The sequence below is a fragment of the Sphaerodactylus townsendi genome, linkage group LG01, assembly GCF_021028975.2.
Source record: "Sphaerodactylus townsendi isolate TG3544 linkage group LG01, MPM_Stown_v2.3, whole genome shotgun sequence".
Lineage (NCBI taxonomy): Eukaryota > Metazoa > Chordata > Lepidosauria > Squamata > Sphaerodactylidae > Sphaerodactylus > Sphaerodactylus townsendi.
The window spans coordinates 16,407,512-16,694,201 of record NC_059425.1 but is presented as its reverse complement, the minus strand read 5'-3'; the positions used below and the strand labels follow the sequence as shown (position 1 = coordinate 16,694,201).

Below are 286,690 nucleotides of genomic sequence, written 5' to 3'. Positions count from 1 at the left end.
AGACAGCTCTCAAAGTACTTCATCTACTTAGATCTTTAATAGTCTCTCCCCTCCTGAGTGAAAAATCCCCAGTTACTTCAGCGGTTATGTTGTTTTTAACTCGTTTATACTGTTTCAGTGCTGTACGATTGCAAGGCCCTTAGAGTGAACAGCAACTAAAACATCTAATACCTAAATAAATACCTCATAGGGAACATGCCAGTGTGGTGAAGTGGTTAAGCACAGGTGGCTGATAATCTGAAGAACTACATTTAATTCTCCTACTCCTCCACAGGAGCAGTGGGCCCTAATCTGCTGAACTAGGTTGGTTTCCTAACTCTTTCATATGAAGCCTGCTGGGTGACCTTGGGCCAGTCACAGTTCTCACAAGACTCTCTCAGCCCTGTCTACCTCACAAGTTGTCTGTTATGGGGAGAGGAAAGGAAAAGAACCACAGGTGGGATCCAGCAGGTTCTCACAGGTTCCCGAGAGTAGGTTACTAATTATTTGTGTGTGCCGAGAGGGGGTTACTAAGTGGTGATTTTGCCACGTGATTTTTGCCTTAGTTACGCCCCTCCTCTCAGCAGTAGCGCGCAGAACTTGAAGCAGTCTAGCAGGAGGTGCACCGGCGTGCGTGGCAGCCTGCGCCTGCATGCATTCGTTTCCCGCCCAAGGACCGGCGCAGTGGCTGCGTCCTTGCCACAGCCCCGTCCAGGAATGCCCCACCCCCGGAATGCCTGGCCATGCCCCTGTCGTGCCCCGCCCACCCCCATTGGCGCTACGCCACAGTTTGAATCCCTGTTACTAACATTTTTGGATCCCACCACTGAAAAGAACGTATAAGCCCCTTTGAGTTTCCTTACAGGAGAGAAGGTGGGGATGGGGGTATATATCCAAACTCCAGCTCCTCCTTCTCCTTCCAACCAACATGTCATTTCATTCCTGCCTCTTTCAGTGCCTTTTCCCGCACTCAAGTCTCCTTTTCAGGGAGCAGACGGCTCAAAATGGCCAGAGGATTCTTAATGACAACCACCACAGACAGTGAAAGGATTCATTCCTGGGATCAAAGGGGCTGCATGGAGGGTTGCCAACTCTGGGCTGGATAATTCCTGCTGACCTGGGGGTTGGAGTCTGGAGGGAACAGGGTTTGGGGAATGAAGAGGTCTCAGAGAGGAAAATTCAGAGGGCAGCCATGTTAATTTGCAGTAGAGCAGCTAGATCTAGAGACCAACAAGATTTCCATGGTATTCACTTTCAAGTGTTAAAGCTCCTAGTTGCTGTGGGCTTTCAGGGCTGTGAGGCCGTAGTGTGGTAGTTTTTGCTCCTAGTGTTTTGCCTGCATCTATGGCTGGTATCTTCAGAAATATGTAACAGTGAGATGTGTTTCTCTCTGTGGCATAGTGTGGAGTGATTGCACAGTGGGAAATGTATTTTGTCCACCTCGCAGCGGGATGAGGCATGTTTGCATGTTTCTGAGTGGTTTTCATTTACAGTTGCATTTGCAATCCAATTCACAACTGCATTTGCATTTGCATTCGTAATCGCATTTCCAATCACGTTTGCAACTGCACTAACAATTGCATTTGCAGCTGCATCAACACGGGCCTGGGTGGAGTTTGTTTGCAGTTGCCTTTGAATGTCTCTGGTTTTTGGTTTCAGTGTTTTTTTAGTGCTGGCAGCCAGGTTTTGACACTTTTCAGAATCTCTTTGCTGAAACTGTCCTGTTTTTTGTGAATTTCAATTGCTTCCCTGTGTAACACTGTAGGAGTTTTCAAGAATTTCTGAGTCTTCCAATAAGATCTTATGTCCAGCTGTTTTAGATCATGTCATTGCAGATTTCTCAGGTTAGATTAGTCAGAGTGCCTTTCATGTTCTTTCATTCTTGTTAGAATGAAACTTGTCGACCACACAATCATGTATCTCCCACCATACAATCACTCCACACTGCGCCATGGAGAGTAACATTCCGGAACACTGAGAACAGCCAGTTGATTCCAGCTGTGAAAGCCTTTGACAATACAACATGGATATCTTGGTACGTCCCTATTTAAAGGTAAAGGAGCAGCCATGTAGTAGGGAATCTTTGAGGAGGGTCTTCGCTCACTTTTCCTCACCAGGGCTGCCAACAGGGGGAACTGGGGGCACAAGATTCTCGGGGTTCAGCTGAAGCTAGAATCATCATGTTAGGGTTTTGTTTTTCTTTAAAGCGTTTAGTGCAGTTCTGCACAGCAGCCACTAGGGGTGCAGGCATGGCAGAGCATCGGTGTTCCATCGGTGCAAACTTCTTTAACTATAAAACTGAGGAAAACATTTTTCTATTATGAGTTGTTCCTAAGTTCATCAACCAATCTGGTATTCCTTCATGTCTCTTTCCCCTCCACCATCTAATTCTTTGCTGCTGGCTTCATTCCTTCTCATCTCTATGCTGACTGGGGAGTTAAAACATACTTAATAGGAGAACAGAAAACCCTTGTGTCAAGCTATTATTTCCCAAGAATCTATCAAAGCAGTAAAAAAAAGAGAGCCATCTTAACATTTTTACACTTTACCTGCATCGTGATCTGCATTTATCTGTATTAGAAGTTATAAATGTGAAATAGCGTATGCCTTTGGTGAATGCCTTTGTTTCAGTTTTATATCACATGCTGCATAATTAATCCACTAAATAAATTACTCCGGGGTGACATCCACTGGTTTAGAAGACTTTAAAGGGGGATTAGACAGACTCATGGAGCACAGGTCCATGAGCGGCCATTAGCTATGATGGGCCACATAGAACCTCCATGTTCAGGGGCAGTGTACTCTTGAATGCCAGTTGCAGGGAAAATTCAGTGGAGTTCATTGAAGAAGGAGGAGGAGGAGGAGGAGGAGGAGGTGATGATGATGATGATGATGATGATGATGATGATGATGATACAAAATACACGGTAGCCAGGTATCACTGTCAGTGTTGGTCTACGTCACCATCGAGCCCCAGCCAGGGGCCTAGGATGTTGTTGTTGTTGTTGTTGTTGTTGTAGATTTCACAGCTGCCAGATCTTTAGCTGGTTGTTGGCCTTCATTACAATTCGAGCCTCACCCAGAAGAATAAGAAGCGGAGGAGGAGGAGTTTGCATTTATATCCTCCCTTTCTCTCCTGCAAAGAGACTCAAGGCGGCTTACAAGCTCCTTTATATATCCAGCAGGGGGAACTTTCCCTTCCCCCCACAACAAACACCCTGTAAGGTGGATGGGGCTGAGAGAGCTCCGAAGAACTGTGACTAGCCCAAGCTCACCTAGCTGGCATGTGTTGGAGTGCACAAGCTAATCTGGTTCCCTAGATAAGCCTCCACAGCTCAGGTGGCAGAGCGGGGAATCAACCCCGGTTCTCCAGATTAGAGTGCACCTGCTCTTAGCCACCACACCACGCTGGCACTCCCAGGTATCAATTATTATTCCAATCACAGTAACAGGAAACCAAGGGATGAGTTTTGTCGTAATATTTGCTTTGAAGTAGGGTTCTGGGAAGGGGGGCAGGTGGAATTTTTGTCTGGGACCCCTGATAGCTCTCAGCAGCCCTGTTCCTTCCTTGGAGTCTCTTCCTTTTAGAGTCCCCCAAAAGAAGAAGGAGGAGAAGGAGAAGAAGGAGAAGGAGAAGGAGAAGGAGAAGGAGAAGGAGAAGGAGAAGGAGAAGGAGAAGGAGAAGAAGAAGGAGAAGAAGAAGAAGAAGAAGAAGAAGAAGAGTTTGGATTTATATCCCCCCTTTCTCTCCTTGAGGAGACTCAAAGGGGCTTACAATCTCCTTGCCCTTCCCCCCTCACAACAAACACCCTGTGAGGTGGGTGGGGCTGAGAGAGCTCCGAGAAGCTGTGACTAGCCCAAGGTCACCCAGCTGGCTTGTGTGGGAGTGTACAGGCTAATCTGAATTCCCCAGATAAGCCTGCACAGCTCAGGCGGCAGAGCTGGGAATCAAACCCGGTTCCTCCAGATTAGATACATGAGCTCTTAACCTCCTACGCCACTGTAAATCAAAAAGCCAACTCAAACGGTGTTCCCATTTCTTTCCTGCAGGAGTTGGATCGTTTTCCGCACCGTCTCCACAGAAAGTTCCATTTCGCATCCCTGAGTGCTTCTCTTTAGAACCATCCATCCCTGCCCAAGGAGGAAAGATATCACTCTTCTGCTTCCACTTCTCTCCCCCTCCCCCCCCCCATCTTCTGGATGAAAGGAAAAGGGACGCGACTGCCTTTGAAGCGTTTTCTCTGGAGGCTTTCCCTGGGAGCAACGTATCAAAGAACCCCGGGCTGGCTTCGTGCCACGCTTGTCTGGAACCGCGCTCCGGATGAACTGCGGTACGGGAGCGGAGTCAAACGGCAGGTCCCCGCAGGAAAACTTGTTCTGCCAATCTCCTTCCAGCCCCCCTGGCACCGAGGATGATTTGACATCAGGCGGAGCCACATTGCATGAATTGTGGCATAAAAAGGATCTTTTTTAGCATAGAGAGAGGGAAGGGGTGGGAGGTGGGGAGGAAGCCGCAGAAAGGAGAATCTAGACCAGCATCCTCCTTCTGCGATGCAGAATGCTGGGTGCGATATGGGGTTTTTCCAGTTCTCCCACTTCCCAAGAAAAGTGGGCCAGGATACTTGGCTGTCACCCTTTTAATCCTTACCACAACCCTGTAAAGGAGATTATGTTGGGGCGGGGCAGGGGGGAAATGGCTGTCCTGAGGGTATCACAGCCGTATGGGGATTAGAATCCAGATCCCTCTCCCCGTAGGCGTCCTCGTCTGGCATGCCCACCCCTAAACCATGCTGCCTCCTGCTACTAAGCATTTATGTATTGGTTTAGAAAGGCCGAAGCACTTTGCGTGTGTTATCTCAATTCTTGCAGCATTTCCGCGAGTGATGCCGGTAGTATTATCCTCCTACTGCAATGGGGAAATTAAAGACTGGCAGCCCGCCTGTGCCCTCCCCCCTCCCCCCAGCAGGTTTATGGCCAAGTGAGGACTGGGACATTTTGTTTTATGGTTCATTTTCAGAGATCAAATTTGAACTGGGAGAGGGTCCCAGGCCCACGCAGGGCTTTCTCGGGCATTTCTTCTTGACTGTGGGATTCTTTCTCCCAAGAGTGTTTGTATCCCTTCCTCGCAGACCTTCAAGAAATATGCAAAGATCGATTTAAACAGCCAGGGTGGTGCAGTGGTTAAGAGCAGTGGAGTCTAATCTGGTGAACCCGATTTGCTTCCCCGTTCCTAGGCAAGGATCCTGGTGGGTGACCTTGGGTTTGTCACGCTTCTCTCCAAACCCTCTCAGCCCCATCTACCTCACTTGGTGTCTGTTGTGGGGAGAGGAAGGGGTTTGTAAGACCCTTTGAGTCTCCTTACTGTTGAGAATAGCAGAGTGTAAATCAAAACTCTTCTTATCCCAAAAGCCCTTTGGTAGCTGCTGATGCTGCAACTCTTTTCTGTTTAAAATATTTTAATCTGTTGTTTTTGTCAGAATGTTCACTGTGAGCCATTTTGTGCATTTGATAGGGAAAAGCAGAATATTGGTTTTCTTTTTAAAAAATTCTCCCTGTCCTTCCTCCCCCCCTTTGCTTTTCCCTTGCTGGGCTGTTTGTCTAGCCCAGGGGTAGCCAACCTATGGCGCTCCAGATGTTATAAGAACATAAGAAAGAGCCTGCTGGATCAGACCAGAGTCCATCTAGTCCAGCACTCTGCTACTCGCAGTGGCCCACCAGGTGCCTTTGACAGCTCACATGCAGGATGTGAAAGCAAGGGCCTTCTGCTGCTGGGCATGCTGGCAATTGGTCATGCTGGCAGGGGCTGATGGAAATTGTAGTCCATGAACATCTGGAGCGCCATAGGTTGGCCACCCCTGGTAGCCACAGGCAACGGGTGGAAATTTATGTTTTTTGCCATATGCCAGTGGTGGCGAACCTTTGGCACTCCAGATGTTATGGACTACAATTCCCATCAGCCCCTGCCAGCACGACCATTTGGCCATGCTGGCAGGGGCTGATGGGAATTGTAGTCCATAACATCTGGAGTGCCAAAGGTTTGCCACCATGGCCATATGTTTTTGTCTGATTCACACACACAACTCTGGCAGATGTGATTTTAATGCAGGGTTGCCAACATCCAGGTTCTTTCTGCTCAAATCCCCTAAAGCATTTTCAATCCCTCCCACTTTTACGATGTTGCATGTCTGCACTCAGCCCTTCAAATGATTCCTGGCCATCATTGCACAATTTTCCCCCTTTTTTGAGTTCCGTGTTGAACTGATGCTTCAGTGTTTCGTGCTGTGATTCTCTGCTCCTTCTATACTTGATGCTTTGAAAGTTGCCCCCTGCCAAAATAAAAGAGCAAACAGAAATGCTGCAAATAAACAGGCGAGGGGGAACTGAGCGAACTCAGAAAATGGTGCCGAGGAGATGTTTAGGGAAGCAGAGAAGCGTGGGCACCATTGTCAATAAATCGCACAGCAATTGCAGAAGTTTTCAAAACGTTGCAGTCAGAGAATGGTTTTAAAAGGGGATTCATTTAAAACAGACCAGAGTCCATCTAGTCCAGCACTCTGCTACTCGCAGAGGCTGGGGAGTGGGGAAATGTTTAGGGGTAAAAACAATATGGAGTTCCATGGAGGAAATGTTTTATTTCCTGCCTCAAAATGTTTTAACAGGTTTGTGCAGAAGGCAGTGGCAGAGCTATCAGGGGACAGGGGGTGCGCCACACACCGGGTGCACGGCTTTGGGTCACATGGGGGTCAGAAAATTCCCAACGACCCCTCCCTCTCCCCCCCCCACGGTGCCTCTCCACACTTACTTTAGCAAACCGAGCAGGCTGGAGAACAGGCCTGCCTGTTCCCTTCCAGGCTGCAAAGGACCTGGTGGGAACTACATTTCCCAGGGTCTCCTGGGAAATGTAGTTCCCACCAAGTCCTTTGCAGCCTGGAAGGGAACAGAGGCAGGCCTGTTCTCCAGCCTGCTCGGTTTGCTAAAGTAAGTGCATGGGGGGGATGCCGGGGGGGGGGGGAAGCCAGAGTGCGCACTGGGCGCACTCTGGCCCAGCTACGACTCTGGCAGAAGGGGCCTTAAAGGTCTCCCAGAATAACTCCTGAACACTGGATTGAAATGAACAGTTCCCCTGCAAGAAATGTCTGGTGCAGAAGAAGAGCTCCGTAGCTTCCCATCTCTGCTGAGCTCTCCCCCCCCCAAAAAAACCTCTGCCCTCCCTAGGCTCCGCCCCCAAATCTCCAGGAATTTCCTGGCCTAGAGTTGGCAACCCTGCAGCATTGTCTCTTTATTGGCTCTTTCTTCCCACTAGAGGCCTTTCAATTGGTGCTGATTTTAAGGGCTGATTGCTGCAGATTGTTTTATTGTCTTAGAGCTGGCTCATTTATCTGTGTTGATCCTGTATTTTGCTTATGGGATTGTTGTTTTTAATCATGACTGGGAAACTGGGTTTTTTGTGCATGAAAACACAAAGCAGTGTTAAATGGGTGGGGTTTTTTTTGTTTTGTTTTGTTTTTGCAAAGAGGGTCTCCCTTGGCTGGGATGGATGGCTGGGGCGGGAGTTTGGAAACAGATTGCTTTCGGTCGGAATCCTTCCTGTTTGCTCGCGGCCTTATCGAGGGTTGTGCCCGCTGCTCCTTTGCACTGATCGGAGCCCATCTGACAGGGAGAGTGGTTTACAACTTGGGGGGAAAAATATGATGCAAAGTGCAGATTGCGCAAGGAAGCTGTCGAAACTGTAGATCATGTCCTCAGCCGCTGCAAAAAGATCGCCCGGGCTGAGTACAGTTTGTTTGCTCTGGTAGAAGAAGAGCCATACAAGTGAAATCTGAAACTCAGTTTGGAAATTATGTAGGTGAATTTTCACAATGAAAAGTGTTGTCTTATTATTCATATGAAAATTTAGGTTTAATATTGAATAATATGAATGTTTTATTTTGGGGGGTGCGGTGTGGTTTCCGGGCTGTATGGCCGTGTTCTAGCAGCATTCTCTCCTGACGTTTTGCCTGCATCTGTGGCTGGCATCTTCAGAGGATCTGATGGTAGGAATGGAAAGCAAGTGGAGTATATATACTGTGAGGTCAAAAGGTGAGGCCATCTGAATAGAGTAGCCAGGCATGTGAGTCACAGAGAAGTCTGTAGCAAGGGAGTAACAATGAAGCTAGCAAGGTCAATAGGTGAATGGATCTGAATAGAAGTATCCTGGTCTTTGTTCCCTTTGAGTGCTATAGTCTATAGTTGTCCTGTGTTTGTGTGGAGCTGATCAGTCACTGTCTTGATTCTAGAGTTTTTCAACACTGGCAGCCAAATTCTGTTCATTTTCATGGTATTTTTTTTATGTAGCTTAAGAAAAAACAGTTGTGCTCCTAGAGGAGTAAGGAAAGAAAATACTTTGTACAACAATTGTAAGTGCATATGGGAGGGTTGTTTGGGTTTTTGGTTAATTATTCGAAAATGAAAGGATTAGACAGACTTTTATATATTGATACCTGTATTTGTACATTTCAGATTGGCTTGACAAAGGACAGCCGAAATAAAAACCTAATCGAGAGGTGTTATAACCATACTGGACGGTGAACTTACTTGTGGAATTGTTTTTGTGCATTTTTGATAGAAAGATAACATTGAAAGGATACTCACTCAGTGAGTTGGAGTACGCATTGGTGTAATATTTGTGACAGTGAGTACAAACAGAGGCACAAGATGTCTCACTGGAACTTATGCAGGAATTACAACATTTGGTCAGCTGAAAACTGGTGGGAACATCGTCCAGAGAAAGTCACGGAGAATGAGGCGGTCAAGATTTTGTGGGACTTTTGAATCCAAATGAACAAAGTGTTAGCCCAATAATACACTAGACATCACAGTGATCGAGGACAAGAAAGTGACCATTGTCGACATTGTAATACCTGGTGACAGCAGAGCAGAGGCATAGCTGGGCCAGAGTGCACCCGGTGCACACTCCATGTTTTCCGCCCCACCTCCTCCACGGCGCCCTGCCCCCAACCCCCCCACACTTACCTTACTTCAGACTGGAAAAACAGCCTGTTCCCCTCAGGCTGAAAACGGCCTGGTGGGAACTACACTTCCCATGAGACCTTGGGGGTTTCAAGATCTCCTGGGAAATGTAGTTCCCATCAGGCCATTTTCAGCCTGAAAGGAACAGGTCGCTTCTCAAGCCTTTTCTCCCCCCCCCCAACATGCACCCCCTGGCCCCCTGGTAGCTCCGCCTCTTCAGCAGAGTCACTGAAAAAGAACATGAGAAGGTCATTAAATACCATGATTTGAAAATCAAGATTCAGCGCCTATGGCACAAACCAGTTGAGATTGTCCCAGCGATACTTGGCACGCTGGGCGCCATTCAAGAAATGAATAAGAACAAGAACGACAACCTGCCGATTTTGTAGACTTTTTTTTCTGTTGTATGTGTGAGTTGTATAGCTTTTATATGCAAAGCGGGAGGACCTGTGAAAGTCTGGGGAGGGGTAATCCCACACCCCTTGCCAGCCACTTATTGAGCAATTCACACTTTCCTTTCCCACCCCCCATCATTTCCGCCCCCCTTCAGTCATTGGCTGCCTGGCTGAAGCATCCTCGCTGCTTTCCTGGCTTGGCAGTGCCCCCTCTTTTTTGGCCTTAAGCATTTGGGAGGTGGCAGGGACAGCTTTTCCCTGGCCTCCCAGCTCACATGTTGGGGTGGGTGGGGAGAGGCAGTGGCAATGAGGCTGGCAGCTTCTCCTCTTGCCCTCCTGGCTCACTTATTGGGGGTAGTGGGGGCAGCTTCTGCCCCCACCCTGACTACTCTATACTTCAATCCACCTACATACCTGAACCTGACCCTTCCTGAGCCAGCATGGTACAGTGGTTATGAGCAAGTGGATTCTAATCTGGAGAACCGGGTTTGATTCCCCACTCCTCCACCTGAGTTGCAGAGGCTTATCTGGTGAACCAGATGTGTTTCTGCACTCCTACATCCCTGCTGGGTGACCTTGGGCTAGTCTCATAAGAACACAAGAACATAAGAACAAGCCAGCTGGATCAGACCAGAGTCCATCTAGTCCAGCTCTCTGCTACTCGCAGTGGCCCACCAGGTGCCTTTGGGAGTTCACATGCAGGATGTGAAAGCAATGGCCTTCTGCGGCTGTTGCTCCCGAGCACCTGGACTGTTAAGGCATTTGCAATCTCAGTTCATTTGGAGCTCTCTCAGCCCCATCTACCTCACAAAGTGTCTGTTCTGGGGAGAAGAAGGTATAGAAGCTTGTAAACCATGAGAGGAGAGAAAGATGGGATATAAATGCAAATTCCTCCTCCTCCTCCTCCTCCTCCTCCTCCTCCTCCTTCCTTATTCCTACCTGTACCACTTCCATCTTTGCCCTGAGGCAGTGGCTCTGAGGGAGGTGTGTTATCTGCTTGTGTGCAGACACTTCTCTATTTGGGAGTGTTTCCCAATTTCCCCCTCCCATTTTACCCTGGATTTTAAATGTTTATGCAAATTTGGCTTCTTTGCCAAGTTTTGAGAAAAATGTCCCTAGCCTGTACATGGCCCTGATCTGCAGATTTAAGTATCTGCAGGTGGGCTGTGTTTCCTGCCAGATATGTTGACGTATACAGTGTTTAGACACATTGCATATATTTTAGAGAGAAAATGTGGTGCGCTGAAACAGGGAACACATAAAAATAAATCATGGGTTCAGATCAGGCACCCTGGGGAAAGAAAATTAAAATGGTGGGGGGGAGGGGGAGACATCTGAAATTATCCCTACTGGGTGGCACTAGCAAGACACTTATTTGTTGCATGGTCAAAAATTGGTAACCATGTTGAAGAGCTGAGAGGACACTGGAATTCCTCTCATTCCCATCTCCACTACGTTGGTGCTGTGGCTCAGTAGTGGAGCATCTGCTTTGCATGCAGGAGGTCCCAGGTTTGATTCCCATCTCCTGCTAAAAAAGACTGGGTAGCACGTGATATGAAAGGCCCTGACCTGTAACCCTGGGTAGAAGAAGAAGGAGGAGGAGGAGGAGGAGTTGTTGTTGTTGTTGTTGTTGTTGTTGTTTTGGATTTATATCCCCCTTTCTCTCCTGCAGGAGACTCAAAGGGGTTTACAATCTCCTTGCCCTTCCCCCCTCACAACAAACACCCTGTGAGGTGGGTGGGGCTGAGAGAGCTCCGAGGAACTGTGACTAGCCCAAGGTCACCCAGCTGGCATGTGTGGGAGTGTACAGGCTAATTCCCCAGATAAGCCTCCACAGCTCAGGCGGCAGAGCTGGGAATCAAACCCGGTTCCTCCAGATTAGATACACGAGCTCTTAATCTCCTACGCCACTGCTGCTCCATCAGAGCTGCTGTCCATCAGAGTAAGCAGGACTGAGCTTGATAGAACAATGGATTTGGGAGAAGAACAAGAGTTTCGATTTATATCCTGTCTTCCTCCAGTGTGAGGCGTCTCAGTGGGGCTTGCAAACTCCATTCCCTTCCCTTCCCCACAGCTGATGCCTTGTGAGGTAGGTGGGGCTGAGAGAGTCCTGAAAGAACTGTAGCTGTCCTGAGGTCACCCAGCAGACATCATATGTAGGAGTGGGGAAACAAATCCAGTTCACCAGCGAAGAGTCCACCGCTCTTAATCATGACACCATGCTGACTTCAGCAGTGGTGTAGGAGGTTAAGAGCTCGTGTATCTAATCTGGAGGAACGGGATTTGATTCCCAGCTCTGCCACTTGAGTTGTGGAGGCTTATCTGGGGAATTCAGATTAGCCTGTACACTCCCACACATGCCAGCTGGGTGACCTTGGGCTAGTCACAGCTTCTCGGAGCTCTCTCAGCCCCACCTACCTCACAGGGTGTTTGTTGTGAGGGGGGAAGGGCAAGGAGATTGTAAGCCCCTTTGAGTCTTCTACAGGAGAGAAAGGGGGGATATAAATCCAAATAACTCCTCCTCCTCCTCTTCCTCTTCTTCTTCTTCTTCTTCTTCTTCTTCTTCTTCTTCTTCTTCTTCTTCTTCTTCTTCTTCTTCTTCTTCTTCTTCTTCTTCTTCTTCTTCTTCTTCTTCTTCTTCGTCTTCGTCTTCGTCTTCGTCGTCTTCTTCTTCTTCTTTGTCTTCTTCTTCATGCGTTTTTCCTGGGCTACCCTAAACCTCAGCTGAGTTCTGGAATCTAGCACGGAGAACAATTTGTCCCCCTGGCAGCGATGCCAGGAGAGTCTTCTCCCTTTGCCTCGGAGGACACTTCTCGGGTTCTCTGCCAGGACAAGCCCTCAGAGAAAGATCCAAGTTCCCGTCCTTTCCAGCTGTGCTTCTTCTTTCTAGATAGGAGCAGCCAGTTTGAAAGATGATGTCCCTCCCTGGCTGGCAGCTCAATGCCCATAATTCTCCGCATCCCAATTAAGTGGCCAGACCATGCTGTAAAAGCAAGAGATGGAAAATTATTGATCGGACATGGCTGAAGCTATGCCAGGTCCTCCCACTGCGGATCCGTCTCCTCCTTTGCAGCCTCTTGTCCCACGAACCCAAGGATGGGCCTATTCTGCTCAGCCAGAGCTTTTGTAGCTTTGAAAACATATCCTCTTGGCGTCAGCTTCGGCCCCCTCCTTGCCAGGGAGCCCGTTTTGGATGGCCACCTGGCAGGGGCAGCTCTTGTGCTGTAGAAGGCGGGATGGATTTTCCACCCCCAGCTCTGCCAGAAAATGCTCTGGAGGAGGGCAGTCTGTAAGGAACTCGAGCAGAGATTTCTCTTGATTTGGGAGTTGGCGGTGAGGGTTCTTGTACACCAATGGAATCTGTGTGTGTAGCATCTCTTCTGCCTGTTCCTTTTAATATTATACAGAGCCCTTGTGTAACAGAGGCGTAGCTCCAAGGGGACGTGGGGGGCATGATGCACTGGGCGCGCACCCTGTGGGGGCGTGGCAAGGGCATTCCGGGGGCGTGGTGGTGGCGTTCCAGGGCGGTACGGGGGTGGAGGATGCATCGGTGCACCAGACGGTTTTCCCCCTTGCTACGCCTCTGTTGTGGCTGCTATAGAGACTGCAAATCTTTTGCAAAAAGAAGAGCCTTCACAACAAGAACAATAAGGAATAAGATGAAGAAGAGTTGGTGTTTATACCCTGCTTTTCTCTGCTGTAAGCTTCAAAGCACTTACAATCGCCTTCCTCCCCCCCCCCAACATCAGACACCTTATGAAGTAGGTGGGGCTGAGAGAGTTCTGAGATAACTGACTAGCCCAAGGTCACCCAGCAGGCTTCATGTGGAGGAGTGGGGAAGCCAATCCAATTCATCACGTAAGAGTGATTATTAACTGTTGCTAGATGTATGCGGCCATAAATGAAAAATGCCAGATTTGTTTGGAGAGCCAGCATGGTGCGATCATTAAATGCTGTGGACTCCAATCTGGAGAACTGACTTTGATTCCCCACTCCTTCACATGAAGCCTGCTGAGTGACCTCTGCTCCTCTCCCAATACATTTTGCTGCCCGACGGCATCCTTTTGTCAGCCTATGTAAACCATTCCTCCTTAATAACTTTCCTGGGCTGTAGCTTAATCGGTCTTGAAATATTGCTGCTGAATGGGTGTTAGGAGCCGAGTGAGTTGGTTAACTTTGGGGGGAAGATTGATTTTCTGTACGCATTCCAGGCGGCAAGTTGAAAAAGGGCGATTTGCAGGCATTCTTGCCCAAGGGGGTTGCGAGGTTTGGTGCTCCGTGCACATTTTAAGAACAGAAACGATGACGGGAGATGCTGGAACGCTGGCTGGCTGGCTGGCTTGGCTCGAGTTCTGCTCACCAACTGGGATCAGGGAGCTGATTTTTCAGGAACGGTTTGGCTGCATGTGAGTCACTCAAACCTGTTTGATATGTTAATTTCCACATGTTCAAAGACAGCCAGGGTGGTGTAGAGGCTGAGCGGTGGACTCTGATCTGGATAATTGGTTTTTATACCCCGCTTTTGTCTACCATAAGGAGTTTTAACGCAGCTTGCAAACTACTTCCCTTCCCCTCCCCATAACAGACACCGCAGGAGGTAAGGGGGGCCGAGAGAGTTCTGAGAAAACTGAGACTGGCCCTGTCCAGAAGATTTATCTTCTTGATGCCTAAAACTTGTAAAATTTGTAAAAATATACATATCTGTGTAAGACAAGGGTGAGGAGCCAGCTGGAAATAATCGAGTTCAAGAAAGGTAATTTGCTCAGTAAAACACCACGTAGAGAGAATGAGATTGTCTAAAGTCTGGATAAAAGCAGCAGCTGTTGTGGGGCGGAGGGTGGGGATGCTGCAGACGGAAGAGTCCGTGCAGTGAAACTGAGAAACCCGGACCAGAAGATTGGTGCTGTGGAATTGCCCTTTGGGTCTGCATTGTTTTGTGGCTGGAGAAGGTATTTAGCAAGTGCCCTAAACAGGACTAGGTAGGTTTTGTTTCCTTGTTGACTGGATTAGTGTTTGTTTCATGTGAAGAGGAAGAGGAGGAGGAGGAGTTTGGATTTATATCCCCCCTTTTTCCTCTCTCTCCTGTAAGAAGACTCAAAGGAGCTTACAATCTCCTTTGCCTCCCCCCGCCCCACAACAAACACCCTGTGGGGTGGGTGCGGCTGAGAGCTCTGCAGATCTGTGAACTAGCCCAAGCTCACCCAGCTAGCATGTGTTGGAGTGAACAAGCTAATCCGGTTCACCAGATAAGGCTCAAATGGCAGAGCGGGGAATCAAACCCAGTTCTCCAGATTAGTGTGCACCTGCTTAACCACTACATCATGCTGGCTCTCCTGAAATAAATCCTTAAACTTACGCTCTTGCCTGAAATAAATGCTTGAACTTAAGCTCTCTAGTGCTCTTACCAACTTGACAAATCCATTTGTCATGCTGCTTGCCTACCCTACAGGGAGGTTGTGTTTGGGCTAAACCCCTTTTCTTTGGGACAACCCAGGAGGTTGGGAAGTGGGAAGTCTGGCTTCAGGGCAAACTTCCCGATAGGCCCGAGGTCACCCAGGAGGCTTCATGTGGAGGAGCGGGGAATAAAACCCGATTCTCCAGATTAGAGTCTGCCGATTTTCACTGCTACGTCACGCTGGGCTCCCGACAAACAAACAAGCTGTATCTCTGAATGTTTGCTGGGAGCGCTCGTAATGTCTAAAGGGAGCTGGTGGGAGTTCGGCCGTCACTATTGAAGAGTTCTGTCCAGAGCCTTCGCAACGTGAAACTCCACATCCTTTATTCCTGGCGCTGTTGATGGCCACTTGGGGAATTTTTATCACTGAAAGCCATCCGGGCCGGGATGGAGGGAAAATTAAAAACAGTTTCAATCAAAGCCACCTGCAGAGATCACCCCCCCCCCCACTGGGCTTCTCGTGCTGGGCTCTTTGCCAGCTTTTTCTCCCCCCCCCCCGCAAATTCCCCGGCACCAGTTTCCAAGCAACAATATTTGAGACACAGCTATGAACACATGATGATTATTTTATTATATGTTTCTCCTGTTGCGTAACTGAGAGTTCCCCTACGTGAAATCTGCCAACTTAAAAGCCCTGGGAGTGTATGATTGCTTAGGCTGAGCAGCCAAACCGGGCTGGGGGAAGAGGATTTTAGAGCTGGGGACCCTCAGGAAGGGGGAGTCCCCCTCCCCTCTAGCAAAGAGCAGGGAGAACTGAATGGCCCCTTCGCATTTCCACGTCCCAACCCTGCATGTCTAACAAATCTACAAACGTGCCCCAGCAGTTTGGGGGCCCCCAGTTTGCCTTGGAGACTGGACGGCTCTAGGATCTAGTTGGAGCTCCTACGATGTAGGTCACCCAGATGGAGAGAGGTTGCCATCTTCTGCTGCCCCTGAGATGGAGTGTTGACACTCAGCAAAGAAGGACCCAGAATCCACAGCTGCATCACCACATTGAGACGTGCAGGACCCTTTGGGAGCATCTGATGGAGAAGATGGATGGAATCCTGGGAGACTACGTGTCTCTTTGACCAGGTTACAGGACAGCAGAAGGAGAAGGAAGAGGAGAAAGAAGAAGAAGAGTTTGGATTTATGTCCCCCCTTTCTCTCCTGTAGGAGACTCAAAGGTTCTTACAATCTCCTTTCCCTCCCCCCACCCCACAACAAACACCCTGTGAGGTGGGTGGGGCTGAGAGAACGCCGAAGAACTGTGACTAGCCCAAGCTCACCCAGCTGGCAAGTGTTGGAGTGCACAAGCTAATCCGGCTCACCAGATAAGGGGAAGAATTAGGACTAATAAAAGGAAACACTTCTTCATGCAACGTGTGATTGGTGTTTGGAATATGTTGCCACAGGAGGTGGTGATGGCCACTAACCTGGATAGCTTAAAAAAGGGCTTGGACAGATTTATGGAGGAGAAGTCAATGTATGGCTATCTTGATCCTCCTTGATCTCAGATTGCAAATGCCTTAGCAGACCAGGTGCTCAGGAGCAGCAGCAGCAGCAGAAGGCCATTGCTTTCACCTCCTGCACGTGATCTCCCAAAGGCACCTGGTGGGCCACTGCGAGTAGCAGAGTGCTGGACTAGATGGACTCTGGTATGATCCAGCAGGCTAGTTCTTATGTTCTTATGTTCTTAAGCCTCTACAGCTCAAGTGGCAGAGCGGGCAATCAAACCGGTTCTCCAGATTAGAATGCACCTGCTCTTAACCAGAGGAGAAGAAGAGTTCGTTTTTATCCCCTGCTTTTCTCTACCTTTGTTTCTCAAAGCAGCTTACAAACTCCTCCCCCCCCCCTCCCCACAACAGGTAGGTGAGGCTGAGACTGTTCAAAGAGAACCATATCTGGTCCGGAGTCGCTCTGCAGGCTTCCTGTGGAGAAGTGGAGAAATCAAACTCTGCTCTCCAGATTAGAGTCCGCCGTTCTGGCCGAATGCCCAGAACCCATTCGGAACAACCACCGGTTTCCCCGAGAGCTGTCCAAGGTGCTGAAGAGTCCAAATCCGCCTTTGATACTTAGAAGCTGGGCTCACTCCCTGCTGTTTGCCGCTGGATCATTCCTTTGCTCGGGTCAATCTCCTCCAAGCTCGTTTTCACTGCCCTACAAGAGAACAGCCTGGCTGGAACAGAACAGGCATCGATCGGCTGAGATTTGTGGGCACGGGGGTGGTGTTAGGGGAACTGCTGCTCGGCTGCCCCCATCTTCTAAGTGCGATGTGGCCAGCTGGGAACTCGAGGAGAGCTGCTCTTCCATTGTAATGCTTCCCGAAGTGTGGGGTTTTTTTTGAAGGGAAGCCTCTTTTAATACCAGCGTAACACGAGTGCCCTAAAAAACAGATCTTGAAAGCAGCAGCGAGCGGCCGACATGAAACGATTTCCACAGGCTTGCCGGAGGAACAGAAGGCAGGGGTAGGTTTAGCTGCTGCTGAAAAGAGGGAGAAGTTTAGAAGGTATAAAGGGCCAGTCGGTGTAAGGGACGAATAGGCTCGCTGTAGCGTCCCGGAGTTTTGTCCTGCAATGCATTTCATTCCTCACGTGAGCAGCCTTTGACTGAATCCAACCCTCAGCCTCCAAAGGGTCAGCGTGGTCTACTCTGGCCAGCAGCAATCCTGCTGGTGATCTCAGCTGGAGATCTTGCGCATCACCCATGACTTGATCTTGGTTGAACCTGGGACTTTCTGCATGGAAAAAGGATGCTCTCTCGCTGAGCCCCAGTTCTAATTGAACCACAGATCTAAAATTCATTCTGGGATTGGAACGTGTGTCGTTCGCCACGGCTTTCCACACCTTCCATTCATGTGTAACTTCTCCCCCTTCTGCCTTACCGACACGCACATGCACATCACTGAAACACTGACGGGGGAGACAGGCAATATGAGTTTGTGTATGCTTATGTTTAGGAGCCGGTGGGGTATACTGGTTAAGAGCAGCGGCCTGTAATCTGGAGAACCAGGTTTGATTCCCCGGTCCTCCACATGAAGAAGAAGAAGAAGAAGAAGAAGAAGAAGAAGAAGAAGAAGAAGAAGAAGAAGAAGAAGAAGAAGAAGAAGAAGAAGAAGAAGAAGACGAAGAAGAAGAAGACGAAGACGAAGAAGACGAAGAAGACGAAGACGAAGACGAAGACGAAGACGAAGAAGAGGAGGAGGAGGAGGAGGAGGAGGAGGAGGAGGAGGAGGAGGAGGAGGAGTTTGGATTTATATCCCCTTTCTCTCCTGTAGGAGACTCAAAGGGCTTACAATCTCCTTGCCCTTCCCCCCTCACAATGAACACCCTGTGAGGTAGGTGGGGCTGAGAGAGCTCCGAGAAGCTGTGACTAGCCCCAGGTCACCCAGCTGGCGTGTGTGGGAGTGCACAGGCTAATCTGAATCCCCCAGATAAGCCTCCGCAGCTCAGGCGGCAGAGCGGAGAATCAAACCTGGTTCCTCCAGATTAGATACATGAGCTCTTAACCTCCTACGCCACTGCTGCTCCTGAATGACCATGGGGCAGTCACAGTTCTCTCAGGACTCTCTCAGCCCACCTGGAGGCAGCCGATGGTGCCTCTGAATTCCTGTTGCCTTGAAAACCCTGAGGTCACCATAAATTATCTATGACTTGACAGCAGTTTCCCGCACCAAACAGGCTTACGTATGGACATTCGTGCTGTCAAGTCGGAACTGACTTATGGTGATCCCAGCAAGGAAAAGTGAGAAACAGAGGTGGTTTGCCACAGCCTTCTCTGCAGAGCCTTTCTTGGTGGCCTCCCTTCCAAGTACCAATGCTGCTTAGCTTCCAACATATTACACCTGAAGCAAGGGGCTTTCAAGGCAAATGAGAAGCAGAGGTGGTTTGCCATGGCCTTCAACTGAGACTCTGGGGTTCAGTTGTCTGTTTGAGCAGACAGTATTGACCTTGGTACACCAAGGTCGTGATCCAGTATAAGGCAGCATCATGTGTTCATCTGTACATATATCTAGCAGGAGAGCCATGACTGCTGTACCCAACTGCTCTCTCAATACTGCCGGTCCGCAACGATCCCAGTTGAACTTGTCCCTAGAGAAACCCAGTTCCTCTTTCATCCCTGTGCTTGTTCCTTTGCATTACAGAGGGGTCAGCAGAGGTGAGATCCAGCAGGTTCTCACAGGTTCCTGAGAGTAGGTTACTAATTATTTGTGTGTGCCGAGAGGGGGTTACTAATTGGTGATTTTGCCACGTGATTTTTGCCTTGGTTACGCCCCTCCTCTCAGCAGTAGCGCGCAGAACTTGAAGCAGTCTAGCAGGAGGTGCACCGGCGTGCGTGGCAGCCTGCGCCTGCGTGCATTCGTTTCCCGCCCAAGGACTGGCGCAGCGGCTGCATCCTTGCCGCAGCCCCGCCCAGGAATGCCCCACCCCCGGAATGCCCAGCCACACCCCCGTCGTGTCCCGGCCAGCCCCATTGGCGCTACGCCACAGTTTGAATCCCACCACCATGGGAACCTGTTACTAAAATTTTTGGATCCCACCACTGGGGGTCAGGGTTAGGTAGAGTATGTTTTCAAGGCCCCTCTCCAAGATCTCCAGGAGTTAAGTCCAGGGTGGGTGCATCATGTCTCCGGTGTGCACGCTTGCCAATACAAAGGCATGACTGGTGGAGTTAGATACAGCCCGCCATTTTAAAAAAGACTCCCTGCAGCATAGTGGGAAAACAGCAGCAGACTCCAAGCTGGAGAACTGGGTTTGATTCCCCACTCCTCCACGTGAAGCCTACTGGGTGACCTTGGGCTGGTCACAGTTCTCTCAGAACTCTCTCAGCCCCACCCCACCAGGCTTCATGTGGAGGAGTGGGGGAACAAATCCACTTCATGAGATTAGAGTCTGCTGCTCTTCAAATTAGAGTTCCCCCCAGAGGTGGGAACCAGCAGGTTCTCAGCAGTTCCCGAGAGTGGGTTACTAATTATTTGTGTGTGCCGAGAGGGGGTTACTAATTGGGTCTGCTTTTCCGTTAGAAATTCCATTAGGTCCAAAAATCATAAAGTCCTGTTGTTTCCTATGTGGCTGGTTAGCGAAGGTAGAAAACGGGATAATTCTCCCTGTTGGGCTGTTTTAAAAACATGTTTTAGAAATATGGTGAAGTTCCTTGTTTAAGGAAAGTGTCCTTCTTTTGATTTCTAGAAACAAAATTAAGTATTTGAAAGTATTAAGTATTTGACCGGCAGTCAATTAGAGGAGAAGTCGTCGTTTCTGTTGGCAGTAGACGATAGGACTTGCTATAATGAGTTTAAATTATGGGCAGAAAGATACCAGCTGGAAATTAGGAACTTTTTTTTTACAGTAAGAGTTTTTTACAGTAACAGAGAAATTATTAATGCCCCGCCCCCGGAATGCCCAGCCACGCCCCCGTTGTGCCCCACCCAGCCCCATTGGCACTGCGCCACTGTTTGAATCCCACCACTATGGGAACCTGTTACTAAAATTGTTGGATCCCACCACTGGTTCCCCCTGCTCTTAACAGCTCCACCATGCTGGCAATAGGCATTCAGAGGTGGTTTGCCAATCCCTGCCTCTGCATAGCAACCCTCGTGCTTCTTAGCGGCCTCCAATCCAGGTGCTAACCAGGGCTGTCCCTACTTAGCTTCTGAGCTCTGATGAGGTTAGACTAGCTGGAGCTGTCCGGGTCAGAGCCATTTTATACACACGGTGACTACGACAGCTCTGTCAATCATCCAGCTTTTAACCACCGCTTGACAGTATGGAAGTGTGATTAAATGGTCAGTCATCCGCATCGAGTGTGAGTCCCCAAGTCTATGTGTATCCTCCCCCCCTCCTGCCCCCACCGATTCCATTCCCGGAGTCTCACTCAAATTCGACTGCAGCCACAGGTAATATGCGCAGTTCAAGAGCAAAGAACAGCCCTTTGGGGAAAAGTAGACTGTGAAATCGGGCTTAGAAGGAATAAGCTAGTGAGAAGCTCTCCGCTACAGGGAGAGAAGAAAAAAAACTGTAGCAGGGTTTAGAAGGCCCATAATCCACAATATTTGACACAGACAAAAGACAGGATAACACCCGACTTGCTCCCATCCAAGCTAGGCCTGTCGAAGACACATCCCGTGACTCTCGAGATTAGGAGACAGACTTAAGGCTCTGCTTCAGGAAGCGAATTTAGGGCAGAATTTGGGGGAGGCAATTTGGGCCTCAAACAGGCTTCTTCTTGGTTTCCAGACAGCTCCCCTGGCTTGTTATGGCAGAGAGAGCAAGAGAGAGCAAGAGAGAGAAACAGCATCATATTCTGCTTTGCCAGAATAGACTGTGGAATCCAAAATGGAGTCCAAAGTTCATTCTGGGCCTGTGCGAACATTGTGAGGGGTGATCCTTGGGAAATCTGGATTTATCAATGAGGGTGACTCTCTGCCTTGGCAAATTGGGGAAGATTGGGGAAGAAGAAGAGTTGGATTTATATCCACCCCCCTTTCTCTCCTATAGGAGACTCAAAGGGGCTTAGAAACTCCTTTGAGCAACAGTGGCGTAGGAGGTTAAGAGCTCGTGTATCTAATCTGGAGGAACTGGGTTTGATTCTCCGCTCTGCCACCTGAGCTGTGGAGGCTTATCTGGGGAATTCAGATTAGCCTGTACACTCCCACACATGCCAGCTGGGTGACCTTGAAGCTGAGTCACAGCAGCTTCTCGTGAGACTCTCTCAGCCCTGTTCTACCTCTTTGCCAGGGTGTTTGTTGTGAGGGGGGGAAGGGCAAGGAGATTGCTTAAGCTCCCTTTGGAGTCTTCTTGGCAGGAGAGAAAGGGGGATATAAATTCAAACTCCTCTTCCCCTCCTCCTCCTTCTCCTCCTCCTCCCCCCTCTCCTCCTTCCTCCTCCTCTCCTCCTCCTCTCCCTCCTCCCCCCTCCTCCTCCCCCCCCCTCCTCCTCCTCCTCTTCTTCTTCTTCTTCTTCTTCTTCTTCTTCTTCTTCTTCTTCTTCTTCTTCTTCTTCTTCTTCTTCTTCTTCTTCTTCTTTCCCTTCCCCTCTCACAACAAACACCCTGTGAGGTAGGTGGGGCTGAGAGAGCTCAGAAGAACTGTGACTAGACCAAGGTCACCCAGCTGGTGTGTGTGGGAGTGTACAGGCTTATCTGAGGTAGAGGGCTGTTACTTGAATGAGGGAAGAGGCTGGGGCACAGGGGCGGAGGGCTTATGGTTTGCACACCGGTTCCTGTGTTCACTTCTAGAGAAAATGAAGAGGCACCCAACTCAAGCGGTTGAGTATTTGAAACACCTTTCCCGCTAGGAGAGTCTGAAAAAGTTTCTAAATCATGCCTGAGGTGGCCCAAGTGGATAGAACTCCTCTGGAGCACTTGAGAAACTTGACGGGAGATAAATTCAGGAGAGACAACAGTAAGGACTTTATCCAGTGAGCAACTGAACTGTGGAATTCACTACCAGAAGATGTAGGGATGGCCACGGTGTTGATGACTTTAAAAGGGGGTTAGGCAGATTTGGGGAGGAAAGATGTGTCAGTGACAACGAGGCACGGTGACTAAAGGGAGCCTCCACGTTCAGAGGCAGTCAACCCCTGAATCCCAATATCAGGAGAAGGCCTTGACCTCTATGCCCTGTTCTCAGCCCTCCAGAGTAACTGGTCGAGGCCACCACAGGAAACAGTGTGCTGGACTAGATGGACCACTTGTCTGATCCGCCAGGGCACTCTGTATGTTCTCATCAGCTCCAGTTACAAATCACAAGAGTCCACTTCTTAGAGTTCAGATAGAATCATAGAGTTGGAAGAGACCCCAAGGGCCATCAAGTCCAACCCCCTGCAATGCAGGAACACATAATCAAAGCACTCCTGACAGATGACCGTCTAGCCTTTCTTTAAAAACCTGCAAAGAAGGAGACTCCACCACTCTCCAAGGTAGTGTATTCCGCTGTCAAACAGCCCTTACTGTCAGGAAGTTCTTCCTGATGTTTAGGTGGAATCTCTTTTCCTTCACCTTGTACCCATGACTCCTGGTCTTTGGAGAAGCAGAAAACAAGCTTGCTCCCTCACCAACATGACATCCCTTCAAATACGTAAACATGGCAATCATATCACCTTTTAACCTTCTCTTCACCTGACTAAACATCCCCAGCTCCCTAAGTCTCTCCTCGTAGGACATGGATTCCAGACCTTCTACCAATTTGATTGCCCTCCTCTGGATCCGTTCCAGCTTGTCAGAGGCCCAGAACTTTCCACAGTATTCCAGGTGAGGTCTAACCAGTGCAGAATAGAGAGGTACATCCCTCGATCTAGACACTATACTCCTACTGATACAGCCCAGAATTGCATTGGCTTTCATGGCTGCCGCGTCACACTGCTTCACAGATTATAAATAGACCACTTGTTTTGTGTTCATAGATTCCGTTCGAACGCTTTGCACATGATAATGCAAGTCCTCCAGAACGGTCCCAGTCATTCCTCCGCCAAACGCATAATGATTTGCAAAAGCTGAGGCCTGATTCTGCTCGACTGGGGTAAAGGCGCGAGGCTTATCTCTGTGCTAAAACCTTGCTCAGTCATTTTCTTTGGGAATGTTCAGTCCGGGCTGCAAACATTTCGTGCAGGCACGTTCCTGCGCTGCTTTGCCGTGGCTGGTTCCTTCTCACGTCCTTCCTATCTCTGACAGCGGGAAAAAAAATTACTTTAAGACAATATGCTTCTCTTGGTTGTTGCAAGACTGGCAGGGAGGGTTGGAAACCAGGAACACCCTGGAATTACAGCTCATTTCTGGACTATGAAGGAGGAGGAGGAGGAGGAGTTCGGATTTATACCCCACATTTCTCTCTTGTAAGGAGACTCCAGGTGGCTTACAAGCTGCTTTCCCTTCCTCTCCCCACAACAGATACCTTGTGAGGCAGGTGGGGCTGAAAGAGTCCTGAGAGAACTGGGACTAGCCCAAGGTCACCCAGCAGGAATGTAGGAGTGCAGAAACACATCTGGTTCACCAGATAAACTTCTGCCCCTCAGATGGAAGAGTGGGGAATCATAGGCGTAGCTGTCACAGGGACATCCTGGGTGCCCCCATGGGAGTCACGTGGGGTGTGTGGAAAAATCGCCCCCACACTACTGGGAATGCGGAAGGGCACGTGCACATTGCGCCAAGGCCCCGCCCCGTCCCTCTTCCTTCCCAGAACTGGCTGAGCCTCGCTCCCCCACAGCACCCCCCGTGGCACCCTCATCCCCCCCGTCCCCCACTTACCTGCGTTTAGCCAGTTGCAAAAAGCAGCCAGCCGAAAAAGTAGCCTGGTAGGAACTACACTTCCCAGGAGACTTTGGGGCTCACTGTGGGGAGGGGGAGGGGGGGCCAGCCGCCATTTTGCCCTGGCCACCATCCCCCCCCCCACATGTCAGTGTGGGGGATCAAACCTGGTTCTCCAGATTAGAATCTACCTGCTTTTAACCACTACACCACGCTGGAAGGAAGGGAAAGTGAGAAGGGGATAGGGGAAAGGAGGCCAGCTCTGTTGGAATTACAATTGCTGCCCTCAGCTGAAGGCCTGGCGAAATAGCTCTGTCATACAGGCCCTGTGGAACTGTGATAACTCCTGCTGGGCTCTGACTTCATTCAACAGAGCTTTCCACCAGACCGGGCCAGGAGCCAAGAATGCCCCTGACCCAACAGCATATAAAACAACTTCGAGTCCACAAAAATAGCTGTTAAACATGTGCCCAGCTGCATGACACGGTGCTTGATCCAAACTTCCAGCAAAAGATCGAAGCCCTTGACCCATTTTAGCTAACAGTTTGGTCATGATAGCCAATTGGACCTTTTTATCACCAAGTTCTCAGCATCCCTAAAAATGATGAGCCGTTAGGACCATAAAGTAATAAGCAGGGACAGATCCTACGTTTGAAATGCAGGAAACAAAATCTCGATGTGAATTAATCTCGATGTGTTCCAGCTCCACTAACCAGTTTAATTACGGTGAGAGATGGTAGGGGGAAAAAGACTGGAGCGGTGAACCAATTACAGCATTTTAGGTTGATTAATCATCTGCCTTGAAATGAATCTGTGGATGAAATTAATTGATTAGATTTAAATAAATGCGCACATGGCCCAAACTTCACCAGGCCCCTGTTCTCTTACACAGGAATTGTAAGGAAATATCTAATGTAATATTACCTCGCAATCCACTTTCGGCCCTGCTTGTAATATACCTGCCTTAGATCCTTCACTGTTTGCCGTGGTCTCTAATTCTTGACTGGTGGGTTTCTGCGGGTCAGTTGCAATTTTATCTCCTGTAATCTGCCTTGGGTGTCGGTGAGAAAGGGGGACTGCAAATAAAATAGATAAAAGCAAAATAAAATGTTATCAGAGACGGGCCACCAAAATGATCCAAGGGATTGGAGCAATGTCTGTGTAGAGGCTGTGCCGTGTAGTGGTTAAGAGCAGGTGGACTCTTTTCTGGTGAACCAGGTTTGTTTCCCCGCACCTATATTCCTGCTGGGTGACCTTGGGCTAGCCACAGTTCTCTTCAAACTCTCTCAGCCTCACCTGCCTCACAAGGTGTCTGTTGTGGGGAGAGGAAGGAAAGGAGTTTGTAAGCTGTCTTGAGTCTCCTTACATGAGAGAAAGGGGGGGGGGTTATAAATCCAAACTCTTCTTCTTCTCTTCTTCAGTTAAAGATTTTTTTGTTTCTTTGTTTGTTTGAAGAACAATTGGGTGAGGAGCCATCCAACCAAACTAGACAACTGTTGGCTCAGAAATGATAAGATCGAAATCCTGCAGCATGCAACTTTCCAATGTGGCGTAGGGGTTAGAACGCAGTGGTGGTGGTGAACCTTTGGCACGCCAGATGTTATGGACTACAATTCCCATCAGCCCCTGCCAGCATGGCCAATTGGCAGGGGCTGATGGGAATTGTAGTCCATAACATCAATTAAGGACCCTACTCCTACTAATAGGCCAGTGTCCGACAAGGACCTGGGATACCTGGTTCAAATCTCTCTTCCATGGGTCCTCGGTGGCTGACCTTGAGACAGCCATACTTTCTCAACTTAACCCACCTCACAGCATGGTTGTGAGGAGACAGTGGAGGAGAGGAGAATGACCCAAGCCGCTTTGAGTCCCCTTTGGGGAGAAAAGGGTGAAATATAAATGAAGTAAATTAATAAAAAAAAGTTATGGAACTGAAGAAAAGAAGCGTTTGGAGTTATACCCTGCTTTTCTCAACCACAAGGAGTCTAAAAGCAGCTTGCAAACTCCTTCCCTTCCTCTCCCCACAACAGACGCCTTGTTTTCTGCTTTTCCAGAGGCTGGGACAAGGATTGAGGGATTCAAACCACAGGAAAAGAGATTCCACGTAAACGGTAGGAAGAGCGTTTTGATGGTGAGGGCTGTTCACCCGTGTAATTCGCTGCCTCGGAGGATGGTGAAATCACCTCCTTTGGAGGTTTTTAAACAGAGGCTGGATGGCCATCTGTCAAGAGTGCTTTGCTTGTGTATTTCTGCATGGCAGGGGGTTGGACTTGATGGCCCCTGTGGTCTCTTCCAACTCTATGATCCTATGAGGTAGGAGGGGCTGAGAGAGTTCGGAGAGAACTGTGACTAGCACCCAGCAGGCTTCATGCGGAGAAGTGGGGAATCAAACCCAATTCTCCAGATTAAAGTCCACTGCTCTTAACTACTTCAACATACTGGCATTTGTAAAATTGTGATAGTGGCCAATAGCACAGATAACAACGGAAATGATTATATCGAATATTTCTTTCTTTTACTGTTTATTCAACCGTCATGAGCAGCCATTAGACAAAATATTTTGAATACAAATACAGTTTTTAAAAAAGCAGTAAAAATTTTATTTATTTTTATGTATTTATTGGATTTGGTATACCATCCAATCCCTGAAGGGCTCTGGGCAGTGTCATTAGCCACGATGTTTGCAGACACTTCATTTGCATGTATGTATTGATATGTCACTTTTCTCCCTGATTGGGTCTCAAAATGGATTAGGTATCATTCTCCCCTCCATTTTTTTCACAACAACTTTGCGAGGTAGGCCAGACCTCCATGGCAAATGGGGATATGAATTCTAATCTCCCATGCTCCTAATCCAGGGGTCTGCAACCTGCAGCTCTCCAGATGTTCATGGACTACAAATCCCATCAGCCCCTGCCAGCATGGAGAGCCGCAGGTTGCAGACCCCTGTCCTAACCCAATTCTGTATCCACTATAAATCCACAGGATTTTTATTTTATAGATGTAAACAAACAGAACAAGAAAAGGAAAAGGAAATTAGAACCGTACTTACAACTGGTTCCAAAGACGGAGAGAAAAGAATGGTATGTATGATATTATCTAAAATCAATTATTAATAATGATTAATAATGGCTATTAACCATAGAAAATGGTAGCAAAATAACCATGAGCTGATGATTACCATAATAATCTAATAAAAAGAATAAAATCCATATGCAATATCTGACAAACCTGGCCATGATGTTGAACAATGCTATAATACAAATTCAAATAATCTATAGTAGGTTAAAAACACTAATGGGTGGTAACTATTATACATTTCTAGAAATTTTCTCATATAATAATAATTGAGTTGACATTTTATTATCTTCTTTCATAGTGTGATTAAATATTTGCCTACTTCCCTTTAAACCCGCTTTCAGTATAATTCAGGCTTGATTACCGTAACTCACTGTTCACAGGGCTACCCTTGGGCTTGCTCTGGAAGCTCCAGCTGGTACAGAATTCAGTTGTGAGGGGTCTTCCCAGGAACCTGTGATGAGCACATATTATACCGGCGCTTTGCCAGCTGCACTGGCTCCAGGATCAAGGTTTTAGTACGTACCTTTAAGGCCCTAAACCAGTGATGGTGAACCTTTTCGAGACTGAGTGCCCAAACTGCAATCCAAAACCCAATTATTTATCGCAAAGTGCCAACACAGCAATTTAACCTGAATACTGAGGTTTTAGTTGTCTCCGAGGCACGTGTTACTCGGGAGTAAGCTTGGTGGTAGTCAGTGGCTTTGCTTTGAAGCAACTGTGCAATGCTTTGAATGGGTGAATCACGCCCTTAGGAAGGTTTACTCAGAATCAAGCCCCATTGCCAGCAACCGAGCTTACTCCCAGGTAAAGGATTGCGCTTTAGTTCTTCCCATGAAAATCAGTGGGGCTTAACAGTACTTAACAGGGTTACCTACGCATTATGGCCAGTGGCCCAGGTCAGCCTAGATGTGTGTGTGTGTGGGTGATTTTCCACCCCACCCCCGTTGATGAACTCTGTGTGTGCCCACAGAGAGGGTTCCGAGTGCCACCTCTGGCACCCGTGCCATAGGTTCGCCACCACTGCCCTAAACAGTCTGGGACCAGAATAACTACAGGACGGTCTCTCCCACCGTGTCCCCCCCAAGAGTGCTTTGCTCAGCAAACAAAAATCTACCAGTGGCCCATTCGATGAGAAACTGAGTCTTTATTTTTAATATGAATCTGAATCGATTACGTAAAAGCAAGATAACTCGAGGACTGAAAATTAATAACGACTAGGATACAGTAACTGGATTAGTAAAAATGCTTTGGAGCAAACAAATGACAAAAGATTCTAAGACCTCTTGAGGTCTCTCTAGCAATCAGAAAATGTTATATTGGGATCCGTGATGGTGGGCTTTCTGTCACCTTGGGAGTCCCTGTGCAGCTGGAGGTGCGAACAGAGTTCTTTCTGGTGGGGAAGCGAGATCTATCCAACAGCTCTGGTTGTGGTCAGCACAGGGGCGTAATGTCCATTGGCCAAGGGGGGCAGCTGCCCAGGGCACCACTTTGTGGGGGGCATCAAAATGCACGGTTTGTTTTGGGGTATTTTTAGTGGATTTCCATTTTGGCCTGCAGGGGGCGCAGTTTTTAGGTTAGTGGCACCAAAATTTCAGTGTATCATCAGGAGACTGTCCTTATGCTACCCCCCAGGTTTGGTGAGGTTTGGTTCAGGGAGTCCAAAGTTATGGACTCCCAAAGGGGGTGCCCCCATTGTTTCCAATGGGAGCTAATAGGAGATGGGGGCTACAGTTTTGAGGGTCCATAACTTTGGTCCCCCTGAACCAAACTGCACCAGTTATGAACCCTCAAAACTGTAGCCCCCATCTCCTATTAGCTCCCATTGGAAACAATGGGGGATGGGTCACTCCCTTTGGGAGTCCATAACTTTGGACTCCTTGAACCAAACCTCACCAAACCTGGGGGGTAGCATAAGGACAGTCTCCTGATGATAGGCTGAAATTTTGGTGCCACTGGCCTAAAAACTGCGCCCCCTGCAGGCACCAATGCCCTGGTGCAAAAAAATGTGGTCGTGGTGGAGTGGCCGCCCATGGCTGGCGGGGCAGGGGCATCCAAATCAGGTTTTGCCCAGGGCTACAGTTTGCCTCGTTACGCCCCTGGGTCAGCATCTTGAGTGAGCGTGTCCATCCCTTAACTTTCCTGGAAAGGGAGACTTTCTCCTGGTCTTGTTCACTTCCAAGCAAACTCCCACGCAGTTCTGTGTGCATTGTCAAAGACTTACACAGCCAGAATGAGCCGGAATGGACCCATAAACTGCTGGAATTTGCCGCATATGATCAGCTGTCTAATTCGATCAATAACAAATGTATTGAAGCGTATGTGAAGACTGGCGACCATTGATAACTTATATGGAAGATAGATGAGAATGTACAAAATACTGTAACTGTTAAAAATTGCTATCTCCTCTTTATTCAATTTTGGAATGTTTATGATTTGGGAATATTTGACTTTGTAAAAGCTTAGTTGGAAGTTCAAAAAAAATTAAGGATTATATAATAATGCAATAAAAGTGTAAGAATATTATGTTGTATTAGGTCTGCCTATGTTGTAGGCAGATTTAAATACGTTATAGAAATGTTGTTATTGTTTCCGGGGGGGGGGGGGTTGTATGGATTGTTTGTTTTAATTGTCACTGTCTTAATAAAGATCTGGGAGCAGCAGCGGCGTAGGAGGTTAAGAGCTCGTGTATCTAATCTGGAGGAATCGGGTTTGATTCAGAGCTCTGCCGCCTGAGCTGTGGAGGCTTATCTGGAATTCAGATTAGCCTGTACATTCCCACACATGCCAGCTGGGTGACCTTGGGCTAGTCACAGCTCTTCGGAGCTGTCTCAGCCCCACCCACCTCACAGGGTGCTTGTTGTGAGGGGGGAAGGGCAAGGAGATTGTAAGCCCCTTTGAGTCTCCTGCAAGAGAGAAAGGGGGGGATATAAATCCAAACTCTTCTTCTTCTTCTTTTAAAAATAAAATTTTAAAACAACCAAGAATGAACTGGCTATTGTGGGTTTTCCAGGCTGTGTGATTGCAATCTGGTAGTTTTTGCTCCTAATGTTTCACCAGCATCTAGGGAAAGATTTCAGAGGCATGTTATGGTAAGAGACATTCAAATGCAACTGCAGATTAACTTCACTGGGACACATGCTAGTGTGCCTCAATCCTTTCTCCCAACCGTGAGGTGGACAAAACAGACACTCCACCACATAATCGCTCCACGCTGTGCCACAGAGGCCCCTTCCACACTTGCAGAATAATGCACTTTCAATCCACTTTCAATGCACTTTGCAGCTGGACTTTACTGGGCAGAATAGCAAAATCCACTTGCAAACAATTGTGAAAGTGGATTGAAAGTGCATTATTCTGCAAGTGCGGAAAGGGCCAGAGAGAAACTACAGACATGCCTCTGAAGATGTCACTGACAGATGAGGGTGAAAACATTAGGAGCAAAAGCTACCAGACCACGGCCACCCAGTCCAGAAAACCCATAGCAGCCAGTTCTGTGTGCCTTGTGGTATTTGTGGAGCTGAGTTCTCTGTTGACTGGAGTTGTCTAAAGAAGTTCCTCTCAATGTCTTTTAGTTTGAAGAAGAGGAGCTTGGATTTATACTCCACCTTTCTCTCAGGAGACTCAAGGCGGCTTACAAATTGCTTTCTCTTCATCTCCCCACAACAGACATCTTGCGAGCAGTGGTGGGATCCAAAAATTTTAATAACAGGTTCCGATGGGGGTGGGCTTCAAACAGTGGCAGCGGCGCCCACACGCACCTCCAGTCCCTATTGGGCAGGGAGGTTGCTTTAGTAACCCCTTCTCGGCACTCAGAAAAAAATTAGAAACCACTTCTAGAGAAGTGGTGAGAACTGGTTGGATCCCACCTCTGCTTGTGAGGTACAATGGGGCTGAGAGATTTCTGAGAGCACTGTGACTGGCCAAAGGTCACTCAGCAGGCTTCATGTGAAGGAGCGGGGAAACAAATCCAGTCCACCAGATTAGAGTCCGCCGCTCATGTGGAAGAGTGGGGAATCGAACCCAGTTCCCCAGATTAGAACCCACTGATCTTCACCACTACACCACGCAGGCTCCAGCATCTACCTGGGGACAGAAAGATGCTTGTGTGTCTGTTGGCAGATTTCCTGCTCTTCATTGTTGTTGCAACATTCCCAGCCTTCCCCGCAGCCGCGCTTCCAGACTCCGTAGGGCTGAATCACAGAGGTTTGTTCCAGCCAAATCAGCTTTCACAACTGCCGGCTGTAACGCTTTCCCCCACCTCCCCCGCTGCTTTTAGAGTCGGGGTGTGAATTTTGGAGGCGTTTGTGTGTGCGGCCAGGAAAGGGGGAGAGAAAGAGTGGAAGCTTTTTGAAAAGGGTATGCGAGAAAAGCGAAACGCAGGTTCTGAAACGGAGGCCAACCAAACCGGTTCTCAAAAACTCTCCTCTCCCTTTCTTGCAACAAGGAAGGTCAGAAGCTGGGGAGGCACGAAGATCTCCCCTGCTGGGAAAATGATCCTAATCTTTTTTGACTTCCCGAGACATTTCTGTCCAGGGAACGAACCGGAGGGCAAAACTGTACGCTGGGCCTGAGGTTTGCAATCATCCCCCACCAATGGAGCTTAACCTTTAAAAGCAGGCTGTTCTGAATGTGTGTGGGTTGTAAGAGGGGTGTTGGATCAGCATTGCTAATCAGGTTGCCAGACTCCAGATGGTGCCTGGAGACCCCCTGATATCACACCTCCTCGTCAGGTGAGTGTGATTGGTTCACCTGAAGAGTGTCTTGTCGAAGGGGCTCTCGGCCGGAATCAACGGGCTGTTGTGGGTTTTCCGGGCTGTGCGGCTGCGGTTTTGGCTGCTAATGTTTTCACCGGTCACAGATGTGGGCGAAATATTATGAGCTGAAATCACCCGATCACCCAGCCTGGAAAACCCACAACAGTCACCTGAAGAAAATGGCCGCTCTAGAAGGTCGCTCAATAAGTCATTACACCCGATTGAGCTCTTTCCCCTCCCAAGCCCCACCCCCTCAGGCTCCGCCCCCAAATTTCCAGCTGGTTACTAACATACAGCTGGCCACTCCAACAACTGAGCTGCAAACTGGAGAAAATGGCCAATTTGGATGGTGGAGGCTATGGCGTTACGCCTCACTCAAATCCCTCCCTTTCCCCAAATGCCAAATTGCCCAGGCCGCACCCCCAAATTTGCAGGAATTCCCCCAAACTTGAGCTGACAACCCTAACTGCTCAGAAGGGGTAGAACTAATACCGATCTCACACCATTTCTCTGATTCAAACGTGTAGTCATCCCCGCAGGGTCGTCGCTAAGGAAGAGGCGAGACGCGGAGGTTTCATCTGGTGGAGAGCGCCAGCAGCGGGAGCGCGGGTGTCTGTGTTCCTAGCGACTCTCCCGCGTGCTGGCTCCTGGCACCTTTTATTATGATTCTAGCGGGGGCGTGTAGAAGGGCGGAACGGGGGGAATTCCGGGAGAGCGGGAGAGCGGGAGACTGAGAGATCATCATGTGATGCATGATCTCACCTGGCTGCTACGTGCGGAGAGGAGCATCAGCGTCTGGGCCTAATCCTCACCTGGGGCAAGACCATTGTCCCTTTGTCCGGGACACCCGGTGGTTGTGAGCCAGGTAGTTCATGACCCGTGACTCATCGGGGATGAGGGGTGGGGGAGCGGTGTGACCAGAAGGCCGTAGGAGCGCCGGTGTGCCAGCGCTCTACTTACGGTGCTGCTGGGTCAGCAGTGCATCCCTACATCTCCTCCTTTTATACATTTAGAAGGGAGGCCGAAATGTTAGGGGCGATTTAAGGGGACGCTCATCTCCTCCGCCGTTTGGCCAAGCTGGCCGAGCTGCTTGTGCAACATTAGAACTCGGTTGCGATGTAAGGGAAAGTCAAAGGGTTTCTTGCACATGTTACAGGCAAAAGTAGATATGCATCGAGCAAGGCAAACTCCAATAATAAAGCATGCTACAATCAAAACCAATGCAGAATTGAACAGTAGTACAGTATCTGGCAACTCATGCACTTTCATATGAATCAACAATGACAAACAATCAATGGCGCACGATTAGAATTGGTGGACTTCAGCATGGGCACAGGCCAGAACGCCGATAGTCTTGGTGTTACAGGAAATAAGTCCGGGGACTCCCACAAGGGAAGTTAAGGCGAAGGAAACATACTCCGCCTTGGCTAGAGCCGCCGCGTCGCTCCGGCAAAAGGGGGGCCGAAGGAAAGGGGGAGCGGCGGCGGCGCTGTGCGGCTTCCGGTGGAGCCTGAGGCAGGACGATGGTGAGGCGGCAGCAGAAAGTTCCGGCAGACAGATGCAACAACAACAAATAACATAACTTCTAAAATTAAAGCATGCAATAACTTCCATGATCAGCTGGGTTACAGTACTCAATAATTCCTTTGGAGGTCGGCTCCAAAGGGCATCATGTAGATGGAAACAATAAACATAGCTAAACAATACAAAGGCTAGGTGATGAAGGGAAGGGGGCAGCCCATGGCTGCATAATTGTCCAATGCACGGCTCTTGCTGTTTGGCCACCAAAGCCTTTAGAGCGATGGTGGTAGAGTCCATGGATTTCTCAAGAACGTGAGAGAGAGCTACTGATAGTCTTTAGCATTGCAAGTTCAGTGACTCTCACAAGCAAGGCTGCGAGAGAAGGCATGTTCCGATAACAATCAGGTGGCTGGAAACAGCGGAGAGTTCCAAAGGTTAACCTATCAGGAATGTCCCTGGCTGCAACTTCAAACTCCAGCCAGCTGCAGAGAGGGAGAGAGAATGGCGGCTGTAGATGAGGAGCAGCGACACACAGCGTCAACCTCTGAGCCATAGCTGGCCCAGGCAGAAGGACGGAACGTTGACGGCGGCAGCGAATTGCTCCCAGATGTTGGTCTGGTCAAAGCTCATCAGGGGGTGGCCGACTGCCACCGGCAGGAGGCAGCAGAGCAGGCAGAGGATGGTGGCCGCCCGAGTTGGCAGTGATGATTGCAAAGAGGGCGGCACAGAGATCCTCGGCTGTCTCAGGGGTAGTTTTGCTGGCGCAGCAGCTCTTGAGCTTGGCTGGCGGTCGCCTTGACATCCCCAGGTCATCCGGGTCTTTGGACCGATCTGGCGTCCGGTGGCGGCGCTTCCGTTGAGGCCGCTGGGCGGGATCCTCCAGAGAGATTCGTTCCATCTCTGGGATGGGGTTGGTTTCCTCCTGGTGCCCATTCCATGGGTTGGCCTGTCATGGCGAAAGTCGGGATCCACAGGAGATCTGTAGGAAGAAGGTCTGAAACACACACCCTTCCCCAGGTTATAGGAGGGGGCCGGGTCCTGCCAGGTTTGGAGAGCCGATGGCGGGAGGTCAAGATCAAGTTTTGTTGGATTTTAGTGTTTGATATAAGAAGACTATATAAGAAGGCTTATCTTGCAGCCTGCGTAGGGGTTGCTTTTAATGCACTCTGTTGGGGGCCGCCTACTCCTCTTTCTTTAAGTTGTTTGACAGGGGGGCAGAGGGTAGGCGATCCCGATGGAAGCTGGCTTCAGAGCGTCATCAGGGTGCGTTGCGAGGGTCCGAGCCTCGTGGGAGGAGGGGCTAGCGGACCCTGAGGGAATTGTGGGTGTGCATGCTTAATTTGGTAACAACACAAAAAGAGGGCTTGGATGCGCTTTTGGGTGATGGATGCATCCGGGAGACAAAGCAATCAGGCGATTAGGGGTAAATTTCACACACAAAGGGGGAGGGGGTCTTTCTTTGCAGGGAAAATGTACTTACCGTGACCTTGGTGGTTAACGCCGAGAGGCTGAACTTTGCTGGTTGAAAAATAGAAGGAAGGAAGGAAGGAGGGAGGGGGAACAGCTCCTGGGCGGAATTTAGGGAGTGAATTCAGGAGACAATGCAAAGGGTACGCAGAAGAAAGAAAAGGGGGGGGGAAGGTTTTGGAACTTTACCTTCCCCTCCTGTAAGGAGACCTTGGGCGGTTTGAACTCGCTTCCTACCTTCACAGCGGAGGCTGTGTAAGGTAGGTGTGGCTGAGAGAGCCCCCAGACATCGTGACTAGCCAGGTGTTCCCAGCGGAAAATGTGGGAGCACAGAAATGATTCTGGCTCCATATATAAACTTGTGCTACGCCAATGTGGTAATGTAGGCTCAGACAGCCAAAGAAAAGGGTTCTCAAGGAAAAGCTTTAAAGAAGAATTTGAGGGTTTAACTAAGATGGAGGCGGCTCGAAGCAGGCTCCACAGGCATCCTAGGGAACATGCACGAGCTGTGTCCTGCTCAAGGCTGATGCTATAATGGGTGAAACCTTTCAGGGCACTGGCACACATAATCAAGAGGAGAAAAACTTTAATTGAGGCACAAGAGCATAGCTTAGAAGCAATGGAAAAATCCCTCTTATGAGGGGAAAACTTTAGGGGTCTCTGAGAAGGGGCAAGACATACAGAACATATATAGGCATACAGAGCACATAAAAGTAATGAGGAGGATTGCATCTGCGATTTTGGGTCTTGCTCTCTGGATCTTGCAGGGCGATTCCTTTGCAGGCTGTGATCCTGCTTTCCCTGAGGTACTGACGACTTTGCTGCCACTGGGAGCTTTGAGCTTAGGGCTTTGCACAGGCTCAGAGGCTATGAGATCTGGTTTGAACCTTACAGCTGGAGAGGGCCAAGGGGGCTTCTTCTTCATGAAGGACTCTGGGCTTAAGGCCATTGTGCGAGCATCTTCCCCTTTCCATGCCTCATTGTCCTGTAGATTGGCTATGGGGCATTCTGAGGAGGGTTCAAAATGGCAGTCCTCTTGGTTAATGAGACGGACTGGGCATAGTGCCAGAATGTTGGCGTTCTCTTCCGTCAGCATTTCTTTCTGTTGCAATTCAGTGACTGTGGACTCTGCAGAGATTTTGAAATGTGCGCCACTCGCGGGCACTGGCGGAGCATGGTGACTTTGGAAGTAGAAGGGCTAGCAGAGCAGGAAGTATAGACGTAGGGGAGCAAGCAACGAGATTTAGATTAGCTGAACTTAGATCAGACTCGAGTGAAAGCATAGAGGCAGGATGATCGGATGAACTTGGCAGTTCCTGCGGGATGTTTTTCCACACCTGGATGTGGACGGCTCCCTGGTGCGTGGAGTCGACGACCCCTGGGATGATGAAAATCCCTGTTCAGCGGCAGAAGCTTTTGGCAAGACCAGCCCAATGGTCTCCGTGGGGATGGGATCACTACACTGAGCTGGAGCAGCGAAGATCTCATGGGGAGCTCCGGGGGAAGGGTTTGAGGTGCGGATCTTGGTTCCGGGCTGGGGAGATGCCCGGGCGCGGGCCTCCCCAGTGGGCATTGGGAGCACCTGGTCTTAGACTTCCCTGGGGGTCTTCGCCTCTGGGGAGACCCCCCCTCCCGTGGGCTGTAGGCCCCCCACCGGGCAGCCTACAATCCCTACGGAAGTGTCCTGGCTTGTTGCAATTGAAACACTCATCTCGGGGCTGTCTCATGGCAGCGGAGAGGGCTGCCGCTAGAAGGCTGGCTTGATGGGCTTAAAGACCCAATATCCTGGCAAGCCTTAAGCATGTCGGCCAGTTCGGGGTTCCTACCTAGACCTGTGACTGCTTTGCGGCACTCAGCGGAGGCGTTCTCTTTGGCAAGGCGCTTAAGGAGTTTGCCCTGGGCCTCCTCGTTGTCAACCTGCCTTTTGAGGGCCTCTTGGAGCCTGTTCACGAATTCGGCATAGGGCTCCTGAGGCTTCTGCCGGACGCGAGAAAAGCTGTGGGCTGGTCGCCCTGTGCTGGGGACTTGCAAAAGCGCCTTGTAGGCGCATTCAAAGGCTTAATCGTAAGGGTGGCCTCCGGCAGAACAATTTGTGCGTTAGGGTTAGTGAAAGCTTACAGCCATAAAGCTGCGTGGCGGTGTAGGCGCCGCCAGAGGCTGCTCCTCTGCTTGTGCACTGCTGGCGGTACTTGCTTTCCCAGATCACATACTGTGCGGGGTTTAAAAGCATGCGAAAGGTGGTTTTCCAGTCCTCCGGAACCATTAGGTGGTTCCTGGCGACTGCTTCCAACATGCCTCTCACATAGGGGCTGGTGATTCCTACGTCCCGCATTGCCTTGCGAAGCTCAGTGAGAATGTTGTAACCTAGGGGGTGGTACTCGACAACTCGCTGAACAATGCCATCCTCCCCCTCGGTATCCGTGAAGTGAACGGGGCATAGAGCAAGGATATCGGTATCGTCTTCCGTCAGGGTTTCCTTCTTTCGCAGGTCGTGGCTAATACGTTCTGCGAGGGTTTTGAAACCCGCGCCATTACGTGGCGCTGAAGGCGGTGCTATGGCTCCAGAAAAGTAAGACGGAGCAAGGGGAGGGAGCGGCCGAGGCGTGGGAGAATTAGAAGGAGGCAGGGGAGCAAAGTGAGGAAGGAGGACAGGCGTCCAATTTAGAGGATAGAGAAAATTCGGGGGGTGAAACTGAAGCTGAAAGATCGAAAGGAGGGCGGCCTACAGCAAGGGAGCCATAGGTCTGCAGGCTGATGGCGACATAGCATTGTCTCCACGTCAGTAGCAGTGACACCGGCGCTACGAGGCTCTGCAGCGTAAGAGTGCCCGATGTTTTCCCAATCCTTAAGATTCAATGTCCCCCCTCCGGGTACCATGGACATTGAGCTTCAATCTCCTCAACCAATTTGCGCAGCTCCCCTCTCTTTACGGGGACCCTGCCGCGTTTCGCTAACGCTTTTAGTTCGTTAACGTGCTTGTCATAAGCCCTGCTTTTGCAAGCTCCCATACTTACCGGTGTTCCGTCGGACGAGAGAGTGTCCTAGGACTCGGGTCCCTGGATCGCCGATCCAGCGGGATCGGCGAGACATACGAAGGTGGTGGGTCCCTGGATGCGCCGATCCAGCGGACTTCGGTACCGCTGCCCTTTCCAGGCGACGGTAAGCAGGGTGGAGGTTCGAGGATTCCTCCGGGTTTCGCACCAGCTTGTAGTCATCCCCGCAGGGTCGCCGCTAAGGAAGAGGCGAGGACGCTGGAGGTTTCATCTGGTGGAGAGCACCAGCAGCGGGAGCTGGTGTCCGTGTTCCTTACCGACTCTCCCGCGTGCTGGTTCCTGGCACCTTTTATTATGATTCTAGCGGGGGCGTGTAGAAGGGCGGAACGGGGGGAATTCCGGGAGAGCGGGAGAGCGGGAGACTGAGAGATCATCATGTGATGCATGATCTCACCTGGCTGCTACGTGCGGAGAGGAGCATCAGCGTCTGGGCCTAATCCTCACCTGGGGGCAAGACCATTGTCCCTTTGTCCGGGACACCCGGTGGTTGTGAGCCAGGTAGTTCATGACCTGTGACTCATCGGGGGATGAGGGGTGGGGGAGCGGTGCGACCAGAAGGCCGTAGGAGCGCCGGTGTGCCAGCGCTCTACTTACGGTGCTGCTGGGTCAGCAGTGCATCCCTACAAAACGACCCCACCAAAGCCACTGTAATGGAAAGACTGGGACCTTTTCTTTTGTTTACACCACACTGGGAGTCTGGTTTTGACCTGAGGGAAAGGGGCAAGGGGCGGAGGTTAACCCTTCCTTCACCTTCCCTGATCTGAATGTCTCTTTTCCTCTGGCTCCTTTGCTCTTCCCGATGATTTATGGTTTGGCTCTTTTTAATTGGCTGACAAGAGGGCTAGAGGGAAAGTGAAAAGGCCAGAGGTTCATCAGGTGAAGTGTACCATGGAGAAAGTGGACAGAAGAGGAGACATTTTCTAGAGCTGAACTTGAGCTCCTTTGCAAATGCAGAACCACAGAACTCCCCCACCCCCAAGGCTGAATAAGGGACACTGAATCCTTGGGGGTGGTGGTGGTTATATCCCGAGGTGGGATCCAGCAGGTTCTCACAGGTTCCCGAGAGTAGGTTACTAATTATTTGTGTGTGCCGAGAGGGGGTTACCAATGGGTGATTTCGCCACATGACTTTTGCCTTAGTTACGCCCCTCCTCTCAGCAGTAGCGCGCAGAATTTGAAGCAGTCTAGCAGGAGGTGCACCGGCGTGCGTGGCAGCCTGCACCTGCGTGCATTCGTTTCCCGCCCAAGGACCGGCGCAGCGGCTGCATCCTTGCCACAGCCCCCCCCCGGAATGCCCCACCCCCGGAATGCCCGCCCCTGCCCCCGTTGTGCCCCGCCCAGCCCCATTGGTGCTACGCCACAGTTTGAATCCCACCACCATGGGAACCTGTTACTAAAATTTTTGGATCCCACCACTGGTTATATCGCCCCTTTCTCTCCTGAAAGGAGACTCAGAGTAGCTTACAAACCCCTTTTCCTTCCTTTCCCCACAACAGACACCTAGTGAGGTAGGTGAGCCTGAGAGAGTTCTGTGAGAACTCAACTGTGACTGGTCCAAGGTCACCCAGCAGACCTCATGCGGAGAAGTGGGGGAAAAAATCCAGTTCACCAGATTAGACTCCACCGCTCTTAAGCAATACACCCCTGTGGCTTCTAAGACTGCTGACCTGCAACTTCGGCGAACTTAAACAGAGCGCTCATCCCACAGCCGCATCCTTTCAACTGCGTAACCTTGCCCCAGTTTCTAATTCTCAAGATAGTAAAAGCTGTACGGAAGCATAGTTTTTAACAGTGTGTTTCTAAACACAGCTACACCCTTCTGAGCCCATTGACTCCCACAGACTTTGCAGGGCGTAATGCCGCATAGGATAGTACAGAAAAACTGCAGTGGGGAGGGGGGGGGAGCTTTGAAGTGTCAAGGCCCCCTCGAAGCATCCCTCATGAAGAGCCAAAGTTTCTTCACAAGAATCCTTTTTTTACAGGCCCTCCAAAACTACCATGCAGATGTAGATGTAACTGGAAGGATATTCTATGTCACGAGAATAAACATAGAAAGGAGCACACAAGAGGCAAGAAGAAGAAGAAGAAGAAGAAGAAGAAGAAGAAGAAGAGGAGGAGGAGGAGGAGGAGGAGCAGGAGCAGGAGCAGGAGCAGGAGCAGGAGTTTGGATTTATCCCCTGCTCCTTTAAACTGTAAGGAGTCTCAAAGGGGCTTACAAATTCCTTTCCCTTCCTCTGCCCACAACAGACAGCTTGTGAGGCAGGTGGAGGTGAAAGAGTTCTGAGAGAACTGTGATTGGTCCAAGGCAGTGGTGGGATCCAAAAATTTTAGTAACAGGTTCCCATGGTGGTGGGATTCAAACAGTGGCGTAGCGCCAATGGGGCTGGGCGGGGCACGACGGGGGTGTGGCCGGGTATTCCGGGGGCGGGACATTAATAATTTCTCTGTTACTGTAAAAAACTCTTACTGTAAAAAAAAAGTTCCTAATTTCCAGCTGGTATCTTTCTGTCCATAATTTAAACTCATTATAGCAAGTCCTATTGTCTACTGCCAACAGAAACAACTACTTCTCCTCTAATTGACTGCCTGTCAAATTTTTAATACTTTCAAATACTTAATTTTGTTTCTAGAAATCAAAAGAAGGATATTTTCCTTAAACAAGGAACTTTACCATATTTCTAAAATATGTTTTTAAAACAGCCCAACAGGGAGAATTATCCCGTTTTCTACTTCGCTAACCAGCCACATAGGAAACAACAGGACTTTATGATTTTTGAACCTAATGGAATTTCTAACGGAAAAGCAGACCCAATTAGTAACCCCCTCTCGGCACACACAAATAATTAGTACCCCACTCTCGGGAACTGGTGAGAACCTGCTGGATCCCACCTCTGGTCCAAGGTCACCCAGCAGTCTTCATGTGGAGGAGTGGAGAAACAAACCCAGTTCGCCAGATTGGAGCCTGCCACTCTCAACAGCTACACCAAGGGATGGACTGACCAAAGGATATTGCTATGCTGATCACATGCGGCTAGGACTGGTAGACTGCTTCATAGTCTCATGCCAGGAGAGATGTTATTTCAGGTATGGCGGCGGGGGGCATGTTGTGAAAGGCTTTAATGGTAAGCAGGAGCACTTTGCACTGGAACTGGAAGCCAATAGGTAACTAATACAGCAATTCATTTATTTATTTACATACATTTGCTTCAGTTCCCTCCCCCTTGTAAAATAAGCATAACAGGATTCCTGCAACCTGCCCCTGAAAACAGATGGGCTGCTCCATTTTTGGACCAAGTATAGTCTCCAAATAGTCTTCCAGGGCAGCACCATATAGTAGGGATTGCAGTAGTCAAGCAGAGGTCACTGCTGCATGGATCTGTATGGCCCAGATCAGAAATCTTCAAATGTGAGGGCGGGGGGAGTTTATAGACCAAATGTAGTTGGTAAATTCCACTCTTGGCCACTACTGACACTTCTGTTTGGTTAACAGAGATCAGCTTCCTAGCTCTTCCTGGTGTCTGTCAAAGAATGAAAGTGCCATCCAAAACAGATTGGGTAATGGCTAGAGTGACTAAGTTGGATTTGAGAGGACCAGGTTGAAGTCCTTGGTTAAATAGGTAAGACTTTTTTGAAGGAAACACTATTGAAGACTACTAAATATGAACAGCCATGTAGTTGCTGCAGTCACCTGCAATAGCTGTGGAATGTTTGGTTTTTTGCTGGGCCATGTGGGTATTTACACCTGCAGCAAGTGTCAGCTGGACGAGCTAGAGGCGCAAGTATCTGCACTTCAGAACATTAAGAAAAATGAAGATTTCCTGGACAGAATGAAGCAGACAGTAATAGGTGTGGAACCCAGCGGGGATGTCTCTGAGGCAGGAGCAGAACAAGGGGAAACTGCGCCCAGGGCACGTGTGCCCTGCACCTCAAAACTCACCCCAAAATGCCCCAGAATGCCCCCTCCACAGCCCGAGGATACACCCCCTGTCCCATTGTTGCTACACCACTGCTCTGAGGAGGTTAGCAGCTCTCACACACCGAAGGTGGGCAATTGGAGGAATGTGGCTCAAAGACGTAGAGGGACCAGGGAGCATTCTGTGAGTTTGAATCTACAAAATAGATTTGAAGTTCTCTTCCTTGTCAGTGAGGATAAGGAACAGATACAGGAACAACAGAGTCAGCCCTCAGAAAATGTTCAGGTGTCAGAAGGCTCAGCCCATGAAGTGGCACCTGAAAACCCCCAGAAAAGACGTGTGGTGGCGGTAGGAGACTCCTTGTCAAGGGGAAGAGAAGCAGCCATTTGCAGGCCTGACAAGGTGCCTCAAGAGGTGTGCTGTCACCCTGGGGCAAAAATCCGAGATGTCACAGAGAGGCTGACAAGACTTGTCAAGCCCACTGATGGCTGCCCCTTCCTTTTGGTCCACGTGGGAACAAATGACACTGCAAGACGTTACTTTAGGGACATCAGAAGGGATTTTGAGGCTCTGGGAAGGAAGTTGAAGGATCTGGATGCACAGGTGGTCATTTCATCTCTACTCCCATAGAATTTAGTAAAGCCTTGAAGAAGAAGAAGAAGAAGAAGAAGAAGAAGAAGAAGAAGAAGAAGAAGAAGAAGAAGAAGAAGAAGAAGAAGAAGAAGAAGAAGAAGAAGAAGAAGAAGAAGAAGAAGAAGAAGAAGAGTAGTTTGGATTCATATCCCCCCTTTTTCTCCTGCAGGAGACTCAAAGGGGCTTACAATCTCCTTGCCCTTCCCCCCTCACAACAAACACCCTGTGAGGTGGGTGGGGCTGAGAGAGCTCCGAAAAGCTGTGACTAGCCCAAGGTCACCCAGCTGGCGTGTGTGGGAGTGTACAGGCTAATCTGAATTCCCCAGATAAGCCTCCACAGTTCAGGCGGCAGAGCAGGGACTCAAACCCGGTTCCTCCAGATTAGATACACAAGCTCTTAACCTCCTACGCCACTGCTGTTCCTAAGGTGCCCCATGACATTCTTTCAAGTAAGCTAGTAAAATGTGGACTGGACAATGCTACTGTTAGATGCACTTGCAATTGGTTGACTGACAGAACCCAAAGGGTGTTCATCAATGGCTCATCTTCATCCTGGGGAGAAGTGACTAGTGGGGTGCCACAGGGTTCTGTCCTGGGCTCAGGGCTATTCAATATTTTGATCAATGACTTGGATGATGAAATAGAGGGCATGCTAATCAAATTTGCAGATGACACCAAATTAGGAGCAGCTAATACCCCAGAGGACAGAGTCAGGATTCAAAACGACCTGGACTGGTGAGAGAGCTGGGCCAAAGCTAACAAAATGAACCAACCAAGATAAATACAAGATACTCCACTTAGGCAGGAAAAAAATGAAATACACAGATATAGGATGGGTGACATCTGGCTTGACAACACTACATGTGAAAGGGATCTGGGAGTTTTAGTAGACCATAATCTGAATATGAGTCAGCAGCGTGATGCAGCAGCCAAGAAAGCCAATGCAATTCTGGGATGCATCAACAGGAGTATAGTATCTCGAGGGATGTAATTGTACTTCTCTATTCTGCATTGGTCAGACCTGGAATATTGTGTACAGTTCTGGGCACCACAATTCAAGAAGGATATTGACAAGCTGGAACGGGTCCAGAGGAGGACAACCAAAATGGTCAAAGGTCTGGAATCCGTGCCCTGTGTGGAGAGACTAAGGGACTAAGGGTATGTTTAGTCTGGCAAAGAGACGGTTAAGAGGTGACATCATAGCCATGTTTAAATATTTGAAGGGTTGTCATGTTGAAGAGGGAGCCGCTGCTCCAGAGACTAATGGGTTCAAGGTGCTGGAAAAAAAGATTCCACCTAATATTAGGAAAAACATCCTGACCGTCAGGGCTGTTCGACAGTGGAATTCGCTGCCTCAGAGAGTGGTGGACTCTCCTTCTTTGGAGGTCTTTAAACAGAGGCTGAATGGCCATCTGTCAGGGGTGTTTTGATTGTCTGTCCCTGCATGGCAGGGGGTCAGTCTGGATGGCCCTTATGGTCTCCTCCAACTCTATGATTCTGTTATTCTAAATCCTCACTGAACCATAGAAGCTTGCCAAGTGAACTTGGGCCAGATGCTCTCTGCACAGACTTACCTACCTCTCAGGGTTGTTGTAGCGAGAATAAAACAAGAGGAGGGGAGAATGAAGGGGATTTGGTAGTTTCACAGGGCCTGTAAGACAGAGCTGTTCCACCAAGCTTATAGTTGAGACAGCAAAAGTATCTATCTAGTGGGCTTTCCTCTCCCCCTTTTCCCCTTCCCCTTTTTGTATTACCCTCTTTACCCCATACAGGTCATACAGTAAGAATTATGGCTTTTTGGGGTGTAAACTAATATTAGGATCCACTAGAGACTATCTGCCTGGTCCTGGAATAAGAATGTTTTACTGATTTTTACTGTGGTTTTTATTGTTGGTCTATAAGCTGAATAAAATAAATAAATGTCATTTTAAGCTACTTGGGGTCCCCACTGGGGAGAAAAGTGGGAGATAAACAAACAAATGTCAGAAGGCTTAGAAGAGTCTTACTCTTGTTAGAAGTGTGCTGTGAATCCCAAAGTTGCTGCTTTGACTATTTCCTCTGCTACAGTTTGGCTGGGTGGCCTTGAGAAAATCATTGTCCCTTAATCTCCGATCCAGCCTGCTATCCCAAGCTATAGACCCTATGATTGATTATACTGAATCAGATAAAGTAGTGACGCTTTTAAATTGTCAGGATTTTCATTGTTGCCTTATAGTGGCAAAGTTTTTGTCAGAAGTTTGTAAACTGAATGTATGACAAACGCGAAGTTTTTTACTATTCACTTTTAACTGGAACTGTATTTTTTAACTGGAACTATATTTTAACTGGAACTATATTTTAACTGGAACTATTGTGCCAATAAAGGCTTATTGAATTGACTGTCCCTTAATCTCTCTCTCTCTCTCTCTCTCCCCCCCCCCCCAATTCATATGGCATCTGGGGATAACAATACTATCCTGCCACTTGTGGTTTGTGTCTGTCTTTCCCAGCCACAATCAACCGGCTGTTGTGGGTTTTCCAGGCCGGGTGGCAAAAGCTACCAGACCACAGAGCCCGGAAAAACACGGCCAGACTTGAGTCTTCCTTTCCCATCAGAAAGGCAGGATAGACCTTTCCAACTAAAAAGCACGTAACTGCCTAAAGCGCTACACAAATGTGAAGAAGCGCTATACAAATGTGAAGCCTCGACATTAGGGTGGACCCTTGGCAGGAGAAACCGGTCTCGGGGCTGACCCCACCAAAGGCTGTGGGTTAGCCCACTCCCACCCCAAAACCTCGCTCGACTCTTTGGCACCCCCTGCAGGCAGTCTTAACATCTGGGACAAATAATCCCATTTGCTCCTCTCTGGAACGTCGTGATCGAAGGGGTGGGCAGGTAGGGGCAGCCCCCCATCCCCAGTCTGCGCTCTACCCTCGGGGCCCAGAAACCACTGGAGGGGAGTATAGAAGCACGTCTGGAAATGCTTTTGGCTTCCAGCCGCCCGGTGGCTGTCCCTTCCTCCCCCCAAACCCCACCCCCTTTCACCCAGGCGATCCGGACCAGATCTCCTCTCTGCCTGCCTGCCTGCTCTCTCTCTCTCCAGTGTCCAACGCAGAGATCGCAGCCGCGGGGACACCAGCCACCGCCTTCTGGCTCCCTTGGGGAGCAGGGCCATCTGGACGACACCAACACCTCCTACCAGAACCGGGGGGGGGGGGCGCTAAGAGAGTGGGTACCAATCCGGTTCAGGGAAAAGCCAGAGCCGAGGAGCGTCGGCGCGACGTGCCGTTGAAAGACACAGCCGCCGAGAACAGGGAATTGCATTCAAACCAGAGAATCGCCCAGCAAACGCTTCCAAGGTTGGCATCCAGGAAGGGGGGTGGGGGGGAGAGAGAGAGGCGCCAGACTCCAGCCTTCTGCCTCTTCCCTCCTCTCTTTGGTGGTGCCTGGCCTCCCCGTTCCCCCCTTCCAGTCGGAAGCGGAATGGTCTCTCCCGGGTGCTCTATTTAATCCCCGCTACTGCCGCATCTCTCTCTGCCTTTAGTCAACACAGCGGCATCGCTGGCTGGGCTCCTCGCCGCCTGTGCCGTGTGCCACTGCGGTCTGGGTTCTGGGAGAGACAGAGAAGGCAAGAAGAGGGGGGGAAGGATTGCTTTACCCCCCCCCCTTTTTCCCCCAGCGGGGAGGGGGACGGACTAAGTTTGCAAGGAACCGCGAAGGGAGATTCCCCCCTCCCCCTGTCTTTCATCTTTCTTCTCTGCCCTCCCCCCGCTACAAACGACCGAGGAACCACCACCACCACCCCTCCCTCCCCAAAGATGCTATCTTCAGCTTGCACCGTCTTGGTCCTCCTGGGCTCCTTCTGGATCGCCACCAGCCGAGGAAACCTTTCGCATGACCGTGAGTTGGAGAGAAGGCATCTTTTCTTGGGGTTGAGGATGCGCCGGTGGCTGGGGAGTGGGGGGTACGGTTGGGGGGGAGGGAAAAGGGAGGGTCCAGATGGAAACTGTGAAACAGAGAGGAGGAGGATCCGAGATCCGAGACCGCTTTCGGTTGCTCAGGATTGGGGGGGGATTTGTTGCGGAAGGAACGCCGTCTGTCGTGGTCCGGGGCGTTGCAATGTTTCCTCGTAAAGGGCTGCCTTATTAAAATGATAGCGATAAGGGACCGCATTTCGAAATAAAGGTGCCTGGCAAGAGTGTGACAGGTGGTCATCTCTACATATAGAACTGGAAGGATATATATATATATTGGTCTCCAGAATAGCCTTGTCCATGGAGAGAGAGATTCCGTTTGCATGACGGTGGGGGTAGTCCTCTAAATTAAGAGCAGCGGCTCTCAAAACAATGGGCATCCTCGCAAGGTAAAAGTCCATCCCGTGGAATCGGTCCTTTCCATAGAATCAGAGATGCACCTGTTTAAAGGGTGTCCCCCTGGAAATGAACCGGGCATCCCTGCACAGGAGGGGCCGCCCGTTCAGCGTTGCCTTTGGCAGAAGTGGGAGGGGAGGCGAAGGATGCGGCCCCCAGCTGGTGTTTATGTGTCTGGGGTGGGATGGCTGAGGGCTGGCAAGCTGCAAGAACGCTGCCAGGTCTAATGTATGCAAACACACCCACCTTGGGAGTGAGCGGCGCTGAGGAAGGAGGAGCCAGGAGGGGCCGGGTGGGTGGGTGGGAGGCGAAAGAAAGAAAGGGAATGGTGGGTGGGTGGGTACCTCTCCTTGCCAGCAGCATCAACAAGCGGAATGTGGCTGGCTGGCTGGCAGGGCAGAGATGCCGCCGCTGCTGCAGCAACAGACACCAACCTCACTTGGCAGCCTGGCAAAGCAGGGGGCAGAGGGGGCAGAGGGGGAAGTGCTGACTCCAGCCCCCCCTTGCCAAGGGAAGATGAGGATGGGGGGTGGGGGAGAGATTGATGGCTGGCAGGGCTGCCTCTTTGTCGGCTCCGGGAGCTGCTGGCTTTGCTCAAGTGGGCGGGTGGGCTTGGCTTTTCCCGGTGTGGGGGGGGCAAGGCAGGGGTCGCCTGGGCCTCCTCCTCCAGTTGTGTCTGTGGTGGCATCCCAAGAGGTTGGATTCTCTCATGTGGCAGATATCGGAGGAGGGGAGATGCCCCAGAGAGGGGATCCTATTTCACAGAGCACATGTCCTTCAAGGCAGGCTGTTTTTGCACACTTTGGGAGCTTGGGATGGGGTGAATTGTTACCTGGAGGGGGGGCTCCCAGCCACGGTCAGCCGGCCGCTCTCTGAGGGACCTGCAGCAGTTTCCATTGTCTGTTGATTCTCCGGGTTGGCACAGCTGTGGTGTCGCAACACCGGAGAGGTAATTAACGAGCAACGGAGGCAGGGATGTCTCCCTAGGCTGGCACCGTCTTGGTGGCCTGGCTCTGCCTTGTAAAATAGCCCAGATTATTTTGTTTAAAATATAGAGACAGATGAAGGCTGTGGGGGGGGGATAAGCCTGGTGTGCAGGTACAGCGCCGTGGTATTCAAAACGTGGACAGTGGGGATGGCGGGGCGGACCGTGTGTTCTGTTGCTTCACTCCCAAAGTGCTTCTTTGCCGAATTCAAAAGCCTGGTGGTTTGTGTCTCTGTGTGTCCCTGGGCAGGTGTTTCTAAACCTGCAGCTCCTTCCAGAGGATGAATGTTGGGAGATGTGGGGGGGGGGTGCCACTCTCCCCAGGAAGGGGCTGTCAGCTGGATGCTCCACCCTGGGACCCAGGAGGGAGGCCAAAGGAGCACCATTTGTCATGCTGCTGTGTTGCCTTGCATGCTGGGGAGGGTGTGCAGTTATGTAGGTCAGAGGAGGAGGGGCTCTTCCTGAGTACCTTCTTAATAGCTCCCCGCTGGATTGGGCTGGAGCAGGGGGTAGGTTGCTGAAGGCAGGAACATCTGGCTCGGCTGCGTGCGGAATGCAGAAGAGGGCAGCTGTCTGTGCCGTCGGCTGATTTAGGGGATGCGGCGGGTGAGCCTTGTCAGATGCCAAACCTGTCCTTCTCTTCTCAGTTGTTTCTTTTTTTCCAGGAGGGGGTCCTTTTTCACGGCCTCAACCAGCACTCCGTATGCTGATGCCCTCCATGCAAAGAAGGACGTCGGCGTGGCTGGTTGCAACCCCCGGTCCTCTATGAGTGGGGTGATTTTTGCAGCCCCTAGCAGACAAAAGTTTTCCCTCTGCCTGCACCCTGTTTCCAGAGTAGCTGTCCGGCTGCAAACTCTGCCCGTATGGGCTGTTTTTCTTCTCTGAAGTGGTGTGTCGAAGTGCTAGACTCTTTTATTCAGCACAGAGAATTGTGTGTCCCCCCCCCCCACACACACACACTCAAAATCTGGCTTGTGTGTCATGGGACCCATCTGTCTAAACGCTGGCTGACGTCTCTGAAGGGTGGTCTGTCGGAGGCATGGAAAAATTTCTTAGGTTTGTTCTATGTCCAGGGTTGCAAACATTCTCTATGTATGGCGGACATCTGGCAGGAGTCAGTATGTTTCAGGTAGCTTGCAGATTTCCCAGCTGTGCAGGCCTCCTCATAAGCATGGAGAACACTGGTAGAAATATGGAATCTGCCCTTCCTAAAGCGGAAGCGTCATGTTGCTTTGTAACAGGGCTGGTCCTGGATGCACAAAACATACATAAAACGAGAGGGACTGGCATACATGTTTATAGGAATGCCTAGTTCTGACCAAATTTGCCAGTGAGGCAACATTTTGGGGCCTTCCTGTCCCACCCCCTCCCCGCCTCTGTTTTTATTCATTGTCTTCCAAACGACTTTGTTTATTATTATTTATTTTCTATTTATATCCTGATTTTCTCTGTGATTGGGACCCAAAGGGACTTGATTTTCTCTGTGATTGGGACCCAATTTTCCCTTTGCTTAACAACAACCATGCAAGGTGGGCTAGGCTTGGAGTTTGTGACAGGCCCAAAGGTTTTGTAGGGCCTGTTCAGTAGCCAGAAATGTTGGGGCGCATGTGCCACGCTGAGGGTGGAGGTCATCACAAGTCACTGTGCAAAAATGAGATAGATAGGCAAGATGTCCAGCAGGCACCAAGTTCCTCTAAATCACAGGTGTCAAACTCGTGGCCCTCCAGATGTGCTGGCAGGGGATGATGGGAACTGTAGTCCATAACATAACATAACATGCTCTAAATGGATCCATTTGATTTATTCATTTGTATCCTTCCTTTCTCATTGACGGGGACTTAAAGCAGCTTACGTTGCTCTTTCCTCCCTCTTTTTTATTTTCACAATAACCCTGTGAGGTTTGACAGGCCCAGAATGCACGGCTGGCTTGAGAAAGCGCAATCTAACATTAAATCTTGAAGTATCAAATGGGGAGACAATCATCTAACTCAGGGGTGTCCAACTCTGGCGCTTCAGTTGTTCATGGACTACAATTGGCCATGCCAATTGGCCATGCCAGCAGGGACTGATGGAAATTGTAGTCCATGAACATTTGAAGTGCCAGAGTTGGCCACTCCTGATCTAACTGCTGTCGTACTTCTTGACCAGAATACTGGGAGGTAGCTTAAGATTTACACCTAAAAAGTTGTCTGGTTTCAGACTAGCCATACTTAGGAAATATGCTTGTGGCAAGCCATTCTTAAAAATGAATCACCTATGGCAGTGGTGGCGAGCCTTTGGCACTCCAGCTGTTATGGACTACAATTCCCATCAGGCCCTGCCAGCATGGCCAATTGCTGCAAGACGCAGAGCTAAATACCATGGACCATTTTGATCTATGCAATGTTTATTTAGAAGAAGAAGAGTTTGGATCTATATCCAAAGGGGCTTACAGTCTCCTTTCTCTCCCTCCCCCCCCCACAACAAACACCCTGTGAGGTGGGTGGGGCTGAGAGAGTTCCGAAGAACTGTGACTCGCCCAAGGTCACCCAGCTGGCATGTGCTGGAGTGCACAGACTAATCTGGTTCACCAGATAAGCCTCCACAGCTCAAGCAGCAGAGCGGGGAATCAAACCGCTCTTAATCACTACACCATGCTGGCTTCACTTGTTTAATTCAGATATACCTTTCCTTTTTCCTCCCAACATCTCTGTGATGTAGGTCAGGCTGAGCGGGTGTGGCTGGACCAAAGTCAACCAGAGAGCTTCCATGGTACAAGGGGGTGGGATTCAAAACAGGGTCTTCCAGATTCTAGTCCAACAGTCTCAACCCGACACCGCACTGGATAAGCAAAAACCCAAGAAAATCTTTTTGAGGGGCCATTGGGTTGAGTCAATTTGACATCTTGCATTTCTGCTTGTGCAAGACTCGTGCATTGGTACATTTCAGCAGCCACACCCCAGGCTGCAGGACAATCACCCTCGATCAAATCATATCACGCTTCCAAATTGGACTTTAATGACTATATCAATATCCCTCTTTTCTGCACACAGCAACCCTGGTTGGAAATTAAAAAGCAGCACTTCAGCTTGTAGGAGCTTTTGAACAAAGGCTTCCGCAAACATAACTGTGTTAAAGAAAGCCTCTCTCCTGCGTGGTGTAGTGGTTAAGAGCAGGTGCACTCTAGTGAACCAGGTTTGATTTCCCGCTCTGCCACTTGTGCTGTGGAGGCTTATCTGGGGAACTAGATTAGCTTGTGCACTCCAACACATGCCAGCTGGGTGACTTTGGGCTAGTCACAGTTCTTCTAAGCCAGGGGTAGGGAACCTGCGGCTCTCCAGATGTTCAGGAACTACAATTCCCATCAGCCCCTACCAGCATGGCCAATTGGCCATGCTGACGTGATGGGGTGCTCAGGCACATGGGATTCTATTAGAACCTGCGGGTTTTCTCCAGATAAATTAGCTTAATTCTATCAGTTTTCACCAGCATGCACACTCCTGGCCATGCTGACAGAGGCTGATGGGAATTGTAGTTCCTGAACATCTGGAGAGCCGCAGGTTCCCTACCCCTGTAAGCCCTCTCTAGCCCCACCCACCTCACAGAGTGTTTGTTGTGAGGGGGAAGGGAAAGGAGTTTGTAAGCTCCTTTGAGTCTCCTATAGGAGAGAAAGGGGGGGATATAAATCCTCCTCCTCCTCCTCCTCCTTCGTCTTCTTGCATAGTGAGGTCCAACCATAGTGTTCCCAGGTATCCTAATAAAAATGACAGAAAAGAAAAATATCAGAAATTCAACTGGTTAAGCTTTCCCTGGCATGGAATTGCAGTGAGGTGGACCCCACTGAACTTCTGCCTGCGGGGCAACTTTGTACCCGTTATATGTCAAGGTAACTGTGGCTGAAAGAGTTGACAGTGCTGTAGGGGTTACCTGGAGAGTCTGCAACTGGAGTTGTCTCTCGAACCCGCTTCTCAGGCACACATTTGTCCAAAAGACTGCTGCTGATATTATCAGATACGAACCGGGAGTTAACTTATAATGTTGCCAGGTGCACTTGGCTAGCAATTAGGATTAGCAATAATTGGAAGGAGATGCCTTTCTAAATGATTTGTAGTAGTATTTTAATGTTTTGTAGAGGTGTTTTACATATTATGCTATAGCGTATTTAGTTAAACCCCATCATTTTTTTGTATTTATGACTGCAGTTAATAATTTGACTGCAATTAATACATTGACTTGTATTTTACTACTAAATAGGGGACAAGGCATAGTTAGGGCTTATAATCACATGATCCAAGGTTGGTACTGGATGTAGATCCCGAAATCCTGTAAATCTCTGCTTTCTTTTTTTTTAAGAGGGTGAGGAACGAGTTCCCAGACTTTACTGTTGGCCTTGAAAGTATATGAACAAAATGTGAGGAAATATCGGGGGTGGGAGAGAATAATGTTATCAGGCCTTGTTATCTTCCTTATAATTGGCAAAACATTTCCCTTCTCCAACAATTTATTCCTGCTTTTGCAAGTTAGTTTGATTTGCATAATTTATTCCAGTTCTTCTTGCACTCAAGAATTGGTGTTACCTGCTCACGACATTTTTTTTAGTCAAGTTTCTTCTTCAGAAGAGGAGGAGGAGAGTTCGGATCTATACCCCCTTTCTTTCCTATAAGTAGACTCAAAGGGGCTTACACACTCCTTTCCCTTCCCACAGCGGACACCCTTGTGAGGGAGATGGGGCTGAGAGAGTTCGGGGAGAACTGTGACTAGCCCAAGGTCACTCAGCAGGCTTCATGTGTAGGAGCAGAGAAACAAACCCAGTTTACCAGGTAAGAGTCCGCTGCTCCTGTGGAGGAGTGGAGAATCAAACCCAGTTCTCCAGATTAGAGTCCACCTGCTCTTAACCACTATACTATGCTGGTTCTTGGGGTGGTCTATATTTGTCCTCCCCTTTCCCCACTGTATCCTTGCAAGTCCCCGGGGAGGTCGCTTAAACTGTGACCCAGTGTCTGGCCAAAGGTCAGCCAGTGAACTTCATAGCTGAGTGCGGGATTTGAAACCCAGGTCTACTCCTACATCACATTCTTATGGGTACTGCTTTGGAATGCGTGGCTTTCTTTCATCCATTCTTATGTTCTGGAATTTCCCTTCGGGCTGCATTCCATTCCACCCCACTTCCAGTGCTCCCAAGAGGATGTCTCAATTGAATTCCAAAACTGGAGCATGGATGTTTGTTGCAGCTTCTGGTGCTTCTATTAATTTGTACATTTCACCCTGCTAACGTACGCATGCGCTTAGATGTGTGTGTACGCACATGTGAAGGGCCGTCAAGTAGTCACAGTCGACTGTTGGGCACAGTCTCTCTGTTGGTGAGGGAGCAAGCTTGTTTTCTGCTGCTCCAGAGACTAGGACCGGGAAGTAATGGGCTCAAACTGCAGGAAAAGAGATTCCATCTAAACATCAGGAAAACCTTCCTGACCGTGAGGGCAGTTCGACAGTGGAATGCACTACCTTGGAGTGTGGTGGAGTCTCCTTCTTTGAAGGTTTTTAAGGAGAGGCTGGATGGCCATCTGTCAGGAGTGCTTTGATTGTGTGTTCCTGCATTGCAGAGGGTTGGGCTTGATGGCCCTGGTGGTCTCTTCCAACTCTATGATTCTATGACAGTGACCCTGTATGGTTTAAGAGGCAAGAGATCTTTCGAGGTGGCTTGCCATTAACTGCCTTAGTGTAGCAACCCTGGTGTCCCTTAGTGGTCTTCCTGTGTAGGAACCCTGGTGTCCCTTAGTGGTCTTCCTGTGTAGGAACCCTGGTGTCCCTTAGTGGTCTTCCTTGTAGGAACCCTGGTGTCCCTTAGTGGTCTTCCTGTGTAGCAACCCTGGTGTCCCTTAGTGGTCTTCCTGTGTAGCAAACCCTGGTGTCCCCATAGTCTTCCTGTGTAGCAACCCTGGTGTCCCTTAGTGGTCTTCCTGTGTAGGAACCCTGGTGTCCCTTAGTGGTCTTCCTTGTAGGAACCCTGGTGTCCCTTAGTGGTCTTCCTGTGTAGGAACCCTGGTGTCCCTTAGTAGTCTTCCTGTGTAGCAACCCTGGTGTCCCTTAGTGGTCTTCCTGTGTAGCAACCCTGGTGTCCCTTAGTGGTCTTCCTGTGTAGCAACCCTGGTGTCCCTTAGTGGTCTTCCTGTGTAGCAACCCTGGTGTCCCTTAGTGGTCTTCCTGTGTAGCAACCCTGGTGTCCCTTAGTGGTCTTCCTGTGTAGCAACCCTGGTGTCCCTTAGTGGTCTTCCTGTGTAGCAACCCTGGTGTCCCTTAGTGGTCTTCCTGTGTAGCAACCCTGGTGTCCCTTAGTGGTCTTCCTGTGTAGGAACTCTGGTGTTCCTTAGTGGTCTTCCTGTGTAGGAACCCTGGTGTCCCTTAGTGGACTTCCTGTGTAGGATCCCTGGTGTCCCTTGGTGGTAGTAACCAGGGATGACTCTGCTTAGCTTCCGAGATTTAATGAGATCAGGTTATCCTGGACCACGCAGGTCAAGGCATTCACTTAAGTACCACTTAAGTGTAAAAAAGCAAAACATTACTTTCTTGTACATATAATTTAATCGAGGTTGTTTTTGTTGCTGTGTTTCCCTGCTATGCACAGGCACTCCTGGACATCAACCAAAAATACACAAGAAATAATCTTGATGCAGCTATGCACGCAGTCAGGTCAAAACTGCTTTTTTGCAATGTGGCATAAATGTGCAGGTTCATAAAGGAACTGACCACTGCAGCTAGCTGGACACGCGCAGTGCCATGGATAAAATTCAGAAGTAAAACCAGAACATTTGCAGGATGACTAATGCAGTGGTTTGTTTTTGTTGTATTTATTTACAAAACATTATTATGTTTCCTTGCTAGGAAATCTGCCAGAGGTGATTTACAAAGTAAAAGATAACAAAAACATACAACATTAGAAACTGTTAGTTAAAATTCAGCATTAAAAACACAGCTGGGGCGTAAGAACACGACACTCTGCGGAGCTTAAAAAGATTTTAACCTCTGCCTGGGAAAAAAACAGCAGACAATGAAAACAGCCCTAGGAGAGCAACCTCTTTATTAAAAGCCTGATGATCAGGAATGGTTTGGCGTGGCACTTGCTAGCAAGGGATTCAGGGGGGTTCTGAAGGTTCTGCAGAACCTGTTGTTCAAATTTAAAATATCACTTTTTAAAATACTTTAAATATTTTTTATTTAAGTATTAATATTTTTTAATACTTAAAATACAAAAGTGGTATTAAAAATATTTTAAAATACTTTTTAACAGTCATTATTTGAACCCCACCACCATCGGAACCTGTTGTTAAAATGTTTGAATCCCACCACAGGTATCGGGCAAGAGGCATAGCTGGATCAAACTGCACCCGGGGCAGACTCTGTGCCCCCCCCCGCGCATGTGGTCTCGCTTTCCCCGTTCTGCTGAATTACTTTTAGCCTCTCAAAATGAAAGTGCTGCCTGTTCCGCTCAGGGCTGAAATGGGCCCCTTGTGGGTAAACGAAGATCACCCAGGAGCCCTTGGGGCTCGCAAGGAACAGGCCGCTTTTCAGCCTGAAACTAAACCTGAAATTAAGAACTAAGGTAAGTGGGGAGGCCGTGAAGGGGGGTCGGGGGGGAAGGGGGAGGGGTTGGGGTGATTTTCTGCCCCCCCGGCATGTGCCCGGTGCAGGTGCACCCCCCCTCTTCCCCCTTGTAGCTTCGCCTATGGGCAACACTGCAGGGGAAATGCATTTCATAAATGTGGTGCCACTACTGAAAAAGCCATGCTTCTAATTGCCAATGGCTCACTTCTAAAGGTGGTCCATTGATAGCAGGGCTTGTAAGCAAGGTATGGTGGGCTGGAGTATGGGAGAAGAGACAGTCCTTTAAGGAGCCTGGTTCCAAGCCATTTATGGCTTTAAAGTTTAGGGTTCTGCCTTCTCCCACACAGTCCAGATCTTCCTCGCAAACCCTGCCCTCCATCCCTCTACCTTCAGAGGTTTGTATTAATTTATTGACTCGGCTGATACTCCATTTTTCTTTCCCATGGGGAACCACAGTGGCTAACGTCATTCTCCTCTCCTCCACTTGCAACAACCCTGCAGGGTAGGTCAGGCTGAGAGTGTGCAACTGGCCGAAGGTCACCCCGAAAGCTTCCAAGATGGAGGAGGGATTTGAACTTGGGTTTCCCGGATTCTAGTCCAGTACTCCAACCACTTTACTGCAATACAAAGAAAATCAGGGTGATTCAGACCTCCCAAACCTGGGGATGAACCTGGTTGAGGAGGTTGAAGGTCTTCGCAGAGGAGCCGGAGGAAAGAGCAGGGAAAGACCCCCTGATTCAGACCTCCAAAGTCAGTTTGCAAATGGTCTCCTCTTTCTGACGCAGAACATCCAGTAACAGCCGAGGGGCAGTTCTCTTGTGCAAATGCCCCCAAACAAACAGTGTATTGCCGGACTCTTCCTTGGCTCTATTTCAGGGGCAGCTTTGAGCAAGAGAACTTTGTGGCAGAGGCGGTCAAGTCGTCACCTTCCCGCACGTGCGGAATAACATGCTTTCAATCCCCTTTCACAATTGTTTCCAAGTGGATTTGGCTATTCCGCACACTAAAATCCATAAGAACATAAGAACGAGCCTGCTGGATCAGACCAGAGTCCATCTAGTCCAGCACTCTGCTGCTCGCAGTGGCCCACCAGGTGCCTTTGGGAGCTCACATGCAGGAGGTGAAAGCAGTGGCCTTCTGCTGCTGCTGCTCCTGAGCACCTGGTCTGCTAAGGCATTTGCAACCTCAGATCAAGGAGGATCAAGATTGGGAGCCATAGATCGACTTCTCCTCCATAAATCTGTCCAAGCCCTTTTTAAAGCTATCCAGGTTAGTGGCCATCACCACCTCCTGTGGCAGCATATTATCCAGCTGCAAAGTGCATTGAAAGTGGATTGAAAGTGCATTATTCTGCACGTGCGGAAGGGGCTGATGTCTTGACATCCTAAAACCCTTTAAGCTTTAGCCTTTGGGCTAGGTCTCCTCTGCTAGTTCCCTTTCCTTTCTGTGCACTCCGAAGAGTGGCGCATCGCCACTTCGCAGGCGATCGAAGCAGGCGCCTCCCTGCACATATTTCCCCCCTACAGTACTTCCATCCTGGGGAACGTTCCAGAAGTTCTTGGCACGTCTCCAAAAGCTTCTCTCCCTTTCAGCGCTGAAGCTGTTCTGAAGGGCTCTTGTCCCTTCCGCAGGCAGAGAGCGAGGTCACAGATGCAATTTCGCTATTGATTCCGGGAAAAGGAGCAGGGCAGGCGAGGCACGGCGAAGAAGTGTGTCTTCTTCTCAGGATGGGCACGGAGGCCAAGGGCAATTGCGGGAGGAATCCAGGAGGCCACTTGTCGTACGTCAGGGATTCTCCACTTTGGGGGCGGGAGTGATGTGGGTTTTCTTCTAGGAGGGGCCCAGATGTCGAGAGCCATTTGGGGGTGGAGGAACTGGGGAATCGCAGCAGACAGATGGCGAGTCAGAGATGCTCCATTTTGGACAACCTCATCCTCCTGGGGGGGGGGAGGGGAGGGGGCATGCAGTGGTGAAAACAATCCTGTGCTTTCTTATTGCTGAAGAGAACTATATCTCCTCTTTCTCTGACTTCCTTTAGAGGGCAATAGGGGTACTTTCCAAGTGGGGGGTGGATTTTCCCTAACCCATTCCCTTGTTTGCACCACAGTTTGCGTGCTGATTTACCGTAGGTTCGGTCCTGTCTCCCCCCCCCCCGGAACAAAAATCCCAGCCTGCCAGGGGGTCATGCTGAGATTAAGCTTGGGAGAGCCACTCTTATCTCACCTCAATCTCGGGTTCTTTTCCCTCCTATTAAACTCCAGACCAGCTGATTGTTCAAAGATTTATTGTAAAAGTTCAAAACAAAGAAATAAAACATAAATGCAGTGAGAGATTGCTCAACTGGTTACATTCCTTTTGGTTCTTTGTCCCCATTCCGGGAACCCATGGCCCAGAGATGCTTCCCTGACCACATCTCAAGATGGAATTCAAAAACCTTTGTTTTCCCCTTCTCAGGAAAACTCTGTTCAGGCCACGAGGTAACTTAGGCCTTTGAAGTTTCATCCTAGCACCTCTGCCTAGTTTGCTGTCCTCCCTCGAGGAGATCAAAAGGCAAAGATGCTTTTCACAGTCATATGTGACTTCCCTTTACTGTAGCGATAGCATCTTCCATGACAACGTGATGCCACATTCTCCGAAGGTGGTCAGATTTGGCTGTGTGACGAAGCTGGGAAGCCCCTTGAAAGGAATGCTGAGGTGGGGAAATGGCTCACCCATAAAACTCTTTTGGGATCCTGTTTTTGTAGGGACTCCTCTCTAAGGAATGGCAGGGGTGGTTTTCACTGCCACTGAATGTATTTGCGGAAAATGTCCCCCACCCTGCACACTTGTCTCGGCATTTAGTAGCAAACGTTGCAAAGGAATGATTGGATTCTGCTATGAAAGGGCTGGTTTCAGAACGATTCCTTTAACTCTCTTTCTGGCTTGCTAATGGGGCTTCCGATTCCTGGGCTCTTACTCCTTCCCCATCTCACTCCGTTTGTCTCTTTGGCATGCGCTCTCGCTTTTGATCCATCTGCCTTTCCCATTAAGTCAGTACAGAGAGTGCCTCAATTAAGACAAGTCGCAAAGTTCCTGGGGAAAAGCAGCAGAAGGCTGTTAAGTACAGAGGAGAGAGAAGTATGCAGTATGAAAGGGGGGAAAACACAAATAAAATGGAACATGCCCACCACCAGAGCTAAAGCCTGAGCTCTTGAGGCCTTTCTCAGAATATTCTTTTCATGTTTCAGGTGAAGGAAGAATCTTTAAGTTAAAAGGCAATCGAAAATAATGTGCAGGAAATACGCAGTGTGGAACCTCCATGGACAATGGAATACCAGCTGCTGGGGGCAAGGGATAAGGGCGTGGCCATCCTGTTCCTTAAGAGAGGGACTTGATACAGCCCTGGGCAGGCAAATGCCAGGAGGCCTTGGGGGCTGTTACCGAGGATGGCAGAGTTTCAAGAGGATGTGATGTCATTTCCAGGAATTTCTCCTCATCGCTATGGCAAGTACCATAGAGACCTGGAGAAATTCCTAGAGCATCATCATCAATGCCATTCTCCTATCACTGTGGTGGCGCCCCCTCCCCGCCCCTTCCTTTGCTTTGCTCCTTGGCCTTTTGCTCTCTATTTTATAATTTATTGTATATTTATTGTTATTTTTAAGGAAGAGTCCGGCCGCTCCCTCCTTTTGGGGGCGGTTTAAAGGAATTGGGTTACGGGACGCCATCATTATTATTGTTACTGTTTTTGACCGCTGCTTAAATGGTTTTAATGGTTTTTAATGGATTTTAGTGTATTTGGTCACCATTGTGACCCTTGTTATATATTGCATATATAGTGTTGTGCACCGCCTAGAGCCCCTTGGGGATTGGGCGGTCTATAAATTCAAATAATAAATAAATAAAAATAAATAAATGTTATGGACTACAATTCCCATCAGCCCCTGCCAGCATGGCCAATTGGCCATGCTGGCAGTGGCTGATGGGAACTGTAGTCCATAATATCTGGAGTGCCAAAGGTTCGCCACCACTGTCCTATCAGGACTGGTGATTAAAGGTAAAGGCTAGGGGACAGTGGGCAAACAGTAAACCTAAGGCCTGAACACAGTCTGTGGAGTACTGACCCTACCTGCTCAGATCTGTACAGAGACGGAGTGGGGGGGGGAGTGCCCGGTGCACTGGTGCGTCCTCCTCCCCTGCCACGCCCCCGCCCTGCCCCAGAACGCCCTCACCACACTCCCGCAGGGGCGCTTGCCCAGTGCGTAACCCCCCCTTGTCCCCTTGGAGCTACGCCTCTGGATCTGTACATTTTGTTGTGACCAAGTGGCTTGTAAATCCTGCCTGCCAGCACTTAATATTCAGGATATTTTGGCCTGTGGATTGGCGTGTGGCCTTAGGTGGCTGTTATCCATTTGACCCTCGTGACAAAAAAGGTGTTTCCCCAGAGCTGTTCGACAACATTGAACCAGAACCGCACACACTGCGCGGCCAGGCAGCCTTTAATAAAACGCGAGAAAGCAAATATCATCAGGATCAAGGCATCTTAAAAGGCAGCCCTCTGCATTTCATAACAGTCGCATTACAAAGCGAAGGCACTGCTTGGTGGATTGAAAATGACCAAGGGTCTGCCCTGATGCAACTGTTTTGTGCGTTGCTGAGACTTCAAGGAATCCCCCAGAGAAGTTTCTCCGAGCTTATCAAAACACTTCCCTTGATATTCCTCAAATGGTTTCCCCAAAGTCGAAAAGACTGAATCCACCACACCTTTTGCTTTGGGCAAAGTCAAAAATGAATGAACCGACTAGACGTCACTGTGTGGATGCAAAGTGCTGGAAAGTCACAGCTGACATATGGAGACCCCGGAAAGGGGCTTTGCAAGGCAAGTGAGAAGCAGAGGTGGTTTGCCATCACTTTCCTCTGCAGAGCCTTCCTTGGTGGTCTCTCTTCCAAGGACTGACCCTTCTTAGCTTCTGAGGTCTGATGAGATCAGGCTGTGCTGTGCCACCTTCCTTCCTCCAGAACTGATTAATGGAGGAAATTGTGATGGCCTCAAGCTCAGAGGGCCATGGCGACTAACGGGAACCTCCATACGCATCAATACATCTCCGAATGCTGGGGCTAGGAGGCAGCATCTGGGCAGGAGAGGGATGTTAACTCCGGGTCAGGAAATACCTGGAGGCTTTGGAGGTGAGTCCTAAAGAGGGCAGGGTTTGGGATGGGGGGGATGGACGAACACAATATCCACCTTACAAAATGGCCATTTCCACCCCCCTCCATCGCACAGATAGCAGTCCTAATCCCAGGAAATCTCCAGCCACCAGCGGGAGGTTGGCAACTCTAGGGAATGGCCTTGGCCTCCATGTCATGTTTGGTGACAACGGGCAGGCTGCTGTGTGAAGCTGCCTGCTGGACTATATGGGCCACCACCCACACAACTGGTAGGAGTCTGGGATAGTGGGGGCATGGAGGGGGGGAGGTGCTGTCAGTTGCAATGTGACATCATTTCCTGGGAAAATCAGGAAGTGGCACCACTCCATTCTAGGAATCACTGGAAACTTTGTGGTAAAAGCCCAGAAGGGACATTTCACTGCCCCCTGATGCCATTTTTCCTGTTTATTTTCTCCCACTGGCTACAGGAAAGGTTGCAGGAAACAGAGTGGGAGATCCCCTGCCTCTAGTCTAGAGGGAAACTGCTTTACCCTGTCTGATCTTACCGTCAAAAGCCTGGTTGTCTTATGTTACCTATAATGACCAATTACATCCTTCCTCGAAGGCCCTCCCTTTCTTGCCTATCAACCAGTGTTTGATGTTCAGAGGTACACTGCGCCTGGATATGGAAGCTCTATTTGAAATGGCCTTTGCCAACGAGGGGCAGTGGTTGCTCACCTCCATGTGGGGCCTGGAGTTTTCCCAGAATGCCAACTTTATTTGATTCATGGCCTTTCAGTTCAACGAGGACCCAAAGCAGCTGACATCATGCTTCTCCCTTTTATCCTCACAACAGTCCTCTGAGGTAGATTAGGCTGAGTGAATGTCCATTGCATAAGTGCAGATTTGAACCTGGGTCTTCCAGACACTAGTCCCCCACTTTTAGCCACTATACCACACTGGCTCCAGAAAGATGGGTTATCTCCTCCTTAAACACTGTCCTTTTCGAGTTTTGCCCCTCCTCAAATCTTGAGGAATTTCCCCAGCCAGGAATGGACAACTCTAGGCCAGTCAGCTGCCTCTGGAAGACATGCAAGCCCTCCCTTGGTGTTTCATTATCCAGGGGTATACTGCCTCTGGACATGGAGGTTCTATTTAGTTGGTCGTAATAACATCCAGGCAGCGAGCACTGCTGTAATTTAACTTCAAACATTTATATCCCTCTTTTCATACTCTTCCTAACATTTCAACAGGGATGCGGCTGGGAATATTCATACCAATGATAATTGTCCGAGCCTGCCCTCCACACACACCTCCTTCTGCATTGCCAAAGCGCTTCCTGCTGTATAAATTTGCTCTACAGCTGCCTGTCACCAACCAATATTATAGTGGAGGAGCTGTTTGTTCTTCTGAGAAACCTATATTTGAAAACCCAGACCTGGTCTCTCCAGCGTGTTTTCAATATATTCTCAGCAGCTCTAGCCTGTGAAAGACCAGGCTGTGTACCGCCTGGCGCATTAGTGTTCATGCATGCGGATTTCCGTACATGGGCACAAGCTGCATTGACCCACTCAACAGATGCGCAGCTGAACCCTGGATACCCGGCAGCTGCTCATTGAAACAGAGTCTTATTATTATATCGCCCATCATTACAGAAAAAAGAGGGTGTTGCCAAAGAGAAGAGAATGTAGATCAGGGGTCTTCAAACTATGGCCCTCCAGATGTTCATGGACTACAATTCCCATCAGCCCCTGCCAGCATCGCTAAGTGGCAGGGCTGATGGGAATTGTAGTTCGTGAACATCTGGGGGGCCATAATTTGAAGACCCCTGATGTAGATTGTTTATGGTTAAGAGCACAGGTGTCAAACTCGCGCCCCTCCAGATATTATGGACTACAGTTCCCATCATTCCCTGCCAGCGTGATGCTGTCAGGGGATGATGGGAACTGTAGTCCATAACATCTGGAGGGCTATGAGTTTGACGCCTGTGGTTAGGAGGGTCAGCTGGAGAATCTTTTCGTCCCTCCTGATGCTCAAAAGTTGCTTGTAGACGTAATAGAATCAAGTGGGAAAGGCCACTAGTGAGCCACAAGGCTACTGAGTTAGGGGCACAATCTTAAACACACACACGCACACACGCCCCTTCCTTGCATGTAGAATAGTGGGAACGTTGGGCTGGAACTTTTGTCTTTGAGGTGGTAGGTTTCCATTTGCAGAAAGGCATGTTACACCCAGATGTGATGCTAGGGATGCCAGTTTCCAGGCGGGACCTGGAGATATCTGAAATTACAGCTCATCAGCCTATGGTTCCCCTGGAGAAGATGGATGTTTGAAGGGTGGACGCTATGACCTTGCACCCCACAGAGGTCCCTTGTCCTCCCCAGGCTCCACCCTCAGATCTTCAGGAGTTTCCCCACCTGGAGCTGGAAATTCTAAGGCCCCTTCTTCACATGCAGAATAATGCACTTTCAATCCACTTTCAATCCACTTTGCAACTGGGTTTTACTGCTTGGAATAGCCAAACCCGCTTGCAAAGAATTGTGAAAGGGGATTGAAAGTGCCTTATTCTGCATGTGCGGAAGGGGCCTAAGTGATATCCCCCAACCAGAAGCCTGATCTGGTCGGATCTACCACCTAGATAGTTACCAACCTCAAGGTGAGGCCTGGAGCGTTCCTGGAGATTCCCTGGAATTATAAATTACCTCCAGACTGCAGAGATCCCTTTCCCTAGAGCACAGGTGTCAAACTTGTGGCCCTCCAGATGTTATGGACTACATTTCCCATCATCCCCATGCCAGAGGCATGCTGGCAGGGGATGATGGGAACTGTAGTCCATAACATCTGGAGGGCCACGAGTTTGACACCTATGCCCTAGAGGACTTGGCAGCCCGAGAGGGTGGATTCTATGGCACATCATGAGCTTCCTCCTTTGCCCAAATTCTGCCCTTCCTAGTCTGGACAACCAAACATCCAAGAACTTCCCCAAGAAGCAACTGGCAGCACTACAGGGCATAGGGCGGCCAGCTCTGGGTTCAGAAATTCCTGGAGATTTTGTGGGTGGAGCCTGTGGAGAATGGGATTTGGAGAGGGGAGGGTCCTGTGTGGGTTTATAATACCACAGAGACTAACCTCCAAAGCAGCCATTTCCCCCCAGAAAAAGATGTTAGCAGGGTTGCATATTCCTTCACCACAGAACTGGACATGCTGGATCTTCTTTGTTGTAGAATGTTCCACCTGGGTCCTAGTGCCTACTTAGCTCTGCTCCCCTCCCCCCCTCCATTTGAAAGTTTGAAAGTAATAATACACTTTGGCATTCTGTTTAATGATCAAACCACCATGTTAAATAGTGCACAAAATAATGATTTTGACCAAGGCAGTGCGTAAAAATGAATAATTCTCATATTTATTAGGGACTATATTCTAATACGGAAGCATACCATTTTCTCCACTGCTGCCCCTTAATGTAGGCTGACCAGACGTCCCACTTTTGGTGGGACAGTCCTGCCTTCAAACAATTTGTCCCGCGTCCCGTGGGTTCTTTAAATTGTCCCAATTTTTGGGAGGCTGCTGCACTGCCTTCTGGGGCGCAAGGCAGTGCGGCAGCCTCCCGTGTGCGCGGCTGCAGGAGCATGGCCTTCTGGGGCTTGCCATTTCCCGCCCTGACACAGGGCGGGAAACGGCATGCCCCAGAAGGCAGTGTGCTCCTGCGGTTGCACGCTCCTGCGTGCGCATGCGCACAAACAGCCGCCTACCCCGTTTCGGGTCACAAAGGTGACCATCTGGTCACCTTACCTTAATCGACAGTACTGACATCTTCTTCTGAGCCAGAGTATCATCTCTCTTGGCTGGAGATCAGCAGTAATTAAGGGGAGATATCCAGCCACCACCTAGATGACGGAAGACCAAAACTTCGCCACTTCACCTCATGGTTGCTCAGTCACCTGAGACGCTGTTAAATCTTCACCAGTGTCCAGTATGGAGAGCTGAAAGTAATCAGTTATCTGGAGGGGGGGGGGAGTTAAGGGGCCACAAAGGCAGGGGGTGGCCTGTTGGTCTGTATCAGTCATTGGCACTCTGAAACAGAGAAGAAGAAATTGGATTTATACCTCATCTTTCTCTCCCGTGAGGAGACTCAAAGGGCACTTCTGCACATGCAGAATAATGCACTTTCAATCCACTTTTACAATCGTTTGCAAGTGGATTCTACTGTTCCACACAGCTACAAATTGCATTGAAAGTGGATTGAAAGTGCATTATTCTGCCTGGGAGGAAGGGGCTATTGATTTTATCTCCTGGTTCCCCTCTGGAGATAGGACAAGACTACTCAGAACGCAAGGGGTCTTGACATTCATAGGGGCTGTGTCTCAGTGGATGAGGATCTCCCTAGCGTGCAGAAAGTCCCATGTTCAATCCTCGGCCTTTCCAATTAAAATACAGAGGATTGCAGAGAGACTTGGGGAACGTCTTAAAGAGATCGCACAGCAAGCGAAAACGTGAAAACATTTCCATAAAAGAATCGCTAAAGAAGAGGATGCAAAGAAAACATTTTCAGGCTGAAAATAAAAGCTTTTTTGGGGGGGGGGGAATATGTGGAACGCCAGGGAGGAAACGTTTTACTTCCTGCCTCAAAACATTTTATTTTGGTTGTGTGGAAAGGGCCATGGTCTGCCAAGCTTATGGTTGAGGCCAGCAATGGTTTCTACCCCCCTCTCTTTCCTTCCCCCTTTCCTACTCTGTTCCTTTATTATTATCAAACTCATTCATTTTCCTTTTCCTCAATTGAATGTAGTTGTCCCTTTTAATTTTCCCATCATTGCACGGGTTTTATGGTGCCATCAGAATCTTTTTAGTATTGAGCCATACTGAGGATTTTAATCGTAAAGGATTTTAATCCTCGGTAAAGATTTAATCCTCGGTAAGGATTTTAAATCATAAAGGTGTAATTTTAATTGTTGTTGTAAGCTGCCTTGAAGCCCGACTTGATCGGGAAAGGGCGGGTTAAAAAACGGAAATAAATAAATACATAAATAGGTGGTCTCTAAGCTACTGTTCTTCTGCACATCAACCCGGCTAACCTCTGAAACTATCTTTTCCTGCATGTTTGTGCCTGTTTTACTGGGTGACTTGAGCCATAGAGAAGCAGTGGGTAGAGAGTCTCCCTCTCTACATTCCTCAAATCATGACTTGCCGTTTCAAAACGTTAACTGGAAGAGAAAGATGTGAGTCACTCTTGGCTTTTCTTTGCAATCTCAGGGTCATCCTAGGTATGAAGTTATGGACCAAGATGGACCGCAGCTGTCAGCTCCTCGAAAATAACTTTGCTGAACCTGGGAATTATTTTTTCTAAGGTTCTGCTAGGAATGCCTTCCTAAATCCTGCCTCAAGCATAATGCATCTTTTGGCAACGCTCCTAATTATTGTTGCACTGAAGGACTATGGGATGGAGGGGAAAGGAAAGCTTGAAATGTAAACATATGTCGGTTCCTAGCATGGGTGGTTTATATTGCATCAGCCAGCTGCCTTTCTTCAAGTCGAATCTGAAAAGCAGAGTCTAACAGTGGCCCCATGTCCTTTCATTCCTCAGTTCCCATACAGGCAGGGTTACCAACCACCTTTAGATCTCCTGGAATTACACTTGATCCCTAGGCTACAGAGATCAGGTCCTCTGGCGAATGTGGCTGCTTTGGAGGGTGGAGTCTGTGGCATTAGATCCTGCTGAGGCCAGGTCTGGTCCAGTCCTTCCCCTCTGTTTCCTTCCTTTCCCTTCCCCAAACCCCTACTCAGTGGTGGGATCCAAAAATTTTAGTAACAGGTTCCCATGGTGGTGGGATTCAAACTGTGGCGTAGCGCCAGTGGGGGTGAGCGGGGCACGACGGGGGTGTGGCCGGGCATTCCAGGGTGGGGCATTCCGGGGCGGGGCTGTGGCAAGGACGCAGCCGCTGCGCTGGTCCTTGGGCGGGAAACGAATGCACGCAGGCGCAGGCTGCACCTCCTGCTAGACTGCTTCAAGTTCTGCGTGCTACTGCTGAGAGGTGGGGCAACTAAGGCAAAAACCACGTGGCAAAATCACCCATTAGTAACCCCCTCTCGGCCCACTCAAATAATTAGTAACCTACTCTCAGGAACCTGTGAGAACCTGCGGGATCCCACCTCTGCCATACCTGCTACCAAGAAGTTCAGTTCCCATCAGAGGCGTACTGCCCATGGGGACAGGGGGTCAAATGACCTCGGATGCACCAGGGTTTGGGGGGACAGGAGGCGGCCTGCAGGGAGGCAGGGGGCGGCTTGGACGGGTGCTGCAACAGCAGGCCAACTCAAGAGCCGGCCTGCCTGCCGCTGCGGTGCCCGTCCCAACGGCCCCCAAGCCCCGCCCCCAAGCGGGGGGGCACCTGGAGCAAGTGTTGTCTCCGGGTGCCATCCCTTCCCAATATGCCTCTGGTCCCCATTTAAACATTTTTAAAGTCAATTAATCGAACAAGGTTGAATTGGTGAATTAATATGGATTAGCTTGCCTGTGAATAAAAACACCAGTTTTGAAGGGCAGCCCTGCATTCTTCCTTTGATTGTGATCTGACCAAAGTTCAGCAGCTTTAAATCCTTGTGGTTTCCGTAAGAGAATAAAGTAAATGCATTAAAAATCTGTCGGGTTTGGAAGTGCCTGTGGTGGGATTTTAGATAATGCATTTGGGAAACATGGCAGGCTCCATCCAGTGAAAGAAAGAAAGCTTTTTCTTAGATAATACAGACAGCATAGCAGACATCATCTGAGGTAGAGGAATGGCTCTTCTTTTATCATACCCAAACAGCACTGCAGATTCCATCCCTGGAGAAGAGGCATTCCTTCCTGTATGGGAGAATGCCTCTTCTCCAATAGGACTACACTGGGCTTGTAATATCTTTTTGAGTTCCATTTAAAGTGTTGGTGTTACCAAGCCCTTTTTTACTCGGGCTTAGGGTACCTGAAGGACAACTACCTTTGCGTGAGTTTGCCAGTTGATGGAAATCCTCTTTGGAGACCTCCCTTAGAGTGTTCACACCTTTAGAGATCAGGGTGGCAGTAATCACTAACATGGCCTTCTCCAGCTTGGTCCCTCAGTTGTGGAATGCTCCTTAAAGAGGTGTGCTTGGTGTCTTAGGGTGGCAGAGGCTTCTCAGGTGAGCCAGGTGTGTTTCCGCACTCCTACATTCCTGCTGGGTGACCTTGGGCTAGCTACAGTTCTTCGGAACTCTCTCAGCCCCACCTACCTCACAAGGTGGGGAGAGGGAGGGAAAGAAGCTTGTCAGCCACCTTGAGTTTCCTTACAGGAGAGAAAGGTGCGGTATGAATCCAAACTCCTCCTCCTCCTGTTCTTGTTCTTCTTGGCTCCTCCAGCACTTCAATCTTTCACCCCACTACAGCTGACAGCCTGATCCTTGTACTGCAGGTACTAGACTGCAGTACATAGCCCTCCATTTTGAGGGTCTCCAGAAGGATTTTACTCACCATTTCCCTCACTCGCACGCAATCAAGGTCATGACTAGACTGTATTGCTCATGTGAGCGTAATGAGGGAAGAGGTGGCATGACATCACAACCCTGACTCTGGTGCGCTACTGGGCTGATGTCTTCCCTTCCCCTCTCCCCAATGAGTCAAAACAAACCTCAACTGACTAGGAGTGGGCCTCGCAACTTGTTTTCAATGGCCTCATGCTGCTCAGTCTACACCTGTCAGAAAGGCCGAAGCCTTAGGGCGCTGGTAACAGTGACTCAACAAAAAGAGGAAAAGTTTGGATTTATACTTCCCCGCACTTTCTCTCCTGTAAGGAGACTCAAGGTGGCTTACAAGCTCCTTTCCCTTCCTCTCCCCACAACAGACACCTTGTGAGGTAGGTGGGGCTGAGAGAGTTCTGAGAAAACTGTGGCTAGCCAAAGGTCACCCAGCAGGAATGTAGCAGTGCACAAAGACATCTGGTTCACCAGATAAGCCTCCACCACTCTTGTGGAGAAACGGGGAATCAAACCCGGTTCTCCAGATTAGAATCCACCTGGCCTTAACCACTTCACCATGCTGCCTCAGAAAAAAAAATTGATGGGCCCCTAGTCCCTACAGGACCCCTAGGTTTTAGCCTAGCCAGTCATATGAATAATACGGCCCTGCTATAGTTGGCAACCCTACATGGGACTTTGCCTTCCTTTTTCTTCCCAGCGCCGGCCCTGCTGTCAGCGCCAGATTTAGATGAAGAGAGGCCTCGGGCTATTCCGCTTGTGAGCCCCGTCCCAATCTCCCACCCTCACGACTGGAAGAAGATGGGGTCCACAAATTGGGGGTCCCAAAACGGGGTGCACTTCAGCGAAGTCCTGGAACGACAAAGTCAATACAGAAATCAATGCTAGTGTCGAGTTAATGGCTTAAGACAGTATTATTCTGAAATGGAGTGCCTGGGAAATTACTGAAGGGTTGTTTAGAGACTACGATGCGTTGTGACAGCATGTGGAAGGAAGGCCTACGACAGTGTCGAAAACATTATGCACCTTGGCTGGAGGCCTCCTAGATTTTGAGACCCTAGGCTTCGGCCTAGCCAAGCCGACAGGTAAATCCGGCACTGCCTGCTGTGATATGTTTCCCCTTGGGATCTGGCCTCTCCAAATCTTTCCCCCCGTCCAATTAAATCTACCTCAAGGCCCCCCTGCCGCATCCTGCCTGGATGTCCATATGTCTCTCCTTCTGTCACCAAATGCCAGCCCGCTTGTGTCTTTCTTGGACTACAGCTCTTCAGGCACAATGGCTGCCGTGCGACATGTGCAACTTTTGGAATCTTTCCTATCAATTTCCTCCCAAACCCACGCTAAGCATGAGTGTCTTTCATTGCCGCAAAAGGGGGTGTTAATTCTGTGAGCTGCCCTGACTTGGGATTGTCCCAGGCTAGCCTGATCTTGCCAGATCTCAGAAGCTGAGCAGGATCGGCCCTGGTTAGTACAGTGGAACCTCGGTTTTCGTTGCCTTCGGTTTTCATCGGTTTCGGTTTTCATCAATTTTTTCAGAGAAAAATTTGTCTCGGTTTTCATTGATTTGCCTCGGTTTTCATCGATTTGCAGTAGGTGCAGGGGTTTGTGGAGAAAAATCACCCCGGCAAAGCTGTTGCAGGCCGTGTCTGCAACTTGTTTAATGACAATGTCTTGTCCCATTTCAGACAAATCTTAAAGAGGCGTCAGAAACAGACCTCTTGGGACATCTTTCTGGTGCGACATTGGTCCACTGGCTCTGAAGCTGGTCCTAGTGCTATTGTTTGTTACTGTTTTCAGCATTAAGTACATGTTTATTCACCAAAAATGAGTTTTTGGTATGTTTTTTGGAGTGCCTAGAATGGATTAATTGGATTTGCATTGATTCCTATGGAAAAGTTTGCCTTGGTTTTCATCGGTTTCGGTTTTTATCGATTCTTTTCGGATGGATTACCAACAAAAACCAAGGTTCCACTATATTTGGATGGGAGACCTCCAATCCAGGGACACCAGGGTTTTGATGCCGAGGGTGGCAATAACAACCCAGTTTTGAATGCCCTTGCCTTGAATGCCCTTGCCTTGAAACACTATGGGGGCACCACAAATTAGCTTAGATGTGACAACCCACAAATAAAATTCACTGGTCTGAAATTTGGCAGTGGGGGGTATACTACAATCCCTCTGTGTTTAGCCCGGTTGAGATGGAAGAACGTGAAATGCAGACCCAAGACAAGGGTATTCGTGACTGCAATTCAGTGGTGGGATCCAAACATTTTAATAACAGGTTCCCATGGTGGTGGGATTCAAACTGTGGTGTAGCGCCAATGGGGCTGGGCGGGGCACGATGGGGCGTGGCCGGGCATTCTGGGGGCAGGGCATTCCTGGGCAGGGCGGTGGCAAGGACGCAGCCGCTGCGCCGGTCCTTGGGCGGGAAACGAATGCACGCAGGCTCAGGCTGCCACGCACGCCGGTGCACCTCCTGCTAGACTGCTTCAAGTTCTGTGCGCTGCTGCTGAGAGGAGGGGCGTCACTAAGGCAAAGATCACGTGGCAAAATCACCAATTAGTAACCCCCTCTCGGCAAACAATAATGAAGCAAAACCACACAATACAACCTGATGACAAAACAGACCCTTTTGGAATTAATAACAAAACGGAAGGGAACAAATTCCCATGCGCAATTCTAGCACCTATGACGTTTTCCCTAGGAGGCGCCAAGCCGAAAGATTTAATTTTTTCATCTCTTCGCCATTTTTTCCGTCTCTGCTGCAGCTGTCTTTATGACTATATCATTATTCTGTTAGCGCTAATTGTTTCATTGATTTTTATGGTCTAAAATTTTATTGTGTCGGTTTTATGAAATTGTTATTGTTGATGAGTTCTCTTATCGGGAGCCGTCTTGGACCATTTGCTTAGGGAGGTGGGATGTAAATAAATAGATCGGAAGGTGCCGCTGTCTGTTGGTTTCTTTCTGCAAGTTCTGCATGAAAATAACTTACATTTTTCCATAATAGGTGCATTGCCAATAAACTGGGGGCACCTTTGTAATCAGTCGAAAGGTTTTCCATGTTAAGTATTGCTCTTGCAATTCATGCGCAGCGCATTTGCTGAAATGATGTTGTCTGAGGTGCATTTGCGTCGTTCCCTCCTCAGCTGCTCGTCACCACTTTGTGTGCACGGGTGAAATTTATGCTGGGATCCTTCATTGGTTGTGACCATAGGCCGAGCCAAACTGTGCTGGGATCCATGATTGGATGTGACCATAAGCAGAGCAAACCTATGCTAGGATTCCTGGTTGGTCGTGTCTGTAAGCGGAGCAAACCCTTGCTGAGATTCCGATTGGTTGTGACAGTATGCAGAGTAAACCTATGCTAGGATTCTTAATTGTTTGTGGAATCCCTGATGATTGTCTCTCTTAGCAGAGCAGACCTTTGCTGGGATCCCTGGTTGGTTGTGCAATAAGAGCAAACCTATGCTAGGATTTCTGATTGTTTGTGACTCTTTACAGAACAAACCTGTGCTGGGATTCCTGACTGGTTGTGACCATATGCAGAGCACCTCTGTGCTAAGATCTTTGATTGTTTGTGACCATATACAGACTGTATGGTTGTGATTCACAGTATTTTTGTGCAGTGGGCATAGAGCCTGCGTCAGGGACCATCAGGCAATTACAAGGACCCTGGTAATTGCAAGAACCCTGGGAAGCAGCTGTGGTCATGACCTGCCCTCTGTCTGGTTGGTGACCTCTGGTTGGTCACCCTGCCCACTCTCTAAAGATTGGCCTTCTTCACCCCTCCTGCCTCCCTAAATGTGGATGGTGACATTGACTCCTCTGAGAGCCAGCATGGTGTAGTGGTTAAGATCAGTGGATCCTAACCTGAAGAACTGGGCTTGATTCCCCACTCCTACACATGAAGGACAGACTCTTATCGGGTGGACCAGATCTGTTTCCTCCACTCCTACATTCCTGCTGGGTAATCTTGGGCCAGTCCCAGTTCTCTCAGAACTCACTCAGCCCCACTTACCTCACACGGTGTCTGTTGTGGGGAGAGGAAGGGAAAAGAGCTTGTAAGCCACCTTGAGAAAGGAGAGAAAGGCAGGGTATAAATCCAGCATTCCCTCATCCTTTTCTTCTTCTTCTTCTTCTTCTTCTTCTCTTCTTCTTCTTCTTCTTCTTCTTCTTCTTCTTCTTCTTCTTCTTCTTCTTCTTCTTCTTCTTCTTCTTCTTCTTCTTCTTCTTCTTCTTCTTCTTCTTCTTCTTCTCTTGCCCCCAAATGTGGAATCCACCCCAAATGTGTGTGAAACCCATGGGAGGGAGGAAATGCTGACCGGTCAAATGCAGGGATGGTGTAACGGTTGTTCTGTGCGAAGCGGCCCTCGATTATTTCCCGAAAGGTAACCTGCATTGATGCTACTGAACAAAGGCAGACTGGGGAATTAGAATTCATTACCACCTCGCAGACAAAGGGCAACAGATTAAACGACGACCCTGCGTTCCCAGGTAGCTTCCCCCACCCGCTGGGTAATATATTTTCTGTTCCTGATGAGATTTAAACTGTCAGCTTTGCAAACAGGAATCAGCAACGGCAAGGAGATGAGGCAGCGGACAGGACTCTTCTTGCCCTTAACAAAGAGCCGGGTGGCAGCGGCCGTGTAAGAGCAAACCGTGAGTCAGGGCGTGTGATTGCCTTCACTTGGGAGCCTCCGGAGTTTTTGTATTTCATCTTGACATCATGGGTTTTCCCTTGCCCAATTTGCGTTTTTATGTGTTTGTGGAGCGAGGCGCTCTCTTTTGTATTTCCCTTCATCCTTGCAAGGCAAGATGGGCTGCCAGTTTCACAACAACCCTGTGAGGTGGGCATAGCTATTTTGATCTTGTCCTTCCTTCTTGGGATGCAGGGTTTGATCCTCAAAGTGTAGTTTCAAATGCAGGATAAAAGTGTTTGATGAGACTTGGAATTCGAGTTCCAATGGTGTGTTGGCATACGCCAAAGAGGCTATTGTTGAAGAGTCTGTCCAGTTTTGGATCTGTATGTAATTATTGAGAGAATACATTATGGTAATGGTTGCAATAATGAATTTGGGTTAAAAATCAGTAATCGTGATAACACAGATATTTTATTTATTTATAGCCTGCCTCTTACTAGCGTCTCTACCAGGGGTGGCCAACCTATGGCGCTCCAGATGTTCATGGACTACAATTCCCATTGGCCATGAACATCTGGAGCACCATAGGTTGGCCACCCCTACTCTTGTCTGCTTGCTATCCGATCCTAAGCATCGATGGGCCCTTACTAGGGCCAGATGTAAAGTGTTCTCTCCAGCTCTCTTACAGGACCGGTTTGGTAATATTCGTCCAGCGCAGGAGTGTCCAACTCCGGCGCTTCAGATGTTCACGGACTACAATTCCCATCAGCCCCTGCTGATGGCCATGCCAGCTGAAGTTGATGGGAATATTGTAGTCCATGAACATCTGAAGTGCCAGAGCTTGGTCCATCGTATAGAGCAGGGGTCTTCAAACTATGGCCCTCCAGATGTTCAGGAACTACAATTCCCATCAGCCCTGCTACTTGGCCATGCTCGCAGAGGCTGATGGGAATTGTAGTTCCTGAACATCTGGAGGGCCATAGTTTGAAGACCTCTGGTATAGAGTCTGTCCAAATTGACCCACACTTATTGAAACACTTGAACATACATTGTATAGCTGCCCAAAATGCAAGCTTTTCAGGGATGCTTTACTATCAGGGATTACATGTTACTGCTCTCCTAAAGCGAGTATTGTAAAACTACTGAATAGTAACGATCCTATGGTGTTAAAGAAAACAGCCCAGTTTTTATTGCAGGTCCTGATTGTAAGAGACGTATAGCCCATTTTCATCGGATTTGTTCATTTTTTCCTGTTAACAGTTTTCTGGTATTTATGCCTAAGAAAGGTTCTGTCGTTGTCTAGGCTGCTTGCAAAGGTTAAAAGCAATAAAAACCGCAACAAAAACATCAGAAACAAAATATTACAATTAAAACAACAATAAAAAGCGCATTAACAATTCTGGTAAATTCCCTATCTTTATTTGGCTCCATCTGACTGGTGTCTTTCCTGGCATTTGCCGTGTTTAATTTATAACAGAAATATGTTTCACAGCACAAGAGAGCAACCCTATGGCAGTCATTGCCAAAGATCACACCACGAAAAGGTCATTCCTTCGCCAGTTCCGTCTCTCTGCTTGTCTTTCCTTCACACAGAAATCAGATCTGTGACTCCACGGGAAAAGAAAGGGTGTCGAAAGCTGGCAGATGCATGTAGACTATATAAACCAGGAAAGGGCAAGGATCTGTAGCGTTACTTACTGACCACAAGATTGGTTCTAGATTGTAATGCCTGTGCATATATGTATACCTAGAGTGCTGTCCATTTGCTGCTGACTTATGGCGCCCTCTTGTGGGGTTTCTAAGGCAAGAGACTTGCAAAGGTGGTTTGCCATTGCCTACCTCTGCACAACACCCCTGAAAGTCAAGAACTTAGATCCCAAGAAGATCCTCGTTGGAAAGAAGGATCTAGTTCTAGGATTACCGTTCTCCAGGCGTGTCCTGGAATTACACCAGAATTTCACCTGATCTCCAGACGACAGAGGTCATTTTCCATGGAGCAAATGGCTGCTTCTGGAGGCATCGTTCCCAGCTGAAGCCCCTCCCCTGCTCAGGCTGTACCCCAGATCTCCAGGACTTTTACAGTCTGGAGTTGGCAACCATATCTAGCCCTGATGCCAGCATTCTGTTTCCCACAGTGACTGGCCAAAGGCCTCCAGGAGACATAGAAGCAGAGGTATATTGCTTGTAAACATAAGAACATAAGAACAAGCCAGCTGGATCAGACCAGAGTCCATCTAGTCCAGCTCTCTGCTACTCGCAGTGGCCCACCAGGTGCCTTTGGGAGCTCACATGCAGGAGGTGAAAGCAATGGCCTTCTGCGGCTGTTGCTCCCGAGCACCTGGACTGTTAAACATGGAGGCTCCATTGAGCAACTACAGCCACAAGGAATGTTGGCAGAACCCTGCAGGTCTGTCCAGCCCAGCGGTATGTTTCCTACAGGAGGTGTGTGTGTGTGTGGGGGGGGGGGCAACCAGCTGCCCCTACAAGCAGAATATACAGGCCCTCAATAATTGATAGTCAAGGAGATGCTGCCTGTGAGCTAAAAAAATCACTAATCGAGCTGTTCTCCATGAATGCCTCTAAGCACCCTGTAGTCCCTGCCCATCCTGAAGCAGGGAGTCCCACAAGCCAATTGGGCATGGTTGGTGGTGGACTCTAATCTGGAGAACCAGGTTGGATTCTCCACTCCTCCACATGAGCAGCTGGCTCTGATCTGGTGAACCGGTGTCGTTTCCCTGCTGCTACCCACGAAGCCTGCTGGGTGACCTTGGGCTAGTCACAGTTCTCTCAGAACTCTCTCAGCCCCACTTGCCTCACAGGGTGTTTGTTGTGGGGAGAGGAAGGGAAGGAGATTGCAGGCCCCTTTGAGACTCCTTACAGTTGAGAAAAGTGGGGAATACATCCAAGCTCTGAAACTCTTCGCATCTAGCAGCAGTGGCGCAGTGGTTAAGAGCATTCTAATCTGGAGGAACCGGGTTTGATTCCCCGCTCTGCCGCTTGAGCTGTGGAGACTTATGTGGGGAATTCAGATTAGCCGGTGCACTCCCACACACGCCAGCTGGGTGACCTTGGGCTAGTCACAGTTCCTCAGAACTCTCTCAGCCCCACCCATCTCACAGGGTGTTTGTTGTGAAGGGGGAAGGGAAAGGAGATTGTAAGCCCCTTTGAGTCTCCTACAGGAGAGAAAGGGGGAATACAAATCCAAACTCCTCCTCCTCCTCTTCCTCCTCCTCCTTTGGATACAATATGCTATCCTGTTTTCTTCCATTCACCACTGCTTGCACAGAAACACATAATTCCTCTTGGAGAAAAATGGGCACCACACAGCGACAGACTGGGAAGAGGAGATAGCTCTGGAAGCGCCCCAACTGAGTTGCCCCCACAAGCCAGGGCTGGACCAGGGACAACTGGCTCACCCTCCTCCCACAAAAACGGCAGCAGTGCAGGGTGAGATAATTAGGGACTTGACCTCGATTGCTGACAAAGGACCTGAGCCAAGTAACCAATGTAGTAGTTACTGCAGCTTAGCCACCTTTGGTCCTTTAGGGCAGCTGCCCACCAGGAAATCTGCCTGTCAGCTAAATGGCCGTCCCGGCCCCAACCCTCTCCTGCGTGGGTGTTCCTGTGAATTGTGAACACAATTGTGAGGGAGCAAGCTTGTTTCCTGCTGCTCCAAAGACTGGGACTAGGAGCAATGGGTTCAAGGAGTAATTATTATTATTATTTATTAGGTTTATAGGCCGCCTCACCCCCAAAGGGCTCGAGGCGGCTGACAATACAGCTGTTCCAATAACAGCACATAAAATACATAACTAAAACTAACCACATTAAAACAAATTTCCACAGCAGCAATTTCTTAAAATTTAAATAACAAAGTTAAGAGCAAGCAAGATTAAAGACAGGCGCCCGATCAAAAAGGCTGGGAGGGGAGAGGCAGGGCCCAAGATGGAATCAAGGCCCTGCCAAGATGGAAAACTGGCAGCCTCAGTGGGGGGCGGTAGATCTGCGGCCAGCCTCAGATCCGCGGTGGAACAGCTCAGTCTTACAGGCCCTGCGGAACTCACCAAGGTCCCGCAGGGCCCGGACAGCTGGAGGGAGAGCATTCCACCAGGCAGGGGCCAGAGCCGTAAAGGCCCTGGCCCGGGTCGAGGCCAGCTGCATTGTTGCAAAGCTAGGGGTTTCCAGCAGTTCGGCAAAGCTAGGGGTTTCCAGCAGTTCTGCCACTGCCGAACGTAGTGGTCTATGCGGGACATAAGGGGTGATGCGGTCCCGCAGGTATGAGGGCCCCATGCCTCGTAGGGCCTTCCTGTAATGTACTTCCTGACAGTCAGGGCAGCCTGTTTGACAGTGGAATGCACTTCCTTGGAGTGTGGTGGGGTCTCCTTCTTTGGAGGTTTCTAAAGAGAGGCTGGATGGCCATCTGTCAGGAGCGCTTTGATTGTGTATTCCTGCATTGCAGAGGGCTGGACTTGATAGCCCTTGGGGTCTATTCCAACTCTATGATTCTGTGCTTCTAGAAACAATTAAACCTAGAACCTTAAACAATGCCAGTTGGGGCAGAAAAGGGCTCTGCCAATCCCATTCTTCATGGGAAAAGAACCAGACGGAGAAGGAGAAGGTGCATTATTTTAAAAAATCAGCTACCTCGAGTTCTGCCTCCGTCGATTACGCACAATCTCCTGCCTTTTTCAGGAGCAGCAAATCTGTATCTTTCTGGCTGGCAGCCACCGTGGGGAGCCTGACATGCAGTTAGCTGCTCTTATGAGACTTTGGAGAGAGCCGTTTTTCCATCAACGGCACAGCGGCTTGGTGGATCTTGGGAGGAAGGATGGATATGGCCCCTGTAGACATTTCTAAGTACTTGTTTGCTGGAATGAAAGTCCCAGGTGGTATTTTATGTGCGGGGACAGAAAATCATGCATTATTTGAACGCCGCGCTTTAGATCTGCTGTGATGGATGCTCTCCAGTCTTGCGCGGCATTCTTTTGCTGGCACTGGAGAAACGCTCGGTCGTACGGGAAGGCCGTGACCATGCTGCGGTGAATTTGGTGCGACCCGCGTGTTGGCTTCTGTGCCTTTGTGATGCCAGCTCGACATATAAATGAAGATATTATCCCCAAGGTATTCGTAATCCTCCTGTACTCTCGGTGCCCAAATATATGAAAATCCATCACTTGGAGAAGTGGGGACAAAACATAGAGCGTTTCCCCACTTACTCATAGCTCCCTATGCCACGTGCTACTCTCAGTGCGCGACGTTTCTGGCGCGAGCCCGGACTTCCCCACGACCCTGGGCTTCCCCACGACCCCGTGTCATCAAAAAGCGCCGTTTTGAAGAGCGCCAGGAATGATGCGCGCTGAGGGGGCGCGACAGCGGCAGCGTCGGGGCGGCTGCGTTGTCGCTGCCCCTGTAGTGGGGAGTGCCGGGGGACCCCGCGCTACTTGGCTACAGTAGCGCGAGGCAGAAGGTAAGTGGGAAAATTCCTTTTGAATTCCCTTTGAGAAAATGAAGGAGGGGAAGGAAAGGTCTGGTGAGCAAGAGCCATGGTGACACACATACATCACTTCCAGTTCAAACTAGAAGTGCCTTGGGGGCACTCTAGCATTCTGCAAAACCTCTAAGATCTAACCATAGAGTTTTTCAAAATGCCACCATACCCCAAATTCTAGTCAGTCTCCATTGGTGGTACCTGGGGATCATCTGGAATTATAGCTTATCTCCAGGCTTCAGAGATCGGTTCTCTTGGAGACAATGGATGCTTTAGAAGAAGAAAAAGAAGAAGAGTTTGGATTTATACTCCACCTTTCTCTCCTGTAAGGAGAATCAATGTGGCTTTCAAGCTCTTTTCCCTTTCTCTCCCCACAACAGACACCTTGTGAGGTAGGTGGAGCTGAGAGAGTCCTGAGAGAACCATAACTAGCCCAAGGTCACCCAGCAGGAATGTAGGAGTGCGGAAACGCATCTGGTTCACCAGACAAGCCTCTGGCACTCAGGTGGAGGAGCGGGGAATCAAACCTGGTTCTCCAGATTCGAATCTAACTGCTCACCCTAACCACTACACCACCACGCTGGCTCTCTAGAAGTTGTTCTCTATGGCATCATACCTCACTGAAGTCCCTGTCCTCCACAGATTCCATCCTCAAATGTCCAGGGATTTCTCAACCTTGATCTGGCAGCCCTACCCCCCATTGTCCACCTTTGGCCAGAGAAGACCTGGCGACCCGATGTAGGCTCCACCTTGGAAGTCGGCCTTTGCAGAGAGAGCGTCTCCAGAATAGAGCATCTGCTCTCTATGCAGTAGCTGCCAAGATTGATCTCTGACATCTCTTTGGAACAATATGTGAAGCTGCTGCAAGCACCGAGACGGCCTGCTTTGAATTACGTGCTATTAAGTCTCTTCTTGCTTATCAATCAATGACCTCCAAAATGTCCTCTTGCGAACAGCCTTGCTCAGATAATGCAAACTGAGGGCTGCAGATTACTTTGATGTCATAGAATCATAGAGTTGGAAGAGACCGGAAGGGCCATCAAGTCCAACCCCCTGCCATGCAGGAACACACAATCAAACCACGCCTGACAGATGGCCATCCAGCCTCTCTTTAAAAACCTCCAAAGAAGGAGACTCCACCCCACTCCGGGGCAGTGCATTCCACTGTCAAAAAGCCCTGACTGCCAGGAAGTTTCCCCTGATGTTTAGATGGAATCTCTTTTCCTTTACCTTGAGCCCATTACTCCTGGTTCTAGCCTCTAGAGCAGTGTTTCCCAACCTTTTCGACGTCGCGGTACCCTTGACCTCGCTCTTCATATCTCAAGGTACCCTTGCGGTTCATTTGAATTTTTTTTGGCATCTTTTAGGGTTTTTCCCCCTTTTTTGGCCTGTAGGTGGGGGGAGTGGCAAGCAGGGGGAGGGGAGGGGAGGGAAAGCAGCATTGACAGCCGTTTGTTTGCCTAAATTCGGCATGGGGGGATTGAAAGGGAAAGCTCCCTTTAAATCTACCCCCCCCCCCAATCCACACCGCATTTAGGCAAATAAAACAATGCTGTTTTAAATGTTGTTTAAAGGAAGCCCATGAGGTTTCCAAACCCCCCTCCCCCCGCCCCTTCAAAATCCATTTGATTCCGGTGGGGGGGGAGGCGGTAGCATTGTCAGGGTACCCCTGGGACGTGCTCATGGTACCCCAGGGTACCACGGAACCCTGGTTGAGAATCACTGCTCTAGAGCAGCAGAAAACAAGCTTGCTCCCTCACCAACATGACATCCCTTCAAATATATGAACATGGCTATTATGTCACCACTTAACCTTCTCTTCACCAAACTAAACACACTCAGCTCCTTAAGTCTCTCCTCGTAGGGTGTGGATTCCAGACCTTTTGCCATTTTGGTTGCCCACCTCTGGACCCTTTCCAGCTTATCATCCATCTCCTGTTGGAGATTCCTCTTTTACTTATGTTCTTCTTTTCCTACAGTCTTCAACATTTCCTAGCATTATTTTCTTTTCCAGTGTAGCGTTTTTTCAGTGGACTTCTGTTTAGTTATTTTAGCTTCTAGCGGCATCATTAGCAGATGACGCTTTCCTCGGGCTGTACTTTATCAGGCGACAGAGGCGCGTGAGGTGTGTCCCATGCCAAAATTATGTCTGCTCTATTTTTTTTTAAAGGCGCAGGAAAAGGCAAGGCTGAAAAAATCTTCTGCTTGGGTTGGGTTTTGTGTGTGCAGAGGGGTTGGGGGAATATCCAGATGCCACAGATGGATAAAATATTGAAAATGTGTCAGTATTCACTATCAGTTCATAAAGGTCAACATAATTTATTCTGTTGTTTGAAAGAGTTGTTGATGATATACTTACATACAAGGAAAAGGAATATGTATATAATGCACGGAGGCATCCTTTTGTGCTATTTCCCCTTAATAAATGTAGATCCAGCGCTGGATAACAAGCAATAGGCCATGTAGAGAGGCTCTTTGCTAACTAGCAAGCCAAGCTCGCCTGAAAGCAAACAGTCAGCTATCTGGCAAATCTCATTAACGTCAACGGGAAAGACAGTGTTTGGGAAAGGAAAACAATCTCTTCCCAGCCGCATTCTCAGAATACGCCAGCCTTCTGTTGTAGGAGGCCGCAGAAAGGTTGCAGGCAGTCGCTGAACCATAGTAGCTGGGGCCCTGGAAACTGGGGCCCCATAGTGCTATCTGGTGCGAGGGGGGCAGGGGGGCTGGTTTGCAGGTGCATGCAGGATTGCTGATTGCTTGGCCGCGATTGGCTGACAAGGGAGTGAATTAGAGGCTGTGGTTGGCCCCCGTTCTCTTGACAGAAATAGGGATGCCAACTTCCAGGCGAGGTCTGGAGATCTCCCATTATTACATCTGGTCTACAAGCTACAGAGATCAGAGTTGGATTTATATCCCCCCTTTCTGTCCTGTAAGGAGACTCAAAGGTGCTGACAAACTCCTTTCCCTTCCCCCTCTCAACAAACACCTTGTGAGGTGGGTGGGGCTGAGAAGGCTCCGTAGAGCTGTGACTAGCCCAAGGTCACCCAGCTGGCGTGTGTGGGAGCGTACAGGCTAATCTGAATTCCCTAGATAAGCCTCCACAGCTCAAGTGGCAGAGTGGGGAATCAAACCTGGTTCCTCCAGATTAGAGTACACCTGCTCTTAACCACTACGCCACTGCTGCTCTGGATGCTTTGGAGGGTGGGTTCCATAGCATTATACCCCATCGAGCTTTGTCCCCTCTTCAAGCCCCACCCTCCCCCGCCTCCCCCGCTCCAAATCTCTAAAAACTTTCCAACCCAGAGTTGGCAACCCCGCCAACGTCTGAGTCTTGATTCCCACTCCGTTTTCTGCTTCCCGCCATGAAATTTCTCCCATGCAAAAAAATGTAGAGTTGTTAAACATGGTTTTCGAGCACGGTGTATGAATCACATAAAAACACCGCGAAGGAAGCAGGCGGGGGAAACGCCAGCCATGAAAAATGGGCGGAATAAAAAGGGCTGCAGCCCCGAGAAACGGGAAAGATGTGTTTGTTCCTTCCTGCAGAGACCAATCACCTGAATTGTGGTGCTCCGCCAATAAAACCTCTTCACTCTCTGAGTCATCCAGTGTACAGTAATCAAATGATTGCATTGTGTGTGGACAGGCCCAGCGAGGCTCGATGCCTGTTGACCTATTCATCTCAATGATGCTTCCTGAAATTCTCCTCCCTGAGTGGTCCCCTAAATTCTGGAGATCTGAATGATCCGGTCTTGTTTCTGAAGTGGAACGGACCCCATCAAAATCCTCTATTCTTCCATTTCTTTAAAATGTCCCAGTTTGGTACCGAGTACTGCGCATACATAGGTTTCGTGTTCTTCTGTTCACACGTGCCTTGATTTGGCCACGTTTGCGACGTGCAAATGTATACTGGGAGGGAAGACTGAGAGATTCAGCCTGATTGTGTGAGATCTTGGAAGCTAAGCAGGGTCAGTTCTCAGAAAGGAAACCATCAAGAAGAAGAGAAGAGGAAGAGTTTGGATTTATACCCCACCTTTCTCTCCCGTAAGGAGACTCAAGGTGGCTGACAAGCTCCTTTCCCTTCCTCTCCCCGCAACAGACACCCTGTGAGGCAGGTGGGGCTGAGAGAGTTCACAGTGAACTGCGGCTAGCCCAAGGTCACCCAGCAGGAATGTGCGGAAACACATCTGGTTCACCAGATAAGACTCTGCCGCTCAGGTGGGGGAGTGGTGAATCAAACCCAGATTAGAATCCACCTGCTCTTAACCACTACACCGTGCTGACTCTCAAGGCAGGCTTTGCAGAGGAATGGCAAACTACTTCTCTCCTTGAAAGCCCCTTGCTGGGATCACTGTGGGGTGGCTGCGACTTGAAGGCACTTTATACTAGCATACAAATGTAAAGTGATCAAACACTGCAAAGGAGTGGGAACGTAAAGTTGGAAGAGACCTCACGGGCCATCAAGTCCAAGCCCCCTGCCATGCAGGAACAACCAATCAAAGCACTCCCGACAGATGGCCCTCCAGAATCTGACTAAAAACCTCAAAAGATGGAGTAATTTTGACATATGCGACTGGGTCCAGATTTTCTTTCAGTAAGGGACTGAAGCAGAAGGTTGCAGCAGCCGTACAAAAAAAGATCTTGATGCAACCATGAATACCGTCCTATCAAGATGGCTCTTTTTTTGCAGACCACGTAGGTCGTCTAGAGGGGGTGGAAGCACCAATGAGCTCAAAGAATTAGGATGCAGGAAGCTATGCTGCATCCCTTACAGTGCCCCTAGTTCGTCATCCTGCCTCAAACAGTGGCCAGTCAGATGCCACAGGGAAAACTGCAGGCAAGAAATACTGATAATGGTCCTTCCTTGCTGAGTTTCTCCTCCCCAGTATCTCCCCAGATCAGCCAACCTGGTATGATGAGTAAGAGCAGCGGAGTGTAATCTGGAGAACTGAGTTTGATTCCCTTCCACACGAAGCCTGATGGGTGGCCTTGGATTAGTCGCAGTTCTCTCAGGACTCTCACAGTTGTCTCCAAACTTTCCCAGCCCCCACCTACTTTGCAAGGTATCTGTTGTGGGAAGAGGAAGGGAAAGGTGTTTGTAAGGTGCCTTCCCTCTCCTCCCCCCAGGGTCAGTGGGCTATGAGCCAATACTGCGCCCCTCCCCCTCCCTCCCCCTAAATCTAACCCATTCCCCTCCCCCCAACTCTAATGCCTTCCCCCTCCCCCCAGGGAGAAGTGGGCCTTCAGTAGATGTTGACCCCCCTCCCTCCCTATCCCCCTAGGTTGGGTGGGACGTGGCCAGATGCTGGGCCCTCTCCCCTCCCCCCTCCAAATTCTATCTCTAAAGCAGCTATAAATCCAAATTCTTCTTCTTATCTGACCATCCAAGGTTCTTCCGTTGACCCCAGAGGCCCCGTTCAGCTATTGTGGATGGTAGCCAGCAACTGCTCCAGGATGCCTGTGTACCAGAAGCCAATCTTTACCCAGGAACAAACCTTCCTATAAACTATCCAGAAGTCGACAGCTTACATTCTCTTTTAATTAGGGATGTCCTTCTACTTTAAATAGACATAATCTATCTGGCGAACATGACCCGTGCGCGTGTGCCGCTGTGTTAATTGGTTACCCGCACTAACCTTGAGGAGTATTCATCTCAGGGTGAGCAGACAGAGACTCCAAATGAATTCAAATAGGACGGGCGTGAAAGACCAGCACCCAATAGGACGGGCGTGAAAGACCAGCACTACAATCTCCTTGCCCTTCCCCCCCTCACAACAAACACCCTGTGAGGTAGGTGGGGCTGAGAGAGCTCCGAGAAGCTGTGACTAGCCCAAGGTCACCCAGCTGGCGTGTGTGGGAGTGCACAGGCTAATCTGAATTCCCCAGATAAGCCTCCACAACTCAAGCGGAAGAGCTGGGGATCAAACCCGGTCCCTCCAGATCAGAGTGCACCTGCTCTTGGCCACTCCACCACTGCTGCTCCCTAGCTTGAATTAGGACATTGGTTCTTATCGTGATGCCCTTGGGTGCCAATGCGCCCCTTCAATGCCCCTCCTGATGCCCACCCTTGTGTAGGAGGAAGGTGGGAATGGCCTTTTCCTAACAGGCCCAACTCAGGAATAGCTCTTCACACTTTACCCCATTGCCAGTCAACTGGGCTGCAGGGCCCACTGTGGGGAGAGGAAGGGAAAGGATGATTCCCTCTCACAATTCTGAAGACACAGTGAGGTTGGGGATCTGTGCATTACCGGAAGGCAGTTTCATTACCAGGCTGTGTCCATGGAATCCAACCCTGGAATTCTCATCAACCCCCAAAACACGATTTCAGCCATGTTGAACAATGTCCGCCCAGTGCAGAAACTAAGAATCCCATCTTCTTAGAAGAGAGGAAGAAGAGTTTGGATTTATATTCCCCCCTTTCTCTCCTGTAGGACACTCAAAGGGGCTTACAATCTCCTTGCCCTTTCCCCCTCACAACAAACACCCTGTGAGGTAGGTGGGTCTGAGAGAGCTCCGAAATGCTGGGACTAGCCCAAGTCACCCAGCTGGTGTGTGTGGGAGTGCACAAGCTAATCTGAATTCCCCAGATAAGCCTCCACAGCTCAGGTGGGGAATCAAACCCCTATCTGTGGGTTCTGTGGGACAGAACTTGAAAATGAATTTGCAACAACAAATTTTTAAAAACAAAATGGTTTACTTTCTTAACATATAACATCAAACATCAACATTTAACATCACACTTCAAGGTCCTGTTCAGGTTGCATTTTCAAGTCCTTATAGTTACAGTCTACTGATACTGCCAAGTCCAATTCTTCTTTGCATGTGGGTTGGCTCTTGAAGACTCCAAGGGCTTGATGAACAGGATTCAACATGATTAGGGTTTCCAGGAGAACTCTCACCCATTACAACCACAAAAAGAAACCCTTAACAAGGTGTTAAGGGCTTATACAACCAAGGTCCGAGTCTGGTAGCCTTGTCTCCAAACTATGAGCTCTGCAGCCTTCTGCTGCTTTGAGTCTCCACCTCTTTCTGGGTCAACCCATTCTGAGCATGGGGGTTACAAATGCACCTGCTCTTACCCGCTATGCCACTGCTGCTCCTTACATGTGGCTGAAGGCATGGGAGGAAATCTTCATATCTGCCTCTTCTGTCCACACAGTTGCGAGAGAGAAGAGGGATCTCTGGCCCCTTCCGCACATGCGGAATAATGTACTTTCAATCCACTTTCACAGTTGTTTGGCAGTGGATGTTGCCATTCCGCCCAGTAAAATCCAGCCGCAAAGTGCATTGGAAGTGGATTGAAAGTGTATTGTTCTGCATGTGCGGAAGGGGCCCTAGGGCCTAGATTAAGAATTAAAGGGGTGACGTCACATCATGATGTTTGCTTGGCAGACTGGTTTACTGAGTGGTTTGCCATTGCCTTTCCCAGTCGCCTACCTTTTACTCCCAGCAAGCCGGGTACTCATTTTACCCACCTCGGAAGGATGGAAGGGCTGAGTCAACCTTGGGTCGGCTACCTGAGCTGACTTCTTTGGGGATTGAACACAGGTTGTGAGCAGAGCTGCGGTACTGTGGCTTACCGCTCTGTGCCATGGGGCAGAACAAAATGTCAGAGGCGGGAGAAGGTCAGAAAGAACTTCTATGGGGAGGGGGACGTGGGAAAGATCAGCAACCCTTGCATCTGCAGAAGGTGGGATCCAGTATCCTGTTTATAGTATGCATGCGTTTAAATGCCCACGCATGAGCACTAATGCACCATACGATGCTCAGCCTGCATGCTGCAGGAACCATGCTGCATTTGGAATAGTCAGTAACAAAACCATAGGACAATTAGATTTTTTCTAGTTTTTTTTTTAAGAAGAAGTATCTCCCTCCCCCTTTTTTTTTTGTTAAATCAGCAGAGGACAAACTATTATGCTTATGAAGTGACCCTTAGGATGCGCATCGGGCTGTTACAACCCTGTTCCTGTGTTTCACTGCTTGCGCATGTGTCGTTTCCCAGAGCTTGTTTACGACCTTGCGAAATCGCCTCCCTTCCCGCGGCTTAATCAGAGCCGGGAGAGCAAACTCCGGGCAAATTCGGAGGTTCCTGCTTGATTATTGCCGATCAGCACATAACCTCTTGGATGTTCGGAAGTTGGCAGGTGCGTAGGACCATCTGGGCACCGGAGCCAGCTGCAGATCTCACGCCACGCGAATTCGCCACTCGTGCCGTGAGAGAAAAGAGCAATTTTGCTGGCTTTGGGGAATGCTGCGGTGCTCCAGCGCAGAGGGATGACAGTCCACTGTGATCTTTCCCCCTGGTTTTGCTACAGTCATCAGTTTCCCAGTCGAACTTGTTTGCCAAAGAGACTGCGTTTGGGAGCAGTGGGGCCTCCACCGTTGCTCTGCTGATGTTCGCATTCTGCAGATGAATGCGCAGGGGTGGCTGCCTCCTGGGTGGAGGGAGAGAAACACTGGCGTCTATCCCCCGGTCTGTTTCATCCAAATAGCTCCTCTGCAACGATTGCCGTGTAAGTAGCCCCCCCCCCCCCGGTCACATCTCACAGGGTTATCGTCACGTAGAGGGTGCAAGTTGTCATTCGCAGGTGCGAATGAGGCATCTCGGATGATGCCGACAGAGGCTGGAGGGGATGATGAGACTCACAGTCCCTCTGCTTGGGGTGAGAGCTGGGAGGACATTTTACCAGTCGCAGCTGAAGATATGCAAATTCAGCCACTCTGCCGGGACTTGCTGTTCGTTTGGCCAGTTTGATTGCGAGACACTGGCGATGCAGTGTAACTTTTATTGCAAGCCACCCTAAGTCTGTTAGGGAAGGGTGGCCTAGAAGACAAGTTGAGGAGGAGGAGGAAGAGGAGGAGGAGGAAGAAGAAACTTGTGCGTTGACCAGAGACGGCAGAAAATATGTATGTGCCTTGTAAACAATAGTGCCTGTATCACACAGCCACATGAAAAACCATCATGCCTTCAGCCAAAAGAATCATAGAGAGAAGGGGCCATAAAGGTGGATGGCATTAGAGGTGGCAAGACACTGTCAAAGGAATGCCTGGAGCATGCTGGGAAATGTAGTCCACACGGTGCTTGAGAGAAATATTATTTCGGCCATGAGGCTAGCAGGGCCAGGGTGTGTGCGCGTATATAATTCTCAGAATATTGCAAAACAGCTCTGGCGGAGCTAGGGTTGCCACCTTCCAGGGGGTGGCTGGAAATCTCTTGGGATTACAGCAGTGATAGAAAATACTTCACCTGAGAGAATGGATGCTTTGGCCAACCCCAGATTGTATAGGGTGGTGCGTATTTACTGGAAACATGATAGATGATGGTGTGATAGAGCCGGTAATATTTATGGTGTATACCATGTTTTTCCCCATCTGATCAACTATACATTTTTCAAAGTACAGGAAACCATGGTAATTGTGTGGAAGAAATGAGTCTATATACCCCATGACCATAGGAAGATGCTATATACCAGGGGTGTTCAACTTTGGTGCTTCAGATGTTCGTGGACTACAGTTCCCATCACACCCTGCTGGCATGGCCAATTGTAGTCCAAGAACATCTGAAGCGTCAGAGTTGGATACCCCTACTTTCAGAGGCGTAGCTACAAGGAGGACGGGTGTGTGTGTGTGCGTGTCGCACCGGGCTCCCACCGGGGGGGGGGGGTGAGGGGGGCGGGAAGGCAACGAGAATTTCGGGTTTATTTTTTGTATTTTTTAGTGTTTTTCAGTTTTTGGCATGCAGGGAGTGCAGTTTTTAGGCTAACACCACCAAACTTTCATTGAGTTTTCAGGGGACTCTCCTGATGATAGCACCCAAGTTAGGTGAGGTTTGGTTCAGGGGGTCCAAAGTTATGGACTCCCAAAAGCAGTGCCCCCATCCCCCATTGTTTCCAAAGAGAGCTAATAGGAGATGGGGGCTACACCTTTGAGTGTCCATAACTTTAGACCCCCTGAACCAAACTTCACCCATCCTGGCTGGTAGCATCAGGATAGTCTCCTAAAGATACCCTGAAATTTTTATGCTGCTAGCCTAAACACTGTGCCCCCTGCAGGCCGAAAACTGGGAAAAATGGGCTCCATTTTCCCTAGCTACGTCTCTGCCTGCTTTATACTATACAAGGATGAAACCAGAGAAATGTCATTCCCAATGGCTGCGCTGCAAACCTTTAGAGGAGACAGCAGGAATCAAACCTGTAGCCTCCTGCCAGCAAAGGTGGATGTGTTGCGTCTGGGCCACAGTGCCATCTCATGCCAGCTTTCAGATCTCTGAAAAGAAATATAATCTTTCTCCAGCCAGAGTTTTCCATTCATCTGCCTGGACAGTTGGGCCAAATGGTTTTTCAGTTAGCGAGATTTCGGCAGTCAAATCTGCCTATTTCAAGTGGTGCCTGGCAAATTCCCATTGGCTGGGTCTGGAAATGGCTATTTTATTCAGTAAGGACTTGGATGAAGCTTGTCTGTTTTCTGAGTGTTCTCTCCACACACTGAGGCATGTGTGTCGACAGTAGCACAAGAATGGACAAATTTGCATTGGCTACTGAAAACTGGTTTAGCCATAATTGCCCGGTGACCTTTCCAAAGCACTAGCCACGGGAGAGAACTGCCTGGAAAGTTACATTCTCCTCCTCCTTCCGTGTCAGTGAACACACTTGGGAACAAGAGAGGATTTTGATGGACAGCCAATGTGGTGTAGTGGTTCCCTGGTGGTAAAAGGGGAGCGCCCCAGAAGGCAGTGCAGCAGCCTTCCAAAAATCGGGACAGTTTAAAAACCCCACGGAACGTGGGACAAATTGGTTTAAGGCGGGACTGTCCTGCCAAAAGCGGGACGTCTGGTCACCTTGCCGTAGAAGCTTGTTGGGTGACCTTTGGCCAATCACACACTCTCAGCCTAGCCTACCTCATAGGCGGCCAAGAAAACCAATGCAGCAGCTCAAAAGCCAGTGTGATTCTTGGCTGTATCAATGGAAGTATGGTGTCTAGATTGAGGGACGTAATTGTACCTTCTATTCTGCATTTGTTAGACCTCACCTGGAATATTGTGTACAGTTCTGGCACCGCAATTCAAGAAGGATATTGACAAGCTGGAACGGGTCCAGAGGAGGGCAACCAAAATGATAACAGGTCTGGAATCCATGCCGTACGAGGAGAGACTTAGGGAGCTGGGGATGTTTAGTCTAGAGAAGCGAAGGTTAAGAGGTGACATGATAGCCATGTTTAGATATTTGAAGGGATGCCATGTCGAAGAGAGATCAAGCTTGTTTTCTGCTGCTCCAGAGATTTCACCTAAGCATCAGGAAAAACGTCCTGTTAGGGCTGTTTGACAGTGGAATGCACTACCTCGAAGTGTGGCGGAGTCTCCTTCTTTGGAGGTTTTTAAAGAGAGGCTGGATGGCCATCTGTCAGGAGTGCTTTGATTGTGTGTTCCTGCATTACAGGAAGGTTGGACTTGATGGCCCTTGGGGTCTCTTCCAGATCTATGATTCTATTCTATGATTCTATAGGTTATCGTGAGAGTAAAATAATTAAATAGGCCATTTAGAGTCCGCAATTCAAGACAAAGAGGGCATATAAATAAAGTCAAGAAAAAGTAATAGATTTGATGGGGGCTCCAACCATTTAATATAATTGCAAGAAAGATTCAAAAGAACTGATTATCCATCACAGACCAGAAACACTCCAGAGAAGAGGCCGCTTGGTTCTATGGGCTGGCCATTTAGGTTATAGCAATCAGTGAGAATTTTCTCCAGGTTAAGAACGCTGTTGCTTCCACCCACCACTTGGGGCACTGTTTTTCAGACCTGGTATGCTCAGAATTTTATTGAACAAGTCAAAGAAGAAGACCTTCATGGGGCACTCAATTTGTCACATACTGGACAATTGGCAGCTAGTTTTATATTGAAGGAAGTGTGAAGGAAGTATGAAGGAGCAGCAGTGGTGTAGGAGGTTAAGAGCTCGTGTATCTAATCTGGAGGAACCGGGTTTGATTCCCAGCTCTGTCGCCTGAGCTGTGGAGGCTTATCTGGGGAATTCAGATTAGCCTGTACACTCCAACACACGCCAGCTGGGTGACCTTGGGCTAGTCACAGCTTCTCGGAGCTCTCTCAGCCCCATCTACCTCACAGGGTGTTTGTTGTGAGGGGGGAAGGGCAAGGAGATTGTAAGCCCCCTTGAGTCTCCTGCAGGAGAGAAAGGGAGGATATAAATCCAAACTCTTCTTCTATGTATAGTGGTTAGAGAGGAGGATGGGAGAGACACAGGTTCAAGTCCCCATTCTGGCACAGCATATTGGGCAGAAAAATTTGACTTCAATCCAAATAAGGAGCTAGATTGCCCTATTTTGTCAAAGCAGTGGGATATGGCCTAGAATAGTGGTTCTCAACCTTCCTAATGCCGCGACCCTTTAATACAGTTACTCATGTTGTGGTGACCCCCGACCCTAACATATATCCATTTTACAGATGCGGAGAGTCTTAGGCGACCCCCAAAGGGGTCCCGACTCCCAGGTTGAGAACCACTGGCCTAGAAGTTTATACCCGTTTTTTCCATGGATCTTTAGTTGAGACTTATTCTGCACAAAATTATATTCTGTACTGGACACCACAGTGACTCTCTAGCAAAGGAATTAGTAAGGTACCTAAGTGTTGGCTCTGCCACTCACCAGATGTATTCCTTAAACATATGTTTTGGGTGTATCTGGTCATTTGGTTTTTCTGGGGAGACGTTATTACTCATATCCATTTTATATAAGAATGTTCATTGATTTTTGAGGATGTCTATGAACTTTTAAACAGTTGTCCTGTCCCTTGGAAGCTGGCCAATGGTCGACAAAAAATGGACTCTCTGTCTCCTTACTTCAGTTAAAAAACTTATATTACAACGCTGAGAAGATAATAGCATCTCTGCTTAATCAGTAGACTGAGAGGACCTTAGAACTATATCAATATTTGACCATATGATAGATAGATAGCAATTGCGCCTGGACTTATTTTTAGATATTTGGAAAACATTAGATATTTGGAAAGTTATGTGCTGATTTGCCTCCAGTGTTTTTGCCTTTATGTGTATCTTTTAAAAAATTATTTATTTTTGTTGGGGGGGGGGGGGCGTTATTGGAAAGAAGAAAAGAGAAAACGTAACCTGTCCTACCTCGCTGGGCTGTTTGGAGAATAAAATGTAGGAGGGAAGACTTGTGAGTATTATTCGAAGCTCAACCCCAATTTGTTGTTTTAAGCCTTTCTCTTTGCAAGATGACCACAAAGAGCAGGTCAGTTTCAATGGGAAGAAATAAATCCTATTTATTTTCCCAATAAACCCCACAAACCAGGGGTCTGCAACCCAGTATGGAACCAAATATGGCTCTTTAAAGAAAGGAAATGAAACCTGAAAGTATATCGGAGGGGTAGATTGGATGCTAGAATAACCAACATACAGAGGGAATGGCAGGCCAAGATATATATTTTTTTACGGGACTAAAGGGCTTCTTAAAGAAGTTTTACAGAAAATAAAAGGGAACAACAGAGGGGAGAGTTACCAGCAATCAAAGTGCAAACCAAGCAAGGACTTGTGTTAGGGCTCTAAAACAATTTTGCAGGGTTGCTTCCCCATATACCAACATTGTACTTTATGTGAGGCAATGGCCATTTATGCATGCACTGCTTGCCCCGTGGCTGTTTGCTTCACAGTGGGGATTTCCAGCAGTGTTTTGTTTACACAGGATTTTCCCCCCGTGCAAAGTGTCCCTGGCCAAGCTGAGCTGCCATTTTCCCATCTACCATTTCCTTGTTATTTTCATGCAACCTTCATCGGGGGAGGTTGCTTACTGCCTTTTCCCCCTGCCATCTTTAGTCTAATCAGTGGGGTCTGCAACCTGCGGCTCTTCAGATGTTCATGGACTACAATTCCCATCAGCCCCTGGGCCATGCTGGCAGGGACTGATGGGAATTGTAGTCCATGAACATCTGGAGAGCCGCAGGTTGCGGACCCCTCTAGTGTTACTAGAAGTAAAACTAGATTATGTCAATTTCACATGACCATCTCAATTTCACAGGGCCTATTATTCCAGTGATAGACCTCCAGCATTTTAGATTTTTTAAAAAGAAGGCTGGTCTGATCATTTTGAAATAGTGGGTCAAAGCAACCACTGTTGTGTGGGTGGGGGAAGGCAGGGAGGAGCAAGAATACCCGAAGAAAGCTTAAGGCACAGTGATCTCCTTTGCTTTCCCTGTGAAGGGAGAGAAAAAGTCACACTTCAGTAACTTTCAGAAGTCACAGGGATTCTCTCACCTGAGAGTGCCGTGAATGCCGAAGAGGGGAAAGTGTGTGCATAACAAAGAATCAAACCCAAAGGGAATGTATACTTAATGTGAAGAAAACACACAAGTGTCAATTGCCCTCATGTGGTCCGCTCTCTACTAAAGCACTCGTGACAACCAGTGTCCAAATTGTGGACATTTTATGGATACAATTGCCAACTTGAGTTGGGATACCTAGAAATTTGAGAGTGGTGTTTGAAGAGGGCAGGATTTGAGCAGGAAGGGAGCTCAGGGGAGATGTAATGCAGTGGCGTAGCACCAAGGGGGAGTGCGTGATGCACCAGGCATGCTCCGGTGCAGGGGCATGGTGGGGGCGTGGCAGGGGCGCAGGCGCAGTTCCCCCTTTCTCCGGCCCTGATGTAATGTCATAGAGGCCACACTCCAAAGCTGCTGTTTCATCCAGGGGATTTGATCTTTTAAATCAGTAGATCACTGGTAATCTGGGAGAACATCAGGCCCCACCTGGAAGATGGATATTTATGGATAATTAATACAAATTCCAATTTTCAGTAAAGTTAAAGTGTATCTTCCCAGTTATGCAAACAGCCATTCTTCTGCTGTCTCTTTGTGGATCTCTTTTTTTGAATATTGACGTACTCTTTAATTACAAAAGGTTGGTGACTTGCTATCATGAAGGATGTGAGCCATCAAGATTCCTTGATTTCAGTACCGGGAGGAAAATAGAGACTTTCCACATGGGATCCAAATGGATCCCCAGATGCAAGATAAAGAGAGAATTTTAAAAAACACACACACTGTATTCCCATTAAGAAAAAGCCCTCCGGAAAAAAAACAGTTCTCTTAATTGGGTTTCAGGGAGGCCAGTCAACCATTGGCTTGCCGGCAGACAGGGGCATGAGCCCAAACTGGTTTTTCGGTCCCCAGTCAATTCCAGCTGCCCAAGATGGATGATGGTGCTCCGTCTGGTTTGCAGTAATGACAGTTACAATCTAGCACTTATCTAGGGGAGTGTCAACAAAATCAGATTAAGATGATTCATGGAAGGGAGGGAGTTCCTCTTCTGAGCAGCTTTGATTTTGTTAACACTTGCTGGGCGGCTGCTTCTGCTTTTTTAGTATTCCATTTTAAGGTTTCCTTGATAAGGGGTTGAGGGTATGGGCATTCCCGATTCCCGAAAGCATTCCCGAAAGATGGTGCCCATCAGGTGTAGTAGTTTGAATTTTTGGCTAGGCCCAGGACACAAGCAAGAAGTACAAAAGGTGTTGGATTTGACAGCCTTGCATGCGGCAGGCACGGAATTCTGGGAGAGCTCAGTGAACATTCTGAAAGTGGCAATTGGTACTGTAGCTCTGACTGAGGAAAGATGTTGTTCAGTGTTCTGTTAACTAAAGTTATGTAAAGTTTAGTACTGAAAGTTTAGTACTGTAAACTATGCTTGTTTTTGTAACCAAAATGATGAACTGTAAATGTATCAACATATAAGTGCTACTATGCTTATATATATAATCTCTTTTGTTTATGATTTCTGAGGTAAAAAGATATCTGTTCTTATTTAAAATGGCACATAAGCTACAGTCTGCTCGTTATTCTGCTTACAAAATTACACACACACACACACCTGTTGACCTTCAAAAGATAGGGTGGCCAACTCCAGATTGGGAAATACTTGGCAATTTTGGGGGTGGAGTCTGAAGAGGGCGGGGTTTGGAGATGAGGTGGACTTCAGTGGGATACAGTGCCATAGAGTCCACCTTCCAAAGTGGCCATTTTCTCTAGATGAACTGATTTCTGTCATGTGAAGATCAGTTGTATTAGCAGGAGATCAGGTTGTCAGCTCTGGCTTGAGAAACACCTGGAGATTTGGGGGGTGGAGCCTGAAGAAGGTAGAGTTTGTGGAGGGGAGGGACTTCAGTGTAGCATAATGCCATAGAGTCCACCTTCCAAAGTGGCCATTTTCTTCAGGTGAGCTGGTCTCTGTCACCTGAGGTTCTGTAATTGCAGGAGATCTTCAGCTACCACCTGGAGGTCGGTACTCTAACAAAAGAAAGTACTTAAATTGTGGAATTCCCTACCAGTGGAGATCAGTTGTAATAGCGGGAGATCAGGTTGCCAGCTCTGACTTGAGAAACACCTGGAGATTTTGGGGGTGGAGCCTGAAGGGTTTGCGGGGAGGGGCTTCAGAGGGATAGAATGCCTCAACCAGAGTCAGGGGATTTTCTTCCCTGGCGCCAACCTAACGGAACTCTCTAATTGGATGCAATTCCTCAGAGCCTGTAAGACAGAGATGCTCCATCAGGAATACGGTTGAGGCCACAACGAGCTGCCAGCTCTAAATTGGCCTCCTAAATCTCCCCTCCATCTCCCCTTACCATCTTTTCTCTCGCTGTTGATTTTATCTTGCAGTAAAATGAGGACGGAGACGCCATCAGATGATTGACTTTACTAGGCTTTTAATTGATTTTAGATTATAATGAAACACGTTGGAAGCCGTCCTGAATCCTTGAAGGGAGGGGCAGCATAGAAGTGTAATATATTTTTTTTTACAAAAATTACCCCATTGACAGGGTCCCTATGAGCTGTTCTTCTATTAAGGGGAAGGGAGAAGAAGAGTTTGGATTTATATCCCCCCTTTCCCTCCTGTAAGGAAACTCAAGGTGGCTTACAAGCTCTTTTCCGTTCCTCCCCCCACAACAGAGCAGCAGTGGCGTAGGAGGTTAAGAGCTCAAGTATCTAATCTGGAAGAACCGGGTTTGATTCCCCGCTCTGCCGCCTGAGCTCTGGAGGCTTATCTGGGGAATTCAGATTAGCCTGTGCACTCCCACACACGCTAGCTGGGTGACCTTGGGCTAGTCACAGCTTCTCGGAGCTCTCTCAGCCCCACCTACCTCACAGGGTGTTTGTTGTGAGGGGGGAAGGGCAAGGAGATTGTAGGTCCCTTTGAGTCTCCTACAGGAGAGAAAGGGGATATAAATCAAACTCCTCCTCCTCCTCCTCCTCCTCCTCCTTCTTCCTCCTCCTTCTTCCTCCTCCTCCTCCTTCTTCTTCTTCTTCTTCTTCTTCTTCTTCTTCTTCTTCTTCTTCTTCTTCTTCTTCTTCTTCTTCTTCTTCTTCTTCTTCTTCTTCTTCTTCTTCTTCTATGTGGCTTACAAGCTCTTTTCTGTTCCTCTCCCCACAACAGACACCTTGTGAGGCAAGTGGGGCTGAGAAAGTTCCCAAGAACTGTGACTAGCTCAAGGTCACCCAGCAGGAATGCAGGAGTGTGGAAACACATCTGGTTCACCAGATAAGCCTCCGTCATTCAGGTGTAGGAGTGGGGAATCAAACCTGGTTCTCCAGATTAGAATCCACCTGCTTTTAACCATGACACCACACTGGGAGTTCTTTCCTTACTTCACTTTCTCTGGCCCCTCTATTCTAATGGGAAAGAGATCAGGTTTTTAAAAAATCTAATAAGCAAAGAACTGACGGAGAACCGCTGGGCCCCGAGTTCTTTTGAGAGTGCATGTTGGGGTTCTTGGCTTTGCCCCTGGCACCTTTGTCGCAGATGGTTTGGGTCTCACGCCCTCCTTCCCCTGTTGGCTCCTCTTGGGTTCTCTCGTAATGCCTCTGCATTCTGTTGAGCTAACTGGCGTTTTAAAAAGTGTAAACACGACGGGGCTCCACAGCCAGAACACGTCTCTGCCAAGCCGCTGGCATGAAGTGTTGCTGATCGTGCGGGAACTAGATCAGATTTTCCTCTCTTGTACGAGCTTGTAGAAAGGCACCCGCCAACATCTGGGGTGATGAAACCAAGTCCCTATACTTGGCGATTAGCACAGCTTTGCTATTTATTTATTGATTTGTTTATTTTATAAATTTGATGTTCACCCTACCCTTTCTGGACAATTCAGGCTAAACTGCATGTTGTCCCCGTAACTTATGTATTGCCCCCCCTCCCGTTCAATGAGGACTTATTAAATTCCGATCTGTCGGCTTTTACTAAGTATACTTATTACCCTATTGCTTGACCCCCCAACTGTGGGTGGTGGAAAATGGGCCCTTGCTGTAAGTTGCTTGTGTACGGCGACCCATCTCCCTCCAGCTTATCTTGGCCACCGTAACTGAGCCTCATCTCTTCTTGTTTGTATACAGCCAAGCCCTGCCTGGTTTCTAAGGTTCAGCTAGGGTTGCCAGCTTCGGACTGAGAAATTCCTGGAGATTTTGAATCATAGAGTTGGAAGAGACCCCCAAGGACCATCAAGTCCAACCCCCTGCAGTGCAGGAACACACAACCAAAGCACCCCTGACAGATAGCCATCCAGCCTCTCTTTAAAAACCTCCAAAGAAGGAAAATGCAAGGTGGTGCATTCCACTGTCAAACAGCCCTAACTGTCGGGAAGTTTTTCCTGATGTTTAGGTGGAATCTCTTTTCCTTCACCTTGAACCCATTACTCCTGGTCCTAGTCCCCCACTTTTTTGTGTGTGTGTGTGTGAAGTCTGAGGAATACAAGGTTTTGGAACAGGAGGGATTTCAGCAAGGTTTGAGTTCATATTCCACCCTCCAAAGCAATCGTTCTCTTCTGGGGAACTCTGTTGCCTGGAGATCATTGTTCTCAGATTGATCTTGATCTCAGATTGCAAATGCCTTAGCAGACCAGGTGCTCAGGAGCAGCAGCCGCAGAAGGCCATTGCTTTCACATCCTGCACGTGAGCTCCCAAAGGCACCTGGTGGGCCACTGCGAGTAGCAGAGTGCTGAACTAGATGGACTCTGGTCTGATCCAGCTGGCTAGTTCTTATGTTCTTATTGTGTCATGCTCTGCTATTAACACAACTTTTGGTAATCCCCAGCCTGAAGAGTGTCTGGCTGGCCTCAAGCAAAGCCAGGGTTTTCCCGGCCCTGGCCTAGCAGAACGTTCCGTCAAGTGAGACCAGGGCCCTACAGAATTTAGGATTTACTGAGACCAGGATTTATTTTAGTCCTGTCAGGCCTGCAAGACAGAGCTGTTCCTCCAGGCCTGCAGTTAAGGGCAGCGACTGACACGGTTCCATCTTCGCCTCCCTTTCTCTCCCTTCCCTTGGTTATCTCGTTCTGAGTTTTTTGTTTTTGGTTATAGGGTTGGGAATTTCCGAACTGTTCCATCCTAGTTAGATCGAGTTATGTGTTTTTTAGAGCCTTGTTGTTTATTGTATTATCGCTTTTATTGTTTTATATTGTTGTGAGCTGCTCTGAGCCCGCTGTGGTGGGGGAGAGCAGGATAAAAATCAAATAATAAATAAACAAACAAAAATTGCTAATTCCAAAAGGGATCTCCAGGTCCCACATGGAGGCTGGCAACTCTATGTGCAGCTGATACTCAGAGGTGGGATCCAGCAGGTTCTCACAGGTTCCTGAGATTAGGTTACTAATTATTTGTGTGTGCCGAGAGGGGGATACTAATTGGTGATTTTGCCACGTGATTTTTGCCTTAGTTACGCCCCTCCTCTCAGCAGTAGCGCGCAGAACTTGAAGCAGCCTAGCAGGAGGTGCACCGGCGTGCGTGGCAGCCTGCGCCTGCGTGCATTCGTTTCCCGCCCAAGGACCGGTGCACCGGCTGCGTCCTTGCCACAGCCCCGCCCAGGAATGCCCCGCCCCCAGAATGTCCGCCCACGCCCCAATTGTGCCCCACCCAGCCCCATTGGCGCTATTCCACAGTTTGAATCCCACCACCATGGGAACCTGTTACTAAAATTTTTGGATCCCACCACTGCTGATACTGGCTGGCATTAAGAGGGTTCCTTTCTCCCCTGACCCCGTTTGCTGTAAGAGCCAAAAAGTTTCCATCCTTGTTAGAGGAAACAGGGAGCTTGCAAGTGGTCCCCTATTTCCAAACAGCAGCCTGCCAATAACTCTAGAACAGCCCTAGAACCTGAGTTCGTTGATTAGCTGCCACCCGGAATAAGGCACTAGGAAGCAAGCGAAAAAGGCGTCCTAGCAGGGATCTCTGGGGGAGTGGGGGAGGGAAGACGATTGGGAATTGCCTGCCCTGTGCAGGAGGTTGGACTAGATCAGGGGTCTGCAACCTGCGGCTCTCCAGATGTTCATGGACTACAATTCCCATCACCATTTGGCCATGCTGGCAGGGGCTGATGGGGATTGTAGTCCATGAACATCTGGAGAGCCGCAGGTTGCAGACCCCTGGGCTAGATGACCCCCAAGGTCCCTGCCAGTGTGGTGCAGTGGTTAAGAGCAAGTGGATTCTAATCTGAAGAACCGGGTTCGATTCCTCACTTGCTCCTCAGTTTGCAGGGCATCTTCAGAGCTGAGCTACCAAGCGGCTCTCCAGCGGGAGAAATATTTGGGGGGGAAATCACAGCACTATGCTCCAGCAAATCGTCCGGTGCAGGAATACAGGCCTCGGAAGTATGCCGCCCCTCCTCCCGTTCCGCTTCCCCCCCCTCTTCCTTTCCTTTCTCCTCCCAACACCTGCTCTCTTTCCGCTCCCGTTAATTGCCTATCGATTGCTAATTACCAGCCATTTTCCAATCGTTTAGTTCTTGTTAGGCGTGGCGGGGCCCTGACAGTTTGAGCAGCCTGCTGGAACATGGGGCCTCTTGCTCGGGAGTCCCAGTTGCTCAGATGCCTGCATGCGCCCGTGTGGTTTTCAACTCACGAGGTCACACGTTCCAGCCCTGTGTTCCAATCCTGATGAGACGCACGTCTGCCGGACTCCTGTTTGACTTTTGTTTGGGTGTGCGTTTGGGAGGGGGAAGGTACGTTTTTCTCAGTCACTCAGAGAGAACACTGAATTAGTATTCTTCCCTGCGGCGAACACTGCTTTTTAATTTTTAAAGTGCCTTTAAAAAAAAAAAGACCCGTCCCTCTCTTCTGTAGCTTGAATGATCTAATTTGGCGGACTGTTTCAAGCTAACACAACTTAAGTTGAAAAGCTTTCAGGGCTTCTTTGTTTGGTTTTTGTTTATTAGGGAATTACCAGTTTTTACCGCTGTTGTTGGCCTCTGCGGAAATGGCCGAAGAAGAAGAATCGGATTTATATCTCCCCCTTTCTCTCCTGCAAGGAGACTCAAAGGGGCTTACAAACTCCTTGCCCTTCCCACCCTCACAACAAACGCCCCGTGAGGAGGGTGGGGCTGAGAGAGCTCCGAAGAACTGTGACTAGCCCAAGGTCACCCAGCTGGCGTGTGTTGGAGTACACATGCTAATCTGGTTCACCAGATAAGCCTTCAGCTCAGGCGGCAGAGTGGGGAATCAAACCTGGCTCCTCCAGATTAGAGTGCACCTGCTCTTAACCACTACAGCCATCAGTCAGGAGTGTTTTTGTAACCTCAGCTTGTGGGTTCTGTGGGGCAGTACTTGGAAGGAGTTGCAAAGAACTAAGTTTAAACAAAACAGTTTACTTCTCTTAACAAATGACACTTTTAAAACATCAACATTTAACGTTACAATTCAAGGTCCTGTTCAGGTTGCATTTCAAGTCCTTCTATTTACAGTCTACTGATATTGCCAAGTCCAAATTCTTCTTTGCAAGTTGGCTGGCTCTAGCTAGCAGAGAACTCCAAGGGCTTGATGAACAGAGTTTGCAACATGATGAAGGTTTCCAGTAGAACTCTCACCCATTACAACCATAAAAAAGACCCTGAAACAATAAACTCCAACATTTACAACACAGCAAAAACAAACAACTACCTTCCCAGTAGTTCCCAACAATATTGCAATTACCTTAACAAGGTGTTAAGGGCTTATAGAAATCAAGGTCCGAGTCTGGTAGCCTTGTCTTCTGCAAAGAGCTCTTGCAGCCTTTCTGCTGCTCTGAGTCTCCACCCCCTTACTGGGTCAACCCATTCTGGGCCAATCCATTCTGGGCATGGGGGTTACACTTTGACTTGGTGTTCCTGCATTGCAGGGGGTTGGACTTGATGGCCCTTGGGGTCTCTTCCAACTCTATGATTCTAGGATTCATTCGGCAGCCCAGTTCCTCAAACTGGTCCCTGGAACCCACTCTCCCTGTCCTCTCCCTCCCTGCGGTTTTTGATGCCTCCCTCCCATGATCTGATTAAGGGGAAGCCAGCAGAAAATAACGGATGGTGGAGAGCAATTTGAATATCGCTGAAGCACAAAATCAGCTGAGGCTGCAGTGTTCCAGAACGCGCAGCCCGGCCCTCTTTGGCTCAGTTTCTCTGCGCTGGTCATCACGCACAGTGCTTGGCAACGGGCCTCTTCGCGAAGCCGCTCCTGATTGCCAGTCTATCTGTGTGTGTGTGTGTGTGTGTGTGTGTGTGTTTGTTTGTTTGAAGGCACTACACCAAAGGTCTGACCCACCTAAGAACGCACTGAGCTTCCCTTGAGGCACCAAGCAAGTGTTCTGAAAACGTTTTGGGGCTTCTGTTGGAAACCCTGTGGAATATTTGGCGGGGAGGGGAAACTCCGGGAGGGTTTCACCGGTGACCGAATCCGGAGATCGCTGAGGCTGGCATTGTGAACGCTCTCCTCTGAATCAAAATTGATTCTCTGGCTGGGCTGGCATCAGCAGACCATTGGGGAGTAGCAGTCGGGACCCAGGACCTCCAACAGGGCCCAGGGCCCTTCCTCACATGCAGGATAATGCACTTCCAATCCATTTCCACAATTGTTTGCAGATGGGTCTTGCTATTCCGCCCAGTAAAATCCAGCCGCAAAGTGCATTGAAAGTGAAGGCGCGTTATTCTGCATGTGTGGAAGGGGCCTTCCTCTTGCCAATGCAACATTCCCTTTTTTCTGCTGCTCAATGGCGAACCGGCGTGGTGGACTCTAATCTGGTGGACTGGATTTGTTTCCTTGTTTCCATGAAGCCTGCTGGGTGACAGTGAGCCAGTCACAGTTTTCTCAGAACTCTCTCAGCCCCACCTGCCTCACAAGGTGTCTGTTGTGGCGAGGGGAAGGAAAGGAGTTTGTAAGCTGCTTTGAAAATCCTTACCATTGAGAAAAGGGGGGCATAAATCCAAATTCTTCTTCTTGCCCAGTGGTGCTTCTGATTGAATATGCAGATGAACAGGCATCCTTTTAAACAGAGCGTCTGGCTGAAACACTGAAGATTACCATTGGAGTTACGCAGTGGTTAAGAGCAGGTGCATTCTAATCTGGAGGAACCGGGTTTGATTCCCTGCTCTGCCACTTGAGTTGTGGAGGCTTATCTGGGGAACTAAGATTAGCCTGTGCACTCCCAACACATGCCAGCTGGGTGACCTTAGGCTAGTCACAGTTTTTCGGAGCTCTCTCAGCCCCACCTACCTCACAGGGTGTTTGTTGTGCGGGGGGAAGGGCAAAGAAATTGTAAGCCCCTTTGAGTCTCCTACAGGAGAGAAGGGGGGGGGGATAGAAATCCAAGCTCCTCCTCCTCCTCCTCTTCTTCTTCTCCTCTTTGACATTTTTGTAATGGACTTCTCCTGCTGCAGCCCCCATTTTGTTATTGCCCTCACTATTCTGTGTCAGAATTCCAGAGGAATCCACTGGCTCAGAAAAGGTGGGGGACCCCTGCTGTAAATACAACAGCGTTTAGAGGATTTCTCCTTGTCAAGCTAGATTTCTGCTTGCGTGGAATTATTTGCCAGGAGGAATATCTGCAACTGGCCCAGCTCCCTGGTTTTCATTTCAGATTCTTAAAACTTTGGACAGCCTTTGGCCCAAGCTTTGTGCCAGACTCCAGATGCTCTCTGGAGATTTCCTGCCGTCTCTGGAATTTCCTGCTAACTCTGCTAACTCTGGAACTTTCCAGATAAGCGAGATCAGGTCCTCTGGAGAAAATGGCTGCTTTGGAGGGTGGACTCTTTGGCATTAGACCCAGATGAGGTTCCACTCTCCAACAAACTCCACCCTCTCAAAAGGCCCCGCCTCCAAAACCCACAAGTATTTCTCAACCTAAAACTGGCTGTGCTAAACCCATGGTAGTATTAGGGCAGTCTGCTGTCTCTTGCCCCTCCGAGGCCCGTGTCTGCAACATTCGGGGAATAAGACCGACCAAAGTTAATTTTTTCCCCCAAAAAGAAATGTATATATCTCACCTTGTGATCCTATTGATGTCTGAGGCAGCTCACGCCAAGGGAAAAAAGTCAATGGAAAGCAGAACCCGAGCTAAAAATATACAACGGCGCAGCACAGAAACGCAGCGGCAGGAAGGCGAACCAGAATTCAGCTGTGACCAGAGATTAAAAGATTGATGCCCTCCCAGCGCTTTGATAAGGAACGCAGCTTGATAAAGAACACAACCGAGAACGTTCGTGGCCAGGCCAATGGGAGTGGGGGAGAATGTAGCACGCTTGCAGATGTGCCCCGACAGGAAAAAGAAAGCCACAACAGAGCATGGTTTTTTGCGCATGACCAATGAGGACGGGAGAAAGCGGCAGTTCGTTTTTGGAAACAGATTTGGGATTCCGAGAGCTCCCTTTTCACGTGGCCCTGCATCTCACCTTTTCTGTATTATGGATTAGGAAAATGCCGGGCCGTGTGTCGCTTTGCTACGCTGTAGCATCCTGTTTCCAACTGGGGCCAGTCACGTTCCTCCGCGAAGCCCCCCCCCCCCCCCCGAAGCATCCATTGGGAACAGCCCTCCCCGGATGACAGCTTCCCAGAGTCTGACAATCTAAACCTGTAGACTTTCTCACCAGCAATAGATCACTCTTCCATAAATCTATCAGTCTAGGTGTTACGGGGTTTCCGGGCTGCATGGCTGTGTGGAAACCCCACAACACCCCAGTGATTCCGGCCGTGAAAGCCTTCGACAATACAATCCATCAATCTCTCTTTTAAATCCATTTAAGTTAGTGGCCGTCATTGTATCCTGTAGCAGTGAGTTCCACAGGTGAACTGTTGTAAGAAATTACATTTCTTTGCGTTTTTCTTGAATGTGCTTCTCTTAATCTGTGTGCATCTTTCCTACATACACATTAAAAAAGAATACTGCCGGGGGGGGGGGGGGGTTAAAGCCTACTGAGGCAATACGTGTAGTGGTTGGAATATTGGAATAGGATCTGAGAGAGCTGGGTTCAAATCCCCACTCTGCCTTGGAAACTTGCTGAGTGGCCTTGGTCCTGTTACACCTTCTCATTTTACCCTACCTCACAGGAATGTTGTGAGGATAAAAGGAAGAAGAGGTGAATGAAATAAGCCATTTTGAGTCACTACTGGGAAGAAAGGCTGGCTATAAATGTAGAATATATAATTATATACAGCTGTGGGCTGTTGTGGGTTTTCCAGGCTCTATGGCCGTGGCTGGCTAACTTTGTTCCTCACGTTTCGCCTGCTGGCATCTTCAGAGATATATCATAGCTCGGCAGAGGCGGAGCGAGGGGAAACTCCGCCCCTGCCGTGGCGCCACCATTTTAACAACCGGTTCTGCCGAAGTGGTGCGAACCGGCTGAATCCCACCACTGGTCGCACCCTGCCCCGTCCCGTTGGCGCTACGCCTCTGTAGCAAGGTATGTTATCTCCATGACATGCTCTCTCCAAAATGTACCTTGCCATGACATACCTCTGAAGATGCCAGCTGTAGATGAGGGCGAAACATTAGGAGCAGAAACTACCGGAACATGGCCTCAATGCCCAGAATACTCACAACAGCCAGTTGATTCCAGGGGTGCATCGATAGAAAAGGGTGGCTGGGGCAAATCCTGAAATTGCGCCCCCTCCCCACTAAGTCCTCTGCCTCACCCCTGCTAGACTTGTTGCCCTTCCTTGCCTCCGAAGAGTTTCTTTTTCTCCCCTTTTATCAATTGCTTGGGCTTTAAAGCTAGAATAATAGAATCATAGAGTGGGAAGAGACCCCAAGGGCCATCAAGTCCAACCCCCTGCAATGCAGGAACATACAATCAAAGCACTCCTGACAGAGGGCCATCCAGCCTTTGATATTTTAGGGCAAAAGGTTAGCAGCAAAAACTACCAGACAACGGCCACACGGCCGGAAACCCCACTCTAGCCAGTTGCTTCTGGCTGGGAAGTCCTTCAACAAAACTACCTCGCAGGGTTGTTGTGAGAATAAAAGGGAAGAGAGGAGCTGTAAGCCGCTTTGGGTATCTATTGGGGGAAAGTGGGGGGTTCAAATGAGGAAAATAAAACTAAATCACAGCCTCACAGCTCGCCTGCCCAAAGCAGTTCTTGCCATGACTATGGCAAAAAAGAAATAAATAAACACATTCTTCAGAGCTCGGTGTGTGTGTGTGTGTGTGTGTGCACGCTCACACTCAGGAATGGGGTTGACGAAGAAGAGGAGAGGAAGAAGGCAAAAGGGAGGGTGGACAGCATTTTGGAGCTTTTGCTTCTTCCTTGAAGAGGACTTGAGGGGAGCTGAGAAAAAGGAAGGAAGGAAGGAAGGGAGGGAGGGAGGGAGGGAGGGAGGGAGGGAAGGAAGGAAGGAAGGAAGGAAGGAAGGAAGGAAGGAAGGAAGGAAGGAAGGAAGGAAGGAAGGAAGGAAGGAAGGAAGGAAGGAAGGAAGGAAGGAAGGAAGGAAGGAAGGAAGGAAGGAAGGAAGGAAGGAATATTCTGGGGCTTGCAAAAACCCAGTTAACAGTTCCCCTCTGGTAAGCCCTGTGCCTGGAAGGAAACATTTGTAAAGCTGTGTACAGACAGGGTGGAGTTAGTTCAGCAGAGGGAGTTGGGGGTGAGGAGATGGGTGGGGGGCAGATGGCCAAATTGTGCCTCCCCAATGACCTAGGCAAATAGTACATGGGTCATCTGCCTCCTCTGCCCCCCCCCCCCCCCCGTAGATATTGCATTGGTTGATTCCAACCATGAAAGCCTTCGACAATCCATTACATGCAGTGGTATTTAGATTGCGTTTATGTGGTCTTTCATTCACGTGTATCACTCAGCACACATGTGTTCATAGAATAATGCACCAAAAAAGACACTGTGGCGGAATTACATGCATGGTCACATCTAGATTGCTTTTGGAAGTATTTTATCGCTGCACACATGTGCGTTGGTAATGCGACAAGGGACAGCTGTGCATCCGACCAAAAGCCCAGATACTACAGCAGATTGCGCCGGCAATTCACTTTGGGCGCCATTTGGAAGCGAAAATGGACCCATGGAGGATTCTTAATGGATCAGTTCTGCCTCAAAAACCGGGTCATTTGCACAATTTTTGGCAGAATCCCTAATAAGAATGATTGAAATAATGTCTGCGAAGCTGTCGGAGCATTCTCAAAATGTTATTACCGTGATTATTATTTGTGTGTCTCCATCCGTGTGCGTTGCCCTTGGCAGAGTACAAGAAGAGAGGACCCTGCCCCAAGGAAGTTACAATTAAAAATGGCCATAAGGGAAATAATGAGTGAAGGATCTGGCTTTGCTCCAGTTGTGTGCAGAGGGATAAAGTGATAACAGGGTCTTGACCTGGTGGAAGGGACTCTTCATTTCCACCAACAGCGGGAGGGCCACTTTTTGGAATTCTACCCTATGTTGAAAGAAGAAAGACGGTCTCCCAGCCAATGGGAAACTGGCTCAATATGTAAAGCAGGGCACCGTGGAACCCACTGATACCTTTCCACTGAAAAATTAGGACTAATAAAAGGAAACACTTCTTCACGCAACGTGTGATTGGTGTTTGGAACATGCTGCCACAGGTGGAGGTGGTGATGGCCACTAACCTGGATAGCTTTAAAAAGGGCTTTGACAGATTTATGGAGGAGAAGTCGATCTATGGCTACCAATCTTGATTCTCCTTGATCTCTGATTGCAAATGCCTTAGCAGACCAGGTGCTCAGGAGCAGCAGCAGCAGAAGGCCATTGCTTTCACATCCTGCATGTGAGCTCCCAAAGGCACCTGGTGGGCCACTGCGAGTAGCAGTATGCTGGACTAGATGGACTCTGGTCTGATCCAGCAGGCTAGTTCTTGTGTTCTTATGTTCCTGGTGCCGACCAGTTGGTTTAAAAAAGCGAGTGGGTCCAGGTGAGAGCCAGCATTAGATTTACTAATTGCCCCTCCCATGTCTGGCTCGGGGCGACGGACAGCCAAAATGACAACGCGACGGACAGCCAAAATGACAACGCATAAAAGCTGTTTCGACAAAAACCCCGTAACGTAAAAGACAAAACAGTAACCAAAACAATAAAATAAAATAACCCACATAGTCCATAGATCAGAAATTAATGAACTGGGTGACCCTAAAAGCTACAAAACCAAGTGGGAGAAGTAAAACCCGCTGATGGGCTAAGGAAACACATAGCCCCAGGGGAGACTGGGGGTCAAAGATCACGGTGTAGTGGTCACGATTGGTGGACTTTAATCTGGAGAACCAGGTTTGTTTCTCCACTCCTCCATATGAGCAGCAGAGTTTTGTCTGGCAAACTGGATTTGTTCTCCCACCCCTGTTACATGAAGGGGCTTCAGCCCCCCTCCCCCAGCTACTAGTACCCACTCCAGTCTAAGGGGGGGGGTGCTACCCACAATCATGCATGCATATTGCCTCCTGCTTCTCTGCAAACTCCAAAGCCTCCTGGTTTCTCCGCTGCCTGTAAAGTAACACCGTTCCTCTGGGACTATGCTAAGAGCCAGAGGATGAAAGACTCGTGTATCGCCTCCTGCAAACAAAACACTCAGGTGGGAGCAAGACCTCCTGCGAAAGGCCAGCGAGGCTCGCTCCATGTCACTTCCACTTCAGTGCGATGCAGCCACTTAGGGCACCGGGATACATGCAGGTTACATAACAGCAGGCAGCCGGGGACCTGCATAGGAGGGTCACATGTGCCTTGAACCGCAGGATTACAAAAATCCCTTCCTCCAACTCCTCTGTTGCGATGACTCTGCCGACTGCCTCTCTCTCAGCCGAGTCGACGAAGTGGCTGTCTTGCTGTATCGCCGAGCAATGATGGCAGGTTGCTTGGCACCGGCGGCACCGGCTCAAGGCCTGGGTGGCAGATGAAAGAGAGAATAAACCAAATTAAATAGACCCTTCTTTTTAAAAAGAAAAGAAAAGAAAGAAAATCAGTCTCCAGGCACATTCCTAGCTGGACATTTATTGATCTGTAGGTGTTTGTAACAATGCTTGGAATTTATTAGCTGTGACAAAACTTGATAGGTACATCCCTGTGAGCTTTGCTCCTCCAGCTCTACACAGGAGGAGGACCTCAGGGGTAGAACCTTTCATCCTGGCACCTTCTGCCAGTGTGATGTAGTGGTTAAGAGCAGGTGCACTCTAATCTGGAGAACAGGGTTTGATTCCCTGCTCTGCTGCTTGAGCTGTGGGGGCTTATCTGGGGAATTAGATTAGCTTGTGCACTCCAACACATGCCAGCTGGGTGACCTTGGGCTGGTTACAGCTCTTTGGAGCTCTCTCAGCCCCACCCACCTCACAGAGTGTTTGTTGTGGGGGGGGGGGAAGGGGAAAGAAGATTGGAAGCCTCTTTGAGTCTCTTTACAGGAGAGAAAGGGGGGATATAAATCCAAACTCCTCTTCCTCTTCCTCTTCCTCTTTCTCTTTCTCTTCCTCTTCCTCTTCCTCTTCCTCTTCCTCTTCCTCTTCCTCTTCCTCTTCCTCTTCCTCTTCCTCCGTGCCCAGTGGGTGCATTACTTGTTAGTTTGGACAGTCAACAACCATTGCTTAATGCACAGAGCAGTTCTAAGTGGAGTTCCACCTTTCTGAGATCATTGACGTGAACAGTCTTAGAAGGGTGTAAGGATGGCATGGTTAACTTCTGGGCTTTTTGTTTCATGTCAGAACATGAGAATGGCTTTCTTGGATGAGATCATAGTAGTTTTTTTAACCTGGATCTGGAACCCAACCCCCTTCCCCCCCAGCCCTGCCAATGGCTGCGGGGGGGGGGGGGGGTTGGGCCTGGCAGCGCTAGAGTATAGGTTGATTTAGTCAAGCATCTCATTTCCTTTTCCGCATGCCTGAAATGTTTGAATGGAACCAACAAGCTGGCAAAATCTCCGTCTCAGCCCTGAAATGGCTCTTGACCGAGTTCGCGCTGCTGTTTTTCTTTGCTATTGAGTGGCTGTGTTCCGGTTTCAGTTTATTGAAAGCTCTGTGCTGTTGGTGAGTTTTGGCCGAAGGGGGGGGCGGGGTTATACATAAAAATAAATACAACACTCCATGGGAAAGCAGTGTGGAATTTCTCTCTCAAATATTTGAAAGCAAATTTCTTTACTGTCTCAGTGCAACTGAGGGCAAAGTCTTTACATCATCTAGTGTTGTGTTAAGAGAGTTTCCTTCCTTCCTTCCTTCCTTCCTTCCTTCCTTCCTTCCTTCCTTCCTTCCTTCCTTCCTTCCTTCCTTCCTTCCTTCCTTCCTTCCTTCCTTCCTTCCTTCCTTCCTTCCTTCCTTCCTTCCTTCCTTCCTTCCTTCCTTCCTTCCTTCCTTCCTTTCGTGGAACTTATAAAGCAGAGGTTGCATAATAATGAGACAGTTGCTTACTGACACACTTGCCAAATCCCTCCCTCCCTCCCTTCTTGCCATCAAATCATAACTCACTTACAGCAACCCTGTTGGATTTTCAAGGCAGGAGACATTCAGAGGTTGTTTGCCAAAACCTGACTCTGCATTGCAACCCTGGTATTCCTTGGAAGTCTCCCATCTAAAACATTGTCAGGGTCAAGGCTGAGAGTGTGTGATCAGCCCAAGGTCACTCAACAAGTTTCCATGGTAGAGTGGGGATTTGAACCTGAGTTTCTGTATCCTTCAAAGAGTGCAGTGCAAATTGCTTTGAACTTAGATGGTGAGAATCAACTCATCCATGTGCCTCTAGGTCAGGCTGACCAGATGTCCCGCTTTTGGCAGGACAGTCCCGCCTTCAAACAATTTGACCCGCGTCCCGCGGGTTATTTCAATTGTCTCGATTTTTGGGAGGCTGCCACACTGCCTTCTGGGGCGCAAGTCAGTGCGACAGCCTCCCAAAAATCAGGACAATTGAAATAACCCACGGGACGCGGGACAAATTGTCCGCGGGGGGAGCGGCCCAGGAGCTGAAGGCGCCTCTGTCCTTTGGGGGGGGGGCTTTGCCATTCGCACATGCGCGCGCAGCCTCAGGAGCATGGCCTTCTGGGGCTTGCCGTTTCCCGGGCTGTGACAGGGCGGTAAACAGCAAGCCCCAGAAGGCAGTGTGCTCCTGCGGCTGCGCGCGCATGCGGCTGCTTACCCCCCCTCGTCCCGGTTCACAAAGGTGACCATTTGGTCACCTTACTCTAGGTACATATTTTTATTTTTAATGTTTTTAATTTTTATATTTATGCTCTGCCCTACCCCCCAAAGGGCTCAGTGCGCTTTACAGTGTCATTAAGCCTAAGGATTTGAGGCCAAGTCTGGGCTCAGGGAGACTTAGTCGGCATATAACATATACAATCAATACATAATGCAATAATCAATGCAATCTATAAATAATACAGTCTATAAATAGTACAACAAGCAATGCAAATAATTTAAATCAGAACTAGAAATAGTTAACAGTTACAAAATATCCAGACTTAAGCACCTTTCCCTTTTCCATTTCAATCTTCAACAGTGGATAAATTTACCCAAACGAGTCTATAAATAAATAGGAAATAATAAAATAAGAGTTCCCACTAAAACCTACTAGACCTGCCCGCCCACCTCCCTTCTCCAAATGTACCAAGTCAGACCGAAAATGAAAGGAGCTAAACAGTGGCGTAGCACCAAGGAGGCCGGTGTGTGTTCGATGCACCGGGCACATGCCAGTACGGGGGCATGCCTGGGGTGTGCTGGGGTGTGGCAGGGACATGGCAGGAGTGCAGGGCGCACACCTGTCCCGGGCGCAGTTCCCCTTAGCTCTGATCCTGGAGCTAACCCTGCCTGCCCCCAAACAGTCCCCAAATAAGCAGCACCCTTTTATGTATCTTTTCTATGTATTCAGTAAATATTGCCACTGTAAATCATGCTTCATAAGAACATAAGAACTAGCCTGCTGGATCAGACCAGAGTCCATCTAGTCCAGCAGTCTGCTACTCGCAGTGGCCCACCAGGTGCCTTTGGGAGCTCACATGCAGGATATTTGGGCTTCCATGGAACTTCCTTAATGGAAGGGGAAGAGCAGCCTATAAATGGAAATGAAATATCCAAAATTAGAGCCAAAATTAGAGCCTAGTAGTGTCCGGCTAAGGTCTGGGAGAGCCAGGTTCAAATCCTGACTCTGCCATGGAACCTTGTTGGGCAACCTTGAGCGAGTGACACTCTCCGAGCCTAACTTACCCGCTGGGCAGAGGTGGGATCCAGCAGGTTCTCACAGGTTCCCGAGAGTAGGTTACAGCCCCGCCCAGGAATGCCCCACCCCTGGAATGCCTGGCCACGCCCCCATCATGCCCCACCCACCCCATTGGCGCTACGCCACAGTTTGAATCCCACCACCATGGGAACCTGTTACTAAATTTTTTGGATCCCACCACTGCTCCTGGGGCTGTCGTGAAGATAAAATGGGGCAGGGGGGACCATGTAAACCACCTTGGATCCCCCTCCGAGAGAAAGCCAAGCCATAAATGAAGTAAACAAATGAATAAATCAGTGGTGCTGCGGTCTTCAGAAATGATGCGCTCAAAAACTCAAACTTAGACATAATGCTGTTTTCTCCCTAAACAAGCATCCCGTATGTTCGCACTGATGATTCCTCCATAATTTAAAATGAGCATGCTGACTGCTACCAGCTGCACAGATGCAGAAGCACTTGAAAAACGGCGCCCGTTAAATTATGAACAGATCATCAATGCAAGCATCGGGGGGGGGGGGGGGCTCGAATTGAGAATCCCTCCTTTAACGTTGCTTCGCCCTTGTGCCAACTGAACCCATGCATTTTTATAGTTCTGCTATCTTATCGTTCCTTGTACCAGTTGTTATCCACTAGAGCAGAGGTGTCCAACTCCGGTGCACATCCCTGCATTAGAGGGATGCCATTTCTGATGTTGTTTTTGGGCATGGGTGGGATTCAAATAATTTAACAACTGGTTGTTTACAAGCACCATTTTAACAACCGGTTCTGCCGAAGTGGTGCGAACCGGCTGAATCCCACCACTGCTTTTGGGTCAGTGTTGTAAAAGTCTTGTGATGGTGATCTGTGGAAACAAAAACACTTTAAAAAGCCATGTTTGTACATCCCTGTTGAGCCAGCTGCTGTCAGTGTGGGCTGACTGATTTCAAGATATCCCAGAGACATCATGGGCTGGTTGAGGGTCATTTGAAATACACCGCAGCTCAAGCACGTGCTCTGTCTCGGCGCCTCTGTTGCACGTGGCGTGCCTCATTGTCCTGGTCCTCACTAAGGACTAACTGGGTTGAATTGCAGTTCCAGGGTAGTAATTGTTATCCAACTTAGAATTTGCTTGAGTCAGGCGAGTCCCCCAAATGGGCAAGGTTGGAATATTAGAAATGGTCACAGGAGGAGCCAGTAGTCACAGGAAGGGGCAGATCCACACAGGATTTTGCTGGGGGAGTGGTTCCTTCCAAGGAGCCTTCCAGCCCCACATACTCCCCACATTCCCTCTTCAAACCAGTAACCAGCAAGCGTAGGGTTGCCGCTCCCCACTAGGGTGAGGCCCCATCTCATGCCGCCAATCAGCTGGTGGTCAGGAGAGACTTAGTGGTAGTGGAGGAGGAATCATTGGTGCATCAATTCCTCTGTGCACCGGAAGTGACATCACTGTGTTGCTGTTGAGGCAGGGACATTCTGATATTTGGCCAAAAGCTCTATGATAAAAATGACTTCTACCATGGTTTTTTTGCCCAGATACCAGAGCATTGCGCCAGAGGCGTAGCTCCAAGGGGATGAGGGGTGTGTGTGACTGATGCACCAGGTGCGCACCCCTGTGGGGGTGTGGCAAGGGCATTCTGGGGGCGTGGCAGGGGGGTTCCGAGGCAGGGGCATTCTGGCACCGGTGCACCAGGTGCTTTCCCCCCTTGGAACACCTCTGACATCACCACATTGCCAGTAATGGGATGATGTAATTCCCAGTTGCATAATGTGATGCCATTGTATTGCTGGCAATGACACTGAGCTACTAGCGTAGGCCTCTCCCACTGCCTGTAAACCATACCCCCCACCCACCCCCACCCCCCACTCATTGGCATGGACCCCTGGCAATCCTGAACAAAGGCCTTGACCGGCTGCCATTGCTTTGTTTCTGGGGAGAGCCTAGAGCGTGGGCTAAATGGAGTTGTAGTTCATGAACATCTGGAGGGCCAGCGTTGGACACTCCTGACCTACAGCATCCTCCCTGCCTTTTGGCAACTCCTTCTTTGGCCAGGGTATCGGCTTCTGCTGCTATGGCCAAATGTGAATCATGAAGGACCCATCCAGAATGAACAAAAAAGACTAGTTCAACTAATAACATGATGGATGAAGGAAGAAAAGAGCCACAAGAACTCCCAGCCAAAGCCAGTTGGCAAATAATGAAGTTCCCTAATGCAACTGCCTTACTTGATTACCAAATCTGGGTCAGTCCCTTTCAAGTCAGACAGATACATCCCTGGCTTGGAGTAAAGTATCAGCTCCAGTGGTGGGATCCAAAATTTTTAGTAACAGGTTCCCATGGTGGTGGGATTCAAACTGTGGCATAGCGCCAATGGGGCTGGGCGGGGCACGACGGGGGCGTGGCCGGGCATTCCGGGGGCGGGGCATTCCTGGGCGGGGCTGTGGCAAGGACGCAGTCGCTGTTCTGGTCCTTGGGCGGGAAACGAATGCACGCAGGCGCAGGCTGCCACGCACGCCGGTGCACTTCCTGCTAGACTGCTTCAAGTTCTGCGTGCTACTGTTGAGAGGAGGGGCGTAACTATGGCAAAAATCATGTGGCAAAATCACCCATTAGTAGCCCCCTCTCGGCACACACAAATAATTGGTAACCTACTCTCGGGAACCTGTGAGAACCTGCTGGATCCCACCTCTGATCAGCTCCCTCCAAAAGCGCTCACTTTCCCCCTATTTAGGGGAGTGTGGAGACATTCCCACCTTGTGCCAGTTCTTACAGGCTTCATGCTCTGCCTGTTCAGCAACAACATGTTTGTGCTTTCCCCTCCATTTCCCCCCGTTCAGTTCTGAGATTTAGAGGGTTCCTCAGAACTAAGGTGGCCGGCCCAGGACTGGCAATTAGTGGAGACTCACCTTATAGGGGGGCTTGCTGCTGATGTTGTGATGTCACAGGTGATCCAGGTGTCAGCACAATGTGGAAGTGACATCACTGCATATCTAGCATTTGCCCCAAACTCTGTGGTTTAACCATAGAGTTTTGGGCAAGTGTAGGGTTACCAGCCCCAAGGTAGTGGCTTGAGAGCCAGGTGGTGGGCCAAGAGTTTCCAACGACTCCTAAAGCTACCCTGTGTCACTTGCAGGTAGCTGTAGGAATTGCCAGGATGCTTTCTGGGTGCTTTTTAGCTCTAGAGGGTGGACATCATGGCATCATGATGCCCACTGCATTCTCCACTTCCTCCAAATTCTATCCTTCCCAGTGCAACACTTTAAATCTCTAGGAATTTCCCAAGTCAGAGTTGGTAACTCCAATTTTATGTTGTGGGGACGTTGGTGCTCCTGACTACATACTGCTGCTTAGAGCCAGTGTGGTGTAGTAGTTAAGAGCAGGTGGATTCTAATCTGGAGAACCGGGTTTGATTCCCCCCTCCTCCACCTGAGTGGCAGAGGCTTATCTAGTGAACCAGATGTGTTTCCGCACTCCTACATTCCTGCTGGGCGACCTTGGGCTAGTCGCAGTTCTCTCTGAACTCTCTCAGCCCCACCTGCCTCACAAGGTGTCTGTTGTGGGGAGAGGAAGGGAAAGGAGCTTGTAAGCCCCTTTGAGTCTCCTTACAGGAGAGAAAGGTGGGCTATAAATCCAAACTCTTCTTCTTCTTAAAAAAAAAGTCTTTAGAATGAAGCAATAGATTGGCTATCCCAAAAACACTTGGTTGAATATTTAAAGAAAGTAGTTCTGGATTTTATTCTTTCTTTAAATGGGAATCATTGCTTTTGTTGGCTTTCACTGTGGTGGTAAAGTCTCAAAAACGTTGCAAGGCTTCAATAAAAGATGGGGTATAAATGCAATTGATCACTAAGAGGTCACAGCTTGGCAGTTTAAGGAGGTAAATGTCTGCAATTAATTCTAGGACTGGCTAGAACAGGGGTCTGCAACCTGTGGCTCTCCAGATGTTCATGGACTACAATTCCCATCAGCCCCTGCCAGCATAGCCAGCATGGCGGGGGCTGGTGGGAATTGTAGTCCATGAACATCTGGAGAGCCACAGGTTGCAGACCCCTGGGCTAGAACATATGTGGTTGGGCCCGCCATTTAGTTCTTGGAGCTTATTCTTCCCCTGCTGCCAGGTGGCCCTGCAGAGGTGCAACAGATCCGGATTAAGAATCCTCCTCGCTTTTGCAGGCTTAATGATTCAGCTCAAAAATCTGTTGTTTATGCTTTCCTCGTCTGCAGGCCAAACCTGTCTGCGTTTTTATTTGTGCTTCTTCCTGCTTCCCCCACTGAATTTTTCTCATTAAGTTGATATGATTGGTAGCATTATTTCCGTGTCAGTGGCACAGAAGTTGGGCTTCAATAGCCTATCACGTTTGAATGACAGACAAATGGGATGGAAATGTCGTCAAAGCAACCAGAGAAGGGGGGACATCATTAACAGGCCGGTGTAGATTGAAGCCCATGTGATGTAGTGGGTAGTGTGTCAGACGACTGCCAAGTAGACCAGAATTCGAATACGTAATCTGCCTTGACGCTCGTTGGGTAATCACAGGTCAGCCAAAGGGGTAGATCTTTGATTTGATTGCACTGTGATTCTTTTTGTGTGATGTTTTACTGATGCCAACAGGAACGTCAGCATTTGAGTGAAACACCACAAAAAAAATCTTGCTCAAATGATCCTGACTGTGATTGCACTATGATTCTTTTGGTGTGATGTTTTACTGATGCCTACAGGAGCCTCAGCATTTCAGTGAAACGCCACCCAAAATCTTGCTCAAATGATACTGACTGTGATTGCACTGTGATTCTTTTGGTGTGATGTTTGACTGATGCCAGCAAGAGCTCCAGCATTTCAGTGAAGCACCACCCAAAATCTTGCTCAAATGATACTGTTGAAGGGATGTGGGGATTTTTTGTTTTGTTTTGTTTTGGCAGTGTTCTTTCAATGCACAAGTACCAGTACTACAGAGGCGGTGAAAAATTATGAACAAATAGAAAGCTGCATTTTATTCATATGGGATTTTCTGCACAAAAGGACTGTGGTGTGTTACTGGGTTGGGCTAAGCTCAGGGTGAGTTGCCTTCAGGGCTTCACTCTGCAACAGGTCTTCCTGGATGACCTCGCTCAGCCTAGCCTACCTGGGAGGGTTGTTTTAAAGATCAAACAGGAAAAGGGAGAACCATGTCCACTGCCTTGAGGAAATAAGTCGTAGGTGATACAAAGAACCTCCAGAGTGGTGTAGCGTTGAAGAGCAGGTGGACTCTCATCTGGAGAACTGGGGTTGAGTCTCTGCTCCTTCTCATGAGTGGGTGTGCGTGTGCGCATGTGCACACGCACTTGATTTTGGAGTTGCCAGTTACCTGGACTTATTATTTATTTATTAGTTTATTCGATTTTTCTCCCATTCTCCCCCCTCCCCACACACACACAGCAGGCTCAGAGTAGAGCACAACAGTATAAAACCAATAAAATTATAATTCATAAAATGTAATAAATAATCATACCCTAAAACATAAGAACATAAGAACATAAGAACAAGCCAGCTGGATCAGACCAGAGTCCATCTAGTCCAGCACTCTGCTACTCGCAGTGGCCCACCAGGTGCCTTTGGGAGCTCACATGCAGGATGGGAAAGCAATGGCCTTCTGCTGCTGCTGCTCCTGAGCACCTGGTCTGCTAAGGCATTTGCAATCAGAGATCAAGGAGGATCAAGATTGGTAGCCATAGATCGACTTCTCCTCCATAAATCTGTCCAAGCCCTTTTTAAAGCTATCCAGGTTAGTGGCCATCACCGCCTCCTGTGGCAGCATATTCCAAACACCAATCACTTGTTGTGTGAAGAAGTGTTTCCTTTTATTAGTCCTAATTCTTCCCCCCAGCATTTTCAATGAATGCCCCCTGGTTCTAGTATTGTGAGAAAGAGAGAAAAATATAAAACATATAAAACATATAAAGATACTGCTTGGTCCAACTATGGAACGACTCAAAAAGTTCCCAACCCTATATCCTAAAACAGATTTAATATCACCAACCTAGCCCTGCTCCGCGCTATCCATTTGCTAGTTTGCAGTGTCGCAGAACCCTCCGGGGATGGAGCGGCATTTGAAATTGAATAAATAACAGTAATAATAAAGTCTGAAAGCAAAAATACATTCTGGCACAAATGTTCTTGTATCAAAGTACCATGTTCAATAATGCACAAAATAATGGTTTTGACAAAGGCAGCGCACAAAAACGTGTAACTCTTGTCTTAGTTCGGGACTACATTCTTATGTGGAAGCACACAATTTTCTCAACTGCTGCACCTCAACTGACCGAACTATCATCTTTCTGTGGAACAGAGTGCAGGTGCTGCCTTCCCGCTGCCCCACTAAGCTAGATTTTGACCTCTGCAGCTGTGGTGTGGGCAACACCAGTTGAAAGCTAAGCATGTATTCCCGTGCCGCCTGCTTTCCTCATAAATATTCAGGGACTGGGGAGGGGGGGGGCTGTTCTGCAAGGGAGTGCAAAAGGTTTAATTAAGAAAATATTGATTCTTTTTTTTTCATTTCGCAAAGCGCAGGGGGCTGTTTTAATTGGACTGTGGCAGCCGCTCTGTGAAACAGATACCGTTTTTGCCGAAATGGGAGTGCTGGGGAACTGAAGAGGGAGGGCTGGATAAATCCTCTCGATAGCGACGGGTCTCGGGGGGATTAGCTATCTCCATTCCCGCAACACCTTCTCTTTGAGAAAGGGGACATGCGCGCACCCTTCTTCTCACAAAGAATTTTTTATGAGGAGGCGAAGGCACTTCTGTGGCTCGGCTGCCACGTTCTTTTCACAACGGCGAAGGGGATCGGTTGACGTCTGGGGCATGTCAAAATCTGGGCCCAGTCGAAAGTAGGGGCACAATTTTGCAAAATATTTGGCAGCGGGATGCCTCTGGCGGCAGCGCTCCGCCCCCTTCTTCGACAGCTGCTCCCAAAGGAGACTCTGAGTGAACTTCATTCAGAATGAGGCTAGCACCGATCCAGAAAGATTGCCCTCATTTCCCATCGCCTTCCCTTGCCCTCACTGGTGCCCTCCCATCGTCAGATCTGATAGGCTGCATAGCATTGTGACATCATCCCATGTCCTAATTAGCTGGGATAAGTATTCCCAGGAAGATGGAGTTCTTTGTTTTTAAAAACGCGGCCCAGGAAGCAGATCAGGAGGGAAAATGGCAGTAAACAGGGAGAATGAGATTCTTTTTGGGGAAATAGTTTGCCTCCTTCCAAAGTATTATTTTCCCCCTAAAACATGAACTAGGAAAGCATTCACTAATGCTCTGGTGTAGTGATTAAGAGCAGGTGGATTCTAATCTGGAGGACCGGGTTTGATTCTCCACTCCTCCACCTGAGTGGCAGAGGCTTATCTGGTGAACCAGATGTGTTTCCGCACTCCTACATTCCTGCTGGGTGACCTTGGGCTAGTCATGGTTCTTAGGAACTCTCTCAGCCCTACCTGCCTCACAAGGTGTCTGTTGTGGGGAGAGGAAGGGAAAGGAGCCTGTAGGCCACCTTGAGTCTCCTTACAGCAGAAAAAGGCGGAGTAAAAATCCAAACTTTTCTTCTAGTCTTCTTTTTTCTTCCCGCGTTCTTTAAAATAATCCCATTCTGCCTTCTTTAAAATCAGTACAATATAATTTCCAGACTACAATGACATAATCAACCGGTGTTTATTTATTACTTAAGATTTATTCCTTATCTTTTGTGACAGGAGTGGGACAAAGTTTCATGTACAACAACTCTTTTCTTTGATCATTGGAACTTCTTAAAATATATATTACTAGCGGGCCTGGCCACGCGTTGCTGTGGCTCAGTCTGGTGAAGTGGAAAAGAAAGAAAAGGGGAAGCGAACGGTTCGAACATGTGTCATTGCACAATGCTTGCAAGGGAGGGGAGGGGCAAGGGGCCCCTCACTCCCCTCCCTCTCTCCCATTCCCTTGCATGGCACCCTGCTCTGTCCCTCCCTAACGTTCCCCTTCCTCTGCTAGGGTGGGTGGGCCATGTCCAGGTGGCGGACCCTGTCTCTTTCACTCCCTTCCCTTGCAGGCAAATTATCTAGCGTAAAAATCGTTGGGAGGCATGAGCTACGTTGTGTTCAAATTTCAGAGCATTTGGTCCAGCAAACCCCCGGACCCTCCCTCATCTTCCCCTTCCTCCGCTAGGGTGGGTGGCTCATGTCCAGATGGCGGGCCCCATTCCTTTCACTCCAAAAGGCAGTGGTTTTCAAGGAAGGCATGGTTGGTTCCCTTGTATCAGAGAGTGTTGCTTTGATGGCCAGCAGATGGCGCTGTTGCAGAACAGAACTGTGGTTCCAACTGTCACAGGTGTGGCATGTACACAATAACTGGCACAGTTGTGACATGTACACAACAGGAGGTGTGGAAACAGTATGGAAACCTGGCAGCACGCGGATGCAATGTTGTGTGAAAATTTCAAAGCAATCGGTCCAGTAGTTTGGGAGATTACCTGTCAACAGAAAAACGCACGGATAGATTTTTATATATATATAGATAATCTGCTGCCATCCATAGCCAGAGGGAACCAGTGTGGTTAAGTGGTGTGAACCTCATGCTTGGTCAGAGGAGACTTGAGTTTGAATCTCCACTCATCCATGGAGCTAACCTACCTCACAGGGCTGCTATGAGGGTAAAGTAGGCAAAACACCATGTGTATCACGCTGACTTCTTTGAAGGTCACCATATATTGGGACTTGATGGCATCTTCCAGCCCTACTCTGTGTCTAAAAGTAGGTCTCCTCTTTCCCACTTCTACCCCCTTGTATTTTAGACTCTAATCTGGAGAACCACATTTGATTCCCCACTCTGCCACTTGAGCTGTGGAGGGTTATCTGGTAAACCATATTAGCTTGTGCACTCCAACACATGCCCACTGGGTGACCTTGAGCTAATCACAGTTCTTTGGAACTCTCTCAGCCCCACCCACCTCACAGGGTGTTTGTTATGAGGGGGGAACTAAAAGGAGATTGTAAGCCCCTTACAGGAGAGAAAGGGGGGGATATAAATCCAAACTCTTCTTCTTAAATATTCCATTCTTCTTCCAAGTGATTCAGAGCAGCATAGATGGCCCCCAGCCTCTTGCTGGAAGTCTTTCAACCCCCTAAAAATCAGACATCGCCCCCCCTACTGGCTGGACAATGGAATTTCATTTGCTATGAAATAACTGCATTAACGGGTGAACATAAATGATACACGATGAATTTAAAAGCTAATTTGTTGTCGGTAGAATACTCCGTAATTATATGTGATTTGGTACTGATATTATCCTTGCATTACTCACAATCTTTAATTAAACATGCAGATACACACAAACACACACTCAAACAACCCCTCCCAAGATATGAAGGCAAGTGGAAGAATTAAGATGAAGTGGTTGTGTTTGTTAGCAGGGTACAATTTCTGGGTGCACACCTGCACCCATTGAGTTTTGTGTGAGATTCGACCACAGCTCAAGACCTGTAATAGGCCTGCCCCTGTTTTCTACTTTATTTATTTATTTAGATTCATTCCCCAACCTTTACCACAGCCTACAGTGTAGTTCTTCACAGCAAAAGGGAATTTGATTTATGTACCCCATCTTGATCTTATTCTTCCTTTAAGTAGCTCCCTTGATATTACAACGCCTCTGTGACAGTGGGTATGGCTGACAAGCTGACCAAGGGTAACCAGCAAGCCTTGTGGCTGAGCAAGGATTTGCACTCAAGTCTTCTTGGTTAAAGTTCAATGCTGTAACCACTAGACCACACTGACTAGGTTTAGACCAGGGTTGCCACTAGCCTGATTCCAATGGGGGAACCTCCTGATGATGTTCCCTGTTCCTAACCTTGCTCAGTAAAGTGAGGAGCAGTGGTGGATGTAACTTCCTGTTTCAAAACAGGAAGTGATCTCATGCCACTTTAGGAATTTTCAAATCTCTATGGTAACCTTCCCCTCCATGCTGTGGATGGACAACTGGAACCATGGTGTAGTGATGCAGTGGCTAAGAGCAGGTGGACTCCTCTGAAGAACTGAGCTTGATTCCCCATTCCTCCACATCAGTGGCAGACTCTTATCTGGTGAAGTGGATTTGTTTCCCTGCTCCTTCTCATGAAGCCTGCTGGGTGACTTTGGGCTAGACACAGTTCTGCAAATCTCTCTCAGCCCCACCAGCCTCACAAGGTGTCTGTTGAGGGGAGAGAAGGGAAAGGAGCTTGTAAGCTACCTTGAGTCTCCTTACAGGAGAGAAGGATGGCGTATAAAATCCAAACTCTTCTTCTTCTTTAGTCAACTTGGCTAGTAGTGGCCCTATCGACCATGAATCTGTCTAATCTCCTTTTGAAGTGGATTCTTGCTGAGCAACCTTCCTTCTCAAAACTCCGCCCTCTTTTGGCACTTTCTCCAAATGGCTAGGAATTTCTCTGGCCAGAGCTGGCAATCCCAGGTGAAGATTTTTTACCCCTTTCTGTTTATTGTTCTGAATGATCACCCAAGCTGAGCCCCTATGTGTGTGAGGGGGGGGGGAAGGGTATTTCACGAGGGGCCTTCATTTCAGCTTTATCTGTAATGTCTGCAGCAAACAGGAGAGTGAAAAACAACAACTGGGCTGCCAGCAGGCAGGGCGTGGCCAGGTCTGACCTAGCAGGGCCAAATGAGCGGCAAGCACAAGTGTAGTCAGGTCACAGTCCAATGGGTCGAGGCAGGTGGCAGGCAAGGCATGGTCAGGTCACAGTCCAACAGGTCATGGTACAAGAGATCAGGTAAACAGGCTGGAGATCAGCAGTCGACCAGGCACACGGAGGCAACAGGAAACACACTTGTTGCACCCAAGCAGAAGCAAGCTCACAGCAAGGCTTATATAGAGAGCCTTGTTCAGGGGGCTGGGATTCTGCAAGGAGTTAATCGTCATCAGATGCAGAGACTGCTAATCTCCCCTAGCTTGCTGCCAAACAAGCACTCCTTCTGTGCTTCTGCAGTAGCAGCCTCTGCTTCTGCCTCCTCTGCACAGCTGGCTCATCACTGGGTTTCCTAGGGAGGATCTGCAGGCTCCTCCTCCTGCATGTCATCAGGCTGGGAAGGACTGGGTGTTGGCTCTGCTGCCTTATCTTCCCCAGGAGTAGCCAACTCTGGCTGCACTGTGTCCTCAGGTTTTGCCTCAGAGTCCTCTGTGTCCTGGTAAGTACCCAGGAGCTGGTCCATGACAGCAACGAATGCAGGCCCAGGCCTGGTTTCGACTCTCAAGGGGTTCTGGCTCTGTCCCTTGTTGAGAGGCTGCATTGAATAAGGTGCATGATATCTTTGGCGTGACTGCCCAACATGTTATAGAAATGCCACTTCCCGAGGTAAAAAAGCTTTGGTTGCCTACATTTCTGCACAACTGGACTTTTCACAGCCAACAACCGGGATCACGTTGGCAGCTTCTATATATATATTTCTCTTCTGCCTCACCTCTGAGTCTCCTTATGCACCAGTTCCCCGAATTCTCGGTCAATTGAGCCTCAGGGTCTCCTCATATTGTGTGCGAGTCTTATAGAAAACAGGGCCAACAACGAGCAGTAGCTTGAAATAATCAAGCAAGGCGTCCTGCAAGCTGCTCATACAACACTCCTCCGGAACGGAATAATCCCCTTGTGGCCTTCTCTCGCAAGGTAGCCGTCAGCAGGACCGGTGAGTCAGGTTTTAAAGGGTGAGAGTGAAGGACACTCAAAAAAAACGGGTGCCGGTTTTAAAAGTGGCTTAAAATCAGGGATGCGTGGCACCTCTGTTTGAGATGCCAGTGGGTCTCTTTAACGGTTTTTACTACTCTGAATTTTTTTTACAGCTCTCTGAATTCCTCCAGTGTTAACGGAGACCCTCCAAATTCACATTGAAAAATCATTATAAGTGCATTTTCAAGGTAACTGTAGTCCCAGATCTCATCAGCTTCGTTCACTGCAGGGTGCGTTTCCCCCCTTCCCCCCGTCACTGGGATTCCCAAAAGAGATGTCGCTGAAGTTCATAATTACCTGGTTCAGAAGATGAATGTGCTCGGCTTGGAATCCTTGGCTGTATGATTAAGCGAGCACCGTTTCCTTGTTTTTCTTCATTTGCCCCGTTCTTTTTTGTTCCTCTGAAAGAAGCTCGGCATCCCAGGTGGCTTGGGTTCTAATAACATCTCAGATCCTAACTAGAAAAAGAAGAATTGCTCTTCGGAAAGGAAAATTCCTCTTCCTTTGGAAGCCTTTCTAACATCCTCTGATTCGGAGGGGCCGTGGAACCCCCTGGATCAGCGTGGGGGGGGGGGCAAGTGGGAGTTTGCAGCAGGAGGGAGGCATCTTCAAAAATTGCTGTTCCGGCTTGGTAAAGGGAAATGCCATTCCATCAAAGGAATTTGTTAGGACTCGGAACCTTAAGCCAATAAACAGACTCTGGGGTATTGATCAGTAGCGTTTATTGATGAGGCATCGAAGCACCAGAGCTTGGCAACGTCAGTTCTGGCAAACCCGGCTTCTGCCATTCCCTTTATCTGTAAGGCTGAACACACTCAAACAAAGCAGCTTAAAAAAGAAGAACTTTATTGATATATGTCGCCCTAGGTACAGGGTGCTGGAACTGAGGATTCGTGTCCTCAGTTCCAGTATTTAAACTAATTACAAAAACAGACAGCAACCAATCAGTTTTTCCCCTCCTCCCAGCTCCCAGTCTCCCATTGGTTCTGAAGCTCTGGTGGAATGTAGCTTCTCAGTTTGTTTCCCCCCACTTTTTGGAAAAAGGCGGGAACCAGTGCATGTTGGGAGTTTCAGTCCTGACATTATCCCGATTGCAATTCCCCCCTTCCGCTTTCCCAAGAATTTGTGAAAAACAGTCCCCAGAGCTAAGGCACCCCAAGGTTGCTGGCAGACAGTAAGAGAAAGCTGCCTGGCTTCCTGCCCCACAAGATAGCAGATGTAACTCTTTTTCTCATGGGACCAGGGTGTCAAGGGAAGCCTAGTTATCTATAAAGCATGTGAAGCCATAAAGTGAAGCTCAAGGACAGGATGCTCCTAATGGCAGTGGTTACATATAGCAGGCTGGCTACATATATCTTTAAGCACCACTGATTTGTTGTTTCAAGCAATTACATTGAGGTAGGAATGCATCTCAATCTCATAGACACTATCCCCCTCACAGAACCGTTGTCACGCTGACACAATAGCACTTTAGGATCTGAGCCTATGTTTCTTCATGCATGGCTTTTGATTGGAGAACATTGCACGACAACAGAGAAACTGGTTGAAAAACAAAGACTTGCGGATTTCGTTTCTTGCCAGGGAGAAATACAAGTAAAAATGTGGATGTTTGATTCAGCCTGGACCACTACTGAGATTCCATCCCAAAATCTCGCTGAAATTCTCTCATTGTTGAAATTCTCTCGCTGAAACTCTCCCGACAAGTAGATGATCTGCAAAACCGGCTGAATTGTTGACGCGTCTACAAGAGGATTTAAATAGTAACCTGTTATTTGGGACAAAATCCATATTGATTTGCCACGAGTCACGTGACCAGATCACCTTCTAAGCAGCCACTTCACTCCTAAGTATCTTCTCTCTGCGTGGATCAATCGCCTTGATAGTTTCCTGCTCCCGTGGCTGGCGTGCACCCTGATATTATGAGCTGAAAAAGAACAGCCCGGAAATGTCAAGCTTTTTTTCCCCAACTGGTTTTTGAGAAGGAGTATAATTACAAAGCTGATTCTAAAGTGAGCTGTGCTGACTTCACGTGGCATTCATGCGGGACGAGTATCCCCCTCCTCAAGAGACTGCATTTGTTTAAACAAAACATCCCCCTTTCCTTTGAATCACGTGGCGGTTTTTCCTGGATTTGGACACTCCACCATTGGCTTTGAACATTTCTCTGCTAGCACAGTTCACCCCAGAGAACCCCGGGAATTATAGATTCGTGAGTGGGCAGAGAGTTCTCCAACTGAGCCTCCTAGCTCCTTGACCAAATGACAACACCCAGGGTTCTTTGTGGTGGCGGGGAAGACATGACAGCTGCAGTGTTTAAAAACAGATAGATGGCCGTCGCGTAGGCGTCCCTGAAGGGGCTTTGCCATTGACAAGAATCAAAACATGCCAGAGGAGTCCTACGCCTATAAAATAGAGCCGGCGTCCACGCTGGCCATTTTTCACGGAATCAACTGCTGTCTCTCTTGTGGCTGTTCCGCAAGCGATACTTGAGAAATGTTGCCAGTGTTAATAATCCCCCCCTTTTTTGGCTTTCCTTGGAATTCTTCAGGTATTTCACTCCAGAAAGAATCCCCCAAGTTTGCTCGCCGGTTTCGTTGTAGGCGAAATTTCGGTGGCTGCTGTAATTGCCTGTCTAAGCCTTGGCCTGATGGAAAGATCTGTCCGTGGTGCTGATCAGTTGAACCTGCTGTGTTCCTAGCCTGCCAGTTCTGCGGCTTCCTTCTCTCCATCTTCCTTGCTCCAGTGTTATATTTTTCGATCCTTTCATCTCTTGGCCGTTGCCCGTGAACTGGCGTGTCACGTTTCTCGGCGGTTCTGTTAGAGACTGCTCCTGGGAGAGCTAATGAGACTGTTGTTCGCGGCCCTCTCTCTCCACTTCTCTTTCCCTCCTCTGACAGCTCTGATTCTTAACCTCTTTCAATCTGTGACCTCCTCTCTCCATTGAATACCTGATGGTAGAGAACATAAGAGCTGCCACTGTGGGTCAGACAAGTGGTCCATTTTGAGTACGTGTTCTGTCATTCAACTATGGCTCAGCCAAGATCCCTGGGGAAATTTACTAGTGTCCCATGATGATGACATCAGGCAGGGCATGACAGCAACATTGACACACACACCCTCCCATGGGAGATCTGATCTCAAGCTGGGCGCCTTAGCCCCTTTTTATATTCATTGACATAGTTCTTAGGCTCTCGTTGAATTAAGGAACTCTTGAAGTCAAGTGACACCGTGAATTGCAATCAATTAATACATTACATTTCCACAAATTCATATGTGAATAAATGTAATGATGTGGTTTGAGGAAGGATCTAATTATTCTCCCCCCTTTTGAGGTGAGGCAAATACCAAGTTTCTACAGGCCTGAAGTGAAACTAGCTTAAGGAAGGGGTGTCCTAGTTCAGTGGAGGAACACTTGCTTGGGGTGGAGGTGATCCTGGATTTAATCTCCGGCATCTGCAGTTGAAGGATCAGGTAGCAGATGGTGTGAAAGACCCACCTGAGACCCTGGAGAGCCGCAGCCAGTTAGAACAAGCAATGCTGAGTTCACAGAATCATTGAGTTGGAAGAGACCCCAAGGGCTATCAGGTCCAACCCCCTGCAATGCAGGAACACACAATCAAAGCACTCCTGACATAAGAACATATAAGAACATAAGAACGAGCCTGCTGGATCAGACCAGAGTCCATCTAGTCCAGCACTCTGCTACTCGCAGTGGCCCACCAGGTGCCTTTGGGAGCTCACGTGCAGGAGGTGAAAGAAATGGCCTTCTGCTGCTATTGCTCCCAAGCACTTGGTCTGCTAAGGCATTTGCAATCTCAGATCAAGGAGGATCAAGATTGGTAGCCATAGATCGACTTCTCCTCCATAAATCTGTCCAAGCCCTTTTTAAAGCTATCCAGGTTAGTGGCCATCACCACTTCCTGTGGCAGCATATTCCAAACACCAATCACACGTTGTGCGAAGAAGTGTTTCCTTTTATTAGTCCTAATTCTTCCCCCCAGCATTTTCAATGAATGCCCCCTGGTTCTAGTATTGTGAGAAAGAGAGAAAAATTTATCTCTGTCCACATTTTCTACCCCATGCGTAGTTTTATAGACTTCAATCATATCCCCCCTCAGCCGCCTCTTCTCCAAACGAAAGAGCCCCAAACGCTGCAGCCTCTCCTCATAAGGAAGGTGCTCCAATCCTTCAATCACCCTCGTTGCCCTTCTCTGCGCTTTTTCTATCTCTTCGATATCCTTTTTGAGATGTGGCGACCAGAACTGAACACGGTACTCCAAGTGCGGTCGCGCCACGGCTTTATATAAAGTTTCCGCAATCCAATCACGGATTGCTATGAGTCCTTTTTAAAAAGGGGCACCCATGAGTTCTGACAATGAGTAATAAATATATCTAGGAACACTCCATGTGGTTGCTTGAGCACAGTGGCATAAACCTGCACTTGGCTTGTGCTTTGATTACTGGCAGTTTTCCCTCTCAATGGTTTCCCGTTTTGCAAAGCTTCTCTAAGAAGCCCTCAGGTCACATAAAAAAATACAGCAGGAATTGCACGGCGGCCATTTTGTGGCTTTGCCCACCACACTTTGGCTGATTATACGTTGGTCCTCTGCCCCTGTGCTGAAGAGAGATTATCTTCAGGGCAGTGCTTCTGTTACAGACACCTTCTTTCCCCTCTCACACACACTGTGGGACAGAATCGCATAAACTCCGCTGTTTGTGAGAGCAGGCAGAGAGTGACCATTTCACCTCCTTTGCAGGGAAGACAAAACAAACGGCCTTGCATAATTCTTTGCGTTGGGCTCTTGTGCCTCTATCCTGCCCTTCCAGCTCTACTGCCATCCTCCCTGATAATTGGGAGGGCTCTTTAAAACTTTATTTCAATTCTATGATTCAAGCATTTGTACCGTGTTAGATTTACCGAAATAATGGTAGATCTAATATCAAAATAACAAGCCTCTCTCTCCTCCCACGCTAGCAGCAGCAGAAAGTGTGAGCAGAGGCGGAGCAAGGAGAAACTGCGCATGGGGTGCATGCGCACCCTGTGTCCCTGCTGTGGCGTTGCCCGCCCCCGCCCCGAAACGCCCCTGGAATGCCCCGGAACGCCCCCGCCATGGCCCAGCCACGCCTCCGCTTCTGCTCCGCCTGGGGTGTTGCCTTTCCCGCCCCATGGGCGCTACGCCACTGTGTGTGGGAGAGGGCGGGGGAGAGAAAAAATCAATTGTAGAACATGGTCCCCTTATTCAGCAGGACGTGGTCCATGGAATTGCTTTGCCTCTTTCATTTTGGGGAGGGGTCTTATTTTCAGAAAGGGGCTACAGTATTGATTGAACAGTAATTTAAAGGGCTTTAACAAAGCCAGCAATCTTGAGACTACCAGGTATGATGAGATCTGTGCCTTTAAGAGTCAGCCGATGGGCGGAGTTAAGAGAACCAGAAAAACAGGACCTGGGGGACTTCAGCAGGCAAGCTGTGCAGCAGTCAGTGGAGCACATCCTGGTGTGTAAACAGAGAAACACAAAGAGACCCCACTACAACCCCACAGTGTAGAGAAGAGCAACCAGGTAAGCCTTCCACGCGTAACGGGCCTGTGTCAGAATTCCAAAGTTCTCTGTAGGCTCAAAGAAGTTGGTGATTCCGGATGTAGACCACATGGAAAGGGTCCTCAACTCTGAAGAATAGTGGTAGAAATCCAAACCTGCAGAAATGTAACAAAACATCGCCAAAAGGCAAATCACGTAAGGACAGTGATTTATGAGCGCAGGGAAACAGAACATAAGAAACATTGGGGTGTATGAGACAGGTCGAGAGCCAGCGTGGTGCAGGGGTTAAGAGCAGTGGACTCTAATCTGGAGAACCGGGTTTGAGAGCGGTGGACTCCAATCTGGAGAACCGGGTTCGATTCCCCACTCCTGCTGAGTGACTGTGGGCCAGCGACACCTCTGTCGGAATTCTCTGAGCCCACACGGTGGCAGGCAATGGCAAACCACCTCTGAATGTCTCTTGCCTTGAAAACCATTCTGGGTCACCACAGGTCACCATAAATCACACATGAGACAGGTCATTCTCAAGAGGTTGCACCAACATCATAGAGTTCCCCACTGAGGAGGAGGAGGAAGGAGGAAGAAGAAGAGGAAGAGGAAGAAGAAGAATTGAATTTATATCCCCCTTTTCTGTCCTGCAGGAGACTCAAAGGGGCTGACAAACTCCTTTCCCTTCCCCCGCCCCACAACAAACACCCTGTGAGGTAGGTGGGGCTGAGAGAGCTCAAAAGAACTGTGACTAGCCCAAGGTCACCCAGCAGGAACGCAGGAGTGCGGAAACGCGTCTGGTTCACCAGATAAGTCTCTGGCAGGTGGAGGAGCAGAGAATCCAACCTGGTTCCTCCAGATTAGAATACACCTGCTCTTAACCACTATGCCGCTGCTGCTCCCTTTCAGTTCTATTCCTATCAACTCTCAGGCATTTTGCTAGAATGGGCCTTTGTAGTCGGCATGTGATTGTATGTTTGTGCTTGCCAAGTAGCCAAAGACTTGTGGGGACCCCAGCAAGGGGCTTTCAAGGCAAGTGAGAAACAGACATGATGTGCCGTGGCCTTCCCCCTACAGTGCATTCCTGGATGGTTTCCAATCCAAGCACCCACCCTCTTAAGCTTCAAAGAACTGATGAGATCCCCTCCCCTATAGAGGGAACAGAATGGTATACCATACCATTCCACGCTCTCAATAGGCATTTAGCACTAATTAAACATAGCTTTCTTCTTTTTCCTACTGGCTGTCTTTCTACTCTTCCAGGCAATAAGATGCTCTAATTGGTGATTTGGATATTATTGATTATTGTTGTTCTATTTTAGAGGATTGTTTTCCATTGCTTTTATATTCTTCGTTGGTTTGTGAGCCTCGAGGGGGAGATACATTTTTTAAGCCAAAGTATGTGGAGAAACATTCTTTCCTGTGTTTGTGTGGAAAAGGATAGTGTCTGGCCTTCTGAACTGCCGTTCTCAGAAGAGTTACCAATTTTTTCATCAGTGTGCACTTTTTCAATTGATCCGAAAGGTTGGTGTGGGTTTTCCGGGCTGTGTGGCCGTGGTCTGGTAGAAACACATCTTACTGTGACATGACTCTGAGAATCCCGGCTACCGATGCTGGAAAAACATTAGGAGCAAACTGGTTGTGGTGGGTTTTCCAGGCTGCGTGGCTGTGGTCTCTTAGATCTTGTTCCTAACGTTTCGCCTGCATCTGTGGCCGGCATCTGCAGAGGTGTATCACAGAGATGCAGCTGAAACGTTAGGAACAAGATCTACCAGACCACGGCCACACCGCCCGGAAAACCCACAACAACCAGTTGAATCCGGCCGTGAAAGCCTTCGACAATACATTAGGAGCAAAAACTACCAGACCATGGCCAAACAGCCCAGAAAACCCAGCCATGAAAGCCTTTGACATTACAGATCCAACAGGTATTTAATAAATTAATTAATGAATTACAGCCACGGCATTTCTAAAATGCCTCCAGATCCATAGAATCACACCTGTACTTAGAAATCATAGATATCATTTGTAGAGAGCACTTTCAGCATTTAAAATACTTCACATAGGCCCTTTCTGCACAGGCCAATAACCCTGGAAAAACAACAGGGTAAAATCTGTTGGGTGGGAACTTTGCACGGTTCTTGCCTCTAGTGCAAGGCTGTCCCATGTTTATTTTTTTATTTTTTATTTAACTTTAACAGTTCTTTATTGATGGGAACTTTGGGTGGGAACTTTGGGGGACCCCAAAGTTGGGTGGGAACTTTGCACGGTTCTCGTCTCTAGTTCAAGGCTGTCCCATGTTTATTTTTTTATATTTTATTTAACTTTAACAGTTCTTTATTGATCTGGCAATCATGATCTTCTACAGACAATGCGAACTCTGACCAGAATCTCCACAAGCAGCCGCTTTTACGGGCCAAAGCTTTTCCGTGAAAACCCCAGCCCAAACAACCCATTCCTCCCATCATACTATTCCCACTAAAAACAGGTTCACACAGAACAGTAGCAAGCACGCAGCAAGGCTAAGCAAGAGATAATGAAAGTCCTGGGTAAGGTGCCCAGAAACAGGAATGTAGCTCCAAGGTTGAGATGAGCTGCTAACAATCCGAAACAACCTTACAATTTATTTATTTGTTTGTTTGTTTATTTATTGTTTAGATTTGTAGACCACCCCATCCCCAAGGGGCTCTGGGCGGTGCACAACATCAACATATATACAGTTTATAACAAACGATCACATAGTGACCACATAAACAATTTACTAAAATCCATTAAAATCCATTAAAACAGCTGCCGATACAATAATAACAGGCGTCCCATAACCCAATTTATTAAAAAGCCTCCCCCAAAGGAGGGAACGGCCGGACTCCTCCCTAGGAGGGTAACGTAGATGTAAACAAAAATAGAATGGTAAAAGTGAGTAAGGGGGGGCTCTCCCCCGCACCCACCCAAAACAGGTTAATTGAGAATTGTGCTATTTGCAATTCTTTTGTTTTAGTGCGTTTTCCAGCCACTTGCATGCGAACAACTGTCCCAGGAAGTGCTGTACTCGGCCCCGTTTCCTGGTTTTAAACAACCCCACCTCATGGCTGAGTACCCGTGCGGGGTTGTAGGGATGTCTCACAGCCACGTGAGATGTCAGCATGACTGTGGGGGCGATGCCTGCCCTCCCTCAGGGCTATGGAGGTGAGTCTCTTTTTAAAAGCTGCGCCTCCATGCAAAGGTGCAATATCAGCCCGCATTGCCACCACGGGCTCCGGTCGTTGCCTGCACGGAGGCGCGCGGACAGGGCAAGAGGGAGAGCAGGTTCCTTTATCCCACCTGCAACCTGCTCTCCCTATGCTGTGGCCATACATTGTCTCATCACTTTTTGCAACTTCATAGAATCATAGAGTTGGAAGAGACCAGAAGGGCCATCAAGTCCAACCCCCTGCGATGCAGGAACACACAAGCAAAGCACTCCTGACAGAGGGCCGTCCAGCCTCTCTTTAAAAACCTCCAAAGAAGGAGATTCACCATCCTCTGAGGCAGCACATTCCACTGTCGAACAGCCCTGACGGTCAGGAAATTCTTCCGAACGTTTAGAAGAAGAAGAAGAGTTTGGATTTATATCCCCCCTTTCTCTCCTGCAGGAGACTCAAAGGGGCTTACAATCTCCTTGCCCTTCCCCCCTCACAACAAACACCCTGTGAGGTAGGGGGGCTGAGAGAGCTCCAAGAAGCTGTGACTAGCTCAAGGTCACCCAGCTGGTGTGTGTGGGAGTGTACAGGTTAATCTGAATGCCCCAAATAAGCCTCCACAACTCAGGCGGCAGAGTGGGGAATCAAACCCGGTTCCTCCAGATTAGATACATGAGCTCTTAACCTCCTATGCCACTGCTGCTCCAGTGGAATCTCTTTTCCCGCACCTGGAACCCATTCAGTGGAATCTCTTTTCCCGTACCTGGAACCCATTACTCCTTGTCCTAGTCTCTGGAGCAGCAGAAAACAAGCTTGCTCCCTCTTCAATGGGACATCCTGTCAACTATTTCAACATGGCTATCATGTCCCCCCCTTTAACCTTCTCTTCTCCAGACTAAACATACCCGTTTCCCATTATATCCCTATAAAGCAGGCCAATATTACTACTCCCATAGTGCAGGTGGAATATTGGGGCTGAAAGGCAGGTGTGCAGCTGAGGGGAGATTGGAACCAGGAACCTTTCGGATCATAAGGCCATCTCTGAGCCACTTTGCTGAAGCGGCTCCCTCGTGCGCAAGCGAAGTTCATTATGTTCAGCCGTGCTGCCGTGCCAGCCTCTCACTAGGGTGGCAGATTCGGGATGCGAAACATCAGGGCTCGTCTTAACTCCGCTCTGCCAAACGAGAACACGACACTCTCCGCTGTCAGTTTCCCCAAATTATCCCGGCTGTGTGAGCTTCGGAAAAGATCGGTGCTCGCAGCTCCTTGTCACTGCTGTGTGTCGCTGTGACAGCGCGAGTTGTTCAAAGGTACAAACATTGCTATTTTTCAGTTCCAACACTGACGCGTTTACTCAAAAAGGCAAGTAATTTGCCTAATAGTGTCAGCGAAGCTCATTGGCGTGGCTCCGGAAAGGAATGGTGCGCCACTGGGAAGCGGCTGTGTTCCTCCGTTTAGATATTACGTGTCAGCAGGGGCATTGGCACACTGGCAGAGTGCAGACGTGAATGGGATGCGCAAGATACCGAGCACCTCCATGGGACAGATCTCGAGTCATCGATGTTGGGAAAGTCCCTGGGGAGCTGTGATTACAGCTGGCTACCTCCAGGTGGGGCTTGATGTTCTCCTGGAACATAGGTGTCAAACTCGCGGCCCTCCAGATGTTATGGCCCACAGTTCCCATCATCCCCTGCCAGCATCATGCTGGCAGGGGATGATGGGAACTGTAGGCCATAACATCTGGAGGGCCGCGAGTTTGACACCTGTGTCCTGGGATTACAACTGACCTCCAGTCTGCAGAAGACCAGATGAACAGACGTGAATCACACATTGCTCCATCAAGGTCAGTATTGTCTACTTTGACCTGCAGCTGCAGCTCCCCGGGGTCTCGTGTGGAGGTCTTCTGTTACCCACCACCAGGTCCTTTTTGACTGGTGATGCTGGAAATTGAACCCAAGAGTCTAGCTCAGGGATCGGCAACCTTTAACACCCAAAGAGCCATTTGGACCTGTTTTCCATGGAAAAGAAAACACTTGGAGCTGCAAATACGTGTTGACATCTAAAATGAAGATATATATTGTATCTGTATATATATTGTGTACACTATATATAGTCTCATGCCTGGAGAAGTGCCCTTCCTTGGGGCCCATTTTTACCCTAGGAGAGCAGCTGCCAGTCAGAGTAGACAATACTGACTTAGATGTACAAATGGTCTGATTTGGTACCAGTGGCGTATCTAGGGGAAATGTAGCCCTGTGCAAAAATCTGAGTTTTCCTTCCCACCCCTTCCCCCGGATGGGCAGCCGCCCTCCCCCCCCCCCAAGTCAGTGTATGGACCCAGGAGGGAAGGAGGAGGGGTGTGTGTGTGTGTGGACTTTCCACCCCCACGTGACTAAATGGCCGCAGCCCGGGGACATTTGACCCCATATGTCCCCCTGGCTGGTACGCCCCTGTTTGGTGCAAGGCAGCTTCATAGGGGAGGGTTTGTGGCTCAATGGTAGAGTATCTGCTTGGCATGCAGAAGTTTCCATCCAGAGGATAATATGTTCAATCCTGGGCATCTCCAGTTAAAAGGATACGATACTACCCTGTTTCCCCGAATATAAGACATCCCCGAAAAATAAGACATAGTAGAGTTTTTGCTGAAGTGCGAAATATAAGGCATCCCCCGAAAGTACGATGTAGCAAAGTTTTTGTTTGGAAGCATGCCCGACAAACAGAACACAGGAAAAATAAGACATCCCCTGAAAATAAGACATAGCACATCTTTGGGAGCAAAAATTAATATAAGACACTGTCTTATATTCGGGGAAACACGGTAGGGGATGTCAAAGACTCTGCATGAGATTCGGGAGAACTGTTGCCAGCCCAAGCAGACAATACTGACTTTAATAGGCCGACGGACAGACTCTGCTTAATATATTATGTGGGTTCATGGGAGTCAGCACAACAAAGGGACGGCCTGTTTGGAGGAGAAGACACCCTCCACCTTGGCAGAAAGCATGCACGAAGCTGAAGAGCAGCAGTTAGGCGATAGAGAGGTTAAGAATTTCAGCGATATCTAATCTAGAGGAACCGGGTTTGATTCTCTGCTCTGCCGCCTGAGCTGTGGAGGCTTATCTGGGGAATTCAGATTAGCCTGTGCACTCCCACACACGCCAGCTGGGTGACCTTGGGCTAGTCACAGCTTCTTGGAGCTCTCTCAGCCCCACCCACCTCACAGGGTGTTTGTTGTGAGGGGGGAAGGGCAAGGAGATTGTAACCCCCTTTGAGTCTCCTACAGGAGAGAAAGGGGGGAATATAAATCCAAACTCTTCTTCTTCTTCTCAATGCCATATACCCTAGTAGACCTCCGAATTCCCCTTCACCAAAAGACTGCAATGTTTCAGAGTTGAAGCAATGACTTTGAAACCAGTTTAACGTCCCTCAAAGCCTTCCCCGTCTTTGTCTCTTATCCTTCCAAGCTAAACAAAAGTCCCAAATGTTTAGGCTGTTCTTCCCCAGGAAGGTGATGGATGCCTCTTCTCCCCGTTGGCCATGCCACTGGCTCCTCTCAATCCATTCTGGCACACACTACCTATCCCCAGGAGATGGCAGGCAGGTGCCACAAGCACGGGGCTGGCAACCACTACTGGCACAGCGATCGTGGATGTTTCCATGACTATTTAAAAACGCACACACAACACGTCCCTTGAGATCCAAAGAAGCGGTTCCTGCTTGCCAAGAAGAGCTGATCTGTCAATGTCGCACAACCTGGTTTTCCTTCCAGTAGAAAAGGTTGGCACAGGAGACGAGGGAGTTCGCTGCTGTGCCATTGCTGTTGTACAGTTGAGTTTCTGCAAAGGGGTAGATGGTAGATGTCCTCCCCCATCCCCACAGTTATCTCTTTCCAAGTTTCCCCCTCAATCTACTCTTGTTTGCAATCCATGAGGCTAAGAATGCTCACATCCAGAGGTGGGATCCAGCAGGTTCTCACTGGTTCCCGAGAGTGGGTTACTAATTATTTGTGTGTGCCGAGAGGGGGTTACTCATTGGGTCTGCTTTTCCGTTAGAATTTCCATTAGGTCCAAAAATCATAAAGTCCTGTTGTTTCCTATGTGGCTGGTTAGCGAAGGTAGAAAATGGGATAATTCTCCCTGTTGGGCTGTTTTAAAAACATGTTTTAGAAATATGGTAAAGTTCCTTGTTTAAGGAAAGTATCCTTCTTTTGATTTCTAGAAACAAAATTAAGTATTTGAAAGTATTCAGTGATGACAGGCGAAGTCAATTAAGAGGAGAAGTGAGTTGTTTCTGTTACGTCCAGTAGAGCGATAGGACTTGCTATAATGAGTTTAAATTATGGACAGAAAGATACCAGCTGGAAATTAGGAACTTTTTTTACAGTAAGAGTTTTTTACAGTAACAGAGAAATTATTAATGCCCCCCGGAATGCCTGGCCATGCCCCCGTCGTGCCCCGCCCAGCCCCATTGGCACTACGCCACTGTTTGAATCCCACCACCATGGGAACCTGTTACTAAAATTTTTGGATCCCACCACTGCTCACATCTATAGACTGTGCTTCAGAATGTTTACCTGGAACTGGTTATTTGTAGCTGGAGGGTATCTTGCTCCCGTATGAACCTGACTACAGACCGTTGCTGACATCTAAGACTTCTCCCTATTCCCTACTTTTAGCGGTTGGTTGGGTTGTCAGCTGAGTCCTGACAACCAGCGGGTGGACGAGTGTAAACCTCTGGCGGGAAAACCCGAAGTGGCGGAACTCAGCATCAACCAAAAAGCAAAAGCCTACCACACGAATGACTGCCAAAACGTATAAATACACAAAAATAATGTGTAATTAAAGTAGAAAGAAGGGAGTCAGAGAAGACCGAGAAAAAGATACAGTCCCTGGAAGTGCAGATATGCCAAAGACCGAGGCAGCAGTAGAGGCATACCTAAACTCCTTGAAGCAACATACAAGGGAACCGAAACTAAACTTGCATGGTCCAAGGGCAGCACTTTGAAGAGAAGGAACAAGTACAAGTGGAAGCTCTGGGAAGGAGGAGAGCCGAGGTAGGTCCTCAGGCAACAGCCTCAAATGCAGGTAAGGCCCCTTCCGCACATGCAGAATAATGCACTTTCAATCCGCTTTCAGTGCACTTTGCAGCTGTGCGGCATAGCCGAATCCACTTGCAAACAGTTGTGACCTTTAAGGCCTTGCGCGGCCTGGGACCCTCGTACCTGCGGGGCCGCATTACCCCATATGTCCCTGCTTGACCTCTGCGCTCGGCAGTGGCCAATCTACTGGTGGTCCCCGGCCCCTCAATGATGCGGCTGGCCTCCACTCGGGCCAGGGCTTTTACGGCCCTGGCCCCTGCCTGGTGGAATACTTCCTCCAGCTGTCCGGACCCTGCGGGATCTTGGTGAATTCCGCAGGGCCTGTAAGACTGAATTGTTCCACTGGGCCTTTGGAGTGTCCAGCCACTGATCGGAATGCCCCCTTTCATTCTACTTATATCTGGGGTCCCTCTAACACCAATGGGACCCACCGTTCCCCCCTCCTTGGGAGGGTTTTTAATAAGGGTTTGTTGCTGGATGCCGATTTATTGTATCGACCACTGTATTTTAATGGATTTTATAGTTAATGGAGCCTTATTAGTCTGTATTTTGTTTATTTGCTCCATTCGTTTTTGGTTATATTTTGTTGTGAAATTGTGTTGTACGCCGCCCAGAGCCCTCCGGGGGTAGGGCGGTATATAAATCTCAATAATAAATAAAAATAAAATAAATAACAGTGAATTGGAAGTGCATCATTCTGCATGTGTGGAAGGGGCCTAAATCTCCCTTGAAATGTTTGGGATCAATGTTAACAGCCAGTTGAAATCGGGTAGAGCCAAATATTCCCACTATGGGCATATTTGTAAAATTTGTGTCGCTGTCCAAGAGGTCCAGCCACTGTGAAACGGGAGAAGACCCCAAAATCCCCATTTAGATTGATTATTCTGAAGAAATTGTGACGTGTACCTTTTTGGAGGACTTTAGGACTTACCTGTATGTGAGGCTGTTGCCCCAGCACCTCCCTTAGTCTTCCGTTTTCAGCATTTGCTTTTTCACTTCAGCGTGCTTTGGACACGTGTTTGTCTGTCTGCTTGTATATTGCTCACTGTTTGTGTGTGTGTGTGTGTGTGTACCGTGTTTCCCCGAAAATAAGGCCTACCCTGAAAATAAGCCCTATCGTGATTTTTCAGGATTTTTTGGAGGAGGCTTAAACTATAAACCCTACCGGTAGTTACAGATCAGGATGGTGTGATCCTGCAGGATGCTCCCTGCCAATGAGGATGCAGCTTGAATCGCACGTGACAGGGAAGCAATGGGGCTGCCGAGAGCCCGCCTTAATGAATTGTGAAGGTACCGTATTTCCCCTAAAATAAGCCCTACCCAGAAAACAGCCCCTAGTGCATCTTTTGGTGCAAAAATTAATATAAGACCCTGTCTTATTTTCGGAGAAACACGGTAGAATATAGTCATATCCTTTCGGCCACCAGTGTGTGTGTGTGTGTGTGTGGGGGGGGGGGGATGACTTGGAGAAGGTTATGTTTCACCATCTGTTTTTTGTACCAACCTAGTATTTTATAACCGTTATTGGGCATTTATAGCATTGTGTTTTAATTGTCTTAATTTTTGTATGGTTCTATTTTTAACGTTTTAATGATTTAAGCAGTGGCGTAGGAGGTTAAGAGCTCGTGTATCTAATCTGGAGGAACTGGGTTTGATTCCCAGCTCTGCCGCCTGAGCTGTGGAGGCTTATCTGGGGAATTCAGATTAGCCTGTGCACTCCCATACATGCCAGCTGGGTGACCTTGGGCTAGTCACAGCTTCTCGGAGCTCTCTCAGCCCCACCTACCTCACAGGGTGTTTGTTGTGAGGGGGGGGGGGGGGGCGGGAAGGTATGGCCCCTTTGAGTCTCCTGCAGGAGAGAAAGGGGGGATATAAATCCAAACTCTTTTTCTTCTTCTTTCCCTTCCCCCCTCACAACAAACACCCTGTGAGGTAGGTGGGGCTGAGAGAGCTCAGAAGAACTGTGAATTCCTCCTCCTCCTCCTCCTCCTCCTCCTCCTCCTCTTCTTCTTCTTCTTCTTCTTCTTCTTCAGCTTGTTGCTATATTTCTTGGCTATTTCTTCTTCCTTTATTTAACTAGCTGGCTGGCCATTTCTTCTTCTTCTTCTTCTTCTATTATTGACTTGTTGTGACCCACCCTGAGCCTTGTGGGGATAGGGCAGGATATAAATTTGAAATATAAATATATGCGTGTGTGCGTCTGCTCATTTGGTCTTTATATGTGTATCTTTTTTGTCTTCTGACTTCCTTATACTTAATACATTAATCATCCTTGTGTATTTATACGTTTTGGTAGTGAAGTATTTGTAGCTTAGGTTGCGACACTTGTTGTTGCCCAGGCCACAGATGACATCCATGAGGTCACGGAGTGATCCTGGGAGGAGGCCTAGAGCTGAAAGTGATATTGTCCTTCCAGCATTTGATTGCCCAGTTTCCCTCACAAAATCTCTCCTCATCTATCTCATTTTATCCACCACCTTTTCTTCAGGGGATCTTTCTCCAAAGGGCTACACAGTTCTTTCCACTTAGAAAATATACGTCTAGCAATATCTTCATGAGAAAAGCGAGGCTCTCATTCATGGTATGCGTGCTTGTCATGAGCACGCTTTCGCATACATATATATGTGCCCTCAAGTTTTAGTCCGATAAGCAAGGGAGCAGAGGTGGTATGCCTTGGCCTTCCCTCTGCAGGAGTCTTCATCCAGGTCCCCGATTTCAGTCCAAAGGCTTCCCCTTCTGAGATCTGATGAATCATAGAGTCGGAAGAGACCCCCCAAGAGGTCCATCCAGTCCAACCCTGCAATGCAAGAGAACACACAATCAAAGCACTCCTGCCAGATGGCCCTCCAGCCCCTCTTTAAGAGCCTCCCGAGAAGGGCTCCGCACGCTTTCCACAGTGAGTGCATTCCCGCATCCAGCGGCCCTTGCTGTCAGGGGAAGTTTTTCTGATGTTTTAGGTAGCATCTCTTTTCCTTCCCTTGAACCCATATACTCCTGGTCCAAGTCTCTGGTGCAGCAGAAACAAACGCATCCCTCCTGTGCATGACATCCCCTCCAAAGAAGGAGACCACAGCCTTGAAGGCAACATATTCCACCATGAACAGCCTGGCTGTCTGGGGAAGTTCTTCCTAGCGTTGAAATTAGAATCAAATATTTAAACATGGCCTATCTTGTCACCCCTTAACCTTCTCTTCACCAAACTAAGCATCCCCAGCTCCCTAGAGGAGTCTCTCTTGCTTAGGGAATGGATTCCAGACCCCCACACACCATTTTGGATTTGAGTTTACTAGTTGGTTGGTTGGTTGGTTGGTTAGTTGGTTGGTTGGTTGGTTCGTTGGTTGGATTTGGCTTGTGGATCGTCGTTGGTTGGATTTGGCTGGATTTGGTTGGTTTTATTCCAATTTGGTAAAACCACCCTACCCCAAAGGAGAACTCAGGAGGCGGAGTGCACAACAAGCAACAATACAATAAAACAAATTGAATAACCCCAAGTTAAAATACAAAGCCTTAAAACTATAAAACTTCTGACAGCAGTAGTAGCCTTCAATAAATAATTTGATTCTAATAATAGAAGGCGTCCACAGCACCCAGCCCCAGTGGGTCAAGGCATGGGAAGAGGAGAGAGGGATTGGCAGATGGTCCAGCCAGGTCAACCAGTGTGCCAGGACAGCAGTGAGGCTCAGTGGCGGCTCCCTCAAAAGCCAGTGGAACAGCACCATTTTACAGGCCCTCTCTTGGAACTCTCCAAAGGTCCCTCAGGGCCCCTAACTGCTGAGAGAGCGTTCCAGGAGGGAGGAAGACCTGTGTGGAGGCCCAGCCACATCATGGGAAGTGGGGACCACAATGATAGAATTCACTCCGCATAGAGCGGAGGGCACAAATCAGGGCAGTAAGGGGTGAGACCCGATCCACGTAGGTATGAGGGCTAAGCCGTAAAGACAGCCTTAAAGGTCAGAACCAGCACCTTGAAGGCGATCCAGAATTCCACACAGGAGCCAATACAGAGGCTGACACAATGGTTGCCCTCCCTCTGGACCCGTTCCAGCTTGTCAATATCCTTCTTGAATTGCGGTGCTCAGAACTGTACACAATATTCCAGATGAGGTCTAACCCATGCAGAATAAGAGAAGTATAATTACATCCCTTCCTAGACATTATATACTCCCTATTGATTACAGCCCTTGAGATCGGGATCTATCATTCCCATTCCACATCGCTTATGCTCCACAACAAACCAAATGTTCCAAAAGCTTCAAGACCCCTGATAAAAACACTGCTTGAAGAGGGGAGCAATCATTACACTGCGCCTCGCAGAGAGGAGAATAAAGGCATAAGTGTGAATTGGTCAAGGAGCAGGGCTGGAGTCCAAAACTGGATTTATTTTTTTAAAAAATGGAGCGACATGAAATCTTTTTGTGCATTGGGTTCCATTTGGGAAAACCCGGACTTAGTCATTCAGGGCGCTCTGATCAGAGGAACCCACTTGGCCCAGGAAGAAGGAATAGGCCTACCTGAAACTAAATAAAATAAGTTTAGGAAGAAGGCGATCACAGAGGGATATGATTTGAAGTCCTATAAAATTATGCATGGGGTAGAAAATGTGGACAGAGATAGAATGGTACTTTCTCTCCTTCCCACAATACACTAGAACCAGGGGGCATTCATTGAAAATGCTGAGAAGGAATTCAGGACTAATAAAAGGAAACACTTCTTCCATAGCGTGTGATTGGTGTTTGGAATAGCCTGCCTAGGGAGTGGTGAGGGGCCACTAAACACTGGATAGCTTTAAAAAAGGGGCCTTTGGACTGCAGATTTATGGAGGAGAAGTCGATGTATGGCTTACCAATCTTGAGAGTCCTCCTTGATCTCAGATTACAAATGCCTTGGCAGGGCCAGGTGCTCAGGGGCAGCAGCAGCAGAAGGCAGAATTTGGCACCCACATCCTGCATGTGGGCTCCCAAAGGCACCTGGTGGGCCACTGCAAGTGAGAGTGCTGGACTAAGATGGACTCTGCAGTGCGAATTAGCAGGCTGGTTGCTTATGTTCTTAATGTTTTGCTTAAGGAGAGAGAAAACCTCACTATGTTTGAGAACCTTTTTTAAAAAAGAATAACGTTCAGTTCCATAGTATGCCCTGGACCTCCTGACAGCAACAGGGGCACGGAGCACTGATTGCCTTAATCAAAAAAATGGGATACAAAATATTTTAAAATTAAATTAATCCAGTCCTTAGCCTTGCTGAAAGCAGAGTTTTCTTGTATACCTTTGGATAACTGCTGCATCCACTTCCCCAAGAATCCTGCAGAGGTGCAGAACCAGTTGTGTTTATGTGTGTGTAGTGTGTGTGGGGGGGGTTGTGCTGCCCCACGGCTGCTGTGACCCCATTCTATCAGAGGACCCACAAGGTTTAGAGCCAGAAGAGAGCTCTTTTAATTAAATCTAACTGGCGGTGCGAAACCAAAGAGTCAAGCGTCAGCTCCCCATCCTGATATTAGATTAAAATGTCGGAGGCTTATTGTAGGTCGCTGGAGAAAACGGTGGGCAGTTGGAAGCCATGCCACGAGGCAGAGAAACTTTGAGCCTGCTTCGGAGTTGCAGAGTGGGAACCTTAGGAGCGAAGGTGAGTGGCTAGGATCAGATCTATGGGTCCGGGTGGAAGCTCCCGCAGCTTTTCTATTTGGAAGGGGTGAGGAGCGGCCCACGGGTAACCCACAACCAGGCTGCAATTAACTGGTTTCTGGAAATTCTCATTGGACTCCACCTTTGAAGATTTTTGAGGTCAAACATCTTTCAAGTGCTTGAATTAAAGGATGGGGACCAATTTTGCGACAGCTATCTCTTGGCACTTGAAGTCTTATGGTGATTTATGACTGGTGCCTTATTGGCCTAGGATTAACACAATGTGTCACCTATACAGGAAACATTGATCCTCATTCTTACAGGCTTTTCACGGATTATCGCCATCAGCCAATTAGTTGGTGTAGTAAGGATTTTGATGTCACCACATGTCAGGTGATCCCTGATTGCCCTGGATTACTAAGACCCTGTTGGGAAGTAGCCGTACAGAAGGAAAACTTTGACTCATGAACAGTTTAAGATTTACCGGAGGTGGGATCGAAGGCCGTTTGGCGTATCCTCCCCATCAACTTACAAGGCCAAAATTAGACCTAGAAAACATTGCTTTGTTATTGTTGTGTTCCTGCATGGCAGGGGACTTGGACAGTGGCGCCTTAGATGGTATCGCCAACTCCTAAGATTCTGTGATTCTGACCGGATCAGTACTATATATTTTGCCTACGTTTTTTGATGCCTGGATTCTGTTTGGTTTGGAATTTTGGCAGCACGGCATTTAGCAGCTAAGGAAATGCCATCCCTATTTAGTAGGAAACTTGACAGCTAACATGCCGAAAACAAGATTTAGTATTTGACAGGTTATATGACCTTCGAAGGCAAAATCAAGAAACACTTAAGGTGCCTTCTTGGAGTCGATTGGAGGGACCGAGGAAGCGAACATTGCGGAAGGCCTTAAATGGCAAGTTCAGGTTTGGAGCGGCTCCGCTGACATTTTTTTAATGGCAAAACTGGAAACAGTTGCTGGTTTGGGGAAGATGCCTCCATTTCCCTCTCGAAGCTCTGCGCCCACAACACACACGCACTGTTTTGGTACACCAAGCCTTCTGAAGCCTCATGCTTGAGGATTTGTTAACAGAACTGTTGTGGATTCCAGAACAAACTTATGAATCATGTCTCTTTCCTCCAAATCTAGGATTGAGACAGCCTTTAATAATACTATAAGTGCACTTTTTTTAAATAGCGAATGTTCATGTTATCTCCTGGAAATGGACCAGGAAGCCTTTAAGCTTTTTTAAAATACCCTCGCACTGTTTTGAGTAAACAACCAGACCATTATATGGATAGTTACAAGCCTCTACTGCATCCTTATTTTTTTTTTCTATGAGGAAGACTCAGGTTAGAAAGCGGTTGCTGTTAATACCTTCTGTGGCTCGGGGAAGGGGTTAACTGCAAAGAGTACTTCTGAGCATATTCAATATACTTTCCCCTTACCACCACACAGTAAACTCATACATCCCGTAGTATTGGGAAGAAATCTTCTAGAAGCGTGGGAACATTGGAAGCAGTGTGGTGAAATTAGCAGGCGGGGCAGGGGAGAGGAACCGGTCTACCAGCAGGTCTGAAAGCTACGGCAACTTTATCCCCGAGATCCTGGCAGGATTAGCCAGTAGTGGTTTACAAATGTGCTACCTATGTTTGATTTTCCAGTTAGCTGTGACAGCGTTCCACTGATAGCAGACCTCTCTTTCTTTGGCTCCCCAGGAGTTTCAGCTGGACATCCAGAATCAGGCTCAGGCACTTTTGTTACCCATAAGGCAAAACTAGTACCAACGAGTTTCCGTGATAAGCAAGGATCATTTGTAGTCAACTTGCGGTACACAGGCAGCGGAAAAACATAGCAAGCAACTTCGATTTCAACTTGCTTCAGAGCTATTTAGGAAGCTTAGCCATTTTTGTTTATCGAAAAGACGCCCGCGGCAATCCTGTTGGTAACACAGTTCTCAAATCTCGGTTCTGATATTTATTTGTACTTTGGACAATGAGAAGCACAGAATATGAGAAAGAATGTATCCAGTTGTATCAGGACAAAATCGACGAGGCTGAGACATCCGTTGCCAATTCCTCCCTGAGACTTGATAGCCAGGTGCACGAGGCCCACCTCAGATTTGGGACTGTATGGCCCCTCTCTGATTTCTGATCTGAAACTGCCCTCCGTGTTTACCGAAGTGGCCAGGAAGTCTCTTCCTTTTAAGTGTGAGGGAATTAGCTTAGGAGCAGACTCACTTGGCTCTGCAGAAAAAAGCCAGGTAGCGTGAGACCTTGATTGCCTGTATTACCACAGAGAGTGGTAAAAGTTTTAACATTTTTTTTTTTAATTTAAAGGGATAATAGAGAAGTACACAAAGAACACAATAAAAAAGCAACCAGAACACTCTGGCCCTTTCGGCGAGGCCTAATACAAGCAGCCCTGAGAATGCTTAAGCATAGATCCCCAGGGGCTGTTAACATCAAACGCGGGCTGCGTGCTCATTTGGTCTTTATATGTGTATCTTTTTTGTCTTCTGACTTCCTTATACTTAATACATTAATCATCCTTGTGTATTTATACGTTTTGGTAGTCATTGTTGTGGCAGGTTTTTGTTTCCTGTTATTGCAAAACCAGAAGTGACATCATGAGGTCGGAGTGATCCTGGGAGGCTAGAGCTGAAAGTGATATTATGCTGACACGGTGATAGCAATTTCCCTCACAAATCTCTCCTCATCTATCTCATTTTATCCTACCTTTTCTTCAGGGATCTTTCTCCAAGGGCTACACAGTTCTCCCTTAGAAAATATACAATCTGTCTCTTCATGAGAAAAAGCAAAGCTCTCATTCATGGTATCGTGCTTGTCATGGTAGCTTTGCTCACGTACATATATATGTGCCCTCAAGTTGCAATCCAGCAAGGGGCAGAGGTGGTATGCCAAAGCCTTCCTCTGCAGAGTCTTCCTTGGTGGTCCCCCAGTCAAGTACCCCTTCTGAGATCTGATGAATCATAGAATCGGAAGAGACCCCAAGGGCCATCCAGTCCAACCCCCTGCAATGCAGGAACACACAATCAAAGCACTCCTGCCAGATGGCCATCCAGCCCCTCTTTAAAAACCTCCAAAGAAGGAGACTCCACCACACTCCACAGTAGTGCATTCCACTGTCCAACAGCCCTTGCTGTCAGGAAGTTTTTCCTGATGTTTAGGTAGCATCTCTTTTCCTTCCCCTTGAACCCATTACTCCTGGTCCAAGTCTCTGGTGCAGCAGAAAACAAGCTTGCTCCCTCACCAACATGACATCCCTCCAAAGAAGGAGACTCCACCACCCTTGAAGGCAGCATATTCCACCATCGAACAGCCCTGACTGTCAGGAAGTTCTTCCTAACATTGAAGTGGAATCCAAATATTTAAACATGGCTATCTTGTCACCCCTTAACCTTCTCTTCACCAAACTAAGCATACCCAGCTCCCTAAGTCTCTCTTGTAGGGAATGGATTCCAGACCTTTTACCATTTTGGTTGGTTAGTTGGTTGGTTGGTTGGTTGGTTGGTTGGTTGGTTGGTTGGTTGGTTGGTTGGTTGGTTGGTTGGTTGGTTGGTTGGTTGGTTTATTCGATTTGGTAAACCGCCCTACCCCCAAAGGGCTCAGGGCGGTGCACAACAAACAACAATACAATAAAACAAATTGAATAACCCCAGTTAAAATACAAAGCCTTAAAACTATAAAACTACGGCAGCAGTAGTAGCCTTCAATAAATAATTTGATTAATAATAGAAGACGTCTGGCACCCAGCCCCAGTGATCAAAGCCTGGGAAGGGAAGGGGGGGGGGATTGGCAGATGGTCCAATAGATAGCCAGTGTGCAGGACAACACGAGGGGCGGGCTCAGTGGCCGGCTCCCTCAAAAGCCCGGTGGAACAGCACCATTTTACAGGCCCTGCGGAACTCTCCAAGGTCCCTCAGGGCCCTAACTGCTGGAGGAAGGGCGTTCCACCAGGGAGGGGCCTGTGTGGAGGCCAGCCGCATCATGGGGGGGGGGGCGGGGACCACCAGTAAATTCACCTCCGCAGAGCGGAGGGCACAAATCAGGACGTAAGGGGTGAGACGATCCCGTAGGTATGAGGGCCCCAAGCCGTAAAGGGCCTTAAAGGTCAGAACCAGCACCTTGAAGACGATCCAGAATTCCACTGGGAGCCAATACAGGCGGCACAATGGTTGCCCTCCTCTGGACCCATTCCAGCTTGTCAATATCCTTCCTGAATTGTGGTGCCCAGAATTGTACACAATATTCCAGATGAGGTCTAACCAATGCAGAATAGAGAAGTATAATTACATCCCTTCTAGACATTATACTCCTATTGATACAGCCCATGAGATCGGGATCTATCATTCCATTCCACATCCCTTTATGCTCACAACAAACCAAATGTTCCAAAGCTTCAAGACTGATAAAAACACTGTGAGGGAGCAATACGTACACACGCCTCACGAGGAGAATAAAGACGCAAGTGAATTGGTCAAGGGCAGGGCTGGGTCCAAAACTGGATTTATTTTTTTAAAAAATGGAACGACATGAAATCTTTTGTGCATTGGGTTCCATTTGGAAACCGGACTTGGTCATTCAGGACGCTACGATCCAGGGAACCCTTATTGGGAAGAATGACCTATAAACTAAATAAAATAAGTTTGGAGAAGAGACGTCTGAGGGGGGATATGATTGAAGTCTATAAAATTATGCATGGGGTAGAAAATGTGGACAGAGATAAATTTTTCTCTCCTTCCCACAATACTAGAACCAGGGGGCATTCATTGAAAATGCTGAGAAGAAGAATTAGGACTAATAAAAGGAAACACTTCTTCACGCAACGTGTGATTGGTGTTTGGAATATGCTGCCACAGGAGGTGGTGAGGGCCACTAACCTGGATAGCTTTAAAAAGGGCTTGGACAGATTTATGGAGGAGAAGTCGATCTATGGCTACCAATCTTGATCCTCCTTGATCTCAGATTGCAAATGCCTTAGCAGACCAGGTGCTCAGGAGCAGCAGCAGCAGAAGGCCATTGCTTTCACATCCTGCATGTGAGCTCCCAAAGGCACCTGGTGGGCCACTGCAAGTAGCAGAGTGCTGGACTAGATGGACTCTGGTCTGATCCAGCAGGCTAGTTCTTATGTTCTTATGTTCTTAAGGGGAGAAAACCTCACTATGTTTGAGAACACTTTTTTTAAAAAAAGAATAACGTTCAGTTCCATAGTATGCCCTGGACTCCTGACAGCAACAGGCACCGGAGCACTGATTGCCGCAATCAAAAAATGGGATACAAATATTTTAAAGTAAATTAATCCAGTCCTTAGCCTTGCTGAGGTTTCTTGTCTGCCTTTGGATCACTGCTGCATCACTTCCCCCAGAATCCTGCAGAGATTGAGAACCAGTTGTGTTTATGTGTGTGTGTGTGGGGGGGATGTGCAGCCCCACGGCTGCTGTGACCCCATTCTATCAAGGACCCATGGGTTAGAGCCAGAGAGCTCTTTTAATTAAATCTAACTGGCGGTGAGCAAAACAGCGTCAGCGCTCCCATCTGTTAGTTAAAGCTGTCAGGCTTGTGAGTCGCTGGAGGGCGAACGGTGGATTTAGGCCATGCCTGAGGGCGGCAAGAAACTGGGCCTGCTCGGAGTTGCAGAGTGGAGACAGGAGCAGGGAGTGAGTGGCAGGATCAGATCTATAGATCGGAATTGAAGCTTCCACGCTTTTCTATTTGGAAGGGTGAGGAGCAGCCGGGTAACCCACAACCAGAGCTGCAATTAACCAGTTTCTGGAAATTGGACTCCACCTTTGAAGATTTTGAGGTCAAACATCTTTCAAGTGCTTGAATTAAAGGATGGGGACCAATTTTGCGACAATATCTCTTGGCACTTGAAGTCTTATGGTGATTTATGACTGGTGCCTTATTGGCTAGGATTAACTGTGTCACCTATACAGGAAACATTGATCTCATTCTTACGAGCTTTTCTTTGGATTATCATAGCAGCCAATGATTGATTGTGTAGAGTTCTGATGTCACCACATGTCAGGTGATCCCTGATTGCCTGGATTACTAAGACCTGTTGAGGTAGCCGTACAGAAGGAAAACTTTGACTCTGAACAGTTAAGGACTGCCATGGAGAGGTGGGATCAAGGCCGTTGGCGTATCCTCCCCATCAACTTACAAGGCCAAAACCAGACCTAGAAAACATTGCTTTGATTGTGTGTTCCTGCATGGCAGGGGGTTGGACTTGATGACCCTTGTGGTCTCTTCCAACTCTAAGATTCTGTGATTCTATTCGGATCAGTACTATATTTTGCCTACGTTTTTGATGCCTGATTCTGTTTGATTTGGAAGTTTGGCAGCTGACATTTGGCAGCTGAAATGCCATCCTATTTAGTAGGAAACTTGACAGCTAACATGCAACAGAATTTAGTATTTGACAGGTTATGACCTTTCGAAGGCAAAATCAAAACCGCAAGGTGCCTTCTTGGAGTCGGTGGAGGACCGAGGAAGCGAGAACATTGCCGGAAGAGCGCAAATGGCAAGTTCAGGTTTGGAACGGCTCCGCTGACATTTTTAATGGCAAAACTGGAAACAGTTGCTGGTTTGGGGAAGATGCCTCCATTTCCCTCTCAGCTCTGCCCACAACACACTGTTTTGGTACACCAAGCCTTCTGAAGCCTCATGCTTGGGATTTGTTGCTGAACTGTTGTGGATTCCAGAACAAACATGAATCATGTCTCTTTCCTCCAATCTGGGATTGAACAGCCTTTAATAATACTGTAAGTGCACTTTTTTAAATAGCAAATGTTCATGTTATCTCCTGAAATGGACCACGGGAGCCTTTGCGCTTTTTAAAATACCTGCGCCACCTGTTTTTGGTAAACAACCAGACCATTATATGGATGATTACAAGCCTCTACTGCATCCTTATTTTTTTTTTCTGAGGAAGACTCAGGTTGAAACGGTTGCTGTGTACCTTCTGTGGCTCGGGGAAGGGGGTTAACTGCAAAGAGTACTTCTGAGCATATTCAATATACTTTCCCCTTACCACACAGTAAACTCATACATCCCGTAGTATTGGGAAGAAATCTTCTAGAAAGCGTGGGAACATTCGAAGCAGTGTGGTATTAACGAACGGGGCAGGGAGAGGAACACGGTCTACCAGCAGGTCTGAAAGCTACCAACTTTTATCCCCCGAATCCTGGCAGGATTGTAGTGGTTTACAAATGTGCTACCTATGTTTGATTTTCCAGTTAGCTGTGACGTTCCACTGATAGCAGACCTCTCTTTCTTTGGCTCCCCCAGGAGTTTCAGCTGGACATCCAAATCCAAATCCAAAAACCTTTATTAGGCATAAAACCAGTGCCAAGAATTTCAAATACAATAAAAAGATCATTATTGCTCAACTTGCAGTACACAGAGCCAAAACATAGCAACAGCTTCAGAGATTTCAACACTAGAGCTATTTAGAAGCTTAGCCATTTTTGTTTTATCAGAAAGGAACATAAATCCTGTTGGTAACACAGTTCTCAAATCGGTTCTGATGTTGTTGTACTTTGGACAATGAAGCAGAATATGAGAAAGTGTATCAGTTGTATCAGGACAAAATCGACAGCTGGACATCCGTTGCCAATTCCTCCCTGGGGACTTGATAGCCAGGTGCACAGGGGCCCACCTCAGATTGGGACTGTGGCCCCCTCTCTGATTTCCTGATCTGAAACTGCCCTCCGTGTTACCCGAAGTGGCGGGAAGTCTCTTCCTTTTAGTGTGAGGAATTAGCAGGAGCAGACTCTTGGCTCTGCAGAAAAGCCAGGCAACGTGAGACCTTGATTGCCTGTGTCTACGAGAGAGCAAGTAAAGTTTAACATTTTTTTTTAATTTAGGGATAATGAGAGGTACACAAGAACACAATAAAAGCAGCAGAACACTCTGGCCCTTTCCGCACGGGCCTAATACAGCGCCCTGGGGATGGCAAAAACGCCGTCCCCAGGGAGCTGTTCGCATGGGCACGAGGCTGCTGTTTCCCAACCTCACTCCCCTAGCAAGGTTTTTGGCAAACAGCGGCTTCCAACCGCTGCCGTGCGAATGGCAGCAGCTGGAAGGCGCCATCCCTCCCCCCTGTCCCAATCGACTTACCTTCCCTGCGACCGTCCGGCGCGTCGCCAAGGCCTGGGGACACGCTTCCGCTGCCCTGTGACTCCGGAGCGGTCTCTCAGGGCAGGGGGGGCATGTCCCCTGGCCTCGGCGATGCGCTGGACGGTCGCAGGGGAGGTAAGTCGATCGGGCGACGTCACAGCGCAGCACCGTTGTCCCAGTAGTTTCTGGGACTGTTCGTGTGAACGGTCCCAGGGGGTTTGGGTCGGCGTTATGTACGCCGACCCAACCCCCACCGTGGCTGTGCGGAAACGGCCACAGTCCTAGGATACAGACAGTATCCTAGGATAAAACAACCACCCTGAGCTACTAAACTGGTGTTTATCTCTGACACACAAGGATAAGGAGGACTCGCACAGGGGCAAAGCAGCTTCCACCAGCGACTACACTCTGACTCACAAAAAAAGTTAGTAGGGCTGTATATTCCTCCGCCACAGAAATCAACTTGCCGGACCTTCTTTGCTGTAAAGTGCCTGGGTCCTAGTGCCTACCTAGCCCTGCTCCACCCACACCCATTTGAAAATTTGATGATAGTTGTTCAATGAACTATAAATGCTCTTGTATCAAAGTACCACGTTCAATAATGCACAAAATAATGGTTTCGACAAAGGCAGCGCGTAAAAATGAAAGATAATTCTCATACTCGTTCGGGACCACATTCTAATGCGGAAGCATACCATTTTCTCAACCGCTGCACCTCAACTGACTGTACTAACATCTTTATGTGAGACAGAGTTATAGTATAATCTTAGAGATGGGGAGACGAAGGGTTGCCAACTCCAGTTTAGAAAATTCCTGGGGAGGGTGGAGTTTGGGAAGGGCAGGTAGTTCCATTACCCTATTTGTATCACAAAGACTCACTTTTCCCCCCACAAGTATCCCCTTTCCCTTAGCAGCAGTGGCGTAGGAGGTTAAGAGCTCGTGTATCTAATCTGGAGGAACCGGGTTTGATTCCCAGCTCTGCCACCTGAGCTGTGGAGGCTTATCTGGGGAATTCAGATTAGCCTGTACACTCCCACACACGCCAGCTGGGTGACCTTGGGCTAGTCACAGCTTCTCGGAGCTCTCTCAGCCCCACCTACCTAACAGGGTGTTTGTTGTGAGGGGGGAAGGGCAAGGAGATTGTAAGCCCTTTTGAGTCTCCTGCAGGAGAGAAAGTGGGGATATAAATCCAAACTCCTCCTCCTCCTCCTCCTCCTCTTCTTCTTCTCTTGGAATGAGTGGATCTTCCCCATTTGGATTTAGAATTGGCTTACTTAACAAGAGCTCCGTACCCAAAAAGGGAGGGGACTCCCAAACCAGCACCTATGATGCAGTAAATGCGACGAGACCATCCCCAACTCAGAGCACAGATGCAGATTGATCACCAGCTAACAATCTCCATGACTGCAATCGAATATTGCAAGCTAACCAAGTTATGTTACACATTGGCTGCTTTGCAGATTGATGAGATATTGCAAGCTAAGCCATTTTTGTTCTTTCAGCATTCCGGAATTTTGCTCTGTGCCGACTTCTCTAATTATGATTCGATGTTTCCAATTAACTCTACAGCTGAGGCAGGTGCAGTATTCCTTAGTCTCACCTTCTTTCAGTTCATTTTTACAGTTACATCTCTCCAGCCTATAACTCTAATGCGCACTTGCCGGTCGGAAAAACATTGCAGAAAACAAAACACAAAGCAAGGTTTTTTTGCAAGCCAGTTTTATTTATTTTGCACATATGGCCAACATATACAGAAAGAGAAAAAGAAAAAGCTCAAGTCGGGTCTGCCCTCCCTCCTCCCTACAGTAGTAATAATAAAAGAAAAAGAAAAAAAATACTCACACACATCCCTACACATATATATGGTGACTCTAGCTAACAAAACACAAAGCAAGATGGGATTGTGCACGGGATTGCCATGATGTTCTTTTTGTGTGGTGTTTTACTGGTGCTCATGTAACCTCAGCTTGTGGGTTCTGTGGGGCAGAACCTGGAATGAGTTTGCAACAACAAATTTTAAAAACAAAATGGTTTGCTTTCTTAACATATAACATCAACATTTAACATCACACTTCAAGATCCTGTTCAGGTTGCATTTTCAAGTCCTTATATTTACAGTCTACTGATACTGCCAAGTCCAATTCTTCTTTGCAAGTGGGCTGGCTCCTGAAGACTCCAAGGGCTTGATGAACAGGATTCAACATGATGAAGGTTTCCAGGAGAACTCTCACCCATTACAAACATAAAAAACCCTTAACAAGGTGTTAGGGGCTTATACAAACCAAGGTCCGAGTCTGGTAGCCTTGTCTCCTCCAAACTACATGAGCTCTGCAGCCTTCTCCTGCTTTGGGTCTCCATCCCTTTCTGGGTCAACCCATTCTGAGCATGGGGGTTACACTCACGTACACTATTGTGCCTTGGGAAAACCCCGCAGCATGTCCGCCACGTGAAAACTGCTTTTCTGTCCTGTTTTATCAGATCTGCCTGTGTGTATCGGTGATGTGGAGGGGAAGACAAGGGCCCCTTCCGCACATACAGGATAATGCGCTTTCAATCCCCTTTCACAATTGTTTGCAAGTGGCTTTTGCTATTCCGCGCGGTAAAATCCAGCTGCAAAGTGCATTGAAAGTGGATTGAAAGTGCATTATTCTTCATAACATCAGTAGACCCTGCCGTTCCCCCCCCCCCTTCTTAAGGGGTTTAGGATGTGGGACGCCATCTATTGTGTTTTGTAATTGTGATTAGAACGCTGTTTTTTAACAGGGTTTAGTTTCAATATGTACAGAGCCATCATTTAATTATTCCTGTTTGTTTGTTGATTTATTTTGTGCTCTGACTGTATACTCTGTGTTCACTGCCCTGAGCCCTTTGGGGGAGGGTGGTATACAAATGTAATGAATGAATGAATGAATGAATGAATGAATGAATGAATGAATGAATTGATGGTGATGGTGATGGTGATGGTGATGGTGGTGGTGGTGGTGGTGGTGGTGGTGGTGATGATGATGATGATGATGATGATGATGATGATGATGATGATGATGATGTGCGGAAGGAGCCTAAGGCATGCATTCCAGTCTGGCAGTCAGGATAGCTAATTTAGAAACCCAAACTCGAAAGGAAGCTCAGTTCCGTGGAGGGCGAATTTCAGCGTCCATCCCTGCCTCCTGCCTTCCATGTGTTGCATGTTTCATTAAAATCGATGCTGCACGGGAGCATTAATTAAGCATGCCACCGGCGCAGTGCTTCGATGCGCTCTTGCTTGCCTGCCAGTCTCACAGGCTTTCCCCCACGTAGGTTAGGGCAGGCCCCTGTGCCACATCGCCTGCCGCTGTCTAAGTGCTTTGTCTTCGTGCCGGCTGTCTGATCCCTGTGTGCACCCTTTCCAGAGCAGCTGCTTTCTGGGGACTATGAAAGGAGTCTGTGACTCAGCTGAGTAAGATGCATTAAGCAGGATAATAACGAAGGGGAGGAGAGACCTTGGGTCAGGGACCGGTGATCTCATGACAGTTAGCTTTGAACTTGCGAAAGGGAGGGTAGGTTCCCTCCGGGGACCAGGCAGGCAGAACTGCCAAAAGCGTACTGCCTAGCAGAGAGCAGGAAACTAAACATGCACTGCTGAGCCGATGAAGGCGCAAATGTGGCCCATGCTATTGCCTGTGGGGTGGGAAAAGATAGTCCCCTGTGCAAGAAGAACAGTGGCGTAGTGGTTAAGAGCCGGTGCGCTCTAATCTGGAGGACTGGGTTTGATTCCCCGCTCTGCCATTTTTGCTGTGGAGGCTTATCTGGGGAATTCGGATTAGCCTGTGCACTCCAACACATGCCAGCTGGGTGACCTTTGTTACCTAGCTTAACAGTATGAGAACCTTTTCAAAGTAGCAATGGGGAATATAACTCATGGGCTAGTCACAGTTCTTCGGAGCTTTCTCAGCCCCACCTACCTCGCAGGGTGTCTGTTGTGGGGAGAGGAAGGGAAAGGAGCTTGTAAGCCCCTTTGAGTCTCCTTACAGGAGAGAAAGGGGGGATATAAATCCAAACTCTTATCTTCTCTACTGGGTCATTAGTGACCATGGGATGGCGTCACATCACGGTGTTTACTAGGCAGGCTGTTTAAAGGGTGGTTTGCCATTGCCTTCCCTGGTAGTTTACACGTTACTCCCAGCAAGCTGGGTACTCATTTTACTGATCTTGGAAGGCTGAGTCAACCTTGAGTTGAAACCGACTACCTGAAACCGACTTCCTTCGGGATCGAACTCAGGTCGTGAGCAGAGCTTTGAATTTAGGACTGCAGTTTACCCCGCTGTGCCATGGACTCCTATGGGGCAGAAAGGGTTATTTTATTCACCCTGTGGGATATTATGAGACGTATAAATAAATAGCGGGGAAAAAATATCCCAGCCCCCCTATCTATGTGTCCTAATTTGCATATGATGCAAACTGATTGCTACTTATGCAAATTGAGCACCTTATTTCGGTATATTGTCTGCCGGCGTCTGTTCCCGGCACCTCCCGTAGGAAACCGGAGAAAAATCAAAAGAAGCATTTCTACTCACAGCAAGTTTCATTTGTGCTTTTGTTTCCCGGGCCCTGGCAGTTGCTTGTCAGTCACAGCTCCCACGTCTCTCATTGGCTGCTGCGTTATTTATTATTCACACCCCCACCTTTCCGCTCTGTGGGGGCTAAAAGCGGTTTACATCATTTTCCTCTCCGTGTTATTCTCACCACAACCCCCTGAGGTAAGTTAGGCGTGGGACTGGCCCCACAGTCCCTTGGGAAGTTTCCCTGGTAAAGTGGGGATTTGAACCTGTGTCTCCTGGGAAACTCCTGGGGATATGGGATGGAGCCTAGGTAGGACAGAAGATGAGGTACAAGGCCATACACTCTACCTGTCTTAGCATCCACTTTCTCCAGGGGAACTGACCTCTGTAGTCTGGAGATGAGAGGTAATTTGGGGGATTTCCAGGTTCCACCTGGAGGCTGGCAAGTGAAGGTAGGAATCTCCCTTTCTCACTTCCCTGTCATGATATTTAAAAAAGAAAGGTTCACAGAAAGGTCATCTTTTAGTCAGCAGAAGTTTGCCAAAAAGCAAAGGCTGGAGACAGTCAGCCTAGGCCAGGGGTCTGCAACCTGCGGCTCTCCAGATGTTCATGGACTACAATTCCCATCAGCCAATTGGCCATGCTGGCAGGGGCTGATGGGAATTGTAGTCCATGGACATCTGGAGAGCCGCAGGTTGCAGACCCCTGGCCTAGGGGTGAGGTAGCAGTTAACCTTTAACATGATTGGTGAGTTCAACTGTGACTCTAGACCAGTGATTCCCAAAGTGGCCACCACTGCCCCCTGGTGGGTGCTGCAGCGATCCAGGGGGGCGGTGATGGCCACAGGTAGAAACATTAATACATATATCTTTCTGTTTAATTGCTATTAAAATTTTAAAAAATTAATTTCCAGGGGGCGCTAAGTAATATTTTTTCTGGAAAGGGGTCGGTAGGCCAAAAAAGTTTGGGAACCACTGCTCTAGACCAATGAGAGGATGTTGCCGGGGCGGGGAGGGGGGGAAAGTATCCAGTTGGATGTATAAGCAATGTATTGTATATGCTAAGTTCTGAGCCCGAGTTCAGAGTGTTAAGTTCTGTGTGTGTTCAACTTTGTTCTTGCTGAAGAGTTCTGTGTAGTCGTATAGTCTTGTATAGTGTAGACTTGTGTAACCTTGCAACTGCTAAAGTAATACCTTCCTATGGAAAGAACATCTTGCGCGGAGAGTATTCTTTTCCAAGAGTGGTAGGAGGCTGCAGTGAGTGCAAGAAAACTAGTATGGACCTTCTCATCTCACCAGAGTAGCTCTGCTTTAAACTCTGCTGATATTCCCCATCCCTGAAGAAGGACTCTCTTTTGTCCATCTCAAATCTGCTGTCAGTCACTTTCACCTGGTCTAGTATTAGCCCAGCCTCGCTTGATCTTGTCAGAGTTTGACACCTATGGTTAGGACTTGGCTGGGAGACCACCAAGGAAGTCTGGAGTTGCTATGCAGAGGTCCTCTGCTCATCACTTGCTTTGAAAATGCCACGGTGCTTGGGTTGCCATAAGTTGGTTGCAACTTGTCGGGACACAATTATTTAGTATTTTGGGAGGGGTACAGAAAGGGGACACTCTCTGTCCACTGTGAGAAGCATTTTGTAAACATCCATCACGTCTGTCTCCTCTGAATTACGACAGCATCAAAGCAATCCAAGGAGAGATCCATGGTGGTGGTCCACCTGATCTTCAGGTGATGTTCTTCTTGAGGGATTCTTGGTCCACATCTGAGGAACTCCTTCAAAACCATCCTGATAGAGGAACAGTGTATAATTCTTCTTTGCCAACAAGTCGCAGCTGACATAGACCCCTTCCGCACATGCAGAAAAATGCACATTCAACTGGTTCTGGTGGGTTTTCTGGGCCGTGTGGCCGTGGTCTGGTGCACACCTGGCCGGAAATACCAAAATCAGATCAATCCTCCATGAAAACCTTCGACAATACAATAATACACATTCAATCAATTATTTGCTTGCTATTCCGCTTTGGTAAAATCCGGCTTCAAAGTGCATTGAAAATGGATTGAAAGTGCATTATTCTGCATGTGCAGAAGGGGCCTTAGTGCAACTATGTAGGGTTTTCAAGCCAAGAGATGTTCAGAGGAGCTTGTAGATCACCTTGAGTCTCCTTACAGGAGAGAAAGGTGGGATATAAATCCAAACTCCTCCTCCTCCTCCTCCTTCTCCTCCTCCTCCTCCTTCTCCTCCTCCTCCTCCTCTTCTTCTTCTTCTCCTCCTCTCCTCCTCCTCCTCCTCCTCCTCCTTCTCCTCCTCCTCCTTCTCCTTCTCCTTCTCCTTCTCCTCCTCCTCCTCCTCCTCCTCCTCCTCCTCCTCCTCCTCCTCCTCCTCCTCCTCCTTCTTCTTCTTCTTCTTCTTCTTCTTCTTCTGGTTGCCACCTGCCTAATAGAAGATGGGGGCACCCAAAACAGGACCTTGGACAACCTTAGGAGGACCTTGGACAACATTCACAAGGGAGTTGGTTGTACTTCAGATACGCTGGTCCTGAGCCTTGTTGAGTTCTAAAGGTCAATACCAGGATTTTGACATGGGGTTGGAAACAGATTGGAAGCCAGTGTAGATGGGCCAAGATTGGGCTGATATGGTCCAGCCTTACCAAGAGGAGTTACTTCTGAATTCTCCCCGAGACAAGTTCAACCCAGGAACCTGGGATTCTGATCTGGGTTCTCCGGGTCACCGAACAGAACTGCGTGTTCTCTTCTCCCGCTTTCCATTAGCATATTTCATGCATGGGAGGGTGAGAGGGAGAGAGACTAGCTGGATAGCATTGCCGCACAAGTACTTTGGAAGCACGGATTGCCCAAACATCAAATATGTATAATACACGTATAAAATATGTATCAAAATATGCATCCTGAAAGCAGTCACCCAAAGTTCACAGACGCTCATGGTGGATCATTGAAAGAGGAGTGCGGAGGAATTTTTGATGCTGCGGGATCATGGCAATGGGTTCCAAATGGCATGAGTGAGGTCCATCCAACTTTTTACTTCTCTCAAACTGAACCTGGTTTAATGTATCGTCGAAGGCTTTCACGGCCGGATTCAACTGGTTCTGGTGGGTTTTCCGGGCTGTGTGGCCGTGGTCAGGTGGATCTGGTTCCTAACAGTGTGTAAACAGACTTCCCTCTGCGATCCACCTCTGAAGATGCCAGCCACAGATGCAGGCGAAACGTTAGGAACAAGAGCCACCAGACCACGGCCACACCGCCCGGAAAACCCACCACAACCAGGTGAACCTGATTCCCTCTCCGTTTCTCTGTAGCTGTCTCCGATGCACAGGCCACTTGTCCACGCCTCATTTACCGGGACATTCCTCTGTGCAGAGACCAGAGATGCTGTTGTAGTTCATAATTAATTGGCTCGATATACACATTTGTCCATCTTGAAGTGCTCAGCTTTATTACTAATCGAGCGCCATCCCTTCACCCAGCTTCTCTGGCGTAGAATGTTAAATGAGATTCCGTGCCCGCCTGCTCAGTATTCAGCCGGCAGAACAGTCTTAGTCAGCCGCTTTGGTGAGGTGTGCACAGATGTTTTTTTGATGTTAAACCCTTAATATCTCCAAAACTCTCAAGCTGGATGCTTTGAACTATGCGTCTAAATTGCCTGACCCAGCAGCCTTTTTGTTTGTTTTGTATTTTAGCCATTCGGAATAATTCACTTATTGCAAATTATATAGTTTCTTTCTTTCTTTCTTTCTTTCTTTCTTTCTTTCTTTCTTTCTTTCTTTCTTTCTTTCTTTCTTTCTTTCTTTCTTTCTTTCTTTCTTTCTTTCTTTCTTTCTTTCTTTCTTTCTTTCTTTCTTTCTTTCTTTCTTTCTTTCTTTCTTTCTTTCTTTCTTTGAGATAAGTCATTTCTTTGCATATTGATTGATTTGTTTACTTCATTTACACCCCACTGGAAGCCAGATTGGTATAGCAGTTAACAGCAGTGGACTCTAATTTGGAGAACCAGATTTGTTTTCCCGCTTCTACATCCCAGCTGGGTGACCTGGACCTAGTCACAGTTCTCTCAGAACTCTCAGCCCCATCTACCTCACAAGGAGTCTGTTGTGGGGAGAGGAAGGGAAAGGAGTTTGAAAGCCTCTTTGAGACTCTTTATGGGACAGAAAGGGGGTTGTAAGTCCAAACTCCTCCTCCTCCTCCTCCTCCTCTTCCTTCCTTCCTCCTCCTCCTTTCTGCCCACATTATATACCCATTATTGCAAGCCTTGTCCTCTGCTGCCAACAGGAACAGCTCTCTGCCCTCCTCTAAGTGACAGCCTTTCACTCAAAAGCTCAAAAGAGAGCATTCATGACTTCCCTCAATCTTCTCTTCTCCAGCCAAAACATTCCTGAGTCCCTCTGTGTTTCCTCGTGGGACTGAGTCTCCAGGCCCCTGATCTCCTTCGTCTCTCTCCTCTGCACCCGCTTCATTCTGTCCACATCCTTTTTGAAGGGAGGCCTCCAGAACCGCACTCCAGCCGAGGCCCAACCATAATATCTTGTGATTTATTTATTTATTTTTATTTGTTTTATTTGATTTTTATACCGCCCCATCCCCAAAGGGCTCTGGGCAGTGTACAACAATTAAAACACAATGTAAGTAAATAAACATTTAAAAGCAGCGATAAAATTCCCAATGCATTTACCGAGTATAAAACACAAGGTTTAAATTGAAAGTTAAAATCAAGATATAAGGTGGCGTCCGGCGTTCCAATAATATAAAATCCCTCCCTCCCCACGGTAGAGGGAGGCGTGGCGAGTCTCATTAGATGTTTGGTGGCCCAGATGTTAAGGGCCAAGGAAGGGGCACTATTGGCGGCTGGTTCCTCCAAAGGCCCGGCGGAACAGCTCCGTCTTACAGGCATTTGATTGTTACGCCTCTGTTGATACACCCCAAGATCACATTAGCCCTTTTTGCTGCCGCATCACACGGGCTGCTCGTATTCCTCTTACAACCTGTACCCCTAGATCTTGTTCACACACAGTGTTACCCAGACGCGTATCCCGCATCCAGTGTGCGTGCTTCTCTTTTTTGTTCACCAGATGCTGAACTCCGCCCTTCTCCTTGTTGAACTGCATCTTATTCACATCTGCTCACTTTCCCAGTGCTTCCAAATCTCGCAGAATTGATTTGAATCCGAGTCTCCCAGATCCTAGTCCGAAACTGTCTGCTGAACCACCCCCCGGTTCCCACACTCTCGAGACGGCAAAAACCCTACTCTGTGGGTGAGCCCGTTTCTCTGCCTTTTCAATGGGTGCTCATATATCAAATTCATGATGTGATGGATGGATTCTTATTCGCCATTTATGTCCCGACATGGCAAATTCCTAACATCTTCTGAGAGGAGACTGTGTTCTGCCCTCTTCTTGTATAGCATGTGTCTCTTTCTTGTTCAGTCTTAGAAACTGCCGTGTTTCCTCCCCCTAACACACATACACATATCCCGGAGGGGAATCACATATGCAAACATACTCGGTGGATCTTTATTGGAGCCACCCACAAGGGATTGCAGACAGAAACTCTTCCCCTTTCCCTTGAGTGATAAGGTGTGCATATGCACGAACTCCTAGGGGAATCTCCCCGTGTTGCCTGGTATCTGTTACTTAGAGGCACCCCGCCTCCTGAGTGAATATCCTACCTCCTGAGGAGTCAGCGATAGGTACGACCTTTCAAACAGCAGCATATCGAGTCTTTCCTGGGAGCTCACAAGCAGCGCAAAAGACTTCAAGTGCCACTTGCTCCTTGCATCTGGTATCCAGAGGCTGAATGGCTTTCGGTGGAACCTCCATGTGCAGAGGCAGCATACCTCTGAATATCAGTTGCTGGGGCTAATACAAGGATGGGAGAAGGTTGCTCTTAATGCTCTGCCTGCAGGATTCCCAGAAGCACTTGGCAGCAATGTGATGTACTCTGGAGATAAGCTGTAATTCCAGGCAATCCCCAGGTCCCACCTAGAAACTATCATCCCTACACCTCACAGGTTGTACACTCTGTGCCTTTACATAAGAACATAAGAACAAGCCAGCTGGATCAGACCAGAGTCCATCTAGTCCAGCTCTCTGCTACTCGCAGTGGCCCACCAGGTGCCTTTGGGAGCTCACATGCAGGATGTGAAAGCAATGGCCTTCTGCGGCTGCTGCTCCTGAGCACCTGGACTGTTAAGGCATTTGCAATCTCCGATCAAAGAGGATCAAGATTGGTAGCCATAAATTGACTTCTCCTCCATAAATCTGTCCAAGCCCCTTTTAAAGCTGTCCAGGTTAGTGGCCATCACCACCTCCTGTGGCAGCATATTCCAAACACCAATCACACGGGTGATTGGTACCTTTAGAGGTAAGGTGGGTGTTGGTACCTTTAGAGGTAAGGTGGGTGTTGATCAGAGACAGGGCTTTTTCGGTGGTGTCCCCTTGCCTCTGAGAAATGTCCTTCCTCTTGAGGCTCACCTGTCGCCTCTTTTTTAGGTGCCAGGGCAAAGCATTTATGTTTGCCCAGGCTTCTAATTAAGGGGTTGAGGGTTTCTAAACATCATTTTTTTAATCCTGTTTTTGTTTACCTCAAGAAACGGTTAAGAACCATCCTAAGCCGGCCCGTGCTTCGGGTCGCATTAGGCCCAGGCTGTTTCCGAACGCTGGGCTTTAATAACTTTAATGATGTTTTACGGTTTTATTGTGTCTCGTTTTGTAAGTGGCCTCCGGCAGGCACCCTGGGGAGATGGGTACAGAGAGATTTCCCCAAACAATAAATAACAAACATTGAGCACCGAATACATCCGATGGGCGAAACCTTGGTGCGAGCGAGAGGAAACGGCAGGGGACTAACAACTCTTACGCTCAGCCTGCACAGGGGAGCCACAAAATTCAAGCAGGGTTTCTCGGGCTGAACCAGCAGGGACGAGAAATTCGAGCTCATCAGGTTGTTTATTTGAGTTTTTTTTTTAAAAAAAGAGGCTTTTACCGTGTTTCCCTGTAAAGCTGGAATCCAGTGTACTGAAATGTACAATAACCCATTAAAATCTTTAGCATGCCAGTCAATAGATGGGCGGGGGGGATCCCTAAAGCCAACCCAATGCATATCAGGCTGGAAAAAGAGGTTCTTGGGTGCTGTGTGGTTTCCGGGCTGCATGGCCGTGTTCTAGCAGCATTCTCTCCTAAGAGGGTCTGCTGAAATAGATCAGACTTGAAAATCCGGCATTGAAAGCCTACAAAGGGCATAATAAAACAGGTGTGCTAGTTTAAAAAGTGACTATAGGGGGGGACTGGAAAATGCTTAGAAAATCAAAAATGTCTTCGCCTGGAGTCTAAAGAAATGGAATTTTGGGATCAAGCGAGCATCTGTGGAGCCGGTGTTTCTCTCTTTGTGGTGCAAAGCAGGGCTTTCTGTAGTGTGGCGAACTCTGGGTTGGGAAACTCCTAGAGATTTGGCCGGGGGGGGTGGGAGCAAAGCCAGCGAAAATGGGGTTTGGGGAGGGGAGAGACAACAGTGCAGCATAATCCTAAGAAGACCACCTTCCGAAGCAAGGCTGACAACCTAGGCTTTCTCGCTACACACCTGCGGAGCTGCCTTATAGTGAATCAGTTCGTCAAGGTCGTTATTGGGAACAGCGGTGGCGTTGTGGTTAAGAGCAGGTGCGCTCTAATCTGGAGAACCAGGTTTGATTCCCCGCTCTGCCACTTGAGCTGTGGAGGCTTATCTGGGGAACTAGATTAGCCTGTGCACTCCAACACACGCCAGCTGGGTGACTTTGGGCTAGTCACAGTTCTTCGGAGCTCTCTCATCCCCACCCACCTCACAGGGTGTTTGTTGTGAGGGGGGAAGGGAAAGGAGATTGTCTCCTTACAGGACAAAAGGGGGGGATATAAATCCAACTCCTCCTCCTCCTCCTCCTCCTCCTCCACCCAAGAAATGTGAGAAAGAGTTTGGAGCAGAGGTGCCCCAAGGTTGGCAATAGACAGAGACGAAGCCATCTGGCATCCTACCTCCACAGGACAACGGAAACAACCCTGTTTACCATGCGACTAAAGCGTCAGGGGAAACCCTAGTTATCTACACGGCGTGTGAAGCCATAAAGCAAAGATGAAGGAAAGAATGTCCCAGAATAGCAGTGATAATATATAGCAGGCTGGTTACATATATCTTGTAGCGAGGCAGTTACATATATCTTGTAGCAGTGACATTGGGTTAGGAATGCATCTCAGCCACTAGATACAATCCCCCAGACATCCCATGACCGGATCTCTTTTCACTCTAGGTCAGGGGTCTGCAACCGGCGGCTCTTCAGATGGCCATGCTGGCGGGGGCTGATGGGATTTGTAGTCCATGAACATCTGGAGAGCCGCAGGTTGCAGACCCCTGACCTAGGTGGTGGGATAGAATCTGCCATTTTCTGCATGCAAAGCGAGGCTCTTCCGCTTCCACTGAGCCACATCCTCACCAGCTGCCTCCAAAGATTACCTCAGTGGGTGGGCAAATATACTACAAATGTATTGTCAGAGGCTGGAATCAAATGGCTGCTGTGGGTTTTCTGGGCTGTGAGGGGCTGCGGCCCGGTAGCTTTCGCTCCTAACGTTTCACCCGCATCTGTGGCTGGCGTCTTCAGAGGCATGTCACGGTGAGATGCGTTGCTCTCCGCACGGTGCCTCGGAGAGGAGCATATGCCTCTGAAGATGCCAGCTGCAGATGCAAGCGAAACGGTCGGAGCGAAAACTGCCAGCCTGGAAAACCCACTTAAAACAGAATACTATAAATCATTTCCAACGGCGGCTTTGTCTTGGAGTCAGGGAAGCAACCAAAAGAAATGTAGTCAACAATAGCCGCCTGCTCGCCCTTGACCTTTGACCTTTGGCCTTGTGAGACAAAGGTCACGCCTGGGTTGTTTTCATCACCTCAATGGTTGACAGTTGATTAGGATTTCCAGATTCTCCAAGGCCACTGACAGGGGATGGGAGGTAGGATGATCAGATCCTGGCAGCGAATCTCCTGCGGATTCGGGGATCAGTAGCATACTGTGGTGGGAGGGGGACAGAGGGGTCCGACGCCCCAGGTGCCACTTGAGGCCGTCACATGGGGGGTTGCATTTGGCGACCCCTTCCTCCCTGTCCCTCACTGCTTTGCTCGCTCACTGCCATCCTCCGGCCCTCTCTCCGACCAGCACGTTTCCCCCACTGCCACACTCCATTGACTTGAGAGGCGTGGACTGTGCCCAGTGGACCGGAGCAGCTTGCCCCCCACTTCTTCCATCTATTACCCCTCACTGCTGCTTCTACCCGCCTGCTCACCAGTGGGGCAACAGGCGGGTGGCAGCAGGCAGAAGCAGTGGTGGGCACCCATCGGTGGAAGCAGCAGTGAGCAGCAGCAGACAGAAGAAGTAGCGGGAGAGGCAGCGTGGTGCAGCGGTTAAGAGCAGGTGGATTCTAATCTGGAGAACCGAGTTTGATTCCCCACTCCTCCCCATGAGTGGCAGGGGCTTATCTGACAAATCAGATGTGTTTCCGCACTCCTACATTCCTGCTGGGTGACCTTGGGCTAGTCACAGTTCTCTCAGAACTCTCTCAGCCCCACCTCCCTCACAAGGTGCCTGTTGTGGGGAGAGGAAGGGAAAGGAGCTTGTAAGCCACCTTGAGTCTCCTTAAAGGAGAGAAAGGTCCGGTATAAATCCAAACTCTTCTTCTTCCTCTTCTACTCTGCTGGGCACTGTCAAAGTATCCCGAGTCAAAGGAGCATGGCGTGGGGCCGGTCAGTGGGCATAGGAAGTGGCGGGCGGGCGAGCCAGTGTGGGGCATTGAATCTGGGACCATCAACATGCAAACCAGGGGTTCTGCCCCTCAGCCACGGCCTGCCCCACGTGGCTTGTGCTTCCAAATGCCATAAAAGGATCGGCGGCAACAGCAGTTACACAAACCAGGCAAACCAATAACAATAAATCAAAACATAACGGAAGTGGCCGCATGGGATTGCCTCCAGCTTTGCACAGGGATGTTGGAAGCGGCTTCCTTCGAGGCAAGTTATCAGATAGGGTGGCTAACTCTGGGTTTGAAAATACCTGGCGATTTCAGGATGCAACCTGGAAAGGTGGGCTCTAGGAAACAGAGGGATCTCCGTCGAGAATAATATCATACCGTCCACCTTCCGAAGAAGCCATTTTCTTTGGAAGCAGAATGAAAGTTTTAAATAAATAAATAAGCCAGTTATGTCTGGAGTCTGGAGATCAGTTTTAATTCTGGGAGATCTCCACAGACCCCACTTGGATTTTGGCAACCCTAGATTTTGGCCTCTTGTTGTGAGGGTAGCTGTGCTGCCAATCAAATCTCCAATAGCCAATCAGAAACCTTGCCCACAGACACCACATTGGGAGAGAAAGGAGGGAGAGAAAGGGGGAGAAGAGAGAGCAAAGGGGGGAAGGGAGAGAAGGGGGAAGAGAAAGGGAGAGGAGAGAGAGAAAGGGGGAAGAGAGAGCACAGTGGGAAAGGAAGAGAAAGGAGGGAGAGAAAGGAAGAAAGAGAGAGAAAGGGGGAAGAGACAGCAGAGGGGAAGGGAGAGAAAGGAGGGAGAGAAAGGGGGAGAAGAGAGAGCAAAGGGGGGAAGGGAGAGAAGGGGGAAGAGAAAGGGGGAGGAGAGAGAGAAAGGGGGAAGAGAGAGCAGAGGGGAAAGGGAGAGAAAGGAGGGAGAGAAAGGGGGAGAAGAGAGAGCAGAGTGGGAAAGGAAGAGAAGGGGGAAGAGAAGGGGGAGGAGAGAGAGAAAGGGGGAAGAGAGAGCAGAGTGGGAAAGGAAGACAAAGGAGGGAGAGAAAGGGGAAGGAAACGAAATGGAGAGAAAGAAGGATAAAAGGGGGAAGTTGGAGTTGTGACAGTGGTGGTAGGTTGCGAGGGCGAGAAATCCCCCATAATCTCCTCCCGCTGGCACCCCTGCCACCACAGCAAAAAAAAACAACAACTATGGTTGCTTTAAAATGAAGCTTAATTTACTTCCAGGCAAGCAATGTTGTGGCTGTGAAGAGAGTGGGGGCGGGGCCAAGGCCAGAGGGCGTGCTCCTCCTGTGGTCTTGCTCCTGCCCTCAGTCCCCTCCCAGCTGCAACTCATCTGGAAGTAAATTAAGATTAATTTGAAGGAAACCGAAGGCTTTTGTGTTGGAGCGGCAGGGGCAGGAGTGGGGAGAAAAGCAGCCCACAAAACCACCCACCCACCCACCCATCACTGGGAAAAGAGCCTATGGTTGGTTTAAAATTAAGATTAACTTACTTCCAGGTGAGGGGCACTGTGGCTGGGTGGATATTGGGGGCAGGAGCAAGACCAGGGAAGGAAACCCTTTCCCTGCCCTTATTCTACTTCCAGTCACAGTGTCGCTCACCTGGAAGTAAATTAATCTTAATTTTAAAGCAGCCATCGGCTTTTTATCTGGCAGCCAGAGGGGGTTGGTGGGGGCAAAGAGGCGGTGGCCAGAGCACCCCCAGACAACTGGGGCCAGGAGCAAACGCCCTCCCTTTCCCCACCCTCATTACGCCCTTCAATCCACTCCTATGTATGTTTCAGCAAGAATCTCCACTGCATTCTATGGGACTTCCTCCCAGGTAAACGTGAAAAGGAATGCAGCAGCAGCAGCGAGCCCGTGATAACGCCTCTAATAAAATCTGCCGCAAAGATACAATCTAATTGTTGTAAGCCAATTGGGAAGACAATCCTGGTTGAAAATTAGTTATCAATATAATACGTTAATAAATAACCATAAAGCCAGCACTGGGGGGATTGGGGGGAGGGAGGGGAGGGAGCCGACGTCTCAGGGTGTTCAAATTGGCCAGCTCTTTGTCAACCCCCCGTCTTCCAAACCTGAAGGAAGATGAAAGGGATGCCGGAGTACATCGGCTCGCCCGGGTTCCGAGTGCGGCATTCGCCACACTGCCTGTCAGAAAACCGACACTTCTAATTAATTCAAATTGGCTGGGATGTGGGATCCATCATATCGGCTGCAAACTGGCTGCAGGGCTATCAACAAAAGGGAGGGGGAATGGTAAACAGCAGCCTGTAAAAGTGTGTGTGTGTGTGTACATATATATATATATATATATATCTTGGCTAGGGTAGGAGATGTCTGGTGAGGACTGCGTGGATCAACAGAGTTGCTCCTGGGAGTTGTGTCTGCCACTCACAAGCCAAGCAAGTTGGTTGGGGGTGAGATGGGATGGGTGTACTTGCGTGTCGGGGGAGAGGTGCCCTCTTTTGCAACTGACAAAATAGATAAGGTACTTGACTGAAATGGTGAAGACGCTTACAGGAATCTTCCCCCTTTAGGGATATTTTAATTGCCTTCCCTTAATATTTACCTTTCTTTTTTTTTTAAAAAAAATCAAGTTTCTAGCCCTTTAGGTTTGTTTGTTGGCCGTCAAGTCGCAGTCAGTGTGGTGGGTAAAGCAGCAGACTCTAATTTGGAGAACCGGGTTTGATTCCCGTTTCTCCACATGAAGGGCAGACACTACATATCTGGGGAACTGGATTTGTTTCCTCGCTTCTCTACATGAAGCTCCTCACAGTTCTCTCTCCGCCCCGCCTGCCTCACAAAGTGTCTGTTGCAGGGAGTGGAAGGGAAGGAGTTTGTGAGCCATTTTGAGACTCCTTACAGTTGAGAAAAGCAGGGGATAAATATAACCTCTTCTCTTATGGTGACCCAGGGACGGAGCGAGGGGGAAGTGCGCCTGATGCGTGCACGCACTGCGCACCCCTCAGAGCCCTTGAAACGCCCTGTCCCACCCCTGGAATGCTCCGTCCTACCCCCAGAACGCCCTGTTCCGCCCCACCACACCTCCTGAATGCCTCCGCAGGGGCGCCCGCCTGGTGCGTCGCGCACCCCCTGCCCCCTTGGCGCTTTTTGCCTCCGAGGTCACCCCCAGTGGGGTTTTCAAGGCAAGGGTAGTTCAAAGTCGGTTTGCCACTTCCTGTGACTTTGTCGTAATACTGGTATTCCTTGTAGATCTCCCATCCAAATGCTCACCAGGGTTGATCCTGCTTAGCTTTTGAGATCTGACAAGATCCGGCTAGCCTGGGCTATCCAACTTGGGGCCTAGACCAGTGGTGGCGAACCTATGGCACTCCAGATGTTCATGAACTACAATTCCCATCAGCCTCTGCCAGCATGGCCAATTGGGAATCAGCAGGGGCTGATGGGAATTGTAGTCCACGAACATCTGGAGTGCCATAGGTTCGCCATCACAGGCCTAGACCTTCATACTATACAGGGAAATATATTGGTAGGATTTTACCCTGTTGCTCAATGCACTGTAAGCAGCAAACCTCTGACTATGAATGATAGGAGGCAACGTCAGGGAAGGCAAAATCCAAAATGAGAGGGAAAAATTGGGTACAGTGCGTGAGCCGCAACCAAAAAAGAAAATTGACTCTACCTATTTCTTCCCCTACACCCTACACTGTTTATTTCCGTACGCCAAAGAACACTGGAGAAGGGCCTCTCTGCTATGGCCTGTTTGTTTACTTTCCCAGAGGCATATCTAGGAAAAATGTAGCCTGGTGCAAAATCTGAGTTTTCCACCCCACCACCCACTCTGTATGGGCGACCGCCCTCCCCCACCACGACCAAACAATGTTTTGTTTTTGCATCAGGTCATCAGGGAAGTAGAAGCGGTGTGGGGGTGATTTTCTGCCCCCATATGACTAAATGGCCACAGCCCGGGGACATTTGACCCCCATATGTCCCCCTGGGCGGTACGCCCCAGACTTTCCTAAGCAGCTGAATGGCTGCTGTGCAAAACACAATGATGGGCTAGTTTGGCACTCCAGATGTTATGGACTACAATTCCCATCAGCCCCTTCCAGCATGGCCAATTGGCCATGTTGGAAGAGGCTGATGGGAATTGTAGTCCATAACATCTGGAGTGCCAAAGGTTCGCCACCACGGGGCTAGAGGGACCCCGATCTGACCCATCAGGGCCCTTCTTGCGTTCTTACAAGGTTCTTGCTTCTCAGTTTGGCCTTCTAGTTGCTAACCAGGGCCTTGAGGTATGTTTGTCAATATATTGATCAATGTACTTATGTGGCAGCTGTGCTACAAGGTGAGGCAATGCCCAGTGGCTTGGTTGACTTCAAATGAGATTTAGCCATTTAAAGATCTATTAATGACAATTAATCATTATGACTGAGGGGAACCTTCATATTTAGAGACAGGGTTGGGGGAGACAAAAGTCTGGGCACTGTCTGTACTGCACACGATGGGGTCATTACCTCCCCATTTTACTATACCATTTGCAGTCTGCAAACCAGCCTCCCTGATATTTCAAGAAATTATACACCCAACTTTCTCTGTGCTACCAGTGGGTGCCTTCCCCCCCCCCCCATTTTAAACCAAATAGCATTGAAGAGAAGACAGGAACGAACACTGTCTAGAACTAAGCCAAAAGTTATTTGTAAGTTTTTTGTTATTTGTAAGTTTTTTGGGGTATGGGCAGTTTAGTAACAGTTTCCCATGGTGGTGGGATTCAAACTGTGGCGTAGCGCCAATGGGGCTGGAAGGGGCACGATGGGGACGTGGCCGGGCCTTCCGGGGGCGGGGCATTCCTGGGAGAGGCTGTGGCATTCCTGGGCGAGGCTGTGGCAAGGACACAGCCGCTGCGCCAGTCCTTGGGTGGGAAATGAATGCACGCAGGCGCAGGCTGCCACGCACACTGGTGCACCTCCTGCTAGACTGCTTCAAGTTCTGCGCGCTATTGCTGAGAGGAGGGGTGTAACTAAGGCAAAAATCATGTGGCAAAATCACCAATTAGTCACCCCCTCTCAGCACACACGAATAATTAGTAACCTACTCTTGGGAACCTGTGAGAACCTGCTGGATCCCACCTCTGGGTATGGGGGCTCAAAACTGGATGGAAGTTGAGGGGTACCAACGTTTTTGCCAAGTTTGCACCTTGCCAGTCTTTGTTACCACTGATCCTGGTGGCAGCAGCAAGCCGGCTCTTGTCTCCTGGCAGTTGGCATGTCTTTTTGTTGTGTAGGCTGTAACTCATGCAGAGATGCAGCAGACAGCCTCATTGGGGTAGGTTGTGCCGTTCAGCAGCATTTTTACATCAAGTGTGGTTTCATGACAACTGGTAGATGCAGGGCCAAAGATAACTACAGATGAGATCTCTTTCAACATTTGCCGCATTTAACGAGATGTTGGAAGCTGAACCTGGGGATTTTTTATATTTAAAGCAGGTTTTCCGCAAGTTTTTCACTGAGCTACAAGTATCAAATCATACATGCTTCATCAGCAAAGAGACACCTGTCCTCTCAGAGGTGATTGCCATTATTGGCCCAACAAGTGGAAGACTAGGGCCCTTTCCCCATGGGCCAATTGCACCGATAAACACTGGTAAAAAACCTTTCCCCATGGGCCAATAACACCGGTAAAAAACCCAGATTGTAAGGGGAACTTCGCACGGATTCCACTCCTAACACGAATCCGGACCGGGCCCCTTTCCCCCGGCCAACCCGGGTTATTCAAGAATTGCGCTTTTTTGCGATTCTTTTGTTTTAACACACCTCGCAGCTGCGGCTGAACGAATAACTGCGGCTGCAAGGTGAATTTGAACAAGAGAATTGCGAAAAGCGCAATTTTCGAAAAACCTGTCCCCGGCTCCCATCTGTGGAGCCACACAGGAAAAACGGGCCGTATCATGGCCTGGGAGGTTGTAAGCTGCCTTGAGTCTCCTCACAGGAGAAACGGACGGGGTATAAATCCAAGGTTGTCGTCTTCTTTTCTCAGGCAGAGACACTTCTGTGGGTAGGAACCTGGGCCCCCAATTTCCTAATTAATTTCTTACAACACCTTCACATATTTGAATGGGATGCCCTCCTCTTTGTTTCATCTGTTCGTATCCTGGCTAACCACGAGGGACGAGTCAGACCGACAGTAAACTTGAATCCCAGGCATCTGTAGGGCCCACGTGGTGTTTGCACAGAGTTGTGGCAGACGCGGAGTGCGCCGTTCTTGTCCTCGAGGCCCACGGAGGCCTGAGGTTCTCTGAGCGGCATCTGGACTGGGGATTCCCAGAGAGAAGCTGCAAATAGATTGACCTACATGTGCAAATGGAGGCCCCGGGGATGAGGACGACAGATTAAGGTCAGGACTTTGCGAGCTGCCTCTGCGTGTGTTTGTGTGCATCTCTTTGTCACCGCTGGCTTATCGAGCAATCAGTTAAAAGCCTGCCCCTCCCGCCCCAAAGTCTTTTGTGGGACGGTCACCCTACAGCTGAAACACCACGTGGTTTGAGATTGGATTTCTGACCAATAATTAAAACTCGAAAAGCAGAGCCATGGAAGTGAGGGTGACACGGATCAAGGGGACAGTTTCTGGCAGGAAGTTCAAGGGCAGGGAAATGTGGGAGGCATATTATCCTGGAACATACGCAGAAAAGATGTAGGCTAGCTATCAGAATCTCTGGAAACTCTATGGTAAAACCCACAGATTTCCCGGTGATTCCTAGAGCTATTCTACATTGCAATTTTGGAAAACGCAACAGATTTCTTGGGAATTCCAAGAGCAATCCTACATCACATTTATGGTAAAACCCACAGATTTCTGGCACTTCCTGGAGCTATCTTTCATCACATCCGTAATAAAACTCACAGAGTTCCTGGTGATTCCTATAACTATCCTACATTGCATCTATGGTAAAATTCCGCAGATTTCCTGATGATTCCTAGAGCTATTCTACATTGCAATTTTGGCAAAAGCCACAGATTTCTTGGCAGTTCCTAGAGCTATCCTATCTCAAATCCAACGTAAAACTCACAGATTTCCTGGCAGTTCCCAGAGCTAACCTGCATTACATTATATTATATCTCACTGATTTCTAGCAATTCCTAAAGCTACCCTTCATCACCCAGGTTTTCTCCACAAGTGACCTAAATGCCACGGTTCCCCCACCCCTCCTAGAATCACTGAGGCCCCTTTCACATATGCAGAATAATTCACTTTCAGTCTGTTCTTAAGGCCAACTTCCCCAGTTCCCTGCATATTACCACAAAGAGAGAAAAATCCAGTGGTGGGATCCCAAAATTTTAGTAACAGGTTCCCCTGGTGGTGGCAGGCGTAGTGCCAATGGGACTGGACGGGGCATGACGGGGGCGTGGCCAGGCATTCCAGGGGCGGGGCTGTGGCAAGGACGCAGCCGCTGCGCCGGTCCTTGGGCAGGAAACGAATGCACGCAGGCGCAGGCTGCCACGCACGCCGGCGCACCTCCTGCTAGACTGCTTCAAGTTCTGCGCGCTACTGCTGAGAGGAGGGGCGTCACTAAGGCAAAAATCACGTGGCAAAATCATCAATTAGTAACCCCCTCTCGGCACACACAAATAATTAGTAACCTACTCTCGGGAACCTGTGAGAACCTGCTGGATCCCAGCACTGGGAAAAAAATCTAGATTCAAATGCTTACCTACTTCACAGGTAAGGTTGCCAATAGAAAGAACCTTAGTTAGGATTCATAGTCCATTTATATCAAAAAAATAGAAGATAAATAGGTTTTTTTTTCCACCATAGAGGCAGTGTAAGCAATCAGATGTTTTTTCTCTTTCACGTTTGAAGAAGGTCATCTGGATTCCTTCTCAGCTTAACTAAGTAAGGTCTCTCACTTATACAAGTCATCTCCAGCCCGCAGAGATCACCTCCCCAGGAGAAAATGGCTGCTTTGGAGGGTGGAGTCTAAGGCATTGGGGCATTCTGAGGTCCCTCCCCTCCCCAAGCCCCACCCACTCCAAGCTCCACCCCCAAATCTCCAAGTATTCCCCAGCCCAGGGCTGGCATTGGGTAGGGATGCCTTCTCTGGCAGTGGTCCACTTGGAATTTTCCCAGTAACCTGAATGGCCAGTCTGCCTCAGAAGCAAAGTGAGAGGTCAGATAGGAAGCCGACTGAGCAGTAGCCCTCCCGCCATCGGGGCTCTAACGCCTTACAGAGGTCCTTTCTTCGGCTTCCGGAACTTTGCTCAATGATTTGAAAAGAGGGGGAAAGCAAAGCAAAACAGAACCTGGAATGAATTCAAGGGGGGGGGGGGAAGAATATTATAATGCCATTATGCAAATCAGCAGTTGCCCTTATCTAAGGCTGCGCGGCGTTCGGCGCCCGTCACGCCATCTCAAAAAAAGCTAATTGACAAATTGGGGTGGGTTTGGGGGAACGGCAGCAGGATAGATTAAAGTGTCTGGAGAAACTCCCAGACGATCATATTATTTACCATTTCAGTAACGGCTTTTTGGAGCGACGCTGAAACCAAAACGGCCTTTTTCTATTTTCTTTTTTTATAATTTCAGATTCGAGGGATGCGATTTGCATTTCCCCCCCCCCCTCTTGTCTGCGCAGGCACACACTCACAGTTCCAAATCACGTTGCGATCCAAAATGCAGTGCCAGCAGTTCGTACGCCTCAGCCAGGCTCCGGAGAACGGGCCCTTTCTCACACCCTCAGACTCTCAGGCTCTATGGAGGCTTCCAAAATGCTCCCCATCCTAACTTGTACCTGGATTTTAATGGCAAAAGGGCCTACATGGGCCCAGGGTTGCCAATCTCCAGGTGGGGCCTGGAGGTCTTCTGGGATTACAACTGATCTCCAAACTACAGAATCATAGAGTTGGCAGAGACCCCAAGGGCCATCCAGTCCAACTCCCTGCCATGCAGGGACACCCAATCGAAGCACTCCTGACAGATGGCCACCCAGCCTCTCTTTAAAAACCTCCAAAGGAGGAGACTCCACCCCACTCCGAGGCGGTGCATTCCACTGTCGGACAGCCCTGAGAGTCAGGAAGTTTTTCCTGATGTTTAGGTGGAATCTCTTTTCCTTCACCTTGAACCCATGACTCCTGGTCCTAGACTCCGGAGCAGCAGAAAACAAGCTTGCTCCCTCACCAACATGACATCCCTTCAAATATTTAAACAGGGCTATCATGTTACCCCTTAACCTTCTCTGCTCCAGACTGAACATCCCCAGCTCCCTAAGTCTCTCCTTGTAGGGCATGGATCCCAGACCTTGTACCATTTTGGTTGCCCTCCTCTGGACCCATTCCAGCTTAATTCATCTGGAGAAAATGGACTTCCTGGCATTAAACCCTGCTGAGGTCACTCCAGGGTTGCCAGCATGGTGCAGTAGTTAAGAGCAGGTAGACTCTAATCTGGACTCTAATCTGCAGTGGGGAGAGGAAGGAAAGGCGTTTGTAAGACGCTGTGAGTCTGAGAGAAAGGTGGGGTGTCCATCCAAACTCTTCTACTAGTTTGTAAGCCCTTGTTGTGAGGGGGAAAGGGCAAGGAGATTGTAAGCCCCTTTGAGTCTCCTGCAGGAGAGAAGGGGGGATATAAATCCAAACTCCTCCTCCTCCTCCTCCTCCTCCTCCTCCTCCTCCTCCTCCTCCTCCTCCTCCTCCTCCTCCTCCTCTTCTTCTTCTTCTTCTTCTTCTTCTTCTTCTTCTTCTTCTTCTTCTTCTTCTTCTTCTTCTTCTTCTTCTTCTTCTTCTTCTTCTTCTTCTTCTTCTTCTTCTTCCTCCTCCTCCTCCTCCTCCTCCTCCTCCTCCTCCTCCTCCTCCTCCTCCTCCTCCTTCTTTCGGTTGAGAAAAGCAGCGGTATAAATCCAAAATGTTCCTCTTCTTCTTCTAGTCCCCAGCGTGGTGTAGTGGTTAAGAGCAGTGGACCCTAATCTGGAGAACCGGGTTCGATTCCCCACTCCTCCATATGAGTGCCCCCCCCTAATCTGGTGAATGGATTTGTTTCCCTGCTCCTCCACCTGAAGCCTGCTGAGTGACCTTGGGCTAGTCACAGTTCTCTCAGGACTCTCTCAGCCCCATCTACCTCACAAGGTGTCTCTTGTGGGGAGAGGAAGGGAAAGGAGTTTGTAAGCCACTTTGAGTATCCTTACAGGACAGAAAGGGGGGGGGGGTAATAAGTTCAAACTCTTGTTATTTGTTATGGTTTTTCCTTTTCTTCTTCTTCTTCTTCTAATCCCCACAGTGGGGTCAGGGAATTTGCTATCCTGAGTTTCCTCCCCCATTAAAAAAAAACCATTGGGCGAGTGGTGTGATGTCACTTTTAAGGAAAGCCAAAAGTGTTGTTAGGCCTCTGTAGGAATTGCTGGAAACTCTATGGTGATTCTTAGAGAGCCAATTCCTAAAGAGTGACATCCCTTTCAAAGATGCCAATTCTCTATTGGAGTAGTTTCCAAACTAGAGTGTACAAACTGGTGGCTTTTGAAAACTGCCAACACGTTCTGGTCCTGGAGCAGTGCAGAAAAACTTTCAGTCTCTGAAAGGAAGCCCCTTCAAAAACGCACAGCAGATACCATCCATAGCTAACTGATTTACAGCAACTGGGTCAAGTCTCCAGAGCGGGTGACAGAAATTGTCAACATCTATATTTGTGCCATGGTTAAGAGCTGTAGACTGTACTCTGGAGAAGTGAGTTGGATTTCCCCACTCTTCCACACGAGCAGTGGTCTCTAATCTGGTAAACAGGGCTTGTTTCCCCACTCCCGAGTTAGGAAGCCTGCTGGGTGACCTTGGGCTGGACACAGTTCTCTCAGAACTCTCTCAGTCTCATCTACCTCACAAGGTGTCTGTTGTGGGGAGGGGAAGGAAAGGCAATTGCAAGCTGCTTAAAGGTCAAGAAAGGGGAGGATAAAAACCAACTCCTCTTCTGCAAACTGGCCATTAACAACCACGGGACATCTCTTGAGAAAGGTCATTTGTGTCACACAGGTTTTTGTTCCATTGGGAAGTCTTACCGTGTTTCCCCGAATATAAGACAGTGTCTTATATTAATTTTTGCTCCCAAAGATGTGCTATGTCTAATTTCAGGGAATGTCTTATTTTTCCTGTGCTCTGTTCGATGGGCATGCTTCCAAACAAAAACTTTGCTATGTCTTACTTTTGGGGGATGCCTTATATTTCGCACTTCAGCAAAACCTCTACTACGTCTTATTTTTCAGGGATGTCTTATATTAGGGGAAACAGGGTATCATTGAGCGAGGATACTACAGGGTCCAGCGATTCAGCCTCCGGTAGCTGGAAGGTAACGAAGGAGTGGAAGAGTAACATCTGGAACATTCCACCCCATCATCTCTTCCAGCTCGATAGTTTTCATGTCCTGGGGCCCAGCAGATGTCGCCGTATATTTGGGAAGCTTAATTTATCGTGCACGGACAAATCCCCGAGGAACTGCGCATCTTGGCGACTTTTAATTAAAAAATGTGATCGTTCTAATTGGAAGCTGATCGACAAGGCAATCTGGCTGACCAGCGGAGTATAAATACACGCGAAGACGTAAACAAATTGTTTTAAGATACCCTCCGTATTTTCGATGGCGTTTAATCCTCGTTTTTGTATGCCGCGTCCCGTTGCTTCTCGTTTTTGTACGCCATGTCCCGTTTTTGTACGCCGTGCCCCCCATTCTTAATTACACTACTGACAAAACGGCAAGTGGCCAGTTCATTTATTTTCAGGGCTGGCATAAATAATCAATTAATCAGAGGCAGTTAATTGACGTGACTTGCCTATTTAGTGGTGCGGCGGTGGCATCAAACCCCAAAGAAGTCCAAAGTTCAGAATGTCTCTTGAAGCCCTATTTGGTTTATTAGAATTTAAACATACTCATTTCCACGATCAGAAACAATAATTCATTAATGGATCTTATTTGCATATTTGCTCGCTTTGGGGTTGTGAAGTGGAATATTTATCAAAGAATGTCAGAATGCAAAAGTCTCATCTTTCATGCAGGGTTGGTGCAGCCAAGTTACTAAATGACCGTTTTGAATTTGCCCCGATTTAGGCAAATTACTTCAGTTCCACTTGTGGAGAGCCCAAGCCTCTGGGAACGTGCAGAGCGCTTTCTAGCTTAAAGCCTTGACCTGGGGTTGCTAACTTCCAGGTGGGCAAAGCAAGAAAAATCTGCATCAATAAGGCTAAAAGCGCAAAAGTATTATGTATGAAACACGTTGAAACGTTTACCGTATATACTGGCGTATAAGACTACCTTCGAACCCTGGGAAATCATCTGTAAAGTCTGGGGTCGTCTTATACACCGGGTACGTAGTCTTATATGGCGAGTATAACCCAAACTCTATATTTTAACTGGGAAAGTGGGGGGGGGGGGTCGTCTTATACACTCAGTCGTCTTATACGCCGGTATATACGGTAGGTTTTCAGTTGCTTCCAGCAAAACGTATGGGATGATTTTCTCCTTTTCACATACCGGTAATTCCAATTAAAAAATCCAGTACAAGTGTTGTGACTGCGAGGAAACACAAATATAATTTGGCCAAAGTAGCTCAGCCAGCAGCTATCCAAGCACCTTAAAGGGACTATGCTCCTAATGGGAGTCGCAGTAATTGAATCCCCATTAGAAGTGATTGAGAAACTATCTGCTTAAACATGTTTAATACAAGTGGAAGTCAAGTGGTTTGCCTAAGTCGGGGCAAATTCAAACCAGTCTTTTAATAACTCGACTGCGCCAGCTCTGTGGTCCCTTCCGCACATGCAGAATAATGCACTTTCAACCCACTTTCACAATTGTTTGAAAGTGGATTTTGCTGTTCCACACGGTAAAATCCAGCTGCAAAGTGCATTGAAGGTGCATTATCCTGCATGTTCACTCACACTGGATTCCCCCCCCAAAAAAAATCTACACGTTTGCCAACATTATTGGCGTGATAAGTGATGCGTATCAATAGCGTGCTTTGCGCATTCCGACTGCATGTTAGAAACACCGTGCGGCATGTGGTCAGAGTGCAAATGTATGGGTGAAAGGCAGCAAAACAAAACCAGGGCAAAAATATAAATGGACTTGAAAAGAAACAGAATAAGGAACATTCATTCATCCCTCGTGAAAAGATCACAATGGCACGGCATTATCATCAAAAGCCAGAAGTGGATTGAGTATAAATAGAAAAGCAGTATTTGCAAGGAATTAGAAAGAAGAAAATCAAAACATGACAAAAGGATTTTTTTTTAATCTACCTCGCTGTAACACACTGAAATCAGTCAGGTCTATGTTGAGGGTCTTAAGTCAATGTTAGATAACTTTAATCATAGCAAACAAAGGAAAACAAACCCTACCATAGAGTTGGGAAATTCCTAGAGATTGGGACGGAGCCTAGGGAGGGTGAGGTTCAGGGAGGACAGAGTGTAATGCCATAGAGTCCACCCTCCAAAGCAGCCATTTTCTCCAGGACGACCGATCTCTGTCGTTTGGAGACCAGCTGTAATTGTTCTGTCCCCCCAAGTGAATCTGTTTGAGGTACCCTGTACTTGGCTAGGACAGAATGGGGGAGACACAAGCCAGGTTCAACAGTTCTTACAATTGGTTTATTACTTGAGAGAAACAAGACCCTAACTCCTCCCTTGGGTCTATCTAAGTCAGAGTACTTGCTTGTCTTGAGCAGGTTTGAAGCTGTAGACTGTGTCTTCTCTCGGTTGCTTTAGGAAAGTCCACTGTGTCTTGCTTCCTTTTAGCTCTTTCCGTCTTTTTCTAGTTCTAACTGCTGTTGACTTGTACTCTATGGACCACCATATAATCATATGGACGTCACGAATATTCCGGTCTCCAACTACCCTTAGCACCTCACTCTGCCTGACTGGCTAGAACTAAAACAGGGGATTGCTGGGTAAAGAAAGGAAACTGCCTATTGGGAAATGTCTTAAAGGGACAGGGGCTAACTGAAATACCCTCCCTTAGAAGGCTTAACAAAGAACTAAAACCATGCTAACTATGGGGAAACTAAAGCTTAATGGGGAAATAACAAAAGCCTCTGTGGGGGCATAACAATAATAATGGGAGATCTCCAGGCCATGCCTGGAAGTTGGCAATTTGTATTGGCAGCTGTACTTTCCAGTAGGGCTACCAGCACCCCTCATATGGGGGGAAACCTCCCCCAGGCAACCCTCACTGCCTGCTGCTGCTGACAAATGGGAGAAAAATAAGCTTAAAACAATCACTATTGGCCTGATGGCATGATGTCACTTCCAGGGGAAACTCAGCCTCTCTAACTGTGGGAAATGCTATGGTATTACCATAGAGTTTGCAGCGATTTTTAGGCAGGTTAGATATTGTTTCTAGGTTTCCCCTGTAAACAACGTGATGCCATGAGGCTGATGGTGCCCCCCATGTTCCCACTCTACCCCTCAAAGCAGTTTGGCTAGTCAGCTTACACCGAGCCCCCAGTAAAACCTAGGTTCCTTCTGCACAGCAAATGTGTAACCAGTTGCAGTCGTGATAAAGGAACCCATTTTCCTGTTTTCCCATTCATTGCACCGAGATCAGTGGTGGGATCCAAACATTTTAGTAGCAGGTTCCCATGGTGGTGGGATTCAAACTGTGGCGTAGCGCCAATGGGGCTGGGCTGGGCACAGTGGGGGCATGGCCGGGGGCGGGGCATTCCTGGGCGGGGCTGTGGCAAGGACACAGCTGCTGCGCCGGTCCTTGGGCGGGAAGTGAATGCACGCAGGCGCAGGCTGCCACGCACGCCAGTGCACCTCCTGCTAGACTGCTTCAAGTTCTGCGCGCTACTGCTGAGGGGAGGGGCATCACTAAGGCAAAAATCACGTGGCAAAATCACCAATTAGTAACCCCCTCTCGGCACACACAAATAATTAGTAACCTACTCTCAGGAACCTGTGAGAACCTGCTGGATCCCACCTCTGGCCCTACCCCTCAGGCCCTCATCCACATTCTGGTACCCTGGAACTATAATAAAAGATAAAATGGATGGGTGGGTGGGTATCATGTGAACCACATCCAAGGGAGAAACTGTGTCTCAGTGTTAGAACAGCTGTTTGGCATGCTGTCCTACCTTGCAGGTTTGCCATAATAATTACGGCAAGAGAATATTTGCGAAGTTCTTTGAACATCAAAACCGCTCTGTACATTTGGAGGGTGATCGTATTAGCATTGACACCAAACGTTATTTAGCAACGTTCTAATTAATGTTTTAATTGTAGGGCTGGGAGCTGTTAATTGGGAATGAGTCAGCGATTGATTTAATCACTGCTTTTTTTTAAAAAATGCGGATTATGAGTTGGATACTGACCCTTTTGCAAAGGTGCGCAGGGCTGATAGTACCTTCTCCGTTGAAGATTTCTTTCCCCTGCAGACTGCCGCAGTTTGTCTCTATTAATTAGTCAAGGAAAACTGTCATTTCAGATATCATCACCTATACGGAGAGTCTGTCGTATTTATAGTAATTAGTTAATTAATTAATTTGCCCCAACAGAGACAGTTAATAGCTGGGGGAAGGGAGGAAATCCTGGCATTGATTGACAGGATGAAAGTGAGTTACATTTTTCAACAGAGCATGGCTTTGATAAATGGTGGGCGCTGTAATTATGTGCAATTTCATATAGTCTGAGAGAGTGGCCTCCGTAACAAATACCGTAAACATTGCGGTCCCTGCATGATCACGCATTAATACACTGATATGTACGCATGTGCCATCAAGTCACAAGTGGTTTCCAGTAGCCCCAGTAAGGAGCTTTCGAGGTGGTGGTTTGCCATCCCCTTCCTCTGTAGAGCCTTCCTTGGTGGTCTCCCATCCAAGTACTGACCCTGCTTTGCATCCAACATATAATGCTCCCAGCAAGGGACTTTCAAGGCAAGTGAAAAGGTGAGGTGGTTTGCCATTGCCAAGTCTCCTTATAAGAGAGATGGGGTATAAATTCTTCTTCTTCTTCTTCTTCTTCTTCTTCTTCTTCTTCTTCTTCTTCTTCTTCTTCTTCTTCTTCTTCTTCTTCTTCTTCTTCTTCTTCTTCTTCTTCTTCTTCTTCTTCTTCTTCTTCTCAGAAGCATACCAGAGGTAAATAGCACCCGGAGACAAATTGTCTCCAGGACGCCCCCCAGGCTCTGCCCCAACCCTAGCTCCGCCCCCTGATGCCCCCAGGCTCCATCCCCCACTGCCCTCGACCCCACCCATGTCACCATGGACATGGGTAAGGTCTAGGGTGCCCACCTTTCCCTCCCCCTGCCAGCTGGGCTCCCAGCCGGCAGCCTACAGTCTCTTCTGACCTCCCCTCCGGGCAGGCGAGAAGAGACTGCAGTCCCAGCCTCAGAAACTTTCTTTTATAAGCACTGAGGCCAGGGGTGGGGCTTGGGGAGCAGGAAGTTTCCAAGGCCGGAACTTCAGTCTCTTCTGGCCTGCATGGAGGGGAGGTCAGAAGAGACTACCGGCTGGGAGCCCAGCCAGCAGGGGGGGAAGGAAGGAAGGGGGCAGTCCAGGGTGGGGTTGAGGGCGCTTGGACTTTCTGCTGCTTCATCATTTTTTTGCGTGCCTCGGACGGGGTCGAGGCATGCAAAAACGACGAGACGGCAGAACTTCCTGATCACGTGGGGTGCCAATTGTGTGGCCCCCCCACGTGACCAGAAGAGTGGCGCCCGGGGACAAGGGGTACCCCCTTGTCCCTAGGCAGATACGCCACTGCTTTTTCTTCTTCTTCTTCACATGTGCCAGCCCTACCCATCTCAGGTTGCAAAATCCAGATTGGTGCCCACAGTGCGCAGTTGCTGCGGCGTCAGGATTCAGCCCTAGACAGAGTCCTCGAAGCCGACACTCAAGCTTGTAACGTATGAATAAATGAAAGGAAGATGCTGTGTGCATTTCCTTCAACACTGAGTGAGCTTACCCTTGCAGAGATAAAGGATTCAGGCAAAGGATTTCCCACTGAGATTGAGACGGGTTCTCAGCAAACCAAATTGGCAGAGAGAGCCCTGTCTTTCCAGCTACAATTCTGAGGCAGGCTATTGATTAAAGTTGTGCTGGTCTTTATTTATTTATTGTTTACATTTGTATCTGTCCTTTTGTAGATTTATTTGTTTACTGTTTATGTTTGTATCTGCCCTTTGTTTGTAGATTTAGTGCAGAAAAACCGGCTCTGGTTACCAGAACATGTGTCTGGAGGGAATTCCCCCCCAGCACAAAAGGGAATTCTCAAAAATGATGGCGGACAGATCCATTCAGTCGCAGATGACTGGTGGCGATCCTGTGGGGTTTTCAAGGCAGGAGAGGAGGTTTGCCATTATTTGCCTATATGTAGAAACCACATCTCCCATCTTAGTACCAACCACAACCAACTCTGCTTAGCTTCTAAGATCTGACAGGGTCGGACAAGTCTGGACCATTCCGGGGTCTGCAACCTGCGGCTCTCCAGGTGTTTATGGACTACAAATCCCATCAGCCCCTACCAATTGGCCATGCTGGCAGGGGCTGATGGGAATTGTAGTCCATGAACGTCTGGAGAGTCGCAGGTTGCAGACCCCTGAAAGGCATGGAGAAAATAGGCTAAAGAACATCAACAAACGCTGCTGTTGTGTTGTCAAAGGCTTTCACAGCCGGAATCAACTGGCTGGTGTGGGTTTTCCATGACTGTGTGGCCACAGTCTGGAAGTTTTTTGCTCCTAATGTTTCTCCTGCATCTATGGCTGGCGACCTCAGAGGTGTGTCACCGTAAGAAGTGTTTCTCTCCATGGAGAGACTGTGCGGTGGGTTATATGTTTTGTTCGTCTCTCAGGTGGGGACGTCGGGTGAAGCCCGTGTGCACGCGTCTGGGCGTAGTTCAGGTGCTGCTGTTTTAGTATTTGCAGTCACATCTGCAATTGTGTCCGCAATGGTATTAGAATGTGTTTGGGTGCAGTTAATTTGCTGTCGCACTTGAATGTCTCTGGGTTTGGATTTTGATGGGGTTTCTTTTGACTGGTTTTGTTGATTTTTCAGAGTCTCTTTTTTGTTGTTGAAACAGTCCTGGTGTTTGCGGATTTCAGTGGCTTCCCTGTGTCGTTTGACACGGTAGCTGTCAAGAGTTGTCAAGAATTCCTGTTTTCAAATAAGTTCTTATGTCTGGCTGGGTGCCGTTCGTCCTCAATTGTATGAGCTACTTAGGAAGCATCTTTAGTGATCTCCAGTATTTTCCAGGCATGGTCCCTTCCCCCATTAGAGATGATTTCAAGTTTGACTTACCTACCTTGATCTTGCTTGGGGCAGTGGTTAAGAGCAGGTGGATTCTAATCCAGAGAACCAGGTTTGATTCCCCACTCCTCCACCTGAGTGGCACAGCTTATCTGGTGAACCAGATGTGTTTCCGCATTCCTACATTTCTGCTGGGTGACCTTGGACTAGTCACAGTTCTCTCTGAACTCTCTCAGCCCCACCTACCTCACAAGGTGTCTGTTGTGGAGAGAGGAAGGGAAAGGAGCTTGTAAGCCACCTTGAGTCTCCTTATAAGAGAGAAAGGTGGAGTATAAATCCAAATTCCTCCTCCTCCTCCTCCTCCTCCTCCTCCTCCTCCTCCTCCTCCTCCTCCTCTTCTTCTTCTTTTGCTTCTTCTCCTCTTCCCTCGTGCAAATGGAGAAGTGATTCTTTGTTTGCCTGCTTTCTGGCTCCTTGCACTGCTATAAGATGTACACAGTTTCCCACAATATTGGTGTGTCAGTAAATCAGCATTCTATACGCACCAAACGTATAAAAACGATCTAAACCATGTACAAAAACCCATCCGATGCGTAAATGCAATACAAATGGATCTACAAAACCAGCCGCGGAAGAGCGGGGAGCCGAAAAATGTTGACAAAAATATCAATAAATATAAAAAATAATCTGGCGGGGAATTGTTGATCTTCCATAACCCGCCCTACCCTCGTTTTCTATGTCTGATCTGTCTGAGCTACTTACTCTCTCTATCGAGCCTTTCCTTGCTGAGTCTCACAAAGTTTACAGCTCTGAGGATCTGACTGGCTTTTTTTTCTCAGGTTACATCCACCAGTTTCAAAAACCTTTAATGGCTGGCGATAGATCCTCCCACGGAAGAACCAATCACGTCCTCAGGCTCAGCATCTTGGTTTCTTTTTCATAATGCATCCAAATTATTTCCTAGTAGGCCGTCTTCTAAGAAACACACTTGTGAACAGAACTGTAGGCTTATTCTTTTCTCCACCTGAGCAGCAGTGGCGCAGGAGGTTAAGAGCTCGTGTATCTAATCTGGAGGAACCGGGTTTGATTCCCAGCTCTGCTGCCTGAGCTGTGGAGGCTTATCTGGGGAATTCAGATTAGCCTGTGCACTCCCACACATGCCAGCTGGGTGACCTTGGGCTAGTCACAGCTTCTCGGAGCTCTCTCAGCCCCACCTACCTCACAGGGTGTTTGTTGTGAGGGGGGAAGGGCAAGGAGATTGTCAGCCCCTTTGAGTCTCCTACAGGAGAGAAAGGGGGGGTATAAATCCAAACTCCTCCTCTTCCTCCTCCTCCTCCTCCTGCTGCTCTCCTTCTCCTTCTTCTTCTTCTTCTTCTTCTTCTTCTTCTTCTTCTTCTTCTTCTTCTTCTTCTTCTTCTTCTTCTTCTCCTCCTCCTCCTCCTCCTCCTCCTCCTCCTCCTCCTCCTCCTCCTCCTCCTCCTCCTCCTCCTCCTCCTCCTCCTCCTCCTTCTTCTTCTTCTTCTCCCCCCCCCTCCAAACACCCCCTTTCTTTTCAGGGAAAAAAATTCACAAGTTGGCTGGTTAAGTTTGAACGCCCCCATGTTTATATTTTGGACCTTTCCTTTGGCACCATTTTCAGTGCAGAATTTCCCCTCCCAAATGTCTGTGTCTCTTAGCCCTGCCCGTGCGCCAGTTGCATAGGAATTGCATTAATATCATGTGTACGTATAAATGGCGCTAACAGGCCAGGAGAGAAACAAAGGAACTGTCATGACAGCAATGAAAAGGAAGCGGACCGAAACCAATCTCACAGGGTCGCATCCTGCCAATCTAGTCTGCCAACAGCGGCACCTTTTCCCTGGTACAAGAAACCTTCCTTTGATTTTTTTTTCTGAGCCCTTTTCATCAAGGAAAGAGTCCTCGCGTCAGGAAAACATACTGTCCTTAGTACAATGGATCCATGGGGATAAACCCACAAAACTAAAGAGAAGGGAAATTGGCTTTACCAGTTCATCCCTAGTTTCTATTAGAACAGTGGCTCTCAACCTTCCTAATGCCGCGACCCTTTAATACAGTTCCTCATGTTGTGGTGACCCCCAACCCTAACATTAATCCATTTTACAGATGGAGAACACTGATGCAGAGAGTCTTAGGCAGTGGTTCTCAGCCTTCCTAATGCCGCAACCCTTTAACACAGTTCCTCATGTTGTGGTGACCCCCAACCCTAACATTTACCCATTTTACAGATGGAGAACACTGATGCAGAGAATCTTAGGCGACCCCTGTGAAAAGGTCGTTCAACCCCCAAAGGGGTCGCGACCCACAGGTTGAGAACTGTGGTATTAGAAGACGAGTTTGGATTTATACCCCACCTTTCTCTCCTGTAAGGAGACTCAAGGCAGCTTACAAGCTCCTTTCCCTTCCTCTTCCCGCAACAGACACCTTGTGAGGCAGGTGGGACTGAGAGAGTCCTGAGAGTACTTTGACTAGGCCAAGGTCACCCAGCAGGAATGTAGGAGTGCGGAAACGCATCTGGTTCACCAGATAAGCCTCTGCCACTCAGGTGGAGGAGTGGGGAATCAAACCCAGTTTTCCAGATAAGAATCCACTTGCTCTTAACCACTGCACCACGCTGGTTCTTGTATGTACTGGCTTGGGTGGGGGGTGGGGGCGGTATGTATTAAAGTGCCCTGACATGGATAGCCCCAAGCTAGCCTGATCTCATCAGATCTCTGAAGCTAAGCAGGGTGATCCCTAGTTAGTACTTGGATGGGAGACCACCAAGGAATTCCAGGGTCACTACACAGAGCCAACCAATGGCAAACCACCTCCAAATGTCTCTTGCCTGGAAAACCTCATAAGTCAGCTGTAATTGGGCGGCAAAAAAAATGTAATAGAGTAGCAGCACAAATGACTCAGAGTAGCCAGGGCTCAGCAGAGCTTAGAAGTTAAGCAGGGTCAGTACTTTGATGGGAGACCACCAGGAAGTATGGAGCTGCTATGAGGAGTCAGGCCATGGCAAACCACCTTTGTTCATCCCTTGTCTTGAAAACCCTACGGGGTTGCCGTAGGTTAAGAACATCAGAACATAAAAAAGAGCCTGCTGGATCAGACCAGAGTCCATCTAGTCCAGCACTCTGCTACTCGCAGTGGCCCACCAGGTGCCTTTGGGAGCTCACATGCAGGATGTGAAAGCAATGGCCTTCTGCTGCTGCTGCAGCTGCTGCAGAACACCTGGTCTGCTAAGGCATTTGCAATCTCAGATCAAGGAGGATCAAGATTGGAAGAAGAAGAAGGAGGAGGAGGAGGAGGAGGAGGAGGAGGAGGAGTTTGGATTTATATCCCCCCTTTCTCTCTTGCAGGAGACTCAAAGGGGCTTACAATCTCCTTGCCCTTCTCCCCGCACAACAAACACCCTGTGAGGTAAGTGGGGCTGAGAGAGCTCAGAAGAACTGTGATTAGCCCAAGGTCATCCAGCTGGCGTGTGTGGGAGTGTACAGGCTAATCTGAATTCCCCAGATAAGCCTCCACAGCTCAGGTGGCAGAGCTGGGAATCAAACCCGGTTCCTCCAGATTAGATACATGAACTCTTAACCTCCTACGCTACTACTGCTATGTATGGTAGCCATACATAGACTTCTCCATAAATCTGTCCAAGCCCCTTTTAAAGCTACTCAGGTTAGTGGCCATCAACACCTCCTGTGGCAGCATATTCCAAACACCAATCACGTGTTGCCTGAAGAAATGTCTCCTTTTATTAGTCCTACTTCTTCCCCCCAGCATTTTCAATGCATGCCCCCTGGTTCTAGTATTGTGAGAAAGAGAGAAAAATTTCTCTCTGTCAACATTTGGCTGTGAATGGACAACACACTTCACTTACTAACAGGTCTCTCTGATCCCAGGGTGAATTGCTTACCATCTCAGGGATGACAGGTTGTGGGGAAAACACAGGAGAGAAGAAACAAGGATTGATGGGAGCAAATGTAGGTTGGGTACATGTTACAGAGTTATTTGCCACATCAGATCCTGAAAGCAAACATCTTACTGTCAAAATCACCTAAGAGAAGCTGTCGATAGAAAGCATATTGTAAAAAAAAAAATTACAACAGTACATGGGAAAGGGATCTGGAAGTCTTGGTAGACCACAAACTGAACATGAGTCAGCAGTGTGGTGCGGCATCCAAGAAAGCCAATGCAGTTCTGGGATGCATCAATAGGGGCATAGTATCTAGATCAAGCATAGTATCTAGATCAAGGGACATAACAGTACCACTCTATTCTGCATTGATCAAACCTCACCGTATATATTGTGTCCAGTTCTGGGCACCACAATTCCAGAAGGATATTGACAAGCTGAAAGAGGTCCAGAAGAGGGTGACCAAAATAGTAAAAGGTCTGGATTCCATGCCCTATGAGGAGCGGCTGAGGGAGGGAGGTATGTTTAGACTGGAGAAGAGAAGGTTATGGGATGACATAATAGCTGTGTTTAAATATTTGAAGGGATGTCATGTTGAAGATGGAACAAGCTTGTTTTCTGCAGCTCCAGAGACTGGGACAAAGAGTAATGGATTCAAGGTGCAGGATAAGAGATTCTACTAAACATTAGGAAGAACTTCCTGGCAGTCGGGGCTTTTTGACAGTGGAATGCACTACCTTGGAGTGTGGTGGAGTCTCCTTCTTTGGAGGTTTTAAAAAAGAGGCTGGATGGCCATCTGTCAGGAGTGCTTTGATTGAGTCTTCCTGAATGGCAGGGGGTTGGACTTGATGGTCCTTGGGGTCTCTTCCAACTCTATGATTTAAAAAAAAAGAATTAAGGGCAAACTATTGAAGAACTGAACAATGCTGGAGCCATCCCTAGTCACATAACATTGTTGAAAACAGTCACAAGAACAACATTTCCTTTGATGCAACCTCTAATGTCCAGCAGTTGGCAGGAAAGCTGTTTGATCTACCAGTAATTGGCATATGGGGGAAATACTGCCTCTATTCATGGAAGTTCTAACTAGCAATTATGACTGACTGGAACAAAAAAGCTGGAATAAAAGAAGAGGGCCTCCGGATCAGACCAATGATTCATCTAGTCCACCATTCAGATTTTCGCAATGGCTAACAGGATATTTCTGGGAAATACCTAACAAGGTCATAGAGGTCACAACCTTTTTTTGTAATGTGTCCCCAGTATCTGGTTTTCAGAAGTCGACTGAGGAGACAGAGGCTCATTCCGCACATGCAGAATAATGCACTTTCAAACTGCTTTCAGTGCTCTTTGAAGCTGTGCGGAATAGCAAAATCCACTTGCAAACAGTTGTGAAAGTGGTTTGAAAACGCAATATTTTGCGTGTGCGGAAGGGGCCAGAGTTTTTAGAGCATAGGTGTCAAACTTGCGGCCCTCCAGATGTTATAGACTACAGTGCCCATCATCCCCTGCCAGCATGATGCTGGCAGGGGATGATGGGAACTTAGTCCATAACATCTGGAGGGCTGCCAGTTTGACACCTGTGGTTTAGAGTTTTGGATTTATCCCCTGCTTTTCTCAACTGTAAGGAATCTCAAAGCGGCTCCCAAATTCCTTTCCCTTCCTCTCCCCACAACAGACACCTTGTCAGGTAGATGGGGCTGAGAGAGTTCTGAGAGAACTGTGACTGCCCCAAGGTCACCCAGCTGGCTTCATGAGGAAGAGCAGAGAAACAAATCCAGTTCACCAGATAGGCCTCTGCCACTCATGCGGAGGAGTGGGGAATCAAACCCGGTTCTCCAGATTAGACTCTCCCCTCTTCACCACCACACCACCACACGCTGGCTCCGTACATGGAAGTTTTCGCCCTGTTGTTTGTCCACAGCATCTGGCACTCAGAGGCAGACATCCTTCAAATCCTCAGCTCCTGCTTCAGCGGTCATGTTGAGAGGCAGAAATTCTTCCACGAATTTGTCAGCACCGTTTCAAAAGCTGCCTTTTACTGATGAAAGTGAAACGAAGAAATGAATTGAAAGCTCTTTGCGGTCGCCTTGGTGATGGATTTTTTTTTTGAAAAAAAATCATTCTTTTTATCTCCAAAACCCAGAACTCAGTGTCTCCCGATAAAGCTGAATGGCAGTTGATTCGGGAGCGACAAAGGAAGTATTTTTTTTCGTACAATGCCTAATATGGTCCGTATGAACCTGAATTATACTGAATCAAACTATCGGTCCATCCACGTCAGTCTTGTCTCCGACTGGCAGCATCTCTCGGGGGTCTCAGGCGGAACTCTTCTGCATCACCCTCTGCCTGGTCCTTTCAGACTGGAGTGACCCGGGATCGAACCAGAGAACTTCTGCATGCCGAACACATGGTCTACCACTGAGCCATAGGCTCCTCCCTGAGTTGACAGGTCCACACAAGGATGTTCGCCTCAGGCCGCATCAAGGATCAGCATTGTAGGAAGAGGAGCAGCTGTGGCGTAGTGGTTAAGAGCAGGTACACTCTAATCTAGAGAACCGGGTTTGATTCCCCGCTCTGCCGCTTGAGCTGTGGGGGCTTATCTGGGGAATTCAGATTAGCCTGTGCGCTTCAACACACACCAGCTGGGTGACCTTGGGCTAGTCACAGTTCTTCGGAGTTCTCTCAGTCCCACCTACCTCACAGGGTGTTTGTTGTGACGGGGGAAGGGAAAGGAGTTTGTAAGCCCCTTTAAGTCTCCTATAGGAGAATAAGGGGGGGGAAATAAATCCAAACTACTCCTGTTCCTCCTCCTCCTCCTCCTCCTCCTCCTCCTCCTCCTCTTCTTCTTCTTCTTCCTCTTCCTCTTCTTCTTCTTCTTCTTCTTCTTCTTCTTCTTCTTCTTCTTCTTCTTCTTCTTCTTCTTCTTCTTCTTCTTCTTCCTCTTCCTCTTCCTCTTCCTCTTCTCTGATGTCAGTGGGAGTTCTGATGTCACTAGAAGTGACAGGTGGCCCCAGAACCCTTTGCAGTGGACCCTGTTTAGCCTTGCTGGCACCGACTGAGTTCATGGAAGCATAAAAGACTCTGCGCTTTGCTCCAGGAGGAAGTGATCTGGGCACGTGAATGGTGGGGCAGCATTCTTGCAGTTTTTCTATGTTTTATTTACCATGTTGTAGTGAGGTCATGGCTCTGTGATAGAGACTCCGGATGGCACACCGAAAGTCCCAAGTCAGGGTCCAATTCCTGGCTTCTCCTGCTAAAAGAATCAGGTAGGAGAGGATGCACAAGACCCTGGGGAGCAGCTGCCAGTCTGAGTAGACAATTCTGACCTGGATGGGCCAATGGTCTCATCCTGTATGAAGCAGTTTCATGTGTGTTTATGAAATATTTAGGCCATTTAAACTGTAGGCCATCTTGAGCAGGACCTTGGATGAACGAACGAACGAACGAACGAACGAATGAATAGGTTAGCACGGGGAGCTGAAGAGCTTGCTGTCCAGTGCCGATGCCATCACCACAATGAAATCCAGAGCTGGCCCTATTTAGCTATACACGCTACAGGGGTCAGTGCTATCAGTCACAGACCAGGAAAGGGATTTGGGCGTCTTAGTTGATAGTTCCATGGGAATGTCAACTCAATGCATGGCAGCTGTGAAAAAGGCAAACTCTATGCTGGGGATCATTAGGAAAGGAATTGATAATAAAACGGCAAAGATTGTCATGCCCTTATATAAAGCAGTGGTGCGACCGCACTTGGAGTACTGTGTTCAGTTTTGGTCGCCACATCTTAAAAAGGATATCGAAGGGATAGAAAAAGTGCAGAGAAGGGCAACGAGGATGATTGAGGGACTGGAGCACCTTCCTTATGAGGAGAGGCTGCAGCGTTTGGGACTCTTTAGTTTGGAGAGAAGACATCTGAGGGGGGATATGATTGAAGTCTATACAGATATGTATGGGATAGAAAATGTTGACAGAGAGACATTTTTCTCTCTCACAATACTAGAGCCAGGGGGCATACATTGAAAATGCTGGGGGGGGGGGGGGCGGGCAAATTAGGACTAATACAAGGAAACATTTCTTCATGCAACGCATGATTGGTGTTTGGAATATGCTGCCACAGGAGGTGGTGATGGCCACTAACCTGAATAGCTTTAAAAGGGGCTTGGACAGATTTATGGAGGAGAAGTCGATCTATGGCTACCAATCTTGATCTTCCTTGATCTGAGATTGCAAATGCCTTAGCAGACCAGGTGCTCGGGAGCAACAGCAGCAGAAGGCCATTGCTTTCACATCCTGCACGTGAGCTCCCCAAGGCACCTGGTGGGCCACTGCGAGTAGCAGAGAGCTGGACTAGATGGACTCTGGTCTGATCCAGCAGGCTTGTTCTTATGTTCTATGATCCAGTGGCAATATATTTCTGACTACCAGGTGCTGGAGAGAAGCAAAACAGCATGGTTCTCTCAATCATCCTCTGCTTGCAAACCTCCTCAGGGTATCTGCTTGGCTACTGTTGGGATCCGCTGGTGGACTAAACAGTCTCTTTAGTCCAATCTGACATTATTTATTCACTTAACTTGTGCCGTACCTTTCTCCCCAATGGGGACTCAAAGGGGCTTCCATAATTCTCCTCTCCCCCATGTTATCCCTTCAACCACAGCATGAGGTAGATTAGGTTGAAGGCAGGTGATTGGCCCAAGGTCACCCAGGGAGCTTCCATTACAGAGATGGAATTCAAGCCCGGGTGTCCCAGTTCCTAGCCCAGCATACTACACCACGCCACACATTAGCAACCCTTTTGCTTTATGAACCTCCCTAACCGTGATCTGAGCTTGCTAGAGGCCAATTGTTAGAAACGAATTAAAGTGTCTGGAGTGCGTCGTCTTCAAATACCTCGCAGCTCTTGACTTGATGTGTGTCTAGGAGCGATTCAGCATGGAGAAGGCTCCATTTCACTCTTTTGTGTGTAGTTCCCTTCCCCGTTTTCCCTTTTGTGTGCATTTTCCCTCCCCGTTGCTTGCAGTGTCTCCTGAGATTTATTAAAGCATCCGCACAAAACCACCTTGAGGCCTTTTTTAAGGGGAAATGCTTTTTTAAAAAAAAAATGCACGCAGGAACAATCCGACAGGTTTAAAAAAAAACAAAAAACCTCGGGACATCCGTGCAACTAGCTAGCAACAATTCAGCTGTGAAGAAACCCCAGTCGGGAAATGGATCTTCCATATGCAGGAGTTGCATCAGAGTTTTATTGATTGATTCAATTTCTAGAGCGCTCTCCTCCGTCACGACAAGCTCAGAGCGGTTTACAATGTCCATTTCATAATAAAAATCAACGTGATAACAGTTCCTGGCACTCTAAAATAAACCCAGCCAAGGACGGGACCATTAAATGAAAACAGTAATGCACATGCCACCTTAATTAAACAATGGGAAGGGGACCAGAAAAGGAAGGGGAAGGGAAATGCGGAGGTCGTAACCTCCTTGGAACCATCCCAGACACAGGCCAGATTCTAAATTCCTGCAGAGACATGTCTGCTGAAATGAGATTGTGGTATTCAAAAGATGAGCTTCCTAATTTGAGAGGCCAGCTAGGTGTCAGTTTTCCTGTCAAGTCACAACTGACTTATGGTGAGCCCCGTAGGTTTTTCGACGCAAGAGATGTTCAGAGATCGTTTGCGAGACTCTAACAATCACCAGAGCAACGTCAGCCTTCCTCGGGAACTGTCCCTGGTCCTTAACCAACCTTTCCCAGTCTCGATCTTTGAGTCAATAAACAGGCTCTGGATAGTTGATCGGTAGTGTTTATTGGAAAGGTAACGAAGGACCCAGCTTGCAAGAAGCCAGTTCTACCTCACCTGGCTTTCGTGACCCTCTTTATCCAGAAACAGTCTCCCCTCCCATTTTTCCAAGGACTGTGAGAGTTACATCTGAGCCTAAACCACCCCAAGGTCAGCGACAGATAGAGGTAAAGCCACCTGGCCTCCTGCCCCCACAGAACAACGGAAACATTCCAGTTCCCATGGGAGTAGTATAGTTCAGGGACAAGCATAGTTATCTACCAAGTGCGTGAAATCATGAAAGGAAGATCAAGAAAAGAATGTCCCACTAACACTATGGGTACACTGAACAGGCAGAGTGCCTATATCTAGTTACCTTGACAGGGGTGCATTTCAACCATCTAGATACAATCCCCATCTACGGCAGGGGTGTCCAACCCCAGCGCTTCAGATGTTCATGGACTACAATTCCCATCAGCCCCTGCCAATTGGCAATGCCAGCAGGTGCTGATGGGAACTGTAGTCCGTGGACATCTGAAGCATCAGAATTGGACACCCCTGAGCTACAGTTTAGAACTTCAATCAATTAGGTTCCATCCCTGACACCCGGCAGCCTACAATCTCATACTGACCATGTCTCACAGTGTGTTTTGGAGGCTCTCTGGCTGAATCTAGAGGGCATCTGGAGATGTGGGTTGTGTGCCCGCCTTCCCTCTCTGCTTTTATTGTCTTACCATGTTAGCCTCTGCTCAACTGCCCAAAGAGCGATGCGTATCCACCGCAGCTCGCAGCCCGAGGGGCGGCTGCGTTTATTTCCAGCCCTCAGGGATACCATTTGGAATATCTCCAAGGCTCTCTTTGCTTGGATTCCTTGTCAGGGGCAGCTGTTATCTCTTACAAGCAGGTCCTGGCGGCCGTCGCCTCAGGCGGCTTTTCACTTCAGGCCTCGTCGGCATCTTAAGCCAAACGCTTTGTGATCCATTTCTCAGTTCCTTTGGCATTTTCCGTGCCCTCTGAATACCTCCAGCACCCTGGAGAGAGGCTGCTTCCAAACCCATCCCTCCCCTTCCTCCCCCCTCCCCCGCATGAGATTTCTGTGGACTGTTTCAATGGGGAGAGACAAAACCTGGCTGGGATTGTTGCCCAACCAACCTGGCAGTCAGCCCTGGTTTACGAAAAGCTGGTGCGGGGGAAGGAGAGACTGGTGGAGGTGAACACATGAAGTGGCCTTATACTGAATCAGATCTTCAGTCCATCTGGGTCAGTACTGTCGACTTAGGCTGGCAGTCGCTGTCCGGGGTCTCATCATCTATGACCTCAACTGGAGGTGCCAGGGATCGAACCTTCGACCTTCTGCACGCCAAGTAGAAGTTCTTCTGCTGAGAGCCAGCATGGTGTGTAGAGGTTAAGAGCAGGTGGATTCTCATCAGGAGAACCGGTTTTGGTTCCCCACTCCTCCACCTGAGTGGCAGAGGCTGATCTGGTGAACCAGATGGGTTTCCGTACTCCTACATCCCTGCTGGGTGACCTTGGGGTAGTCACAGTTCTCTGCGGACTTTCTCAGCCCCACCTACCTCACAAGGTGTCTGTTGTGGGGAGAGGAAGGGAAAGGAGCTTGTAGGTCACCTTGAGTCTCCTTACAGGAGAGAAAGGTGGGGTATAAATCCAAACTCCTCCTCCTCCTCCTCCTCCTCTTCTTCTTCTTCTCCTCCTTCTCCTTCTCCTTCTCCTCCTCCTCCTCCTCCTCCTTCTCCTTCTTCTTCTTCTACAGTTATTACAGTCTGTCTCATCTACGCACACTGGCATCGGCAGTCCAGGTTTGAAGGCCCGCATCCCCAACGACCTGATATTTTTTTAGCTGGGACCTCAAACCTTCTTCATGCAAAGCAGATGCCCAATCAATGAGCCATGGCTTCCCCTGCCTCTGTTGCCGCTTCTGCTGAGACATCAGAGGAACAGTAGCAGTGCGATCCATACGCATCCAACCACCGCTTTTTTAAAAAAAAGCCAAACAGAAGGAATTGTGCTAGGAAGGCTTCCAAACTTCTTGGCTGGACTTTGTCAATGGCTTTTCAAGTTCCAAATGACATTGTTTCGTTTCCAAAGGGGAAGCCACGAAATCGGGACCCTCTGTCATTTTGCACCAGTTCTTCGTGCCGAGCGCTGCGCGTACACAGATCGTCACAGACCTCGTTTCTGGCTGTTGCTTTGTATTCCCACGTCTACGTTATTCATGTTTACACGGGCATTAATCTTCGCCAGTCATGCATACAGTGGCAATAATAATAATAATGATTTGATGTAATATGCCGCCACTCCCCTTCCAGGCTCGGGGTGGCTTACTACATATATATATTTAGACATCATTTAGGCATCAATAAAACATTTAGACATCAATAAAACATACTGCTAGATCCAAGCCGCGGTGAACTATCAATCCATACGGTTTGACAAACAATAACACCTGTAACGCCACAATTTCGCGGGGGCCCGAATAACTCATCGAACCATAGAATCATAGAGTTGGAAGAGGCCCCAAGGGCTATCCAGTCCATCCCCCTACTATGCAGGAACACCAAGTCAAAGCACTCCTGACAGATGGCCACCCAGCCTCTGTTTAGAAACCTCCAAAGTGGGAGACTCCACCACCCTTGAAGGCAGCATATTCCGCCATCGAACAGGGGATGCTGGCAGGGGATGACGGGAACTGTAGTCCATAACATCTGGAGGGCCGTGAATTTGACACCTGTGGACTGCAGGGATCAGTTCCCCGGGATGTTTTGGAGTCTGGACTCGATGGCTTTGCATCCCACTGTGATCTCTGTGAGCCACTGTGATGTAGTGGTTAAGAGCAGGTGGGCTCTAATCCAGAGAACTGCATTTGATTCCCTGCTCCTGCACATGAGCAGCAGACTCTTATCTGGTGAACTGGATTTGTTTCCCAACTCCTCCACGTGAAGCCTGCTGGGTGACTTTGGGCCATTCGGAGTTCTCTCTGAACTCTCTCAGCTGTGTCTACCTCACAAGGGGGCTTTCCCCACTGACAGAGTTGTACTGGTTTCTACCTAGGTTCGCCTCAGTGAATCCCCACTGCCACCGAGCTCAACATTGTTTTGTCTCAGTTCCCCCCCCTCTCAGAACTGTGACATCCTTGTTGCAGTTATGAACTACACTTTTCTGCCAGAACAAGGTCGATACCGCTTCGAAGCTTCGAAGTGGGGAAGCATCGAAACGACACCTCATCCGTTCAACCAATCACGAGCCGCTTTTGTGGCTTTTGTGGCATGTGCAGAACGGGAGAGTCGTGGCGGGCAGAAAGTGCATGTAACTGTAAACTGTAAAAACTGTAAAAAAAAAAAAAAGAACGCTCCCGTTTCCCGCTGTAACACAAGTGCCAATCATGATCGAGGAGCGAAACAGGCACCAAGATGATCCCGCCCACTTAGCTCGGTTCCAGGACTCTAACTCAGTTGCTGTGGGGACAGCCTGAAATCGCCCTCCTCTGAAGGGAACCAAGTCGACCTTAGCTCCCTTCTGTAGTGGGGAAAGCCCCAAGGTGTCTGTTGTGGGGAGAGGAAAGAAAAGGAGATTGTAAGCCCCTTTGAGTCTCCTTACAGGACAGAAAGGTGGGGTATAAATCTAAACTCCTCGTCTTTGTTTTAGTAGAGAAAAAGCGGGGTGTAAAAAACAACTCTTCTTCTTCTTGAAGTCCATCATCCCAAGGAGGCATTTTCTACATCATCTGGATATGAGATGTAATTCCAAGGGATCTCCAACTACCATGTGGAGGTTGTTAACTCAACCAAAGATTCATCTAATGTGGTCAGAAATATTCTTAGTGGCAACATGAGAGGACAACTTCATGTTTGTTTTCCTACAGTACACACACATACATTTTCAACAGACATCCATATTCTTGTCTGGAGCTGAGGTTGTGATAAGTCAGGGGCCGCTTCTCCTGCTAACGTTCCTTCCAAAAATCCATCCCAGACGGAAAAACCCTCCGCCCCTCTGCCTCCTTTTGTCGAGATGCCAAGGGTCCGTTTTGTTTCAGCTTTCCACAGCTGCTGGACCGCTTTTATTTATTGATCTGTGCTTGGTTGCTTGAGATCGCCGTAGTAAAGAATAACAGCAATCCAAAGAGCGTTTTCTGTGGTTTCAGACCATCAACCGGTTGGCTATTCTTAACTGCCTTTTCGTTAAGGAAAAAGAGAGAAGCGATCGTCATTATTTCTCTCTATTTTCACATTTGATGTATCTTTCCTTTCTTTTCTCACCGCTTCCTTCACCCCCTCTGGGGTATTTTCTTCTGCCTCCCCCCACCACACACGATGACCCCCAGTCCTATCGATTTCCTCCTCCCTTGTTTCATTGATCACCTCCATCCTCCCTTCATACACACTTCCTCTTTTTTTCCTTTGCTCAGTCTTCTTCTGTGCCTTTCCTTCCCTCCTACCATTATTATAAATCCGTACCCCAGTCCTCTCCTATCTGTAGGATGTTTGAAGCCCGCTTCCCCCTTTCCCTTTCGAAGCATCATTTGAATTTTTATTTCCATTTTTGCTGCATTTTTGTTTAATGAGGCTAATGCAGTGCTCACTCCCCAATTTTTACTTGTGATCCGCGCAGTGGAACAAAGTATGAATACAATGTCTAGGGCAGTGGTGGGATCCAAGTAACAGGTTCCCATGGTGGTGGGATTCAAACAGTGTAGCGCCAATGGGGATGGGTGGGGCATGACGGGGGCGTGGACGGGCATTCCGGGGGTGGGGCATTCCTGGGCGGGGCTGTGGCAAGGACGCAGCCGCTGCGCCGGTCCTTGGGCGGGAAACGAATGCACGCAGGCGCAGGCTGCCATGCACGCCGGTGCACCTCCTGCTAGACTGCTTCAAGTTCTGCGCGCTACTGCTGAGAGGAGGGGCGTAACTAAGGCAAAAATCACGTGGCAAAATCACCAATTAGTAATCCCCTCTCGGCACACACAAATAATTAGTAACCTACTCTCGGGAACCTGTGAGAACCTGCTGGATCCCACCTCTGGTCTAGGGTCTCCTGTCTTAAAGCCCCCATCTCCCCAATTTTACTCGCTCAACTTGGTTTAAGCAAAGCAGCCGTATTTGAGAGGGAAATACAGGAGCTACTCCCCAACCCACAACACTCTCTTTTCTTCTTCCAAACCAAAGGTTCAGCATCCTACACATCAATTTTGTAAAATTAGATATTACATTACTTATTAGATATCCTGTCCTAATAGTTGCGTTGGCTTACACCATGTATTCCACTCAGAGTCTCAGTAAGAAAGAAGGACTATCGAGTAAAATGAAAATAATCAAATCGGCAGATTTGTGCATGATCCAATGCCAAAGATTTAGTTCAGACATTCTTTTCTGCAAACCAAAATTTAGAAGAAACGGAACCGACCGTCCCACAGTCACCCTATTGGTGCAGATTGGGCAGCCGCCCAGCAGGGGGAGCTCTTCCAGGAAGCTCAGTTCCACTCAGTGGTAGGGAACTCCCACCCTGTGGTAGGGAACTATCAAAGGGGCTATGGAATGAAGAAGATGAAGAAGATGTCCTTCCTTGGGCCCTGCTGCTGCTCGGTGGAGTAGCGGAAGCAAGATTCAGCAAACGAATTGCCATTGTGCGGACTCTGCGATATCACTTCCTCAGAAAATCCAGAATTGGTGTCATAACATTAGGGCGGCGCTCTAGGATTGACCCAAAACTCTGTGGTAAAAACCAAAGACTGGGGTGCTGTGTGGTTTCCTCTCCTGACATTTTGCCTGCATCTGTGGCTGGCATCTTCAGAGGATCTGACAGTATGAAAGCAAGTGGAGTATATATATTTCTTGGGAGTATCCAGGGTGGGGAAAGAAGCATTGTCTGTTAACAAGTAAAGGGTGCAGTTAGCAAGCCAGATTTACATGTGTTGAATGGGATCCATCCATTAGCATGTGAGTAACAATGAACATAGCAAGGTCAATAGGTGAGGTCATCTGAATAGAAGTAGCCTGGCCTTTGTTCCCTTTGATTGTTTGCTGTCTATAGTCATCCTGTGTTTGTGTGGAGCTGATTAGTGGAGCTGACCCCAGTGATTCCAGCCGCGAAAGCCTTCGACAATACAAAAAACCAAAGAGTTTTGGGTGAATCCCAGAGCATCACTCTGGTGCTGCGATGTCAGTTCCAGGTTTGTGTCAGAAGTGACATCATGGCATTGGTGTACTGCCAATCCTGAGGATCGCTGTTGCCTCCAACTAAAAGACCACAGGTTAAATAAGATCTTTCCCTGCCTGTCCAGCTGCTGCCAGTCAGAGAAGGCAATGCTGGCTTAGAAGGCCAGACTCTGTATGGCAACACTGTGTTGCGTGCTTGCCCTCTCCCCCTACCAAACTATGCCTTGGAAGCCACCTGTGTCTCCCCACCGTCTCCAGCCTGAGAGCCAGTGTCTCTCTTCACCTTCAAGAGGATGCCGTCTCTCCCTCTCCCCACTTCCCTCTACCGAGGAGGGGAGGGAAGCAGCGCTTTATTGTCTTTATTAGGAAAAATACTGGAGCTTGTCAAGAATGGCGGCGGCGGCGGCAGGCGAGGGAGTGCAGCTAGCCGTGAGTGCGTTCAATAAGGAGTTGCTCATTACGTGGCGTCTTGCCGCACAGCCTGCTGCGCACCGCATGCCGAGGGCGCGGTTTTAATTGGCAGGTGGCGGGGCTTTCTGCCGGGCTAGCTAGTGAGAGACAAACAGCAGGCTGGTATCTTGCTCTGCATAAGAGCATCAGCTCAGAGCCAGGGAGCCAGGTTCGAATCATGCACACTTGTTTTCTGGCCAGTTTTTTCGAAGGAGGTTAAAGGCTGGACTGGAGCCTAGAACTGAACTTCTGATTCTAGGGGCGATTCCGCACACGAGTAAAATAGGTTCGACCCAGTTCCCTAAGAAGGGTAGTAACCTAGGTCGAAGCCATTGTTGTTCCCCAATGCAACCAGCTTGATCCCAGCTCGGAGGGCAGAATCATCCTGTGCCTCTTCGCTGCTCCGTTCCGATTGGCTACTGTTCTACGGCCATGTTCCATCTATCCCCACACACGTTATAAAAAACACTGCCACAGGAATGGAGGGACGAAGGTGGCGTTTTTTGATTGGCCAGCTGTACACATGCCCAAAACACTCAGCTGTGATTGGCTGAATGGGGGACTCCTGGCACCAGAGATTCCGCACTTTACTGGAATCGAGCTGAGTTCAAGCGTGGTTCCCTGAAAAAGTAGTAGTTCCTAACTGGAGTCGGAAATTTGACCGTTACACGGGGCGAAGCTGGTACAAAACCACGTCGATCCCAGTGGTTATGCGGAGCACTTAGGTCGAACGCAGCTTGAACTTAGGTCGATAACCCAAGTGCAGAATCGACCTAGAGGTTAGGCCTAAAGCAGATGATGACAGGTCAACAGGAGTGACTCTGAGCACACACAGACAGCCTTGGAGGGGCAGCATGGTGTAGTGGTTAAAAGCGGCTGACTGTAATCTGGAGAACTGTGTTTGATTTCCCGCTCCTCCACATGAAGCCTTTTGGGTGAACGTGTCACGGTTCTCTCTGAGCTCTCTCAGCCCCACCTGCCCCACAAGGTGTCTGTTATGGGGAGGGGAAGGGAAGGAGTAAGCCGCTTTGAAACACCGTATAGTTGAGAAAAGTGGAGTATAAAAATCAACTCTTCTTCTTTTTCCAGAAACCAAGTACAGACTGCTCTTTTGAAATCTGGGTGCAGGGGCATCCAGAAATGGGCAGTGCCCGTTGGTCCAGCTGGCTTCTAAATTCCAGACAGATTTTCCCCCCACATGTTCATTATTGAGCATACTTGAGGGATGAAAGCAGTGGTGGAATTCAAATAATTTAACAACTGGTTCCAGCGGCGGGATTCAAATATTTAACAACTGTTTGTTTACAAGAACCATTTTAACAACCGGTTCTGCCGAAGTGGTGCGAACCTGCTGAATCCCACCACTGGATGAAAGTATAAATATTGTTGAAGGCTTTCTTGGCCGGAATCATGAGGGTGTTGTGGGTTTTCCAGGCATAGCTAGGGAAAAATGGAGCCCGGTGCAAAATCTTTTTATCTTAGTGCTTGTAGAATAGTTGAAAACCAGGGAGAAATATTTAATGGGGGATTTTATCCTAGTGCTTGTAGAATAGTTGAAAACCAGGGAGAAATATTAAATGGGGGTTTACAACCTTGAAAAATAAAAAGTGAGAAAGAAAATGCCACCTATTATTCTGTGCCTCTCACCAGGAGGTCAGTGTGCCAGAATTCCCTGGCTTTTGCCAATGAGGTGGCCAGTGGGGGTCTTTGAGGGTGTGCCCTGGGACTGAAAGGACATTGGGGGAGGAAAGTGTGCAACAGGAGACTTGGGGGCAGTGAAGGAGTGAAAAGAGCAGGGTTCAGAAGAAGAGGAAGAGTTTGGATTTATACCCTACCTTTCTCTCCTGCAAGGAGACTCAAGGTGGCTTACAAGCTCCTTTCCCTTCCTCTCCCCACAACAGAGAGTTCTGAGACAACTGTGAGAGTTCTGAGACAACTGTGACTAGGCCAAGGTCACCCAGCAGGAATGTAGGAGTGCGGAAACACATCTGGTTCACCACATAAGCCTCTGCCACTCAGGTGGAGGAGTGGGGAATCAAACGCGGTTCTCCAGATCAGAATCCGCCTGCTCTCAACCACTAAACCACACTAGCTTTCAGTGAGAAAGTAGCACAGAGGCCCCGTCCGCACATGCAGAATAATGCACTTTCAATCTACTTTCAGTGCACTTTGAAGCTGGATTTTACTGCAGGTACCACACTTGTCCAGATTTATAGGACACAGTATACGGGCTGAAATTGGGAAACCAGATGAGAGGGGAGAAAAACTACCATGGCCACATTCACTGGACTTGCTGAATGAAGAAGAAGAGAAGAGAAGAGTTTGGATTTATATCCCCCCTTTCTCTCCTGCAGGAGACTCAAAGGGGCTGACAATCTCCTTGCCCTTCCCCCCTCACAACAAACACCCTGTGAGGTAGGTGGGGCTGAGAGAGCTTCGAGAAGCTGTGACTAGCCCAAGGTCACCCAGCTGGCATGTGTGGGAGTGTACAAGCTAATCTGAATTCCCCAGATAAGCCTCCACAGCTCAGGTGGCAGAGCGGGGAATCAAACACGGGGAATGGCCCCTATTCTGTGCCCAGAAGGAAAATATTAGACAGCAGAAGTTGGTTCTGAAGACAAAATATTTTCCAACAGGCACAAAGTCTTCCTTAGAGCCCCTTGTGTGGCCTCTCGGTCAGAGACCCTATTTGAGTAGGTCTGGGTGGATTTCCCAGGGCTCAACCAGAAATTGTCAAGCACTTAACAGGCGTCGTGAGTGTTCTTTGTGACACTCAAAAAATGTGTTAATGCGCCCATACCCAGATGTTTATCCCCTTCCCTTGGTAGTTCCCTACTCCAAGATGCAAACCGTACCTTTGCAACTGGGAGGGCAGTAACCTGGCACGGAGGATGAGTCTTTAAACATAGGATGGAAGTCAACCTTCCCGGGAAATTATTGGTCCCAACCTTCCCTGGCATAACTTCCAGCTTGGGATAAATGGGAACTGTTGCTTTTGCAGCCTCATGGTCTAAATCAGCCGGCCAAGAAAGCTACACCTCTCACCAAGGCTGCCGATTCATTTAAGTTCTGGGCATGTATCAGCTGTGGCTACTAGTGGCTACGCTTGTCACAATGAATGCTGCTCAGAGCATTGACGCAAGCGCCCTTGAAACACCGCTCGTTTTACCTTGTAAACAAATGATCGATACCAGAATGTGGTGTGCTCACCTCGGGAGAAAAATGAGCTCCACAAGTTGCATCATTTGGACGGCTGAGCATGCGGTTGTAGGGATAGTTGCCTTGCTAGTTCTGGGTTTAAGAATTGGGAAGATTCCCGCCCCCCAAAACCCCTACCAGATCTGAATTTTGATTGGTATTTTGGAGTTTTGAATGACTTGGTCGTCTTTCCAAAGCACAACTCATGCACTAGAACAGGGGTCTGCAACCTGTGGCTCTCCAGATGTTCATGGACTAGAAGAAGAAGAGTTTGGATTTATATCCCCCCTTTCTCTCCTGCAGGAGACTCAAAGGGGCTTACAATCTCCTTGCCCTTCCCCCCTCACAACAAACACCCTGTGAAGTAGGTGGGGCTGAGAGAGCTCCGAGAAGCTGTGACTAGCCCAAAGTCACCCAGCTGGCGTGTATGGGAGTGTACAGGCTAATCTGAATTCCCCAGACAAGCCTCCACAGCTCAGGCAGCAGAGCGGGGAATCAAACCCGGTTCCTCCAGATTAGATACACGAGCTCTTAACCTCCTGCGCCACTACTACAATTCCCATCAGCCCCTGCCAGCATCGCCAACTGTTTGTTTTCTTTTGCTCTTCATATTGCTGACCCATATGGCACATAGATGGGATCATCCCGTGGTGGGATTCAAATAATTTAACAACTGGTTGTTCACAAGCACCATTTTAACAACCGGTTCTGCCGAAGTGGTGCGAACCGGCTGAATCCCACCACTGGCTGCAGCAGTACATCTCCAGGGTTGATGTGACTGTACATCACCCAAAGTTTTGTGTGTGCTATATTGCTAACGTTTGCCAGCACATGTGCGCTTCGATAAAGTGCCACACGAAAAGATAGTGCACAATCACACTGAGATCGCTCTTTGAGGGAACATTTTATCAATGGGCATCTGTGTCTCAGTCACAAACGGGGAAGGAGGAAGATGTCAATAAAGTAAATTTCTTTAGCCAACTGCGCATGCGCCAATTCCAGAATTAATGTTAGAAATGCTCATTCCTCAGTATTATGGAGTGGCATTACCTGTGTTGTAGATCACAGAACGAGTGATCTATTTGTCCCTTACCTGAGCATGGCTGAGTCCTGTTCCTTTATGGAAGCAAATGACAGAGATTCTCCCACAATGCATCTGGGCTGTGACTCACTTGCCCGCCTTGACCTACTTTTGCAGCAGTTGGTCCCTGGTTCCGTCTTGCCCTTTTTAGACACAAGTCGAGAAGATTGACAGCCCACGAGCACCGGACAGTGGAAGAACCTTCCAAAAGGGACAGTTTTTGTTATGAAGAGGATATAGAGATCAATTCTTTTCCATGGCAACCAGCCAGCAGAGAAAAGAGAAAGAAATTTGACAGCAGAAAGGAGGCCAAGGTTGGGCTTCCTTTGCGGTGGGGAATTTAAAAAATCAGACTTACGGAGGTCAGGGATGGGTCTGAGGCATCTCCTGCCAGGCTTTTTAAAAGATGAGGTTCTCCTAAGCCCGTTTTGTGCACACAAATTAGCATTGATCGGAAGGCTTCGCGTAGATCTCACATCCCTCTCTGTTCTGCATCTTTCCACGCGCCTGTAAGCGATGTACAGATATGGGAAATGGTAGATTTGATTGCAGAAGCTTAGGACACGCCCACAGGAATGTCTGGCCTTGCCTTTTCCTGAGATCAGTTATTTCTCTCGTTTTTATCCTTCCAACAGTCTCATCCCCACAATAAACCTGTAAGGTAAGCGAGGCTGAGAAAGGGTGAGCGACGGGGCCACATTTCTCAGTTGAGATTCATGGATGAGCGGGAAGATTATGGTGACCAGACGTCCCACTTTTGGCGGGACAGTCCTGCCTTAAAACAATTTGTCCCACGTCCCGCGGGTTTTTTTGAATCGTCCCGATTTTTGGAAGGCTGCCGCACACGCGGTCGCAGGAGCGCACTGCCTTCTGGGGCGGGAAACCGTGACAGGGCGGGGAAACAGGGAGCGCCCCAGAAGGCAGTGCGGCAGCCTCCCGTGCACGCGGACGCAGGAGCTCATTGCCTTCTGGGGCGCTCCCGTTTCCTGCCCTGTTACAGGGCGCCCTGACCCGCCCGCCCGCACGCCTGCCCGCCTGGGGCCTGGTTTACAAAGGTGATAATCTGGTCACCTTAGGGAAGATCCAAATGCGGGCCTCCCTCGCAAGGTGTCTGTTCTGGGGGAAGGTTCGGAAAGGAGTTTGTGAGCCGCTTTGAGACTCCTTGCGGTTGAGAAAAGTGGGGCATGAATCCAAACTCCTCGTCTTCTTCCCAAGCAAGCCCTTTTCTCCCAAGGAACTGATCCTTGTAGCAGTGGCATATTGACTGAAAATAGAGCCCAGGGCAAGAACTGAGTTTTCCGCCCCTCTACCCCAGGGCTGAGTTTTCCACCCCTCCCCCCTTCTCACATTCCCGCTGTTACCCCCAAAACTCCTGTGAGCAGTACACAAGCACATTTGGAAATAGGCAAGACACTCCGGGGAGGGATGGCTGAGCCAGGCCAGGCGAGGGAAGGCGTGGGGAGGGGAGGTCAGTTGTGAGCACACTAAAGCCTCCTCTGCCGCACCAAAGCCTGGAAGGTTGTGGCGAGCCGGGGGAGCCCAAAGGGGGCCTCTATGACTGGCGGCAGAGAGGGGACTGCCGGGTGGCGACCCCTCAATGCCTGAGGGGTGTGGGGGTGATTTTCAAAAAAACCCAGCTGATTAAATGGGCACTGCCCAGGGACATTTGCCCCCATATTTATTTATTTTATTTATTTATTATACATGTATACCGCCCTCCCCCGGAGGGCTCAGGGCGGTGAACAACAAGATACACAAATAGAGCACAGAATAAAATCAATACATACAGAAATTAATTAAATAATAATTATGGCTCTATGCACATTGAAACCAAACCCCATTAAAATGCAGCTTCCAAATACCAAGTACAGCAGATGGCAACCTACTATCGAATCCCCTAAAAGAGCGGGGGAGGGGGCGGCAGAATCCCCTGATGTTATGGGGGGTACATCCTCTGGACGGTATGTCCTCTGGACGGTATGTTCCTGCCCTGTAGTTTGGAGACCGGTTGTACTTCCAAATCTCCAGCCACTACCTGGAGACTGGCAACTCTGTGACCCCACTGACCCAAAACGGAAAGATTCTTGTGCTGACTATATCCAAAAATTCTGTCTCGAGAGATTCTAGCTGCTTCGTCAAAAGATTGTCCGCTAAAGCCCCGGACCGGGAAAGAAGCGACAGAGCGCCCACTCCGGGCACATTCCTGGGTCATTGTTCCTTGTCACGTGAAGTGTTTGCGAATCGCTGTTTTGCAGCCAACTGAATGGGCCCATGCGCCGAATCTCAGCAGCAGGCTCAGTTCGGCGATGTGGAGGCCGGGTGGCCAAGACAAAGGACCACTTGTTTGGCAGGGCACCGGGAGGGCGTAAAATGGGGGGGCTGCTGGCCGAGGCTTTGAACTTGAGCGGGAAGCCGTGGGCTATTTTGCTTTGACGGCTTTTTGCACCGGCAGCAAATCAGAGCAGAGGAGGAGAAGGAACTCGGGGTCCCCCATCCTAGGCCAACGAGGCGGGGATGGAATGTGCTTCACAGAGATGCCCACCGAGCAGAGAGACGGTGGAGCCAACAGGCTGGGAAAGGGAGAGAGCTGTGGGTGGTCAAGGATGAAAGGACATTTTTAATGTTTTGCCGGCGCTGATGGCGAAGGGAGCAGAGTTCGGTGGAATTTTTGAGGGTGTTTTTCTGAAAACAGAAGGCTTGCCATCTCCGGCTGGGAAATTCCTGGAGATTTGGGGGGGGGGCTGGGAGGGAGGGGTTTGGGCACTTTAGATGGATCTAATGCCACAGAACCTACCCTCCACCACTCTGTTCAGCAGCTGCTTTCCAGAGCCCCCTGCAAAAGAAGGTGTTTCCTAAGAGAAATCCTGGAGATCTAGTATAGCAGAGTGGTTAGAGCACTTGGCTAGAGTCTGGGAGACCCAGGATTAAACCCCCCACTGGTGGGTGACCCCAGTCATTGCCTCACAACCTAACATAAGAACATAAGAACTAGCCTGCTGGATCAGACCAGAGTCCATCTAGTCCAACACTCTGCTACTCGCAGTGGCCCACCAGGTGCCTTTGGGAGCTCACGTGCAGGATGTGAAAGCAATGGCCTTCTGCTGCTGCTGCTCCTGAGCACCTGGTCTGCTAAGGCATTTGCAATCTGAGATCAAGGAGGATCAAGATTGGTAGCCATCGATCGACTTCTCCTATCTCCTGTAGATCGACTTAACCTATCTCGCAGGGTTGTTGTGAAGGAAAAATGGAGGAGAGAAGGATGCTGAGAGCTGCTCTGGGTATCCCTTTGGAAGAGATATGGGGTATAAATAAATACCCGCATAGGCGTCAAACTCGTGGCCCTCCAGATGTTATGGGCTATAGTTCCCATCACCCCTGCCAGGATCATGCTGGCAGGGGATGATGGGAACTGTAGTCCATAACATCTGGAGGGCCGCGAGTTTGACACCTGTGGAGGAAGGTACCAGGGACCATATTTGAGCTTCTGTGCATGCAAATCAGCTGCTTCCCCACTGAGTGCAGCAAAAGCTGTCTCAACTCACTGGACTGCCTTTTTCCATATGTTCATAGGAGCAGACTACAGACTTCGGACTGCCCTCTGCTGGCTGTGGCCTCACTTAAGAGTGGCGTGCGCATCGTTGCCCAGAGCTCGGAGCCTTTTCCGTGGTGGCTCCCGCTCTGTGACATGGGATCCCTGCTGAGGTGAAGGCTGACCCCCCCCCCTTGGTAGGGTTGCCAACCTTCCAGGTGGTGCCTGGAGATCTCCTGGGATTATAACTGGTCTCCACATGACAGAGATCAGTTCCCCTGGAGAAAATGGCCGCTTTGGAAGGTGGGCTGTATGGCCTTATACCCCACTGAAGTACCTCCCCAAACCCCGCCCTCCTCAGGCTCCACCCCCCTAATCTCCAGGTAGTTCCCAACCTGCACCTGGCAACCCTCACACTCATAGGAGATCTTTGGGGCTTTCCCCACTACAGAAGGGAACTAAGGTCGACTCGGTTCCCTTCAGTGGAGGGCGATTCCAGGCTGTCCCCACAGCAACTGAGTTGGCCCCCTGGAACCGAGCTAAGTGGGCGGGATCATCTTGGTGCCTGTTTCGCTCCTCTATCGTGATTGGCGCTTGTGTTACAGCGGGAAACGGGAGCGTTCTCTTTTTTTTTTTACAGTTTTTACAGTTTACAGTTACATGCACTTTCTGCCCGCCACGACTCTCCCGTTCTGCGCATGCCACAAAAGCGGCTAGTGATTGGTTGAACGGATGAGGTGTCGTTTCGATGCTTCCCCACTTCGAGGCTTTGAAGCGGTATCGATCTTGTTCCGGCAGAAAAGTGTAGTTCATAACTGCGACAAGGATGTCGCAGTTCTGAGGGGGGGGGGGCGGTGGGCTGAGACAAAACAATGTTGAGCTCGCTGGCAGTGGGGATTCACTGAGGCGAACCTAGGTAGAAACCAGTTCAACTCTGTCAATGGGGAAAGCCCCTTTGTTAGGCCTTGGAATTCTGGTTTACTTGTCAGGGCTTCTGTTAGGCTATGAATAGAAGACATTTTTTACTGAGCTGGAAGGGTATAGTGGTTAGAGCGTCTGGGAGACCTGGGTTCAAATCCCCATCCTTCCGTGGAAGCTGACTGGGTGACCATGGGCCAAGTCACGCTCTCTCAGCCAAACCTACCTTGCATGGTTGTTGTTGTGAGGCTAACATGGAGGAGAGAAGGAGCATATAAGCCGCTGTGAGTCTCCACTGGAGAGAACGGTGGGGAATAAATGAAGCCAATGAATATTTGAGGGGCTGTTTTCTTTATTTTGGTTTTAACTGACAGTGTTTTAATTATCGCTGCCAGCGGCCTCGAGCAATGAGGAAAGGTAAGGTAAATAACATAGAACAAAGTAAATGGTTCACCCAACATGATATTCTCCGTTCTAGCTGGCAGAAACTTTGTGGTCTTTCTCAGATCATATATGAATCAGTGAAACTTCCTTATACAGAACACAGTTTGGACCCAGCCTTCTCACCACAATCTACTCTGACGAGCAGCCGCTGGCCAAGGTCTCCAGCACAGCTTTTCTAGCACCTGAGACCCGAAATCCTTTTCCGGTGCCCGTGACTGCACCCGCGGCATGCTATCTTGCGCTCTGCTGCTGAACCGGCCTCTAAGAGTAGAGACGGCCTATAGCAGGCTCCCGGGAATAAAACAACAGGCTGGCATGCCAGAATTTTGAAATGCAGTTATTTTAACTGCCAAAGCTGATTGCCCAAATAAATAAATAAATCGGGCACTTAAGGAGGGTTGCCAACGATTTATTGGAATAAACTTAAGAGCATAGTATTGAAGAGGTTTACCCTATTTTAGACTTTGATGCAATTGTTGGGATAATACAGTACGGCTCCGCAGGGCCTACAACGCAGGGATGTTTTGCCAGGACTGGGTGAGGCATGCAATCTTACCATCTTTAATGTATCGTCGAAGGCTTTCACGGCCGGAATCACTGGGGTGCTGTGTGGTTTCCGGGCTGTATGGCCGTGTTCTAGCAGCATTCTCTCCAGACGTTTCGCCTGCATCTGTGGCTGGCATCTTCAGAGGATCATCTTTACTTTTTCCTCTCTTTTACCATCGTTACTTTTTCCTCTCATCCTCTCTTCCTCACACCTTTTTCCGGCGCTTCTTTCCTTTTCTCTTTGCCTCCTCTGTGACTTTTCCTCCTTTCCCTCCCTCTTTCATTGAATGAACTGAAAGAACGGCAGTTGGATGCACAATTGTTTATATTGGATGAACCCCCGTTGAAAATGTAGGAAATAGAATAATATGGCACCAAACTCTTATATTTTGCATTGAGATATTTGATCCGATTTTGAGCTGATTCATATTATTCGTACGTGCATATCGTCTGATGAATGCTGTATTTTGTTATTTGTGTTGTGAGCCGCCCCCAGCCCAGCCTTTGGGAGGAGAGAAGTTGAATTAGAGGTTGAAGTTAAAGATAATGCATTGTGATCACGATTCCTAGCATGTATTTTTGTTTTCAAAAATCAGCGATTATGTAGCGTGCTATTGGCAACATAATTGTTCGTTCCATTGAATATATAACTCCATGTTCGAATGGTAGGAAAATTGTGACTTTGGTCCAGAGGTGGGATCCAGCAGGTTCTCACCAGTTCCCGAGAGTGGGTTACTAATTATTTGTGTGTGCCGAGAGGGGGTTACTCATTGGGTCTGCTTTTCTGTTAGAAATTCCATTAGGTCCAAAAATCATAAAGTCCTGTTGTTTCCTATGTGGCTGGTTAGCGAAGGTAGAAAACGGGATAATTCTCCCTGTTGGGCTGTTTTAAAAACATGTTTTAGAAATATGGTCAAGTTCCTTGTTTAAGGAAAGTATCCTTCTTTTGATTTCTAGAAACAAAATTAAGTATTTGAAAGTATTCAGTATTTGACAGGCAGTCAATTAGAGGAGAAGTAGTTGTTTCTGTTGGCAGTAGACGATAGGACTTGCTATAATGAGTTTAAATTATGGACAGAAAAATACCAGCTGGAAATTAGAAATTTTACAGTAACAGAGAAATTATTAATGTCCTGCCCCTGGAATGCCCAGCCACGCCCCCATCATGCCCTGCCCAGCCCCATTGGCGCTACCCCACTGTTTGAATCCCCACTGTTGTAACAGACTTCCCTCTGTGATACACCTCTGAAGATGCCAGCCACAGATGCAGGCAAAACATTAGGAACAAGATCCACCAGACCACGGCCACACAGCCCGGAAAACCCACCACAACCAGTTGAATCTGGCCGTGAAAGCAGAGGTGGGATCCAACCAGTTCTCACCACTTCTCTAGAAGTGGTTACTAATTTTTTCTGAGTGCCGAGAAGGGGTTACTAAAGCAACCTCCCTGCCCAATAGGGACTGGAGGTGCGTGTGTGCGGCGGCGCCACTGTTTGAATCCCACCACCATCGGGACCTGTTATTAAAATTTTGGGATCCCAACACTGCGTGGGAGCCTTCGACAATACAGTCAATGGCCACGTACAGTTTCAGGAGGTGCAGAAAGTTCACATTCACACCCACCCTTTACAAGTGTTTTCTAATCCGTTCCCCAGTGAGTGGGAAATTACCGCAGCACCTTTAAATGCACATTTATCAGGCTTCCATGTGGACCGGTGGCTGATTTACCATCTCTTTTCACCTTCTTTGTGCTTTACAACGCAGGTGCGATTGCAGCCCAAGTGAAAATGATGGTGCTGACTTTCCTTTAGAAAGACTAAATCTAGCTTTCCTTTTTTAAAAAAAAATTTGGCAGCCGGCTATCAATTCTGGCTCCCAATACAAGAAAAGGTCTAGTGGTTGACCAAGAAGTGGAAAAAATAAAAATAAAAGCCACCCAGTCTAGTTTCTGCCTTCCCTCCCCTGTGTCCTGGTGGCATGGAGTAACATTGGACAGGGTTTCTGTCTATGCGCGTTATTGTTCTTTCAATGAACATCAAAAGCAAAGTAAATTAAGTAGTGCAAGCAACTGTGTACAGCAGATAGGGTTGATTTGCATCAAGTCTGTAGCTTGCAAATTTCTCTAACGCAAAATCTTTGGGTTTGTGTTTTTTTTAAATTTCGTACCTAGTCCTAGTGGGAGCTGTTTCAGGGTATGTAACACAGATGAGTGGTGAAATGGTGTTCCATATGCATGTGTGTGTGTATGCACGTGTGCACGTAAAGCTAAAGTTCATCCCCTATGCAAACTCTGGGCCATTGCTGACCCTGATGTTTACTGGGCATCCGAGGGCACTGTCGCACATGCTCAGTGGTGGGATCCAAAAATTTTAGTAACAGGTTCCCATGGTGGTGGGATTCAAACAGTAGCGTAGCGCCAATGGGGCTGGGCGGGGCACAACAGGGCCGTGGCCGGGCATTCCAGGGCGGGGCATTGCTGGGCGGGGCTGTGGCAAGGACGCAGCTGCTGCGCCGGTCCTTGGGCGGGAAACGAATGCACGCAGGCGCAGGCTGCCACGCACGCCGGTGCACCTCCTGCTAGACTGCTTCAAGTTCTGCACGCTACTGCTGAGGAGCGGAGGAGGGGTGTAACTAAGGCAAAAATCACGTGGCAAAATCACCAATTAGTAATCCCCTCTTGGCACACACAAATAATTAGTAACCTACTCTCGGGAACCTGTGAGAACCTGCTAGATCCCACCTCTGCACACGCTGAATAATCCACTTTCAATCCAACCCAAAAGGCAGTGCACTCCTGCGGCCGCGTGCGCGGGAGGCTGCCGCACTGCCTTCTGGGGCGCTCCCCTGTTTCCTGCCCTGTGACAGGGAGGGAAAGGGGGAGCGCCCCAGAAGGCAAAATTGGGACAGTTAAAAAACCCCGCGGGACATGGGAAAGATTGGTTTAAGGCGGGACTGTCCCGCCAAAAGCGGGACTGTCCCGCCAAAAGCGGGACATCTGGTCACCTTAATTATTCAGCATGTGTGAAAGCACTTTGGGTTTTCAGGTTTGCCATTGCCTTCCCCGGTCATTGACACTTCACCCCCAGCAAGCTGGGTTTAACCTCAGAAGGATGGAAGGCTGAGTCAGCTTTGAGATGGCTACCTGAAACTGACTTCTGCTGGGATCGAACTCAGGTTGTGAGCGGCGCTTTTACTGCAGTGCTGCAGCATACCACTCTGTACCACAGGACACACACACCCCTCCAATCTCTCTCTCTCACACACACTCCCTGTATATGGAAACCTAGAAGGCTGGGCTAGTACCTTTTCAATGTGTATAATGTGGAAATAGGGTTGTCAGTTCTGGGTTGGAAAATACTTAGAGATTTGGGGGGATGGCCCTTGTGTTTGAAGTAAAATTGGCAGAGATTCCTATCCAGTACAAGAACAAGGAGCAGCAGTGGCGTAGGAGGTTAAGAGCTCGTGTATCTAATCTGGAGGAACCGGGTTTGATTCCCAGCCCTGCCACCTGAGCTGTGGAGGCTTATCTGGGGAATTCAGATTAGCCTGTGCACTCCCACACTCGCCAGCTGGGTGACCTTGGGCTAGTCACAGCTTCTCAGAGCTCTTTCAGCCCCACCTACCTCGCAGGGTGTTTGTGATGAGGGGGGAAGGGCAAGGAGACTTTAAGCCCCTTTGAGTCTCCTGCAGGAGAGATAGGGGGGATATAAATCCAAACTCTTCTTCTTCTTCTTCCAAGGAAAGTGGATAATGGGAGCCTGGGAGGAAATCGATGTTCCTATTTTACCAGGGAATGACTGGGCTTCACAAGTTAAGACTGTCAATATGATTACCAGGAGCAGGGCACAAGAGCAGGCTCTGGTGCAACCATCCAGGCCTAAAACTCCAGGGGTTGCCATGGATACACGTTGCAGCCACCTAGCAGAGGGCTTGAAAATCGAGTCCAGTGTGTGTTTGCTACAGATAGCAATATCCAAGGGGCTCATGCTTGCTTCAGAGTTTCTGGAAGAACAAGGGACAAGATGAGACTCTGCAGCAGTTGTAGCAAAAAGCTGACACTTCTCCTGAAGGGACCGCAGGATAACCTTGCCAATACCTGGTCCTAAAATGAAGACTTTATAGAGTTGCAATTGGCCATGGTGGCGGGGGCTGATGGGAATTGTAGTCCATGAACATCTGGAGAGCCGCAGGTTGCAGACCCATGAAATATGGGGTTTGGGCAGAGGAGGGACCTCAGTAAGGCCTGATGTCATACAGCAACCAGGAGGGAGAGAGGGGGGAGGGGTGACATGGAGGGGGGAGGCGGAGGGGCTGGATCAGCTGAAGTTCAGTTGTAATACTGGGAGATCTCCAAGTGCCACGTTGGCAACCCTATTTGGAAGGGCTTTTAAAAATAATAATAATATGGAAAACAATTTAATTATTAGAGCCCCCGACTGGCAGCCTGAACTAGTATGGCCTGAGATTGACCACCTCAGTGAGAACTTGATCAGCAGCAGTGGCGTATTGGTTAAGAGCAGGTGCGCTCTAATCTGGAGAACCGGGCTTGATTCCCTGCTCTGCCACGAGCTGTGGAGGCTTATCTGGGGAACCAGATTAGCCTGTGCACTTCAATACAACGCCAGCTGGGTGACTTTGGGCTAGTCAGAGGTTATTTGGAACTCTCTCAGCCCCACCCACCTCACAGGGGGGAAAGGAGATTGTAAGCCCCTTTGAGTCTCCTTACAGGAGAGGGGGTGGGTATAAATTCAAACTCTTCTTCTTCTCTTCATCCTTGTGCATGTTCAGTGGAGGAACACGGGAAGGCAATTTCCCCACTAATCTTCTACAGAGATTGATGTCTCTGAGCAGTATGAGGCTATTATGAAGGGTTGCTCTCTTTTCTTCTGTTGTCATATACCAGGTTAGATTTTAAAACAGACAAAACAATCCCAAGAAGAATAGAGGAGGTGGGTTGCCAGCTGTGCACTGGGATATTCCTGGAGATTTGGCAAGCGTAATCTGGGAGGGCATGGTTTGGGGAGGAGAGGGACTTTATTTATTTTATTATTTATTTATTATCATATTTATATACCGCCCCATCCCCTGAGGGCATGGGGCGGTATGTAATTATTAGAGCCCCCTACTGGCTCTAATAATTATATTTTACTCTAATAATTATATTTTACTCCACTTCAGTGGAGTAAAACGCCATAGAGTCTACCTTCAATGGCAGTCATTTTCAGAGTCGTACCGGAAGAAAATGGCTCCCGGAGCAACCTTATTTTTGCACCCCCCCCCTCCGCCCTCGAGCTCCCCCTCTGGGCCTCTGATGTGGGGGAGGCAGCAGCTAGTGCTGGGCTTCCGCCACCTCTGATAGAGGTCGGGGGGTGGCAGCAGCCGGTGTCAGGCCAGGAGCCTGCCATGGGCCCGCCGGGTGCCCTCGGCGGGCCTGCAGCAAGCTCCTAGCCCAGCGCTGGCTTATTCCGGGCCGGCTTCCCCCACCTCCATCAGAGGCTGCATACCTGCCAGAGGGACGTGTCCAGTCTCCTTGACCACGACTTGATCACGTGGGAGGCACGATTTTGCGCCCCCCACGTGATCAAATGGGTGTCGCCCAGGGACATGTGACCCCACATGTCCCTCTGGTAGGAACGCCCCTGGTCATTTCCCCATTGTAATCCTGGGAGATCATCAGCCACCACCTAGAGACCTTCAGAGTGAGCTGGATCTGCAGTTGGACTTGGAATCAGACATAAGGGCTTTCAGCTGCCTTACCCTCCTTCTGATGGCCCCATCCGTTGGCAGCTGACGGAGATGCTCTTGAGATAGACCCAGGCATGAGAAAAAGGAACCTGGCTTCTCCCTGTGCTCTGCCCCTTTCCCTTGGTGAGAGGTGCAAATCCTCTTAACGAATGTGTGCAAATAACTTGAGGGAATCGCAGCCAAAGGACACAGTTGTCCGTGGGTCCATTGGAACCTCCATGTTAGCTACCAGACAACAATAAAAGGGTTAGGGTTAGTCTTGGCCTTTGACACTGCTCGTGGACTTTCCAGGATATCTCGCCAGTCTTTGTGATGCAACCGGGGCGGATTTGGGGAGAGTTGATCCAGGAAACCTCTTCATACTTTCTCTCTTAACTTCCTACAGGGAGCCAGCCCACGACGAAGGATGAAACAGTGGTGGCTGGCAGCAAGGTGATTCTCCGCTGCCAAGTGGAAGACCCTCAAGAGTCTTACCTTCAGTGGTCCAATCCAACCCAGCAGACACTCTACTTTGGAGAGAAACGAGGTAGCTTTTCTGATTCCGGTGTTTGCGGGGGGAGAGGGAGAGAAGGGGCATTCAGCAGAAAAAGAGGCGGATGAGCAGAGCACGTTTGTGTTCCATTCATGATATTTTTAGCTGGATTTCCATTAAAAGAACTCCAGAGAGGTGTACGGTATGAATAAAGCCAACGCAGTCAATCCAAGCATTGTCCTCTAATCAAATAATGTCTTTAAAATAGACCTGGAAATGAAACAAAATGCATTTTAAACACTATGGTGGGTTGGATCCTGTGGATCTGTTCTACTAAGGGCAATGCCTTCCTCTTGCATCAAGGGAAGGCTGTTTGCATGCATTATAGCAGTAGATCCGCAGGATCCAGCAATTTCAAATTCTATTTCCCCAATAAATTTAGAAATGCAGAGCTGGGAGGGACCACGCGGGTCATCTAGTCCAACCCTCTGCACAGTGCAGGAAATTCACACCTACCCTCCCCCCACATCCATATATATGCCACCCAGAGGTGGCACTCAGAGCCCTCTTTGTGGGCACCCGTGCCATCACCCCAGTTTGGGCACTCGGCAGTGGCAGAGTGTCAAGGGGACGAGGGGTGCGCAAAGGCGTTCCAGCAGTGTGACAGGGATGTTTCGGGGCGTCCCAGGGGAGGGCGGGGGCAGACAGGGGCGTGGCAGGGGTGCAGGGCACACAAGTGCCCCGGATGCAGTTTCCCCTTGCTCTGCCCCTGGCACTCGATCTCTAAAAGGTTCGCCACCACTGCCATATGCCAATAGGAAGGTAAAAAACTGCTATATGCCAATAGGAAGGTAAAAAAACCAATGCCTTACAGTTCATTCTCGAAAGTATTCACTTCTTCAGGGGAATTCATCTTGGTAATCTGGGGGGGGGGATCTGTAATTCTGGGGGATCCCCAGATCCCACCTGGAGGCTGTTATCCCTAGCTCGTCACCATAAAGCATCCCTGTTTATCATGGCAGCATGTCCATCTACTGTGGCAGGGCAGTTGTGTGGCGTAGTGGTTTAATGCGGAGGACTCTAATCTGGAGAACTGGGTTTCTTTGCCCGCTCCCGTACATGAAGCCTGCTGGGTGACCTGGGGCCAGTCACAGTTCTCTCAGAATTCTCTCAACTCCACCTACCTCACAAAGTGCTCGTTGTGGGGAAGGGACGGCAAGGAGTTTGTATGTTGCTTTGAGACTCCTCACAGGCAGAGAAAAAGCAGGGTATAAGAACCAACTTTTCATCTTGTTTTGTAACCTGGCCCCTTGACTTCCCTGCTAAGCTGGCCATCATATTGAGGGAACAGTTGCTTGACGGTTGAGGGGAGTACTTTGCCCCCATGCAGATGGTTTATTGATTATAGTCCACCCCTATAAATCTGAGAGAGAAATATATTGATTTTAATACTGTAAATTCCAGACATGCAATATATACTATTTCATGGTATTTTATAGCATTTTTAAAACATTGCTGATTATGTGTTTTCATCTTCTTATATATATAGCATATGATAGTTGTAATGATCGTTCTGGCTAAGCGATAAATTCCGTTTTACAACTCTGAGTCTCTTCTCATCTCCTGCTGTCATGACATGTCATTTTAGTTCAGATCTTTTCGAACACTGTGACCTTTCTCACGATACCCTTCAGCTCCAAACCTTTCTAGAACACGTGACCCAATTTGTTATAGGTAATAGCAGCTAGCAACCTGCGGCTCTCCAGCTAGCAACCTGCGGCTCTGCTGGCAGGGGCTGATGGGATTTGTAGTCCACGAACATCTGGAGAACCGCAGCTTGCAGGCCCCTGAGCTAGGACATTCACTGGGCAATCCTAAACAGAGTTATGCTCTCCTAAACCTGCTGATTTTCAAAGGATTTGGGGAAAGTATGATTTTGCTTATGATTTCATTGGAAGCGTTTTAATCTGTTGTCATAAGGACCAGAGATCTGATTTTATTGCTTAGATTTCTATCCCGCTGTCCTTGCTATATCAAACTCGGCGCAGCTTCCAACATGGTGCAATAAAACATATACCACACATGGCACCATAAAAATCCCCATTAAAACATTTCCCCATACTACACACTCAAACTGAAAAACAGAAAGAAAGGAGAAGGGAGGGGAATAGAGGACAGCCAAGATGGATTTAATCCCCTGGCTGGAAAGGAAGGTAGGAAGGAAGGAAGGAAGGAAGGAAGGAAGGAAGGAAGGAAGGAAGGAAGGAAGGAAGGAAGGAAGGAAGGAAGGAAGGAAGGAAGGAAGGAAGGAAAGAAAGAAGGAAAGAAATGAAGGGAGGGAGGGAGGGAGGGAGGGAGGGAGGGAGGGAGGGAGGGAGGGAGGAAGGAAGGAAGGAAGGAAGGAAGGAAGGAAGGAAGGAAGGAAGGAAGGGAGGGAGGGAGGAAGGAGGGAGGGAGGGAGGGAGGGAGGGAGGGAGGGAGGAAGGAAGGAAGGAAGGAAGGAAGGAAGGAAGGAAGGAAGGAAGGAAGGAAGGAAGGAAGGAAGGAAGGAAGGAAGGAAGGAAGGAAGGAAGGAGGTTCTATATTAGAAACAACATAGTCTGTTTTCATGGGCGTGGTTTTTAAGAGTTCCCAGTTTGGTTTTTGAGTGTCACCAATGTCTGAAACCCGTGTTGCTCACTGCTTTTTGCAATCTCATCTTTCCTCCTCCCTGAAGCACTGCGAGATAATCGAATTCAGCTGGAGAAGTCTACGTCCTATGAACTGACAATCAGCATTGATAATGTGTCACTGGCAGACGAAGGAGAGTACACCTGCTCCATCTTCACCATGCCCGTGCGGACTGCAAAAGCTGTCGTCACTGTTCTGGGTGAGGCAAAGCGGAGGATGGAATGAGACTGGGGGAGAGGGTGGTTTTAAGGGATGACCATAGTCAGGAACAAACATAATCCAGATTCCGCGGTCGAGAACTAGAAAGGGGAATGAAAGAGAAGGGCAATATTTATTTCATTTATTTAGTACCTTTATTTATTGCCTCTCTCAGCAGAGTTCTCAAGGCAGCGCCCTCCTTCAAAATGAGAATCAGAAAATATCAATCAAATCAAATTCAAAAAACCTTCAGCAAAGTGCACCTTTAACAGAGGACAAAAACCTACATGAGTAATTTAGGGTTGCCAACTTTGGGTTGGAAAATACCTGCAGATTTGGTGGGTGGAGATGGAGGGGGCAGTGATTGGGGAGACGAAGAACCTCAGCAGGGTATGATGCCATATTCACCCAGCGTGGTGTAGTGGTTAAGGGCAGGTGCACTCTAATCTGGAGAACTGGGTTTGATTCCCCGCTCTTCCACTTGAGCTGTGGAGACTTATCTGGGGAACCAGATTAGCTTGTGCACACATGCCAGCTGGTTGACCTTGGGCTAGTCACAGTTCTTCGGAGCTCTCTCAGCCCCACCCACCAGGAAGGGAAAGGAGATTATAAACCCCTTTGGTTTTGCTTGCAGGAGAGAAAGGGGGGATATAAATCCAAATTTTACTTTTTCTTCCAAAGCGGCAATTTTTTCCCCCCCAGGGAAAACTAATCTTGATCATCTGGAGACCAATTGTAATAACAAGAGGTCTCCAGGTGCCCCCCTGGAGGTTGGCAACCGTACTCCTAAGGAACCACAAAATCACTGGTATGTGCGTCACCCAGACTCTAGCCTGGCTGCTTGAAAACCAGCTGGGAATCGCTTTTGCTTTGAAATCTCTGATAGCTCACAGTTTGAAGGTTTAAAATTCATTGTTTGAGATTCTCGTTCAGGGCTGGCATCTGGGGGTTAGCGTTGTCAGCCGCCTGCTGAGCCCCAAATCTCCCGCAGACCGTGGGAGAGTCTCCCAATGGGAGGCGAACTTGATGTCAGCGTGGGAGAAGCAACGCGTCAGAGGATCCTGCTCTGAGCCGCCGCCTCCTACCTATGTGCTTATTTGAGGCAATTTTTTAGCCTGTCTTTCTTTTGCGGGGCTCCGGGCGTCAATAAAAACGCGTAAACAAGACACGAACTGGGGAGGAGTTGTACTTCCAAGGGCTCTCCAGGCCAAACCTGGAAATTGGCAACCTGAGGTGCATGCAATGGGGGTGGTCAAGGTGGCTGTTACTGAGGAGGCGAAAGATACATCAGTAGAAGGGGACCGTAGCCCCCTCCCACAGGCCTTGTTGTCTTGCCAATATTGACATCTGTGGCAAATGGCTACTGGTCTGTGGTGAAAACTTTTGCATTTTGTGCTTGAAGCCTCCACAAGACCTTGGTCCTATGTAGCAGTTCTAGTGACTAAAGTGGTGGACTCTAATCTGGAGACCCGAGGTTGATTCTCCACTCCTTCGCATGAGCAGCAGACTCTTATCTGACGAACTGGATTTGTTTCCCTGCTCCTCCACGTGAAGCCTGCTGGGTGACACCACCTACCTCATAAGAGGCCTGTTGTGTGAGGAGGAAGGGAAACAGTTTGTCAGCTGTTTTGAGACGCCTTCCGGTGGAGAAAAGTGGGATATAAACCCAAACTCTTCTTTTTGCTCTTTTTTCATCTGGGCGTCACAGAAGAGAAAGAACATATCTCCCAACCAACGGCCTTAGGGGCCTGGTCTGCACATCAGAGGCATAGCTGGGCCAAACTGCGCCTGGTGCGCAGTCTATATTTTCGGGGGGGCCCATGCCCCCCACTGCGGCAACCCACCCCCCCATGGCATCCCCCCTTCCCACACTTACCTTAGTTCCTTTTCTTCTCCTAGAACGTTTTCAGGCTGAAAAAAAGGCCTATTCACAGTTCAGGCTGAAAAACGGCCTGATGGGAACTATACTTCCGAGGAGACCTTGTGAGCCCCAAGGTCTCCTGGGAACTTTAGTTTCTCAGGCCGTTTTTAGCCTGTACTGGGAACAGGCCTTTTTTTCAGCCTGAAAAAGTTCTAGGAAAAGGAACGGAACTAAGGTAAGTGTGGGAAGGGGGATGGGGGGGGCGCTGCAAGAGGGTGCTGTGGGGGAAGGGGGAGGGGCCTGGGGTGATTTTCCGCCCCCCAGATGTGCGCCCGGTGCACAGCGCACCCCACCCTGTCCCCTTGTAGCTCCGCCACTGCAACACATGCAGAAGAATGAATTCTGAGGTGGGTGGGGGGGGGTAGTGTGAATTGTACCACTGTGAGCTGCTGGCTGGGATGGCAACCCGGAATGGTTTTTGGCATTTGGGGCAGGTGCGCTACATTTTTCCAGGGTTTCAATGTAACTGTTGATTTTTAAACCTAAGTCCTTAACATTAGAATCTGCATCTGCTCTTGCAGGAGTTCCCCGGAAACCCCAGATCTTTGGCTACAGGGAGCCACTGAAAGACGGGCAGACGGCCAAGCTGAGGTGTGTCTCCTCGGGCAGCAAACCTCCGGCTCGGCTCGAGTGGCAGAAGGGGGGCACGTCACTTTCAGGTGGGTAGTAGAAGGTTGATCTTTATTTCAGAGCTGGGTAAGAACAGCTGCGATGGATCAGACTCAAGCTGTATGTATTTCAGCATCCTACAGTTACTAGCTGTTCTCCCCCCAATATTTGTCACTCAAGTCTGGTACTCAGATATACTGCCTCTGAACACAGATGTTCCATTTAGCTATCATGGCAATCATAGAAAGCCAGTTAAGACCATCTCCATATTTTGTGTCAGTGTCTTCTGCAAGTATCTAACCAAGGGAACTTTGATTCTCAGATGCTTATTCCCTGAAAACCTTTTTGGTCTCTAAGGAGTTACAGAAGCTGAATCTAGCTAGCTAGCTAGCTAGCTAGCTAGCTAGCTTGCTTGCTTGCTTGCTTGCTTGCTTGCTTGCTTGCTTGCTTGCTTGCTTGCTTGTTTGTTTGTTTGTTTGTTTGTTTGTTTGTTTGTTTATTTGTTTATTTATTTATTTATTTATAAGCCGCCCTCCCCTGGAGGGCTCAGGGCGGCAAACAACAGACAATAGAGCACAATAAAATCAATAGTATCAAACTATAAAATCATTAAGAACAGCTCTATATATTAAAACCCAACCCCATTAAAAGCAGCGTTCTAACATCAAATATATCAATGGCGTCTCTGTAATCAATCCCATGAAAGGAAAAGGGGGAAGAAAGGGGCGGTAGGTCTACAGATGTTATAGTGAAAAATGGGGAGGGGGGGAGGGGAGGGGATTGCCTCTAGTAAGCAGCAAAATATGTAACTTGCCACTTTTTTGGGCCCTCCTGCTGACCCCAGACTATCAGATAAGGGATGTTTTAAAAATAATTTGTTTTAGATTTTTTTCTAAAAAAAATTGGCAGAGAATTTGTTTGCTATTTTGAGCCAGACTGCCGACAGAGTCACAGATGGAGAAATTACGTACTTCGAGATAACGTGGAGACATTTCCAAGCTTGAGATTTTGACAGTTTACACCCCTAACTGAATCTAACTTTAGCACCGGGTTTGATTCTCCATTCCTCTACATGACGCCTGCTGGGTGACTTTGGGCTGCTCACAGTTCTCTCAGAACTCTCCCGGTCCCATCTGACTGTTGTGGGGAAAGGGAGGGGAAAGGGGTTTGTGAGCTGCTGTGAGACTCCTTACGGTTGAGAAAATCCCAACTCTTCCTCTTTTGTTCTACCGTGAGGATATACAGCCAGATGGCACCTCTGAGTTTCCCATGGAAACTTGGTTCTGAAGCACTGTAGAGGCCGTTTGGACTGGGGGGGGGGGGGCTGTGGGGGGATAGGGCTTCAGGCTCCTCCCCACTAGTCTCTGACCTGAAACAGCCCTGCAGGTATCCATTGCTTCATGGGTGAACTGCGCATGTAAGTATTCAGAATATGTGACCCCCTTCCTGGGCAGGGGCAAGTAATGCTCTCCCAGCATAGGCAGTGCTGCTTACCTCTGCTGCCTGCCATCATTTCCCAGGCCTGAAGGAGAGAACTGAGAATTTGGGGGAGGTTCAGCAGCATTATGATGTCACTTCCAGCAAAACCCAGGCATGATTCCATTACATTGGGAGTGCCTCTCTCGGATCTGCCCAAAACTCTATGGTTTAACCAAAGAGTTTTGTGAGGATCTTAGCGTATCCTCCCACCTGAAGCAATAGCATCGCTTACACCAGAAGTGACATCACACACCAACACAATGCCGGCACACCTGGCTTCGCCCCTCTTTTCCTCCTGGGAGATTGCCAGCCTTAGCTGGCATCTCTACCTCAGGAACTGTTTTGGGTAAGGAAAACTGAGGAGCAAAGTATGAAGCTCACTTTCTAGAGCATAGGTGCCAAACGCGTAGCCCTCCAGATGTTATGGACTACAGTTCCCATCATGCTGGCAGGGGATGATGGGAACTGTAGTCCATAACATCTGGAGGGGCACGAGTTTGACACCTGTGTGCTAGAGCTTAGTCATGATCTAAAGTGAGTCCCTGCAACGGTTCAGAATTGAGTTCCCACGAGCAACTCACAACTACTATCTTTCAACAAATCCCCACGCCAATTGCACATTACATATAACACCTAGTTTGAGCCGCAAAGAAGTTTCCAGCAAATGTTCACTTATGCAAGTTTCTCGACAACTGCTCTCCCTCCTCCCCGAGGCCACAAACCTGGGCAGTGAAAATGCATGTTGGCCAATCATCCTAGACCCCCAAACCAAAACTCTGCTGCTCCCTTTCCCTCTTTGCTGCAGTTCCCCGGTAACAATTAATGCTGTCTTGCCACTTCAATAGGTAAAGACTTCGAGGTGACAGAAGACAGCAACGGGAAGACGTTCACCGTCTCCAGTCATGTTGAATTTGTTGTCAGTAAGGAAGATAATGGCGTCGATGTCACCTGTATGGTTCGTCATCCTTCACTGCCGAACTCTGCCTCATCAACTACTCTGAAGATAGAAGTCTTCTGTACGTCACAGTGGGCTGCCGGGCGAGGGATGGGGAAGGGATGGAACTAGGCATAATAATTTCAGCTGGTATTAGGATCCATGTTACAGTGCCTAGCACAGTGATGGCGAACCTTTTCAAGGCCGAGTGCCCAAACTGCAACCCAAAACCCACTTATTTATCGCAAAGTGCCAACATGGCAAGTTAACCTGAATACTGAGGTTTTAGTATAGAAAAAACGGTTGGCTCCAAGGTGCGCATTACTCGGGAGTAAGCTTGGTGGTAGTCGGTGGCTTTGCTTTGAAGCAACTGTGCAACGCTTCGAACGGGTGAATCACGACCCTAGGAGGGTTTACTCAGAAGCAAACCCCATTGCCAGCAACCAAGCTTACTCCCAGGTAAAGGATCACGCTTCCGTTCTTCCCATTGAAATCAATAACAGCGCTTAACAGGGTTACCTACACTGCTTCCCCAAAACTAGGTTTTAGGTTTAATGCTAATAATCTCCCTGAAATAATTGCACATGACGAACTCTGTGCACGCGTGCCCACAGAGAGGGCTCTGAGTGCCACCTCTGGCACCCATGCCATAGGTTCGCCACCACTGACCTAGCAAGACAAGGGGAGAGGAAGGGAAAGGAGCTTGTAAGCCACCTTGAGTCTCCTTACAGGAGAGAAAGGTGGAGTATAAATCCAAACTCCTCCTCCTCCTCCTCCTCCTCCTCCTCCTCCTCATCCTCCTCCTTCTTCTTCTTCTTCTTCTTCTTCTTCTTCTTCTTCTTCTTCTTCTTCTTCTTCTTCCGGAGACTGATATCCGGGTAACACATTGCACTTTATGTGCAATGAACATGAGAATTACTCAACACACATGTACAGAAAAATCAAGTGTTCAGTGTTCAAGGATTGTATGCCCTTTCACCGTAATTTAGGAACAGGGCTACTGGCTGCTGATTTGAGCTAGTGATAGGATTTTGGATCTCCTTACAGAAGCCAAAATGTTGTTTGCTAAAATATCCAGAATTTAAATATCAAATGATGGAATAGCAATGTTTGGATAGCGGCTAAGTTTAAACAGAGAAGAAATGTTCAGCCATGTGGTGTGAGACAAAAGGTTTTTGCAAATTGCTGAAAACCTTTCTTTGACTTCTGGTAACATATATTTGAGTGACATTTGAAATACATAAAGAATTGCTGCTAGAGCAGCAGTGGTGTCAGTGGTTAAGAGCAGGTGCACTCTAATCTGGAGAACTGGGTTTGATTCCCCGCTCTGCCACTTGAGCTGGGGAGACTTATCTGGGGAACTAGATTAGCCTGTGCACTCCCAACACATGCCAGCTGGGTGACAGTTCTTCGGAGCTCTCATAGCCCCCACCCTCCACCTCACAGGGTGTTTGTTGTGGGAGGGGTGGGAGGGAAAGGAAATTGTAAGCCCCTTTGAGTCTCCTTACAGGAGAGAAAGGGGGGGATATGAATCCAAATTCTTCTTCTTATGGGTTTGTTGTGGTGCAGTAGTTTCAGTTCTTAACATTTTCATCTGCATCTATGGCTGGCACCTTCAGAGGCATGTCACTGTAAGATGTGTTTCCCTTCGTAGCACAGTGTGGAGTGTTCTGTGAAGATGGCTATCTGTTTTGTCCACCTCCCGGGATATCCAGCTTTACAGAACACTCCGTACTGTGCCACGGAGAGAAACATATCTTTCCGCTCCATGCCTTGAAGATGCCAGCCGTAGATGTTGGAGAAACATGAGGAACTAAAACTACCACACCATGGCTACACACCCTGAAAACCCCACACCAGCCAATTAATTCCGTTCATGAGAGCCTTTGATAATACATGTATAGACCTATATGACAATCATTAAGTGCTGTACCTTATGATTCTTGACAAATGTATTTTTCTTTTATGTACACTGAGAGCATATGCACCGGAGACAAATTCCTTGTGTGTCCAATCACACTTGGCCAATAAAGATTCTATTCTATTCTATTCTATTCTATTCTATTCTATTCTATTCTAGAATCCTTCTTCTCTGTTATTATCTGTTCTGTTTTCATGACTTTTGTAAATTTGGCTGTATAAAAATGTTTCAAGAACAGAAACCACCGTGAGCAGGCCTCGTTCCCCACAAGGCCTTCCCTCTTCTTCCACACACAGAAGGGAAGGCCTCTTCCACTATGAGAATTGATGGGCATCCGTGAATTGCAAAATAGGGTTTATTCCCCTTCAGAACCAGAAGCAGATATCTGTTGACAATATTTTGAAGACAAGTCTTTTGAAGTACTGGAAGCAGAGCTTTTGGAAATTTGGCTATATAAGAAGGTTTAAAGAACAGAAACCATTGTGAGCAATCTAGTTTCACAGAAGGCCTCTTCTTTCACACACGGAAAGGAATGCCTCTTCCACTGTGAGAATTGATGGGCATCAGCGAATTGCAAAATTGAGTTTTTTTCCCCCTTCAGAACCAGTGTTTCATCACCTATAAACGTTTGCAGCATCATTAATCCACTACTGGATTAAAACTCTCATTTAAAACTCTGCTTTGATTATGTGTCCCTGTATTGCAGGGGGTTGGACTTGATGACCCTTGGGGGTATCTTCCAACTCTATGATTCTCTATGATTCATCATATTCCTATATCTGTTGACAAATGAAGAATGTTTTTGAAGACAAGTATTTTTTAAGGACCAGAGGCAGGAGATAAAGTCTCAGGAGAGCCATTCTCCTCTGATCCACAGGAAGGAATGAAATTATAATTATTATTTAAATTTCTGGAATGTCTCCTCTAAGATGGGGCCCGATACATGTTCCATCTGAAAGCTAGGAAGGCTTGCTTTCTTTTCCTTCTGAGCTTTTTATTCATATTTAAATTTAGGCAAATGGGATCAATTAATAAATCAGTCGAAAATAATTGAAGCTGGACGTAAAAGAAACCCTTTGGAATGGCACAAGAAAAGGATCTATTAACTCCTTGCTTCATAGTAGCTTCATCCATTCCTTTTTGTGGCTCCAACTCCACTGGCTATGAGTTATGTTTTCATTGCTTTTGTCAGTTTGGGTGCACAAAAACGTTTCAAAAACTTTTGTTAATGTGCATTTTGAAAAGATTCTCTGCGTCTTCCCCCATCCTCTGTCCTCGTTATCTGTCATCTTGGCTTCCTATTTTTCCCTCCTTCTTGCTGTCTCTGCTCTCAATCTAATCTGTTTTTCAATCTCACTTCCCCCCCCCCCCCCCCCGAATATTCACCCTCATTCCTTTTTCATCTCTCCGCTTTGTACGCTTAGAAGACTCTTCTGTCATCCACCCAAATGGCAGTGCCCTCTTCCTTTTGTTTGGGAACTTATTGAAAACGCTTTCTCCCTCCCGATTTGGCTTTTGTTCTTCCTTGATTGACATTTTGGCAACCGATTCCCTCCTTTCTAATCCCCCTCCTCTCCCGTGCCAGGATTTATGAGCTTGTAAACTGGCAGGTCTGGCTGTGTCTTCTGGAAGTGGTGTACCAAAGCAGTGTATTGAGTGGACTGCTCGATCTGGATCACATTTGACAGCTCAAACTTCAGGGGTGGGTGCATGCGAGGTTCTCAGTGGCCAATCCGAGAGAGTCATTTGATTTTTCTTTGCCTCTCCAGATGTGCCCATTGCTTCTATCCAGCCAGATCCCACCTACCCACGGGAAGGAGAAATCCTGAAACTGGAGTGTGATGGTCAAGGCAACCCAGTGTAAGAACTCTCTCTTCCCACCCTCTGGTGTATTCCGCACAAGTCACCGAAAACATTTGCAGAAGTTTGCAAAACATTTTTGACACACACACCCATTTCACCTCCATTTTTTTTTAAAAAAATGGTGAAAATAAACAGGCAAGAAGGGACGGAGTGACCTCAGAGACAAGATAGAAAACGACATCGAGGAGAAAGTTTGGGGGGGGGGGGGCAGAGAGGCATGGAAAAGCTTTTAAAAATGTTCTGAAAACATTTTGGGCAAAGGAATCGCCGGAAAGGAGGATGCATTTAAAACGTCCTGAGGCTGCAAATAAAATAGTTTGCGGTGAACTCCATGTTCAGCTCCACAGAGGAGACATTTTACTTCCTGCCTCAGAACATTTTGTTTTAGTTGTGCAGACTGATGCTTTAGTTGTGCAGACTGATGCTTTAGTTGTGCAGACTCCAAACTGATGCTTATGTTCAATTCAAGAGGAATGGGTTTACACCCCTTACTTTCCTTGATGGTGGAATTTCTCTAGGTGCAGCATTTGTTAATTCCAGAAGTGAACAGTGCCCAGTTGGCTGCCCTTTTGGATTCCTGTGTGCCCCGTTGTCCTTCATGCCTTGGAGTGTATTGAAAAAAGACTGTGAAGGAAACACAGACACAGTGTCCGATCCAGCAGGTCCTTTCCACAAATCATGGCTCTTTCCTCTGATGCAAGGCACCTCCTAGCACCCGGGAGACAGCTGCTTGTGCAGGGGAAATGAACAGTATATACAACACAAATTTATCTGTGCTCTAATTTGTGTTGCGCACATATACTTTGAAAACACGTGTATTTTGTTGGGCATGTTTACAGCAGAAGCCCAGAGTTTGGAAGAGGCTTCTATTGCCCCTGATAACAGTTTTGCTAATTAGACGAAATCAGAGAACACCTTGTTTATTTTGATTATTGAGAAACATCAATACAGTCTTCTTAGCAGGATTATCTTATCTGTTAAAAATAGAGAAAGAGTAAGAGTTATTTAAGTGATTATATGAGTTGACTCACTGATGTCAATACACCTTTATGCATTTTTTGTGCAGCACGGCACCTTTTTAACCTTTCAGGTGCACCGGCCCCATTTTTTTGATGGTTAAACCTCCAGATCAGCAATTCCCAACCAGGGTTCCGTGGTACCCTGGGGTGCCATGAGCATGTCCCAAGGGTACCGCGGCAATGCTACCAGCCCCCCTCACTTTTGCGGTGTCTCCCGCCGGCACCAGCAAGGATATGGAGCTGGCCCAGGGAGCAGGGCCTGCCGCAAGGTCAGCAGCCCCCCCCCCCCCCGTGCTTCATTCTGGGAGGGGAAGGAGGGGGATGGCAAGCAGGGGAACTAGGAGGGGAAGGTGGGGGGAGGATGGCAGGGGTACCGTGAGATATGAAGAGTGAGGTCAAGGGTACCATGACGTCAAAAAGGTTGGAAAACACTGCTCCAGATAGTGACTGGAGATCCTCTGGGGTTACAACCAGAGGTGGGATCCAGCAGGTTCTCACAGGTTCCCGAGAGTAGGTTACTAACTATTTGTGTGTGCCGAGAGGGGGTTACTAATTGGTGATTTTGCCACATGATTTTTGCCTTAATTACGCCCTTCCTCCGCTCCTCAGCAGTAGCGCGCAGAACTTGAAGCAGTCTAGCAGGAGGTGCACCGGCGTGCGTGGCAGCCTGCGCTTGCGTGCATTCGTTTCCCGCCCAAGGACCGGCGCAGCGGCTGCATCCTTGCCACAGCCCCGCCCCCGGAATGCCCGACCACGCCCCCATTGTGCCCCACCCAGCCCCATTGGCGTTACGCCACTGTTTGAATCCCACTACCATGGGAACCTGTTACTAAATTTTTTGGATCCCACCACTGGTTACAACTGATCTCCAGGTGACAGAAATTGGGTCACCTGCAGAAAATGGTCGCGTTGTAAGGTGAACTCTATGGCACTAAAGCCCACTGAAGTCCCTCCCCTTCCTCCTTAGGGTCCACCCCCAAAATCTCCAGGTATTTTCCAATCCAGAACTGGCAACCCTGTTCAGTGACTCTGCATACATGAAGCATTTTGAGCCCAAACAATGCATCAGAGTCCCCAGATACTTTAGCTTAAATTGGGTTCTCTTAATTGGCCGTTCTCTCTTCTCAGCCCCCAGGAGTTCATTTGGCGGAAAGAGGGTGTTCTCACCCCATTGGCAGAGACCCAAGACAAAGTCCTTCTCTTCCCCTCTTTGAACAAAAGCGACAGCGGGACCTACATCTGCAGCGCCACCAACATCATGGGCACCTCCGAGGCGAGGTACAACCTGGCTGTGAATGGTAAGCATCGTTCTGCAGTGCCCTCTGCTGGCTGGAGGCCTGTATTGTCTAACGGAGTCCCTTTCCTTGATACAGTATAAGGAGCTCCGTCTTGAGCTTTCTACGTGCATTTCTAAGGTCTTCTCGGATGATTCTCAGGACCAGAGGTTACAAAGACAGTTGATGTCTGACCAGTGGAGAAACTTTGCTGCTTGTTTCAATTTTTATTTCTTTTTCCAGGTTTTCGTCCACTTTTCAAGTAGGGCCCTCCAGATTTTGGCTTCAGGCAGAATCCAGTGGCAACATTGGGAGGGGCGGTGTTAACATTGGACCAACTGGGGCAGCGGCCCCAGGTCCCCCACTGGGATGGCTTTTCTGGAGGCCCCCAGCTGCTGCAGCATTGCTGCCTCGGGGCTCTCTACCGTCCCTCATGGGTGGTTGTAGCCTTCTCCCATACGTTCTTGCCCAGGAATTCAGATCACAAGAAAAGGCCCTCCTGACTGCCGCATCAAGATACACAGGTCAACCTCCCCAGGAAAGAACGTTTGGCTTCCTCACTCTCAGCCTGCTTTTGGTTAAACCTATTATTAGTACTTGATCTGAGATTGCAAATGCCTTAGCAGACCAGGTGCTCAGGAGCAGCAGCAGAAGGCCATTGCTTTCACATCCTGCATGTGAGCTCCCAAAGGCACCTGGTGGGCCACTGCGAGTAGCAGAGTGCTGGACTAGATGGGCTCTGGTCTGATCCAGCAGGCTTGTCCTTATGTCCTTATGTTCTTAGTACTGAGTTGTTCTTTTATATTCTGGCTTTTATGTTTTCAGGGTAGTTCATTAATGTGTGTTTAGTCTATGTTGTAAGTGTCAGACTTCGATCCGAAATAAAACATTCATTTCGCCTTTATTTGGCATAAACAGTATAAAATCACATCTAAATCGCATCAAAATACAAGCTTGCAACATATAACAAATGAAGTTGATTCATACCTACTTTTGCATATGGGATATTTCCAGCAGAAAGTTCGCAGCCATTTTACAGAATGTAGCATCAGAATTATTTAATAAGAACACTAGTCTGCTTAGTTCATCCAGCTCGCTAGGTATCATAGAAAGCAACCTAGAGTATTTGACTCTAATACTTGCCGATTTAGGACAACAGAATAATTGGTGAGTTAATGTTTCTAATTGATTTGCAACACGTGAACACACCCTTTTGCAACTGTAGTTGCAAACTGTAGACGTTATTCAGTAACCAAAGCACAACAAGGGATAGACCCGTGGTGGCGAACCTTTGGCACTCCAGATGGTATGGACTACAATTCCCATCAGCCCCTGCCAGCATGGCCAATTGGCTGATGGGAATTGTAGTCCATTAACATCTGGAGTGCCAAAGGTTCGCCACCACTGGGATAGATGATTCTGAGGGGTACACACCGGGCGATGGCTGAAATCCCTGATGCCCACCACGCCCCGCTGAGCACAAGGCACAAACCCCCTGTTCTCACAGCATCGAAGAGGAAAGGACAAAGGACAGGAAACGCTTCACACCTAAGAGGTTGAGAGCCACACCAGGACCCAAGGCCAACTGGCCAGATTGGGGGGTTGGGTAGCTGACACCGGAGTGAGAGGAAGCATCAATGGCTCAGCTCCCCTTCCCCACATGACAGAAGGAGACCATTCTGACAGGAAGCTGCCTTGAGCTCAGCAGTGAAGGAAAGATGGCTAACATTTCACACAAATAAATTAAAAGTAAGGGGAGCTGTTGGGGTTACCAATTGAGGATTGGTTGAAGGGGACCCCCGTGGCCCCCTGGCATGGTGTAGTGGTTAAGAGCAGTGGATTCTAATCTGGAGAACCGGGTTTGATTACCCAAACCTCCACCTGAGTGGCGGACTCTTATTTGGTGAATCAGGATTGTTTCCCCGTTCCTTCACATGAAGCCTGCTGGGTGACCTTGGGCCAGTCACAGTTTTCTCAGAACTCTCTGAGCCCCACCTACGTCACAAGATGTCTGTTGTGGGGAGGGGAAAGGAAAGAGTTTGTAAGCAGCTTTGAGACCCCTCGTCAATAAAAAGTGAGGTATAAATCCAAACTCCTCCTCCTCCTCCTCCTCTTCTTCTTCTTCCAGCAGTAGCGTAGGAGGTTAAGAGCTCGTGTATCTAATCTGGAGGAACCGGGTTTGATTCCCAGCTCTGCCACCTGAGCTGTGGAGGCTTATCTGGGGAATTCAGATTATCCTATACACTCCCACACACGCCAGCTGGGTGACCTTGGGCTAGTCACAGCTTCTCGGAGCTCTCTCAGCCCCACCCACCTCACAGGGTATTTGTTGTGAGGGGGGAACGGCAAGGAGATTGTAAGCCCATTTTGAGCCTCCTGCAGGAAAGGGGGGATATAAATCCAAAACTCTTCTTCTTCTTTTTCCTCTTCCTCTTCCTCTTCCTCTTCTTCTTCTTCTTCTTCTTCTTCTTCCTCTTCCTCTTCCTCTTCTTCTTCTTCTTCTTCTTCCACCTGGATTCACAAAAGAGAAAGATGGTTTTTGGCCCCAGCCTTGTTCCCAGGTGATAAGGGGTGGTTTGAGGGACCAATGGCCTGCAAGGGCCTCCCCCCTCCCCATCCCCACTCCAGTGAAGGGACAGGAAGGAAGAAGAGCAAATTCTCGTGTAGGGGGAAACAGAAGGGTTTCTGGGTCCCCACCCTGGACTTTTTGACAGGGGCCTAGAATCCTTAAGGGCAGTCTTATGGACCAGTTTGCACATGATGGCATCTCAAATATACCTTCTGAATTGTAACTGATGGTGTTAATTGTGACTCCTTTGACAAACATTGCCTGTGATACCTGGGGCCCTGCATTGGTTAAAGACAGTCCACTCACGTATGCAGGAAACCACTAGATGTCACAGTCTTCTCGTGATGAACGTGGTTGTACAAACCTGCCTCGCTGCTAAAATCACTGCTGGAGGTTGTGCTCTGCATTCTCCCTTCTTCAAAAGCAACTCTGATAGGACTTTACAAGAGACAGGGTCTTCTCGGTCTTGGCACCTCATCTCTTCATTCCATCTAAGTAATTCTCTCTATCCAATCACTCAGCACTTAAATGTTTTGAGTCTTAAGATGCTAGATAAAGACATCATGCTTTTGTCTCTTAGCCTTTGGCAATAATTTGCATTTCAGTTAGCTCTGTTCATTCTTTTCCTTAATTGTTTTTATCTGATTTTTAACTGCTTCTGGATTCTTTTTTTACGTTCTTTCGTAGCTTCTGCCATTATGAGTATGTTTCCAGCCATTTCTTATTGTTGCGACAATTTGTTGCAATTATTGACTTTTTTTTGCAATTAGTTTTTTCCTGATTTCATTTACGATTACATGGCTTCTGCCGTTTTCCGAGATGTTTTAAGAACCTCAGTTACAAGATAGCCTAAAAATTTCCTTAATACATAACCTACCTACAGAGAGCGATGACTGAAGTTTTATTTCACTATCACAAAAGCACAAACACTCTTAAAATGGCCACTGGGCCATATTTTTGGCTACATTTTACACCATCCTTCCTCCAAGATTCTCCAATGTCACTTGCAGTGCAAAACAGGAAGTGACATCACTGCGCCAAGGCAATGCTTTAGGATTCACTCCAAACTCTATGGTTAAATCGAGAGTTTAACTTGGAGTGTTAGCCCAATGCAATGTCACTTCCCAGTGTAGAAGTGGTATTGGCATGATGTCAACCAGGTGACCTGTCCATTTCCCCCTCGCTGGCCTATGAGGAAATGGGAAAAAAATGTGGGTGGGACTTCTGCTCTAGCAGGAGACCTGCCTCACCCTCCACCCCCTGACTCTCTCTCTCTCTCTCTCTCTCTCTCTCTCTCTCTCTGCCCCTCTGGACCATCTTTTCATCAATGTTGTACCATAATTGTGTATGTGAAACTTCTACCTTTGCACAAAATATTCCTCAGAAGTTACACCCAGATTTCTCTAGCAAGTCACCTCTGACCTCCAGGTGACCCAAGTAAGATGTTTTTTGTATCCTGGAAGAGTCAACACGTTATAGTTCCTCTCCTGACTGTCAATGCTGCTGCTACTAAAAATGTGAGGCAGGCGGGCCAGGAACAATATAATCCTATTTAGAAGGCCATTAATCAGAATTTCTGACATGTCTTTGCTTTAAATATACATGACTTACGGCTGGGTCTTCTGCTCTTGGCACTGCAGTCTTCTAGGCCTGTAGGAAAGGGGAGAGAGCGTGTGTGTTTTTTCACAAGAAACCAGCTTTGGTATCAACATGAGTGCATCATACGCACCAAACAAAACGTCAGCTTTAAATAGGATCGGGCTAAAACGAGCATTTGCATGACATGAATGATTTTTCAGGAAACATTTCTCTCTCTTATCTCTCTCCCCACCCACCCCCCACCCCCATTGGATGGTTTTTGCTCCCAACTCAAAACTGGATGGATGGCTAATCAAATCTGCAAATTAATGCTATTAGTATGCCACTTGAGTAGTACCACTTAGACGAGCGACAAGTGACGGGCAGCGCAATTCTCTGCCGAGTTGCTCCCGTCTAAACCCCACTGAGGTCAACGAGTGCGGCAATTCCGCATCGGTTTACCGAGAATCCTATTTGGGTCTATCGAATGGTATTTATTCCCAGGAGGGTGCTTCTGAGGACTGCGTTGTCAAACGCACGCAGTCAGTCGCGCCGGCGTGCCTTTGGCCCCTCCCCCTCCTGCAGAATAATGCTCTTCCAATCCACTTTCACAATTGTTCGCAAGTGGATTTTGCTGTTCCGCACAGCTGCAAAAGTGCATTGAAAGTGCATGTGCAGAAGAGACCTTAGATAGACTAGGATAAGGTGACCAGCCGTCCCGATTTTCGCGGGACACTCACGCTTTTGCGCGATGTGTCCCACGTCCCGCCGGGCTTTGACATTGTCCCGGTTAGGGAATATGCTCCTGCGGCAGCACGCACGCGGCCGCATGAGCACACTGCCTTTTGCGGCGGCGCTCCCCAGTCAGGAAACAGGGAAGCGCCCCAGAAGGCACTGCGGCAGCCGTGGGGAGCTTCCCTGTTTCCTGACTGGGGAGTGCCGCCGCAAAAGGCAGTGTGCTCATGCGCACGCGCACCCTGCTTTTCAATAGTAAAAATCTGGTCACCTTAGACTAGGAGCTTTGAAAACTGACTACTTGCTAGGGAAGGAGCAGGACTAGGTGCAGTCCTAAAGGCTTCACTTCAGAAGGGATTTGGACCGAGAGGAGAGGGTGGCAGAGGAGAGTGAAAGGGATGATCAGGGGCCTGGAGACCAATCCCTTCGAGGAAAGGCTAAAGGAACTGGTAATGTTCAGTCTGGAGAAGAGGAGGAGTTGAGGGGGAACATGATTGCTCTCTGCGATTGCCAATGAACTTCACCTGGACATGTGCAAATGCACCTCCCGCCTCCCCACCACCACCTGGGAGCCAGCACTGGTGTAGTGGTTAAGAGCAGGTGGATTCTAATCTTGAGAACCGGGTTTGGTTCCCCACTCCTCCACCTGAGTGGCAGAGGCTTATCTGGTGAGTTTGCAAGCCGCCTTGAGTCTATTGTCGAAGGCTTTCACGGCCGGAATCACTTGGGTGCTGTGTGGTTTCCGGGCTGCATGGCCGTGTTCTAGCAGCATTCTCTCCTGACGTTTCGCCTGCATCTGTGGCTGGCATCTGTGTATGGCCCTCCTGTATGATCCTCCTGTGTATGATCCTCTGAAGATGCCAGCCACAGATGCAGGCGAAATGTCAGGAGAGAATGCTGCTAGAACACCCCCCCCACCCCCCCCCCCCCCCACCCCCCCCCCCCCCCACCCCCCCCCCCCCCCACCCCCCCCCCCCCCCACCCCCCCCCCCCCCCACCCCCCCCCCCCCCCACCCCCCCCCCCCCCCACCCCCCCCCCCCCCCACCCCCCCCCCCCCCCACCCCCCCCCCCCCCCACCCCCCCCCCCCCCCACCCCCCCCCCCCCCCACCCCCCCCCCCCCCCACCCCCCCCCCCCCCCACCCCCCCCCCCCCCCACCCCCCCCCCCCCCCACCCCCCCCCCCCCCCACCCCCCCCCCCCCCCACCCCCCCCCCCCCCCACCCCCCCCCCCCCCCACCCCCCCCCCCCCCCACCCCCCCCCCCCCCCACCCCCCCCCCCCCCCACCCCCCCCCCCCCCCACCCCCCCCCCCCCCCACCCCCCCCCCCCCCCACCCCCCCCCCCCCCCACCCCCCCCCCCCCCCACCCCCCCCCCCCCCCACCCCCCCCCCCCCCCACCCCCCCCCCCCCCCACCCCCCCCCCCCCCCACCCCCCCCCCCCCCCACCCCCCCCCCCCCCCACCCCCCCCCCCCCCCACCCCCCCCCCCCCCCACCCCCCCCCCCCCCCACCCCCCCCCCCCCCCACCCCCCCCCCCCCCCACCCCCCCCCCCCCCCACCCCCCCCCCCCCCCACCCCCCCCCCCCCCCACCCCCCCCCCCCCCCACCCCCCCCCCCCCCCACCCCCCCCCCCCCCCACCCCCCCCCCCCCCCACCCCCCCCCCCCCCCACCCCCCCCCCCCCCCACCCCCCCCCCCCCCCACCCCCCCCCCCCCCCACCCCCCCCCCCCCCCACCCCCCCCCCCCCCCACCCCCCCCCCCCCCCACCCCCCCCCCCCCCCACCCCCCCCCCCCCCCACCCCCCCCCCCCCCCACCCCCCCCCCCCCCCACCCCCCCCCCCCCCCACCCCCCCCCCCCCCCACCCCCCCCCCCCCCCACCCCCCCCCCCCCCCACCCCCCCCCCCCCCCACCCCCCCCCCCCCCCACCCCCCCCCCCCCCCACCCCCCCCCCCCCCCACCCCCCCCCCCCCCCACCCCCCCCCCCCCCCACCCCCCCCCCCCCCCACCCCCCCCCCCCCCCACCCCCCCCCCCCCCCACCCCCCCCCCCCCCCACCCCCCCCCCCCCCCACCCCCCCCCCCCCCCACCCCCCCCCCCCCCCACCCCCCCCCCCCCCCACCCCCCCCCCCCCCCACCCCCCCCCCCCCCCACCCCCCCCCCCCCCCACCCCCCCCCCCCCCCACCCCCCCCCCCCCCCACCCCCCCCCCCCCCCACCCCCCCCCCCCCCCACCCCCCCCCCCCCCCACCCCCCCCCCCCCCCACCCCCCCCCCCCCCCACCCCCCCCCCCCCCCACCCCCCCCCCCCCCCACCCCCCCCCCCCCCCACCCCCCCCCCCCCCCACCCCCCCCCCCCCCCACCCCCCCCCCCCCCCACCCCCCCCCCCCCCCACCCCCCCCCCCCCCCACCCCCCCCCCCCCCCACCCCCCCCCCCCCCCACCCCCCCCCCCCCCCACCCCCCCCCCCCCCCACCCCCCCCCCCCCCCACCCCCCCCCCCCCCCACCCCCCCCCCCCCCCACCCCCCCCCCCCCCCACCCCCCCCCCCCCCCACCCCCCCCCCCCCCCACCCCCCCCCCCCCCCACCCCCCCCCCCCCCCACCCCCCCCCCCCCCCACCCCCCCCCCCCCCCACCCCCCCCCCCCCCCACCCCCCCCCCCCCCCACCCCCCCCCCCCCCCACCCCCCCCCCCCCCCACCCCCCCCCCCCCCCACCCCCCCCCCCCCCCACCCCCCCCCCCCCCCACCCCCCCCCCCCCCCACCCCCCCCCCCCCCCACCCCCCCCCCCCCCCACCCCCCCCCCCCCCCACCCCCCCCCCCCCCCACCCCCCCCCCCCCCCACCCCCCCCCCCCCCCACCCCCCCCCCCCCCCACCCCCCCCCCCCCCCACCCCCCCCCCCCCCCACCCCCCCCCCCCCCCACCCCCCCCCCCCCCCACCCCCCCCCCCCCCCACCCCCCCCCCCCCCCACCCCCCCCCCCCCCCACCCCCCCCCCCCCCCACCCCCCCCCCCCCCCACCCCCCCCCCCCCCCACCCCCCCCCCCCCCCACCCCCCCCCCCCCCCACCCCCCCCCCCCCCCACCCCCCCCCCCCCCCACCCCCCCCCCCCCCCACCCCCCCCCCCCCCCACCCCCCCCCCCCCCCACCCCCCCCCCCCCCCACCCCCCCCCCCCCCCACCCCCCCCCCCCCCCACCCCCCCCCCCCCCCACCCCCCCCCCCCCCCACCCCCCCCCCCCCCCACCCCCCCCCCCCCCCACCCCCCCCCCCCCCCACCCCCCCCCCCCCCCACCCCCCCCCCCCCCCACCCCCCCCCCCCCCCACCCCCCCCCCCCCCCACCCCCCCCCCCCCCCACCCCCCCCCCCCCCCACCCCCCCCCCCCCCCACCCCCCCCCCCCCCCACCCCCCCCCCCCCCCACCCCCCCCCCCCCCCACCCCCCCCCCCCCCCACCCCCCCCCCCCCCCACCCCCCCCCCCCCCCACCCCCCCCCCCCCCCACCCCCCCCCCCCCCCACCCCCCCCCCCCCCCACCCCCCCCCCCCCCCACCCCCCCCCCCCCCCACCCCCCCCCCCCCCCACCCCCCCCCCCCCCCACCCCCCCCCCCCCCCACCCCCCCCCCCCCCCACCCCCCCCCCCCCCCACCCCCCCCCCCCCCCACCCCCCCCCCCCCCCACCCCCCCCCCCCCCCACCCCCCCCCCCCCCCACCCCCCCCCCCCCCCACCCCCCCCCCCCCCCACCCCCCCCCCCCCCCACCCCCCCCCCCCCCCACCCCCCCCCCCCCCCACCCCCCCCCCCCCCCACCCCCCCCCCCCCCCACCCCCCCCCCCCCCCACCCCCCCCCCCCCCCACCCCCCCCCCCCCCCACCCCCCCCCCCCCCCACCCCCCCCCCCCCCCACCCCCCCCCCCCCCCACCCCCCCCCCCCCCCACCCCCCCCCCCCCCCACCCCCCCCCCCCCCCACCCCCCCCCCCCCCCACCCCCCCCCCCCCCCACCCCCCCCCCCCCCCACCCCCCCCCCCCCCCACCCCCCCCCCCCCCCACCCCCCCCCCCCCCCACCCCCCCCCCCCCCCACCCCCCCCCCCCCCCACCCCCCCCCCCCCCCACCCCCCCCCCCCCCCACCCCCCCCCCCCCCCACCCCCCCCCCCCCCCACCCCCCCCCCCCCCCACCCCCCCCCCCCCCCACCCCCCCCCCCCCCCACCCCCCCCCCCCCCCACCCCCCCCCCCCCCCACCCCCCCCCCCCCCCACCCCCCCCCCCCCCCACCCCCCCCCCCCCCCACCCCCCCCCCCCCCCACCCCCCCCCCCCCCCACCCCCCCCCCCCCCCACCCCCCCCCCCCCCCACCCCCCCCCCCCCCCACCCCCCCCCCCCCCCACCCCCCCCCCCCCCCACCCCCCCCCCCCCCCACCCCCCCCCCCCCCCACCCCCCCCCCCCCCCACCCCCCCCCCCCCCCACCCCCCCCCCCCCCCACCCCCCCCCCCCCCCACCCCCCCCCCCCCCCACCCCCCCCCCCCCCCACCCCCCCCCCCCCCCACCCCCCCCCCCCCCCACCCCCCCCCCCCCCCACCCCCCCCCCCCCCCACCCCCCCCCCCCCCCACCCCCCCCCCCCCCCACCCCCCCCCCCCCCCACCCCCCCCCCCCCCCACCCCCCCCCCCCCCCACCCCCCCCCCCCCCCACCCCCCCCCCCCCCCACCCCCCCCCCCCCCCACCCCCCCCCCCCCCCACCCCCCCCCCCCCCCACCCCCCCCCCCCCCCACCCCCCCCCCCCCCCACCCCCCCCCCCCCCCACCCCCCCCCCCCCCCACCCCCCCCCCCCCCCACCCCCCCCCCCCCCCACCCCCCCCCCCCCCCACCCCCCCCCCCCCCCACCCCCCCCCCCCCCCACCCCCCCCCCCCCCCACCCCCCCCCCCCCCCACCCCCCCCCCCCCCCACCCCCCCCCCCCCCCACCCCCCCCCCCCCCCACCCCCCCCCCCCCCCACCCCCCCCCCCCCCCACCCCCCCCCCCCCCCACCCCCCCCCCCCCCCACCCCCCCCCCCCCCCACCCCCCCCCCCCCCCACCCCCCCCCCCCCCCACCCCCCCCCCCCCCCACCCCCCCCCCCCCCCACCCCCCCCCCCCCCCACCCCCCCCCCCCCCCACCCCCCCCCCCCCCCACCCCCCCCCCCCCCCACCCCCCCCCCCCCCCACCCCCCCCCCCCCCCACCCCCCCCCCCCCCCACCCCCCCCCCCCCCCACCCCCCCCCCCCCCCACCCCCCCCCCCCCCCACCCCCCCCCCCCCCCACCCCCCCCCCCCCCCACCCCCCCCCCCCCCCACCCCCCCCCCCCCCCACCCCCCCCCCCCCCCACCCCCCCCCCCCCCCACCCCCCCCCCCCCCCACCCCCCCCCCCCCCCACCCCCCCCCCCCCCCACCCCCCCCCCCCCCCACCCCCCCCCCCCCCCACCCCCCCCCCCCCCCACCCCCCCCCCCCCCCACCCCCCCCCCCCCCCACCCCCCCCCCCCCCCACCCCCCCCCCCCCCCACCCCCCCCCCCCCCCACCCCCCCCCCCCCCCACCCCCCCCCCCCCCCACCCCCCCCCCCCCCCACCCCCCCCCCCCCCCACCCCCCCCCCCCCCCACCCCCCCCCCCCCCCACCCCCCCCCCCCCCCACCCCCCCCCCCCCCCACCCCCCCCCCCCCCCACCCCCCCCCCCCCCCACCCCCCCCCCCCCCCACCCCCCCCCCCCCCCACCCCCCCCCCCCCCCACCCCCCCCCCCCCCCACCCCCCCCCCCCCCCACCCCCCCCCCCCCCCACCCCCCCCCCCCCCCACCCCCCCCCCCCCCCACCCCCCCCCCCCCCCACCCCCCCCCCCCCCCACCCCCCCCCCCCCCCACCCCCCCCCCCCCCCACCCCCCCCCCCCCCCACCCCCCCCCCCCCCCACCCCCCCCCCCCCCCACCCCCCCCCCCCCCCACCCCCCCCCCCCCCCACCCCCCCCCCCCCCCACCCCCCCCCCCCCCCACCCCCCCCCCCCCCCACCCCCCCCCCCCCCCACCCCCCCCCCCCCCCACCCCCCCCCCCCCCCACCCCCCCCCCCCCCCACCCCCCCCCCCCCCCACCCCCCCCCCCCCCCACCCCCCCCCCCCCCCACCCCCCCCCCCCCCCACCCCCCCCCCCCCCCACCCCCCCCCCCCCCCACCCCCCCCCCCCCCCACCCCCCCCCCCCCCCACCCCCCCCCCCCCCCACCCCCCCCCCCCCCCACCCCCCCCCCCCCCCACCCCCCCCCCCCCCCACCCCCCCCCCCCCCCACCCCCCCCCCCCCCCACCCCCCCCCCCCCCCACCCCCCCCCCCCCCCACCCCCCCCCCCCCCCACCCCCCCCCCCCCCCACCCCCCCCCCCCCCCACCCCCCCCCCCCCCCACCCCCCCCCCCCCCCACCCCCCCCCCCCCCCACCCCCCCCCCCCCCCACCCCCCCCCCCCCCCACCCCCCCCCCCCCCCACCCCCCCCCCCCCCCACCCCCCCCCCCCCCCACCCCCCCCCCCCCCCACCCCCCCCCCCCCCCACCCCCCCCCCCCCCCACCCCCCCCCCCCCCCACCCCCCCCCCCCCCCACCCCCCCCCCCCCCCACCCCCCCCCCCCCCCACCCCCCCCCCCCCCCACCCCCCCCCCCCCCCACCCCCCCCCCCCCCCACCCCCCCCCCCCCCCACCCCCCCCCCCCCCCACCCCCCCCCCCCCCCACCCCCCCCCCCCCCCACCCCCCCCCCCCCCCACCCCCCCCCCCCCCCACCCCCCCCCCCCCCCACCCCCCCCCCCCCCCACCCCCCCCCCCCCCCACCCCCCCCCCCCCCCACCCCCCCCCCCCCCCACCCCCCCCCCCCCCCACCCCCCCCCCCCCCCACCCCCCCCCCCCCCCACCCCCCCCCCCCCCCACCCCCCCCCCCCCCCACCCCCCCCCCCCCCCACCCCCCCCCCCCCCCACCCCCCCCCCCCCCCACCCCCCCCCCCCCCCACCCCCCCCCCCCCCCACCCCCCCCCCCCCCCACCCCCCCCCCCCCCCACCCCCCCCCCCCCCCACCCCCCCCCCCCCCCACCCCCCCCCCCCCCCACCCCCCCCCCCCCCCACCCCCCCCCCCCCCCACCCCCCCCCCCCCCCACCCCCCCCCCCCCCCACCCCCCCCCCCCCCCACCCCCCCCCCCCCCCACCCCCCCCCCCCCCCACCCCCCCCCCCCCCCACCCCCCCCCCCCCCCACCCCCCCCCCCCCCCACCCCCCCCCCCCCCCACCCCCCCCCCCCCCCACCCCCCCCCCCCCCCACCCCCCCCCCCCCCCACCCCCCCCCCCCCCCACCCCCCCCCCCCCCCACCCCCCCCCCCCCCCACCCCCCCCCCCCCCCACCCCCCCCCCCCCCCACCCCCCCCCCCCCCCACCCCCCCCCCCCCCCACCCCCCCCCCCCCCCACCCCCCCCCCCCCCCACCCCCCCCCCCCCCCACCCCCCCCCCCCCCCACCCCCCCCCCCCCCCACCCCCCCCCCCCCCCACCCCCCCCCCCCCCCACCCCCCCCCCCCCCCACCCCCCCCCCCCCCCACCCCCCCCCCCCCCCACCCCCCCCCCCCCCCACCCCCCCCCCCCCCCACCCCCCCCCCCCCCCACCCCCCCCCCCCCCCACCCCCCCCCCCCCCCACCCCCCCCCCCCCCCACCCCCCCCCCCCCCCACCCCCCCCCCCCCCCACCCCCCCCCCCCCCCACCCCCCCCCCCCCCCACCCCCCCCCCCCCCCACCCCCCCCCCCCCCCACCCCCCCCCCCCCCCACCCCCCCCCCCCCCCACCCCCCCCCCCCCCCACCCCCCCCCCCCCCCACCCCCCCCCCCCCCCACCCCCCCCCCCCCCCACCCCCCCCCCCCCCCACCCCCCCCCCCCCCCACCCCCCCCCCCCCCCACCCCCCCCCCCCCCCACCCCCCCCCCCCCCCACCCCCCCCCCCCCCCACCCCCCCCCCCCCCCACCCCCCCCCCCCCCCACCCCCCCCCCCCCCCACCCCCCCCCCCCCCCACCCCCCCCCCCCCCCACCCCCCCCCCCCCCCACCCCCCCCCCCCCCCACCCCCCCCCCCCCCCACCCCCCCCCCCCCCCACCCCCCCCCCCCCCCACCCCCCCCCCCCCCCACCCCCCCCCCCCCCCACCCCCCCCCCCCCCCACCCCCCCCCCCCCCCACCCCCCCCCCCCCCCACCCCCCCCCCCCCCCACCCCCCCCCCCCCCCACCCCCCCCCCCCCCCACCCCCCCCCCCCCCCACCCCCCCCCCCCCCCACCCCCCCCCCCCCCCACCCCCCCCCCCCCCCACCCCCCCCCCCCCCCACCCCCCCCCCCCCCCACCCCCCCCCCCCCCCACCCCCCCCCCCCCCCACCCCCCCCCCCCCCCACCCCCCCCCCCCCCCACCCCCCCCCCCCCCCACCCCCCCCCCCCCCCACCCCCCCCCCCCCCCACCCCCCCCCCCCCCCACCCCCCCCCCCCCCCACCCCCCCCCCCCCCCACCCCCCCCCCCCCCCACCCCCCCCCCCCCCCACCCCCCCCCCCCCCCACCCCCCCCCCCCCCCACCCCCCCCCCCCCCCACCCCCCCCCCCCCCCACCCCCCCCCCCCCCCACCCCCCCCCCCCCCCACCCCCCCCCCCCCCCACCCCCCCCCCCCCCCACCCCCCCCCCCCCCCACCCCCCCCCCCCCCCACCCCCCCCCCCCCCCACCCCCCCCCCCCCCCACCCCCCCCCCCCCCCACCCCCCCCCCCCCCCACCCCCCCCCCCCCCCACCCCCCCCCCCCCCCACCCCCCCCCCCCCCCACCCCCCCCCCCCCCCACCCCCCCCCCCCCCCACCCCCCCCCCCCCCCACCCCCCCCCCCCCCCACCCCCCCCCCCCCCCACCCCCCCCCCCCCCCACCCCCCCCCCCCCCCACCCCCCCCCCCCCCCACCCCCCCCCCCCCCCACCCCCCCCCCCCCCCACCCCCCCCCCCCCCCACCCCCCCCCCCCCCCACCCCCCCCCCCCCCCACCCCCCCCCCCCCCCACCCCCCCCCCCCCCCACCCCCCCCCCCCCCCACCCCCCCCCCCCCCCACCCCCCCCCCCCCCCACCCCCCCCCCCCCCCACCCCCCCCCCCCCCCACCCCCCCCCCCCCCCACCCCCCCCCCCCCCCACCCCCCCCCCCCCCCACCCCCCCCCCCCCCCACCCCCCCCCCCCCCCACCCCCCCCCCCCCCCACCCCCCCCCCCCCCCACCCCCCCCCCCCCCCACCCCCCCCCCCCCCCACCCCCCCCCCCCCCCACCCCCCCCCCCCCCCACCCCCCCCCCCCCCCACCCCCCCCCCCCCCCACCCCCCCCCCCCCCCACCCCCCCCCCCCCCCACCCCCCCCCCCCCCCACCCCCCCCCCCCCCCACCCCCCCCCCCCCCCACCCCCCCCCCCCCCCACCCCCCCCCCCCCCCACCCCCCCCCCCCCCCACCCCCCCCCCCCCCCACCCCCCCCCCCCCCCACCCCCCCCCCCCCCCACCCCCCCCCCCCCCCACCCCCCCCCCCCCCCACCCCCCCCCCCCCCCACCCCCCCCCCCCCCCACCCCCCCCCCCCCCCACCCCCCCCCCCCCCCACCCCCCCCCCCCCCCACCCCCCCCCCCCCCCACCCCCCCCCCCCCCCACCCCCCCCCCCCCCCACCCCCCCCCCCCCCCACCCCCCCCCCCCCCCACCCCCCCCCCCCCCCACCCCCCCCCCCCCCCACCCCCCCCCCCCCCCACCCCCCCCCCCCCCCACCCCCCCCCCCCCCCACCCCCCCCCCCCCCCACCCCCCCCCCCCCCCACCCCCCCCCCCCCCCACCCCCCCCCCCCCCCACCCCCCCCCCCCCCCACCCCCCCCCCCCCCCACCCCCCCCCCCCCCCACCCCCCCCCCCCCCCACCCCCCCCCCCCCCCACCCCCCCCCCCCCCCACCCCCCCCCCCCCCCACCCCCCCCCCCCCCCACCCCCCCCCCCCCCCACCCCCCCCCCCCCCCACCCCCCCCCCCCCCCACCCCCCCCCCCCCCCACCCCCCCCCCCCCCCACCCCCCCCCCCCCCCACCCCCCCCCCCCCCCACCCCCCCCCCCCCCCACCCCCCCCCCCCCCCACCCCCCCCCCCCCCCACCCCCCCCCCCCCCCACCCCCCCCCCCCCCCACCCCCCCCCCCCCCCACCCCCCCCCCCCCCCACCCCCCCCCCCCCCCACCCCCCCCCCCCCCCACCCCCCCCCCCCCCCACCCCCCCCCCCCCCCACCCCCCCCCCCCCCCACCCCCCCCCCCCCCCACCCCCCCCCCCCCCCACCCCCCCCCCCCCCCACCCCCCCCCCCCCCCACCCCCCCCCCCCCCCACCCCCCCCCCCCCCCACCCCCCCCCCCCCCCACCCCCCCCCCCCCCCACCCCCCCCCCCCCCCACCCCCCCCCCCCCCCACCCCCCCCCCCCCCCACCCCCCCCCCCCCCCACCCCCCCCCCCCCCCACCCCCCCCCCCCCCCACCCCCCCCCCCCCCCACCCCCCCCCCCCCCCACCCCCCCCCCCCCCCACCCCCCCCCCCCCCCACCCCCCCCCCCCCCCACCCCCCCCCCCCCCCACCCCCCCCCCCCCCCACCCCCCCCCCCCCCCACCCCCCCCCCCCCCCACCCCCCCCCCCCCCCACCCCCCCCCCCCCCCACCCCCCCCCCCCCCCACCCCCCCCCCCCCCCACCCCCCCCCCCCCCCACCCCCCCCCCCCCCCACCCCCCCCCCCCCCCACCCCCCCCCCCCCCCACCCCCCCCCCCCCCCACCCCCCCCCCCCCCCACCCCCCCCCCCCCCCACCCCCCCCCCCCCCCACCCCCCCCCCCCCCCACCCCCCCCCCCCCCCACCCCCCCCCCCCCCCACCCCCCCCCCCCCCCACCCCCCCCCCCCCCCACCCCCCCCCCCCCCCACCCCCCCCCCCCCCCACCCCCCCCCCCCCCCACCCCCCCCCCCCCCCACCCCCCCCCCCCCCCACCCCCCCCCCCCCCCACCCCCCCCCCCCCCCACCCCCCCCCCCCCCCACCCCCCCCCCCCCCCACCCCCCCCCCCCCCCACCCCCCCCCCCCCCCACCCCCCCCCCCCCCCACCCCCCCCCCCCCCCACCCCCCCCCCCCCCCACCCCCCCCCCCCCCCACCCCCCCCCCCCCCCACCCCCCCCCCCCCCCACCCCCCCCCCCCCCCACCCCCCCCCCCCCCCACCCCCCCCCCCCCCCACCCCCCCCCCCCCCCACCCCCCCCCCCCCCCACCCCCCCCCCCCCCCACCCCCCCCCCCCCCCACCCCCCCCCCCCCCCACCCCCCCCCCCCCCCACCCCCCCCCCCCCCCACCCCCCCCCCCCCCCACCCCCCCCCCCCCCCACCCCCCCCCCCCCCCACCCCCCCCCCCCCCCACCCCCCCCCCCCCCCACCCCCCCCCCCCCCCACCCCCCCCCCCCCCCACCCCCCCCCCCCCCCACCCCCCCCCCCCCCCACCCCCCCCCCCCCCCACCCCCCCCCCCCCCCACCCCCCCCCCCCCCCACCCCCCCCCCCCCCCACCCCCCCCCCCCCCCACCCCCCCCCCCCCCCACCCCCCCCCCCCCCCACCCCCCCCCCCCCCCACCCCCCCCCCCCCCCACCCCCCCCCCCCCCCACCCCCCCCCCCCCCCACCCCCCCCCCCCCCCACCCCCCCCCCCCCCCACCCCCCCCCCCCCCCACCCCCCCCCCCCCCCACCCCCCCCCCCCCCCACCCCCCCCCCCCCCCACCCCCCCCCCCCCCCACCCCCCCCCCCCCCCACCCCCCCCCCCCCCCACCCCCCCCCCCCCCCACCCCCCCCCCCCCCCACCCCCCCCCCCCCCCACCCCCCCCCCCCCCCACCCCCCCCCCCCCCCACCCCCCCCCCCCCCCACCCCCCCCCCCCCCCACCCCCCCCCCCCCCCACCCCCCCCCCCCCCCACCCCCCCCCCCCCCCACCCCCCCCCCCCCCCACCCCCCCCCCCCCCCACCCCCCCCCCCCCCCACCCCCCCCCCCCCCCACCCCCCCCCCCCCCCACCCCCCCCCCCCCCCACCCCCCCCCCCCCCCACCCCCCCCCCCCCCCACCCCCCCCCCCCCCCACCCCCCCCCCCCCCCACCCCCCCCCCCCCCCACCCCCCCCCCCCCCCACCCCCCCCCCCCCCCACCCCCCCCCCCCCCCACCCCCCCCCCCCCCCACCCCCCCCCCCCCCCACCCCCCCCCCCCCCCACCCCCCCCCCCCCCCACCCCCCCCCCCCCCCACCCCCCCCCCCCCCCACCCCCCCCCCCCCCCACCCCCCCCCCCCCCCACCCCCCCCCCCCCCCACCCCCCCCCCCCCCCACCCCCCCCCCCCCCCACCCCCCCCCCCCCCCACCCCCCCCCCCCCCCACCCCCCCCCCCCCCCACCCCCCCCCCCCCCCACCCCCCCCCCCCCCCACCCCCCCCCCCCCCCACCCCCCCCCCCCCCCACCCCCCCCCCCCCCCACCCCCCCCCCCCCCCACCCCCCCCCCCCCCCACCCCCCCCCCCCCCCACCCCCCCCCCCCCCCACCCCCCCCCCCCCCCACCCCCCCCCCCCCCCACCCCCCCCCCCCCCCACCCCCCCCCCCCCCCACCCCCCCCCCCCCCCACCCCCCCCCCCCCCCACCCCCCCCCCCCCCCACCCCCCCCCCCCCCCACCCCCCCCCCCCCCCACCCCCCCCCCCCCCCACCCCCCCCCCCCCCCACCCCCCCCCCCCCCCACCCCCCCCCCCCCCCACCCCCCCCCCCCCCCACCCCCCCCCCCCCCCACCCCCCCCCCCCCCCACCCCCCCCCCCCCCCACCCCCCCCCCCCCCCACCCCCCCCCCCCCCCACCCCCCCCCCCCCCCACCCCCCCCCCCCCCCACCCCCCCCCCCCCCCACCCCCCCCCCCCCCCACCCCCCCCCCCCCCCACCCCCCCCCCCCCCCACCCCCCCCCCCCCCCACCCCCCCCCCCCCCCACCCCCCCCCCCCCCCACCCCCCCCCCCCCCCACCCCCCCCCCCCCCCACCCCCCCCCCCCCCCACCCCCCCCCCCCCCCACCCCCCCCCCCCCCCACCCCCCCCCCCCCCCACCCCCCCCCCCCCCCACCCCCCCCCCCCCCCACCCCCCCCCCCCCCCACCCCCCCCCCCCCCCACCCCCCCCCCCCCCCACCCCCCCCCCCCCCCACCCCCCCCCCCCCCCACCCCCCCCCCCCCCCACCCCCCCCCCCCCCCACCCCCCCCCCCCCCCACCCCCCCCCCCCCCCACCCCCCCCCCCCCCCACCCCCCCCCCCCCCCACCCCCCCCCCCCCCCACCCCCCCCCCCCCCCACCCCCCCCCCCCCCCACCCCCCCCCCCCCCCACCCCCCCCCCCCCCCACCCCCCCCCCCCCCCACCCCCCCCCCCCCCCACCCCCCCCCCCCCCCACCCCCCCCCCCCCCCACCCCCCCCCCCCCCCACCCCCCCCCCCCCCCACCCCCCCCCCCCCCCACCCCCCCCCCCCCCCACCCCCCCCCCCCCCCACCCCCCCCCCCCCCCACCCCCCCCCCCCCCCACCCCCCCCCCCCCCCACCCCCCCCCCCCCCCACCCCCCCCCCCCCCCACCCCCCCCCCCCCCCACCCCCCCCCCCCCCCACCCCCCCCCCCCCCCACCCCCCCCCCCCCCCACCCCCCCCCCCCCCCACCCCCCCCCCCCCCCACCCCCCCCCCCCCCCACCCCCCCCCCCCCCCACCCCCCCCCCCCCCCACCCCCCCCCCCCCCCACCCCCCCCCCCCCCCACCCCCCCCCCCCCCCACCCCCCCCCCCCCCCACCCCCCCCCCCCCCCACCCCCCCCCCCCCCCACCCCCCCCCCCCCCCACCCCCCCCCCCCCCCACCCCCCCCCCCCCCCACCCCCCCCCCCCCCCACCCCCCCCCCCCCCCACCCCCCCCCCCCCCCACCCCCCCCCCCCCCCACCCCCCCCCCCCCCCACCCCCCCCCCCCCCCACCCCCCCCCCCCCCCACCCCCCCCCCCCCCCACCCCCCCCCCCCCCCACCCCCCCCCCCCCCCACCCCCCCCCCCCCCCACCCCCCCCCCCCCCCACCCCCCCCCCCCCCCACCCCCCCCCCCCCCCACCCCCCCCCCCCCCCACCCCCCCCCCCCCCCACCCCCCCCCCCCCCCACCCCCCCCCCCCCCCACCCCCCCCCCCCCCCACCCCCCCCCCCCCCCACCCCCCCCCCCCCCCACCCCCCCCCCCCCCCACCCCCCCCCCCCCCCACCCCCCCCCCCCCCCACCCCCCCCCCCCCCCACCCCCCCCCCCCCCCACCCCCCCCCCCCCCCACCCCCCCCCCCCCCCACCCCCCCCCCCCCCCACCCCCCCCCCCCCCCACCCCCCCCCCCCCCCACCCCCCCCCCCCCCCACCCCCCCCCCCCCCCACCCCCCCCCCCCCCCACCCCCCCCCCCCCCCACCCCCCCCCCCCCCCACCCCCCCCCCCCCCCACCCCCCCCCCCCCCCACCCCCCCCCCCCCCCACCCCCCCCCCCCCCCACCCCCCCCCCCCCCCACCCCCCCCCCCCCCCACCCCCCCCCCCCCCCACCCCCCCCCCCCCCCACCCCCCCCCCCCCCCACCCCCCCCCCCCCCCACCCCCCCCCCCCCCCACCCCCCCCCCCCCCCACCCCCCCCCCCCCCCACCCCCCCCCCCCCCCACCCCCCCCCCCCCCCACCCCCCCCCCCCCCCACCCCCCCCCCCCCCCACCCCCCCCCCCCCCCACCCCCCCCCCCCCCCACCCCCCCCCCCCCCCACCCCCCCCCCCCCCCACCCCCCCCCCCCCCCACCCCCCCCCCCCCCCACCCCCCCCCCCCCCCACCCCCCCCCCCCCCCACCCCCCCCCCCCCCCACCCCCCCCCCCCCCCACCCCCCCCCCCCCCCACCCCCCCCCCCCCCCACCCCCCCCCCCCCCCACCCCCCCCCCCCCCCACCCCCCCCCCCCCCCACCCCCCCCCCCCCCCACCCCCCCCCCCCCCCACCCCCCCCCCCCCCCACCCCCCCCCCCCCCCACCCCCCCCCCCCCCCACCCCCCCCCCCCCCCACCCCCCCCCCCCCCCACCCCCCCCCCCCCCCACCCCCCCCCCCCCCCACCCCCCCCCCCCCCCACCCCCCCCCCCCCCCACCCCCCCCCCCCCCCACCCCCCCCCCCCCCCACCCCCCCCCCCCCCCACCCCCCCCCCCCCCCACCCCCCCCCCCCCCCACCCCCCCCCCCCCCCACCCCCCCCCCCCCCCACCCCCCCCCCCCCCCACCCCCCCCCCCCCCCACCCCCCCCCCCCCCCACCCCCCCCCCCCCCCACCCCCCCCCCCCCCCACCCCCCCCCCCCCCCACCCCCCCCCCCCCCCACCCCCCCCCCCCCCCACCCCCCCCCCCCCCCACCCCCCCCCCCCCCCACCCCCCCCCCCCCCCACCCCCCCCCCCCCCCACCCCCCCCCCCCCCCACCCCCCCCCCCCCCCACCCCCCCCCCCCCCCACCCCCCCCCCCCCCCACCCCCCCCCCCCCCCACCCCCCCCCCCCCCCACCCCCCCCCCCCCCCACCCCCCCCCCCCCCCACCCCCCCCCCCCCCCACCCCCCCCCCCCCCCACCCCCCCCCCCCCCCACCCCCCCCCCCCCCCACCCCCCCCCCCCCCCACCCCCCCCCCCCCCCACCCCCCCCCCCCCCCACCCCCCCCCCCCCCCACCCCCCCCCCCCCCCACCCCCCCCCCCCCCCACCCCCCCCCCCCCCCACCCCCCCCCCCCCCCACCCCCCCCCCCCCCCACCCCCCCCCCCCCCCACCCCCCCCCCCCCCCACCCCCCCCCCCCCCCACCCCCCCCCCCCCCCACCCCCCCCCCCCCCCACCCCCCCCCCCCCCCACCCCCCCCCCCCCCCACCCCCCCCCCCCCCCACCCCCCCCCCCCCCCACCCCCCCCCCCCCCCACCCCCCCCCCCCCCCACCCCCCCCCCCCCCCACCCCCCCCCCCCCCCACCCCCCCCCCCCCCCACCCCCCCCCCCCCCCACCCCCCCCCCCCCCCACCCCCCCCCCCCCCCACCCCCCCCCCCCCCCACCCCCCCCCCCCCCCACCCCCCCCCCCCCCCACCCCCCCCCCCCCCCACCCCCCCCCCCCCCCACCCCCCCCCCCCCCCACCCCCCCCCCCCCCCACCCCCCCCCCCCCCCACCCCCCCCCCCCCCCACCCCCCCCCCCCCCCACCCCCCCCCCCCCCCACCCCCCCCCCCCCCCACCCCCCCCCCCCCCCACCCCCCCCCCCCCCCACCCCCCCCCCCCCCCACCCCCCCCCCCCCCCACCCCCCCCCCCCCCCACCCCCCCCCCCCCCCACCCCCCCCCCCCCCCACCCCCCCCCCCCCCCACCCCCCCCCCCCCCCACCCCCCCCCCCCCCCACCCCCCCCCCCCCCCACCCCCCCCCCCCCCCACCCCCCCCCCCCCCCACCCCCCCCCCCCCCCACCCCCCCCCCCCCCCACCCCCCCCCCCCCCCACCCCCCCCCCCCCCCACCCCCCCCCCCCCCCACCCCCCCCCCCCCCCACCCCCCCCCCCCCCCACCCCCCCCCCCCCCCACCCCCCCCCCCCCCCACCCCCCCCCCCCCCCACCCCCCCCCCCCCCCACCCCCCCCCCCCCCCACCCCCCCCCCCCCCCACCCCCCCCCCCCCCCACCCCCCCCCCCCCCCACCCCCCCCCCCCCCCACCCCCCCCCCCCCCCACCCCCCCCCCCCCCCACCCCCCCCCCCCCCCACCCCCCCCCCCCCCCACCCCCCCCCCCCCCCACCCCCCCCCCCCCCCACCCCCCCCCCCCCCCACCCCCCCCCCCCCCCACCCCCCCCCCCCCCCACCCCCCCCCCCCCCCACCCCCCCCCCCCCCCACCCCCCCCCCCCCCCACCCCCCCCCCCCCCCACCCCCCCCCCCCCCCACCCCCCCCCCCCCCCACCCCCCCCCCCCCCCACCCCCCCCCCCCCCCACCCCCCCCCCCCCCCACCCCCCCCCCCCCCCACCCCCCCCCCCCCCCACCCCCCCCCCCCCCCACCCCCCCCCCCCCCCACCCCCCCCCCCCCCCACCCCCCCCCCCCCCCACCCCCCCCCCCCCCCACCCCCCCCCCCCCCCACCCCCCCCCCCCCCCACCCCCCCCCCCCCCCACCCCCCCCCCCCCCCACCCCCCCCCCCCCCCACCCCCCCCCCCCCCCACCCCCCCCCCCCCCCACCCCCCCCCCCCCCCACCCCCCCCCCCCCCCACCCCCCCCCCCCCCCACCCCCCCCCCCCCCCACCCCCCCCCCCCCCCACCCCCCCCCCCCCCCACCCCCCCCCCCCCCCACCCCCCCCCCCCCCCACCCCCCCCCCCCCCCACCCCCCCCCCCCCCCACCCCCCCCCCCCCCCACCCCCCCCCCCCCCCACCCCCCCCCCCCCCCACCCCCCCCCCCCCCCACCCCCCCCCCCCCCCACCCCCCCCCCCCCCCACCCCCCCCCCCCCCCACCCCCCCCCCCCCCCACCCCCCCCCCCCCCCACCCCCCCCCCCCCCCACCCCCCCCCCCCCCCACCCCCCCCCCCCCCCACCCCCCCCCCCCCCCACCCCCCCCCCCCCCCACCCCCCCCCCCCCCCACCCCCCCCCCCCCCCACCCCCCCCCCCCCCCACCCCCCCCCCCCCCCACCCCCCCCCCCCCCCACCCCCCCCCCCCCCCACCCCCCCCCCCCCCCACCCCCCCCCCCCCCCACCCCCCCCCCCCCCCACCCCCCCCCCCCCCCACCCCCCCCCCCCCCCACCCCCCCCCCCCCCCACCCCCCCCCCCCCCCACCCCCCCCCCCCCCCACCCCCCCCCCCCCCCACCCCCCCCCCCCCCCACCCCCCCCCCCCCCCACCCCCCCCCCCCCCCACCCCCCCCCCCCCCCACCCCCCCCCCCCCCCACCCCCCCCCCCCCCCACCCCCCCCCCCCCCCACCCCCCCCCCCCCCCACCCCCCCCCCCCCCCACCCCCCCCCCCCCCCACCCCCCCCCCCCCCCACCCCCCCCCCCCCCCACCCCCCCCCCCCCCCACCCCCCCCCCCCCCCACCCCCCCCCCCCCCCACCCCCCCCCCCCCCCACCCCCCCCCCCCCCCACCCCCCCCCCCCCCCACCCCCCCCCCCCCCCACCCCCCCCCCCCCCCACCCCCCCCCCCCCCCACCCCCCCCCCCCCCCACCCCCCCCCCCCCCCACCCCCCCCCCCCCCCACCCCCCCCCCCCCCCACCCCCCCCCCCCCCCACCCCCCCCCCCCCCCACCCCCCCCCCCCCCCACCCCCCCCCCCCCCCACCCCCCCCCCCCCCCACCCCCCCCCCCCCCCACCCCCCCCCCCCCCCACCCCCCCCCCCCCCCACCCCCCCCCCCCCCCACCCCCCCCCCCCCCCACCCCCCCCCCCCCCCACCCCCCCCCCCCCCCACCCCCCCCCCCCCCCACCCCCCCCCCCCCCCACCCCCCCCCCCCCCCACCCCCCCCCCCCCCCACCCCCCCCCCCCCCCACCCCCCCCCCCCCCCACCCCCCCCCCCCCCCACCCCCCCCCCCCCCCACCCCCCCCCCCCCCCACCCCCCCCCCCCCCCACCCCCCCCCCCCCCCACCCCCCCCCCCCCCCACCCCCCCCCCCCCCCACCCCCCCCCCCCCCCACCCCCCCCCCCCCCCACCCCCCCCCCCCCCCACCCCCCCCCCCCCCCACCCCCCCCCCCCCCCACCCCCCCCCCCCCCCACCCCCCCCCCCCCCCACCCCCCCCCCCCCCCACCCCCCCCCCCCCCCACCCCCCCCCCCCCCCACCCCCCCCCCCCCCCACCCCCCCCCCCCCCCACCCCCCCCCCCCCCCACCCCCCCCCCCCCCCACCCCCCCCCCCCCCCACCCCCCCCCCCCCCCACCCCCCCCCCCCCCCACCCCCCCCCCCCCCCACCCCCCCCCCCCCCCACCCCCCCCCCCCCCCACCCCCCCCCCCCCCCACCCCCCCCCCCCCCCACCCCCCCCCCCCCCCACCCCCCCCCCCCCCCACCCCCCCCCCCCCCCACCCCCCCCCCCCCCCACCCCCCCCCCCCCCCACCCCCCCCCCCCCCCACCCCCCCCCCCCCCCACCCCCCCCCCCCCCCACCCCCCCCCCCCCCCACCCCCCCCCCCCCCCACCCCCCCCCCCCCCCACCCCCCCCCCCCCCCACCCCCCCCCCCCCCCACCCCCCCCCCCCCCCACCCCCCCCCCCCCCCACCCCCCCCCCCCCCCACCCCCCCCCCCCCCCACCCCCCCCCCCCCCCACCCCCCCCCCCCCCCACCCCCCCCCCCCCCCACCCCCCCCCCCCCCCACCCCCCCCCCCCCCCACCCCCCCCCCCCCCCACCCCCCCCCCCCCCCACCCCCCCCCCCCCCCACCCCCCCCCCCCCCCACCCCCCCCCCCCCCCACCCCCCCCCCCCCCCACCCCCCCCCCCCCCCACCCCCCCCCCCCCCCACCCCCCCCCCCCCCCACCCCCCCCCCCCCCCACCCCCCCCCCCCCCCACCCCCCCCCCCCCCCACCCCCCCCCCCCCCCACCCCCCCCCCCCCCCACCCCCCCCCCCCCCCACCCCCCCCCCCCCCCACCCCCCCCCCCCCCCACCCCCCCCCCCCCCCACCCCCCCCCCCCCCCACCCCCCCCCCCCCCCACCCCCCCCCCCCCCCACCCCCCCCCCCCCCCACCCCCCCCCCCCCCCACCCCCCCCCCCCCCCACCCCCCCCCCCCCCCACCCCCCCCCCCCCCCACCCCCCCCCCCCCCCACCCCCCCCCCCCCCCACCCCCCCCCCCCCCCACCCCCCCCCCCCCCCACCCCCCCCCCCCCCCACCCCCCCCCCCCCCCACCCCCCCCCCCCCCCACCCCCCCCCCCCCCCACCCCCCCCCCCCCCCACCCCCCCCCCCCCCCACCCCCCCCCCCCCCCACCCCCCCCCCCCCCCACCCCCCCCCCCCCCCACCCCCCCCCCCCCCCACCCCCCCCCCCCCCCACCCCCCCCCCCCCCCACCCCCCCCCCCCCCCACCCCCCCCCCCCCCCACCCCCCCCCCCCCCCACCCCCCCCCCCCCCCACCCCCCCCCCCCCCCACCCCCCCCCCCCCCCACCCCCCCCCCCCCCCACCCCCCCCCCCCCCCACCCCCCCCCCCCCCCACCCCCCCCCCCCCCCACCCCCCCCCCCCCCCACCCCCCCCCCCCCCCACCCCCCCCCCCCCCCACCCCCCCCCCCCCCCACCCCCCCCCCCCCCCACCCCCCCCCCCCCCCACCCCCCCCCCCCCCCACCCCCCCCCCCCCCCACCCCCCCCCCCCCCCACCCCCCCCCCCCCCCACCCCCCCCCCCCCCCACCCCCCCCCCCCCCCACCCCCCCCCCCCCCCACCCCCCCCCCCCCCCACCCCCCCCCCCCCCCACCCCCCCCCCCCCCCACCCCCCCCCCCCCCCACCCCCCCCCCCCCCCACCCCCCCCCCCCCCCACCCCCCCCCCCCCCCACCCCCCCCCCCCCCCACCCCCCCCCCCCCCCACCCCCCCCCCCCCCCACCCCCCCCCCCCCCCACCCCCCCCCCCCCCCACCCCCCCCCCCCCCCACCCCCCCCCCCCCCCACCCCCCCCCCCCCCCACCCCCCCCCCCCCCCACCCCCCCCCCCCCCCACCCCCCCCCCCCCCCACCCCCCCCCCCCCCCACCCCCCCCCCCCCCCACCCCCCCCCCCCCCCACCCCCCCCCCCCCCCACCCCCCCCCCCCCCCACCCCCCCCCCCCCCCACCCCCCCCCCCCCCCACCCCCCCCCCCCCCCACCCCCCCCCCCCCCCACCCCCCCCCCCCCCCACCCCCCCCCCCCCCCACCCCCCCCCCCCCCCACCCCCCCCCCCCCCCACCCCCCCCCCCCCCCACCCCCCCCCCCCCCCACCCCCCCCCCCCCCCACCCCCCCCCCCCCCCACCCCCCCCCCCCCCCACCCCCCCCCCCCCCCACCCCCCCCCCCCCCCACCCCCCCCCCCCCCCACCCCCCCCCCCCCCCACCCCCCCCCCCCCCCACCCCCCCCCCCCCCCACCCCCCCCCCCCCCCACCCCCCCCCCCCCCCACCCCCCCCCCCCCCCACCCCCCCCCCCCCCCACCCCCCCCCCCCCCCACCCCCCCCCCCCCCCACCCCCCCCCCCCCCCACCCCCCCCCCCCCCCACCCCCCCCCCCCCCCACCCCCCCCCCCCCCCACCCCCCCCCCCCCCCACCCCCCCCCCCCCCCACCCCCCCCCCCCCCCACCCCCCCCCCCCCCCACCCCCCCCCCCCCCCACCCCCCCCCCCCCCCACCCCCCCCCCCCCCCACCCCCCCCCCCCCCCACCCCCCCCCCCCCCCACCCCCCCCCCCCCCCACCCCCCCCCCCCCCCACCCCCCCCCCCCCCCACCCCCCCCCCCCCCCACCCCCCCCCCCCCCCACCCCCCCCCCCCCCCACCCCCCCCCCCCCCCACCCCCCCCCCCCCCCACCCCCCCCCCCCCCCACCCCCCCCCCCCCCCACCCCCCCCCCCCCCCACCCCCCCCCCCCCCCACCCCCCCCCCCCCCCACCCCCCCCCCCCCCCACCCCCCCCCCCCCCCACCCCCCCCCCCCCCCACCCCCCCCCCCCCCCACCCCCCCCCCCCCCCACCCCCCCCCCCCCCCACCCCCCCCCCCCCCCACCCCCCCCCCCCCCCACCCCCCCCCCCCCCCACCCCCCCCCCCCCCCACCCCCCCCCCCCCCCACCCCCCCCCCCCCCCACCCCCCCCCCCCCCCACCCCCCCCCCCCCCCACCCCCCCCCCCCCCCACCCCCCCCCCCCCCCACCCCCCCCCCCCCCCACCCCCCCCCCCCCCCACCCCCCCCCCCCCCCACCCCCCCCCCCCCCCACCCCCCCCCCCCCCCACCCCCCCCCCCCCCCACCCCCCCCCCCCCCCACCCCCCCCCCCCCCCACCCCCCCCCCCCCCCACCCCCCCCCCCCCCCACCCCCCCCCCCCCCCACCCCCCCCCCCCCCCACCCCCCCCCCCCCCCACCCCCCCCCCCCCCCACCCCCCCCCCCCCCCACCCCCCCCCCCCCCCACCCCCCCCCCCCCCCACCCCCCCCCCCCCCCACCCCCCCCCCCCCCCACCCCCCCCCCCCCCCACCCCCCCCCCCCCCCACCCCCCCCCCCCCCCACCCCCCCCCCCCCCCACCCCCCCCCCCCCCCACCCCCCCCCCCCCCCACCCCCCCCCCCCCCCACCCCCCCCCCCCCCCACCCCCCCCCCCCCCCACCCCCCCCCCCCCCCACCCCCCCCCCCCCCCACCCCCCCCCCCCCCCACCCCCCCCCCCCCCCACCCCCCCCCCCCCCCACCCCCCCCCCCCCCCACCCCCCCCCCCCCCCACCCCCCCCCCCCCCCACCCCCCCCCCCCCCCACCCCCCCCCCCCCCCACCCCCCCCCCCCCCCACCCCCCCCCCCCCCCACCCCCCCCCCCCCCCACCCCCCCCCCCCCCCACCCCCCCCCCCCCCCACCCCCCCCCCCCCCCACCCCCCCCCCCCCCCACCCCCCCCCCCCCCCACCCCCCCCCCCCCCCACCCCCCCCCCCCCCCACCCCCCCCCCCCCCCACCCCCCCCCCCCCCCACCCCCCCCCCCCCCCACCCCCCCCCCCCCCCACCCCCCCCCCCCCCCACCCCCCCCCCCCCCCACCCCCCCCCCCCCCCACCCCCCCCCCCCCCCACCCCCCCCCCCCCCCACCCCCCCCCCCCCCCACCCCCCCCCCCCCCCACCCCCCCCCCCCCCCACCCCCCCCCCCCCCCACCCCCCCCCCCCCCCACCCCCCCCCCCCCCCACCCCCCCCCCCCCCCACCCCCCCCCCCCCCCACCCCCCCCCCCCCCCACCCCCCCCCCCCCCCACCCCCCCCCCCCCCCACCCCCCCCCCCCCCCACCCCCCCCCCCCCCCACCCCCCCCCCCCCCCACCCCCCCCCCCCCCCACCCCCCCCCCCCCCCACCCCCCCCCCCCCCCACCCCCCCCCCCCCCCACCCCCCCCCCCCCCCACCCCCCCCCCCCCCCACCCCCCCCCCCCCCCACCCCCCCCCCCCCCCACCCCCCCCCCCCCCCACCCCCCCCCCCCCCCACCCCCCCCCCCCCCCACCCCCCCCCCCCCCCACCCCCCCCCCCCCCCACCCCCCCCCCCCCCCACCCCCCCCCCCCCCCACCCCCCCCCCCCCCCACCCCCCCCCCCCCCCACCCCCCCCCCCCCCCACCCCCCCCCCCCCCCACCCCCCCCCCCCCCCACCCCCCCCCCCCCCCACCCCCCCCCCCCCCCACCCCCCCCCCCCCCCACCCCCCCCCCCCCCCACCCCCCCCCCCCCCCACCCCCCCCCCCCCCCACCCCCCCCCCCCCCCACCCCCCCCCCCCCCCACCCCCCCCCCCCCCCACCCCCCCCCCCCCCCACCCCCCCCCCCCCCCACCCCCCCCCCCCCCCACCCCCCCCCCCCCCCACCCCCCCCCCCCCCCACCCCCCCCCCCCCCCACCCCCCCCCCCCCCCACCCCCCCCCCCCCCCACCCCCCCCCCCCCCCACCCCCCCCCCCCCCCACCCCCCCCCCCCCCCACCCCCCCCCCCCCCCACCCCCCCCCCCCCCCACCCCCCCCCCCCCCCACCCCCCCCCCCCCCCACCCCCCCCCCCCCCCACCCCCCCCCCCCCCCACCCCCCCCCCCCCCCACCCCCCCCCCCCCCCACCCCCCCCCCCCCCCACCCCCCCCCCCCCCCACCCCCCCCCCCCCCCACCCCCCCCCCCCCCCACCCCCCCCCCCCCCCACCCCCCCCCCCCCCCACCCCCCCCCCCCCCCACCCCCCCCCCCCCCCACCCCCCCCCCCCCCCACCCCCCCCCCCCCCCACCCCCCCCCCCCCCCACCCCCCCCCCCCCCCACCCCCCCCCCCCCCCACCCCCCCCCCCCCCCACCCCCCCCCCCCCCCACCCCCCCCCCCCCCCACCCCCCCCCCCCCCCACCCCCCCCCCCCCCCACCCCCCCCCCCCCCCACCCCCCCCCCCCCCCACCCCCCCCCCCCCCCACCCCCCCCCCCCCCCACCCCCCCCCCCCCCCACCCCCCCCCCCCCCCACCCCCCCCCCCCCCCACCCCCCCCCCCCCCCACCCCCCCCCCCCCCCACCCCCCCCCCCCCCCACCCCCCCCCCCCCCCACCCCCCCCCCCCCCCACCCCCCCCCCCCCCCACCCCCCCCCCCCCCCACCCCCCCCCCCCCCCACCCCCCCCCCCCCCCACCCCCCCCCCCCCCCACCCCCCCCCCCCCCCACCCCCCCCCCCCCCCACCCCCCCCCCCCCCCACCCCCCCCCCCCCCCACCCCCCCCCCCCCCCACCCCCCCCCCCCCCCACCCCCCCCCCCCCCCACCCCCCCCCCCCCCCACCCCCCCCCCCCCCCACCCCCCCCCCCCCCCACCCCCCCCCCCCCCCACCCCCCCCCCCCCCCACCCCCCCCCCCCCCCACCCCCCCCCCCCCCCACCCCCCCCCCCCCCCACCCCCCCCCCCCCCCACCCCCCCCCCCCCCCACCCCCCCCCCCCCCCACCCCCCCCCCCCCCCACCCCCCCCCCCCCCCACCCCCCCCCCCCCCCACCCCCCCCCCCCCCCACCCCCCCCCCCCCCCACCCCCCCCCCCCCCCACCCCCCCCCCCCCCCACCCCCCCCCCCCCCCACCCCCCCCCCCCCCCACCCCCCCCCCCCCCCACCCCCCCCCCCCCCCACCCCCCCCCCCCCCCACCCCCCCCCCCCCCCACCCCCCCCCCCCCCCACCCCCCCCCCCCCCCACCCCCCCCCCCCCCCACCCCCCCCCCCCCCCACCCCCCCCCCCCCCCACCCCCCCCCCCCCCCACCCCCCCCCCCCCCCACCCCCCCCCCCCCCCACCCCCCCCCCCCCCCACCCCCCCCCCCCCCCACCCCCCCCCCCCCCCACCCCCCCCCCCCCCCACCCCCCCCCCCCCCCACCCCCCCCCCCCCCCACCCCCCCCCCCCCCCACCCCCCCCCCCCCCCACCCCCCCCCCCCCCCACCCCCCCCCCCCCCCACCCCCCCCCCCCCCCACCCCCCCCCCCCCCCACCCCCCCCCCCCCCCACCCCCCCCCCCCCCCACCCCCCCCCCCCCCCACCCCCCCCCCCCCCCACCCCCCCCCCCCCCCACCCCCCCCCCCCCCCACCCCCCCCCCCCCCCACCCCCCCCCCCCCCCACCCCCCCCCCCCCCCACCCCCCCCCCCCCCCACCCCCCCCCCCCCCCACCCCCCCCCCCCCCCACCCCCCCCCCCCCCCACCCCCCCCCCCCCCCACCCCCCCCCCCCCCCACCCCCCCCCCCCCCCACCCCCCCCCCCCCCCACCCCCCCCCCCCCCCACCCCCCCCCCCCCCCACCCCCCCCCCCCCCCACCCCCCCCCCCCCCCACCCCCCCCCCCCCCCACCCCCCCCCCCCCCCACCCCCCCCCCCCCCCACCCCCCCCCCCCCCCACCCCCCCCCCCCCCCACCCCCCCCCCCCCCCACCCCCCCCCCCCCCCACCCCCCCCCCCCCCCACCCCCCCCCCCCCCCACCCCCCCCCCCCCCCACCCCCCCCCCCCCCCACCCCCCCCCCCCCCCACCCCCCCCCCCCCCCACCCCCCCCCCCCCCCACCCCCCCCCCCCCCCACCCCCCCCCCCCCCCACCCCCCCCCCCCCCCACCCCCCCCCCCCCCCACCCCCCCCCCCCCCCACCCCCCCCCCCCCCCACCCCCCCCCCCCCCCACCCCCCCCCCCCCCCACCCCCCCCCCCCCCCACCCCCCCCCCCCCCCACCCCCCCCCCCCCCCACCCCCCCCCCCCCCCACCCCCCCCCCCCCCCACCCCCCCCCCCCCCCACCCCCCCCCCCCCCCACCCCCCCCCCCCCCCACCCCCCCCCCCCCCCACCCCCCCCCCCCCCCACCCCCCCCCCCCCCCACCCCCCCCCCCCCCCACCCCCCCCCCCCCCCACCCCCCCCCCCCCCCACCCCCCCCCCCCCCCACCCCCCCCCCCCCCCACCCCCCCCCCCCCCCACCCCCCCCCCCCCCCACCCCCCCCCCCCCCCACCCCCCCCCCCCCCCACCCCCCCCCCCCCCCACCCCCCCCCCCCCCCACCCCCCCCCCCCCCCACCCCCCCCCCCCCCCACCCCCCCCCCCCCCCACCCCCCCCCCCCCCCACCCCCCCCCCCCCCCACCCCCCCCCCCCCCCACCCCCCCCCCCCCCCACCCCCCCCCCCCCCCACCCCCCCCCCCCCCCACCCCCCCCCCCCCCCACCCCCCCCCCCCCCCACCCCCCCCCCCCCCCACCCCCCCCCCCCCCCACCCCCCCCCCCCCCCACCCCCCCCCCCCCCCACCCCCCCCCCCCCCCACCCCCCCCCCCCCCCACCCCCCCCCCCCCCCACCCCCCCCCCCCCCCACCCCCCCCCCCCCCCACCCCCCCCCCCCCCCACCCCCCCCCCCCCCCACCCCCCCCCCCCCCCACCCCCCCCCCCCCCCACCCCCCCCCCCCCCCACCCCCCCCCCCCCCCACCCCCCCCCCCCCCCACCCCCCCCCCCCCCCACCCCCCCCCCCCCCCACCCCCCCCCCCCCCCACCCCCCCCCCCCCCCACCCCCCCCCCCCCCCACCCCCCCCCCCCCCCACCCCCCCCCCCCCCCACCCCCCCCCCCCCCCACCCCCCCCCCCCCCCACCCCCCCCCCCCCCCACCCCCCCCCCCCCCCACCCCCCCCCCCCCCCACCCCCCCCCCCCCCCACCCCCCCCCCCCCCCACCCCCCCCCCCCCCCACCCCCCCCCCCCCCCACCCCCCCCCCCCCCCACCCCCCCCCCCCCCCACCCCCCCCCCCCCCCACCCCCCCCCCCCCCCACCCCCCCCCCCCCCCACCCCCCCCCCCCCCCACCCCCCCCCCCCCCCACCCCCCCCCCCCCCCACCCCCCCCCCCCCCCACCCCCCCCCCCCCCCACCCCCCCCCCCCCCCACCCCCCCCCCCCCCCACCCCCCCCCCCCCCCACCCCCCCCCCCCCCCACCCCCCCCCCCCCCCACCCCCCCCCCCCCCCACCCCCCCCCCCCCCCACCCCCCCCCCCCCCCACCCCCCCCCCCCCCCACCCCCCCCCCCCCCCACCCCCCCCCCCCCCCACCCCCCCCCCCCCCCACCCCCCCCCCCCCCCACCCCCCCCCCCCCCCACCCCCCCCCCCCCCCACCCCCCCCCCCCCCCACCCCCCCCCCCCCCCACCCCCCCCCCCCCCCACCCCCCCCCCCCCCCACCCCCCCCCCCCCCCACCCCCCCCCCCCCCCACCCCCCCCCCCCCCCACCCCCCCCCCCCCCCACCCCCCCCCCCCCCCACCCCCCCCCCCCCCCACCCCCCCCCCCCCCCACCCCCCCCCCCCCCCACCCCCCCCCCCCCCCACCCCCCCCCCCCCCCACCCCCCCCCCCCCCCACCCCCCCCCCCCCCCACCCCCCCCCCCCCCCACCCCCCCCCCCCCCCACCCCCCCCCCCCCCCACCCCCCCCCCCCCCCACCCCCCCCCCCCCCCACCCCCCCCCCCCCCCACCCCCCCCCCCCCCCACCCCCCCCCCCCCCCACCCCCCCCCCCCCCCACCCCCCCCCCCCCCCACCCCCCCCCCCCCCCACCCCCCCCCCCCCCCACCCCCCCCCCCCCCCACCCCCCCCCCCCCCCACCCCCCCCCCCCCCCACCCCCCCCCCCCCCCACCCCCCCCCCCCCCCACCCCCCCCCCCCCCCACCCCCCCCCCCCCCCACCCCCCCCCCCCCCCACCCCCCCCCCCCCCCACCCCCCCCCCCCCCCACCCCCCCCCCCCCCCACCCCCCCCCCCCCCCACCCCCCCCCCCCCCCACCCCCCCCCCCCCCCACCCCCCCCCCCCCCCACCCCCCCCCCCCCCCACCCCCCCCCCCCCCCACCCCCCCCCCCCCCCACCCCCCCCCCCCCCCACCCCCCCCCCCCCCCACCCCCCCCCCCCCCCACCCCCCCCCCCCCCCACCCCCCCCCCCCCCCACCCCCCCCCCCCCCCACCCCCCCCCCCCCCCACCCCCCCCCCCCCCCACCCCCCCCCCCCCCCACCCCCCCCCCCCCCCACCCCCCCCCCCCCCCACCCCCCCCCCCCCCCACCCCCCCCCCCCCCCACCCCCCCCCCCCCCCACCCCCCCCCCCCCCCACCCCCCCCCCCCCCCACCCCCCCCCCCCCCCACCCCCCCCCCCCCCCACCCCCCCCCCCCCCCACCCCCCCCCCCCCCCACCCCCCCCCCCCCCCACCCCCCCCCCCCCCCACCCCCCCCCCCCCCCACCCCCCCCCCCCCCCACCCCCCCCCCCCCCCACCCCCCCCCCCCCCCACCCCCCCCCCCCCCCACCCCCCCCCCCCCCCACCCCCCCCCCCCCCCACCCCCCCCCCCCCCCACCCCCCCCCCCCCCCACCCCCCCCCCCCCCCACCCCCCCCCCCCCCCACCCCCCCCCCCCCCCACCCCCCCCCCCCCCCACCCCCCCCCCCCCCCACCCCCCCCCCCCCCCACCCCCCCCCCCCCCCACCCCCCCCCCCCCCCACCCCCCCCCCCCCCCACCCCCCCCCCCCCCCACCCCCCCCCCCCCCCACCCCCCCCCCCCCCCACCCCCCCCCCCCCCCACCCCCCCCCCCCCCCACCCCCCCCCCCCCCCACCCCCCCCCCCCCCCACCCCCCCCCCCCCCCACCCCCCCCCCCCCCCACCCCCCCCCCCCCCCACCCCCCCCCCCCCCCACCCCCCCCCCCCCCCACCCCCCCCCCCCCCCACCCCCCCCCCCCCCCACCCCCCCCCCCCCCCACCCCCCCCCCCCCCCACCCCCCCCCCCCCCCACCCCCCCCCCCCCCCACCCCCCCCCCCCCCCACCCCCCCCCCCCCCCACCCCCCCCCCCCCCCACCCCCCCCCCCCCCCACCCCCCCCCCCCCCCACCCCCCCCCCCCCCCACCCCCCCCCCCCCCCACCCCCCCCCCCCCCCACCCCCCCCCCCCCCCACCCCCCCCCCCCCCCACCCCCCCCCCCCCCCACCCCCCCCCCCCCCCACCCCCCCCCCCCCCCACCCCCCCCCCCCCCCACCCCCCCCCCCCCCCACCCCCCCCCCCCCCCACCCCCCCCCCCCCCCACCCCCCCCCCCCCCCACCCCCCCCCCCCCCCACCCCCCCCCCCCCCCACCCCCCCCCCCCCCCACCCCCCCCCCCCCCCACCCCCCCCCCCCCCCACCCCCCCCCCCCCCCACCCCCCCCCCCCCCCACCCCCCCCCCCCCCCACCCCCCCCCCCCCCCACCCCCCCCCCCCCCCACCCCCCCCCCCCCCCACCCCCCCCCCCCCCCACCCCCCCCCCCCCCCACCCCCCCCCCCCCCCACCCCCCCCCCCCCCCACCCCCCCCCCCCCCCACCCCCCCCCCCCCCCACCCCCCCCCCCCCCCACCCCCCCCCCCCCCCACCCCCCCCCCCCCCCACCCCCCCCCCCCCCCACCCCCCCCCCCCCCCACCCCCCCCCCCCCCCACCCCCCCCCCCCCCCACCCCCCCCCCCCCCCACCCCCCCCCCCCCCCACCCCCCCCCCCCCCCACCCCCCCCCCCCCCCACCCCCCCCCCCCCCCACCCCCCCCCCCCCCCACCCCCCCCCCCCCCCACCCCCCCCCCCCCCCACCCCCCCCCCCCCCCACCCCCCCCCCCCCCCACCCCCCCCCCCCCCCACCCCCCCCCCCCCCCACCCCCCCCCCCCCCCACCCCCCCCCCCCCCCACCCCCCCCCCCCCCCACCCCCCCCCCCCCCCACCCCCCCCCCCCCCCACCCCCCCCCCCCCCCACCCCCCCCCCCCCCCACCCCCCCCCCCCCCCACCCCCCCCCCCCCCCACCCCCCCCCCCCCCCACCCCCCCCCCCCCCCACCCCCCCCCCCCCCCACCCCCCCCCCCCCCCACCCCCCCCCCCCCCCACCCCCCCCCCCCCCCACCCCCCCCCCCCCCCACCCCCCCCCCCCCCCACCCCCCCCCCCCCCCACCCCCCCCCCCCCCCACCCCCCCCCCCCCCCACCCCCCCCCCCCCCCACCCCCCCCCCCCCCCACCCCCCCCCCCCCCCACCCCCCCCCCCCCCCACCCCCCCCCCCCCCCACCCCCCCCCCCCCCCACCCCCCCCCCCCCCCACCCCCCCCCCCCCCCACCCCCCCCCCCCCCCACCCCCCCCCCCCCCCACCCCCCCCCCCCCCCACCCCCCCCCCCCCCCACCCCCCCCCCCCCCCACCCCCCCCCCCCCCCACCCCCCCCCCCCCCCACCCCCCCCCCCCCCCACCCCCCCCCCCCCCCACCCCCCCCCCCCCCCACCCCCCCCCCCCCCCACCCCCCCCCCCCCCCACCCCCCCCCCCCCCCACCCCCCCCCCCCCCCACCCCCCCCCCCCCCCACCCCCCCCCCCCCCCACCCCCCCCCCCCCCCACCCCCCCCCCCCCCCACCCCCCCCCCCCCCCACCCCCCCCCCCCCCCACCCCCCCCCCCCCCCACCCCCCCCCCCCCCCACCCCCCCCCCCCCCCACCCCCCCCCCCCCCCACCCCCCCCCCCCCCCACCCCCCCCCCCCCCCACCCCCCCCCCCCCCCACCCCCCCCCCCCCCCACCCCCCCCCCCCCCCACCCCCCCCCCCCCCCACCCCCCCCCCCCCCCACCCCCCCCCCCCCCCCCCCCCCCCCCCCCCCGACCCCCCCCCCCAACACCCCCCCCCCCCCCCACCCCCCCCCCCCCCCACCCCCCCCCCCCCCCACACCCCCGCCCCCCCACCCCCCCCTACCCCCTCCCCCCCCCCCCCCCACCCCCCCACTGATGGGAATTGTAGTTCATGAACATCTGGAGGGCCGCGAGTTTGACATCCCTGTCCTACACCATTCTGAGCTGTAATTCCAGGGGATCCCCAGCTGGGGCTGCCAGCTCACTACCTGGAGATTTGGCGGGGGGGGGGGTAGAATTTTTTGGGGGGCACTTCATTGGGTACAATGGCACAGAATTCACCTCCCAAAGCGACCGTTTCCTCCAGGTGAACAGATCTCTGCCACCTGGAGATCAGCAACCCTATCAGAACTGATCATTCAAGATAGACTTCCTCTGTCTGCGGAGGCTCCCATAACAACCAACAGGCCGATCCCTCCCCAAGTTTGCCTTTCCCTTGTCCTATAAATCCTTCTCCTCTGAGCCTCTGAGGGAGCAAATTGGCTTCTGACGCCGAGCCCGCGAAGATCAGTGAAAAAGAAAACCGCGGCATAAATTTGCCGTTTTGCTTTCGGAAACTCAGCCTTCCCCAAGGAGATTTTTCTTTGACCAGCTTGCTTCTGAGCTCCCAAGCCAGGGGGGGCCGAGGGAGGGAGGAAAGGCAGGGGGGACGTTGTGCTTGCAAGAGGTAGGTCTGACAGCCAGAAGACGGCCGACCAAGCGGACGTGCTGGAGAAATGGAACAGGGGGACCATCCTGTTCCAGAGTGCATAGAGGAGAGGAGAGACCGCATCGCTCTGCAGTTGGATTGCACCTGAGAAGCAGAGAGAGAGAGAGAGAGAGAGAGAGAGAGAGTCTCTCCCTGTGTGTGTGTGTGTGTGTGTGTGTGTGTGTGTACGTTGTGCTGTGTGTGTTTACTTTCTGGCCATCTCATTACCCAGTAAGTGCTGACAGACCAGAGGGAGTTCAAAGAAAATGGGGGAAAGAATCCACACTGGGGGGAAAAAAAACCAGAAGGGACTCAGTTCTGGAGGGGAAGATTAAAAGGACTAAATCTGGCTTACAGTGGCCGAGGCAGACGGGCTGGAAAGCGCCACACTTCAGAAAGGGGGGGTGGGAGATGGATTCCAGGCAGCAGAGCCAGGCAAAGAGAACCTGGGGCTAAATTGGGATTAAGTCTGAGAAACGTTTCTTTTGCCAGCAAAATAAATCCAACCAGCAAGGAGCCAGAGAGGAAGGTGGCCCTGACAGGGAAAGGACTATCAAAGTCACCTCCGCTTTCATAAAACCAGATCTGAAGGGGGAGCATGATGCTTTGGCGTCAGGATCGGGCCTCCCTCCAGATCAGCGCACTCTTTCCCTGGTTGCCATCCTCCAGCTGCGGTCTGGAATTCTCCCAGAATTCCAGGTGCTCTCCAGACTGCAGATCATTCATCCTGGAAGAAACGGCCGTTTCGATGCATGAACTCTATGGCACCCGCCACAGAGTTGCTTGCCTCCACTTGGGGTAGAAAGGCAACATGGTATGTGTCGCTATGTCACTTCCGGGAAAAACCTGGAAGTGATGTAGACTGGGCTTCAAACCTCCCAGTGCTGGCTGGAGGTCTCCTGGGATTAGAAGTGACTGTAAGGCATTAGAGGTCAGTTCCCTTAGGGAAAATGGCCACTTTGGAAGATGGATGCTATGGTGCTGAACTCCACTGAAGTCCCTCCCTTCCCCAAACTTTGCCCTTTGTACGCTCCCCCCCCCCGCCCCAAAAAAATCCAGGTATTTCCCAACCTGGAGCTGGTAGTGGCAACCCTAGATATAGGGTAGGTCTACGGATTGCAGAAACCTGCTCCAAGTAGAATACTGGATCATCTTCAAGGTGTTGACAGAGGCGTAGCTATCAGGGGACAGGGAGATGCGCCATGCCTCTGCTCCCTTCCCCCTCACCCCACCCTGCCTCACCAGGCCTGGCCCGTTTTCAGCCAGCAGAAAGCTGTTTTCAGTCAGCAAAAAAGGTAAGTGGGGGCCGTGGCTGTGTGGGGGGGATGCAGGGATGGGGTCACGGGGGGGCAGCACCTGGGCACCATTTTCTCCCCTACGCCCCTGGGTGTTGGTGATTACCTATCACGGCCTGGGAACCTCATATCTTAGGGAGTGTCTTTCCCCCCATGCCCCTGTTCAGCCTCCGTGTTCTGCAGAGGCAAATTTACTGGTGGTCCCTGGGCCCTCTACAGTGTGGCTGGCCTCGACCCGGGGCAGGGCCTTCACCGCCCTGGCCCCCACCTGGTGGAATGCTCTGCCTCCAGCCATCAGGGCCCTGCGGGACCTCGAACAGTTCTGCAGGGCTTGCAAGACCGAGCTTTTTCGCTGGGCTTTTGGGTAGGCCAGACACTGCTGAGCTGTCCCCTTTACGTTATAACAACTGACTGATACCATCCATCCCTGATCCTCCTCTCAGGAGGGTAGAGTTGAAGTTTGTGCGGTCTGCCATCTGTATGTTTTTGTAATCTTGTATGGATTGGTTGTCTTTTAAATTCATTATTTGTTAAGGGTTTTATAGATGTTTTAAGTGTTGGATTGTACACCTCCCAGAGCCCTTTGGGAGTGGGCGGTATAGCAAAACTAATAATGAATGAATGAATGACAAACGAACGAACAAACAAACAAACAAACAAACAAACAAACAAACAAACAAACAAACAAACAAACTCTACAGGGTTTTTCAGCATTTCCTAGAACTTTTTTACATCACTTCAATGTTTTCACCAGAAGTGACACGGTGGCACAGCTCACATCATGCCCCCCATGTCCCCCCAAGCCCCCCCATTCAAGCCCCCCCCCATTGTAACATCACACTCCCAAAACTCCGCTCTACCCCGGGCTCCACCCCCAAATCTCCAGGATATTCTCAAGCTGGAGTTGGCAACCCTAGCGAGCGACTGATTGGCGTGGCAGAAAGAGGAAGATACCAACTCACCGTCAAGGTTGGACCACGAGTGGGGCAGGGCTGATTCTCACCGGCGTGGCTTGAACCTAACTGGCAGCAGCGTGGATCCAAGAAGGGAAGGGTTCGCTTGCTTGGAGTGACAAAAATATTTTAAAGGATTCCTGATTACAAACAGTTCAAGGACCTGTGTGATTCCCCTCCAGACATTTGCTTTAAAAAAAAAGAGAAGGGCTTTCTCTCCAGTAAGAGATGTTTCCCAAAGGAATCACCGGCCTTTGGCCTGAGCCATAGTTGATGGCGACAGTTATGTTGAAGTCAAATGATCCTGGAAGAACACCGGCACTGTGTGTCGAAGGCCCCGGGTCCAGCCCTTGATCTCTTCAGCTAACAGAATTGCAGGGAATGGAGGTGGTAATGAGAGCAGCTGCCAGTCCAAGTTGGCAGCAGTGAATCAGATGAGCCTCAGGTTGTTCAGGTGTACAAAGAGTGGAGCTGCCAACTTCCAGGAGGCACCTGGAGATCTCCCACTATTACAATTGATTTCCCGATGACCAAGATCAGTTCCCCTGAAGAGAATTGCAGCTTTGAAACATGGACTGTATGCAGAGTGACTGCCAATTTCTGCCAATGTATTCAGTCCCAACTCCATCCCCTTCTTCTGTGAATTAACCCTTCACATTAGGCCCCTTCCGCACATGCAGAATAATTCACTTTCAATCCACCTTCAATGCACTTTGCAGCTTTGCGGAATAGCAAAATCCACTTGCAAACAATTATGAAAGTGGATTGAACGCGCATTATTCCGCCTGTGCGGAACCGGCCTAAGACATACATGGTGTTTTACTGTGTGGTACAAAATCCAAGAAGCTTCCTGTCCTCTTGGTGGCAGAGAAAAGACCCAGGAATAAACAAGAAACTGGGTTAAAGGTCGATGGAGAGCGGGAAGAGGAGGCCTTCCCAGTCTGAATCTGGACGAGTGGCTTAAATGTTTACCAAAATGGAAATCTTGGCAAAGGCTCCTTTTTTTATTTCCACGCAATCGCTCACACCAAGTGGGAATATTTCAGCACACAATGTCCCCTGCGCGATTCGATCAGGCTGCTGCGGTGAGTCTCAAACCCGCACCCAAGCCTGCATGGGGGGTATCAGTCACGGGCAGAGGCGTAGAAAGGGGGGAAGCGTCCAGTAGACCAGTGTGTCCTCCGCCCCCATCCCGCCCTGGAATGCCCCTGTCCCAACCTGGAATGCGACGCCCCCACCACGCCCGATAGGGCACGCGCCTGATGCATCGCGCACCCTGCTGTCCCCTTGGAGCTACGCCTCTGGTCATGGGACTGCATCGTGGCCCTTGTCGCCAATTCAAGAAGCAAGCGAGGACCGCTTCCAAAACGGCTGTGGCAAAGCAGATCTACATCATCGGAGATTTCAAAGAAAGGTAAGGAGTGTGCATTTCAAGCTCCCTCGGATGCCCCCGACTCTTTCCCTGAGCACTCAGCGGAACTGTGGGCCGCTGCACGAAAAAGTCTTCCAACCCTGCTCCGTGCTCTGCTCTTTATCTCTGCGCTTTTGTGCTTGAATTTCTGGCAGTGGCAGAGAGTGGCTTTCTGGTGTTATTATGATGACTTTTCTTTTTTTTTGTAAAAGTAATTTCCCGCCTGGACCTTGGAGGAACCTATTCGCGGCTGACAAAAGAGAAGCCGGGGTGCTCTATTAAACTCCAGACCTCTATCAATCTCCAGCGCGCAGCATTAGCGGTTGGCATGCTCCGGCTGCGCTGCCGGCTGCGCTCCATTGCTCAACATGAATTTCAATAGTGCCCATAATAAAACGCTGGCTCAGGGAAGCCTAGGCCAGCAACAGGGTGGGGCGAGGAGCCGAGGAGCCACCTCTGCTGACAATGGCGAAGCCCAAAGCCCTTGAGGTTGCTGAAGATCGTTTCGGTCGGGCCTCCGTTTCCAGCACGATGAGGGGGTGAAGACTCTAATCTTTAGACTCTGATCTGGAGAACCAGGTTTGATTCCTCATTCTTCCACATTTGCAGCAGAGTCTAGTCTGGAGGACGAGGCAATAGAGATTCTCCCACTCCTCCACATGGAGAACCCGTTTCCGATGCTTGGCATCCACCGCCTTCTCATCCACTCCTCTGCATGAAGCCTGCTGGGTGACCTTGGGCTAGTCACAGTTCTCTCAGGACTCTCTCAGCCCCACCTGCCTCACAAAGTGTCTGTTGTGGGGAGGGGAAGGGAAAGGAGTTTGTAAGCCATCTTGAGACTCCTTACAGGAGAGAAAGGGGATGTAAATCCAAACTCTTCTTGTTGTTGTTACATTGTGTTTTCAAGGTCTTTCGCAAGGGGCAGCATGTACCAGTCAGTAGAGAAAAGCAGGGTATAAAGACTCTTCTTCTTCTTCTTCTTCTTCTTCTTCTTCTTCTTCTTCTTCTTCTTCTTCTTCTTCTTCTTCTTCTTCTTCTTCTTCTTCTTCTTCTTCTTCTTCTTCTTCTTCTTCTTCTTCTTCCAGGGAGCAGCAGTGGCGTAGGAGGTTAAGAGCTCGTGTATCTAATCTGGAGGAACCGGGTTTGATTCCCAGCTCTGCCGCCTGAGCTGTGGAGGCTTATCTGGGGAATTCAGATTAGCCTGTGCACTCCCACACATGCCAGCTGGGTGACCTTGGGCTAGTCACAGCTTCTCAGAGCTCTCTCAGCCCCACCTACCTCACAGGGTGTTTGTTGTGAGGGGGGGAAGGGCAAGGAGATTGTAAGCCCCTTTGAGTCTCCTACAGGAGAGAAAGGGGGGATATAAATCCAAACTCTTCTTCTTCTTCTTCTTCTTCTTCTTCTTCTTCTTCTTCTTCTCCTTCTCCTTCTCCTTCTCCTCCTCCTCCTCCTCCTCCTCCTTCTCTTCCTCCTCCTCCTCCTCCTCCTCCTTTCTGCCTACCTCAAGCTAGGTTTGTATGATTGGGATCCTTACAGGTGAAAGCAGCAATGGAATTCTCACATCTCACATTTTTGCACATTAATGCCCATTGTTTGTGCATTATGTTTCCCTTCCCAAACCACAGAGGAGCCTTACAGAGCTGCATCTTGGTTGCCCATCGCACGCGCAGTAGGATTCTGGGGTTACCAAACTCCAGAAGGAGGCTGGGAGATCTAGAATTCCAACTGATCTGATTGGTTCCCTTGGAGAAAATAGCAGCTTGGGATGGTGGACCATTTGGTATGATAATTTGTTAAGGTTTTTACCCAAACCCCACCTTCCCAGGTTCCACCCCCAAAATTTCCAGAAACTTCCCAACCCAGAGTTGGCAAATGTCAGGCTCACAACAGGCTCCATTTTAGAGCACCTATCTATACCATGCGTGTAACAATGAAATCAGGGGTCTATAGTAGCATTGGCCCTTTCCCCACATATCGTTTGCTGCGCGCTACTCTCCCCAAATAGCGCGTGGTCCAGCAGCGCTCCCCATGAGTCTGGGCGGTGACAACGCAGCCGCCCCGACTCTGCGCTCTCACGTCCCCTCAGCGCACATCATTTCTGATGCTGAAGAAACGGCACCTTTGTGGGGCAGTGGGGAACACGACCCCACAGTAGAAATCGCTCCCGCTGAGAGTAGCGTGCCGCAAACCGTAAGTGGGGAAAGGCCCATTGTTAGCTCCAGGAGATTTAGGGCAGGGTTTGTAGTTAGTAGTGTTGTTAGCTCCAGGAGATTTTGGGGCAGGGTTTGGGGAGGGGAAGGATTTCAATGAGCTATAATGCTGCAAGGTCCGCCTTCCAAAGCGGCCATTTTCTCCAGATGCATTGATCTCTGTTGCCTGGAGATCACTTGTAATCTCAGGCAATCTCCAGCTACAACCTGAAGGTTGGCAACCTGAGGCCTATTGAGCACATGTTTTTACAGTACAGTTAGCAATACCGATCTCCATAATGGCTGCCTATCACATGCAGCTGGGCTGTAGAAGAAGTAGAAGAAGAGTTTGGATTCATACCCCACTTTTCTCTCCTGTAAGGAGACTCGGGGTGGCTCACAAGCTCCTTTTCTTTCCTCTCCCCACAACAGACACTTGTGAGGTAGGTGGGGCTGAGGGAGTTCTGAGAGAACTGGGACTAGTCCAAGGTCACCCAGCAGGAATGTAGGAGTGCGGAAACACATCTGGTTCACCAGATAAGCCTCCGCCACTCAGGTGGAGGAGTGGGAAATCAAACCAGGTTGTCCAGACTAGAATACACCTGATCTTATCCATTACACAAGGTCGGAGCAAGGGGAAACTGCACCTGGGGCACACGTGTGCCCTGCATCCCTGTCCTGCCATGCCTTGGAACGCCCCTGCCATACCCCAGAACACCCCCGGAATGCCCCCGCCCCCCCTGCACTGAAGCGCCAAGACGCCCAGTGTAATGTAACGCTAATCTCTGCTCCCCTTTGACGCTTGGCCATACACCACCTGCCACTGGCTTCAGCATCATGTCCGCTTCTCATCACATGCCTCTATTGGATGCCAGTGTGATATAACAGAGTGTCAGTCAAAGATCTGGGAGACCCAGGTTCGAATTCCTATTCGTCCATGAAACTCACTAGATGACTTTGGGCCAGCCACACTATCATAAGAAAAACACTGTCAGATTAGATCAGCAGTATATCTAGTCCATCGTACTGTTACATTTGGTGATCAACAGTTCCTCTGTAGGTCTAACAACTGGGCAGAGAGGCCAAGTCCCTCCCCTGATGTTGTCTCCTTGCACTGGGATTCAGAGGCTGACTGCCCCTGAACCACGGCCAGTAGCCACTGATGACCCTCTCCATGATGAACCAACCCTCTCCTCTAAGCCTAACATAGCTCAGAGGGTTCTTGTAAAGATAACTGATATAGGAAAACTTACCTAAAGTTGTTAGAATAGCTGGTGAGGGTAGCATATCTCACGCAGGTAGTACAGGGTTGTTGTAATGATTTTTTTTTAAAAAAGAAAGGGTTAGAAACCAACGTCAACTGCCTTGAGCTCTTTGGAAGAAAGATGTATGAAATGAACAAATAAATGCACATCCAGATCTTTGTTGCTTATAATTAGCTTAATTGCACATCGTGTAGTTGCATATTTAAGCTACCATCTCCCCACCCCCCACCCCCAAGGGTATGGCTTTCAGCTTTGAGAGAGAAACATCACAAGGCAGGTCCAACATCCCATTGCTTTACACAGAGGGATGGATACAACAGGGGGTGGGGGAGAAACGTGGAGGGCAGATGAAAGCATGGGTGGAGGGGGGACAGACAGGCAGGAGTTTAAAGTTATTAGTAAGGCTGAAGTGATTTTTTTAAAAAATGGGGAGGAGGAGAGAGAAATACGTGCTCCGGAAGCCCAATTAATCCATGCCCGCACACATTGATTCGTCCTTCCTTCCCAGCAGATTTACGGCTAGCCTTCATCCCAAATCAGAGCAGATGAATGGTCTGATTCACATCATTCCAACCGGGCAGACGACATACCTGGGCCCCCGACATCCTTCTCTGCAGGATCTGAAGCTTATCGGGGCTGTGCCCCTCCCACACTTCCACAAGAATGGGGTATATGACAGGCGGAATATGTTCCTTTGAAAAGCATGCTTCTAGTCCTCATGAGTGGGATATTTCCCCAGCCAAATTCTGGACCCTAATGGCTTGATTGGAGGGAAGGGTTGTGGCTCAGTAGTAAAGCATCTGCTCAGCCTCCGAAGATCCCAGGTTTGATTCCCAGCATCTCCAGTTAAAAGGATCAAACGGGAAAGGGGTGTGAGCAGAGGTGGGATCCAGCAGGTTCTCACAGGCTCCCGAGAGTAGGTTACTAATTATTTGTGTGTGCTGAGAGGGGGTTACTAATTGGTGATTTTGCCACGTGATTTTTGCCTTAGTTACGCCCCTCCTCTCAGCAGTAGTGCGCAGAACTTGGGAAGCAAAGTGCTCCAGCAGAGGTGCACCGGCATGTGCATGGCAGCCTCGTGCCTAAAAGCGTGCATATCTGCTTCACCACCTTATGATCTCGCGAATGCGCTGTGTCCTTGCCACAGTCCTGCCCAGGAATGCCCCACCCCCGGAATGCCCGGCCATGCCCCTGTCGTGTTCCATCCAGCTCCATTGGCGCTATGCCACAGTTTGAATCCCACCACCATGGGAAACTGTTACTAAAAATTTTTGGATTCCACCACTGGGTGTGAGATACCTCTTCCTGGGGAGCTGCTGCCAATCAGAACAGGCAATACTGACCTTGCTGGACCACTGGTCTGATTCAGTATAAAGCAGCTTCATGTGTTCATGTGTGTGCTTTCGGAGCTCTAGGAAAGTGGCGAAGTATCTTCTGGACACACAGGGGACCCCAGGTTCAATCCCTGGCACCTCCCGCTAAAAACATCAGGCAGCAGATATTGTGAAAAACCTCTGGCTGAGATCCTGGCGAGCAGCTGCCAGTCAGAGTAGGCAACGTTGAGCTCAATGGACCAAGAAGTTGGATTCAGTATAAGGCTGCCTTGTTACCTGTTAGGTCACAGACCTTGAATCAATAAACAAACTTTGTAATGTTGATCAGCAGCATTTATTGAAAGGCAGTGAAGCTCCCAGCTTGTTAAAGCCAGTTCTGACGAATCTGGCTTTTGTTATCCCCTTTATTCTGAAATACTCCCCCCTTCTGTTTTCCCCAAGAATGTGAGAAAGAGTTATTTCGGAGCTGAGGCACCCCAAGATCGGGAATAGATAGAGATAAAGTCACCGGGGGCCCTGCCCACACAGGACAACGGAAACACCCAGTTTCCCATGAGACTAGAAGTGTCAGGGGTAAGCCTAGTTACCTACGTAGTGTGTGAAGCCACAAAGAAAAGATCAAGGAAAGAATGTCCCATTACAGCAGTGGTAACACATAGCAAGCTGATAACGTTTATCTTGTAGGGATTACGTTGAGGTAGGAATTCAGCTTGGTAAATACCCTAAAAATTTGGTAAAATTCGGATTCGGATTTATTCAGGCATAAAATTATCTGTCTACCTGAATAAGACAAATAACATATTCAGATATACCCGAATATTCAGGTACATCCGAAAAATCCGGGTCTGAATTTTTTTGTATTTTTGGGTGTTTCACAATTCTAGAGGCCTCGCAGGATGCATTTTAAAGCTGAAGCGCACGCAAAATTTTCATTGAGTATGATCCGGGGACCGTCTCTGGGATAATGCCTCTCTCAAGGGTTTGGTAATGAGCCTGAGGGGGCAAAGTTATGGACCTGCACAATTGGTGCCCACATCCCCCATTGTTTCCAATGGGAGCTAAGAGGAGATGGGGGCTACCCCTTGGAGGGCCCATAACTTTGGCCCCCCTCAACCAAACTTCACCAAATTTGGGGGGTATCATAAGGACAATCTCTGGATGAGACCCCGAAGTTTTGTTGCGAGTAGATTTAAAAATGCATCCCTGACAGTCACCCAAAGAAATTTCCCCAGATTCTGTGCTCTGAAGTGCCTTGACTCCATTGTAGTCAATGGGAAATTTCTTGGGGGAGGGCTGTGGGATGCACATTTTTCAAGGTAAAGTTACAAAATTTTCAAGGTATCTTCAAGAGAGTCTCTTGATGACGCCATCCAGGTTTGGAGACCTTTGCTTCAGGGGGTTCAATGTTATGGGCCCCCAAAACGGTAGGGCCCATCTCTCCTTGAAGCAAAGTTCACCAGTCTGGACACAATATGTAACAGACTTTCCTCTGTGATACACCTGTGAAGATGCCAGCCACAGATGCAGGCGAAACGTTATGAACAAGATCTACCAGACCACAGCCACACAGCTCGAAAAACCCACAACCCACAACAATCAGGCAGACAACCTTGAGGTTGAGCAGAAATCTGAACCCAGGACAACCAGGACAACCAGTTCGCCTAACTGGCATTAACTCTTAGCACCAAACACGGTAGAAAATGGTGCTACAGGGCAAGTATTGATTGGTTGCCTTCAAATTGTGCCCACCAAAAATTTAGGAGGGCTGGCAGGCAGACGGGGAGAGTGGCAGGTGTGCAAGCAAGTGGTGAGCGGGAAAGTGGGATGGGCAGATGAGTGGGGCAGGTGAGCGGCGAGAGTGGGGGGTGGGCGAACAGTGAGCCGGGAAGGCAAGCAGGGTGAGCAGGTGAGCAGCAGGTGGGAAAGCAGGGCAGGTGAGTGAGCAGGGGAAAGAGTGGGAGAGGGGTGTGCAGGCGAGAGGTGAACAGGGCGGGTGAACAGCAGCAGGCAGGCATCAAGTGGTGGCGGGCAAGAAACAGCAGCAGGCAGACGATAAGTGGGCCAGTGGTAAGCGGGCAGCCAACTGAACCTCCAAATGACCTAGGCAAGTGGCCGCTAGGTCTTGAGCCCCCACATATCCCCCCCAGTTATGCCATTAGCACCACAACTTACAAAGTTCAATGGCCCACCTGCTCTAGGACTTTCCTCTCCTTACTCAGAGGCAGTATGCTAGGTTAAGAGGGCTTTCTGTACGGTCTTGCCTGGAAACAGTTGATTCACAGCTGCTGTCCTTTCTTCGTGCATTTAATCTACTCCTCCTGTCATTTTTTAAAAATTTCTACTCCCAGGCGCCACGCCGAGGCGACAGCCACGTCCCCTGCTTGCTGTGTGACGAGGTTCCGTATGAGCCCCCTGCCCCGAGCCCACCAAGAGCAGCCGTCGCTCCCCCGATAGCGGTGCTTTGATCTCGCTGAATTAGCACTCGCCTCCAAAATGGGCTGCAATTGTTTTTTAATTAAGTTCCATTCAAACAGCTGCCACCGAGGCCGTTAGTATTCGGGGGAGGAGAAGGCAGGCTGCGGAAACATGCTGGGATTGTAAATCAGCCATGAGGGTGGGGGGCTTCATTCGACATGCACTGACTGCAAAGACCAGTGGCCATCATATCCCATCACTGTGGAGGTGGGACAAGTTGCCACAGGCCCTATGGGGGCAGAGTAAGCAGGGGCTGCATCACCCTGGGGCAGGGGTGTACTGCCCAGGGGGACATATGGGGTCAAATGTCCCTGGACTGCGGCCATTTAGTCACAGGGTAGATGGAAAATCACCCCCCCCCCATTTAGTCACGTGGTAGATGGAAAATCGCCCCCTCCTTCCTCTTGAGTCCATACACTGACTTCGAGACCTGGTGCAAAAAAGTTGTTTGGTCGTGGGGGGGAAGGTGGCTGCCCCCGTGCCCCGTGGGGGGGAGCAAGGGGCGGCAAACTCAGATTTTGCACTGGGCTACATTTTCCCTAGATATGCCTCTGCCCTTGGGTCTGTGGTCCCAGAGAGGCCCACAGGGAGCCCAAGGGGGCTTGATAGTTTCCTGTAGTCCTATAAAAATGTTTTCATTTGAAGACTAGTATTTATATCTTACCTTGGCCTACACGGCATGGCTTTATATATCCTTTACATTTACCAATAGTCAGTGTAGGGTTGTAATTAAGAGTGGCAGACTCAAATGTGGAGAACTGGGTTTGATTCTCCACTCTACATACAAGAGTGGTGGACTCTAATCTGGTAAACTGGATTTGTTTCCCCACTCCTACACATGAAGTCTGCTGGGTGACCTTGGGCTGGCCACAGTTCTCTCTGAACATTCTCAGCTCTGACTGCCTCACAAGGTGTCTGTTGTGGGGAGCGGAATGGAAGGAGTTTGTAAGTCGCTTTGAGACTCACCATGCTAAGGAATAGTGGGGTATAAATCCAAGCACTTCTTTTTCTTGTTACTGTGTTTTCAAGGTCTTCCACTAGAGGCAGCATGTACCAGTTAGAAGATCACATAACTGTCCAATTTCCAACCAGGCAATGTTAGTCTGGTGGCCATTTTGTAGTAGAAGGGTTAATGTACTCATACATTCTAAATCCATCATTAAGGAGCAACTTTGGGCAGATAAGTTGAAGGTATTTTCTAATCCTTTCTGTTAATTACTTTAGTGACATTAGGCTACATTTTCCTCGGTTTATTCATTTTAAAACTTTCTAAGTCTGGGTTCAGGGTTTTTGAAGCCATGTGGCAACAATCGGAGAGATGATCAGAAATTAGATTTTCCATTTTTTAGATACAAAAGAAGAAATTATAAATTGTCCATCAGAAAGGTATTCTCGCAAATCAGGAGCTCAGAAATGAAACGAAAGAACCAGAGGAACACGGGAAGAGAGGACGACAAAAGCTCTTTCAAGTTGGATTAAGGGTGCCTTCGAAAAGACTCTCATTCAACCCACCTATAGAATGAGAACAAGGGGGAAAACTCTTGAAAACCTCATTCCCAAACGAGGAGAAGTTCTGTGCCTGCAATAGAAAAATGGTTTGTGAAGATAACGGAATTGTCTGAGATGGCGACGCTCACTTCTTTGATTAGAGAAAAGAACTTAGCTGACAACCAGAAATTCCTGATGGACCTTTTGCTTAAAACGGGAATAAAACATGAACTAATAAATGTGTGGATTTGATGACTACAAGAATAAGAAAATGGACATAATGGCGAAAACTGGGAATCCTCTTTAATTAGTAATGATAATTAAGAATTCCCTGAATGATATTTCCATATTTGTAACTGGAGAGCAAGTGGTTAACGCCTCCTCTTATATTAGAGCTCTTCTTGTGTCACTTGTAGTTGTTATTTGTTTGTTGGTTTTAAAAAAGCTTTAAAAACTATTTTGCTACAAAAACCCAAACAAGGAGGTGTTGATTTGGGTAATAATGTACAGGGTTTTGATAAAGGAGCACATGCAGAAAATGACAAAAAGGAACTGAAAGAAGCAGAAATACTGGCTCGGGTGGAATTGGAAAAATGAGGAGAATACCATAGGCCGTGACATTGTTTGCATCATAACTGAATTTCCTTCTCAAAAAGAAATAGAAAAGTATATTACCAGTTTTCCACAAAGCACACTGGAATTTCGAAGTGCCAACGGAGAACAGCACGTAAGAGACCGGCTTGCCTGGAGTAAACAGAAACAAGCATTATATTGTTTTCTATGTTGATTATTTCAGTACAACACTAGCAGCAGCTCTGCGTCTAAATCTGCACCGGCATCCGCTGAAGGCTGGATGACCGGTGGAAGTGGTGGAAACGATGCAACAGGATCCCACAACAGGATCCTGCCTTGAGCAGGAAGTTGGAGAAGGTGGCCTGTATGGCCTCTTCGAACTCTATGATTCGAACTCTATGATTCAAACTCTATGAAAAAAGCAAATAGCCACAGAGAACGTTGCCTAGCTTGGCGAGAACTAGTGAGGGGCACGCAATTTTCCGCCCCCCCTAGGCGCGTCCCCGGTGCAACGCGCACCCCCCCCCCAGCCCCCTAGTAGCTCTGTGTCTACCGCAGGTTCCTCACATGAAGGATAAGCATTTCTTTGGAGATTCATACTTTTAAATGAAATGCAGAATGAAACTCAGAAAAGATTTCTAAAGTTTATGGATTGTCCCAACAAAGGGGAGGAGAAATTGCTCAATTGATAACTGATATTTTGAAAGAACAGGCTATTTCCCTCCGTTGACTGTACAGTTCAAGCATATGACAATGGACCAAATATGGCTGGAAGATACAATGGCACACAGGCAAAAATATGAAAATTGTGCTCAACAGCAATTGTTTCACCTTGTGGCTGTCACACACTTAACTTACATGGAAATGATTCTCCTCTGTGCATATGTGAAGCAATCCAATTCAAACTCTTTACCACTTGTTTCGTTCCAATCCCAAGCACTGGAAAATACTTGAGAAGTACACAGGTGGTTCATGGTATGGTACCCCATATGTCCCTACTCAGAGGCCAATCTGCTAGTGGTCCCCGGCCCCTCAATGATACGGCTGGCCTCCAGGCGGGCCAGGGCCTTTACAGCCCTGGCCCCGGCCTAGTGGAACACTCTTCCTCCAGCTGTCCGGGCCCTGCGGGACCTTGGTGAATTCCGCAGGGCCTGCAAGACCGAGTTGTTCCACCGGGCCTTTGGAGTAACCAGCCATTGATGGTGCCCCCCCTTCTGTTCTCGCCTCTGTTTACATCTTTTTATTGATGGAGCCAGCAGTCTTCCCGTTTAGGGAGGTGTTTTTTTTTGTTGGGCGCCTCGACTTCGCTTTTAAATTTTGCACTAACTGCTGTTTTTAAAGGGGATTTAGTAATTTATTTGTATTGGAATTTAATTGTTTAGTTTGATTGTGTTTAGTTGTATTATGATTTAATTTTGTTGTATCAATCGCCCAGAGTTCTTCGTGATAGGGCGGTATGATAAAACAAATAAACAAAATCTAAACAAACTTAACTTAATCCTAACTAATCCTAACTTAAATCCAATCCAACGGCAATCCAACGGAACGAATTTAAACGGTAATCCTAATCGAACGGTAATCCAATCTTAACTAACGGTAATCGAACAAACAAACAAACAAACAAACAAACAAACAAACAAACAAACAAACAAACAAACAAACAAACAAACAAACGAGATAACCAGATTGTGTTGAAAGTGTAAAACCTTTTGTGATTCACCTGCTTGGAATTAATGCTCCAAGACCACCTCAAACTAAATTTGACAGAAGAAGTGAAGTTCAGGGAGTTTTATTCTGTGTGACCTTTTTTGTCTCTGTGTTAATGTCAGCTGTGTGGTACAAAATATTACCTCGCATAAATAACTGTAACAAGGTAATCCCAGCAAGGAATGCCACACGGATGTCGAAGCAGAAGACACTGAAACACTCCTCAAAAATCTTACAAAACTTTCAGACGACTGGAAGGGCAGGTGGAGCGAAGCCAAAATTGGCATATTGAAATTCTCTTTTGTGGATGTCGGGCGGTTAAACCCCGGAGGGCAAAAGCTGAGTGATAACAGACCTGATACTAAACGGCTGGAAATGGATGACACAGATGATTCATCAAGAGGAGTCTACTTCGGAAAATCTGTGTTTTACATTTTAGCAGACAGTGTTATGGCAGGATTAAATGTAAGACTCCCGGCTGTGAAACAGTTGGCTGTAAAGTTCGATTTCTTGTGGAAACATCACCCCATGTCTGAAAACTTTATTTTGCATCAAAGCAATATCCTGATGATCTTAACGAGGAGAATTTTTTTGACGGAAATGTGGTACATGACGAGGCAAATTTTGAAAACGCAGTTTAAAAGAACTGGATCCGTCGAACACATTAACGGGATGCAAACTTGGCGACCCTGTTCCCACATGTCTGTCGGCTTACGAATTCTTTTAACAACGCCAGCGACAGTAATTTCGGCGGAGAGATCGTTTAGTAAACCCAAGCTGATTTTTTAAAAATTTAAAGTCTAAGATGTCGTGTGGATTTGGCAAGGCTGCCAGAACAATTAGTTTTGCCGGTACAATTAATTTTGATGTTGTCATGAAGCCTTTTCTTTTCACTTCATCTTACACACAGTGCAGAATTGTAGTATAAATAAATTGTAGTATGCGTAATTGTAGTGTAAATAAAAGCATGCTCAAATGTGAATTTTTGTCTCCAGATCTGTATCGTAGCATATAAAGATGTTCGAACGCGCATTCTTCTCTCTGACCCATCTTTTCGCTTTTTATCACGCAGGCGGGTGTATAGAGGCCTAAAGCCTCCAATGCAGAAAATCACTGGGGCATTCCTTTCTACCCTCTCTTACCTTCTATACCACAGCAGTGGTGTAATGGTTAAGAGCAGGTGTACTCTAATCTGGAGGAACCGGGTTTGATTCCCCGCTCTGCCGCCTTAGCTGTGGAGGCTTATCTGGGGAATTCAGATTAGCCTGTGCACTCCCACACACGCCAGCTGGGTGACCTTGGGCTAGTCACAGCTTCTCAGAGCTCTCTCAGCCCCACCTACCTCACAGGGTGTTTGTTGTGAGGGGGAAAAGTAAGGAGTTTGTAAGCCCCTTTGAGTCTCCTATAGGAGAGAAAGGGGGATATAAATTTAACTCTTCTTCTCTTCTTCTTATGCTTAAAACCATTGTGGATTTTTTTTTAAAAGTTGGCTAATGGAGCAGGAAAGAGCCCCTGAAAAATTGTTTGCATCACCACATAAAATTCCTCTCAGCTCTGCATTGCCAATTTCAGGTTGAGAATTTCCTGCAGATTTTCGGGGTGGAGCATTTGGAGGACTGCGTTTGCGGAGGGACATCAGCAGGGCATATTGCCACGGAGTCCACCTTCCAAAGCAGCCATTTCTTTCAAGAGGAACTTATCCTTTGCACCCTGGAGATCAGGTTGTGATACTGGGAGATCTCCAGGCCCCACCTGGAGGTTGGCAACTCTAGACATAATGAAGACCCCACCGAAGATGGGCGGAATCAGCACATTTCCTAGCTGTGTGTAGTCCCAGCACAAACTGACTCATGTTTTTTAAACTGTCCTCACTTCCTTTTGATTTTTTTCCCCAGCACTCTTTGCAAAAAGTCTGTCTGTTTATGTTGCCCTCTGTTGTTATCTGTTACTTTTCCTTTCTGTGTGTCACTCAGGCCCCTTCCACACATGCCGAATAATGGACTTTCAATCCACTTTCGCAATTGTTTGTAAGTGGATTTTGCTGTTCCGCACAGCTGTAAAGTGGATTGAAAGTGCATTATTCTGCATGTGCGGAAGGAGCCTTTGGTTATCCACAATGAAGTCATCACAGAGGGACGACCTTCCAAAGCAGCCATTTCTTTCTTTCAATGAAGTCATCACAGAGGGACGACCTTCCAAAGCAGCCATTTCTTTCTTTCAATGAAGTCATCACAGAGGGACAACCTTCCAAAGCAGCCTTTGGAGCCTTTGGTTATCCACAATGAAGTCATCACAGAGGGACGACTTAAGTTTGCCATCCTCCAGGTGTGGCCTACAAATATCCCAGAGTTATGACTGAGCTCCAGACTACAGAGATCAGTTTCCCTGGAGAAAACGACTGCTTTTCAGGATAGACAATATGACACCATAACCTGCTGAAGCCGCCAAACTCCTGGCTCTGCCCTGAAATCTCCAGGAATTTTCCACCCGGGGTTGGCAACCCTAGGACCTAAGCATCCCATTCCCTGCGTGGGCCTGATCTCCAACTGCCCCACTCCGCTTAAAACACATTTTGCTACTGACTACTCTGCCTAACCTCAAATCTTCCGGTCTGTTAGCAAAGATTTCTAAGGAGTTGGTGTCATTCCCGCCTCTCCCCTCTGAAGGGAACGACACTCACAGACACCCACAAAGAGGAACCTGCCATCTTTGCCTTTCCAACACGCTCCCGCTTCGCCGAGTGGGTTTTGGTTTTGATCAACAGGACAGGAAGTCCTGCAAAATAAATTTTGACGGCTTCCCATCCCCTAGAGGCAGGCCTGAACTTTCAAGAGCCGGAGAGGCATAATTCACGGCATTAATCACGGCTCCTGTTTCGAACTCCCCCGTTCCCACTCTGAAATCATTTTCCGTTCACTTTCAGCTGAAATAAGGTCAGAGAGAGGAGGGACGCCCTGCATTTTGGGTGGCTGGGTGGCAACCCGGAGATGTTGCCTGTTATCATAAAATATTGGCAGCTGAGAAAATGCTGCAGCATTAGATGACACGCCGCTTCTTGCGCAGCCTATTTGCCACCCTCTTTTTTGCCACCTGCTGTGGAATGTCACAAGAGACTGAAAACTGCAACCAAATTATGCCTAATGCAACATTTTCCGGCATTAATTTGAAGGCTCTGGCTTGGTCGGAAAAGCTTTTTTGGAGGGGAGAAAAAGATGAAACAGGTAGGGGTGCAAACCTCGTAGATGCTGCTCACCTCCCTGGCTTCAATGGACAAAACAAAATGGCTGAGTGAGCTAACAGCTGAATGAGCTAAACAAAATGGCGGAACAGAATGGCATCCCAATCAATATCGTGGGGGCGCAAGCATGAATGAGGCAGCCGTTAAGTCTTGTTAACTGCAATCACACCCTATTACATGTCGGTTTAATTCAGCTTCTCTTAATCTTCCCACAAAAATCTTGACTCCTCTGAAACAGTTTTCCTTTCTTCCTTTGCTTCAGCACTAGGCTTTTGGTTTGCCTGATAAACCCCAACTCTTGGCCCCAGTCCCCCACAGTAAATAAATTGTGGAGTAGGGAAAAAAATGGGAGGAAAATGGCTTCTGTAGTGATGTTCTTGGAATTTCCCACACATCTCTATGGTCTTAACCACAGAGATTAGAGAAATTCCTAGAGCAAGACCCAGAAGTGATGTCATATTCTCCCCAAACTCCACCCTCCATATGCACCACCCTCAAAATCTCCCAGTATTTGCTAACCTAAAATGTCAACATCAGCTGCTGAAGTTGGATGGGGTGGAATTGACACCTGCCCTTCAGTCAAGATCTGGGGGTGACTATGGATGCTTCCTTTTCTGTGGAGACCGAGGTTACCAATAAAGCCAGAATGGCACTTTTTCATCTTTGCCAGGCCAGGAAGTTGAGTCCTTCATCATGCCATGGCGCTCCACGCAGCTGTAACCTCCAGGCTAGACTACTGTAACTGTCTCAATACGAGGCTGTGCTTGAGATTGCTCTGCAGGCTTCATCAGGTCCAGAATGCGGTGCCGAGGGTTTTGATAGGTACATCAGTAAGATCTCATAGATGACCAGCTGCACTGGCACCCACTTGTTTTATTTGTTTGTTTGTTTGTTTCATTCCATTTTTAAACCGCCCTCCCCCGGAGGGCTCAGGGTGGTGTACATCAATATCAAATATAAATACACATATAAAAACAATCTACTAACAATATTAAATTCACAGAATTTAAATGATTTAAAATTTGCAGGTGGAGACTTATCCCAACCCCATATCCGCCCACGGGAGATCTAGGTGGTATGAGGGACAGATGGTCATTCCAGCTGGCCAAAAGCCTGGCGGAACAGGACCATTTTGCAGGCCTTGCGGAAACTCTGAAGGTCCCGCGGGGCCCTGGTCTCCTCAGGGAGCCTGTTCCGCCAGGTAGGGGCCAGGGCTGCGAAAGCCCTGGCCCTTTTGGAGGCCAGCCAGATCTTTTTTGAGCCAGGGATTTCCAGTAGGCACTCCTCCGTAGAGCGGGGGGCCCTAGTAGGACAGTACGGGGTGATGCGATCCCTCAGATATGTAGGCCCAGTGCCGCTGATGGCCTTAAAGGTCAAGACCAGCACTTTGAAGCATGCGGGCCTCGAACTCAAATGGGGCAGCTAAAAGGACTAGAGAGTGACCGTAGGTGGTGCATCTGAAGTGGCACTCCAGATTTTCATGGACTACAATTCCCATCAGCCCCTGAGGCCGATGGGAAATGTAGTCCATGAACATCTGGAGTGCCATAGGTTCGCCACCACTGGTGTAGATGGTATAGGACCAGAGTAATCAGGTCCCAACTAGCTGTTCCTGTAAGTAGTCTGACTGCCACATGTTGAACGAGTTTCAATTTCCAGATCACTTGAACACTGGCTCAAGCTCAAAGTTCTGATATTAACTTCTGAAGCCCTAAATCATAGGTGTCAAATTCGCGGCCCTCCAGATGTTATGGACTACAGTTCCCATCATCCCTTGCCAGCATCATGATGGCAGGGGATGATGGGAACTGTAGTCCATAACATCTGGAGGGCCGCAAATTTGACACCTGTGCCCTAAATGGTCTGGGACCATCCTACCTGTGGGACAGCCTCTCCCTCGACTGGGAACGTTAGAGGTTATTGGTCCCAGAAGTGTCCGGCTGTCCTCAAACTGGGCCAGAACTTTGGGCTGGTGTAATGAATGCTCTCTTAAGAGACATGGGCCCTGCAGGATCGTTTTCAGTTCTGCAGGGCTTGTAAGACTGAGATGTTCCACAGGGACTATGGTCGAAGCAGCAACAGCTACATCGTTGCCGGACTCCCTATTTTTCTCTTTATCCTTATTTTTGTGCTATTTTTCTGTGTTCTACGCTGATTTAGATATTGATGACATGTGATTGATGATTTATTTGATTTTTCCTTCCTTTGTTAGTCATCAAGCGGTGAATATGATGTATTAGAGTGCCAGGAATATTCTCATTTGTCGTTTTTAATGTGTGTGAACTTGGATTGTTTTAATATTTTAAACTGTCAGCCACCCTGAGCTGGCCCCGATGGGAGGGGGAGGACAGAAGTCCAACAAACGAACAAACAAACTACCTGCCCCCCAAATCTCTGTGTTTGCCACACTGTGTATTGTTCGTCCCCTTTACCAGAGAGCCAGCGTGGTGTAGTGGTTAAGAGCAGGTGCACTCTAATCTGGAGAACCGGGTTTGATTCCCTGCTCTGCCACTTGAGCTGTGGAGGCTTATCTGGTGAACCAGATTAGTTTGGGCACCCCAACATATGCCAGCTGGGTGACCTTGGGCTAGTCACAGTTCTTCAGAGCTCTCTCGGCCCCACCTACCTCACAGGGTGTATGTTGTGGGGGAGGGGGAAGGGAAAGGAGATTGTAAGTCCCTTTGAGTCTCCTTACAGGAGAGAAAGGGGGGATATAAATCCAAACTATTCTTCTTCTTCTTTCCTGAGGGCAGGGAAGTTTCTCTAGGCTGCAGACTCACTGGCCAACTCCCATTTTGAAAACTGCTCATGCTAGCTGGTTCCTCTTTGTGGGTTTAATCACCCCCTAGGTAGCTTCCCGGGGAAGCGGAACAAAACCCTTGTTTTCCTGTTAAAAATAATCATCATAATAAAGCAAACCTATAAAAATCCTCATCCCCACTGGAGATTTTCTGTTACCTTGAAGATTGATGACCTCCTCGGCTCCCCCTGGACACCGTGCTCAGTTTCCCATCAGTCACCGGGCTTGAAACGCTTACAGTTTCCCTGACCTGCAGGGGGGCCATCTGTCATTCTCCATAATAAAACAGGAATGGGAGTTTAATAAAGGAATAAATAGCAGCAGATCACTCGGTAAAGATGCTATAACTTTTATTCCCGGCCATAAAATTGGCAGAGGATGATGGTGGCAACAAAGGCAGGTAAACACAGATTGCGAAATCGTGGCCGAATGGGCTCCCAGAAATAGGCACGCAGGGAGTGGGGCTAGAGTGTAGATCCACTGGTGGGAAATGGTCAATAGGGTTGTGCTACCGCCAGGAAAAAAATAAAAAACAAAATGTTCTTCTCTCTGAGTCAGGCTGTTGCCTGGCTACACTGGTTCTATACACCGCATCGCCGGAGACTTCTGTGGTTCAGAAGCCCCATAAGGCTCATAGAGAATGCTTATGTATGCTTGTGCCAATGATATATGGTTTCCCTCTTGTTTATGCCATTCTAGGAGCAGCAGTGGCGTAGGAGGTTAAGAGCTCATGTATCTAATCTGGAGGAACCGGGTTTGATTCCCCGCTCTGCCGCCTGAGCTGTGGAGGCTTATCTGGGGGAATTCAGATTAGCTTGTACACTCCCACACACGCCAGCTGGGTGACCTTGGGCTAGTCACAGCTTCTCGGAGCTCTCTCAGCCCCACCTACCTCACAGGGTGTTTGTTGTGAGAGGGGAAGGGCAAGGAGATTGTAAGCCCCTTTGAGTCTCCTACAGGAGAGAAAGGGGGGATATAAATCCAAACTCTTCTTCTTCTTCTTCTTCTTCTTCTTCTTCTTCTTCTTCTTCTTCTTCTTCTTCTTCTTCTTCTTCTTCTTCTTCTTCTTCTTCTTCTTCTTCTTCTTCTTCTTCTTCTTCTTCTTAATAAAAGCCCCTTTAGAGTTGAAT

The 286,690-nt window shown here is 53.2% G+C and overlaps 1 protein-coding gene across 1 annotated transcript; it reads left to right on the top strand.

Moving 5' to 3' along the window:
• Positions 1 to 45,554: 45,554 nt before the first annotated feature.
• Positions 45,555 to 228,571, top strand: CADM3 (cell adhesion molecule 3). Its single transcript, XM_048511833.1, has 7 exons — positions 45,555 to 46,364; positions 214,472 to 214,612; positions 217,275 to 217,427; positions 219,869 to 220,006; positions 222,281 to 222,451; positions 226,060 to 226,150; positions 228,301 to 228,571. The coding sequence occupies exons 1-7, from the start codon at positions 46,283 to 46,285 to the stop codon at positions 228,548 to 228,550; spliced, it is 1,026 nt and encodes a 341-aa protein (XP_048367790.1). The 5' UTR covers positions 45,555 to 46,282; the 3' UTR covers positions 228,551 to 228,571.
• The last annotated feature ends 58,119 nt before the right edge of the window (positions 228,572 to 286,690 follow it).

Coding starts and splice junctions, on each gene's coding strand:
- CADM3 (XM_048511833.1), top strand. CDS start 46,283: ATGCTATCTTCAGCTTGCACCGTCTTGGTCCTCCTGGGCTCCTTCTGG. Junction 46,365..214,471: donor AGGAAACCTTTCGCATGACC/GTGAGTTGGAGA, acceptor AACTTCCTACAG/GGAGCCAGCCCACGACGAAG. Junction 222,452..226,059: donor TCTGAAGATAGAAGTCTTCT/GTACGTCACAGT, acceptor TTGCCTCTCCAG/ATGTGCCCATTGCTTCTATC.